A 288,358-nucleotide genomic window follows, 5' to 3' on the forward strand; every position below is an offset into this window, starting at 1 on the left:
ACACCTCCACTGCGATGAGGTGGCAACAGAAATGTCAGAAATGAAGATCTGTATGGCTAGATACTGCTATTGGTGAGAAAACAGTTTCTGAAATGTGAATGAACAATTAGTCATCCCATGTGCAGATAGTTGGGGTGTGTTTGTAAATATGTGTGTGTTCTTGTGCTAAAACAAACAGAGATGTACACCACTGACGCAAGAGGCAGATGATGCCAGAGGAACAGCTACAACAGCCATAAACACTTGTAAAACTAGACCACTGCCTTTCTTCACAATGAACCTGCAGAAATTCTGCCTGGCTGGCTGTGTAGCTCTTTGCCCACGATGTATGTGGGTTCAGTATGTGTATATACTGTGTATGTGTAGTGTGTTTTGAGGAGTCAGCAGACATGAGTGGTGAGCTGTACAGTACACTGCGTTACATTGGGAAACATGAGAAATTTCCATCTCAGAGGGGTGGGAACGTTGAAAAGAGAGTGCAGGTTCCCCCTGAGCCGACAGGAAACTGACCACATGTGGCCACAGTCCACGCTGTCACCACATCTGTCTGCTACCACTGTCACTGCTGGGACCGCCACGCTCACCTGTACACCGTGAGTACACTACTGCTGTTTGTGTGTCTATATGCAAGTGTGTTTGTACAGTATATCTATATGGATATAGGTTTTTTTATGTGTACTGATTGTATGTGTATTTGTTGATTAATTATAGTAATATGTTAATTAGTTAATTACTATTAGTTTTATGTCTTTCATTATATAGACTAGACTAAAATATAATATGAATTTGTATATTTATATACATACTTTTATTTTTATATACATACTTTTAATGCATTATTTCTACACGATACTATTGCTATTTTTGTATAATTTTTGCACTACTGTTTACATTTAGTTGTTTATATTTATTTAAGAGTCTGTGAATTTGAGGGAAGCTACCAGCTTGAGATTTATCCACATAACCTTTTGACAAAGTGAATCTACATTATAGAAAATATTAAGTGTACCCGTGCCTTCTAAATTTAATCAGTCATTAATTCCACATGCTATATCTATAATTCCTAAATACATATATTTATTTATATTTTATTTATGTGTATATACTATCATTATTCTTCGTATAAAAATACAATGTAATATTGACATTAAATGCAAAGGCAACCAGAGTATTGCAACAAGGACTACTGCTCATTAACACACTCTAATTGGACAGATACTGAGTTAAACTCCTATATACAGTTTTAAAATTATAATTATATAATAAGCAAACAGTAAAATATAACTGACAGGAGTTTGGTCGTCACAAATAAGCTCAGATAGGATTTTTTGTTGCTTTAATTGATACTATCAACTTGTCAAAGTTTCCATTCCATTCTAGACAACGTCACACTTACAGCACTGTATTGTCATTACAATGACACACCCACAGATTTTATGAATGGGATTGACCTTTTATGACAGCAAAGGCTTTATCAGGGAAAAGATTGTAAATGTGTGTGAAAGTGAAACAAAGCTGAATTAATTAGATTTATTTTATTTTAGAGTTATGTAAGAAAAATAAACATAATTGTTGATGCTATTGCTCTTACTACAGAATTAATTAAAATTCAACCTGCATCATTTTTTATTAGTTGCTTTCCCAATCATTGGGTAATGATGGATAAAAACTGTGGAATGGGGGCTGTGAACCTTCCAGCTTCTGAAGAGGGGCATCCCAGAAAATGTTTGAGAGGCGCTGCAATCATAGCCAAGGAAAGAGAAGCAGAAGTGAAATTCAACTTGCTCAAAAATTCAACCATTGAAATGATGATTTAACATTGCGGCAAAAGTGATCTGCACGAACCAGAGACTTTAGCTTCCTGTCGGGCAAAGCCCAGCTTAAACTGATAAAGAATACAATAGAGTACAATAATGTGGAGAAGAAATACATTTTGTATTACTGAATACAATATATAATATATAGATGAAATATAATGTTTGAATAATAGTAATCTGAGTAAGCAGATCAGATAATGCCTAATAAACAGAACAGAAATGATTTTCAATTCAATATATATTCTATCACTCTAAATGCCCAGATCTTCATCAAAATATAAGTATTACCCCATCATGTTTGTATAGCAAAATATAGGGGTGAAATATTATATCACAATGAATAGATAAGTCTGTAATATTTTCTGAAACCATTTAAAGGTTTGCTGAAACCTCAGAAAAACAGGCCTTTATCTTTAATTATAAATAAATATAAATGATATTATTACTGTTGGTATTATTTCTGCTGACCTTTGATATAAGTGGCATTTCACCATTTAATGTGACTCATTTCATGGGATTCCGTTAGTAAATCCCTGAGGTTAAATTTGCTGCTGAGCGTGGGGGCGGGATGACCAGAAGTGCTGCCTTTTCGATGACGACTCTAGTGATGTCACAGAACTTTTACAACAAAAGGAGTTTAAATTAAAGCTGGACGTCATTAAAACTCTGAGGTGCTTGAAGAAACAACATCGGCAAAATCCCAGTACCTGGCATGACAGCTGCTTTGTCAGTGTTTCAGTTTTCCTCCATTAGTCTGAAAGCAAGAGGACAACCCTGCTCTCTCAGAGGGCCCACTAGTTAGACATCTGTACACATTTTGCTAGAGGATATTTTAGTTTGGATTTTTGTGTCACTGCAGACTGCCATCATGGTCCGCTTGGTACTGATGTTTGCTGTGGTCATCATTGAATACGTTTATGGAAAACCTCCTCTACCTCCTCTACCTATGAAAGGTGAGCATTTTTACATACATATTCTTCAGCAATTATCATATTTTATGTACATATACACACACATACATACACATATGCATATATACATACACACATATAATATAATACAATATATGGAGATATATAGGATCAGAATAATGTGTTCGAGTGTTCTTTCCCCTGCAGATGGCTGCTACCAGGTGTTTCCAGAGGTGGAGATATTCAGAGTGGAAGGTGAGGCAATAATCCTCTCCTTCCCAATGTTCAACAGAGTGCTTGAAGTACGCAACATTGCCCCCCCAACAGCAAAGTTCATCATCACCAAGGACAATGGGACAGAGGGTGTGACCTATGAGGGCAAGGGGCGTGTCATGCAGAATGACAAACAGTTGTGGTTCCTCCCTGCTAAGGCTTCTGACTCAGGGAACTATATCTGTACTTATAGGTAGGCATTAAACTTCTACATCACCTGCACTATGCTCTACTTTACAGTCTTGCAACCCATAAGGGATAAGACAATTTATGTTCATAGCTGGAGGTTTTTCCCACGCAGTTGTAATGTAATCTCTCTGGAAAGCACTGTTTAATCTCCCCAAAAAATTATGTTATAAGACCATGTGTCGACTCAATAAATAAGTAATCACACATTACAAATATCTTTTTTTTATACCTCTTTGTATATTGTATATAGTATTGCTTATTTTCCCTAGTATTTTTCATAACTGCTTCTTGTTATGTTGAAGATTATATAATGGGACATGTGAAAATGTAATTCTTTTGATTTTCAGACTTATTGTAAAAATGCACCATATATCTGAACCCACTTCAGAGGGTCATCATGAGAATTTGAACCTTTTACTTTTTTTTTTTCCCTACCGGTGACTAAATATTTTTTTCCTCACTTTTGTCTACAGAAATGAAACCTACTGTGTAACTGGGAGTATCCCGCTAATTGTGTACAAGTCCAGTAAGGTTGACATGGAGAAACTATCCTATCCAATCTCAGTCAAGGTGGGAGAGAACCTGAGACAGCGATGTCCATCTCTAAGTGACTTCAACAAGACAGACACATCGATAGAGTGGCACAAGGTGAGAGGAAAAATACATACTAGTTTGTCAGTTGCTGAGACTGTAATCTTTCTAAACTCATTTTATACCCATTAAAAAGGTCCAGTGTGTAACACTGAGGAGGATCTATTGGCAGAAAAGGGATATAATATTTATAGTTATGATTTTACTATAAATAAATATAAAAAGTATAATCACCTGAATATAGGTATCTTTGTGTTACAAAAAGCCATTGTTTCAACCAGTTCAAGCATTTTTCTATTTTCTTAATTTAATGCAGCATTGAAGAAAACATATTTTTTTAGAAATATATAATTCATGTATTTTTTAATAATTAATCAATAATAGACGCAAAATACATGGTAAGATGTAGATTTTTTGTGACACTGTGTCAAGTCCTGTCAATTTTTTTTATTGTTGCCCAGAATCACAAATTTGTTTTAGGGAGCTTTAAATTGTGTACATTTTGAACGGATTCATGAAGGACAACTGTGCTGCAACTCATGCTGAAAAATACTGATTGAAATGTTCATTTACATAGTGAGATATTGTGATGTCTCTCATCGGACACTATAGCTCAATGGGAGAGGAGTTACAGTACATTTGTGTAGAAGGAGATGAATTCTATTAAAGTCTACAAAGGTCATATATTTGTTAATTGCCTATTAGGGCAGCACAATATGATAAAAACATGATATGGCGATTATTTCAACAGATATTGCAATTTCTATATAATTTACGATTAGTGTGGAAATGATAATTTTTGCATTGAAAAATTTAAATTCTTAAATCTAGAGAACAAAAGTTGTTGGCCAGGGCATCACTGCAGCACAACAGTACTTTATTATAATGCTGATTTCTCACACATTTCACTTTTATCAAAAAATTGCAGCTTCTGCTATATGCATATTGCACTTGGCTATATTGCCATGTTGATAATATTTCCATTAATTGTACAGCCCTTGGCCCATCAGTGTGTTTATGGATACAATGATAGCCTCACCTAATACTGTAGCACGCTAAACATCCATTTTATGGACACTTAAAATTAAAAACTAATACAGCACAAGGTATGCAAGTCTTTTGGAGGCCCCAGCTAGATCTCAACCCTCTCAGTGATCGTTCCTTGCGTATTCCCCGTGAGTGATGCAGTACATTGCCTCCTGACAGGACTCCAGAAGGGGCTCCTTCAGCCAGGACCAAGGGTACCTACTGATCCATGCTGTGAGGCAATCCCATGGAGGTATCTACACCTGTCAGGTCAGAGTGCTCATCAACAACCAGCAGTACAAAGTCAGCAGAGCCGTCCAACTCCGTGTACAAGGTGGGTGATGTCACAGCACTCTCTCTTTTATGAACGGCCCCGCTTGAGGAGTGTAGGCTAAATCAGACATGTTGATATAAAACCTGTTTTTCTATTTCTCAAAATAAGACCATAAATCATTGGCGTGCCCTGCCCTCTACTGGCCAAATAGAAGCAGCACACTGACATAGCCATAGGGACTGGAAAACTCAAGCTTGTGCAAAAAAAACACCTGGTTGGCAACCTGTCATGAATTATTATTGTTGTGTGAAATAAGTCATTGTTGCTGTAATATGAAGAGTTGTTTGTTGTTGTTGAATGTGTTAACACTTGTCTGTGTGTGTATGTGTGAAGGTCTAGACCCTGCAATCACTACTAATCCCACTGTGCCTGACGTCTCCATGACCTCTAACCCAGGGCTTATCAGCAGCAGCAGCAGCAGCAGCAGCAGCAGCAGCAGCTACAGCACAGTTCACAGTGAGTTTTTTGTTTATTTGTTTACTTTGTAGAAGCCAAATTTTGTTACGGGTTAATTCTGATACTGATTAAATGTGTTTCTTTATGTCTTAGCTCCAATGATTCAACCACCGGTGATTGTCTCGCCACTGAATGGAACTATTTTTGAAAGTCTGCATGGTGAGTGATAATATACCACCTCTATCTCATGCTTGGATGCAAAGTGCTTTAATGAACAGATGGACAATTCAGATGTGACAGAGGTGTAATGGTGATAAACCTCTGACTCTGTTTAGGTTCAGGACTGGAGCTGCTTTGCACAGTGCTCACTGAATGTCAAATGGCGCCGTCCACTGTGGTCACATGGCTGGTCAATGGTCAATCAGTGGAGTCATCCTACCTTGATAGGCGGGCTCTGCAGGGGGGCAGGAGGTAATTGTTGATTTGTTTTTGCCACACAAAAGGAGCACAAGATACTTTCCGATTAGGAAATAACGCACTTTGAAGCCCCCTGGTGGCATAGAAAGATGGCTACTTGCCTTTAGATTGAAAACTACATTCAAATTGGAAAACTTCTACATTTTTTGTCATTTTAAGATACATGTTCAAAATTTGTGAAGTAGACTTCATTTTCCTGTTTATCCAGTGTAAATATAGCGCAGTAAATACTAAACATAACTACTCAAAACACTGTTAGAAATGATATTATCTGTTCACTTGTAAGCCATTGAGGAATCACTTTGGATTGTACCTTCTTAATTTTGATTGTTCCTTTCTGTGTGCTGGGACTTCCAACCTGTGGTCAAAGCAGCTAATATTTGAGTAACATTAAATAAACTTCAGCCTAAGTCATACCATGTAAACAGATCGCTGTGTCTGTCTCAATGTTTCCAGGGTAACCAGGATGTCTGAGGGCTGCCAGATTGAGTTGAGGCTAATTCTTGTAGCGATGACCGAAGAAGACGTGATGACGGAGCTCAAGTGTGTCACTCAGAACCAAGGAGGGAGACAGGAAGTTGTCACACAGCTTCAGCTAGAGGGTGAGTTGTGTGTGTGTGTGGGTGTCTGTGTGTGTGTGTGTGTGTGTGTGTGTGTGTGTGTGTACAGTGTGTAATTAAGAGAGCCCCACAGAAACACTTTTGTCACTGAGTATATTGGAATTTTAAGGATGTAAATCCTCCTTATATCAAGTTAGACACTTAGACATACTTATAAAGGAAGATTCCTGAAACACATGACAACCAGTATGTCACATGACATTTTGGCCATCGTTGGTGTTAATTATGATAATATGATAACATTGTACTCACTAAAGTAATTTCTAAAAGTAATCTGGGACCACTGCAGTATAAATGATGCTTGAGATACACTAGTAGTCAAAGTATCCATGCTAAACTAGACTTTGTTTAAACAATGTCGCCATGTTCCAAGACTAAGAATAAGTACGTGATCATAACCAACAGAACCAATACCCAATCTAAGCTCTAATACACAGTTATCACAATTATCCTTTGCAATGTTCAAGAGAACCAGTAGCTTCTATATCAGAGCATGCATTTACCTCTGTCTTTCTCTTTGCAGACTCCACATTTACATGGCTGGTGGTAGCTGTGGTGGCCGTGTCCTGCTTTCTGACGGTGGTTTCTATCTTCCTCTATGTCATCTTCAAACCTAAAAGGAAAAACAAAATGGATTACTTTCTGGCTCGGCAGAACAGCACTTTCTAACTCTGCTGGTGTGCTCGCTTCTTCCTTAAAACAAAAACCTTCTTTAACGTGTTTGCTGTTACATCAAATCACTGTTTCATGCATTGTGTGCATGTGATGTTATGCAGTGACACAACCACACTGTGTTTGGTGATTAACACTCCTTTCACAGGCATTCAGTGTTCAATCAGTAGCTGCTTTCAGCTGTTACCCACTGTCCTCCATTTATTTATCCTTCACTGAGAATTACACATGGCATTTTTCTTACTTTTGATATTGTATGTGCTAATGTGGCAATATTGATACACTGATACGTATCTAATATTCTGTATTGTGATACTGGGGCTATGGTGATGGATGTTACAGGGACTGTGCACAATACAAATGCAGATCCTACTGACCTTGTTGCATAACATTTTTTTACTCAGATTTTATGCATATGGTGGTGCACTCTTTATACTATAACACCTACACCCCTACAAAATCACCTTGCTTACAATATCACAATATACTGTATTATATTGAATCATAACGCCTGTACAGTGTTGCCAGATTTTTTTAAGGAAGACTTTTTTATATCGGCATTATATATTGGCCAATGTTTTGTCATTTAAACACTCAAAAGTTAAAAATATACGCTCAGTGGCCACTTTATGAGTGAGAAACCTAATGCAATACAATACAAGAGATCAGCTATAAAATCTACCTATATTAAGTGCAGTTTTAATTGAAACTGTCTGAGAGAGATAATATTCAATTTATTGCTGAGGTTTATTGCAAACATTGAACATTATTATCTTAAGGTTGAATTTATGGCTGAGCTTTTGTATTGGATTGCAGTAGGAGTGTATGTGTTGTTGTTTTTTCAAAATGCAATAAATCTTCTCAGGGAAGCATTTTGTACTTGTCTGCACTTTTACATGTCAAATCTAACTAATCAAATCTCTCAGTGTTGATGTTTGATGGTACGTAGCATTTATAATGTTATAATCCTAGAAAATAATTGTTACATTACTGCTCTATTAAAAGTATTAAATGGTGTTGATGATCTAACTGTTCTGGTCCCAGTGCATCATTTTATGTATTTAGACTTCATCTCTTCAGTTGATCGTTCATTAGTGCTGGGCAACGATTTAAATTTGTAATCTTCTGATGATGATCGCAGTTCCGCAAAATTCAATAATGAATTCAAAAGTAGTGTATTGTGCACTTTTATTTAAAAAGTACTGCTCTATGAACAAAAGTACAATAACATTTGGTTTGCACTTATACACAACTTTACACTTTAAACAAATAAGTTGCTTTTTAATAGCAGTATTCCCTTTACACAGTAACAGTGAAAATATGTCTTGTGCTATCTGGGCTGACTTTATTTGAAATGTTCCATTGCTGTGCAAGCAAAATGTCTCTCTGTTTTCATTACAGTCAGAGCATGTAAATGCAGCTCCCACTGTCCATCAATATAATGCACTGTAACTCCGAGGTAACTATGGTAACCCAGCGATGTCCAGTCGTCTCCAGTGAGAGCAACAGTTGGTGCATGTTGTAACGCCGCCGCTTTTGTAGTCCTCTCCTTCTCATACAACTCGTGCATTCCTCTTGTGATGGTGCCTCTTGAGGGAGGCTCATAAGAAAAACAGCCCTGTACTCATTCTTAAGCACCACTGAGGCCCCTACCCCTAACCCAGACACATTAACCTATGAGTGTGGGGCTGGACTAGCCTGTCCCAGCATGCACTGAGCAACTGCATATCCTGTCTAGATATAGACATTCAAACACATGTAATCCCATGTAATTTGGAGTTTCCACTTCACTTAAACAGTCTTTGGACTGTCAGAGGAAACAGGGGCACCCACAAGAATCCCACGCAGACATAAAGAACATGTAAACTCCACACAGAAAACCGCAAGCGTCTGAGCCACCATGCACAAAAGCAGAAACACATAGTGTTCACCACACAGTAAGCACTGTAGAACCACAACGTGAACAGTAAATAAAAGCATACGCCATTATTGAATATTTTAAATTATAATAAATGCATTTTTTGGTTAAGGATTGGTTGATCACTTCATTTGCAGATATCTTTATCTCAAGTACCTTCTCCATGCAGCCACTAGAGGTCTCAACAAGACAGTGTTTTAAATGGAGCCACAAATGATACCGTAATATAAACCACAGCTGCACTCAGCAAACAGTGATTCATTAGTGCTGGAAAGGATTAATCGGACAGAACAAGGTGGGACACAAAGCTGATTGTCAGTAAAGATATTTTCCTGTGAACTGACTTTAGACTCTGTCCTAAAAAACAAGAGTTCTACGTGGTGAGTAAGAGATCTGTATATGGTGTGAATCACATGAATAGCAGGATCCAGGCAGCTCTCCTCCCAGTTATTGCTCAACGGATTAGGACACTCGCTGGCTTACAAAAGATCCCTGAAAAGGAAATTGCAACATGTGCCGATCTCCACAAAAGAGGAAGTCAAAGCTGGAGAGGACACGTCTGGGCTTAGATTAAAGGGAAAAAAAGAAAGAAAGATGTTTTTACAGGATTTTCATGTGACCTGAAGAGTCCATTGACCTTACAGAAGGACAATAACAACATCAGGCTGGTGAGTTCTCTGCTTTGAACAATATTACCTAAAAGCTGGGATCTTTCTAATGCTGTATGATGAAAATCCCAAATCCTTGACATCAGTGTTGCTGTCTGTGACGTTGCTACAGGACTGCCTGCTCCATATCATGCACTTATGTTGAGCCGTGTTTTTTCATCTTTTTCTTCAACCCAGTTTGTCAGGACTCCTGCTATTAAAGAGAGAAACAAAAGGGGTGGGGGATGGGGGTGTAAAGGTGGAACAGCATTCACTTTTTCCTCAACCACATTATTTTTCCCACATTAACGTTAATTTGTCAGAATATTTTTAGCTAAGCTTTGCTCCACCTTACAGGACTTTCTGAAAATGTTAAGTTAAGTTCCTGTGTGGATGTTTTTATGAACAAAGGAAAAAAAACAATAAATGTTATGTTTACATTCACACACATTGTATGCATTATTTTGCCCTAACAAACATTCAATACAATGCATTTCCTTCTCCATTAAATATTTCTAATGCCCAATTTTGAATATTCTGATACTCAGCATCATATACTTAGATCCATGTTTGTTTTTTCATGGCTTAGCTATGTTTCTTAACTCCACCAACTGCTCAGCTGATCAACAGAAACGTTGAGCATTTTTCAGACTCTCGTTATTTGTGACAGCAGTAATTATTGCTTAACTGATGAGTCAGTCCCGAGTACCCTGCTGCCGCTTTTGACTGATTTTGACTCGTCAGTAATTTTCTGCCTCTGTGGCAGTAAGCTATGTTACACAAGCAACAAGTAATTTTTGAAAGCAAAAATGCAAAAAAATAAATAAATAAAAAAAAATAATCTTTGGTTGTGATTTCTTAAATGTGAGGATTTTCAGGTTTTCTTTGTCCTCTATGATGGTGAACTGATTATAATAACTTATTATGTAACTGAAGACAACATCAACTATCCACACTGTCATTAGACACCACCACTCTGTTCTCATAATGAATTAACAACAGCCCCAAATTCATCTTTTAACCTCAAAGAGGTTTCTATGAGCAGTGGGGGGTTTCTACACGAGACAGAAAAGAGAACAGGGTGCTGGCTAGTTAGTTGGGATGAGCGTGTTCTAACTACCACATTGTGGCTGCAAATGTAGTGTACATTTCAGTGCATCCTGTTTGAAGAAGTGACATTTACTCAGGGATTGTGGTTGATGGGGACTGACTCATAGCTGAATGAATGACTTATGTCTCCTGGGGATTCCTCTATCCAGCGGGGAAGCCGGGTTTGCCCGCACACCTTACATTGGGTTTTGGAAGAATAGATGGGAAAGTGATAGGAACCAAAACTTGTCCGTGGTAGATCTGATGCCTCATTTCAGTCTCCTGTTTCATTAAGTCCTTAAAATTGTGAGATTATCGACATTTGTAACACAAAACCTCTAAACTGATTTGATTTGGTTATTTGCTCATCTATAGATTTACTTTTTTTTAATTTTTTTGTAAGAAAATTGAATTCTTTATTTTCTAAGACTAAAAGCCCCTTTTTCACATAAACCAGTGAATGTTACTGAAATCGTTGTAGCTTAAACTTTCAGAATAATGTCTGGCAGCAGTTGAGATAGCCTATGAAAAGCAAACATTTTCACATATATCCTATGAAAAGTTCTATTTTTAGCAACATCACGACAATTTCTATATTTAAAGAAAGGTCATTATGTTCTGTATGTAAAAGAAACTGGTCAATTGTACTTAGCTTTCTGGTCTGAACTTGTTAAATATCTATTAATAACGCTTATAAAAGTTTGTTTTTGGCAGTTATTTAATGCTAAATTATTTTGAGTGATTAGGGGAGGGTTCTGCTGATATGTGTTGACACGCAAAGGGAGGTGAACAGAGAGCAGCTAGGTGCAATCCAAACAGACTCTTCCTCCTCTTTGATTGTGGTATTCGTGCTTTCCTCCCATGGAGGTGGGACATAGCTGTTGAGTCATTTGCTGAGCTGCATGGTTGAGACGCCACACTGCATGTGAGGGTCAGAGGTGAGGTTTCCTCTGTTAGGTCTGCTGTGGTGTGTAAACTCTCTTATCTTTCCACCGTCTGTTGGTGCCTCCGTGTCGCATTCTACGAGGTGAGTCAATATAGTCTGCTCACTTTTGCATACGAATGAAGTTGGTTTTCTTTTTGATTTCTTACTTTTATAATATAAATTCTGCCACTGAAGGCAATTACGACCATGTTTTCCAGTTGAGCTATCTACCTGCTTACCTTGTTAGAAATATGAGGGCAACTTAAGCTTCAAGGAACATGCGCATTCAGGGTTGAATGTTTACCGCTTTAGAGAAGTGTCTTGTAAAAAAAACCACAAAGGAGACACACTTCCTTTCACACTATATAAAGAGGCACCTGCTGTATCCAATAAAGATAACCAATTGTATATGTATAGTCATACTGAAGCTCCTTTTCTCCTCTAAACCAACAGAAATGAGGCATGCCATTGAATTAGAAAGTGAATAATTTAGGTGCATTTTGAACAGTTGTTAGGTGTTGGTCCCAATTCTTCAAGTGCCTCCTAGATTCCAGCAAGTTATGTCATGACATTTTCTTTCTGCTTGTGTTTTGACTGCAAAAGCTTTGCAGATGTTCTAATAGTGTTAGAGCACTCTATCAATGTAGTTTTGGTCAAGGCACCTGGCAGGTGGTTAGTCCCTTAATGCACCAAGAAAGAATAGAACTGAAATGAAAAGTTAGTTGTGTGTGTCCCACATACCTGTGGGTTTGATAGCTGATGATTACATTTTTAACTGAGGTCAGGTTACCTAGACAAGTATTAGACCGACCTTTTTACTGTAAATTGTGCATTTCCTGTCCTTCACTTGTCATACATTACTTGCTACATTGCAGTTTGTTAAAAGGGTTTAATTGGTTTGACGGGTCAGAAAACCTCACATTCATTTTTCAGCCTTCACAACCTTAAATCATTGCTGATACCGTTTACAGCCTACTGAGTTGGAAATCCCATTGGTACATTACAGTTTGTTGTTATTGCATGCTGCCGCATGCACTGTTTCCATCAAATTTACTTACTATACTTTACTATATTGCCCTCAGTGTGAAAACACCTTGTGCATATTCTCATGCCCTGCTGTATGAGGGGTAACTCCCATCTTCCATTGTTTTACCTTTCTTAGAGTGAAATGAGTCATATAGTTTGATAACCTCCCACAGGCTAAATGGCTTCATCTCCATCACTCCTAATTCAAAGATTGCACTGATCACACTAACTGCCATTTGAAGGACACTTCCAACATTATATCTGGGGTTCCTCATTTAGGGGCAGTCATTTATATTAAAATATTCCCACATTATTTTGTCCCTAATCAGTCCAGCAGAGTAGTATTTACTGCTGTATCTCAAAATGTCTGGTGCTTGCTGATAGTGCATCTTTAATTTGAAAGATATTTTCTCAGACATGGTTAAAAATAAACTTAAGAGGCGGAACATGAGAATCAGATGTGGACTGCTCCTCTTATGACCAGCATGTTTCTTTTTAGCAAAGACAAGAATTATAACTTGACTAAGTCCTAACAGGGTTAAGGTGTATTGACATAATAACACTGTGATGCAAAATAATGTATAATTTACAGATATGGATCAACATAAAGGGGAACTGTTTATTCATAGCAAGTCCTTGTTTGCAAATTATGAGCTATGTGCTCTTAGGTATATACAGAATCTTCACTCGCTCTGACTGGCACACGGGATGTGTCAGTCAGCTGTACAAGTTGCTGCAAGTTGAAAAGATTTCAGATGCAATCTTTACAATGCAGACTGCAATGAGGATGCATGATCTGGTTTCAATTCTCAATTCATCATCATATGGGATCAGATCCTCTTCCCCTTCAAAAACATGTTTTTTGCTTTGCTTAGCATTCTAGACACATGGGGATATTACACAAAACTAACATGGGCCCTGTTTCCCGAAAGCATCTGAAGGCTAAATCTGTGTTTCCACTGCAAGAACTTTCTCCAGGGACTACGAAACTTTGGATTAACTTGGATTCCTAAATTAAATTTAGGGAACATCATTGTATACTTGCAGGATTTTATTTCAAATCTGCAGCTGCAAACCTTTTTTTTTCTTCGACACGTCAACATAGAGTTACAGAAAAAAAGCATATGACAACATAATTTTTGTATAGTTGAGTGCAAAAATGCCATGCAAAAACAGTCGCATTTTTATACGGCAGTTGACTAATTTGCACAACCTTTGTAGGTCTTAAGACCACAATGGAAACGTGGACAATAACGGGCTGAAGGGACATTTTAGTTCCTTGAAACATAGTTCCTTAGACTAAAAAGTCCTGGTATTTAAGGGGTGTAGTTTAAGATGATCTTTTAACTTGTCATCTCAGTGCTAAAGAGTACATCCACACTATATTTTAAAACTCTTTTAAGTAGTTTTGAGAGATTGGCCAAACTTTGTTGCGTTGAAATCAGATCCAAAACTAAATTCAAGTTGGGGTCGAGACCAAATTCAATGTCAGACCGAGCAAACTGAATCCTAGTGAAGAACCAATAAATGGGTTAAAATATTACCTAGAATTATTCTAAGCATGAACAGAGCTGTAGATCTATGTGGATGAGCTTTACACTACTCTTCAACGTTCAGTTTGGACTGATCAATCAGTAGGTTTTGGGCTTAGTTATTCAAAAACAGCAGCAGCCCCAATATCATGTATGTATTAATTTTTTTAAAATATTGCTTTTGGGGCTTTTCCCCTTTATTGGATAGGAGATCTGAAGATAGACAGGAAGGGGGGTTGAGAGAGGCGAGGAAATGCAGCAAAGGACCAAAGCTCGGATTCAAACTCGGTACATGGGGCGCCAGCTCTACCAGGTGAGCTAACCGAGCGCCCCAATATCAAATGTAATCTTTAGGTTTTGGACTGTTGATTGGAAAAAAATAATAATAATCAAGCAATTTGAAGATGTCATCTTGGTTCTAATAACTTGCAAAAAACAAAAATATGTGTATATCAATAAAATTATTAATAACAAATAATGTTGATCCCAAGAGATGACATGTTTTTCATGAATTGAATCGACAAAATCTCTTGAATGATTTGTATTGCAGGGGAGCCAAGCCTGGTCCGTGTGGGGGTGTTTATTTTCATGTCGAGGGTTTAGAGTTGCTCCACTCTTGCATGTCATGTTGTACAGTGTGAACTGTTAAGAAGAACAGCAGGTGAAAGTAAATTCTTTCGCTGTTGCCTCACGTTTGTCTTTTCAGTGAATCATGACTGGAATCTGCATGTTTTCTGACTCATATCAGGGATGTAGCTCTGTGGGCTGCATTTGACCACAGTTTGATTTCGACCAAATCACTGCTATTGTTTCTTCCCACTTCACTGGGATTTTTTTCCAGTTTAACCTTTATTGTGAGGTGTTTTCTAGTACATATCGTACATTGTTGTAGCATGACTCTGCTTTGTATTCACACTGTTTTCATACCCAAACTAGGTTAAAGGTTATACTAGGCATTGTTATCAATCTACAGTGACAATAAAAGCTACAGTAAAATATCCTTATTTCTTTCATTGTCAACATAACATGGGGTAGACAATAAAAACACGTTTATCAAGCAGTTAGCTGTTCTGTTGATGTTCATGTTGTCACAACCTTGGACCTGTGATCCGTCTTCAGTCTGTGTTGCAACCTCTGTCCCACAAACAGATGGACAAAGTTCGCTTGATTGAGCGGACACATAAGCCAACACACCCAGCTACCAATTAACTAAATGCAAACAGAAAGAAAAGGACACTTGTTCCTCTCTGTCATTTTGTCATAGTGAAACACATTACACAAATGTGTTCAGTTAGTGAGGCCCATCCATTTCCCAACAGTTTCTGTAATGCAAGCACTTTCCGCAACACCGCCTTAGATGTCTGTTTACAACATGTCACTTTGTCAGATGTTCTAAACTGTGCCAAACTATCATTTAAACCTTAAATGCTGGCCGTACCAATTATAAAATGACAGATTACATTGATAATTAAGTGATGCATGGCAATAATAATTTATTGATTCAATTCCCGCAACCGTCCCAAAATTTATTTTATATAGTTCCTGCTCAATTTATTTCCCAGAGGCCCTTAAGTTAGAGATTCCTCACAGTCTGACACAGTGGATCAAAATAGCCTGCGTCCCATTCAAGAGGCTGGATCCTCCAAAGACCACATTTCTAGGCCAAATAAATCAAATATGCTTACAATACCCATGAAACTGGATCAGCATTGCTATGGAGAAGAAGCCAGTCAGAGTGCTAGCACATTGAAAATGCTTCATCTTTGAATATACCACCATAATTCTGGAATTCAGTAGGCTTGTACCTTAAATTTTTTATCAAATAATACATTTTGTAACAAATTTGCTGTACAAATTGCAGGTCCATCCAAGCTTTAGAACGGCTCTAGCTGTGAGTCATGTAACATTGTCTATGGGAAAAATGTATGTGACTTCTACTTCCACAATTAAGAAGTTCCTTGAAAGTCCTTGAAACCCATATACCAAAAAGTTGAACCCTTCCTCTGAGGTTACACAACTTTATGGGCCTGGTCCTTCAGAGGATCTAGCCCCTGAACTTGGGAAACAGTTAGCTTGGATTAGAAACAGATAGAGGATGCCCTTGGGTCCTGGATGTGATGGCCTTGTTTTCCTACAGTAACAGAACTGAACTTTAAAAACAAAAAACATGATACCTAAACTGCTCTCCATACACAACTTCAAGTAGAAATGCCAGTGTTGATACCCTTAAGGTTAAAATAGCACATGTGGATATAAAAAGGCATTATATCAACACTACAATCTTGTCAGGGTAACCTCCATTAACAGTTTCCTGCCAGGATGCCATATTTCCTTTAGCTGTTGTGTGCCGTTGGCTGCAGTGTAGGTTACCAGTAATATATGGGGGGTAATTTAGATAAGTTGATCTAGATCTAAATAAGTTGCTATAAAGTGAAATAATAAAGATGACAAGTTGCTTGTAGCCACAAGTGATGTAGATTCATTTTAGTGTGGAAATGTGGTAGTGAATAAATTAAAAGGTAAAAACGTGTTATGTGTCATCCAAAAGTAAAAAACAAAAGGGGGAAAAAACAAAACACTTTTCCACAACTAAATCACTGCTCAACTGATCACACAGCCAAACGCCAACACCTCTAGGTCTCCGCTCATGAAGGAAATCGCCTGTCAGACATTTCTCTCCTCCATGTGACTCAGTCAGTTCCGTTCACCCCTGCCTCGACCCATGATTTACTCCCAATTCTGTTTGTACCACGGCCTGCTGAACCGGTTGAGCTCTCCCACGCTCCTCTCTGCCTGGGCTTGTCCCAGAGTAAAACCATGCTGCCTACACATTGCTTAGACTGTGGATGCCTTAACAACGTCCATATGCATATATATATATATATATAAAAAATTAAAATATATAATAAATAATAAAAAATACTACAATAAAAATAATAGGGCCCAGATTATATTATATTTTTGATAACATGACACAGGCCGGACTGTTGGTCGTTAAAAATAACTAATTTGAAATCAATCAACGAATCAATCAAATTAATCAATCAATCAATCAATCAATCAATCAATCAATCACCTTAGCCTCTAAGAAAGTATGACATTGTAGACTAATTGTAACCATGTTAGTCAGCTGGAGTCACAAGATCCTAAAACCACGAGAGAATCCATCTTCCTCAAGCTATGTGCTTGTTTCCAAACCACAGAGGTTAAGACAAATCAACATCCTATCAGGAACTCCAGGCAGTTACAGTAGGAGCTACACGAGTGGTTTAATGCTGGGTGTGTGTGTGTGTGTGTGTGTTTGTGAGTGAGACAACATGCGTTACAAATGACTCGAAAACAACAATAGCAGCTTCTGAGGAGGTTAGCGTAAATGCTGCTAGCATTATGGTGCGTTCTATTTGTCCACCCGACTCGATCTGCGAGTCGGTTTCCTGAGTTACGAACCGGAAGTTGCAAATACAACGCCCCCGAGGTCGTATATACGACTCGTCAAGTCGTCTGAACTCAGAGGACCCCGAGTTCAGTTACCAAGATGGCTACTCTGAGCATCACACCTAGTAAAATAATTTTCTACTATTTTAAGCACTTTTGTCTTTGTTGTAACCAAATGAAGAAGTCGTACACATAGCACTGTATACTGTTACCTCTAGGCATGTCGCTACAGTCTTATTATGTGTTAAATACCGCCTAATTAGTTATTTTGTAGCTTGTGCAGCTGAAATTGGCTAGAGACGCTCCATGTTGCTATGACAACAATGCCGAGTCTTGAGCAGAAAGCAGAGCAGTAGCCTAACGTTAACGTTAATCAAAACGCGATATTCAGATATCAAACTGTGAAATATGATTGTGTAATATGTAATGAACATGTGAAATCCGTGGTGGGGGCACCGTAAACCAGATAATCACTATACTAAAGCAACTTTTCTGGAGGTGTCCATCTTTTCTCCGACTCGTCGTGTTGTGTGCCAAACAGAACGCAAAAACCTGCGGTTATTCGTTTTCCAACATGGATGTGACGTCACTCTCGAGCTGCAAGTTGCGATTACAAGACAAAACGAACGCCCCATTAATCATATGAGGTTTTTCAAGATTGGGAAGATGTTTTCGCTCTTCTCTTGTGGCTTTGTGATACTGTATGGATTGTTAATTGGTTCAAGTTTGCCTGTGAAAGATGATAGGCGGATAGTTCATCCAATGAATTGCCAAGTATTTTGAGTAGATTTTTAAAGTAAAATTATTGAGAGAATAATCTAGGATTGGCCCCTCATAGTCGACTTAATCAGTCTTAGTCGACCCACTTTTCAAAAAACCAAAAAACCAACACCTTCAAAATTCTCTGAGCTATTTGTGACACCAGAAAACACAAGTATACACATCAGCAGTATTAAAGTTTGATTTCCCCACGTGGGTGCTACACAGTTACCTGTCAGTCTGTTTGTTTGTAAAAAGCCAGTGTGAACACAAACCAGAACAGAACTAAGAGGCAACAATGAATCTTTTTTTTCTTTGGTCTAGACCAAATGAACCAAACAACATGTGTGAAAGGGCCCTACGATTGCAACTTTTAGGGCGCAGTCAGTCAAATCTGACTTCTGACAGTGAAGACACTGATCCAAAGGTTGTGTGCAAAAGCTGGTGGGTGAGACAAACCACAGTTTGTCTTAGCGCTCTACTGACAATGCAGACCAAGAGTTTGACTGATAAGGGCCAATATCATTATCTTCAATTCAAAGCTTTCCTAAAAATGCAGACATCCTACAAAGCAATACCACTCTAAATAAAAATTGCTTTATTCGCCAAATGTAAAGGGGAGAGTGGGGTAAGTTGAGCCACCCCTTGTTGCTAGTAAATGGTAAAAAACATCATGTGACCAAATATTTAGGAGGAGGAAGGCATCATTTCATGGAGTCTGTGAATGTAAGAACCACATGGGTAAAGTGGTTAGATATTTATTTCCAAAAAAAAATGTTTCACTCTTGAAAGTGAATTTAGTCTATCATATCATCTACGGCTCAACTTACCCCGCTCCTATGCTCAACTTACCCCACACACAGGGACATGGACATGCTATATTATCAAAACAGTTATGTTTACACTCATTCTGTTTGTTTGAAGGGATGCACAACATCCTGAAATATATGCAGATATATTAGTTAGCGACAAAACTATGATTGCCTTGATGTAGTGATCCTAAATATGAAAAATGGCTCATCTTACCCCACTCTCCCCTACAGGAATTTAACTTGGTGGTAAAGCGCAGTGAAACAAAAAAAACTTTAAGTTAAGTTAAAAGTTAAATACACAAATTATATACAGGTATAAGTAATAAATATACTGCTTTCAGCTTCATAAGCACATATGGAACAGTCACTCAGAGCTACCTCAGGTGAATCGCTGATGTTTGTTACAGAATTGTGAATAATATACATGTGGTGAAAGCTGTGGTTCTGAATGTACCCAGCCAATACAGGTATTTCAGTTAATTTTGTGTATCACTGTCTTTAAACCTGGCCAAATTCATGATAACCAATTCACAAATGTTCAGGGTCCCCCCCTGGCTTATTCACTAACTTATCAAACTCTTCCAGACTAATACAGTAGCTGATAAAAGACTAACTTTGCCCCGATACCATTTTTGCAATCCTTTTTTTCTCAACACACACACACACACACACACACACACACACACACACACACACACACACACACACACCTCACACACACATCTCTTTTCTTTGTTTTCATAGATTTTTGAGTGTATGAAAATCACATGTATTGTTTCTTGTTAGTGTGCCTGGAAAGCACACTACTATTATTCCCTGTGCTTATTATTATTCTTCCGTACGTATTTCGGTCGACTACTCCTCCCGCAGTTTTGGTCGCACATACACAAAAAAAGGTATCAAAACATTAGTAGGACATTAGTAGGACATTAGTGCTATGACTTTTCTAAGCTTTTCACCAAACAGTTCATTAGAAGGTATTAATATGCTGGTGCTAGCTAATTAATTAATATGCTTGTGCTTGCTAGAAAGGACAAGGTACATGTATACTGTAATGTGACAGACAGAAATTGTTGTTTTTTATTATTACTCTTTTTAATCTTTTAAAAAAATTTGTTTGGGGGGAATGCTTTTGTGCGCCACCCCCCCCCTCCCCTTCCCCCCTCCTCTTCTCTTTTCTTTCCTTCTTCCCCTTCTTAATTTTTTTTTTTTTTCTCTATTAACCCGGAGTTTTCCTTTTGAAAAAAAAAATGGTGTTTCTCGCTCTTTTTTTTTTTTTTTTTGGTCCCCCCCGGGGGAGTAAGAGAGGGGGAGAGCCCCCGGGGCTGCTGGGCCCCCCCTGGTTGCCACGACAACCAAAGCCGCAACACACAACACACCAATAGCTAGCTACAGAGGCTGATTAATATAGTACGCTTAATAAAAAAAATTAAAGTATGAATATTGTGCTAGCAAAAGATAACTACTAATGGCTAGCTAGAGAGGACAAAGGATTACTATGCTAATTAAACGTCACAAAAGACACTGAAATTCTTAATTAGCCATCTATTTCAACTTGTTACACATGACACAAGTAATACAGATTCAGTAATGTAATGAAACATCAAGTTAGATTTGTTTTGTGAGGAAGAAGACACTCAGACTGTAGTAACTCCACTATTGCTTTCGGGCTGAGGGTGGTGTTTCAAAATAAAAGTCTACAACGTCACAACGTTCATTGTATGTTAACAGGTAGAGGGGTCTGGTGGACAATTTTCTAAAAGTTTCAACAATCTACACTGCTTATGACTGCACATTAAGAATAGTTTTCTTTCTTAATTATATTTTACTCATTAATATAACTATTGTTATCAGTGTTATTGATACCATTACGTATTATTGTTATTATTATTATTATTATTATTATTATTATTATTACTACTACTACTACTACTACTACATACTTATTCCCATCATTGTGGTTATTACTTATTTAGTTACTTTAGCAATTTTAATTAAACCATGACCCTTCCTGCATAATCCCAGGACAATAATATGCCAAGCTCCATTTAAGAAATACCATATATTAACAATTATTTGCGTTTACATAAAAGCACATAACTGTAGAAACAAGAAAAAAAAACTCAACCTATCTCAACAGTCTCCTTGTCAATTCGGCATCAATATAACACATAAATACCAACTTTTTGGCCGACTTTGTCGCATCAATTCGTTACCAGCCTTTGAGTGGGAGAAGATCGTGGGAATAGATGGAAAAACATGATTCATTATTAAAATGTGGTGGTTGGTGGAACGTTAATAAACACAGGTAAGAATGCTTATTAACCGTGTATTATGTGTGTGTCATGGTGAGTGAAGTACAGAGGAGAGAGGATACGATAAACAGAAAATATAGTAAAATATAGATGACCCCGTCTGCTCTCTGCCCTCTCAACTCTGTCCTTCTTACTTGATCTGTCACATACCTAAGCAATGGTTAACAAGAGGTCTCATATACTGTAAACTACTCAGCAGTGTCAATAATGTATGGGCCAGAGTCACAGGCCAGAGCCAGGCACACTCAAAATTTCTTTAGGAATTTTCTAGTTTTGATTGCAGCTGCTAAATAATTAGTGGAGCTTCATGCTGCTGCTTCTGCTGGTTTTCTCTTTCTATCTGGGTCAGTTCAGGGTTGCACATTTTGTCTAACTATCCTCAGGCCTATTTGGGTCAGTCACCTACCTCCCCTTTTCTAAAGTAATTTCTGTATGTAATGGGCCAAGTAAGTTTTCCACAAGTTTTGGATTGGGAAAAGTACTGGCCAGCCAAATGCGGAGATGAGGATAAGTTCAGTTCTGTTTAACTGAGTCAGTCCACACCCACGTACATCTGTGCCTGCTTACAACTTTACTCATGTATTTTAATTACAGTCCATACAGGTGACTAGACATAAAGTATTGCTTAAGTTGGTTAATACTTTCTGGTAATGGTGTTCAAACAACCAAAAGTGACCAGTTGGTGATTCTAGTAAGTTTTGAGAATGTAGTTTTTTCTTGAAAGCTCACCATGACATGTTAGCTTTGTTCTATTGGAGGAGTTTATGTTCCTTTTACCTTTTCTTTATAAGGTTATTCAATTATTTTGTCAAGATTTGTCCAGCATACTGTCTGGGACTGGGACAGCCACTTTTAAACTTTCCTTTAGGGCTGCTCGATTATGGAAAAAATCATAATCACGATTATTTGGGTCAAAATTGAAATCACAATTATTCAAACGATTATTTTTTTAAACTTCAGAAACATACTGCATTTATTGGACATTTGTCAAAAACACTTTGCAAGGAAGTCCTCAGTTACACTTTCCTTTCCCCATAAACATTTGTAAGTCTCCGGTTACCTGTTCAAACGAAAACAACGTGACAGGAGAGGACGGCACCTAGTGTGGCGACCACCGGCGCAAGTATAAATATTTACGGCGCTCCCGTGACTTCACATTGTCGTGCGACAGGTCGCACTGCATTTGTAATAGCAAAGATCAAAGGATACCCTTACCATAAGGGCATGCACGTTGGCATAAGTGTTACCCTAACCCTTACTTCAGCAATAACTGGGTTAATGTGATGTGATCTGGAGTCACCCATTAAAAACAGTGAATGTAACTGGACAGAGGACCAAGAGTAACTAGAGCCCGACCAATATGGGATTTTTGAGACCGATACTGTTTTTAGAGGAGAAAAATTCACTGATTACTACATTTTTGAGCTCTAACAAAAATAGACCTTTTCTTTGTGGATCCATATGACGATGTAAAGGTATTTAGAAGGCTGCTTTCTTAAACAAATAACTTTGATAAAGAATATTCACATTAATACTATTTAACATGTCAGTTTATCACTGTCAACTAATAAGCACTGTTAAAAGCTGCTTCTTCTCTCTTACTCTGTGCTGCATGTACATCACAGCGTACTCTCCTGGATAAACTTTGCAGTGACCCCCAATGTATTACAAAGCATTTTTTGCATTATATACCGGGGGAAAAAAGTTTTAATATCGGCACATATCAGACAACATATTCGCTGATACCGTTACCCTATGTTGGCCTATTGCAGACATATCAGTCAGGTTAAGACTAACTGAAAATACAAAAATCACAGAAACACCTACACAGAATATAAAGAGGAACGGGAACCGATACCACTCACCATAGGTGAAAAATACCCAAAGCTACCATAGTTCATACATCCATACTATCTAGCACTACTGGAAATGTAATCACAGTATAGTCTAAATATAACCTTCTGTTTTCACTATGCCAGCGGTCCTTAAAACTTTATCTGGCCTGCTCCCATTCAAAAGCCAAAAAACTAAATGCTACACCACCCCACAATTTTAAGTAGTAACTAATAAAAAAGGATCAAAATAATTTTTTTGTGAAATAAAAGGTCAGTATCAGCAAACTCTTGTTTGTTTTACCTACATAAACCACATTCCCTCAGCTTAGTTTCACTGCATATTTTCCCCCTGCACGCCATCTGCAGTGGCTCTCTGCCACACAGTTTGAGAACCACTACAATACGGTGTCACAGATTTTGTACTAGAGTCATGCCAAAAACTTGACTGACTCAAACCAGCACACTAACTGCAGTAATTGCACCAGACACCAGTGTTCATTCACAATACCAAGTACATACACTTGTGATTATCAGTGCTCAGGAATGCTGGGCATCCTTCCAGTTCCAAAGCATTACGCAGCACTTTGTCAGAGGTTTACACACAAATGACTGCTGATATACCACAACGATCGTCATCTATGTTTGAGGGAGAGAGGCAGAGAGAGGGTTGGAAAAAGGAGAAGCAAGACGCACAGAGAGGAAGACAGACATACTTTTGAAAAATGAGGTAGAATAAAGTTTGGCTTAAAAGGGGAAAGAAAACTATTTTTGCTGATTATTGCTGTGTTTTACAGCCTTTTGTGAGCTGTCCGTGTCACTAGATAAAAGTGTTCCAGTAAGCTGTCAGCTGTTTGTCATGATTTTATGATTTCAGGCTGCTGTTGTTGCATTTTCACCCTCTCATGTTAATTTCATTTCTAACTGTTTTTTTTATGTGTGTGTTTTTCAGCCATGGACCTGAGTTTAACACTGGGGAGCCTTATGGTTTTCCTCGGGCTGCATGGGATTCATACAGGATTTGTACAGGGTGAGCTGAGTCACGCAGATTTCTCTACATAAACACTAGCTCTCCGGCTATTCAAACAAATCTGCAAATATAAAATGTTAGATGTTTTTGTAAGTATTCCTTTTCATATGTTTTTGCCGAGTTTAACTCTCATCATTGGTCTCCAGTCTGTACACAAGCATTTGTCGCCCTCTTGTTGCCACTGTTGGAACTCCAGCATTGTTTATAGTTCAGTCAGTCCTCGGTGTCTGTGACAGTCTCACACTGATTTCCGACTAGTCTTGGAAAAAAGCCTGCCAGGCTACTATTGTAGTCACACCGGAACTTCTTTGGTTGAGCTCAATTAAGTAAAAAAGTCAGTGAAGCAGGCTTTTGACCAGGAGGAACGTTGCTGGCTCTAATCCTGGACAGTCAAAAACAAAAACAAAAAACATGATTCTTGACCGGATGCAACATATATAGTGGTTATAGTGCTAAAGTGGCTCACCTGGGATTAGAACCTGACCAACTAACAAAGTTTAACTCTTTGTGGTGCAGTAAAATGGCTCAGAAAGGTTTTGTAGCTTAAATACTACAGTGTTAAGCTTTATTGGTTGAGAACAGACTTGCTCTTGCTCTGGACAAAGAGAATCTGAGTAATTCTAGTTTAATAAAGTATCACTCAGAAAGGCCCTGACGTCCTCAACAGCTCAGTGACCATTAATGGCACATAGTGGTCACAGTGGGCAGCTCAAGATGTAAATGTGAAGCAGACAGGATACATGTTCAGTAACAAGATAGCAATAGAAAATAGACAGCTTCCTGTTTCTGTGAGACATATCAAGGAATTTTTACCTATTCAGATTTAACCTTGGCATCACTACTAAAACCTATGCACCATACATTATATATGGTGATGATGCACCAATGAAATCTTCATTGCAGCTTCTGTTTACTAATAGTGGTAGGATGGGAAGCCAAACTAATTTTAGCTTCAGCTTGCATGGAATTGGAAGCATCCATCTCAGTGAGATAGAGCAGCATGGAAAAATACTTGGTCAGGCCTGATGTACTCTGGGGCAGCTCTAAATCCCCAAGCTGCTTGTTGAACGCTGGAAAAGAACGTCCAACAATAGGGAAAGGCAAGGCAAACATGTCTGTGTAGCACCTTTCAAAATCAAGGCAATTTAAAGTGCTTAACATATGACAGAAAGACAGAAAAGATATAAAAGAAACATTTGCTGACTTATATTTACAGTATTGTGATGACTGTTTTTTCAAAGTAAAAATACACATGAGAACAAATGTAAGTATTGAGTATGAGTAAAGACCTCTTTCCTCTACAGTCACTTTAAAGTTAGGTTTAAAGCACATTGAGTTTTCTTGTAATGATATTTGCTACATAAATAGAATTGCCGAGCCTAGCCCACCAAACAATAACTTGTTGCTGAAAACACCACAGATTTGACACTGACAGGTTTGCTCAGAGCTCCATCAGTGTTGAATGGTGGAATGAATGACTTATCAATTCTCCACTGATGTGTGTGTTACAGACAGGTGTACCGACTACAAGCTCCAGTTCGAGAGGGTTTACTCCGTTCCTGGGGATATGGCTATGCTGAATAGCACACTGGTGTCTCCAGAGGTCTTCAATTTCACAGCTATCCCTTACAACATCACCTGGTACGACTCAAAGACAGGCCAAGAAATGAGCAACCAGACTGGTCGAATCCTGGTGCGCGGGGAGACTCTGTGGTTTCTTAACGCAACGCTGAACGACACTGGGGAATATGTCAGCATAGTGAGGTACAATAGCATCAGTAGTTGAAAGTTGACAGTTGCATTGAGTTGAGTTTCACAATGCCGTAGGTACTTAACATTTTTCCTCTGTTTCAAACACAAAAGTCCTAAAACTGAGAAGCTCTAGATTCAGCTGCTGTACACTGATGATGAAAAAAGGTAATTTTCTACTTAATTTTCAACAGAACTCCTACTCAGTGCTACAAGCAGGCAACCAGGATGGTGGTGAATCAGACAGTTGCTGGAGAGTGTGGAAGGCCGGTGAAAGCTCGTCAAACACTTACAAAGGGAGTCACTGACAAACTGTCCTGCCCTCTGAAAGACTTCATGAATACACTGGATAGCTACAACATCACATCCTCCATCAAGTGGTACAGAGTAAGTGATAAGAATGACTTGTCACTGTCATGAAATATTCCTTAACCTATTGACTTTACTCCAGATGCTCTAGAGTAGTTTTGCTGGGTCAGATCTCAGTGAGGTTTAAACAGGGTTTGCGCCAAAACACTGTCCAGTACACCATACACTGGATTCTAGAAGGCAATTTGGTAGGTTCTTAAATTAGGCAAAAGGCTTCACTATATCCAGTAGGTACAAGATACAATATCTGTGCAAATTAAAAGTTATTTTACTATGAAAAAGTTGATATAAATTTAAGTTACCTTAATAAAAATGTTATTAAGTTTATTAAGCAGTACAGCATATTTAGATTTTGGTGTCTAGGCTCCGACCTCATCACTCCCCGCAGATATGTTTAGATAGAGATATTGGGGAGTGATGCGCAAATACCTTAACCCCCAGAGCCTACAGGTGGATGCTGGGGTGGTGGTGGGGCTTACAGAGCAGCAGCAGCAGAAGCAATACGGATGCAGGGCAAACACGGCATTGACAGAGCAGAGGGAGACCTGGGAAAATTGTACAAATAGGCTGCCAGATTGGAGGGGAGCGCTTGGTTAGTGATTATGGAATGAGGCATGTCATGTGTGTAATCAGCGCAGCTCGAGTTGACCTGCCAGAACTAGCTCGCAGGCTTCGCTCCATTCTTGGTGAATTTCACAAATCTTTCTTAACCCTAAGTCCCAACTTGTCAGATACAGTGGCCCTCCATTTTAAAATATTTGACCAACATCGGTGACAAAGTTGGTGGTCTGTGATTACTGCCATAAAGCATAATGCACTTGTACTGACCCAAAAAGTTACATAGTGCAAAAACAGGCGCAGAGTGGGAATGACAGAGGGACTATTTGCTTGATTAAAACTCAGTGTAACATCAAAATGATAATAAAGCTGTTACTTTAAGGTAGAAAAGTAACATAATGTTATGTTAAAGTTTAACTTTCTGTAGGTGTCTTTTCTTTGTCTGCTCGGTATGGTGGTGAGTTGTTTGAATTTGGGTACTTCCCAGACACAATTCTGCTCACCTGGCTACTCCTATGTGGCTTGTTTACCATCATAAATATAGTATTTGTTTTATAAAAAGCTTGACTTTTTATGTTTCCTTTTCTCATCTAGGGTTGTGTTCCCATAGTGGATGAGACAGGCAAGTATTCCTACATGGACCGGAATAAACTGAAGATTGACGGGGTGCAAGATCAAAACAACAGCTCCTATACCTGCACCCTGACTTTCACCCTCGGTGGCATCACGGGATCCGTGTCAGAGACCATTGAAGCATGGGTCACAGGTTAGAGCAAATATAAGTACTTGAGTGTGCGAGGTAGGGACATTAGGCTGTTTGTCCACGACATAGTTCTGTCACCCATCGGTCAGCTGCTCAGCCATCATGCTCCTTCAGAATTCCCCTGTCCCAGTGGATCAATGCCCAAAAGAAGTGGCCAGATTGCTGATCCAGCATTAGGCTAAGTGTGTCTGTAAACAACCAACCTGTTAACATCCAACTGTATGATCTGGGCTGAGATGTAGTTGGAGACATGCTAGCTTACTGCTGCTGCTATGTTGAGGTTAGTTGTTAGCAACTGTCAAGCTAACTTTAGCTATCCATCAGTAGTGAAGTTCACAAGAAACATTTAGCATATTATCTATCACAGTGAAAATGAATCCAACGTATGGATTATGTGTCTTAAATCACACAGTGAAAGCTGTTCTTATTGGTGTGGCTATTTCTAGATTCACTGTAGTTTCTCATGTTAACATATGTCAAAGTGCTATTCTTGCTTTTCTTTCAAATGGGGCGGGACCTTGGCGCTAGGGGCATGATGACATGTTGCCAGTCTGATTTATATATACAATATATGTCTGTGTTACTGTATCTTAAGTTGCCTGTCTTTCAGAGGAGTACGATTTGGTTCCACAAGTGCATGAACCCGCCAATGAAATAATCAAGGCAGCGATCGGTGAGTCCTTATCTAAAACATATTCTGAAAAATATTATGTTTTGCAGTTTAAATTCTATTAAATTTAAAGTCTATCATTGAAACTAACTCAGGCACACACCAGTCAAGTTTCAGTTAATTTAAGTGGCACCACTTTGTTTTGGTATATATGAGACATAGTTACATTAATTATAACTTGTGTTATTGTTTGTGTGTGTGTTTAGGATCCAATTTCACCAAGCGGTGCCTCGTGTTTGTGCCGTGTGTTGGGAGGATGCCCTTCGTGGATATGATTTGGTTGGTCAAAGGCGATTTCATCTTCACTACCAATCCTTCTGATCGTGTCTACACATCAGAAGAACGGTCAGCACCCTTACCTTTCCTCTTGTTTTGATTTGTCTACTGCTGTAAGAGTTTGAAAGTTTGTATGAGCTCACAGGTTTCTTGGGATATATACAGAATTATAACCCCCGAATATAAAGCATTAAGAATTGGGAACTCCTGCAGCATCTCATTTTGTTGCATTACCTTTCTTCTTCTCATCTATCTATCCTCACCAGAGTGTGGAGTCAGGAGGTTGCTCCTAAAGGTGTGTGGATGGAGCGACTGCTGATGATTTCTGAGCTGAGGGAGGAGGATTTCAACATCAACTACACTTGTCGAGCTTACAGTGCCAGGGGCCTTCCAGAAGGATATTTTACTTTACTGCCAGCAGGTAAAAACACCTGCGAAAGCCTGCTAAATGAAAACTCCTGTTAGAAACATGACCAGTAGAGGGTGTAGGTTTACGCTTTTACTCCGCACTCAATAAAGACGCTTGCAGTAGATAAGTGTGCAGAAAATATGGCCACAATCAAAAGTGCAGGTCTTTTCCTTGTCCATTCAAAATCATTATAAAAGGAAAGCAATGAAAAACATTTTTATATATTCACAAATGCTCTGAAATATCTCCCTGTATTATCACAATCTAAGCCATACAATACAATTTTAGTCGTACTTTCATGCCATTGTGCCATGTGTTTGGGGAGTCAGATGGTATGGGCTGATTTTTGTGTCAGTAGAAACTGAATCTGAATTGCTCAACTTGAATAATTGCATTAAAAAACTGAATTTGAATTGATTCATTTGAATTTGTATTGTTAAACTTGAATAACTGTATTGAAAAACTGAATCTGAATTGCATAATTTGAATTTGAATGTATTAGTTTGAAACTGAATTTGAGCCTCACTAAAAATTCAACTTTTTATGTACTTTCAAATTCAGCTCTCTAAATTCAAATTCAGCTCTCTAAATTCAAATGTTGTAATCTCAACTCAATTTCAAACCACTAGATTACACTTTTTAAGGTCACAGACGGGTCAAGGTGTTCAGTAAGAGCAATCGAGTGCAGATGCACAGAGCTCCTTTTTGGCTAAGCTGCATGTTTATTTTGACCATTTCCTGGACCTGTAGACATTGGCTAGAGAAAAACATGCTTAAAGGAGACATATTATTCCCCCTTTCAGGTTCATAATTGTATTTTTTTTATTTTGGTTGTGTGTGTGAACCACTTTGTGTCGGACTGTTTTCACAACCTCGGTCAGTACAACACTGGACTGGCTGAAAGACTGTTCCTGAAAGAGGGACTGTACCAACTGTCTGTGGAGAGACAGCAGAGGAAGAAACTGGAAGTATTTGTAAGAATTTATGCTTTTTTTCATTGTTTGTGTAATGCTAGCACATTAACCGTTGTTAGCGACAGGAGCCTCAGTGATGCTAACGTAGTTATTGTTTGTTAAATGTTTGTTAAATGTTTGCAAGATGAACATGAAACCTATAAGGTGAAGTTAATGTATTAAGCCAGCTGGTGCAGATGTCTCCATATTCTCCCCTGCTGATATTTTTATAGAGATTCACACAAAGTTTATACCGAGAATCACCAAGTGTGTGTGTGTGTGTGTGTGTGCTGCTGTATGTAAATGTACCAGAGGTAAAGATAGAGCTACCGTGAGAGAGAAATAGTCAAACTGTGATCAAGCCTCCTTAGAAGCTAACGTTAATAAAATACAGGGAGTGAGTTATGATGATTATTGTTCATGATGCTTCATGTGTAACTTTATACTGACGTGCTGACGTTATCTCAGTTAGCGTTAGCTTTGTTGTTCTGCTTAGTTCAGGTGTGTGTGTGTGTGTGTGTTACTGCTATATTAATTATATATATATATATAAACCTCTATCACATAATGTTAGTGTTTATACCTTAACTATGAGAACCAACACTGTGTTTTATGCTTGTCTTTACAGGTACAGCAGTGACCTACAGTCTACACAGCCCAGTGAAGTTAAACATATAATATATTACATAATATTAACATTAGTCAAGCAGCTGTTTTTAGTGAAGAAATACCCAGTGAATGTACCAAAGTAATCAGAGTAATAGTATGATGATTACTGTAACCTCCCATCTGTTATATTCTTTATACACATTAGTTTACTGAGACCATGGAAACAGAAACCTGGATACTTTATCCTGTACAACATGTCAACATAACTGAAGGAATCACTCATCTAATAAAGTAACTTGTACCATACTGTACTGTATCCATATTTCATAGTCTGATATTTTAACTTGAGAGTATTATTACCAAAGTTAACCTTCAAATATTTGTAAAAGCTGCAATTATGTTTTACGTTTTATTTGATATATTATGATGTAATTTATCTTCCAACATAATAAAGTTTGAATGTGAGACAGTAATGTATTGTGTTGCTTACAGTCATTAATACAGGTTTAAATTCCACATTTTCATATTGATAGATGTTACATGAACCAGGTTTTCAACTCTTGTACATCCAGGAAATCTTCATAAAACCTCAGTGAAATAACATGTTATTTATATAAAACCACACTTATTACTGAATTTAAAAATGACCAAAAGTCTTCTTAAAAGTAAAACACTTTATGTTTCATTCATATTCCAGTTACACATGTTGTAAGTAACAAAGCTATAACTTTTATGTAAACTGTGCAGATCATGGTCTGCATCAAGGTATAGGGTTTCTAGTATACTGAAGTGTGAGCTGGTAATGAAGCTCTGCAGTCAGTGTTCATCTTCATCAGTCTTCCTTTGGATACACAGACTGTCCTGAAGCTGCAGCTGTCTCTGTCCTCTGATGGGTCCAGGAACACCTGAGCTTCATCAGGTCACCTGTAAGACATGGAAGATTCAGTGTTACTTGTAAAGCAGCATATAATATACAGTGTAATATAATCCAAGTACAACAGTTCATTGTGGCTCAAAGTAGTCCTAAATTATAAACTAAAATAATAAAGCAGTGTCTCTGGTGGTGCTCCAGTGAGTTTGACTATTTCTCTCTCACAGTAGCTCTATTGTTAACTCCGGTGCACGTAGATCAAGTTAATTTATACACCGTAACACACACACACACACACACACACACACACACACACACACACCTGAACTAAGCAGAACAACAAAGCGCTAGCTGAGATAACGTCAGCACGTCAGTATAAAGTTACACATGAAGCATCATGAACAATAATCATCATAACTCACTCCCTGTATTTTATTAACGTTAGCTTCTAAGGAGGCTTGATCACAGTTTGACTATTTCTCTCTCACGGTAGCTCTATCTTTACCTCCAGTACATTTACATACAGCAGCACACACACACACACACACACACACACACACACACACACTGGTGATTCACGGTATAAACTTTGTGTGAATCTCTATAAAAATATCAGCAGGGGAGAATATGGAGACATCTGCACCAGCTGGCTTAATAAATTAACTTCACCTTATAAGTTTCATGTTCATCATTTAACAAACATTTAACAAACAATAACTACGTTAGCATCACTGAGGGTCCTGTCGGTAATACATTCAAATTCAAATTATGCTATTCAGATTCAGTTTTTCAATACAGTTATTCAAGTTTAACAAAACAAATTCAAATTATGCAATTCAAATTCAGTTTTCTGATGCAATTATTCAAGTTGAGCAATTCAGATTCAGTTTCTACTGACACAAAAATCAGCCCATACAGATGGCTCTGCCAGCGAAGGGCACTATTGCAAGAATCACAAAAGTCTGAATAACACAGGACACACTAAAATTGTATGTTCACCTCTACAGATCCCAACATCCTACTTCCCATTGGATTGGTGCTTTGTGGTGTGAAGGTTCTCTTTATCAGCAGTTTCATCATCTACTACCTTTTTAAGGTTGACATTGTGCTGTGGTTCAGGAGAGCGTTCCCTGTCCTCTATACAAATAAAGGTAATAATTTGCAGCAGGTATGTAATTAGTAATGAGCTCATTATTATATGCAGTGTATAATGTAACCATAATGTGTCAGCCCACAAGTACAAAAAGTACTTTTACACTAAACCCACAATGCTACAAGATGGGAAAAACCAACACTGTTTTGACCTTACAACACACACACACACACACGTACAGTACCCATACATATATCACAACACTGAACCTTAGGCTCTATCTCATACCTGACCGCATGTGTCAACAATGAGAGCAAGCAAAGGAAATGAACTAACAAGAGCTGCCTGCAGTAATTCTGATGAAATGCCATCCACTGATTATGCAACTAAATAACCTTTTAACATTTAGGACTGCATTTTAACATTTTGCCTGAAGCCCAGTGGTATCAAGTCTTCACAATCTGATTTTAAAGGTTATGCTTTAAAAATAATAATAATAATAAAAGAGTAAACCCTGAACCCTTTAACATTATTAATCTTCAAATATCTTGCACATGGAGTCCCAAGAAGCATGATAATTTTACCCAGTCGTACATTAAATATTTGTGTCTGTGCTTGCAACATGATTGTAAGAATAAATAACAAAATATAAAAAACATAATAAACAATGTGTGCAGACTTAACTGACACAATTCTTCCAAGCACTTCTGTTATTTGATACACCTGAGATTGAATGGTATTTCCTCACCTGGGAAAAAGAACCACCCTTAAAAATACACATTAATGAACTCTTCTTAAATTTCCTTTCAGATTTGGATGGGAAGCTTTATGATGCCTATGTGGCCTACCCACTGCCCTGTGCTGCTGGATACAGCAAGGATGTGGAGGCCTTTTCCATTCAAACACTGCCTCAAGTGTTGGAGCAGTCCTGCAGCTACAAACTATTCATACCAGGACGTGACTGCCTGCCCGGCCAGTGTAAGTTGCCTATGTTAGAATATTATTTGACTCAGATATGATGGTGGCGTGTCTTCAATTAAAACATATTATTTATTTTGATCCCGTCGCTCTGCTCTGAAAAAAATAATGCTATTTGAAAAACACCTTTAAAGCTTCAAAGTTGATCTGGAGAGCCGTTTCTTAGTTTGTCACTACTAGTATTATATTGTCAATCATGAACCAGTAAATTACTGGTTCTTTACAACAGAACTTAACATATATACTGTAGCAGTGGTAGACTGAAGGCAAGATTGGTTTTGGCTGAATGCCAGTGGCATATTTTGACTTACTTGACTGTCCAGGCTGCTATCCAAGTTACTAAATAACTTGTTTAGTGATTTATGAGTAAGACACGAATCTGGTAAACCACGGCTTTTATCAGAAAACCAAAATCAACCCATTTTAATCCAAAATCAATGGTTCTAAACCTTTTGGCTTGTGACTCCTCAAAACAAAGCAGTGTCTACTTGTGACCACCAGTTTTGGTTTTGTATAATTTAGCTTATTAAAACACCTGAAAGATTATTGGCAAGTCTGATTTGTTTTGAGTAGCACAAAGATGTTTCTCTGCTCTATTGTATATAACCCCCTTAGATCTACCATGCAACACCTGGGGGGGGACCTACAGGTCAGGAACCACTGGTCTATTCGTATTAGTATTATTATGGTTTGTGCACTAACAGGGGTGGCTGTAGCTCAGAGGCAGAGCGGGTCGCTCCTTAACTGGAAGGTTGTGGGTTTGATCCCAGGCTCCTGGTGCCACACGTCGAAGTATCCTTGAGCAAGATACTGAACCCCAAATTGCTCCCGATGCTGGCATCGGTGTGTGAGGGTGTATGAATGTTAGCAAAACATTTTCTCATCGAATCTACACGATTCACGTAGGTCACCTGTTTTGGTTTCAAAACGGTGAATTTCGCCAAAAGGTGAGTGATTTTCATGTATGAATGCCCCCCCTGGAGGGGGGGGGGGCAGACCTACAGGTCAAGAACCCCTGGTCTATTAGTATTAGTATTATTATGGTTTGTGCACTAACATACCCTTTACTGTATGTGTTACTACACTGGGGGTCATCACTTATTAAACTCATGTTTTATTAACAACACTCGCTGTGTCTCCATTTCCACCCTGCAGCCATAGTGGATTCTGTGGAAGAGAACATACAAGCCAGTCGCCGCCTCCTTCTGATCTACACCGCCTCCTCTTTCACCAGCAAAAGACACACAAGCAGCACCAGCAGCAACAACAACAACATCATCTCCAAGAACAGCAATAGCAGCGAAAATACCGAAAGCATGATGAATAACACGATTTTTGATGGTAGTGAACAAGTCTATGAAGACACAAGGCAGCAGTTGGAGTGTGTGGCAGCAATGCACAGAGCGCTGCTGGAGGGATCTCTCAAGGTGAGAAAACAGACTTGTTAATGCATATGCTTGACAGCAAATTCTTAATTATTTTACCATTGATAATGTGAAAAGGATGTGATGCAAACCAAAACAAAGCAAACCATTTTCTTGGTTTTACAGCACATTTACTTTATAGTTTCATCTCACAGTTCTCATCAATCCCAGAAATTGTTCTCAGAATACAAGCTCTGACAAACTCACTGTACACGACCCACTAAGCACCAAACAGCAGGCAGACTAAGTGAAAGACTAGATGGTGAAGGAAGTGGAACAGCGAGCTGTCATTCTTTTGCTGCAGAAAAATATCACAGGAGATAACGCAATCAATCATCGGACTTACTGGGAAATACTTTCACAACAAACCCGGTAGACTCCACCTTCCTCAAAGGGGAAGGTTCAACCGGTAACACACGAGTGCAGTTAGGCTGTGGGTGGGCTAACGAGAGGTGGAGGAAGGATCTGAATTATATATTTACTATTGATCTTTAATAAAGCAAATATATTGGTAGAATACTTGATTTACAATAATCAGGTTATCAAATTAATGCAAATGTTTGTCTTCTTGATATATAAATATGAACAAAGCATGTCCTGTTTTTTTTAGGGGGGTTTTATTTTTTACCACTAGTGGAGTTTTTTAATTTTGGATATGTGCCTCCACAGAGTCTGACTCACCTTATATTGAACTAAATGTTGATTCAATATGTATGTCACATTGAAATAATAACAAATGTAGCCTACTGAATCTGAGACACCATTTTTCATGAGCTACCTGATGCAAAGACTGGTTCACAAATATGAACTTTCTAAGCTTAATTTATTGATATGACATGAGTGAAACATCGACTGGGCAAATGCCAGACATCTCTTTCTGTTGGAGTTATGGGAAGTACAAAAATCACTTTTTACTCTGAAAGGACTTTCGACTGAGTACAGACACAGACTTGCACTTTATTCAAACAACAGTGTACTAGTTACCAGCATACTCTTGTTAATTTACGACAGCTGATATGATCTGCAGACATCGTCCATTTCTCATTTTTGACCAGCTACAGAAGCAGTCAGTGCCTGCTACAAATAAGAAGTCGCTCACTGATATGTACATGACTGCCTCGGGACTAGTCCTGATTCTGAACAATGTCTTTAAAAGTTGCATCTAGTTGTTATATTTCATACGAGAACAAACATTTAGTTTAGTAGGTCGCTGTCACAAAAAGACACCCTGATTCTTATTTGAGCGCTGTTTTACAGGTGGTTCTGGTTGAGTTGGAAGAGATCACCCCGGCTCAGCTGGCTCTCTTCCCAGAGTCAGTGCGTCACCTGAGGACGAAGCAGGGCGCTGTGTGTTGGTGGAAGTACCAGAGGCCGACGCAAAGGTGGAGGACATGTTTGAGGAGAAGAGAACACGAGGAGAAAGATGGACAGGACACAGACTTTTCGCCATCCCTCTCTCCTTCCTTCAGGTTTTGGAAGGAGATAAGGTATCATATGCCAGTGAGGGGCAAGAGAGTGGTACACCCTGAGAGGACTGCCCTGCTGAACTTATGATGGGGGTTATCCTATATAAGTGTCAACTGTTGGACCAGAGAGTAGCTGGTTTCCAATACAAATGTGTCTGGTAGTAATCACAGACAATTCATAAATACTGTGTGGTCACCAGAATCTGTGAAAGTTGAGTCAAGGCACGTACTACAAATGTCATCTCAGCAGGTACATTTTTCCTTTAGCTTCCAAAATGTGTAACTGCTCAAGTAGCACATTTCATGCCGTAACAATACGGCATGTGCCGAAGGCAGAGTAACTGGTCAAGAAAGGGTGGAAGATTCTTTGCTTGAAGACTCAACAGCAATACCTCGCGCCCGATATGCAGATCATCACAGTGTCTGGGATATCCGGAGATTGCCGGCATCAATACATGAGCTGTTGACATACCCTGGCAGGTGGCGACTGAAGAATAAAGTAGACAAAGGAATGATGAAACCAAATGAAAATGTGTTTAATGTACATATGTATGATGAAAAGTGTAAATATGTAAAATAAAACAAAATGTCTACAGTATCATGAGAAGTCAAGCAGCAAACATTTGAACTGTATCTCAAATGTACTGCCATTTCTTTAATGTTATTTAAAAGCAAAAGCTGAGGGAAGAAAACGATTATTAGAAATGTATTTATTTTTATTAAATGCTATTTATAAAAGGCACATACACCCTGCAACAAGGCAGAAAAAGCTGCTAGGCTTAAATGAGGACAAACTGTGCATTTTTCATCAAAATTATTATTATTTTCATTTCAATTCCCTGCACAACTTTTTGTTTTTTGTTTCCCTTAGCATTTTGTTCTTAGCAGTATGCAAAAGCCACCGAATTAGCAAAGGAAACTCAATTAATTTCCTGATGAAATAAAAAGGAAATTATTAAAACATAGGAGACTAGCACCGTGGTACAACCACCAAACCCGCCAGTTAAAGCAAATAGCTAGGAAATCTGAAAGGAAATGGCGCTCTTCCAAACTATCAGAATATCGCTCAATTTGGCAAGATAATCTTAAAATTTATAGAAAGGCCCTCCGTAATGCCAGAGGAGCCTATTACTCAGCACTAATAGAAGAAAATAAGAATAACCCTAGGTTCCTCTTCAGCACTGTAGCCAGGCTGACAGAGAGTCACAACTCTATTGAGCCACATATCCCCATAACCTTAAGTAGCAATGACTTCATGAGCTTCTTTTATAATAAAATTATTACTATTAGAGAGAAAATTATCACCAACTGCCATCAACAGTTATCAGTGGCTCTCCAAGTTCAGGGACTTTTACAAATGTAAACTCAGATATATATTTAGACTGTTTTTCTGCTATCGATCTTCATCAGTTAACTTCAATGATTTCTTCATCGAAGCCATCAACCTGTCTATTAGACCCGATCCCAACTAGGCTGCTTAAAGAAGTTGTTCCCTTAATTGGCACTTCTTTATCAGGATATGTACCACAGTCCTTTAAATTAGCTGTAATTAAACCCCTTCTTAAAAAGCCCACTCTTGACCCAGGGGTTTTAGCCAACTATAGACCAATCTCTAACCTCCCCTTCCTCTCTAAGATTCTGGAGAAAGTAGTCGCCAAAGAGTTGTGTGACTTTCTACATAACAATAGTTTATTTGAGGACTTTCAGTCAGGATTTAGAGTTCATCATAGCACAGAGACAGCTCTGGTTAAAGTTAATAATGACCTTCTGATTGCTTCTGATAATGGACTTGTACATGTTAATGATGAATCTTCAATAAATACTACAGTTATTCATAGAGTTCCACAAGGTTCTGTACTTGGACCAATACTATTTACTTTATATATGCTCCCTTTAGGCAACATTATTAGGAATCACTCCATTAACTTTCACTGTTATGCAGATGATACATAGTTATATCTATCGATCAAGCCCAATGAAATTAATCAATTATCTAAATTACAAACATGTCTTAAGGACATAAAATCCTGGATGAGCAGCAATTTTCTGATGTTAAACTCAGAAAAAAATTAAATTCTTGTTCTTGGCCCTAAAAAACTTAGAGACTCACTGTCTAAAGATATAGTTACTCTAGATGGCATTACCTTGGCCTCTAGCACCACTGTCAGGAATCTTGGAGTTATCTTTGTTCAGGATTTGTCATTTAACTCCCACATAAAGCAGACCTCCAGGACTGCCTTCTTTCATTTACGTAATGTTACAAAAAATTAGACACATCCTATCACAGACAGATGCAGAACAACTAATCCATGCATTTGTTACTTCAAGGCTGGATTACTGCAACTCTTTATTATCAGGTTGCCCCAATAAGCCCATTAAAACGCTCAAATTAATTCAGAACGCTGCAGCACAAGTACTGACAGGAACTACAAAAAGAGATTACATCTCTCCTGTACTAGCTTCTCTGCACTGGCTCCATGTAAAATTTAGAATAGAATTTAAAATCCTCCTCCTTCTCAGTGTGAGGTCATCAGTAAAGACCAGGAAGAAGTGCATCTTAAGTATCATAACAATCCAACTATCCAATTTATTTTTAATTTACCTTTGTAAAAGTGGTACAGTAACACACTAATACAATCTTTATTGCATTGGGTTAATATACAGCTGTCACTTTCAGAACTGGAACAAATGTGGTTTCATGGCCTATTTCATAGGTATGAATCATTGCACAGAACCTATACTGCAAGACAAGTGGTACTTTTTTTCAGTTGAGTGGAAATTTCATGCAGGAATTAGCGGAACAGTATAAATTATTGTGAAGGAAAACCTACAAGCACGTCTTAAGCTTCTTACAAGTAACAAGCAGCTGTCTGTAAGTCTCAACACAACATTTATTATATTTTATTTATTCTGCAGTGCCTCCATGCTTTTCAGTAAATAATGTATGTTTTCTATAAATGGATACATAGTGTCAGTGTAACTGTAAGTGGCAATTTAGTCTAACAGTATATCACTTATCACATAATATTCCCTATGTTCTTTTGGATATTTTGTTACCAAATACTGAATTTATAACTGACAGTTTTTAAATCAATGTAAATCCATGTCTTTATAAATTTCACTGCTATCTATTTTGTTATAAACAAACATTTACTTAGTCAGTCCAGTGAATATTCTGAAACAAAATACTAACAACAAAAGATCTTTTCATTAGAAACCTACAAAGCAGGGCAGTGGCCACCAGCCAAATGCTGGCTGGTATGTTTGTTTCACTCACCAGCCAAAAAAGCAATGTTAACATGCTGATTTGCTGCTAAAGTCTGAACATTCACAAGCCATTTGGCCTGTGGACAAAATAAAATATTTTGCACCCTGCTATAAAGTATATATTATTCATTGAAGATAGAGTACTGGAGTGCAATGATAAAATACGCTGAATCAGAACAGTAAGATAGACAGAGAGATAAAGAGATAGAGAGAGCGAGAGAGATTGACAGAGAGATTAACAGCACCAGTGTGTAGGATTCAGTGGTGTAGTAGTGAAGTTGTAGTAGTAGCCATTTGACTACAGCGCAGCCCTTAGGAGAAACTATGGTGGCCATAAAAAATGTGATAGGCTCTCCCTCTGTAGATAAAAACAGCTCATCATGAAGTAACAAAACCACAACCATTTTTGAGTGACTATACACTAATGAAAACATACCTATGAATAATAAATGGAGTCTCCCAAATGTTACCCACTGGACCTTTAAATTCCAAATAAACACAAATCAGTGGAACTTCCTGGGACTTTACTGGGAGTGTTTCAGACCTGCCTTCCTTGTGTCAACTGCACCTCTCACTTCCCTTTATAGGAATGTAGTCAGTCAGTTCACCAGTCAGGAAATGTGTCAAGAAACCTGTGAGAGTCAGTGTGACTGAGAACATGAGCCATGTCTGTGAAATCTCACAGGACTTTATGTGACCTGTCTTTTACCACAGACAAGGACTATGGCAGTGGCAGGCTGGGTCTTCTTGCTGGTTGCTCTGCCGTCTCTCTCATTCGCTGAGGCACACTGTGAGTACTGACCATCAAAATTATTCTGAGCCCTTTATTTTCCGACTGAGAAAGGTTTCTGCTGTTATGATTCATTTCTAAAACCAGACTCTGGCTGCTTTACATGAAGTTTATAACACAAAGCTTTTGTCCAATTGTTGCTTTGAATTATTTGCTGACACTCAAGTTTGAGCACTTTCAGTTTCAGTATTCTTCCAGTCAAAATATCAACACAGCCTTCTACGGGTTGGGGGGGAAAACTCCTCTGAACCCATGCCGGGTAAAGATAGAATTACAGATGAACCTGATACGCACAAACTTTCTTTAGAGCATGTTGAACAGTTAACTGAAAGTTCGAGCGCATGGCTTGTGTCATGTGTGTATGGCACTGCCTTTCCTGTTTATAACCTGAGAAATAACCCTTGAGAAATCTGAGCATGACTTGTTGAAGGAGTTTCCTTCAAAAGAGAGATATTCACAAAATACTGCCTGTTTTCAGCATACATTCTCTATTATAGATAATAAGATGAGCTGTTTGTGACATGATTGAATTAAAGCTTTCACAAATATATGTAAAAATGTAATATTTCTAAAATGTCTTAAAACAGTTTGTAATCCAAAAATAATATGATAATAATTAATAAATTATTATATTATTTATTAATAAATAACACAAGAAAAGCATAAAGTAACCAATGAAGAATACAAATACATGGATTAGGCATCTGTGATAATTATGTCAACAGTGGTCAATTATATCATTCCAATTAATCAAATTATAGCTAATAAATTATCCATCCATAATAATGATAATTTCTGTATTTCTATTTTAGAATAAAAGAAGTTTTCTGATGTACTTAAAAAGAAAAAAGAACATTTGAGGAGTCAGAATTGTTGTTTTGTCTGTGTTAACAAGTGTTGTCAGTCAGATTTAGTTAGGTCAGAGTATATAACGCTCCATGCATGAAAGGTTATGAACTTCTTTTTAAAATACAAAAATGTGAAGGAGCAGTTAACTATCGGTTGTCATATCGGCTGAAAAAATATATAGATATAAATATAGAATATAAAATGTATTTCGAGTAGCAAAAAAATTATGTTTATTTATGTGTCCATGTCTATACATGTAGATATATACATATATATATATATATATATATATATATATATATATATATATATATATATACAGCTGAGGCTCTGCATCAATCCAAGGCTGGGAAACAGAAAAAGAAGATTCTCTGTCCTCACAGTGACATTCTTATTATTTCTTTGTACTGAAAGTAAAGAGCCACAGAGCACACCCTCACTCCACGGACCAGGGCTAGAAATGTCCCGCAGCTTTCACAACTTCTACTTTCAACTGTCCCAGACTTAACATTAATATTTAGTAAATAAATATAAAAATATATAAAATAATAATAAATTGAGTTTAATCAATATTTCAGTAACTTGCATCACTTCATTGACTCACTCTGGTCCACTACAGAAGTTATTGCTAGTTGTTCCCTCCATTTATATCAGAATAATAAATTCACTCAAGGTGTTTGACCACAATCCGTTTTCATTATTCCTTTAGTAATTGGCCGAGTTACTGTTTCTTTCAGATTAATAAATGGAAGTAGTAGTAGTTTGTAGTAATGGATCACTACAAACTGCAAACCTGTTTCTGTTTTACATACACACGCTATGAACATTATTATTATTTAGCCAAATTACAACATCTCTACAGGCAGGAACATCATACTGTATATTTGAAGTAACAAAAAAAACTCCAAATGGGAGGGAGTAGATCAAATGAATTATTTAAATATTTACAAGCTATAGAACACCCAAACCCAGAGATCCAGAGGGAACTAGTGAGAGAGAAACACCGTAGCAACATGGAAGTAGGACAGTACTGAGATACAAAAGACACAAGTGCTAATAACAGTAAATTACTAACATTTTCACTTACTATTGATCAGTGATAATTATAAAAGGCTAAAATCCTTCGCCTTTATTCCAGTGGAAATTTCCAACTGGGAACTTGGGAATTCGACTTAAAACAACCTTTATGAAAATGAATGCTGTACAAATATTTCATGTCATCCATTTCAGTTGCATTTGTTTCTATACTGCATTCAAACTCAGAGATAATAAAAATGCTTTGACGCCCAGCACTACTATCTAAATATTTACACACATAGAAACCCTCTCATCAAGAGATTTAGAGTCAGAGAGAATGTCAAATGTAGCTAAGCCACACTTCTGAGGGGCATGTGTAAGAGCTCATGCCGCAAAAAATGTATTTGGAATGATTAATTTGTCCCGAGTTGTCCCAGACACTGTATTTTTGGGCCAACAGGACATTAATGTTTTCGAGAACTGCCGGGGACACTGCATTGAGCATAAACCTAGTTTAATCTGCTCCCGCCCCCAGCTGAATTTTACCAACGGTTACTTACATCTTTTTCTGACTGCAATGTCAGTGGGTTCTTTCAATCTGCGTCCTCTGTTAATTAAATAGGTCAAAGATGGCAAACATTTACATTCACACTTTTATGGTTGTGTCTCAAGGAAGTCCCTTACCTGAATGACGTCAGCACTGTGTTAGAAAGGAAATTGCTCACTCAGTTACACAATAAAACCCAGTTTTACATAAGAGGCTGAAACTATAAGATTCATTAGTTTCTTTTAAAAACAACTACAGTAGCTTACTGCAGCTTGGCCAAGTTTCCATTAGGGAGAGTGGACATGTTGGAGCTCTATTTTTCTCACATACTATACTATAACTTTTTATAAACTCTCCTTGTTGGGGCAATCTAGGACTCTGAGTCAGCTGATGAACTGACAAGCTTTGCTAAACCCAGTCCCAACATGTGATGGGTTGGTCACTGTGATTCTTTATCTCGATCCAGATTATCTAGGTAGGTAGATAGGTATCTGCGAGATCATTTCCCTTACGTCATGAAATGAATGGAAACCAGTGGCTGTGTCATGATATAGGATAGTAGAATAATTACTCATACAAAGTATGTGCTATCTGAAACATTCACTAGTAATGTTAAGTATACCGCATTTGTGGTTAATGGGATGAAAGACACAGATGGTTCTTTAAGATAGAGTACAAAATCTTGCCAGAACGGAAATAATTTAATCAGAAATTCCAACCAAAGTAAATTTATTTTAATAATTAAATGTGGTACTAAAGAACATGGCGGTCAATATTAAATTTAGATTTCAGCCTCTTGTTTGACAGCAATAAACTGCCATCAACTAAGCTGATTACACTGATAACATTTAACTATGCCTATAATAGATTTACATCTGTGAGCTTAAGTGGCAGACACAGCTCCTCCTCTGAACAGAAGCTGGCAATCCAGGAATACACACTCACTCACTCACAACGTCTTACATCTGTTGATAACTTCCTCTTATAAACCCCAACAAAATGCCAAAGGTCTGCCACCTCTATCAAACCTGAATTGCACCATCGCCAAACAAGTCTTTTTCTCTGGTCCAAAGGTTCATGTAGTAAACAAACAAAGCATTGCAACAGCAGCTACTGAAAACAGAAGGAGGATGACTGCAACAATGAGTCGACTAATCGATTAATTGATGGACAAAAAAATAATCAACTATTTGATGCTTATTATTATCCAATTTTTAGTGTATTGATTTAACGCATTAAAGGCTACAGAGTAAAGATCTCTGACAATCCTTAAAAAATTCAGATGTATTTCCAAAATCCTCTAACCAAAACAGATTTTAGACCATTACCAAAGTTAGGAGTCTATTTCCTAATCCACATAACGATGGTGGGCAGAAATGACATCTCTCTCTGCTCAATTTGTATAATGTACACTTAATCTTACTAATGTTGTTATCAGTTATATTTGTCAATATTAATGTTACTGGCCATGAGTTTACATTTTCATCCACACATTTTTTGACAATATTTCTTGTGTTAAAAATTAGCCTGTTAGCATGCCAGGCTAACGCAACCCATTGGCTACACTCTGTCCCTGTCTTTTTTCACATAAGGTATTGTGCATCTACTGTCCTTGCAAGACAAATTAAACCCTTTTCACAGCAACCATTCTGACATGAAATAATACTGATAATAATAACAAATACTAGGGATGTCCCGATCTGATCTCAACGATCGGTATTGGTGCCAATCAATGCATTTTTTAACTGATCGGTATCTGCTTTAATGACCCGATCAGATCCATTGTTTTAAGTCAGCTGTGACACAGCAGTTTTTACTCGTGCTTTCATGCACGGTGCAGCTATGTCATGGAGTTTATCTGCAGGCGGAGCCGCCTCTGCTCAGAGTAGAGAGCAATACAGCCACACTCAACAAGTGCAACAAAAACCATACCAACATGAGTAATTAATTAATGTAATCCATGCAAAAGTACAGACGACAAAAATAATTACTCAGCAGAATACAGGTAACTCAGGTCCTCCAGACAGCGACAACAGCAAAAACATTACAGAGAAGATCTATTATTTTAAAATTTAGTGTGAAAAAAAACAAACAACAACCGTAAGAAACAGCTTTGATGTTATTTAATTGTCAAGCATACAGTGGATTGATTTTTATTTTAAATTTTTTTTAGTATTATTTTTTTGGTCTTTGTGCGTTTATTTGATAGAGAGACAGGAAAGGGGGCAGAGAGAGGGGACGACATGCAGCAAAGGGCCGCAGGTCGGATTCAAACCCGGGCCACTGCGCATATGGGTCACCAGCTCTACCGACTGAACTAACCAGGCGCCACAGTGGATTGATTTTAATAACTTTAATGTACTTGTAGTGGGCACTGTGCACTGCATAATATAAAAAAAACATAAGTATCGGATAGGGACTCCGTATCTGCAAATACTTCATCAGATCGGGGGCTAAAAAAAGCAGATTAGGACAGGACTAATAAATACAGGTGTTATATACATATTAATTAAAATTCAGTTCTTATTAGTGTAGCAGTCTTTCCACTGAGCCAACATGCACAATAGCAGCACTATGACTCTGTTTGACCTGAATGGAACACAACCTTAATTAGTATCATTGGTCCAACTCTTTCATGTCAAAATGGCTGCTGTGAAAAAGGTCTACTGGCACAGTCACAAAGAGAAAATTCTTGAAAATAACCAAAGCTGAACCCACGCAACAAGCTGGCTGGGTCTGGTGGCAGAAACCTACTGCATTACATCACTAATAAGATCTCTACACTGCCAATCCCTCGCTGGCCACTTACTACAATATCAAATGTCACCTGCACTGGTGAATGTGCACACACTCACGTACTGCTTTATAAGAAAAAATAGGGAGTGTTGCACATGCAATTACAGTATAGCTGACTTATTATTCATCAATCATGAAATTCAACTTGCTCAAAAATTCATCCATTGAAATGATGATTTAACATTGCGGCAAAAGTGATCTGCACGAACCAGAGACTTTAGCTTCCTGTCGGGCAAAGCCCAGCTTAAACTGATAAAGAATACAATAGAGTACAATAATGTGGAGAAGAAATACATTTTGTATTACTGAATACAATATATAATATATAGATGAAATATAATGTTTGAATAATAGTAATCTGAGTAAGCAGATCAGATAATGCCTAATAAACAGAACAGAAATGATTTTCAATTCAATATATATTCTATCACTCTAAATGCCAAGATCTTCATCAAAATATAAGTATTACCCCATCATGTTTGTATAGCAAAATATAGGGGTGAAATATTATATCACAATGAATAGATAAGTCTGTAATATTTTCTGAAACCATTTAAAGGTTTGCTGAAACCTCAGAAAAACAGGCCTTTATCTTTAATTATAAATAAATATAAATGATATTATTACTGTTGGTATTATTTCTGCTGACCTTTGATATAAGTGGCATTTCACCATTTAATGTGACTCATTTCATGGGATTCCGTTAGTAAATCCCTGAGGTTAAATTTGCTGCTGAGCGTGGGGGCGGCAACATCGGCAAAATCCCAGTACCTGGCATGACACCTGCTTTGTCAGTGTTTCAGTTTTCCTCCATTAGTCTGAAAGCAAGAGGACAACCCTGCTCTCTCAGAGGGCCCACTAGTTAGACGTCTGTACACATTTTGCCAGAGGATATTTTAGATTGGATTATTTTTGTGTCACTGCAGACTGCCATCACGGTCCGCTTGGTACTGATGTTTGCTGTGGCCATCATCGAATACGTTTTAATCCTGTTTCTGCTCGAAATCCTCACAAGCTTATGGTCGTTTTCTCTGCTCTGTGTCTTTTTCGCCGCTTGCCTTTTTCTCTCTCCAAAGTGAGTTGTAATTATCAACCGTGATAAACACAGCGCGCTGTATATAGTTCTGGATTAATTAAAGCCTTGATGCAGTTTCTTTGTAATCGAGTGTTATAACCCGGCTCCTAGGCTATGACAAATACGGCATAGGACACAATAGATGGCAAGAAATTAGTGAATTTATTATATTAACTTAAACAACTGAGGTTATAAGTACAAATGTGAAGTGTGTCAGTCAGTAACATCAGTAATGTAAATGTGGATGTGTGAGCAATATGAGGTGTAAATGTTGTAAAGTGAAAACAAATCAGAAACCAAACAAAGAGAATGTGCTGCTGCTGCTGGCAGGAATGCAGCCCAATGAGAGAGAGAGAGAGAGAGAGAGAGAGAGAGAGAGAGAGAGAGAGAGAGAGAGAGAGACCAGAGCAAAGTTGAGACAGGGTTTTTATCCTTTAAGGAGCGCCTCAACCAGGTGCTCCAAATCCGTACTCTGCTGATGGTACCTTCAAGGACACACATAGGAACAACAACAACTGGTCAACCACATTAGCACATCAACACTAGACAGGGACCGTAACATGTGTAACAAGAGGAACTGTTTCAGTCTTACTCGAGACATCACATTAAACTATTCTCAATTAGCTCGAACCTTGTTGATATTCGGGTTTTGATTTGAAGTTTTTGAAGCGGGTGTCGATACACATCCCTACTACCCCCCGAGCTACATTACAGTGACTGTCGGAGTTACTTACTTAACTATCTTTCCTGTCTAGTGCAGCTCAACAAGCGGAACAGCTGGTGAGGCTTGCTGCTGAATCCAAAATTACTTTTTGCATCGCTACAGTTTGTTTGCTCGTCTCTGCTCATTCTACCGGCGACACACATAAACATAGTACTTACTGAAAAGCATGCACGTTTGCCAAATTACAGACGAACATAAAGCCAATTTTCCCCGGCCACAAACCTCACAACAGTAACTTTTACTGTGTCACCCCCTGCACAGAGCTACTGGCAGCAGGGGTGAAATTGAAATTGGTGATTCACGGCATAAACTTTGTGTGAATCTCTATAAAAACATTGCAGCGAAGAATATGGAGACATCTGCACCAACTGGTGCAGAACATTTAACAAGCAAAATAACAACATTAGCATCACTGAGGCTCCTGCAGCTAACAGCTGTTAGCATTACCTAGTCTTACACGAACAATGAAAAACAAAGCATAAATTCTTAAAAATACTTACTGTTACTTCCTCTGCCGTCTTGCTACGGACAGTTGGTACTGCTCCCTCTTTCAGGAACAGTCTTTTAGCCAGTCCAGTATATTACTGACCGAGGTTGTTAAAACAGTCCGATACAAAGTGGTTTGCACACACGTACAGACTTTTGACGACTCTAGCCGGGCCATTGCCATCAAAAATAAAATGAATCCACTGTGCTCATACATCGCCTGAGGCTGGGAGACTATAAAGAGATTTGTGCTGGGCTGGGAAGCCAAGGACTGAACAGTTAGCGTGCTTAAGCCTTTGCTCAGACATAACGCCGGCCGCTTGCTCGCTTGTAGGGGCAATGGCGGAGCTCTGCTAATACAGGGCGGAAATGGGTGGCAACATGCAGGTTAAAGGTTGCAATATGAAAATGCATGCCTCTGTGACGTAGCAAGGGGAGCAAAATCTGAACTGCAAACAATTAAAAAATTGGTTTTGCATAATATGTCCCCTTTAAGATGCATGCGCAAAGTTTTTCTGTTCATCCAGTGTACATATAGCGCAGTAAATACTAAACATAAATGCTCAAAACACTGTTAGAAATTATATTATCTCTTCACTAAGCCAATGAGGAATCACTTTGGATTGTACCTTCTTGATTTTGATTGTCCCTTTCTGTGTGCTGGGACCTGTGATTAAAGCTGCTAATATTTGACTAACATTACAGATATATTAAACATATTCAGCCTAAAGGCTGTTATATACTCGCTGTTCCCGACCTGTCGCGCAACAACGTGGCGTCACGGGGGCGCCGTAACTATTTATACTTGCGCATGGTGGTCGCGACACTAGTTGCAGTCTTCTCCTGAACAGAGGTGTCGCAAGTGAGGAAAGGCTACCGACTTTGCTATTTCTACGCACTAGAAGAAGAAGAAAAAGGTAAACAATGGCGACCTCTTTTTTGATTTTCCAAATCGGTAGCAGAGGTTCTTCCAAATTTTCCGGCATATGGCCTCCTCTTTTCCAATATTTGGCACCTCTGGGCATCTCTGTGTTCCTTCATTGAAGGATCGTACAGATGCCTGTAGAGGCGCACTTGCTCGGAAAGCTTGCCCTCGAACTCATCCATCTTCCCTTTTCCGCTTTGGCGTGCTCAGCTAAAAAAAAAAAAAAGAGTGGTGCACGACCTGGCGCGACCTGGCCTAAATCCTGGCGTCCCAGTGAGATCTACGTCATTTTGACATCACACTGTCGCGCGACCACAGGTTGGTAACAGCGAGTATATAACAGCCTTTAGTCATACCATGTAAACACCGAAGAAGATGCGATGACAGAGCTCAAGTGTGTCACTCAGAACCAAGGAGGGAGACAGGAAGTTGTCACACAGCTTCAGCTAGAGGGTGAGTTGTGTGTGTGTGTGTGTGCATATGTATGTCGCCATGTTCAAAAGACTCTAATAAGTACGTGATCATAACCAACAGAGCCAATACCCAATCTAAGCTCTAATACACAGTTATCACAATTATCCTTTGCAATGTTCAAGAGAACCAGTGGCTTCTATATCAGAGCATGCATTTACCTCTGTCTTTCTCTTTGCAGACTCCACATTTACATGGCTGGTGGTAGCTGTGGTGGCCGTGTCCTGCTTTCTGACGGTGGTTTCTATCTTCCTCTATGTCATCTTCAAACCTAAAAGGAAAAACAAAATGGATTACTTTCTGGCTCGGCAGAACAGCACTTTCTAACTCTGCTGGTGTGCTCGCTTCTTCCTTAAAACAAAAACCTTCTTTAACGTGTTTGCTGTTACATCAAATCACTGTTTTATGCATTGTGTGCATGTGATGTTATGCAGTGACACAACCACACTGTGTTTGGTGATTAACACTCCTTTCACAGGCATTCAGTGTTCAATCAGTAGCTGTTTTCAGCTGTTACCCACTGTCCTCCATTTATTTATCCTTCACTGAGAATTACACATGGCATTTTTCTTACTTTTGATATTGTATGTGCTAATGTGGCAATATTGATACACTGATACGTATCTAATATTCTGTATTGTGATACTGGGGCTATGGTGATGGATGTTACAGGGACTGTGCACAATACAAATGCAGATCCTACTGACCTTGTTGCATAACATTTTTTTACTCAGATTTTATGCACATGGATAAATAATATTTATACTATGACACCTACACCGCTACAAAAATATACACTCAGTGGCCACTTTATGAGTGAGAAACCTAATGCAATACAATACAAGAGATCAGCTATAAAATCTACCTTTACGTTTAAGTGCAGTTTTAATTGAAACTGTCTGAGAGAGATAATATTCAATTTATTTGAGGTTATAGTTTGCAGTGGTGTTGAACTGCAAACATTGAACATTATTATCTTAAGGTTGAATTTATGGCTGAGCTTTTGTATTGGATTGCAATAGATTTTACAGCGGTACCCAGTGAAGTGGCCGCTGGAGTGTATGTGTTGGGTTTTTTTTCAAAATGCAATAAATCTTCTCAGGGAAGCATTCTGCACTTTTACATGTCAAATCTAACCAATCAAATATCTCAGTGTTGATGTTTGATGGTATGTAGCATTTATAATGTTTAATAATTGTTACATTACTGCTCTATTAAAAGTATTAAATGGTGTTGATGATCTAACTGTTCTGGTCCCAGTGCATCATTTTATGTATTTAGACTTCATCTCTTCACTTGATCTGTCATTAGTGCTGGGCAACGTTTAAAATTTGTAATCTTCTGATGATGATCGCAGTTACGCAAAATTCAATAATTAATTCAAAAGTCATCGGCCTGCAGTTTGAAGCTATCCACTTCGCTATGGCATTTGTTAGCTGCGTCCAATGTAGTCTGCCGAAGCCTCCCTCCACTCCCCCTCCTGTGACCCATGGTTTGTGTGGATGTGTGTTCAGAGCCAGTGAGCAACGGACTTTCAAAATAATAATAATAGTTAAAAAAAAAACTGCGTTAATGCGAGATGAAAAAATTCACCAGCATTAATAACCATTAATGAATTAATGCGTTAACGCGATAATAACACGTTAACTTGCCCAGCCCTATCCGTCATACATTTATTTATGTGTGCTGTTACAGTTGGTTTGATGAAAGAAATACCATATTATAAAATGACACTCCTTAGAAAGAGAATCCCCTTTCTGCAACTTGTTTATTTTTAAGAAGCAACATGACTAAAACATGGCAAGCACACTATATAGGGATGGGGCCGATCCGATCCAGTATAGGTATCGGGACCAATACCAGCGTAATTCACGTATCGGATTTTCCCGATCCAACCATTTGAAGCAGTAACATTATCCTTAGAGTGACTTCCTGAGGAGGGCAGTAATACACCTAGAAGCGTCTAAACTGATGTTTACACTTATTGCACTTCTCTTATATTTCAAATATTTGACATTTTGGGAATTTAATAAATATTGACATGACAATCAATTTGAAAGCCTTACAGTTGCATATTTGTATTCAGGATGGGATTTTTCCTGTTAACAGGATTTCCTGTTTTTCTGACTTCCTTTTCTGACCTTATACTTACCTCAAGTTGCCTTTTGGGACATACATGCATACATACGTACATATCATACTTGCCTGTTGAGAGGAGTTTATTTCAGCCTCATATAAAATCAACAATAATGATAATAATAATATTAAAGAAAACAGAGCTCTGGTATCGGAATAGTATCGGTATCGGCCGATATCCAAATTCAGGTATCAGGATCGGAAGTGAAAAAATGTGGATCGGTGCTTCCCTAACACTATATTCTGCATATCCTGTCTAGATATAGATATTCAAACACATGTAATTCCATGTAATTTGGAGTTTCCACTTCACTTAAACGGTCTTTGGACTGTCAGAGGAAACAGGGGCACCCACAAGAATCCCACGTAGACATATAAAGTACATGTAAACTCCACACAGAAAACCACAAGCGTCTGAGCCACCATGCACAAAAGCAGAAACACATAGTGTTCACCACACAGTAAGCACTGTAGAACCACAACGTGAACAGTAAATAAAAGCATACGCCATTAATGAATATTTTAAATTATAATAAATGCATTTTTTGGTTAAGGATTGGTTGATCACTTCATTTGCAGATATCTTTATCTCAAGTACCTTCTCCATGCAGCCACTAGAGGTCTCAACAAGACAGTGTTTTAAATGGAGCCACAAATGATACAGTAATATAAACCACAGCTGCACTCAGCAAACAGTGATTCATTAGTGCTGGAAAGGATTCATCTGACAACAAGGTGGGACACAAAGCTGTGAACTGATTTTAGACTGTCCTAAAAAACAAGAGTTCTACGTGGTGAGTAAGAGATCATAAAGTTAAGTTCTTGTGTGGATTTTTTTATGAACAAAGGAAAAAAAACAAAGACACAAATGTTATGTTTACATTCAGTGTTCCTCACTAAAACACAATTTATGCATTATTTTGCCCTAACATTCAATACAATGCATTTTCCAATTTTGAATATTTTGATACTCAGCATCATATACTTAGATCCATGTTTTTTTTTCATGGCTTAGCTACGTTTCTTAACTCTACCAACTGATTAATGGAAAACCATGAAACTGTCAGAGGAAAAGGTGTACTGGGACATCCATTGTTTCATTTCATGATGATCATGATTCTCATGATTTTCACAGATCGCATAGTTATGTAATATACTTCCAGATCGAGTAATTGAACGGAGAGGACATCTACTGTACTGACCCAAATATTAGATAACCCTGATAATAAGACGTATGAAATAACATGAAATAAGGACCACTGTATAGGATATAGTGGCATCTAGCAGTAAAGTTGCAGATAGCAACCAACCGAATACCACTCGCTTTCCAAGCGTGTAGGAGAAACTACGGTGGCTGTGAAACTCGCAAAAACTACGGTGGCTGTGAAACGCGCAAGAACTACAGCCAGTGTTTGCTTAGTCTGTTCTGGGCAATTGTAGAAACATGGCGGTTCGAAATAGCAGAGTCCGTGGAAGTGGAGCCGTTCCCTCTGTAGATCAAAACAGCTCATTCTAAGGCACTCGGAAGGGGTCAAAATGGTTTTCTCTCACGTTTAGCATTTTTCCGACTTTTGCTATTTGTGACAGCAGTAATTATTGCTTAACTGACAAGTCAGTCTCGAGTACTCTGCTGACGTTTTTGACTAATTTTGACTCGTCAGTAATTTTCTGCCTCTGTGGCAGTAAGCCATGTAACACAAAACAAGTTTTGTAAAAATGCAAAAAAAAATATATATATATCTTTGGTTGTGGCTTCTCAAATGTGAGGATTTTCAGGATTTCTTAGTCCTCTATGATGGTGAACTGATTATAATAACTAATTATGTAACTGAAGACAACATCAACTATCCACACTGTCATTAGACACCACCACTCTGTTCTCATAATGAATTAACAACAGCCCCAAATTCATCTGTTAACCTCAAAGAAGTTTCCATGAGCTAGTTAGTTGGGATGAGGGTGTTCTAACTGCCACATTGTGGCTGCAAATGTAGTGCACATTTCCCGCAGTGCATCCTGTTTGTAGAATTGACATTTACTCAGGGATTGTGGTTGATGGGGACTGACTCATAGCTGAATGAATGACTTATGTCTCCTGGGGATTCCTCTATCCAGCGGGGAAGCCAAGTTTGCCCTTACACCTTACATTGGGTTTTGGAAGAATAGATGGGAAAGTGATGGGAACCAAAACTTGTCCGTGGTAGATCTGATGCCTCATTTCAGTCTCCTGGTTCATGTAGTTCTTGAAATTGTGAGATTATCGACATTTGTAACACAAAACCTCTAAATTGATTTGATTTGGTTATTTGCTCATCTATAGATTATTATTTTTTTGTAAGAAAATTGAATTCTTTATTTTCTGAGACTAAAAGCCCCTTTTTCACATAAACCAGTGAATGTTACTGAAATCGTTGTAGCATCTCACCACAAAACCAAACGGGTTTGTTACCAAGAAATATAGGCTCTTTCACTTCACACTAAAAACTATATTGCCCTCAGTGTGAAAACACCTTGTGCATATTCTCATGCTCTGCCGTATGAGGGGTAACTCCCATCTCCCATCATTTTACCTTTTTAGTGAAATGAGTCATATAGTTTGATAACCTCCCACAGGCTAAATGGCTTCATCTCCATCACTCCTAATTCAAAGATTGCACTGATCACTCTAACTGCCATTTGAAGGACACTTCCAACTTTATATCGGGGGTTTCCTCAGAAATGTGTCTGTTGGAGCCTAAAAGCATTTGTTGATGTTTCAGTGGTTAAATCACAAAGTTCATTGATTATTAAGTAATTATTAAGATTATTAAGTAAGCAAAAGGTTAATTGTATGATTCTTTAGGTTTAAAATGTGTGGTAATAATTGAAAATATATAAATTTAATTTGCAATTGATTGGAATGTTTTCAAACTTATTTTGGTCCTTTAATGATCCCGGAGTTTAGGGATGTCACCGAGAGGTAATTAAGCCATTCGGACAAGCAGAGAGAGTGGAGCCACACAGATTTGGACCGCTCTCTCTTTCTCTATCTCCCCTTTTCTGTATATTGATTTTGATTATCTTGTAAATGGAAAAGACATTGTTTTGTATCACCTTGTTTGACTTATAGTGAAGAATTTAACTTTACAAGTGGTCTCCTGGATTTTTTGTGGATTTGGATACGGACGAGAGGGATGATAGAGCTATGGCTTCATTAGATGAAAATCCTATAGTGTCATTTATATTAAAATATTCCCACGTTATTTTGTCCCTAATCAGTCCAGCAGAGTAGTATTTACTGCTGTATCTCAAAATGTCCGGTACTTGCTGATAGTGCATCTTTAATTTGAAAGATATTTTCTCAGACATGGTTAAAAATAAACTTAAGAGGCGGAACATGAGGATCAGATGTGGACTGCTCCTCTTATGTCCAGCATGTTTCTTTTTAGCAAAGACAAGAATTATAAAAGGTCTAAATCCTAACAGGGTTAAGGTGTATTGACATAACACTGTGATGCAAAATAACCTACAATTTACAGATATGGATCAACATAAAGGGAAATTGTTAATGATAAAAAGACAGAAGTGATGGTTTTTGGTGGCACCACAGGGATCCCCCCTGTAGATCTGGGTTCCTTGGCCCAGTATATTAAACCTAGCATCACAAACCTAGGGGTTAAAGTGGACCCTGAGCTTAAGTTTGACAGTCAGATCAAGGCTGTTGTCAAATCAAGCTTTTTCTATTTGAGGCAGCTGGCCAAAATAAAGCCAATTCTATCAAGGCAGCACTTTGAAACGGTAATCCACGCCTTTGTTACCACTCGGCTGGATTACTGTAATGCACTATATGTGGGGGTTAGTGGGTCCTCCATCGCCCGTCTTCAGATGGTACAGAATGCTGCTGCACGTCTTTTAACTGGCACACGTAAACATGAGCACATTTCCCCCATTTTAGCCTCACTCCACTGGCTGCCTATTCAATTTAGGATCCATTTTAAAAAAATGTTATTTGCTTTTAAATCCCTGAATGGTCTTGCCCCACCCTACCTATCTGAGCTTCTACACCCCTATATACCCGTCCGCCCCCTCAGGTCAGATGATCAGCTGCTCCTGAGTGTGCCTAAAACTAAGCGGAAGCTCAGAGGGGACCTTGCCTTTGCTGTGTCTGCTCCTAAATTATGGAATGATCTGCCTCTGCACATTAAACAGGCCTCTTCTCTGTCTGTTTTTAAAACCAGTCTTAAAACCCATCTCTTCTCTGTGGCCTTTGACACCTTTGACTTTATTTACTTGATTTATTTTTTGTATTTGTTATTTTTACTTTTTGATTGCTTGTTATTGCATGGTTATTATTTTTATTTATGTCTTTTCATTTTATTGTTGTATTATATGTTATTTTGCGCCTCATGTGAGCTGTTATGTCTTTTATTTATGATGTCTTATTTATTCTCCTTTGGTCAACTTTGGTTGTTTTAAAGTGCTTAACAAATAAAGTTGGATTGGATTGGATTGGATCACTCTCTGTCAGCTTTTCTAATCTAGGCTCTTGGGGGAACCGAAACTGACCTGATGAGGAATTGGCTGGAGCACCCTCAGGTGTCAGGGCTATTTGGGCTTGGGGACCAGGTTCATCTGAGTCAAGGTCAGCCGATGTGTGCTCCAAGGTTTTTAGAAGTGCGAGCTTGTACCTTGAGCTGTAGCAATTGGAACTGATGTTGGAGTGCCTTAAGCCCCTGCTCCTGGCGGTCAGACTCCTCCCTCAGTCGGTTATCCCGGGCCTCTTGCTGGCCCATGTGGGCACGGAGAATGCTAGCTATGTCCACTAGCGTTGGTTCTCTGCTGTCTTCAGTGCCAGTGCCGTGTCCTTGCCCCTCCTGTCCAGTCTGTGGTTCCCGGGGCCCCCCACAATTTCCTCTTGTAATCATTCCTCCACGCTGCATTGTAAAAAAAACAATCAAATGCAGGGGGAAAAAGAGAGCGAGAAAAAAACCAAAAAAACCTTGTCTTCCTCAACCAGCTAATCCCACCACTGCCACCATATGTCAGGGACCAAGCTGGCAGGCATGAGGAGTCAAAGGTAAATTTTCACAAAAGTCCTTTTATTCACAAAAAAATGTGAAAATAATCAATTTACAAAATATACAAAATGTTCTGGGCCCATAAAAGAGGTCAACTAAACAGAACTTAACTCAGGCTACATTAACAGAACGAACGGAACATACTGAACGAACACACCAAACCGACCCAACTAAACTGAGACATTGGGGAAACTTAAATAGTGGTTGATCAGGCCACTCTGACACACAAGGGGAATAGACTAAAACATAACATTTAAACAAACCATAATACCCTCCAATAATATCCAGATAATGCAGCCAAATATTAACTAAGGAAAATACTGAAATACTAAACATCAAAAAGCATAATAATCAGAAATAACTAAACTCAAACAAAGAGAAATCACTTCCTCTCGGCCAACATGGTGTAGCCCAATTATCGGCCCAACCCCTTTTAAGTGTCTCTGAATCTGCCGGCACTTCCTTTATCAGCCATGCAACATCGTCAGCAGCAGCACCCAGGAACTGGTAACTCAAAGAAAAATGAATTAATACAATGAAAAATAACCTGAATGAACCTAATAATACTACCGAAAATTGACAACGAAAGTTAACTAATTGTGTGCACCCAAAAAGATAACTACTGTCAAAACCGGATAATAAAACTATATATTATGAATCCAAAATCTGTGTCCAGTTATTTATTGTCAATTGTGTCTAATGTTCTAAGCCTAAATATAATCAAACAAATGAAAGAGTCACCACCATGCGCTTTGTGCCTCAATGTGTGGCTGCTAGGGCGGCCATCACAATCCTATGAAAAGTTCTATTTTTCACAACATAACGACAATTTCTATATTTATAGAAAGGTGATTATGTTCTGTATGTAAAAGAAACTGGTCAATTGTTTAGTGACTTACCTTTCTGGTCTAAACTTGTTAAATATCTATTAATAACTCAAACAATTTTGGTTGTGGCAGTTATTTAATGCTAAATTATTTTGATTGATTAGGGGAGGGTTCTGCTGATATGTGTTGACACGCAAAGGGAGGTGAACAGAGAGCAGCTAGGTGCAATCCAAACAGACTCTTCCTCCTCTTTGATTGTGGTATTCATGCTTTCCACCCATGGAGGTGGGACATAGCTGTTGAGTCATTTGCTGAGCTGCATGGTTGAGACGCCACACTGCATGTGAGGGTCAGAGGTGAGGTTTCCTCTGTTAGGTCTGCTGTGGTGTGTAAAATCTCTTATCTTTCCGTCTGTTGGTGCTTCCGTGTCGCATTCTACGAGGTGAGTCAATATAGTCTGCTCACTTTTGCATATAAATGAAGTTGGTTTTCGTTTTGATTTCTTACTTTTGTAACATAGACTCTGCCACTGAAGGCAATTACAACCATGTTTTCCAGTTGAGCTATCTACCTGCTTACCTTGTTAGAAATATGAGGGCAACTTAAGCTTCAAGGAACACGTGCGTTCAGAGTTGAACTAGTTTACCGCTTTAGAGAAGTGTCTTGTAAAAAAACCACAAAGGAGACACACTTCCTTTCACACTATATAAAGAGGCACCTGCTGTATCCAATAAAGATAACCAATTGTATATGTATAGTCATACTGAAGCTCCTTTTCTCCTCTAAACCAACAGAAATGAGGCATGCCGTTGAATTAGAAAGTGAATAATTTAGGTGCATTTTGAACAGTTGTTAGGTGTTGGTCTCAGTTCTTCAAGTGCCTCTTAGATTCCAGCAAGTTATTTCATGACATTTTCTTTCTGCTTGTGTTTTGACTGTAAAAGCTATGCAGACGTTGTCTCTAATAGTGTTAGAGCACTCTATCAATGTAGTTTTGGTCAAGGCACCTGGCAGGTGGTTAGTCCCTCAATGCACCGAGAAAGAATAGAACTGAAACGAAAAGTTAGTTGTGTGTGTTATACTTGGATACCTGTGGGTTTGATGGCTGATGATTACATTCTTAACTGAGGTCAGGTTACCTAGAAAAGTATTAGACTGACCTTTATGCATTTCCTGTCCTGCACTTCTCATAAATTACTTGCTACATTGCAGTTTGTTAAAAGGGTTTAATTGGTTTGACGGGTCAGAAAACCTCACATTCATTTTTCAGACTTCACAACCTTAAATCATTGCTGATACTGTTGACAGCATTCTGAGTTGGAAATCCCATTGGTACATTACAGTTTGTTGTTAGTGCATGCTGCTGCACCCACTGTTTCCATCAAATTTACTTTAGTATAGATTTAACATTAAAACCACAGTGGAAAAAGCAGAAACATATAAATGTGGTCTTGTAGAGCATCTCACCACAAAACCAAATCTGTTTGTTGCTAAGAAATATAGGCTCTTTCACTTCACACTAAAAAGTACATTGCCCTCAGTGTGAAAACACCTTGTGCATATTCTCATGCCCTGCTGTATGAGGGGTAACTCCCATCTCCCATCGTTTTCCCTTTTTTAGAGTGAAATGAGTCATATAGTTTGATAACCTCCCACAGGCTAAATGGCTTCAACTCCATCACTCCTAATTCAAAGATTGCACTGATCACACTAACTGCCATTTGAAGGACACTTCCAACTTTATATCTGGGGTTTCCTCATTTGGGTACAGAAATGTGTCATTTATATTAAAATATTCCCACGTTATTTTGTCCCTAATCAGTCCAGCAGAGTAGTATTTACTGCTGTATCTCAAAATGTCTGTTGCTTGCTGATAGTGCATCTTTAATTTGAAAGATATTTTCTCAGACATGGTTTAAAATAAACTTAAGAGGCGGAACATGAGAATCAGATGTGGACTGCTCCTCTTATGTCCAGCATGTTTCTTTTTAGCAAAGACGAGAATTATAAAAGGTCTAAATCCTAACAGGGTTAAGGTGTTTTGACATAACACTGTGATGCAAAATAACGTATAATTTACAGATATGGATCAACATAAAAGGGAAACTGTTTATTCATAGCAAGTCATAGCAACTGTTTATTCATAGCAAGTCCTTGTTTGCAAATTATGAGCTATGTGCTCTTAGGTATACACAGAATCTTCACTCGCTCTGACTGGCACACGGGATGTGTCAACCTTTTTTTTTTGTTCACTGTGCTTCGACACGTCAACATGGAGTTACAGAAAAAAGCATATGACAACATAATTGTTGTATAGTTGCATGCAGAAAGTACGTGTAAAAACAGTCGCATTTTTATACGGCAGCTGACTAATTTGCACAACCTTTGGAGGTCTTAAGACTACAATGAAAACGTGGACAATAACGGGCTGAAGGGACATTTTAGTTCCTTGAAACATAGTTCCTAAGACTAAAAAGTCCTGGTATTTTAGGTGTATTTTAAGATGATCTTTTAACTTGTCATCTCAGTGCTAAAGAGTACATCCACACTATATTTTAAAACTCTTTTAAGTAGTTTTGAGAGATTGGCCCAACTTTGTTGTGTTGAAGTCAGATCCAAAACTAAATTCAAGTTGGGGTCGAGACCAAATTCAATGTCAGACCGAGCAAACTGAATCCTAGTGAAGAACCAATAAATGGGTTAAAATATTACCTAGAATTATTCTAAGCATGAACAGAGCTGTAGATCTATGTGGATGAGCTTTACACTACTCTTCAACGTTCAGTTTGGACTGATCAATCAATAGGTTTTGGGCTTAGTTATTCAAAAACAGCAGCAGCCCCAATATCATGTATGTATTAATTTTTTAAAATATTGCTTTTGGGGCTTTTCCCCTTTATTGGATAGGAGATCTGAAGATAGACAGGAAGGGGGGTTGAGAGAGGCGAGGAAATGCAGCAAAGGACCAAAGCTCGGATTCAAACTCGGTACATGGGGCGCCAGCTCTACCAGGTGAGCTAACCGAGCGCCCTAATATCAAATGTAATCTTTAGGTTTTGGACTGTTGATTGGAAAAAAAAAATAATAATCAAGCAATTTGAAGATGTCATCTTGGGTTCTAATAACTTGCAAAAAAACCCAAAATATATGTATATCAATAAAATTATTAATAACAAATAATGTTGATCGCAAGAGATGACGCTTTTCATGAATTGAATCGACAAAATCTCTTGAATGATTTGTATTGCAGGGGAGCCAAGCCTGGTCCGTGTGGGGGTGTTTATTTTCATGTCGAGAGTTTAGAGTTGCTCCACTCTTGCATGTCATGTTGTTCAGTGTGAACTGTTAAGAAGAACAGCAGGTGAAAGTAAATTATTTCGCTGTTGCCTCACGTTTGTCTTTTCAGTGAATCATGACTGGAATCTGCATGTTTTCTGACTCATATCAGGGATGTAGCTCCGTGGGCTGCATTTGACCACAGTTCGATTTCGACCAAATCACTGCTATTGTTTCTTCCCACTTCACTGGGATTTTTTTCCAGTTTAACCTTTATTGCGAGGTGTTTTCTAGTACATATCGTACATTGTTGTAGCATGACTCTGCTTTGTATTCACACTGTTTTCATACCCAAACTAGGTTAACGGTTATACTAGGCATTGTTATCAATCTACAGTGACAATAAAAGCTACAGTAAAATATCCTTATTTCTTTCATTGTCAACATAACATGGGGTAGACAATAAAAACACGTTTATCAAGCAGTTAGCTGTTCTGTTGATGTTCATGTTGTCACAACCTTGGACCTGTGATCCGTCTTCAGTCTGTGTTGCAACCTTTGTCCCACAAACAGATGGACAAAGTTCGCTTGATTGAGCGGACACATAAGCCAACACACCCAGCTACCAATTAACTAAATGCAAACAGAAAGAAAAGGACACTTGTTCCTCTCTGTCATTTTGTCATAGTGAAACACATTACACAAATGTGTTCAGTTAGTGAGGCCCATCCATTTCCCAACAGTTTCTGTAATGCAAGCACTTTCCACAACACCGCCTTAGATGTCTGTTTACAACATGTCACTTTGTCAGATGTTCTAAACTGTGCCAAACTATCATTTAAACCTTAAATGCTGGCCGTACCAATTATAATATGACAGATATTGATAATTAAGTGATGCATGGCAATAATAATTTATTCAGTCTGACACAGTGGATCAAAATAGCCTGCGTCCCATTCCAGAGGCTGGATCCTCCAAAGACCACATTTCTAGATGTATGTATGTGACTTTTACTTCCACAATTAAGAAGTTCCCTGAACGTCTTTGAAAACCATATAACCTTAAAAAACCAAGGCTTTCTGGCCAAAAAGTTGAACCCTTCATCTGAGGTTACACAACTTTATGGGCCTGGTCCTTCAGAGGATCTAGCCCCTGAACTTGGGAAACAGTTAGTGTGGATTAGAAACAGATAGAGGATGCCCTTGGGTCCTGGATGTGATGGCCTTGTTTTCTTACAGTAACAGAACTGAACTTTAAAAACAAAAAACATGATACCTAAACTGCTCTCCATACACAACTTCAAGTAGAAATGCCAGTGTTGATACCCTTAAGGTTAAAATAGCACATGTGGATATAAAAAGGCATTATATCAACACTACAATCTTGTCATTAACAGTTTCCTGCCAGGATGCCATATTTCCTTTAGCTGTTGTGTGCCGTTGGCTGCAGCGTAGGTTACCAGTAATATATGGGGGGTAATTTAGATAAGTTGATCTAGATCTAAATAAGTTGCTATAAAGTGAAATATTAAAGATGACAAGTTGCTTGTAGCCACAAGTGATGTAGATTCATTTTAGTGTGGAAATGTGGTAGTGAATAAATTAAAAGGTAAAAACGTGTTATCTGTCATCCAAAAGTAAAAAAAAAAAGGGGGAAAAAACAAAACACTTTTCCACAACTAAATCACTGCTCAACCGATCACACAGCCAAACGCCAACACCTCTAGGTCTCCGCTCATGAAGGAAATCGCCTGTCAGACATTTCTCTCCTCCATGTGACTTAGTCAGTTCCGTTCACCTCTGCCTCGACCCATGATTTACTCCCAATCCTGTTTGTACCACGGCCTGCTGAACTGGTTGAGCACTCCCACGCTCCTCTCTGCCTGGGCTTGTCCCAGAGTAAAACCATGCTACTATATTAAAAATAATATAGCCTGTATTATATTATTATATTTTTGATATCATGACACAGGCCGAACTGTTGACTGATCGAAACAAGAAAACTGAAATCATTCCATTAATCAATCAATCAATCAATCAATCAATCAATCACCTTAGCCTCTAAGAAAGTATGACATTGTATAGACTAATTGTAACCTTGTTAGTCAGCTGGAGTCACGAGATCCCAAAACGACAAGAGAATCCATCTCCCAGGCTTCAAGCTATGTGCTAATCAAATCAAATCAAAAACAAAATAAGAATAGCAGCTTTTAAGGAGGTTAGCATAGATGCTGCTAGCATCAGTCATATGAGGTTTTTTCCAGATGGAGAACATGTTTTTGCGCTTCTCGAGTGGCTTTGTGATACTGTACGGATTGTTGATTAGTTAAAAGTTTGCCTAGATGATAGACGGATGGGGTTTATTTTGTTCTGCAATTTTTCGGCAATTAATTTTTATTTATTTATTTTTATATCAAGTACCCGACCTTTTCCAAACAGTTTCCAACAACTACCTAGATGGTTCTATGTAACAATCCATCTGCCACAGTAAAGTTGGACTAATAGATGAATCATAAAAATGATTGAGAGAATAATCTAGGACTGGCCCCTCAGAGTCGACTGAATCGACAGTCACTAAGAAGAGTCTTAGTCAAACCAATTTTCAATTTTCAAAAGACTTTGTGACACCAGAGCACACAAGCATACATATCAGTAGCATTAAAGTTTGATTTCCCCATGTGGGTCCTACACAGTTACCTGTCAGTCTGTGTGACTCTTGGTTTGTTTGTAAAAAGCCAGTGTGAACACAAACCAGAACAGAACTAAAAGGCAACAATGAATCTTTATCTTAGACCAAATGAACCAAACTACATGTGTGAAAGGGCCCTACGATTGCAATTTTTAAGGCACTGTCAGTCAAATCTGCCTTCTGTCTGAGTGAAAAGAAGACACTGATCCAAAGGTTGTGTGCAAAAGCTGGTGGATGAGACAAACCACAGCAGCATTTCACATTCACTGCAGCTTTTTAAACCACAAGTGCACCTGTATCTACACAGTTTTGTTTCCATCTGTGTTTCTTCTGCGGTGGGCCTTCCGGTAGTGGGATAGGAAGGTGTAGCTTTAGGTAAATTTCCTCTTCTGTAAGGTCTTCTCACCTCAGCAGTTCCCCACATTATTTTGCTACTGTTTTCTTGTGAAGTTTTCTTGTTTGTCTTAGCGCTCTACTGACAATGCAACAAGAGTTTGACTGATAAGGGCCAATGTCGTTATCTTCAATTCAAAGTTGAAAATTGACTCTATGATCATTTACCAATCTTCCACTGTGTTTGAGTGTTTTTTTCTCAGCTTCCAGTTTTTGACTTTTCCTCCAATAATCTTATTTTTTAGAATGAAAACGCATCCATAATAGGGTTAGACCTCTTTAAACCCCAGTTTTCGCCTTAAATATCCCTTGAATTACCCTAAAAAAGGGGGAGCAAAGGGTATGCCCTGATTTGAAGGATTTTAACTCAGCTTTCCTAAAAATGCAGACACCCTACAAAGCAATAACACTCAAATCAAAATTGCTTTATTCGCCAAGTGTATGCAGGAATTTCACTTGGTGGTAGAGCACAGTGAAACAAAAAAAACCTTAAATTAAGTTAAAAGTTAAATACACAAATGATATGCAGGTAAGAGTAATAAATATGCTGCTTTCAGCTTCATATACACATATGGAACAGTCACTCAGAGCTACCTCAGGTGGAATCGCTGATGTTTGTTTCAGAATTGTGAATAGTATCATGTGGTGAAAGATGTGGTTCTAAATCAGTTTACAAATCTTCAGGGTTCTCCCTGGCTTATTCACTAACTTATCAAACTCTTGTCAGGGAGTGACTTCCAGACTAATACAGTAGCTGATCAAAGACTAACTTTGTCCACGATACCATTTTTGCAATCCTTTGTTTCTCGAAACACACACACACACACACACACACACAACACACACACACACACACACACACAATCTGTTTTCTTTGTTTTTGAGTGTATAAAAATGTATTGTTACTTGTTTTGATTGCAGCTGCTCATTAATTAGTGCTGGTTCTTTCTTTCTATCTGGGTCAGTTTACTTTGGATCGGGTCTAATTATCCTCGGCCTATTTGGGTCAGTCACCTTGTGACAAAGTGGACTCACTAATCGCTGCCATTTGTCACTTATTTATTTAGATATTGACTTGTTAGGTTCCCTGTTTTCTTGTTTGTACACCTTTGTTTATTCATTGGTGTTTACGTTAACCATAAATTCATTTCAGCTGATAACGCACATGCACATTACTACTCCGGGTCTATTTTGTGTTTAGCGTTATTTCTTTATGATCTTCAACATCCATAAGTTAAGGTTACTACAATAATGACAGGCAAAGGTTGTTTTTTCACTAAGTTTTATTGTTCGTTTCGTTATATATTTCGCTTGAAATTTTGTTCGATTTAGCACGTTTAAAGTTATTTCAGTAATTATCTTACCTGACGCCGAAAGCCATTGTGTGAGAGGGGGCCGCCCCGCAATGCAGGGCTCCAGACTAACTTTTTGCATTGGTTGCACTGGTGCGCCTAACTTTTTTTTTTTTAGGGGCACCCAAATTTTTCATCGCGTCGCCTTTATAAGGTCACCTTTTTATCGCTCTCCATAACTTTCTAATAATGTGAATGATTTTTAAACAAGAATAAGGTGTAGAGAAATGCTTGTCTTTATTTGAAGCACAATTATATATAAAAAGAAAAATAAAGTGTTTAAAGTGCTTTACTGAGCTGAAATAGAACATTTCAAACTAAAACACTAAGCAAAATAAAATATTTCCAAATAAAAGTGCTTGTGCTTAAATAGCTTCACTGAACTGAAACTGAACATTTCAGTCTCAAACATTTCAAGCAAAATAAAACATTTCAAAATAAAAAGTGCTACTTTTTAAAGAGCTTCACTGAACTGAGACCTAACATCACGTCTCAAAATCTTATAGCAGGTTTCTCATGCACGGCATATCGTGTGTTTTTTAGACATGTTATGTTTTTTTAAAGTTTCGATATGAAACATTGTTGACCCGCTCACAAATGCACTATTTCCGTCCATATTCTGACCACACTCCTGACAGTACACGCAGTGCATTGCGTTACGTCCTTTGTTGTACCTCAGCCAGGGAAATTGTTTCAGCCAGTCCTGTCTGAAGGAATATATTTTGACCTTTTTAATTTGGGTCTCGGAGCCGGGCTCTATCCCAGACTCGGTTGTCTCCTCCTCTGGTTCCGAGTCTGATGCTGTCGCCGAAGGACCGGGGCTTGGTATCTCATCAGGGACCAAGGGCTCCGTGTCTTGACGGGATGGACTCTCAGTAGTGGGGATGGATGGGATTATAGTAGAACGGCTGGTTGTAGGCTTGGTTTTCTTAATGAAAAAACTTAAAATATTTCTGCCTCTCTTCATTTTCCCTCGTTTTGTCGCATTTATTTTATTTTTCCGTTTCAGTTAGTCAGCTATTCTGGCGCTCAGGTCGCACGCAATTTTTAAACACACACAATTTAGCGCAGTGAACAGGACCAAAGCCAATCAGAGGAGACCCGCCCGAGCTCTGTCTCTTATTGGTTTAGAACACGATATGAGCCTACCATGAGTGTGTGAGTTCGGTCACAGGAAAACCCAGAGAGATGATGCGCTTGCAAAATAAATGTATGTTTTCACCTGGGCAGCATCAGGTGCACCAGTGCGACCTTGAAAAATTATCAGTCGCACTCTTAAAAATTTTGGTTGCACTCTGGAGCCCTGAAATGCGCTGGTTAATATGAATATGATGACGTCACCAATTACATCAAGGACGTACCAAGTTAAAGGGGGAATAAGTTGAATATTTAATTTCGTTTCGTTCTCATTTTATGAATGGTGGGGAATATTGAGTTGGTGTTGCATTCAGCACCACAGGAAATTTGAATTGTGTTATGAGTAATGATGTTTGGTGAAGCTTGTGTCTTGATGTAAGATATCTTTAACTAATACCACCTGAAGTGAGGATGGTTTATTCCAGGCGTAGTCTTGAGACAGGTAAGAATGTATAAAGATCATATCTCTTGGGAAAGGGAGAAAAGAGAGAGAGATTGCAGCTTGGACAAGTGCTGTTAATTTGATTTCAGTAAGAGTTGATTTCTTTCCTCAGTTTTCTGCAAATATTTTTAGTTGTGTTTTTGTGGCTTTTCACATTTTTGGAAGCACTTGAATAAATGCCCACACAAAGGGAATTAAACAACAACCTCCTGGGTCTGCCTCCTACTTATGACCTACTCTGACAACATCTATCTTACACACCTACCTCCCCTTTTCTAAAGTAATTTATGTATGTAATGGGCCAAGTAAGTTTTCCACAAGTTTCGGATTGGGAAAAGTAATGGCCAGCAAAATGCGTGGATGAGGATAGGATTAGGATTTTGGTAGCACTGCGTTTGTAATAGCAAAGATCAGAGGGCACAAGGACAAGCACGTTGGCATAGGGGTTACCCTAACCCTAACTTCAGCAATAACTGTGTTAATGTGATTGGAGTCATCCATTTAAAACAGTGAATGTAACTGGACAGAGGACCAAGAGTAACTAGAGCCCGACCAATATGGGATTTTTGAGACCCATACTGATTTTAGAGGAGGAGGAAAAAAAAAAAAAAAAAAAAAATTGAGCTGTAACAAAAATGTACCTTTTCTTTGTGGACTGTGCATCCATATGACAATGTTAAGGTACTCAGAAGGCTGCTTTCTTAAACAAATAACTTTGATAAAGAATATTCACATTAATACTATTTAACATGTCAGTTTATCACTGTCAACTAATTAGCACTGTTAAGAGCTGCTTCTTCTCTCTTACTCTGTGCTGCATGTACATCACAGCGTACTCTCCTGGATAAACTTTGCAGTGACCCCCAATGTATTACAAAGCATTTTTTGCATTATATACCGGGGGAAAAAAAGTTTAAATATTGGCACATATCAGGCAACATATTCGCTGATACTGCAATAGGCCAACATATTGGTCGGGCTAAGAGTTACTGAAAATACAAAATTCACAGAACTCCTACACAGAATATTAAGAGGAACGGGAACCGATACCACTCACTATAGGTGAAAAATACCCAAAGCTACCATAGTTCATACTTCCATACTATCTAGGACTACTGGAAATGTAATCACAGTATAGTCTAAATATAACCTTCTGTTTTCACTATGCCAGCGGTCCTTAAAACTTTATCTGGCCTGCCCCCATTCAAAAGCCAAAAAACTTAATGCTACACCACCCCACAATTTTAAGTAGTAACTAATAAAAAAGGATCAAAATACATTTTTTGTGAAATATAGGTCAGTATCAGCAAACTCTTGTTTGTTTTACCTACATAAACCACATTCCCTCAGCTTAGTTTCACTGCATATTTTCCCCCTGCACGCCATCTGCAGTGGCTCTCTGCCACACAGTTTGAGAACCACTACAATACGGTGTCACAGATTTTGTACTAGAGTCATGCCAAAAACTTGACTGACTCAAACCAGCACACTAACTGCAGTAATTGCACCAGACACCAGTGTTCATTCACAATACCAAGTACATACACTTGTGATTATCAGTGCTCAGGAATGCTGGGCATCCTTCCAGTTCCAAAGCATTACGCAGCACTTTGTCAGAGGTTTACACACAAATGACTGCTGATATACCACAACGATCGTCATCTATGTTTGAGGGAGAGAGGCAGAGAGAGGGTTAGGAAAAAGGAGAAGCAAGACGCACAGAGAGGAAGACAGACATACTTTTGAAAAATGAGGTAGGATAAAGTTTGGCTTAAAAGGGGAAAGAAAACTATTTTTGCTGATTATTGCTGTGTTTTACAGCCTTTTGTGAGCTGTCCGTGTCACTAGATAAAAGTGTTCCAGTAAGCTGTCAGCTGTTTGTCATGATTTTATGATTTCAGGCTGCTGTTGTTGCATTTTCACCCTGTCATGTTAATTTCATTTCTAACTTTTTTTATGTGTGTGTTTTTCAGCCATGGACCTGAGTTTAACACTGGGGAGCCTTATGGTTTTCCTCGGGCTACATGGGATTCATACAGGATTTGTACAGGGTGAGCTGTCACGCAGATTTCTCTACATAAACACTAGCTCTCCGGCTATTCAAACAAATCTGCAAATATAAAATGTTAGATGTTTTTGTAAGTATTCCTTTTCATATGTTTTTGCCGAGTTTAACTCTCATCATTGGTCTCCAGTCTGTACACAAGCATTTGTCGCCCTCTTGTTGCCACTGTTGGAACTCCAGCATTGTTTATAGTTCAGTCAGTCCTCGGTGTCTGTGACAGATTTGAACTCTTCACAAGTCTCACACTGATTTCCGACTAGTCTTGGAAAAAAGCCTGCCAGGCTACTATTGTAGTCACACCGGAACTTCTTTGGTTGAGCTCAATTAAGTAAAAAAGTCAGTGAAGCAGGCTTTTGACCAGAAGGAACGTTGCTGGCTCTAATCCTGGACAGTCAAAAACAAAAACAAAAAACATGATTCTTGACCGGATGCAACATATATAGTGGTTATAGTGCTAAAGTGGCTCACCTGGGATTAGAACCTGACCAACTAACAAAGTTTAACTCTTTGTGGTGCAGTAAAATGGCTCAGAAAGGTTTTTTAGCTTAAATACTACAGTGTTAAGCTTTATTGGTTGAGAACAGACTTGCTCTTGCTCTGGACAAAGAGAATCTGAGTAATTCTAGTTTAATAAAGTATCACTCAGAAAGGCCCTGACGTCCTCAACAGCTCAGTGACCATTAATGGCACATAGTGGTCACAGTGGGCAGCTCAAGATGTAAATGTGAAGCAGACAGGATACATGTTCAGTAACAAGATAGCAATAGAAAATAGACAGCTTCCTGTTTCTGTGAGACATATCAAGGAATTTTTACCTTTTCAGATTTAACCTTGGCATCACTACTAAAACCTATGCACCATACATTATATATGGTGATGATGCACCAATGAAATCTTCATTGCAGCTTCTGTTTACTAATAGTGGTAAGATGGGAAGCCAAACTAATTTTAGCTTCAGCTTGCATGGAATTGGAAGCATCCATCTCAGTGAGATAGAGCAGCATGGAAAAATACTTGGTCAGACCTGATGTACTCTGGGGCAGCTCTAAATCCCCGAGCTGCTTGTTGAACGTTGGTGTTATGGCCCTGGCCGTATTGTTATTTGGTATTGTTTTCGTCTGTGGTTTGTTTTGTATTTTGTCCCTGTTTTTCTACAGGAGTGTGCAGCCTGTCTTGCAGGAGATCTTTGACGGCAACATGTAGGTCTCCCCTCCGACTGATTAATGACGTGGGCTCAGCTGGTGGAGTGTTGACATGTGACAGTCGCAACATCCGCTGAGTTTAAAACGTCGGGCCTCACAGAAGTCTTTGACAGAATACCTAGTAGCAGCATCGTTCTGTCCTCGGTCCGTTAAGAGAGTGTGTTTTGTACTAGCGTTGTGGTTGGCGAGTTTGTGAAATTAGTATTATTTTTTCTTCTTTCTTATGGTTGTATATAGTGGGTGTTGTAGGGGTGAAATGCTATTTTCTTTTGTACTGCTTTTCTCCTGTTTTTCATTAGGTTAGGGAGTGAGGGTTAGTAAATGTCTTTTGTTTTACTCGTATGTTAAATAAGGATTTGTCAGGATTTTGTTTGAGAAACTGTTTTGTTTGTTGTTTTGGCCTTGGTTCACCCTGAAGGTTGTTCCTGGTTTTGTTGCACTTTTGCCATGTGTTGTAAATAAATCACTTCACTTGATTGTTAAATCCATGTTCGTTGTTGGTTTGGGAATCGGGGTAGTATTATTGGTTTGTATTTTCTTCTTACATTTATGTTGCGCTCCTTCCCCCTAGACAGGGGTGTATTTCCTGGGGAAAAAAATCCTACAAGAAGGAAAGGCAAGGCAAACATGTCTGTGTAGCACCTTTCAACAACAAGGCAATTCAAAGTTTTTAACATACTAGAGAAAGACAGAAAAGATATAAAAGAAACATTTGCTGAATTATATTTACAGTATTGTGATGACTGATGTTTTTTGAAAGTAAAAATACACATGAGAACAAATGTAAGTATTGAGTATGAGTAAAGACCTCTTTCCTCTACAGTCACTTTAAAGTTAGGTTTAAAGTTTTCTTGTAATGATATTTGCTACATAAATAGAATTGCCGAGCCTAGCCCACCAAACAATTACTTGTTGCTGAAAACACCACAGATTTGACACTGACAGGTTTGCTCAGAGCTCCATCAGTGTTGAATGGTGGAATGAATAACTTATCAATTCTCCACTGATGTGTGTGTTACAGACAGCTGTACCGACCACAAGCCCCAGTTCCAGAGGGTTTACTCCGTTCCTGGGGATATGGCTATGCTGAATAGCAACCTGGTGTCTCCAGAGGTCTTCAATTTCACAGCTATCCCTTACAACATCACCTGGTACGACTCAAAGACAGGCCAAGAAATGAGCAACCAGACTGGTCGAATCCTGGTGCGCGGGGAGACTCTGTGGTTTCTTAACGCAACGCTGAACGACACTGGGGAATATGTCAGCATAGTGAGGTACAATAGCATCAGTAGTTGAAAGTTGACAGTTGCATTGTCTAGAGTTTCACAATGCCGTGGGTACTTAACATTTTTCCTCTGTTTCAAACACAAAAGTCCTAAAACTGAGAAGCTCTAGATTCAGCTGCTGTACACTGATGATGAAAAAAGGTAATTTTCTCCTTAATTCAACAGAACTCCTACTCAGTGCTACAAGCAGGCAACCAGGCTGGTGGTGAATCAGAAAGTTGCTGGAGAGTGTGGAAGGCCGGTGAAAGCTCGTCAAACACTTACAAAGGGAGTCACTGACAAACTGTCCTGCCCTCTGAAAGACTTCATGAATACACTGGATAGCTACAACATCACATCCTCCATCAAGTGGTACAGAGTAAGTGATAAGAATGACTTGTCACTGTCATGAAATATTCCTTAACCTATTGACTTTACTCCAGATGCTCTAGAGTAGGTTTAAACAGGGTTTGTGCCCTATCCAGTACACCGTACACTAGATTGAAGAAGGCAATTTGGTAGGTTCTTAAATTAGGCAAAAGGCTTCACTATAGCCAGTAGGTACAAGATACAATATCTGTGCAAATTAAAAGTTATTTTACTATGAAAAAGTTATCTGATATAGATTTAAGTTACCTTAATAAAAATCTTTGTGAATTTCACAAATCGTTCATAACCCCAAGTCCCAACTTGTCAGATACAGTGGCCCTCCATTTCAAAATATTTTACCAACATTGGTGACAAAGTTGGTGGTGTGTGACTACTGCCATGAAGCATAATGCACTTGTACTGACCCAAAAAGTTACATAGAGCAAGAACAGACATAGGGGGCGCAGAGTGGGAATGACAGAGGGACTATTTGCTTGATTAAAACTCAGTGTAACATCGAAATGATAGTAAAGCTGTTACTTTAAGGTAGAAAAGTTACATAATGTTATGTTATAAATTTCCGACTTTCTGTAGGTGTCTTTTCTTTGTCTGCTCAGCATATTAGCTAACCCATGCTAACTACCTAGTTCTGCTGTCAATTACAGAGATATACAATGCATCAGTCAGTGGATTATTACTATAACACAGTGAGAGTTGTTTGAATATGGGTATTTCCCAGACACAATTCTGCTCACCTGGCTACTCCTATGTTTACCATCATAAATATAGTATTTGTTTTATAAAAAGCTTGACTTTTTATGTTTCCTTTTCTCATCTAGGGTTGTGTTCCCATAGTGGATGAGACAGGCAAGTATTCCTACATGGACAGGAATAAACTGAAGATTGACGGGGTGCAAGATCAAAACAACAGCTCCTATACCTGCACCCTGACTTTCACCCTCGGTGGCATCACGGGATCCGTGTCAGAGACCATTGAAGCATGGGTCACAGGTTAGAGCAAATATAAGTACTTGAGTGTGCGAGGTAGGGACATTAGGCTGTTTGTCCACGACATAGTTCTGTCACCCATCGGCCAGCTGCTCAGCCATCATGCTCCTTCAGAATTCCCCTGTCCCAGTGGATCAATGCCCAAAAGAAGTGGCCAGATTGCTGATCCAGCATTAGGCTAAGTGTGTCTGTAAACAACCAACCTGTTAACATCCAACTGTATGATCTGGGCTGAGATGTAGTTGGAGACATGCTAGCTTACTGCTGCTGCTATGTTGAGGTTAGTTGTTAGCAACTGTCAAGCTAACTTTAGCTATCCATCAGTAGTGAAGTTCACAAGAAACATTTAGCATATTATCTATCACAGTGAAAATGAATCCAACGTATGGATTATGTGTCTTAAATCACACAGTGAAAGCTGTTCTTATTGGTGTGGCTATTTCTAGATTCACTGTAGTTTCTCATGTTAACATATGTCAAAGTGCTATTCTTGCTTTTCTTTCAAATGGGGCGGGACCTTGGCGCTAGGGGCATGATGACATGTTGCCAGTCTGATTTATATATACAATATATGTCTGTGTTACTGTATCTTAAGTTGCCTGTCTTTCAGAGGAGTACTGTTTGGTTCCACAAGTGCATGAACCCGCCAATGAAATAATCAAGGCAGCGATCGGTGAGTCCTTATCTAAAACATATTCATTTTAAATTAAATTAAATTTAAAGTCTGTAATTGAAACTGACTTAGGCACGCACCAGTGAAGTTTCCATTTGTTTAAGTGACACTACTTTGTTTGGATAGATAGATAGATTCTTCTCCTCCACCACCTACTCCAGGGTGACAAGTACGGGTGGGAAAAATAATCGATTCTTCGATACATCGCGATTCTCTCTAGAACGATTCCGTCTCGATGCAGATAAGTTAATAATCGAAATTTTATCTGGTGGTGCATGTGACAAACTGGTGGAAGGTTGGGAGTGTGGACGAGAGAGAAACATGGTTGAAGTCCCCTGTGATTATGATGAAGGCCTACAGATGTTTCGTTTGTAGTCCTGCAGTCACAGTGTGGATGACGTCACACGCTGCTTCTGCTTTCCCAGACGGAGGAATGTAAACAGTGATGGCGATAACACTGGAAAAATTCACGTGGCAGACAATATGGACGAAGTTCGAAGGCGACAAGCTCGATGTCTGGGCTGCAGACACGCTCTTTCACACAGACATGCCCGCGGTTACACCACCTGTTGTTTATGAGCACGGCCAGTCCCCCTCCTTTGTTCTTGTTGCCGGTCGCTGTCGGCTCGAACCGTCTGGAAGCCGGGAATGGTAATGTTGGAGTCCGGTATCTGCTCATGTAGCTAAGTTTCCGTGAAACACATGATACTGCACTCCCTGTACTCCCTCTGTGTTCTGGTGAGGGATTCCAGTTCATCCACTACATTTGCCAGCGACTTTACGTTTCCTGTGATGACTGCAGGGATGTAGAGTTTACACCTCCTCTTCTTCCTCCTTCGTTTAACCACCGCTCTGCAGCCTCGCCGTCTCTTCCTCAGCTCCTCTGGTACGGAGGGTCTCTCTCCAGTCAGGATGCTACGGTGCCTCAGGGCAATCATCTGGTCGCGGGTGTAAACAATGCGACTCCCCGTCGCCATGGAGACCAGTGCAAACAAAAAATAAAAAGTGCTCTAAAACGCCGAAAAAGTATTTCGGCAATGTGAAAAAAGTAGTAAGAAAGTAAGAAAACTGTAAAAAATAGCAAAAAACACAGGATAAAAACACAATGAAAACACACTACAACAATTATAGCAGCCTAGCTGCCATAACAGGCTGCCGTTGTAACAGGCGCCATTCCATATATATATGAGACATTATTAAGTATAACTTGTGTTATTGTTTGTGTATGTGTTTAGCATCCAATTTCACCAAGCGGTGCCTCGTGTTTGTGCCGTGTGTTGGGAGGATGCCCTTCGTGGATATGATTTGGTTGGTCAAAGGCGATTTCATCTTCACTACCAATCCTTCTGATCGTGTCTACACATCAGAAGAACGGTCAGCACCCTTACCTTTCCTCTTATTTGTTTTCATTTGTCTACTGCTTTTGGGTTACGACAAGTGAGAGTTTTAAAGTTTGTACGAGCTCACAGATTTCTTGGGATATATACAGAATTATAACCCCCGAATGTAAAGTATTAAGAATTGGGAACTCCTGCAGCATCTCATTTTGTTGCATTACCTTTCTTTTTCTCATCCGTCTGTCCTCACCAGTCCACCTGTGTGGAGTCAGGAAGTTGCTCTTAAAGGTGTGTGGATGGAGCGACTGCTGATGATTTCTGGGCTAAGGGAGGAGGATTTCAACATCAACTACACTTGTCAAGCGTGCAGTGACAGGGGCTGTTCCAGGGGATATTTCACTTTGCTGCCAGAAGGTAAAAACAGAGTAACCCTGCTAAATGAAAACTCTCAAAGTAATGATAATCTTTCCTGTTAGAAACATGACCAGTACAGGGTGTAGGTTTACGCTTTTCCTGTACGCTTGCAGTAGATAAGTCTTGGTGCAGAAAATGTGGCCACAATCATAAGTGCAGGTCTTTTCCTTGTCCATACAAAATTATTATAAAAAGGAAACCACTACAAAACATTTTTATATATTCACAAATATTTTCATTATTCAATTAAATATTCTGAAATTTCTCCCTGTATTATCACAGTCTAAGCCATACAATACAATTTTAGTCATACTTTTATGCCATTGTGCAATGTGTTTGGGGAGTCAAATGGCTCTGCCAGAGAAGGGCACTATTGCAAGAATCACAAAAGTCTGAATAACACAGGACACACTAAAACTGTATGTTCACCTCTACAGATCCCAACATCCTACTTCCCATTGGATTGGTGCTTTGTGGTCTGATGGTTCTCTTTATCAGCAGTTTCATCATCTACTACCTTTTTAAGGTTGACATTGTGCTGTGGTTCAGGAGAGCGTTTCCTGTCCTCTATACAAATAAAGGTAATAATTTTCAGCAGGTATGTAATTAGTAATGAGCTCTTTATTATATGCAGTGTATAATGTAACCATAATGTGTCAGCCCACAAGTACAAAAAGTACTTTTACACTAAACCCACAATGCTACAAGATGGGAAAAACCAACACTGTTTTGACCTTACAACACACACACACACACACGTACAGTACCCATACATATATCACAACACTGAACCTTAGGCTCTATCTCATACCTGACCGCATGTGTCAACAATGAGAGCAAGCAAAGGAAATGAACTAACCACAGAGCTGCCTGCAGTAATTCTGATGAAATGCATCCGCTGATTATGCAACTAAATAGCCTTTTAACATTAAGGACTGCATTTTAACATTTTGCCTGAAGCCCAGTGGTATCAAGTCTTCACAATCTGATTTTAAGGTTATGCGGTTAATAAATAAATAAATTGTTGCTTAGCTCAACATTTGACAAGAGTAAACCCTGAACCCTTTAACATTATTAATCTTCAACTATCTTAAACATTGAGTCCCAAGAACCATGATTATCATATAACCCAGCCATACATTAAAGATCTATACTTGCAGACTCGCCCCTGAAAGTACACATGAACTCTTCTTAAATTTCCTTTCAGATTTGGATGGGAAGCTTTATGATGCCTATGTGGCCTACCCACTGCCCTGTGCTGCTGGATACAGCAAGGATGTGGAGGCCTTTTCCATTCAAACACTGCCTCAAGTGTTGGAGCAGTCCTGTGGCTACAAACTATTCATACCAGGACGTGACTGCCTGCCCGGCCAGTGTAAGTTGCCTATGTTAGAATATTATTTGACTCAGATATGGGGGTGGCGTGTCTTCAATTAAAACATATTATTTATTTTGATCCCGTCGCTCTGCTCTGAAAAAAATAATGCTATTTGAAAAACACCTTTAAAGCTTCAAAATTGATCTGGAGAGCCGTTTCTTAGTTTGTCACTACTAGTATTATATTGTCAATCATGAACCAGTAAATTACTGGTTCTTTACAACAGAACTTAACATATATACTGTAGCAGTGGTAGACTGAAGGCAAGATTGGTTTTGGCTGAATGCCAGTGGCATATTTTGACTTACTTGACTGTCCAGGCTGCTATCCAAGTTACTAAATAACTTGTTTAGTGATTTATGAGTAAGACGCGAATCTGGTAAACCACGGCTTTTATCAGAAAACCAAAATCAACCCATTTTAATCCAAAATCAATGGTTCTAAACCTTTTGGCTTGTGACTCCTCAAAACAAAGCAGTGTCTACTTGTTTTGAGAAAGATTATTGGCAAGTCTGTTTTTTTTTTTTTTTTTTTGAGTAGCACAAAGATGTTTCTCTGCTCTATTCTATTACCCCTTAGATCTACCATGAACAGGCATGGGGTGAAAAAGGTGAGAATGAACTTACCCTTCTAGGGTGGTCCGGGGGTCCCCCGGAAAAGATTTTGTATATTCCATATTTTAAAGCATCAATCTGATGCATTTTGAGATGCATTTTTTGCCAACCTGGGCAGAGCTGGAGAAACTTAACCTCTGCCATGAGTCAAAAATATTATGGCCTCCTTACTAAGTATTATGCAAGCCATTGTCAGCCAGCCTGTCACTGGGTCTAACATTTACAGTATATGAGGCACAATGTGGTAAAGGCACCATAAATGGCTTAATGCATAACCCCCACAAGAGATGGTGGACATGCTGTAACTTAACTTGTCTACTCTTCCATCATGATTGACAGCCAATACAATGTTATGTAATTCAGATTTTAATACATTTTATTATTTCTTTTTTGTGATTTACTGTTAGCTATACAAGCTAGCAGCTAACTTTAATAACAAGGGCTGTGTCTCATTCCGCCTACTTGCACACTTCATACGTTTTAAGTATATAGTGTAGATAACACAAAAAGTCCTGAAAGTACCTGGATGACCCCTAAAAACGGTCAAAAAATTCAGTGTGGAATGATGGACCCTACTCGCACTAAACGGACGCCATCTTGACTACAAAGCGGAAGGGGAGGGACCATTGGGACGAGATCATATAAATGTAAGTAACAGCGGTAATACGAAACGTTTTACTGTCGTCTAATGCATTACTTACATGTCCTTACTGACACTGACTGAAGCCAGACATAATCATTTGGCGAGTTAATTAGCGTAACGTTACATGTTAATACTACCTAGCTACTCTAACCTGCGTTGGCGTCGGAGGCGACGTAGTTTCCACATGCTGTGAACTGAGTGGTAAATGAACGTGCAGAAAAATGTTTGTAAACAAAAGCCGGCATATATTTTTGGCGGGCTGGAAAGTCGCGTTCACGTGTGTTGCGTTCGTCGCGTTCGTCACGCTCGTCATTTCTGGTAAGTGTTCTAACGTAAGTGTTCCTGTTGGGACAATACTAACCATCGAAAGTGGGCACTACGGCAGTAAGTGGTCAGTGCACATTAGCGGTGTACTGACAGAAGTATGCGGAATGAGACACAGCCAATATCTAGCTAATATTAGGCTAACGTTAACGGTAGCGTTAGCTAATAATTTTTCACCGGAGCTTTAGCTGGCTAACGTTGCGTCAGAGCCTGTCTACGGAGAGCCTGGCCACTCTCTATTAAGTCCCATTGTACCGAATTTTGGTTGCAGTTCCACCAGAGTTCCACTGGGGGCGGTCGCCCATGAGTGCTGAATGAATGGGAGCAGATGGAGCTAGACAGCTAAATTTGTCTCTTTCACCTGATTGTCGTTGAGAAATCTCAGATTTGATTGTAGTTTTTGCAAGTTCAACATGGGTTATAGGTCGAAAGTTGAATGAACGAGTACTTATGTCCTTTCGATTTCTTACAGGTTGAGTTGTTGTTGCCCATAACACGCTAGCATTCTGCTAATGAACGCTGATTGGTCAGTGAAGGACTGATTACGACCAGAGATCCCGCTTGATGGCATCGTGGCATCCAAAGCGGGACCAGAATGTTAAGGCGGATTTTTTCGCCCAAGTTCTTTTTTTTTTTTTAAACAGCAACTTTTTTTGGGTTGCTGGTACTTTTATCTGCCTATCGTTATGTCTGTGTTTTCGATGCCTCGAGAGAAAAGGAAGTGCAGAGCACGGAAGCACAAAGAGACTCAAGGCTTGCCGTAAAGCAGTATCTCTGGCCGTACGATGTGTATGACGTCATTGACGTTTTAAAAGACTTTTTGTGACTCTAAAAAATCTAACACCCAGCAATGTGTAATTTCTTTGCATCCGCTTTCGAATCCAACATTGAAATTACTAGACAAAAAATTATATCCTGAGAAAAGTGGATTTTGAGGGGTATAGCTCCATAGAGCTCCATTCATTCCGCACTCATCCTGTGAGCGCCCTCATATGGAACCAGAGGGGAACTGCAACAGTTCAGAACCCGGAAGTGTACCGAGAGTGGAACTTCTCTTCTTATTAGACATTCTCTGGTTGCGTTCTCTCCTGCTGTGTTCAATGACTCAATTCATCAAGCTGTAGCTAACGTTAGCTAAGCCTATGTCAACAGAGCTCCTGGGTAGGGTTGGCTTAGATATACCTGAAAATATTAAAACACAAGCGAAGCGAACTGCTTGTAAACCAATCAGGTAATGGTATTCCCCTACCTTCCCAGAGAAAGAAACTGGTGATGCAAGGCCCTTCGTGCTAATATTTCCATGCACTCGCGCTCCCTTCTGGCACGCGCACCTGTTCACAGTTCACTGAATCTCTGGTACCTACATGCCCCCCCCAAACATTTTCTCATCTACACGATTTACGTAGGTCACCTGTTTTGGTTTCAAAACGGTGAATTTCGCCGAAAGGTGAGTGATTTTCATGTATGCATGCAACACCTGGGGGGGGCCCAGACCTACAGGTCAGGAACCCCTGGTCTATTAATATTAGTATTATTATGGTTTGTGCACTAACATACCCTTTACTGTATGTGTTACTACACTGGGGGTCATCACTTATTAAACTCATGTTCTATTAACAACACTCCGCTGTGTCTCCATTTCCACCCTGCAGCCATAGTGGATTCTGTGGAAGAGAACATACAAGCCAGTTGCCGCCTCCTTCTGATCTACACCGCCTCCTCTTTCACCAGCAAAAGACACACAAGCAGCACCAGCAGCAATAACAACATCATCTCTAAGAACAGCAATAGCAGCGAAAATACCGAAAGCATGATGAATAACACGATTTTTGATGGTAGTGAACAAGTCTATGAAGACACAAGGCAGCAGTTGGAGTGTGTGGCAGCAATGCACAGAGCGCTGCTGGAGGGATCTCTCAAGGTGAGAAAACAGACTTGTTAATGCATATGCTTGACAGCAAATTCTTAATTATTTAACCATTGATAATGTGAAAAGGATGTGATGCAAACCAAAACAAAGCAAACCATTTTCTTGGTTTTACAGCACATTTACTTTATAGTTTCATCTCACAGTTCTCATCAATCCCAGAAATTGTTCTCAGAATACAAGCTCTGACAAACTCACTGTACACGACCCACTAAGCACCAAACAGCAGGCAGACTAAGTGAAAGACTAGATGGTGAAGGAAGTGGAACAGCGAGCTGTCATTCTTTTGCTGCAGAAAAATATCACAGGAGATAACGCAATCAATCATCGGACTTACTGGGAAATACTTTCACAACAAACCCGGTAGACTCCACCTTCCTCAAAGGGGAAGGTTCAACCGGTAACACACGAGTGCAGTTAGGCTGTGGGTGGGCTAACGAGAGGTGGAGGAAGGATCTGAATTATATATTTACTATTGATCTTTAATAAAGCAAATATATATTGGTAGAATACTTGATTTACAATAATCAGGTTATCAGAAATGCTAATCAAATTAATGCTGATTTTTGTCTTCTTGATATATAAATATGAACAAAGCATGTCCTGTTTTTTTAGGGGGGGTTTATTTTTTACCACTGGTGGAGTTTTTTAATTTTGGATATGTGCCTCCACAGAGTCTGACTCACCTTATATTGAACTAAATGTTGATTCAATATGTATATGTCACATTGAAATAATAACAAATGTAGCCTACTGAATCTGAGACACCATTTTTCATGAGCTACCTGATGCAAAGACTGGTTCACAAATATGAACTTTCTAAGCTTAATTTATTGATATGACATGAGTGAAACATCGACTGGGCAAATGCCAGACATTCTGTTGGAGTTATGGGAAGTACAAAAATCAGTTTTTACTCTGAAAGGACTTTCGACTGAGTACAGACACAGACTTGCACTTTATTCAAACAACAGTGTACTAGTTATCAGCATACTCTTAATTTACGACAGCTGATATGATCTGCAGACATCGTCCATTTCTCATTTTTGACCAGCTACAGAAACAGTCAGCGCCTGCTACAAATAAGAAGTCGCTCACTGATATGTACATGACTGCCTCGGGACTAGTCCTGATTCTGAACAATGTCTTTAAAAGTTGCATCTAGTTGTTATATTTCATACGAGAACAAACATTTAGTTTAGTAGGTCGCTGTCACAAAAAGACACCCTGATTCTTATTTGAGCGCTGTTTTACAGGTGGTTCTGGTTGAGTTGGAAGAGATCACCCCGGCTCAGCTGGCTCTCTTCCCAGAGTCAGTGCGTCACCTGAGGACGAAGCAGGGCGCTGTGTGTTGGTGGAAGTACCAGAGGCCGACGCAAAGGTGGAGGACATGTTTGAGAAGAAGAGAAGACGAGGAGAAAGATGGACAGGACACAGACTTTTCGCCATCCCTCTCTCCTTCCTTCAAGTTTTGGAAGGAGATAAGGTATCATATGCCAGTGAGGGGCAAGAGAGTGGTACACCCTGAGAGGACTGCCCTGCTGAACTTATGATGGGGGTTATCCTATATAAGTGTCAACTGTTGGACCACAGAGTAGCTGGTTTCCAATACAAATGTGTCTGGTAGTAATCACAGACAATTCATAAATACTGGAGACTCAACAGCAATACCTCGCACCCGATATGCAGATCATCACAGTGTCTGGGATATCCGGAGATTGCCGGCATCAATACATGAACTGTTGACATAACCTGGTAGGTGGCGACTGAAGAATAAAGTAGACAAAGGAATGATGAAACCAAATGAAAATGTGTTTAATGTACATATGTATGATGAAAAGTGTAAATATGTAAAATAAAACTAAATGTCTACAGTATCATGAGAAGTCAAGCAGCAAACATTTGAACTGTATCTCAAATATACTGCCATTTCTTTAATGTTATTTAAGAGCAAAAGCTGAGGGAAGAAAACGATTATTAGAAATGTATTTATTTTTATTATTAATTGACGGCACAACTTTTTGTTTTTTGTTTCCCTTAGCATTTTGTTCTTAGCAGTATGCAAAAGCCTCCGAATTAGCAAAGGAAACTCAATTAATTATCTGATGACGGTCTTTGTATAGAAGCGTCAATAAATGGGACATTTGCAAAGGAAGTTGTGGTTCTAGTGAGTTAACCCATAACCTTCATATACTTCACATTTCTGCTGAATATTCAATAGATCTTCCTCTACGTTTTAGATTAACAGTGGCCAGAATTGGTTCCACTTATCCATACACTATGCAACTTATCTTTCAAGACTTGAAATCTATTCATGTCAACATTCCATAATAAAGTAGTAATGAAGGTGCAAACTGACTTTACTGAAAACTCTCAGATTTGAAGAAAGAGATCATTTTATAAGGGAGGGGGAGATGGTTGTTTAGAGGTTTTATTTCTATCAATTCTCACAGTGTGAGGTCATCAGTAAAGACCAGGAAGAAGTGCATCTTAAGTATCATAACAATCCAACTATCCAATTTATTTTTAATTTACCTTTGTAAAAGTGGTACAGTAACACATTAATACAATCTTTATTGCACTGGGTCAATATACAGCTGTCACTTTCAGAACTGGAACAAATGTGGTTTCATGGCCTATTTCATAGGTATGAATCATTGCACAGAACCTATACTGCAAGACAAGTGGTACTTTTTTTCAGTTGAGTGGAAATTTCATGCAGGAGTTAGCGGAACAGTATAGATTACTGTGAAGACAGGAGGTGGAAAACCTACAAGCACGTCTTAAGCTTCTTACAAGTAACAAGCAGCTGTCTGTAAGTCTCAACACTCAGCCAGGTAAGGTAAAATTAGCATCATAATTACAGTCGGTGTCTGCTCTTTACCACTGTAGCTCTCTAAGGAAGTGTATTATATATTTATTATATTTTATTTATTCTGCAGTGCCTCCATGCTTTTCAGTAAATAATGTATGTTTTCTATAAATGGATACATGGTGTCAGTGTAACTGTAAGTGGCAATTTAGTCTAACAGTATATCACTTATCACATAATATTCCCTTTGTTCTTTTGGATATTTTGTTACCAAATACTGAATTTATAACTGACTTTTTAAATCAATGTAAATCCATGTCTTTATAAAATTCACTGCTATCTATTTTGTTATAAACAAACATTTACTTATTAGTCAGTCCAGTGAATATTCTGAAATAAAATACTAACAACAAAAGATCTTTTCATTAGAAACCTACAAAGCAGGGCAGCGGCCACCAGCCAAATGCTGGCTGGTATGTTTGTTTCACTCACCAGCCAAAAAAGCAATGTTAACATGCTGATTTGCTGCTAAAGTCTGAACATTCACAAGCCATTTGGCCTGTGGACAAAATAAAATATTTTATATAAGAAGTATATATTATTCATTATAGATAGATAGATAGATAGATAGATAGATAGATAGATAGATAGATACTTTATCCATCCCGAGGGAAATTAAAGTTCTAACAGCTGAACAACACTACAACTAAAATATGTGAAATAAACTCTGAGTCTGTATTGTAAGAATATCATACCACAAATTTAAAGCGAAAGTACTGTAATGACAAAATACGCTGAATCCGAACTGTAACATACAGAGAGATAGAGATAAAGAGATAGACAGAACGAGAGAGATTGACAGAGAGATTAACAGCACCAGTGTGTAGGATTCAGTGGTGTAGTAGTGAAGTTGTAGTAGTAGCCATTTGACTACAGCGCAGCCCTTAGGAGAAACTATGGTGGCCATAAAAAATGTGAAAGGCTCTCCCTCTGTAGATAAAAACAGCTCATCATGAAGTAACAAAACCACAACCATTTTTGAGTGACTATACACTAATGAAAACATACCTATGAATAATAAATGGAGTCTCCCAAATGTTACCCACTGGACCTTTAAATTCCAAATAAACACAAATCAGTGGAACTTCCTGGGACTTTACTGGGAGTGTTTCAGACCTGCCTTCCTTGTGTCAACTGCACCTCTCACTTCCCTTTATAGGAATGTAGTCAGTCAGTTCACCAGTCAGGAAATGTGTCAAGAAACCTGTGAGAGTCAGTGTGACTGAGAACATGAGCCATGTCTGTGAAATCTCACAGGACTTTATGTGACCTGTCTTTTACCACAGACAAGGACTATGGCAGTGGCAGGCTGGGTTTTCTTGCTGGTTGCTCTGCCGTCTCTCTCATTCGCTGAGGCACACTGTGAGTACTGACCATCAAAATTATTCTGAGCCGTTTATTTTCCGACTGAGAAAGGTTTCTGCTGTTATGATTCATTTCTAAAACCAGACTCTGGCTGCTTTACATGAAGTTTATAACACAAAGCTTTTGTCCAATTGTTGCTTTGAATTATTTGCTGACACTCAAGTTTGAGCACTTTCAGTTTCAGTATTCTTCCAGTCAAAATATCAACACAGCCTTCTACAGGTTGGGGGGAAAAACTCCTCTGAACCTATGTCGGGTAAAGATAGAATTACAGATGAACCTGACACGCACAAACTTTCTTTAGAGCATGTTGAACAGTTAACTGAAAGTTCGAGCGCATGGCTTGTGTTGCAACACTGCCTTTCCTGTTTATAACCTGAGAAATAACCCTTGAGAAATCTGAGCATTACTTGTTGAAGGAGTTTCCTTCAAAAGAGAGATATTCACAAAATACTGCCTGTTTTCAGCATACATTCTCTATTATAGATAATAAGATGAGCTGTTTGTGACATGATTGAATTAAAGCTTTCACAAATATATGTAAAAATGTAATATTTCTAAAATGTCTTAAAACAGTTTGTAATCCAAACATAATATAACTAATATGATAATAATTAATAAAGTATTATGATTTATTAATAAATAACACAAGAAAAGCATAAAGTAACCAATGAAAAATAAAAATACATGGATTAAGCATCTGTGATAATTATCTGTCAATTGTGGGAAATTATATCATTCCGATTAATCAAATTATAGCCAATAAATTATCGGTCCATTTTTATTTTAGAATGTTCGAGAAGTTTTCTGATGTACTTAAAAAGAAAAGAGAACATTTGAGGAGTCAGAATTGTTGTTTTTGCTGTGTTAACAAGTGTTGTCGGTCAGATTTAGTTAGGTCAGATTATATAACGCTCCACCTTTCTTACTCTGTGGTGTGCATAAAATACAGGTTATGAACTTCTTTTCAAAATACAGAAAATATTTATTTTATATTAAATTATTTTATTGGCATCGGCTACAAGGAGCAAGTAACTATTGGTTATCGTATTGGCTCAAAAAAATTCCAAAATATAGAATATAAAATGTATTTCGAGTGGCAAAAAATGTAAAGTGTATTCATGTGTACATTATCCATGTCTATATATGTAGATATATCATAACAAAGATAAAGTAATTACAGAATGAGATCATAATTATCAAGGTTGTTATTTTAGTGAGTCTAGTCACTAAAACTGATGATAAATATTAACGGGTGAGAAAGCAATGACTGAACCAACAGTTAAGAGTAGAAAATAAATTAAATCTCTTGATATTGTGCTCTGTGACGTTTTATTCTGACAACACAACCTTGGAATGCACTATTAGCACAATATTGTGCCTTGTTGTAGGGTGACAAACCACACACCAATACAGTTGAGGCTCTGAATCAATGGCACACCAGTCAGTGATGATTGTAGGGCTGGGCAATATGGCCAAAAAATAAAATCTGTCATCATCAATCACTACAAACTGCAAACCTGTTTCTGTTTTATATACACACGCTCTGAACATTATTATTATTTGGCCAAATTACAACATTTCTACAGGCAGGAACATCATACTGTATATTTGAAGTAACAAAAAAAAAACTCCAAATGGGAGGGAGTAGATCAAATGAATGATTTAAATATTTACAAGCTATAGAACACCCAAACCCAGAGATCCAGAGGGAACTAGTGAGAGAGAAACACCATAGCAACATGGAAGTAGGACAGTACTGAGATACAAAAGACACAAGTGCTAATAACAGTTAATTACTAACATTTTCACTTACTATTGATCATTGATAATTATAAAGGCCAAAATCCTTCGCCTTTATTCCAGTGGAAATTTCCAACTGGGAACTTGGGAATTCGACTTAAAACAACCTTTATGAAAATGAATGCTGTACAAATATTTCATGTCATCCATTTCAGTTGCAGAGAAAGAGTCAGAGAGAATGTCAAATGTAGCTAAGCCACACTTCTGAGGGGCATGTGTAAGTGTGCGTAATGTAGCGTAGAGCAAAAATTTAATTTGGAATGATTAATTTGTCCCGTCCCTGAGTTGTCCCAGACACTGTATTTTTGGGCCAACAGGACATTAATGTTTTCGAGAACTGCTGGGGACACTGCATTGAGCATAAACCTAGTTTAATCTGCTCCCGCCCCCAGCTGAATTTTACCAACGGTTACTTACATCTTCTTCTGACTGCAATGTCAGTGGGTTCTTTCAATCTGCGTCCTCTGTTAATTAAATAGGTCAAAGATGGCAAACATTTACATTCACACTTTTATGGTTGTGTCTCAAGGAAGTCCCTTACCTGAATGACGTCAGCACTGTGTTAGAAAGGAAATTGCTCACTCAGTTACACAATAAAACCCAGTTTTACATAAGAGGCTGAAACTCTCATTAGTTTCCTTTAAAAACAACTACAGTAGCTTACTGCAGCTTGGCCAAGTTTCCATTAGGGAGAGTGGACATGTTGGAGCTCTATTTTTCTCACATACTATACTATAACTTTTTATAAACTCTCCTTGTTGGGGCAATCTAGGACTCTCTGAGTCAGCTGATGAACTGACAAGCTTTGCTAAACCCAGTCCCAACATGTGATGGGTTGGTCACTGATTCTTTATCTTGATCCAGATTATCTAGGTAGGTAGATAGGTATCTGCGAGATCATTTCCCTTACGTCATGAAATGAATGGAAACCAGTGGCTGTGTCATGATATAGGATAGTAGAATAATTACTCATACAAAGTATGTGCTATCTGAAACATTCACCAGTAATGTTAAGTATACCGCATTTGTGGTTAATGGGATGAAAGACACAGATGGTTCTTTAAGATAGAGTACAAAATCTTGCCAGAACAGAAATATTTCAATCAGAAAATCCAACCAAAGTAGATTATTTTAATAAGAAAATGTGGTACTAAAGAACATGGTGGTCAATATTAAATTTAGACTTCAGCCTCTTGTTTGACAGCAATAAACTGCCAATCAGCTAAGCTAATTACACTGATAACATTTAACAATTCCTATAATAGATTTAGATCTGTGACCTTAAGTGGCAGACACCGCTCCTCCTCTGAACGGAAGCTGGCAATCCAGAAAAACACACATCACTCGACAAATCAAAATGCCCCTGATTATCATGAAAGATAGTGCGAACTCTGCTACAATAAAGGATGTTGATGTCTTGTATGTTACATCATTTACTACTCCCACTCAGATCAGTGTACACAGTGGAGAGGAACCTATCCTTTAATTCAGGTAGTCTAAAACCTTGCTGTTTGCCAACAAAAAGATAAGTAACAAATGTCTAGCACAAAAACACATGGCACACAGGCGAAGCTTCATCCATCAGCAGAAAATTACTCAGTAAATGTAATGCAGGGGAAACATCAAGGGAGGGACACACATCAACTTGCACAGCAGTCACACTCACTCACAACGCCGTACATCTGTTGATAACTTCCTCTTATAAACCCTAAAGAAATGCCAAAGGTCTGCCACCTCTATCAAACCTGAACTGCACCATCGCCAACAAGTCTTTTTCTCTGGTCCAAAGGTTCATATAGTACACAAACAAAGCATTACAACAGCAGCAACTGAAAACAGAAGGAAAACACCAGGGGATGACTGCAGAGTCAAGAGTTTGGGAGTGACAATACAAGACATTCACAGACATCACCTTGGACTTGGACATGGACATTTTTCACTACTTTCTGAGATTCTATAGAGCAATCTATTGATTAATCTAGAAAATGATCAGTAGATTAATCAATAATGATAATAATTGATTGTTAGTTGCCATCCTCTGAGGCTTACGACAATTGTCAAGGTAAAACCATATTATTAAGCCATAGATACCAAACATGCTCCAAACCTTAAAACATAAATCTAAGAAGAGATGAGATCAACAATGTTTGCACAAGACTGTGCAACACTGTAACCACTGCAAAACAGGCCAATAATGTTTCTGTTCATACACCACAAAGACTACAATGCATTTATGTAACCTGCCGGTAAGTCTCACACACACACACACACACACACACAGCCCGACCGCACTCACCCACTCAGACAAACAGTCAACACATTAAGTAAACACTAGCAGGTGGCAACTGAGTTCAAGTTACTGGACATACCTTATGTTTGCCCTTTGCCTTCCTCCGTGCAGAAGCATCCACCTCCCAGGTTTTGGTGTACTTTGGACTGACTTACATATTGCGAACCTGGAAAACAAGCGTTCACAAAGCAGCAGCCAGTTAAACTAGCAGCTAGCTAACAGTATCAGCTGCAGCCTCACAGTCCCGACTCCCGCCGTCTCACTCTTCTCATCCTCCCCAAACCCTCTCAAAAATATGTTCTTTCACTTTATTTTCAGTGTTTAGTAAATAGTTATGTTTGTCTAATTCTTAATTTCCTTCATTTTTACAATTCTGTAGCCTGTTTTCTTTCCACTAACTTTACTCGTGGTTTAACATTAGTTCACCGTAGTTTAACATAAATTTACTGTAGTTTAACATTAGTTCACCGTAGTTTAACATTAGTTCACCATAGTTTAACATTAGTTTACTGTAGTTTAACATTAGTTTACCGTGGTTTAGTAAGCCCGCCGTCAGAAGCCTTTCTTAGGCTGCGTTCACGTGACAATAGGAACATCCATAACCCGTTAGGACTAGTGGTTTATATATATGTGTCGCTATGAGAAGTCCAGGCTGGTGAATGAGCTACAGAAATACCCACTGTGAGCAAAACCCATACCATACAAGCTACTTAGCTACTCTAGTATATCTGACTTTAATTAACTTGTAACAAATTTAAAACCAGCTCATTTGTATTGCTGTATTAACATTATCTTCGTTTTTATCTTTTTTTAATTCAAGGTTTGGTTACCTCAAAGATAATGCCTAAAGTCGTATCATGGGCACACACTCATTCTTCCAATTCTGCCAGTGTTGAATGAATGCAGCATTACAATGCGTTGCAGTAGCGCCACCTGTTGGCGGTGAGAGTATGAGGATGAGGAAGGAGAGCTCATACAGAAGGCTACACGACCTCTTTTTTTCCAAATCTTTTCATTGAGTTTAATGCAGTACATCAAATGCAGGACCTGGCCTGGTATCTGTGACAGAAACAACCAAAACAAAGAAAAAGAACCAACCACGCTCCCACAACCCCATGTTGGTAAGGGTTGGTAAATAAATAAATGAATAAATAGATAAAAATAGCCTAAGTAAATGAAATGATTGTCTCCAAGGTTGCGTGTAGGAGGTGTGTGCTATGCTGTACATGGTTTTACAGTTGAAAATACGGTTTACAACAGTGCCACTGAACAGTCATTCATTCCACCACACAGAGTGTGGGCAGTCAGTGTCACTGTTCACAGTCATTCTGAGGTTTTGACTGTGGATTCTGAATTTCCTGTCTTGGCTGTTTTTATTGTTGTATGTTGATTGTCCTGACACTTGATGATTCATTTGGAAACTTTTTGAACGAACAGACTTTCCTCCTAAAGGCTGAATATAACCTCTGTTGCTGTATCCAGTCTTGGACTTAAACTGGAATTTAGGTTAAAATGAGCGTTATTTTCTCTCATATCAGTGCTTGCAAGATGTACGACTGTGGAGCTGCTCACATTATCAGCTGTTATACCATTTTATTTTTAGAAAGTGGAAAAACTATTGAAGCAGCTTCTAAATCACTGCATATTAAAGCAGTTAGAGAATATACCTCCACCAATGCTACACAGTCCTCTAATATCCTCTAATCCTCTTCTGATATTCTGAATGTTAATGTTGGAAATGTTCTTGTTCAAAAGTTATGAGACAAAACATTAAGTTCTCTCTTAGGCCTTCTACCAACAGGGAACCGGCTCTCTTCTGGTTTGCAGACCTAGTTGTGAACTTTCCAAGCATTTTGACCAAATATAAATAGGTTTGGAACCCTGAAAAGTTGGTTCCCAGCTCGAACCTTAAAATAGCAGATTTTCCTTGGGAACCAAAGTGGCATCTCATATTCTACAGGTCATTATGCATTATGCATGAAGAATCCGATTACAATGGTTCCACTGAAAACTGGTGGAAATGTGGGCTGGTTTGCTAGATTGCTCCAAGGTCCCAAGAATCTTGAATAGAACCGGGTCAAGAACCAGAGCTAATTTGGTGCATTCTGCACAAAAAGCACATGCACGTACTCTCTCTCTCTCTTGTTCATGTAAACTGAGAGAGTCTTACTCAGTGACAGGGACTATAAACATTTGCACACACAGCTTCCTTGCTATCGTTTGCTTCTTAAGCCTGGCCGGGAGCAGTTTTCTGAGCTGAAAAAAGTTGATGATTAAATTATTATTATTTGGGTTTTGCCAGTTCCCTTTTTTTATACTGCTTTCATTTCTGGCATCCCAATATATGTGCAGGTCCTGGCATAGCAAAGAAATTCACTCCAACATTATTAGTTGTAACTTTAGCTCAGTAAATTTCTCAGGTCATGTGGCCTATGTGTACAAAAAAATACCATTTTCGAGAGAGAGGATTTTAACTATTAAACAGGCTGCATTTTACTGAAGCAACAATAAATATAATGTGTGATTCTGTTGTTTTAATATGTAAGGGTGAGTATTTTGGTTAAATTTGGTTATCGTTGCTCATACTTGGATGAATATGGTTATTGCTGGCCTCCATGGGTGCCCCTAGCAAACAATACAAATACAACAAATAAACAAATAGGCAGAGGTAATGAATGGATGAATGAATGAATGAATGGATGGATAAATTAAAATCATATGAAGGGTTGTTTTGCCCTTTTTAAGCATGCAAAGTGCTCATGTGTGGCAGAGAATGTAAAATGACTGGTCTCCCTTTGCACTGCCACACCAGACCACAGTGGGGAGACAGAGACCTACTATGTGAGCGTTGGCCACCTCTTTGTGCTGAAGTGCATCACTGCTGATGTTCACACCAACGTGACCTGGAGCAGAGAGGGGACGAACAACCTGAGCCTGCCTGCTGGAGTGGAAGTCAGGGGCGGGTTATTGTACTTCCTACCTGTGCAGATGTCTCATAATGGACCCTACACCTGTAAGAAAAGGTATAGAAACTCTCTAAAGACAAAATAAGGAGCTCAAAGCTGCTTTGTCAAGTACAGAAATGTGTTTCTAATATGTTGTCTGCACAATTTATGTGGATGAGGGTAGGCAATACGGCGCCACGATTGCCACAAAGTCATCATAAAGTAGAAGCAACAACTCTCTCTCTCTTGGTTTTTGCAGGCTGTCGTTTGAAGTGTTTAACTGTGATGTATAATGAGGAGTTATTTTAAGATTTATCCTGCCCTCATTTATATAAACCAAGCTAACAGACAGCAAATGGGAGTACTGCTTGGTTTCTGGGACGCTATTGTCCTCAAAAAATGGTTCCAACATGGAAATGGAAATTGAATAGAAAAACTTGCAACATCTGAATTTCTCAAATCATTCCCCAAAAGAGATCTGCACAGTATCAGGTCATATATGTTAACTGGAGCTCAGGTTGACCTTTCCTGCAGCTGTTTCACTGTTAACCTCCTTCTCTTTAGGGATAATACTAGATTATCAAGGATAACGTTTTGGCTGTCGGTGTCCAGTGGAGTGTGTCCAGAACCACCTGAGAACAAATCCATCTCTGTGGGTGTCAATGGAGGTCTTCACTGCAAACAGACAGATATCCTCAGCCTGAACGACACAAGGAGCATACAGTGGATGAAGGTATACCCAGCTCTGGGACATTCATGTGCTCTTTTCACTGCAATTTGTATGTCTTCTTGCTTTATTTAGCTCCCAGTTCAGCTGGATAAATGCAACACTGTACACTCCTGTACACATCGGAAATATGACGTGTGCCGTCTACGTGAAGGTGGTACAGAACATCTGGTAATGATGTTGACACTGGTTTCCATGATTCTGCTGTTGCTGTAGATACAAATTTGGATCTGGAAGGGGCCCATTATGTTACAAACTGTTCAATAGGAAAGCCAAAGGGCATACTGCCAAACCGTTCCATGGAAATGCAGCATACAGGAAAATTACACCAGTTAGGGTTAGGGATTATACAGAAGCAAATCGAAGTAATAAAACAATAAAAAAAGGTTAACAAGTAGATAAAGACAGACAACATATGTATACATATACATATGTATACAACAACAACAACAACTGAAGGCTAAAATAAACAAATACATCCAGATTATTCTTAAAGGGAGATCATATTGGTGCCTCTGTTACAGTATGTTACCACCTATCCCTCTTTTTTATTTATAACTCTCTAGCCCGCCATCGAGCTCCATTGTTGCGCCACTGTCATTTATTTCAAATCAATCCCAAACAAAACAGTGGGTTAAGCTGTGGCTGAAACTATAGTACCCAACAAATGCACTATTTAGCTGTTTCTAAAATGATCTTATAAAACTCCAGTGCCACGTTAAGGGAAATTACTGAGCTGTTAGAAATAGTCTGCTCAAAATTCATCCAAATTCAAACCTCCTGCAGTTATTGTGTTCACTTTTCACTGTATCAGTCGTTCTGTAGTGCTATTATTATTGTAAATAATATGAAATATCCATAAAATATGTCACTTAGTCAGGGGCCGTCACTGCTCCTGGCTTCTGTTTACCTTATTTCATTTTAATCTGGTTGTTCATGGCTTTTAATTTGTTGCCTTGTCTGAGGAACTTTGTAGCTTTAAGAATAAAGTTACTCTGTGTTTCTGTGTATAGGACTGCCAGCCATTGGAACGGCCAGAGTCCTTCTCTGTGGATAACGATGGCTTCTTGAGACTCCCTGCAGTCTCAAAGGGGGATGCTGGGAAATACACCTGCCAGGTAAACATTAGCTTGGACGGCAGGAAGTACACCAGTGCACGCAGCGTCCAGCTGACTGTTGACGACGACGGTATGAACTGCAGATCATTTGATCCTTCAGTGCCATCAGAGGGAGAATTATTTATTTTAATATGATTATTTGTTTTATTCGCCCGATCATTACATGCTCTTTTTTCCAATCAAGACTTCTTTAGTTTGTTATGAAAGTCATCTATATTATTTGTAATGCCATTTATGTGAAATGCATGTGCTGGATTGTAAAATGTATTTTAGGATTTGCATTTTATAGGATAAGAAGCTGCAGCAGGCCAGAGCAGCATGAAAGTTGTGTGTTCTGAAAGTGAATGAGTAACTGATGACTGATTTAACTTTTACAGCTACAGTAACTTCCCCACGGAGATCATTTATTTAATCAATTATTTGGATTTTCCTAATGGCTGTTTCAGTATATTATATTATGTTGTATTGTATTCTTCTCTGATGTTGATTATGTGTCTTTAGATCCTATGGTTTTCCAACTGCCCGAGATTGTGTACCCTCAAGAGGAAGTGGTCGTGGTTGAAGTGGGCAAGTAACACTCTGTCACAACTGATGACCACTGTCACACACATACTGTATGTCTGTATGAGTTCATGATATAAAATAATAAATATAAAATTTAGAGGACACGCAACAGTAAATTTGCCTGCAGGACTAATACAGGTTAAATTTAGGAGATGTTCTCTTTTAGCTTCCCCACTGACATACTAAAACTATCTGCTTGAAAAGACCCTGAAGTATAGTTGTAAAATCAATGGATAAGACTCATCACCTCAGGGGTCCTTCTGTTCAGTTCAGTTTTTTAGATGTCGAAGCAGGGCAACAGGAAAGGGTGTTGCCCTGTAAATTTCCCTATGAGAGTGAAAGAGTGTGGGCATTGTCTAGTTGTAATACAACACTGTACATTTCAGCTGTGTGTGTAACATTCTGGAGGATCTGTGGACAGAAATGGAATAAAATATTCATTCATATGATTTTATTAGTGTATAATCACCTGAAAATAAGAATATTTTTGTTACCTTAAAATGAGCCTTATATCTATAGATGCTCCAGGGCGCCGAATGGAGTCTACCACGTTGGGCCGTCATGTTTCTACAGTAGCCCAGAATCGACAAACCAAACAATGGCTATAGATAGGGCTGGTGAAGTGAGGGAGTTACAATCTGCAACTACACTGCTAAATAACACTAAGTCCTACTAACAGGACCTTTTAAGGATTCTGGGCTACTGTACAAACCTGCCGGGTCAACATGGCAGACTCCATTGAAGGCGACCTGCAGCATCTGTAGATAACAACGGCCCATTCTAAGGTAACAAAAACATAACGATTCCTATATTCAGGTATTATACAATAATGACAACATATGTATGAACATTATATTACATTTCTGCCAATAGAATCTCCTAATTGTTACACACTGAACCTTTAAATGGTGCCTATTTGAAGTTATGGCAATAATCGATATTAAATCATGTCTGATAATAAAGTTCCCTTTGAAATGGAAATCAATCAAATCAACTTTTTAGGATATATGAAGGCTCCTAATGAGTTTTATTAGAAGTTTTCAGACCAATTTATGTAACCGATTACAGTAAAGTTAAAAAAATTGTTTTTCACCTGACAGTGACAATGCCATTGTATGATGTGTAGAGTGACAGCTGCTTTGTTTTTTATTATCACTGATGACCAGGTGCGAGAGCAGAGCTGAAGTGTATAGCCTACTTAGGCTCAATTGAGGATCCTGAGACAAGGATGCATTGGACTATTGACTCTGCCTTTGCTGAGAGTCACGAAGGACTCACCGAGGCTTGGGAACAGTGAGTTTCTACCTCATGCCTTGCTTTTTGGCCATGGAAGGGGCTGTAAGCAAAACAAGACAAAAACACAAACAACTCTGATGTTGCCTAACTGCAGAACAACCACAACAAACACTGTGTCAGGCTGAAAGCATAAGGAGATGCAGTTGTCAGCTGTTACATCGGAACCAGCACTTGACATTTGAGTTTAAAAAACACAAGAGGCAATTAACAGAATTCCAAAGCGGTGTTATTTTAGCACAGATTGCATCATTGGTATCATTCAAGAAGTTGTTAACAGTAAACTTCTTTCTGCCTCCTAATAGTTAAATATTACTAATACAGCTTTGAGACATACATTCTTATTTGATTGTCTGATTTATTAACTGATACACTGTTTAACGGCCTTTCCCTTTTTAGTATGCACGACAATGGCAAGGTGTATGGCGTGTCCACTCTGTCCATCCCTAAAGTTCCTCGCCAGTTCCTGAATGTCCCCATTCATTGCTATGTAACTAACCCAGCTGAACAGACAACTGGCTTGATGTGGCTTCAAGAAGGTATTTCCCTTTCTTTTTTTTTCTGTTGTTAAACTGTGATTTGCAGGAATCAGCAGCTTCAATATCAACCCAGTGGAGAACAAAATGGTTTTGAACTAATGTCATAAGTAGATTTTGGATCTAATTTCAGCAACAACAAAAAAAAAAGGAAAAAAAGAAGCAGATTAGATATTTTATTCCTTAGATATCAGCATAACTCCTAAAAGTACATTCATAAATTAATTAATTCATTAATTAATTAAAATTACAAAAAGTTTTAGCAGTGACACTTCTATCTGTCCTCCTAGCTACACCATATGGCCAAAACTATGTGGACACACCCATGCCCAAATATTTTTGTGCGCTTTTGAGTCAATCAGAGAAATCAGAAATCTGATGGGAAGTCTGAAGCCAGAAGAATGCAGGCTGATATAACAGAATATTAATGCCTGTGGCTTTGGAATAAGATGTGTTGTACTTTGTTTGGGCGTCTGCATACTTAAGGCCATAAAGTGTATCTTATTTTAATTTGCGGTTAAATCTGTGTTCCAAAGGCAACTCTAAAGACCTGAACACCAATACCTTTAATGGTTAAAAAGCATGAGTGGGGAGATAAACCATCACACACAAGTCTATATAGACAAAAAAATAATAAAGGTTACAGAGCAGTTTTAATTCCTTTAAACTTTTCAGAACATTGTATGAACAATAGTAAAACTCGTAACACATTTGTGCCATTTTGTATTTTTTTCTAATGTCCAAAAATGTTGTTTTATACATACATATTGTACTTTGTTATATACATAGGCACAGCACTGCAGACTAATGTGTGTCAGCATTAATTTAGTGACAGTGTCAGTGACACAAAATGAGAAACAGAAGAAAAAAAGGACACTCTCTAAAGGTCTATAAAAACTGTTTGAGGAATACAAGGGACATGAGACATTAACTGAAGAAACTGAAATAATTCTGCATAGTGTAATGTGTTCCCAGGTGTCTAAAGACTTGTTTCAGGGTTATATGTTGCTTAGTTTATATTTAACAACTTATGTAAAGAATGAAGTTGAATTGAGAATAAGTTTCTTAGAGATTTCCACTTGATGGAGCCTTCCTGAAAGCTGTCCTAGTACTACGTTCTTCTCATTTTGTTGTTCTCAAGGATTTGAATGTTTAAATTTGTCCGCCCCCCTCTTCTTTCCAGCTGACCACAGTGCCTTCCACACGCATGTGGCTCTCTGCCTCACTGCCTCCCTGGCTATTCTGGCCCTGGCTGCCGCCTTCCTCTTGTTTAAAGTAGACCTGGTGTTGGCTTACAGGAAACTGTTGAGACATTTTGCTAAACAACAAGGTATGCTTTTCTGTGGACACATCTGATCATCATCTTTGCTTTATTTCATAATTCAGTTAAATTCGATTCAATTTTATTTGTATAGCGCCAAGACAGACAGACAGACAGACAGACAGACAGAGGTGCACAGCAACCACAGTAGCAACAACTAATCGTAGTGACTGATGATGATGAACATGAAAAAGATGCCGACGACAACAACGATGGGGGACAATGAGCAGTGACAATAGTAATAATAGTAACTGTAGTAATAATATTAATAATAATAATAATAATAATAACAATAATATCAGTGATATTAGCAATGGGAGTCAAGCAGGACCATGGCAGGAGGCACCACCAGGATCCATGAGAACCTGTGAGACGAGAAAGCACAAGAACTCCGGGGAAGAAGTGAAGTTAGTAACATGCATAATGGGACATGAATGAGTGCAGAAAGAGAGAGAGAGGAAGAGAGGACCTCAGTGCATCATGGGAAATCCCCCGATAGTCTAGGCCTATAGCAGCATAACTAAGGGATGGTTCAGGACTCACCTGATCCAGCCCTAACTATATGTGGAAGCTGATTCCACAGGAGAGGAGCTTGGTAACTGAAGGCTCTGGCTCCTGTTCTACTTTTAGAGACTATAGGAACCACAAGTAGCCCAGCATTCAGAGAACGTAGTGTTCTAGAGGGGTAATAGGGTACTATGAGCTCTTTAAGATATGAAGGGGCCTGGCCATGAAGAGCTTTATAGGTGAGGAGGAGGATTTTAAATTCTATTCTACATTTTACAGGGAGCCAGTGCAGAGAAGCTAGTACAGGAGAGATGTGATCTCTTTTTCTAGTTCCTGTCAGTACTCGTGCTGCAGCGTTCTGAATTAATTGGAGCGTTTTAATGGACTTATTGGGGCAACCTGATAATAAAGAGTTGCAGTAATCCAGCCTAGAAGTAACAAATGCATGGATTAGTTTTTCTGCATCTGTCTGTGATAGGATGTGTCTGATTTTTGTAATATTACGTAAATGAAAGAAGGCAGTCCTGGAGGTCTGCTTTATGTGGGAATTAAATGACAAATCCTGATCAAAGATAACTCCAAGATTCCTGACAGTGGTGCTAGAGGCCAAGGTAATGCAATCTAGAGTAACTATATCTTTAGACAGTGAGTCTCTAAGGTTTTTGGGGCCAAGAACAAGAATTTCATTTTTTTCTGAGTTTAACATCAGAAAATTGCTTAAAATAACAACTGCAAGCGCTTGCTTAAGAGGGTAAAACAAAAAAATACAGATGTCAGCATAATGGGTTCCACAGGAAACGAAACACACAGCAAGTTATAATGAAATAAAAGTCAGATCAAAATAGTTGATGTGAAACCTTAAAGATCCCCTCCTGACATGTATTAGAACACACATACAATCCTTAAAATCCCATCTACTCCTTCTACCTCATTAAAAATGCCAGAATCTATGAATAGGTACATTTGGTTGATTTCTAAAGTTTTCCTGCTGTACACAAAATGTCTCCTACTTCACTGTGAAGTCCATTGTCAATGTATGTGCACTGGTGGATTCATGTTTCTACATCACACTATAGGATTGATTGGTGTAATCCATTACAGTTCCAGAAAAAAAGATGTAATCCGATTCCAGTTCCATTTAGTAAAAATTGGCATTATTTAGCAGGATTACAATTTTAAAATACTTCTTCTTTAAAAAAACGCTGAGTGGAGGACACATTTTTGATGCTAAAAATCTTTCCATTTTCCATTTTTTCTTTTCAAAGGTTACATTGTTCTGTTGTCTTATAGAATACAATTGCATCAGTACGGTCTTTATTTGCTTATTGGTGTTGGTGTTGAGGTAATCCAACAGTAGCAAAGTAATAAAGTTACTTTACTTTAATATTATGATACTTGGTTTAGGTAACTGACAACATTTTCTGACATGTAATTAGTAACTGTATTGAATTACATTTTTAAAGTAACCCTCCCAATCCCGGTCTTGACTACAGCTCCAGATGGGAAGTTGTACGACGCCTATGTGAGCTTCCTCCATCCCAGCATCCTGAGTTCAGCTGAGACGGCGAGCTTCGCCCTGCAAATCCTGCCTGAGGAGCTGGAGAAACAACATGGCTACTCCCTGTTCATCAGAGGACGGGACGACTGTCCTGGAGAAGGTCAGACACATTATCCTTGGAGTCTAATGAGCCTGTTGAATACATTTCTCACCTCATAAAACATTTGCAAAGCTAATTTCATCAAAAAACCTGTTTGTCTTGTTTATCGCATTGGCTGCCATACATTACACATTTGCATTACAGATCTCTGCAGTTGTGCATTGTGTCAAGTGGGTAGTCGTGTTCAACTAGTGGTATCACCTTTCTGGTGATCTCCACTGGTAGTCTGACCCAGTGGTTCCCAACCTTTTTCCTAAAAGGACCTTTTTCTACTAATTAGTAAACTGACAACCCCAGACTAAGGGACATATTTATTATTTTTTTATTTATTTTTCTATTAAGCACTGATAGTACAGGATATGTACATAGATACAACATTCACAAAATAACTTTGGACCAATGCTCACATCATTATTTTGTATGAATTGTTGCCCCTCCCAGAACATGTAGGACACCCATCCAGAAAGTAGAAAGGATAATAATAGTAACAATGATAATAATAATAATAATAATAATAATAATAATAATAATAATAATAATAATAATTAAACAAAAAAAACACACACACAAACATAGGCTCACCATTGCTGAAGTTGTGTACTACACACTATAGTGGATGAATATCACAACTGTAAATGCTAGAGGGCTGCTAAGTGGGCACACTCTTAAGTTTACCCAAGTTTTTTCAGCACTGGAAAAGAACTAAGTGACATATTTTATGGATATATTACATATTATATTCAGAACTGTACAATGAACCCAAACAGTGAACTGTTTGTGTAAAATGAATGATTTCAATGAATGTGGAGCAGATTATTTCCTGTTTAGGAAATGTTTTATACAATTCTGTCTGTATTAAGTATTCATCATTTCATCATTTTTAGCAAACTTACTAAGCTTCTTTTTTGACAAATTCAGAGTTTTCTTGTACCTGGCGCTTGGCCATTGTTCTACTAGACAATTCTTCACAAAAGTGAAGCAAATGCTCAGATATAGGCCCACTGTGTGTATTTTTTAAGTTTTCTGGCACTCCTTAAAATCAAGAAGGCCTCTTGACTCCCTGAAGCTTTGGCGACCCCCAGGTTGGGAACCACTGGTCTAACCACTGGTTTTATTAACTTTTAATTAACTTCAAATATTGTGATTGTAATTGAGATAATCCATCACAGTGAAGAATTCCTCACTTGCTCTCTGTTGTATTTTTTAACGTGTTGCAATTACTGAATTCCTTAATAATGCATTTAAGTAAAATATTGCAATATTTAGCATAAGCCCACTCCTGGAAAATTTAATTTAAAATAAGAAAATATGCAAATTGAGAAAATAATTGTGTAAACAACATTATTTCTTGAATTCAAACGTTTTCAAAACGTGAGTGTTTGAATTCACCAGCAGGCAGAGCTTTGGTCACTGGTTGCCAATACATGAATAAATTCAGATTGCTAGACTTGTCTGGCTGAAAACAGTTTCCCTCTTGCTCAAAAGATTCCACAGAAAGGTGCCATTTACACCTGTGTGAAATTAACACACTAATCTGCCTGGAAATAAATGGTGTGAAATTACTGGAAATGTTTAAAAACGAGTTGTTTTCAGTTTGCAGAGATAGGCTTTTACCCTACAATGACTTGTTTCCTGTGTTTCATCTCTTGCAGCGGTGCATGATGTCATTGCTACAAGAGTGCACCAGTGCCGCAGATTGATAATCATCGTCTCACCTCAGGCAGTATCCTCTACTAATGGAAAAACTGAGGAAGAACCCTTAAATGACAACCAAAACCAGCTGTGTTATGAGCAGAAAATAGGCCTGCACGACGCTTTGACCAAGAACGACCCCAGAGTAATTCTAGTGGAAATTGGTGAGGACAGACTCTGGTCTGTTTCATTAGAGCAGAAATCAGATTCTTTGTGTGGCAGCTGGGTGGACATTAAGTCACCAGAAGTTTCAAAGTGATGTCATGAGAATGCATTTTAATACTGCAGAAGCCCTCCTCTGCTTCCAAAGTGAACACATTACATTGTTCTCTATGCTGGATAAATTTGAGAATTAAAGTCCCTTGGGGCTAAAAAGTTGCTTGACCTGGCAAACCAACCTAATGTACTGGCCTTAATAATAAAAAAATATTCTGAGTGTGAGAACAATGACTACTGTTGAGTAATATATGCTCTGTGACTGGATTTAGATTCATAAGAAAAGTTCCATTCTTCTGGAAAAAGACTTTTGGTGGACAGTTAGATGAGAAGATACTGTTCTCACATTTGTCCGTTAGATTATAGCTTTTCTTAGCTCAAGTACAGGTCCAAAGGTAATGTTTACTGAATACATTCTATTCTATCCTACCAGATGGTCCGGTGGATTACAGTTGCCTGCCAGAGTCTCTGCGGTACATCAAGAGGAAACAAGGATCTCTGAAGTGGAAGAAACCCGCCCTTGGAACCCACAAACTCACAAAATTGTGCTCAAACAGAAACTTTTGGAAGAACCTGAGGTACCACATGCCCTCAGTGCCTGCAGGGAGAATCCAGACTATTGTCTAAACCAACTGGAAAACTTTTATTTAGTTTGACCGATTGGATCGAACATAGATGTTTTGTTTGTTACATCAGGACCTGCAGGCTTTTTCACATGTGAATTTCACATTTATGAAAGTGGAAACATGGTTCAGAGAAAGAGAGAAAACAAGTTTTCAGTAGTTAGATAATGATCAAAGCAAAATGTGAAGAGCACACTAATGGTGCGGAAGAACACTGATGAAGATCAGCACACTTAGCTGCCTGTAACTCCACCAGAAATCATTATACATTCAGAGTTTTAGTCAAGCCTGCAATAACCAATTTGACCTAATTTTTGTATATTGACAAGATTTCTGTTGATTGGTCTACAGAGTGTTAAACATTTCCTTACCTGACTGATATAAAGCTGTATTTATATTACATTTTTGTTGTACTATGCTACACACATGAGCATTATTGCTGATATGTGTGTGACCTTATGTTCTTATGTTTCTCTAAAGTCTTTGTGGGTGAAATGTGTTCCTTATGTGAGAAATGATCACTGGGGTGAGACAAGGATATCTATTTGTCATTACTGTTAATGATTGCCAGTCATAGTACAGCACATTAGGGAATTACTTGCTGTAGTAATTGGTACCACAGTCACAGTAATCCTGGTTGCTGGAGAAGGAGGTAGTAAGTGGATTTTACGTGTCATGCTTGACACGTCTCAAATCTTGTTATTTGCACTTTGTTGACTCACAAATCCAACTTTTCGGAATCCAGCCTCTGTACACTCATATGAGCCAAGAGGTGTCTGGGAACCTACCAAGTTTGCTCACTGATGGGAAATGCCTTCTAAAGGCTGACATAACATGACATAGTGCAGTGTCACTTCCCCAATCTCTGACATAGTATTGCTTTCCACCTGCTTTGGGACTGCCCAGCTGTTAAAACATCCTGGACGGAAACAACAGCCCAGTAGGCATCCTCGTGTCAGAGGATGGGAAAGTGGGATGTTTATCCACTAAAAGATTCATTCTTTTAAACTGGAAGGAGCATTAACCTCCCCGCTTCTCTGAGGACTCGAGGCTGGAGGAGTATCTTCACCTGCTGAACATATGGTGGGCAGCCTGCCCCCATCTGTTTGTTGTTTTATTGATGCGTCTTGTGATTTGCTTGGTATTATGTTTGAATGTTGAATGTTTTGTCTAATAATAAAATTGAACAAGAAACTCTAAGGCAGAAATATATTTAACTGCATGCATCATAAACTCATTCGTTATTTGGCTGCAGTGGGTTCTTTCTATTTTGTCATGTGCGTCAGTGAATGGGTGTGCACATCGCAGCCGCTGATTATTCAGTGGTTTGTTGTCTTTTCTTCCTCTGGTCTGTTTTACTTCAGTTCCAGTGAATGTCGTCATGAGCTTCCAAGTCACTGAATGCTAGCATACAGTCACTTCTCCTAACTGCTCCTGTGGTCACAGTTTTGACCCATTTAGGTGGTAGGGGTTACGGTCTTGGTGCTAGAAGCATAATCATGAGAGGTACACCTCAGCTAAGATTTCTATGAAATGAACTCTCTGAGCCAGGAGTTGTTGCATGTTGTGTGCAGATTATATAAACAGGGTACAACAATGTGGTCAAGGTCCAGTGTGTAACATTTAGGAGGCTCAAATGGAATACAATATGCATAACTATGTTTTCATCAGTGTAATCATCCGAATGTAAGAATTGTTATGTTTTTGTTACCATCGTTTATATCAGTAGATTCCTTCCTTGTCCACCATATTGAACTGCCATGTCTCCATACAGGCCCGGTCCTAACCAATTTGGCGCCCTAGGCAAGATTTTAGGTGGCGCCCCCTTGCATCGCAATAAATTCCACTGCCAGTTATCAAAGTCAAAGTCAGCTTTATTGTTCATTTCTTCACATGCACCAGACACACAAAGTAATCGAGAGGACGTATCTCAGTCTCCCACGGTGAAACAGATTGTGGTGGCAATTTGTTGAATAAAGTATGCAAAGTATGATCTTGTCTTTCTGTAAGGTTTTATTCAAGTCATCCATGAATGGTCTCAACGCAACCGTCACACACTCTCGTATGTAAAAGTCCAAAGAGCCTCAATTGGCAGAAGCAGTAGGGTTTTATCCCTGTTGGAGGACACAGTTACACATTCCTGAGTTGTGGGACAGTAAACAGACAGACAGTGTGGTGAGATGATCATGTCCTTGGTTTCTTAGTGAAGTCTCAACATCCTGCTGTTTACTTGGACATAGAGTGTAGTTAGAAACAGGGCTAAAGGTTATATGCATATAATATCCTCTTCAACTGTTGCGTATGGTTTTACAATGACCAGGTCAAAGGATTGTATAGGTTCTTATAAATTGCCATTACAAGATAAAGTGCACAGGCACAAACAGACAAGACATTTTCTAATACTAAAAGTAAACATTCAATGGGGGGGATCAGCTTCTTGACAGCCTGGAGGATGTGACTGGGGGGAGAGAGGGGAGAGAATTTAGCTTCCTGACAACTTGGTGGATGAAGCTTTCTGTGAGTCTGGTGGAGTGGGCACGGAGGGAGGAGGAGGGTGAACAGTCTGTGTGTGGGGTGACTGGCGTCGCTCACAATCGAGATACATACATATACTCACACAAGAAACTGAATAGCTTTGTCTTTGACATTTCATTTTACTTTTAGAGGAACAAGTTGCTCAATCAAAACAGTTAACAAGAAAATAATAAATTAGAAATAAATAATACAAGAAATATAAATATCCCACACAAAGTATAACATTTAACTACCTACAAAATAAAAACTGTAAACAAGTGATAAAATCAATTAAACTACACCACCACTAGTCATCCTCACATCACCTGCTACAGTTGTACTCTCCAAGTCTTTCTTGCAGAAAAGTCATCTATAACCTCATCATATGACAACTGATTTGAGATCACATGATTGATGCTTATGATGGAAAGTCCACTGAGTTGTTGCATCATAGCAGATCTCAGGTAAGGTTTAATGAGTTTGAGCTCGGAGAAGCTTCTTTCAGCAGCAGCCACTGTAACAGGAAGAGATGGGTGTTACAGTCTAATAATAAAAGAAATGATTCCAAGAATAAAATTAAATAATAAAAATGAAAAACCTAAGAGAGGCATTACTTTCACTGTACTGTACATGAATGATATACAGTGCGATTTCTAATGATATGCAAATTAAATTAGATCTTATTGTCATTACAGTGAATTGTTGATCAGAAGCAGTAAACTGCAGTATAATATAACATATGGGAATGTATTAATATTGATGATGTGCACTTTAACATGGACGTAAAGTGTAACACTATAAACACACTTTAGACAATCCTGAACTGTAACACAACAAACAACAAGGCTTACAGCTCTAATATATAAAGGTGTGTGACTGTTACAAGCAGAGCAAACGTTAGCTAACCAATAATAAATACAAATACAAATGTAAACAGCTGCTGAATAGATCTAACGTTAATGTTTACAAATGTCCCTGAGAAACAGAAGGTGGGAGAATTATTTTTTTCCCTAACAGCTGTTCGGCCCCTCTATAACATGAACTGAGGTTAAAACGAGCTAACGCTATTTATTGATTAGCAAACCGTGTTAGGTTAAAGGTTACTATCGTTCTGTAACAGATAAATCACTTCATCACATTATCTTCACTCTACCCCTGACTTTGTCGCGTTTTTCCTCCTCCTCTTTTCTTTTTGTCCTTCCCTGGGCACCGTGCAGTTTTGGTCGTTAACATTAACATTGTTAATGGTTTCTGTGGTGACGTCAGAAAACTCAACCGTCTCTCAGAGAGCAGGAAGAGTCTAATCAGTCAGAGGAGGAGGGGGGGGCGGGGGACTTAATCAAGTCTTATTATTATTTAATAGGCTTTGCTATGCAGTTAAATTAATGTGGGCTTATTTCATACTAAGAAATAATAGCACCAACTTGTTTTAGTATAAAAATATTGAAAGTTGCACCTTTTTGTTTTTCTTTCTTCCCCCACTGTGGCGCCCCCTCTATGGACTGCGCCCTTAGCGTTTGCCTATACTGCCTGTGTCAGTGAGTAACATTTCCCTGCAAGTCAGCACTCTCACACATTTCCAACTCAACTTTAACCTATTATTCAAATGAATATGGTGGAAAAATGTCTCTGAAACAACTGACACAACTACAAGCACTTTTATTGTAGTGCAACACTGTGAATGCCTTTTAAGAGAGACTGTCTGAGATGATCTCCTCTTACCTATCTCTATGATGGCTTTTCACTCCTTCAAGTGAGCTATTGACACCTTTGCCTGTATGAACTACAATCTACATTACAAGTTTATATTTGGCTCTATTATAACTACAGGAGGCTGCACACTTCCAGCTTCATTAAGCACAAAAGGTCTGGCTCATTTCTTTTTTTGTGCAACCCCACCTTCATCCCTTTCCAGCACACACACACACACACACACACACACACACACACACACACACACACACACACAAAATGAACGTCTTATAATAACACCATATAAAGTAAACTTGTTTATTTGTAATACGTACGAGTGCTGATTCACAGTATTATTTGCAATATTTGGTATGTGTTTATACACACACAACAAAAACCTGTAAAACAACTAAGCCTTGACGCACATCATTGTGGGCTGATGCGTGTCCAATCAAGTTTACAAGTGCTGGCATGCAATGTACCTGTCCATGGATCCTGCTTTATTAAAATACCAACATGTACCCTTCATACCCTTGATTGATGTTGTAAGATCTGGCTCGTAGTCGCCAGCATTCCAGTTCATCCCAAAGATACTGGATGGGGTGGTTAAGTTCTTCTACATCAAACTGAGGAAACCATTTCTTTATGGATCTGGCTTTGTGTATAGGGGCATTGTCATGTAAAACAGGAAAGGACCTTCAACAAATTGTTGCCACAAAGTTGGAAACACACTTGTCTGAAACATATTGTACTGTATGCTATAGCATTATAGTCTAACTACGAGGTCTAGCCATCGGCATCCTTCAGACCAGAGCACTGAAAATGTGGAACATGTGGGGATGGTACTGCAGCAGTACCAAAGCCAAGATACATTCCTCACAGCTTACAACAGAGCCACAGAAAGAAGAGAAACTATAAGTGCTCAATTGATAGATCATAAATAAATTCTTTACTTCCCTTTCCAGGAAATCTGTTGCCACAATCTATACATATCCTCACATAAATACATACACAACATATTATTTGCATATGACGGCTACTGTGGTGTTTTGTTGAGCAATGCTTTGGCAGAAGGGACAAAACCCCTGCCATAGTGTGCCTGTTTCCAGGCCAGGGATCTGTACCTGTGACCTGATGGAAGAAGTGTGAAGTATGGGTTGAGGGGATGCCTGGGGTCGTGTGCCATGATGTGTGCTCTGCATGTAATTGGGATAGTATAGGAGTAAAGGAGGGACAGTAATGTTGCTCTGTCAGTCCACAACGATGGATTTCCCAGAAATGTCCCTAGAATCCTAATGACTTCAGTGATCCTCTGACTTTACCTCCACCTCCATCATCAGAGGTTATTTACAAATTCTAACTAGATTTATTCTTTAATGCAATCTCATTGATTGACATGGGAATGAATATTGAATGATTCTTCAAACCCCTTGTTTATGTAAAGTGACAACTTCCAATACCAACATTTTCAATTTTTATTATGTATGCGCATGGCAGCTACAGGACGGTAAAGGTTAGGAATAGTCTGTAGTTATGGAAAAATAAGTTATTGTTAGAGTTACAGTAGGCAACAAAAACACTTGGTTGAGGTTAGGAAAGGGTTGCAGGTAAAATTAAAGGTCATTTAGAAAGATATTTTGGCAGAAATGGAATATGATATTCATTCAGGTATGTTTTAGATCATAATTTTTATCTACAGCAAGAGTGTGTCCTCACCTACGGAGTCCGCCATGTTGAACGGTAATTGAACGGACAAACCAACCACTAGCTTTCACATTTTTCCTCACCATAGTTTCTCCTTCAGGCTTGAAGCAAAGGAGTTTCAGTTGGTTGCAATGTCAACACTAGATGCCACTTAATCCTACACACTGGTCCTTTAACTTAACATGCCCCTGAGTTATTCTCTAGACTGTATAACATTATCCACAACATGGGAAAGCCCTCACTTGACCACTTAAAAGCTTCGGGCAGAGATATGTGATTGGACCTGCCGCTCTGCTATTAAATGGATACACTCATCCTATATTTGTAGTCAAAGTATTTCAATGCTTACACCTCTGTAGAAGTAGACTTGCCAAGCTTTATCCAGGCGTTGATCCAACTTGTGTGAGATGCTATCAGGCTGTTTTGGCCATGCCCAGCACTGGGGTCATTTTGGTCCTCAACTTTTAGAATATTCTTTCATGTGTGGAAAAATATCACTCCAGACCCATTTCGGTAAAATGTGTAATTTGGTTATGTAATCGACATTTGGCAATAGGGGAGAGTGGGGTAAGTTGAGCCAAAGGGTAAGTTGAGCCACCCCTTGTTGCTAGAAAATGGTAAAAAACATTGATCATGTGACCAAATATTTAGGAGGAAGGCATCATTTCATGGAGTCTGTGAATGTAAGAACCACATGGGTAAAGTGGTTAGATAACAACATCCTGAAATATATGCAGATATATCATAATAATGATGAGTAATTAATAATTTAGTCATTTGACTTCTTCCAATGTGAATGTGTGCACAGGTGACTGTGGAAACTTTTGCTCTACTGTATTAAAGAGGAGTATTTTTCCCTTGGTCGATGGCTATTAGGCAATACAACACTCCAACAACACTGGTGTATAGTCTGTTTATTTTGGGAAGATTATGATGACAGACATCCTTCTGTTTTGTTATCCAGATTGTTAATGTTTGTTCTGGCTTTTTTTTTCCCAGTAGAGAGAAATGTCTTCCAAGTTCCCAAGTCATGAATTTATGTGTCATGTGGTCTGTCTAGTGGTCTACACTCTACAAAGCTGCTATCAAGTAAAACAGTCAACCAATGGGCCAACCGTATGAGTAAGAAACGCATATATCGTTTATACAGCCTAGAGTCTTTAGGTTCTCTCCTTCTAATCTGAATATTTTTTAATGTCTTACTGTTTGCCATGTTTGATGTCTGTTAAGTATGCTCAGTTAGAGTGATGGACAAAGTTATTTAGCTCACAGTTTGTGTATTTGTTCATTTATTTGACCCCCATTAGCTGTTACCAGCACATCTTCATCAAGGCAGACAACAAGCAGGAGGGATTACCTCCACGGAGTTACTTGGGATACGGTTTCCTAGGCCCTGGCCAAGTGAATCAAGAACATTTGCTGTACTGTTAAAGTTCCCTTTAGCCTTTCCACTGTGAAATGTATGGAAGTGATGAAATATGAAGTGTTTGAAGTGCAAACAAACCATGCTTGTATGAAGTGTGCGTTAATATAAATCATACTTAATAAGCAGGTGTAGCCTAGGTGGAAAAAACCACACAATTAGATGAGACCAATAAAAGAATTAAGAGAGTATTTGGTTTTTATTTTTATTTGTTTACATTGGCAAAGTTTTAAATGTCCTATTCTATATGAATGCATCACTCAGTTCACATAACCCTAGCCCTCAACAGCCAATCAGGGGCTACGCAGGCCACGTTCAGCCTGTCAGCTCGAAGGTGAAGTGCAGGCGCGTTGTTTTTTTCTAGCTCTCTCGGATCTCAGCCGCAAGAACGAGGGCAGCTACCTGCTAAAAGGGCGGAAAAAGGAGAAAACCCCGGAGTTAAACTGTGATAGGAGAAAGATAAGACCAGTGCACTTACCTACTGGGAGTCCGGAGCCGAGTGACTGAACGAAAGAGACGAATTACATCGGCTAACCACTTAGGTTCCATCTTGTGAGCCGCTACAATCCCCGACATCGACGTGCTCGGCTTTGAAACACAGAGCAACGGTGAGAAACGGGTCCCTCTGCTCTGGGGTTCTTTTTCTGTTGTTTCTCCGTGTGCTAACAAAAGCAGTGGCGGTACTAAAGTCTATGGGAGTGAACTGAGGTGAATAATGACGCAACGTTTTGAACATGTATATTGTGACTATTATTTTATGCTGATGTATATAAAAGGGAAGTTGTTTTATTTTGCTATCGCCAATTTCAAATAAGAAGTAATTTGATAATTCATATGATGAGAGTGAAATTACATTTAATTTAGTAAATTTAAGCTATCGAATGAATTTATTTCATTTCAATTGTGAGTTTAAAGTAACTAGGAGGGTCATTTTTGGTGCAGTTTCTCGCACTAGTAGGCCTATAGTGTTTGAGGAGTAATTAAGTACACTTCTTTGCTACCTCTGAAAGCAAAAAATATTATTTGCATGTTATGTTATCCTGGTTTTGATATGGCTATGATATATTTTGAATGGGAATGGTTACTTATGTTCATATGAACAGTAACACATGTGAGTTCTTGAATGTTTAGTCCTCCTATTTGAACTTTGATATCTTTGAATGTTTAATGTTGTACAACTGAAACTGAAGATTTGAGATTTGATAAGATTGAAGATATATGTATGAGGTTTGATGCAATATGTAGCATTTTGCCATTTAAACCTTTAACGATGCATCTGAGAATGAGAGTATAATAGATATGACCTTGTTTATGGGTCAGGTTTTTGAGAGGACGGGAAGGTTTGAGGACCAGGACGTTATCCTGATTGTGTCAGATGGCGAGCCAAAACCTTTGAAGAAAAGGCAAGGAGATACACACGTACACACTCAGACACATTCACATTACATTCCCATGAACATTTAATATCAGGTGCACCTGCAACAATTGTCAGTTTTGAAGGGCCCCAACGGACACTCTTACTTATTTTTCGTATGCACACTTTTTGTTTTCTGGTCATTTGGGTCATTGTTATATAATTTTGTATAAACTGAACATTTCTCTTTATTCAATGTAAAAATACAAGAGTGGCTACTCAACAATTATTCCTCTGTCTGATTCATTATTGCTGCTCAACGTGTTGGCTCCTAAAGAATTTGGTGTCTTCTGATTCTGGCCGTGGTCTTATTACTAGTCCAACTCGTTGTTATACTGTAATTCACTTTTATATCCCTAAAATTGGTTACACAAAGCACCACCAAAGTAAACATGGCGTATTCAAAAACAATATATAAATGCATTGTTCAGAACCTGAATTGGCAAAACAGAAAACCAGCTGCACTGTTTGGTACTCTCAGTCATCCAAGCACTGTGTTTCCTGAAAAGCCCTTCTCCTACTACAGTCCTGCTATTGGGAAGAACTTACTGCCATCTAATGTCTTAGTGGGAATCCTCAGTGGGGTTTTATTTATTTATAAAACCATCCATTAGTGAGTTATGGGAAGTCTCCAATCATGAGCATTCCTGGTAAAAAGTTGTAGAATTCAATTTGTGTTAATAGATGTTACCTTAATGTTACACACTGGACTCTTTTACCGCTTTCATCTCTCTAAATTACCAACCACTAGGAAAGAAAGGAAAGAAAAAAAAGGGAGGGACTCTGTTTGAGTGTGTGTGTCTTTATGAATGAATGTGTGTGTGTGTGTGTGTGTGTGTGTGTGTGTGCTGAGCTCAGTGATAGCAGGGGAGATATAACCCTGCGTTGTAAGGGAGACAACACACAGTCTGACTGAATCCACTCCAGCTGTCCACACACACACTTTTAAGAGGTAAGCAAGCTTTTTACTTTACTTGTGTATTTGAAACTGCATTTGACTGTAAAACTACAGTACTTGTTTATGTAGGTTTTAAACTATAGGTATCCAAGGTAGTAAAACGTTGGTATTTGTCAAAGATACGGACAGTACGCAGAAGATTACAGACTGGAAAATATATCCTGATACAGGTCCTTTTTGTCCTGTGTAAAGACAAAAGAAAAAACTTGGAAACTTAAAGATGTATGGGAAAGAAGGCCAAAGCAAACATTTGTTTTGCACTCTGTAAAAAGTAGTTTATGAGGGTTAAATAATGTAAGAACTTTAAATCCAAAAGTAGAGGCAATTTGGACATTTCTAAAAAGTGTTTTTTTTTAGCAAATTCTTACAGTGACTTCATCTGTACAAAAAACTAATCTATTTAGACTGCACACACAGTGTTTCCGCCAATGGAAATGTATATAAAACTGTGCCAGAGTTCATTGTATAATGCCAAACAAGAGTGCTGTGAGAGAGAACATAAACATACAAAGACAGACTCTGTGAGTTTATTGCTAGTCAGACCAGCACTTCACCCTACAAATTTAAAAAACACACACATATATAACTTTATAACCTTATTATTTAATTTGTGTATTGAGATAACGACTCTTTCAATTAACAGCTTCTTCAAAGCTGCTGATGTTAGTATGGAAAGTGTTATCTGATGGTAAGTTGTTTTTTACTGTATTAAAATGAACCTGCAGTTTTTCAGTCTTATCGGGAGAGGAACTTAGAAAATAAGATCCTAGAACACCACATGTCCACTGAATGTTTGCGCAACCGCTGATGTTTTAAACTTGACAGAGTAAGTTGTTACTCAAGCAAACACACTCCCTAGTATCATTTGGTCAGTTGTCACCTCTAAGCGTAAAACCATGAACTTTCAAAGGAACATCATGCATTTACATTTCTGCAATCAGAAAATCAGAGTACAAAAACATCTACATTTTCACTGAGAGACGGTGTTGGTTTGGTCTGTTCTGTACTCTACGCTGATGGCTGGCTTCATTGTTTACTTCACTGTCTTTTGTAAAAAATAAAACCTAAAAAAAAAAAAGTCAAAACTAAAAGTTGGATACATCAATTTCTTTCAAAAATTTTAACAAAACAAATGTCTGACAATAAAACAATACTAAAGCCGACTTACACACGGTTAAGAACCATATGCCTTGCTGTGCGGCACACTTGTACCACTTAGTCTAAACCTTCAATAGACTTGTGGCTACTCACAAACATAAAAAATTAAACAGATTGCTTTTGTACTTTTCCACACCTCCTGTCCCAAACTAATAGTTTTACAAAAGTTGACCCAGATGAATAGAGTGGAGTTCTTGGACTTTGAATTGTTGTTTGAATGAAAGCTTCTTGATCAAAGAGATGTTTGGGTGCAGCACATATTCAGCTGGGTTTAGGTCATTTTAGGGTATTTGTCCTCGCCCATCTGATGTTCTCACTGCAAGAACACAAACGGCAGACACAATCTCTCTAATGAAATCACACTGAATATGTTCCTAAAGCAATGGAACTCTGACATGAGGGACATTTAGATCAGTGCTGATACGATGACTTGATTAACTGCTAAGTCAGTTGACCAAGAATTAATTGACAATAATTTGTCAAATTGGCTGCTTGTTTTATACAATTGTAAATTGAATATCTTATTATTCATCTTTCCCAAAATAGACAAACCATCCAGATAGGGCCTAGTGTATTTTGGCAAGTTTAGTGACCACTGTAGTTTTTCCTTCAAGGAAAGGCTGAGCTGTATTCAAATGGTTGTAATCTGCAACTTTACCACTAAATGCCACTGAATCCCACACACTGTAAAACAAAGAGGCATCTTTTTAGCCTAGAACCATGAGGTTTATATTCCACTGAAACTAAGACATCCTAGGTTCAAGTACAGCCAGTTGCAAGCCATCTGTATCTCTCTGTGTCTCTATATCTCCTGCTAGTGTCTGTTTTTGAATATAACGAAAATACAAAATACCAGAGGTATATGTTAGTATGCAAAAGAAGATAAACTACTAAGAAATCAAACAGGACAAACTCACATCCTTTGCTCCAAAATGGTGATGTCCCTTACATGGTTAAATCTTCTAGCATCTGGTGTGTGAAATAAGTAATAAGAATTTCCTGCTAGACTTATTTTGAAACTTTCATGATCATATCATTGTGTGGGTGTGACAGATACAGTGTCAGGAAGCAGCACTGTAGATGAAGGTGCTCAAATAGGACAGTTTAAATACAGCCACATTAATTACTTAAGAAGCAATGTGGTTTGAGTTTGAATGTACTCTGTCTCTCAGGAAATGGATACTTCCCGACTTCTCTTCTTCGTTGTCATGGTGATCACTGCATCTGAATGTTCAGGTAGGATTTACATTATGATTTAGAAGAATACATGGACAATAATGGTGCATTAATGGATTTGCTAATGCAGCTGCAACCCCACATGCAGTATATACACTCATAGTGCTGACGCGGCGCATGTAGTGAAAGGTCCTCTTAAATCGTTAGCAGCCACATTAAATATATTAATGGAGGGTAGTGGGATAATTCTACTGCATTTTGTTCTCTGTATCTATGCTCAAACATCTAACACCAGTAATGAACTTATCTGATGTGTATTATTTGTATAAATGAGTATTAATCCACAGCTGAAAATAGTTCCTTGCAAACGCACTGTTTCCTCCTGTTTGAGGTTTTTAGTACAGTACAGTACATTGTTGGTTTTGTTCTTTTCCTGGGATTTGTTTTCAATAACAAAAATGTAGAATAAAGCTAGCCTTATCCTATACCAGAGAATACATCTAAACACTAACACTAAATATAGTTAATGCATGTTTATTCTGTCTGTATCTACATGTTAACGTTACAATGAGGTCTCCTTTATAAAGGATTGGGGTGTCTTAGGTGACTACATTTACGTTATGATGCTGGAGTGGATTTAAAACTTGCAGACAGCATACATTTCATCACCTACTTTCATGTATTACACACAGTTTTAAAACCTCTTTGGTATTGGGTAACTTCCTTTGTATTGCATTAGTACTGCAGCAGTTCAATATTCTAATAATTTGGTCATTATCATCACCATGATGTCTATCATCTTCTTCATTTTCAGAGACAGCCACACTCCAGTGTAAGAACTCTTTCATCGACTCATTTAAGCTTCTTGAAGGTGAAGCATTTTATTTTGTGCCCTTAACACTGACTGAGAGCAACGCCCCTGATGAAGAGTTCACATGGCGCAAAAATAACTCCCAGATTGAGATCTCCACTAATGAGAACAAGACAGTACACTACCATGGTGGTGCACTCTTTTTCTTAAACCTCAGCTCTGAGGACTCTGGCTTGTACACTGGCCGGTAAGATGACTTATCTCTAAAGAACATTTTTGCAGCTTTAGAAACTTAGGAGCTAATTTCAATCGTTAAAAGTAAGATCAAATGAATGCCCTGATCTTTTGGCAACTGTAAAACACATTCTCTGTTAATACAGTCCGTGATCTGAATCTACTACTTTTCTAGACATAAAAGGCCATCAGGAAACTGTAAAAACTATCGTGTAAAAGTTGAAGTCTTCAAAGCAAGCCATGCAATGGATGAGGCAGTGCTCTTTAGAACAATCTCCAACTCTGACGTGAACAAGAAGGTCAGATGTCCAGATCCGGTCAGCGACACGTGCAAGATGTTCAATGGAACATGGAGCTGGAAGAAGGTATGATCATGTGGTTTCTGTGTAAATAATCTGTGTAAAAATGATGAATGCCAGCCTGGTGTGATGGAGAAAGAGTTCATGAGGATTTAAAATTTGCATAACTAACAAAGCTCATTCATGAAAATGGTACGGAAGAGTCTTTATTTTAAAACCTGTTGTTTAGGCCTCTCAAAGGTTTTAAATAAACCTTTAAATAGCCTCAGCAGCTCCAGCAAGTCTATCAAATACTCACAGATATATTGTGGCCATTTTGTGCTGTGGGCCAGTAGTGTAACAGACTAATAGTTTCCCTTTAATCATCATTGCTTTTCATACGTGTTACTAAATATGCCCCAATCCCAGCTGCTGCTGCAATGGCTCACAACATGAGATATTTCATTTGGCAGAATTACATAATGTAATTTCTTACACTGTAGGTGTCCCTCATAATTCCACCATTTCCGAGACAGATGTAAAACTGATATTTCCTGTGTTAAGCTTCTCTGTGTCCTTCCCAGAGGCATGATGTGTACAAACACACACATAATTTAAGTGTACGGTACAAAATCAGTATGATTTACAGATACACCAAAGGAAAAGTAGATGGATTAGTAAATTAGCTGAAAATTAACTCATAGTTTGGCTACTAATTTGATTACTGCCACATGTGTGGCTGTCACCAAGAAAGATGCTCATGATTAAGTAGTTAGTTAGTAGGTATGTCTGAGAAAATAACAGTTACATATCAGTTGGTTGATATATTTTTTATTTAATATGTTTACATAAAATAATAAAATATATTAGCGAGCTAAGGGACACAGAGTAAAACTTTACTCTTTTAGAAGGCCAAATGGGTTGTAAAGTAATTAATAAATATCTGTTGTAATTTAAAATACTCTATACTGACGCTATTTATTTTTGTATAAGCATTATTCAGTTAAACAAACTATACTGATATGAAAGCTAAGAAAACTATTTCCAAGGCTTAAAGACAGCACATAAAGTCTTATTTTCCAAAATGTCTTTATTTTACAGTTTTTATTGGATAATTCCATGATTCAAACGTGGTTCATCAAATGTTTAAGATAAGATAATTCCTTTATTTATCCCCCTAAGGAGAAATTCATTTTGACACAGCAGCAATAGGGCAAAGCAGCGCAAAAACAGAAAACAAAGAATAAAATGTGTTCACTCTCTTCCAAATTCCTGCCATATGACTGTTTGATTCCTTCTGTATTATCCTGCCCCGGCTGCAGGACTCCAAACTTCTTCAAGGTGAAGATAAAGATACTGTGTGGGTGCATAATGCTTCCAAAGATGATGAGGGCATCTACACTTGCATTTGTACCTGGAAACACAACAACAAGGTCTACAAGTCGTCAGGCTCCAGGAGGCTAGCCAGTACAGGTGAGAGAGCATTATTTTCTTGAGTTGGGGTAGTGTGAAACAAAAGACGTAAAGGAGATCAGAAAGTAAAAGTTTTCTTTTAAAGGTGGGGTCAGTCATTCTGGAGAGAGATACATTTTTAAGTCTCATTCGCAGGTCGTCAAATACCGATGCTTTTTTGATATTACTTTTTATGACTCCCCACAAAATTGTTAGTTATGTCCCAACAATTCCGATTCAAATCCAGTTCTGGTTGTTAAAATCAAAGTAATGGGAATATTTCCAGCTGCTGAATATAAAATCTTTCAAGCTAGTTTGCTCCATGATTACAAAAATGAATCCAAGGATGGGATTGGATTTCCAATCGGTAGGGAGGTGACAACAAAAGTAATTTTGTAACTTATTATTACTTATTGTAAATTACACTAAGTGATGTCATGACCTTTCAGATGCAATTACGTCATTATTCAGAACGCTCTGACATTACAGCCATTCCATTTCCATCCATTGCGTTAGGACCACCTTTATTTGCAGAAATTGGGTCTTATTTTGTGTATTTGATCAATTATTACCTAAGGTTATAACACTGAAATGTGACCCTTGTCAATTGTCCTACAGAAGAGAAAGGGACCAAGAACTCATTGTTGTGTTTTGTTTGTGCTTACCTACAGCACTAACTGTCCACAATAAACCAGAAATAATCTCTCCCACCGACAAGGAACTGTTTGCTGATGAAGGTAGGAAAACTTATGGTATATATTATAAAACTGAAAACAGTACAGTACAGTATTTGCTTTGATGCAGCTGCTGAATCTCAGATCAGACTCAATTAAAACTCTGGAATCAAGCTGAGCAGTAACTTTCTTTTTTTCCTTTGAAGGGCAGTCTGACATTTTCAATTTTTCACAAAACAAAAAAAAAGACACCTGATGACTCTCGTTGAAAACACAGAAATGGTCATAAAGGCCTATGTCCCTGAGTGCTCGATAGCCAGTTATGACTAGATCAAAGATATTTAATGATGAAATCAAATGTGCTGAATGCATTTCCTTCCTAATTAAACATTTGCAAAGTACATTTTTTACATTGTGTGTAGACTTCATGCTTGCAGTCTTCTTCTTTTGGGGTTTTAACAGCAATTGACAACCAGCCTAAACAGGGGCCGATAGTCCACTCTCCATGTCGGAGTCTTGTCCCTTCTACAACACCTGACTTGTACATAACATAATGTCTCTTATGAAATATGATTTGGTCTTTCTACCAGGCTCAGGGATCAAGCTGAACTGCTCAGTTTTCTGTGGGACTAACGTGGAACATCACTGTCATCCTAGCTGGCATTTAAATGGAATCCCTTTCAACAATACTGATGGATACAGTCAAACCACCACCATGTAAGCTAAGCTAATCTAAGCAGAACTGCACTCATTTAAGAAAAAAAATACACTGCATACCAACTGAATGTGTGCAAGGGAGTATACAACAGTGTCATAATGGAACCATTAATATTTGTAGACTGCTATTCCATGTTTGTTGTATGGTGTACACTCATGCATGCGCTTATATACAACCAACATCTATGTTTAAACATGCACATATATTTACTCTGGAATGGACAAGCACATAAACACATCCATGCAAACACACACGTGCAGACATTTGGTTTTCATTCTATGGCACATTTATAACATAATCATCAGGATTCAATTAGAGAATGAACAAAAGCTCTGAAAGCATGCACTCTGTCACAGCAGTGCCTCAAGCTGGTAATGTTTAAATCTCAGTTCAGCATGTTAGCATGCATGCATTGCTAATTAGCACTAAATAACATTGCTTTAAAAAGTACAATACAATATACAATATAAAGCAGGTCTTCTGCATTTCTTCATGCTTTTATCACATTTCCAGCTACTTCAGAGCAACACATTAGGATTAGGATTATGATCAAGATTATGATTAAGATGGCTATCATGCTTAGTTTAATTATTACGCCAGAAAAGTGGTAAATATAAATCGTACTTTGTTTAACCCATAACACTAATGAACGTCACATTCTGTGCTATTCTCTAGTCACAACCTGTCTGGGTCTGTATGTCTATCTGTCTGAATGTCATGAACAAAAGAAACTGGTTTATGGTGCTAGACAAAAAGTCAGAGGATTCACTTTTGTTATTACAAGGTACCTGTGATGAATGTGAGTGTCAGTAGTTATTGAGACTTTTTACTTTGAATCAACTGACTCTGACTTCTTTAAGAAAAAGACAAGACATTGCCAGACTCAGAAGGACACATAATCTAGGACTGCACTATTCCTTTTGGCAAAATATGGTGTTCGATATTTTACTGGATAAGTGGAGAAATTTGACAAATGTTTGACTACAGCTGCTGGTGTGGCTAAAAACCACTGCAACTATAAAATCTTTTACATTTAAATATTTTTATTGTGTGCACTTCCTTGCCCTGGTTGGCTGCTGTAGTGAACCACCTTCCTCTCTGTAATCAATGATAATGATAACTGTCTCCTTTTCATTTTTAAACCAAACTCTGTGTCCTTTGTTAGAAAGCCTTCAAAGAATACCATCTCCACTGCCGTCCTGAGCATTGAGAAAGTGTCAGCTAAAGATTTCCAGACTGAATTCAAATGCATCGGCAAGGGCTCATTTGAAATCAGTTCTTCAACTTTAACTCTGAAGCGGAGAGGTCAGTGACCGGATCGACTGTTGTCCATGACTAATATTACATCAGGCTTTGTCTACATGGGCAATACATTTTAGGTTGCAATCATTCATTGTTGTTGTATTTTTTAATCAAATCTAATGAAAATTTTCGTAAAACTTTAACTGTGTCTTTGTTTTCCAGAGTCAATAATTCCACTTGTCATTAAAGGAGTGTGTATGGTGATCTTCTGTGTGCTTGCCACCGTGTTGGTCAAGTACTTTGCTATCGACCTCGCGCTCTTATTCAGATCCTACTTCCCACACAGGAGTCACTATGACGGTAAGGAAGACAGGATTTATGTTAAGTCCGTACGTCTCCTTATTTCACTGCTCAGATAACTCTCTGAAAACACTGTTGTTTTTACATTTCTGCTTGTGTACAGATGAAACAAACAAGGTACAACTTGGTAGTTTAGTGTTTAGTTTAGTAGTAGTATTAGTTGGCTTTCGAGGTGCTTGTACAGAGGCAAGTTTGAAAATGAAAATCATTTTGGGGTTTGGAGTTAGAAAGAAGTAGCCTACTCCTATGCTTGTGGCTGGCAGCTAAAACCAACCAGTTTCAGCTTGGTCAGTGTAATTTCTAGACACGCCCATTTGGTGTAATGTTCTGATGTGCTGTTGAAGTCAGGTGATGCAGTACAAAGAATGACAGTCAGAATATGGTAGGAGGTTAGGTTGGGGTGCGTGGGTCAAACAAACACATGACTTTCACCCAGTAGACTGCTGCTCGTGTCCTGTGTGGAACCAAAAGTCAACAATGACTTCTTTTCGTTCGTACTTATTATAACCTGATTCGCATAGTTTTCTTAAACATAACCAAATAGTTTTTGTGACAAAATCAAAACCAAACTGCAACCATTTAAAGTCATACAATCCTGAATGTTTCCCAGCAAGCCTTATTTTAAAAGTCTAACCGGATTGCATATTTATGATTGGTAACTAACCGTGGAGTCCTGCATATGTAAAACTGAAGCTAGAGGGTACCTACAGCGTACAGAGTGTATGGCCACTGGCTAAGCTGCTGTATTTGAGGAGTTGGGAGTGAGAACGAATTTCCGACCAAACTGACTTTTGCCGAGTTGCATTATGGGTAATGTAATGACAGTGGGGTCTGTCTTATCATTTAACTGATTAACTATTAATAAAAATATAAAATGATTTCTTAATTTTTGATGGAAATTTGTTTATTTCTGTCTTTAGTATAGCTAATACTTCATAAATTACAACTGAGTGGGAGGAACATGCTTCTCCTTCTGCACGCAAACAATCCCACAGAAATGTTGATGTTCAAAGAGGTTCATGTGACTCCGTTCGTTTATACTTGTACAGATTTTGGCTTGCAATTTTGGTAGCAAATAAAAGTAAAACATCTACAGGCATTATAAGTGACAGCAGTCTGGGTGGCTATGATTCAGAGAGTTTGGTCAACCAAAGAAGAATTTGTGTTTTGGAGATAAAGAAACTGTGTTTTTCCGGGAACTCTTTGCTCTGCACTCCCAAGTAGGTTCAGTTGGGGGGGGTTCAGCACTCCAATATTATGTGTGACAGCTTATATTTAGCTTTATTAGTCACACATTCATGTTTTATAAGCAGGGTGCGGTGACAAAGTTGCATTGGGTCATAATGATCTCATGTAGGTCTGTCCTGTGGTGGGATTTAACCAAGTGCATTTATTCAAATACAAATTCGAGGTACTACTCTTCTGTCACTTTGGTCACGGCAGTGATCACTATTTTCACTAGTTTTAGAAACGAGACAATCAATTGATTACTTCAGAAAATAATCAGCTCATTAATCCATAATTAAGATAATAATTAGTTGCAGTCCTATACAGAATAGCTCAAAATAAACCCCACCTCAACCAACTACAACAGTAAAGTGCGGCTTTTATGTTAATGCAGGGTCATAATGATCTACTGATATATCATAACAGTCACTTTGTACTTTAAATACATGATTCTGATTATACGTACAGAGGAGTGTCTGTGTCCATGAATGGCATGAATTTGCTTGTATTTCCCAGATGGGAAGGTGTACGATGCCTACGTGGTCTATCAAATGCAGAGCCTGAACATGGACAATGAGGAGACACTCTGTCAGTTCGTCACAAAGAATTTGCCCTCCGTCCTCGAGGAAAAGTGTGGCTACCGACTCTTTATCCACGGAAGGGATGACATACCTGGGGAAGGTCAGAATATTATTTTATTGTTATTTTACATTTCTTTTTGATTTAGATAAAAACATCTAAATCAAAGTAAATAACCACCATGGGGAACCTCTCTGGAAGGGGTCTTTACAGTCCCTGGGGATGTTTTTGTTGCGGTAGAAGCCTGAGGAACCATTTTTCACTTTGTTTGACCCCACAGACCATATGGAGCTGGTGGAGGGCCGCATGCAGCAGAGCAGGAGGCTGATGGTCATCCTCAACCCGGGATCAGGATCAGGATCAGGATCAGGGTCCAAGATCACAGACCAACGTCCTACATCGCCCCAAAACTCAGTAATAGGAGGGTTTGACTGGCAGGTAAATCTACAGATAAAAATGCAACAATTTGATTTTCTTTGTTGTTAAATTTTTTTTTTTTTTTTTTTATTTCCTTTTATTTTCAAAAACCCCAAAAAAACTATATACAAAAGTATATATTTATTATTTGGTGGCTGATGGTGAGGTGAAGCTCCTGCTCGCAGAGGTGAGAGGATAATGGCTGAGATCCAGGCAGAGTGGAGCTGAAGGTGGAAGCAGTGCAGCTAAGGAAGAAGGAGCGGTCAGGTTAGCTGAAGTGTAGGTGGTGATCCTGAGGCGTGGGAAACAATGTTAAGTACATCAACACAAAGGAAGAAACGTATCTTCAATTTCATTACTTGGCAAGAGAGTTGCTACCAAACATGTTGAAACAATGATCTGGCGGAGAGTGGATGAAGAACCAGGGTTAATATACTGCAGGATTGATGAGTTGATGGCTGGCAGGTTTGAGCAGTCAGACAACAATTATCTGTACACAATTGACCAAAAAGTAATTGTTGCACCAAAAAATTAAATATTTTAAAGATGAGGGGAAAATCAAGTGTTAGAGAACCGTTTGATATCTTGACATAAGATGAAGTTGTATTTCTAGAAATTAAGGCAAAAACAAACATGGATTTATGTTATTGAGCCAAAGAATTATTTAATTCTACCCTCGGTTATACTAAACCTTTCAGAACACAAAGTTTTAATACGAAAAAGTATTTGTACAACTAAACATCCAGTGTGTTCATTCATTCAGGGGTTAAAAAATGTTACTGATCATTTTCTAGGTGGGGCTCCACCATGCGCTGATCCAGAGGGAAATGAATGTGATTCTGATACAGCTGGGAGACACTGGGCCAGAAGGATACACACACCTCCCCCCTGGCTTGCAGCACCTGATTCGCAAGAGCGCCCCCCTTAGGTGGCCAGAGGGTTCGCGGGGCGCTGCCGCATGGAACTCACGCTTCTGGAAGAGAGTTCGATACCTGATGCCTGCCACACCTGCCAAGAAATGTACAAAGTCTGCTATTATTTAAAATCCTTATGGACTTTGGTTACATGAAAGATACGCAGCATGTGCCGAAAAAGGAAACACACACACCAGTCCCATCACAGCCTTTTTACAGATGTGTGGGGAAAATCACAGTCATCAGTTATATGCACATGTCAAAATGATGCAGATACAGTCGTGTGTTTACTGTAGCTTCAAGGATCTGTTCAGTCCTCACATCCTTATTACCCCACACTGTATAAAATACAGAAATAGATATTCACACAGAATAAATAAAAAATATTTAAAAACATTTTTTTTCAAATATTAAAACGAATCACGTTTTATTTAACAAAAAGTAACCCTGGGAGAGCACTGGAAGGATTTCAAACATTTGACCTTCATATTAAGAGATTTCGTCAATTAAAAAAAAACGATTCAACATTTTAATTGTCATCAACTAGCTGAGTTTGTATTATTTTCTCTTGTAACAGGTTCTCCAACAAGAGCTTATAATATGTTCAACTGGTGTAAAGGCTCTAGACTATCAGTAGGTCAGCCTAACAGTCCTAGGGTCCTCCGGTTTTCCAGTTCAGCTCAGGTAGAACATTCTTGAAATTTCATGACCGCTGTCCAGGGTGCAGGTCCCAGGACGTACAGAGATGGCTATATCAGGCAGGATTTCCAATGTGAACAATGAATGGATTCAGGCTGTCGTATTCTCTCTTCATCTCATCAGCTCAGTGCTAAGAGCAGACTACTGCTGTCTCCAAATCCAACCTGAATGTAAACTTTATTTATCTGTTACTGTTCTCTCTCTTATTTTGAAATGTGTTTGTCAGGAGGTGCAGCATCCATTGGAAGCTGCTCCCATGTGTCTAGTTCTCTTGCCATCACTGGGGAACACTTTTAATCAAAATGCTAAACACACCTGGGAACACACACACACACACACACACACACACACACACACACACACACACACACACACACACACACACACACACACTATTATACACTAATGAACTCCAGTCAGTCTGGGCCTTAGCTCACCTCTTTTGTGAGAACTTTGCAAACATGGAGGCAGTGAGAGCGATAGGAAGAGAGAGAAAGAACAGGACGATAAAAAAAAGGGGACCAGTTGTTTTCATCTGGGATAATGTTACCGTACGGTCCCTGCACTCCTCTGGTCCAAGACTGGTTCACCAACCACAATGTGCTGTACGAACTGTAATTCTACTTTTGCAAGAAAGCTATTTGAAAAGGGACTGTTTGATTTAGTTTTGTTTCATTTTAAGTGAGATGTTGAACTCCAAGTGTTGACACAATGAGCCAGATTCTGCATCACGCATTTGGCAAAAACTGTAATATCCACAATATTACACTTACTTGATGAGATGAAGGTCTGGGTTTCCGTTGGAGCAGGGAGAATGTTTAAATGGATGAGTGAAGTGCATGCAACTGTGAAGTGTGGCTTGTAACAGAAATAAAAAAATCATTGGATGCATGCTTCAAAACCACTGTATGTGGATTCAGATGTATCAAAGATAAATGAATCTGTAATTAAAACAAACTGAAAACCAATTTCTTCCCAGCGTCCTCAACTCAGTCACAATCCTGTGTCTGCTTCTATCTGATTCTGGACCTGTGGTAAACACCCTTTTCCCCAGCTCAATTCATATAACAATTATTTTCTCCAATAGGATTTACCTTTTGGAGCATATTCTTGACTTACTATTGAACGTCTAACTGTAGTTACAGCATTGATCCAGTAGAGGGAGACACATTTCTTTGCTACTGTGTGTTCCCCATAAGAGAAGTGTTTTAATATGATGCAGTAGTTCTGTTAACAGCTTTCATTGTAGCATTGACTTCCTTAAAAAGATATGAAAACATACACACATTGTTGATATTCCTTTTTTAACAAATTGGTCCAGAGGATGAATGATTCCCCTCTTATGTTATTTCTTCAGCATAGCTTTTTCACCAGTGGCAACATCTGCATTAGTCAGGGTACTGCTGCTGTGTATGATAGCTCATTGAAAAGGTTCTGCTACACTGAATGGAACTCAGCTTCAATTCATATTTGAACTCAGAAACATTACACTATTGTGGCACATTAGTAAAGCATTGGATTGAAATGTCTAAAAGGTGGTATTAGAAATCAATAGTTTTATTTCCAAATCTTCAGACATTTTTTCAAATACATGTCTTATTTAATTGATCTTAAGCCTATCACTTAATCTAAACTGTGGCCATAACAGATCATTAAATGAAGTGTTCATTTCAATTCTTTAAATTAAAAGGACCGGTGTGTAGGATTTAGTTGCATCTAGCGGTGAACTGGCAGATTGCAACTAACTGAACACCACTGCTGTTGTCTGTATTGTATTTGTCGACCTGGGAATGAAAACAGGCTGTAAAGTGTGTAGAAACTGCCCTATCTAGAGCCAGTGCTGGTTTGTCCATTATGGGCTACTGTAGACACATGGTGGTTCAGCAGATTCTAAGGTAACAAAAACACAAAGAGTCCTATATTCAGGTGATTATACACTAATGAAAACATACCTATGAATATAAGATCTTCCTGAATGTTAAACACTGGACCTTTAATGTATTCAGTTTGACAGTATCTGACACCAGACTGTAGTGGCAGCTGAGGTGGCCAGGAGTTTTTAAGGGTGGCACCTGCCATGCACCCCCTCGAGTTCCACCCCTGCTATAGTAGTGTGTATGATATAGTTGTAGGTTACATACAGTGCATGCACACACACGCACACACACATCGCGGACCGATCCAGCTTGTGTCCGGTGGGTGGAGACAGTCTTGCAGGTACAAGATGGACACACTCTCTACCCTGCTGTACCTTCAACTCACACACAAATGCAGCAAGCAGCTGAATGTGGTGTTTTCCGACTACAGCTTATTCAAGCTTCTTCCTGCAGCTTTCGGGACGGGTTTTTAGTGTGCGATGGAGGACTAATTCAGGACGGAATGGATGTCTTGTAAAAGTAAGTAGTGATATTTCCGACTTATTGCCACAAAGTGAGACGTAGCGACGGAGTCAAAATGAATTGGATATGAATAAAATAAAACGGAATTAACACAAAGACCCGTAAAGATATAATAAAACTGTATTGATGTTATTGGGTAAAACAAATGATGCAGGGACAATGACTTTAGGAATTGTTCAGTGGGTGAATTAAAAACCTTTGAGGACTGTGTGCAAAGTAATTGGTTGAAAATGTGGCATAATTGAGTTTAATGAAACAATCCTGACTGAACAGGTTCAGCTTGCTTTCCTCTTCCCAAACACACACACACACACACACACACACACACACACACACACACACACACTCACTCTGTTCTTTTTACTTATATGCAAAGTGGTTGTTCTGACTGTTGGAACAGAGCAAGGTATTTACCTTTGGACAGCTACATGTCATTATGTCATAGTTAATGGTCCCTCAACACAGCTGATCCTGAAACTCAGTTCCAGGTGAGTGTGGGTTGTCTGTTTCTGTGATGATGGGAAAGCTGAACTGTGACTTCAGTCAATGACCCAAACAAACTACTTTCAAAAGGTTCATTTTACTTTCAGAATTATGTGATTGAATTGTTCTTCCCTTTAAGCAACACAGTCAGATTGGAGTAATACATACTGGGTCAATCCAAGGTTCTTGCAGTGCTGTGGCTGTTGAGCTGTGGTGATGAAGATACTTTGTTATTAATCATTTCTTCATTAACACCTCAGCACTTGGAAACATGTGTCTCAGATAATGGAACATTTAAAGATAAATGTGCTCTTTGTGTGAAGATTTCCCTGGTTTGTGACCCTTTAAAGTCTGTCTGAACCACTGCTATTTAGGTAGAATTCAAACAGGAAAGTTTCCCCGATCATGTCACCGCCTGTAACCATCAAGCTAGAGGGAGGCTGACCTCCAAATACATAAATGATATGTCTAATAATTTGGACTTAAAGTCCCTAAAAGGAACTTTTATTTTGTGTTGATTCTAGCACCCCCTGTGGACAAAAGCGGTAGTGTTTCTGCTGCCTTGTTTCATTGATTTCAATGGGTAATAATTGGACCATTTATCAAATAGGTGCTTTCATTTAGATATTTTAAGTACATTTTGAGGCTAAAAACCTCTATTTTAAACTGAGGTATAATGTTGAGGACTTTACCTTGTAGTTGCGTGAGGTTAGAATGTGTGACAAACAGCATTATGATGAAGTACTGTAGGGCTGCAGAGATGCCGTGCCCTACAGATCTTATCAATATTCTTTTTCATCATGATTTGAACAGTTTTTTCTGTAGCAAAAATGATCATTCCCACACTAATCATGAGTCATATCGTAATCTCAATATCTGTCAGAATAATTGCAATATGATGTTTTTACCATATTGTGCAGCCCTTATGTGGAAATAGCCAGTCTTGTGTCCTTATGTAGCTCAGAGGAATCAGTTTTAACCTTAGACTGTTTCATAATCACTCCTTTTTGTATGTTTCAGTGGGAGATCTGAATAGTCTGAATTAGGCTCTTAGTATTTCACCATACCAGCAGTAGAAGGTAGAAAGTGGGAGTCCGGCAATGGAAACATGCAACATTCTTTATCTGTAGAGGGAGGCTGCTAAATATTTGTTGTTGGCAAAGAGTGCTAGTGTCTTGAAATTGTCAACATCCTGTATGCATTGATGTGTGTTCTGATGTTAGTCTGTGTTGTGCATTTGCATCCACGCATGCTCTGCATATGTCCCCATATGCACTTTTGCTGCAGCAAGCTCTAGACATGACTGTGTGTCTGTGTGTGTGTGTGTGTGTGTGTGTGTGTGTGTGTGTGTGTGTGTGTGTGTGTGTGTGTGTGTGTGTGTGCGTGCGTGCGTGCGGCGTGCGTGCGTGCGTGCGTGCGTGCGTGCGTGCGTGAGTAAATGTGCATGTTTCAGCAGAAGCAGGGCAGCGGCATGCTCCGATTGAAAAAGAAGGGGGATTGGGGGGCGGAGGGTTTGCTGGGTGACGTTTGGCCCGGCAAAGGGTTAACCCTTCTAAATAGTGTTTTTTTTAGCAAATACTTACAGTGACTTCATCTGTACAAAAAACAAATCTATTTAGACTGCACACACAGTGTTTCCGCCAATGGAAATGTATAAAAAGCTGTGCCAGAGTTCATTGTATAATGCCAAACAAGAGTCCTGTGAGAGAGAACATAAACATACAAAAATAGACTCTGTGAGTTTATTGCTAGTCAGACCAGCACTTCACCCTAAATACAGAATCATAACCATGACTACAAATATGCTAGTGTGTGAGAGCTAGCGCATAAAGTTTTACCACATGGTATAAATTAAAAAACACACACATATATAACTTTATAACCTTATTATTTAATTTGTGTATTGGGATGACTACTCTTTCAATTAACATCTTCTTCAAAGCTGCTGATGTTAGTATGGAAAGTGTTATCTGATGGTAAGTTGTTTTTTACTGTATTAAAATGAACCTGCAGTTTTTCAGTCTTATCAGGAGAGGAACTTAAAAGATAAGATCCTAGAACACCACATGTCCACTGAATGTTTGCGCAACCGCTGATGTTTTAAACTTGACAGAGTAAGTTGTTACTCAAGCAAACACACTCCCTAGTATCATTTGGTTAGTTATCATATTTAAGCATAAAACCAAGCAAATATTTTCCTAGCTGTTGTTACATTTGTCGTTATTCTGCTTGATTTTAATTAATTTTCTTCTGAATTTGTGCCACTGCCACATCCTCCATGGTACATCATGCATTTATATTTCTGCAATCAGAAAATCAGAGTACAAAAATATCTACATTTTCACTGAGAGACGGTGTTGGTTTGGTCTGTTCTGTACTCGTGCTGATGGCTGGCTTCATTGTTTACTTCACTGTCTTTGTGTAAAAAATAAAACCTAAAATAAAAAGTCAAAACTAAAAGTTGGATACATCAATTTCTTTCTAAAATTTTAACAAAACAAATTTCTGACAATAAAACAATACCAAAGCTGGTCAAGAACCATATGCCTTGCTGTGCGCCACACTTGTACCAATTAGTCTAAACCTTAAATAGACTTGTGGCTACTCACAAACATAAAAAATGGAACAGATTGCTTTTGTACTTTTCCACACCTCCTGTCCCAGACTAATAGTTTTACAAAAGTTGACCCTCCTGCTAGTTTCTGTTTAAATATAACGGAAATACAAAATACCAGAGGTATATGTTAGTATGCAAAAGAAGATAAACTACTAAGAAATCAAACAGGGCAAACCCACATCCTTTGCTCCAAAATGGTGATGTCCCTTACATGATTAAATCTCCTAGCATCTGGTATGTGAAAAACAAACAAAAAAAAAAGTGTGTGGCCGGTAATAAGAATTTCCTGCTAGACTTATTTGGAAACTTTCATGATCATATCATTGTGTGGGTGTGACAGATACAGTGTCAGGAAGCAGCACTGTAGATGAAGGTGCTCAAATAGGACAGTTTAAATACAGCCACATTAATTACTTAAGAAGCAATGTGGTTTGAGTTTGAAAGTACTCTGTCTCTCAGGAAATGGATACTTCCCGACTTCTCTTCTTCGTTGTCATGGTGATCACTGCATCTGAATGTTCAGGTAGGATTTACATTATGATTTAGAAGAATACATGGACAATAATGGTGCATTAATGGATTTGCTAATGCAGCTGCAACCACACATGCAGTATATACACTCATAGTGCTGACACAGCGCATGTAGTGAAAGGCCCTCTTAAATCGTTAGCAGCCACATTAAATATATTAATGGAGGGTAGTGGGATAATTCTACTGCATTTTGTTCTCTGTATCTATGCTCAAACATCTAACACCAATAATGAACTTATCTGATGTGTATTATTTGTATAAATGAGTATTAATCCACAGCTGAAAATAGTTTCCTCCTGTTTGAGGTTTTTAGTACAGTACAGTACAGTACAGTAAAGTACAGTACAGTACAGTACAGTACATTGTTGGTTTCGTTCTTTTCCTGGGATTTGTTTTCAATAACAAAAATGTAGAATAAAGCTAGCCTTATCCTATACCAGAGAATACATCTAAACACTAACACTAAATATAGTTAATGCATGTTTATTCTGTCTGTATCTACATGTTAACGTTACAATGAGGTCTCCTTTATAAAGGATTGGGGTGTCTTAGGTGACTACATTTACGTTATGATGCTGGAGTGGATTTAAAACTTGCAGACAGCATACATTTCATCACCTACTTTCATGTATTACACACAGTTTTAAAACCTCTTTGGTATTGGGTAACTTCCTTTGTATTGCATTAGTACTGCAGCAGTTCAATATTCTAATAATTTGGTCATTATCATCACCATGATGTCTATCATCTTCTTCATTTTCAGAGACAGCCACACTCCAGTGTAAGAACTCTTTCATCGACTCATTTAAGCTTCTTGAAGGTGAAGCATTTTATTTTGTGCCCTTAACACTGACTGAGAGCAACGCCCCTGATGAAGAGTTCACATGGCGCAAAAAATAACTCCCAGATTGAGATCTCCACTAATGAGAACAAGACAGTACACTACCATGGTGGTGCACTCTTTTTCTTAAACCTCAGCTCTGAGGACTCTGGCTTGTACACTGGCCGGTAAGATGACTTATCTCTAAAGAACATTTTTGCAGCTTTAGAAACTTAGGAGCTAATTTCAATCGTTAAAAGTAAGATCAAATGAATGCCCTGATCTTTTGGCAACTGTAAAACACATTCTCTGTTAATACAGTTCGTGATCTGAATCTACTACTTTTCTAGACATAAAAGGCCATCAGGAAACTGTAAAAACTATCGTGTAAAAGTTGAAGTCTTCAAAGCAAGCCATGCAATGGATGAGGCACTGCTCTTTAGAACAATCTCCAACTCTGACGTGAACAAGAAGGTCAGATGTCCAGATCCGGTCAGCGACACGTGCAAGATGTTCAATGGAACATGGAGCTGGAAGAAGGTATGATCATGTGGTTTCTGTGTAAATAATCTGTGTAAAAATGATGAATGCCAGCCTGGTGTGATGGAGAAAGAGTTCATGAGGATTTAAAATTTGCATAACTAACAAAGCTCATTCATGAAAATGGTACGGAAGAGTCTTTATTTTAAAACCTGTTGTTTAGGCCTCTCAAAGGTTTTAAATAAACCTTTAAATAGCCTCAGCAGCTCCAGCAAGTCTATCAAATACTCACAGATATATTGTGGCCATTTTGTGCTGTGGGCCAGTAGTGTAACAGACTAATAGTTTCCCTTTAATCATCATTGCTTTTCATACGTGTTACTAAATATGCCCCAATCCCAGCTGCTGCTGCAATGGCTCACAACATGAGATATTTAATTTGGCAGAATTACATAATGTAATTTCTTACACTGTAGGTGTCCCTCATAATTCCACCATTTCCGAGACAGATGTAAAACTGATATTTCCTATGTTAAGCTTCTCTGTGTCCTTCCCAGAGGCATGATGTGTACAAATACACACAGAATTTAAGTGTACGGTACAAAATCAGTATGATTTACAGATACACCAAAGGAAAAGTAGATGGATTAGTAAATTAGCTGAAAATTAACTCATAGTTTGGCTACTAATTTGATTACTGCCACATGTGTGGCTGTCACCAAGAAAGATGCTCATGTTTAAGTAGTTAGTTAGTATGTATGTCTGAGAAAATAACAGTTACATATCAGTTGGTTTATATATTTTTTATTTAATATGTTTACATAAAATAATAAAATATATTAGCAAACTAAGGGACACAGAGTAAAACTTTACTCTTTTAGAAGGCCAAATGGGTTGTAAAGTAATTAATAAATATCTGTTGTAATTTAAAATACTCTATACTGACGCTATTTATTTTTGTATAAGCATTATTCAGTTAAACAAACTATACTGATATGAAAGCTAAGAAAACTATTTCCAAGGCTTAAAGACAGCACATAAAGTCTTATTTTCCAAAATGTCTTTATTTTAGTTTTTATTGGATAATTCCATGATTCAAACGTGGTTCATCAAATGTTTAAGATAAGATAATTCCTTTATTTATCCCCCTAAGGAGAAATTCATTTTGACACAGCAGCAATAGGGCAAAGCAGCGCAAAAACAGAAAACAAAGAATAAAATGTGTTCACTCTCTTCCAAATTCCTGTCATATGACTGTTTGATTCCTTCTGTATTATCCTGCCCCGGCTGCAGGACTCCAAACTTCTTCAAGGTGAAGATAAAGATACTGTGTGGGTGCATAATGCTTCCAAAGATGATGAGGGCATCTACACTTGCATTTGTACCTGGAAACACAACAACAAGGTCTACAAGTCGTCAGGCTCCAGGAGGCTAGCCAGTACAGGTGAGAGAGCATTATTTTCTTGAGTTGGGGTAGTGTGAAACAAAAGACGTAAAGGAGATCGGAAAGTAAAAGTTTTCTTTTAAAGGTGGGGTCAGTCATTCTGGAGAGAGATACATTTTTAAGTCTCATTCGCAGGTCGTCAAATACCGATGCTTTTTTGATATTACTTTTTATGACTCCCCACAAAATTGTTAGTTATGTCCCCACAATTCCGATTCAAATCCAGTTCTGGTTGTTAAAATCAAAGTAATGGGAATATTTCCAGCTGCTGAATATAAAATCTTTCAAGCTAGTTTGCTCCATGATTACAAAAATGAATCCAAGGATGGGATTGGATTTCCAATCGGTAGGGAGGTGACAACAAAAGTAATTTTGTAACTTATTATTACTTATTGTAAATTACACTAAGTGATGTCATGACCTTTCAGATGCGATTACGTCATTATTCAGAACGCTCTGACATTACAGCGCGGACGTTTCCATTTCCATCCATTGCGTTAGGACCACCTTTATTTGCAGAAATTGGGTCTTATTTTGTGTATTTGATCAATTATTACCTAAGGTTATAACACTGAAATGTGACCCTTGTCAATTGTCCTACAGAAGAGAAAGGGACCAAGAACTCATTGTTGTGTTTTGTTTGTGCTTACCTACAGCACTAACTGTCCACAATAAACCAGAAATAATCTCTCCCACCGACAAGGAACTGTTTGCTGATGAAGGTAGGAAAACTTATGGTATATATTATAAAACTGAAAACAGTACAGTACAGTATTTGCTTGATGCAGCTGCTGAATCTCAGATCAGACTCAATTAAAACTCTGGAATCAAGCTGAGCAGTAACTTTATTTTTTTCCTTTGAAGGGCAGTCTGACATTTTCAATTTTTCACAAAACAAAAACAAAAAAAAGACACCTGATGACTCTCGTTGAAAACACAGAAATGGTCATAAAGGCCTATGTCCCTGAGTGCTCGATAGCCAGTTCAGTCAGGACCACTTTCGTCAAAATATCTTATATTCCAAGCAGAATTACATTTGGCGGTATGGCTCTGTTCTGGGACCTCCTTGTCCTTCCGCGTGCCTACGTGGAAAACCTTAAGGCAGGGAGAGCACACCTCCCTGCCCTTCCATGTGCATACATGGAAAAGTTTAAGAGAAGGAGAGCGGCAGCAGAGACCCCCAAAGAACCATACCAGGCAACCTCCCTTCCATGAGCTACATGGAAGTGCCAGTAAGAGGAGCCAGCAGCGCAAATTTTTGTAAGAAATAAATAACAGTAATAAAGCCAATAATTTATGCAGATACTAGTTAAAGTAACTTGGCTGAGGATTAATAAAGAGATCCCTAAGAAGTTATGCTGGAAGAATATTTAAATTAAGCCAGCAAAACATATTTCCCAAACAGAGTGTTATATTTAGTGGTGTGGCTCTGTATGGGACCTCCTTGTCCTTCCACATGCCTACGTGGAAAACCTTAAGGCAGGGAGAGCACATCTCCCTGCCCTTCCATGTGCATTCATGGAAAAGTTTAAGACAAGGAGAGCGGCAGCAGAGACCCCCAAAGAACCACACCAGGCAACCTCCCTTCCATGAGCTACATGGAAGTGCCAGTGAGAGGAGCCAGCAGGACTATAAACCAATACGTCTAAGCAGACACTAGTTGAAGTACATGCTAAGTATACTAGAGATATCCCCAGAAATTTGCTATACATTAATGAATTTAAGCCGGAAATTACAGGGCACTCATGCTTTTGAGCATCAAGAATTGCTTGGCCTCAGGCCGGAGATATCGTTCGTAAGCAGATAATGAACATTACCCATAGCCTTAGCGTCGAGACAGGAGCTACGGATGCTGCATTTGTTGCTGCTCCTATGCGAATTGAATGGAGGAGTTATTTAATGTAGATTAGCTAAGCCAGATCGCATATACTGAGCAGTAGATAGCCTGTAGGATTGCATGGTTGTGTTTAGTCTAACACGGTTTGAGAAAATGGGGGGCAAGTCAGGCTGGATGGTGCTGCCTCCGGGCACAGCTGGCAAAATTGTGCAATTCAAACCGGTACAAAATCAGCAATTGTTATCCAAGCATGGAATATGAGATGCTCTAATAATGAATTTACCCAACATAGATAACCAAGTGAGGCGCCTTACAAATCTATTAATGAATGGAACTGAAGAACGACCTTGTAAATGATGTTGGCAGTTGCCTCATTGTCGCAAAAAACATGATTGTTTCCTTGACCAGTCTTTTCCCCACAGAAACATGAAACAATTGGTACATTCATTAAAAAGGTAGAAGAGGCATTAGCTGGCGAGATGACAGTATTTTAGCCATATGCCTGCGGACCACTGATTATTAAAATACCCCCCCAAAACCTACAGAAGGGCGGTTATCATACAGGTCAATCATGCCACTTCTACTGTATGCTTGAATTAATTATATCTCCATTATGTCTGTACACAACACCGAAAACTGTGGATCCATTGCTCTTCCCTAAATTGCCCCTCATGTCTGCTCCCTGTCTTCTAAGCTCAGCAAAGCTGTTCATTAGTGATCTAGTAGATCATAGCAGTCACACTATTAGACCTTGCTGTTGACATAAGCTCCCAGGGTGAACTGGCACACAGTGTTCGATTCATTTATATGTACTCAATATGCTGCATCTTTTTATAATTAATGGCAAATGATGATTCTAGCTGCTCATTGTAAAAGAAGGAGATGCCATACCATTATCACACAGAAGAGATCGGGACTGGGGCTCGGATCTGCAGCCCTCATCCAAGCTCACCATATCATGGAGTTCTCTATAAATCGGAGAGGTCCAGAAGCCTGGATATAAGGGAACTTCCCTTATATCACACATGCCAATTTAAGATGTCTAAGCAAGGAGAGCAGTTCTCTTTTGGAAATTACTACTGCCTGCTGCTTTCATTACCTCTCTGATGCGATTTGCATCAATACACTATCTAGAGCGAAGCCTAGAACTCTAGCCTTACAGGGCCTGATGTTTCTCCTTGGATAGCAGAAGACCTAATGTTTTAAAGGTATATTTAAAAGCAAAAATGCATGGTCTGATTTTGAATTGATAGTCAACTAACAGAAAATCGTCTACGAGATGGAGCACGAAAGCAGTTGCAGTTATTAAAAGAATCCAGCAGAGAGCCTCTGACAAGTGTCAAATATGTGGGGCTGCTGTAACAACCAAAGGTGAGCCTAACTGAGAAGTAAATTTCTCTTCATTTAAACCAAACAGATACCAATGTGAAGGTGTAATACATGACTTAAATGCATATGTGACATCTGCCTTGGCTAGCCATGCGCCTCTACATGCTTCTTTAATCAACTGATGGCTTTGTAGATTATAGCATAAAATAAGGAAAAAGTGCCAGAGGATTTAAACTATTTATGCCTTAGTTTCACCTTTGCAAGAGCAGATAAATTAATAATTATGTTTATTTATTTTCCCTGAATATTTCCTGGTAGCTATACCTTAATGCTTGTTGAGAAGGCGATTTATGAATGGACCAATATGAACCTTTGTTATCCTTTCTTCAGTAAAGCATCGACTATGTCAGCTCTTCAAAGCAGATTGTAGGTTTTTGCAACCAAGTCAACCCAGCTAAGAACCCTGAACCAGCCCTATAACAGATAATCACTAACAGTGTTTAGATGCTTTCTTAGCTCCTTCCCCAGCTCAGGGACGTTTACTGGGGTTGAAGGCTGATCTCTCATGAGAGGCAGCACGTTCTTCCCTATGGTGATTGGGACTGCACTTCCCAGCATTCTCTGCTGTGACGTCATCGTCTCTACCTGCAGACAGCGAAGAGGGAAACAGGCCAACTGCGGACGAAAACTGGCCGGCCTGACGTGCCGACCCGAACCCTGGACCCTTGAACCCATGACGGCAAGCGACAACCGGATGTTGGACAGAACTGACAAGCAAGACAGGTGGAGCCGGCCGCTGCGCCTGGGACCCGCGCTCCCCTGGAAGGCAGCGCAGCGCCGGAGCCGGAGCCGGAACCGGAACCGGAGCCGCAGGAGCAATTCCCCCCCCTTCTGCGGACCCTCCAGAACCAGAGCAGCCGGACACAACGGCGGATGTTGTTCAAAGCAACACTCTCCCCAACAGCCGAGATCGCTGCTGAGACTTCACAATGCAATCGACCCGCCGTGATACTCACCGCAGACAGGACAAGTAGAAACAAACGACAAACCACAAGTAACGCACACAACATCCTGCAAACAGGCTTGTAGAGGAGCAGCAGAGATAGGCAGGCAGGCTAAAGCTGCTTAAATAAGGCGCCATGCATGATGTTTGCCAATTGGATGCTTGAGGAAATCAGGTGAGCTGTCAGCTGACTGTGTATGGTATCCAATGGGAAGCTTAGAGGAATCAGCTGATGTATGTTTATGCTCGTATGATATAGTATGAAATAACGCGATGCTCAATTTATGACTAGATCAAAGATATTTAATGATGAAATCAAATGTGCTGAATGCATTTCCTTCCTAATTAAACATTTGCAAAGTACATTTTTTACATTGTGTGTAGACTTCATGCTTGCAGTCTTCTTCTTTTGGGGTTTTAACAGCAATTGACAACCAGCCTAAACAGGGGCCGATAGTCCACTCTCCATGTCGGAGTCTTGTCCCTTCTACAACACCTGACTTGTACATAACATAATGTCTCTTATGAAATATGATTTGGTCTTTCTACCAGGCTCAGGGATCAAGCTGAACTGCTCAGTTTTCTGTGGGACTAACGTGGAACATCACTGTCATCCTAGCTGGCATTTAAATGGAATCCCTTTCAACAATACTGATGGATACAGTCAAACCACCACCATGTAAGCTAAGCTAATCTAAGCAGAACTGCACTCATTTAAGAAAAAAAAAAATACACTGCATACCAACTGAATGTGTGCAAGGGAGCACTAAATAAGCACTAATTAGCACTAAATAACATTGCTTTAAAAAGTACAATACAATATACAATATAAAGCAGGTCTTCTGCATTTCTTCATGCTTTTATCACATTTCCAGCTACTTCAGAGCAACACATTAGGATTAGGATTATGATCAAGATTATGATTAAGATGGCTATCATGCTTAGTTTAATTATTACGCCAGAAAAGTGGTAAATATAAATCTTACTTTGTTTAACCCATAACACTACTGAACGTCACATTCTGTGCTATTCTCTAGTCACAACCTGTCTGGGTCTGTATGTCTATCTGTCTGAATGTCATGAACAAAAGAAACTGGTTTATGGTGCTAGACAAAAAGTCAGAGGATTCACTTTTGTTATTACAAGGTACCTGTGATGAATGTGAGTGTCAGTAGTTGTTGAGACTTTTTACTTTGAATCAACTGACTCTGACTTCTTTAAGAAAAAGACAAGACATTGCCAGACTCAGAAGGACACATAATCTAGGACTGCACTATTCCTTTTGGCAAAATATGGTGTTCGATATTTTACTGGATAAGTGGAGAAATTTGACAAATGTTTGGGGCACTCAAGGAAAAGTAATATAGATATAATATCCTCAGCAGACCATGAATGTAAAAATTTCATGGACATCAATCTAATACTTCTGTCTGGACAAGAGTGGTAGACCGACTGACTGAGTTTGCTCTCCCTACAGCTGCTGGTGTGGCTAAAAACCACTGCAACTATAAAATCTTTTACATTTAAATATTTACATTGTGTGCACTTCCTTGCCCTGGTTGGCTGCTGCCGTGAACCACCTTCCTCTCTGTAATCAATGATAATGATAACTGTCTCCTTTTCATTTTTAAACCAAACTCTGTGTCCTTTGTTAGAAAGCCTTCAAAGAATACCATCTCCACTGCCGTCCTGAGCATTGAGAAAGTGTCAGCTAAAGATTTCCAGACTGAATTCAAATGCATCGGCAAGGGCTCATTTGAAATCAGTTCTTCAACTTTAACTCTGAAGCGGAGAGGTCAGTGACCGGATCGACTGTTGTCCATGACTAATATTACATCAGGCTTTGTCTACACGGGCAATACATGTTAGGTTGCAATCATTCATTGTTGTTGTATTTTTTAATCGAATCTAATTAAAATTTTCTTAAAACTTTAACTGTGTGTTTGTTTTCCAGAGTCAATAATTCCACTTGTCATTAAAGGAGTGTGTATGGTGATCTTCTGTGTACTTGCCACTGTGTTGGTCAAGTACTTTGCTATCGACCTCGCGCTCTTATTCAGATCCTACTTCCCACACAGGAGTCACTATGACGGTAAGGAAGACAGGATTTATGTCCGTACGTCTCCTTATTTCACTGCTCAAATAACTCTCTGAAAACACTGTTGTTTTTACATTTCTGCTTGTGTACAGATGAAACAAACAAGGTACAACTTGGTAGTTTAGTGTTTAGTTTAGTAGTAGTATTAGTTGGCTTTCGAGGTGCTTGTACAGAGGCAAGTTTGAAAATGAAAATCATTTTGGGGTTTGGAGTTAGAAAGAAGTAGCCTACTCCTCATCTATGCTTGTGGCTGGCAGCTAAAACCAACCAGTTTCAGCTTGGTCAGTGTAATTTCTAGACACGCCCATTTGGTGTAATGTTCTGATGTGCTGTTGAAGTCAGGTGATGCAGTACAAAGAATGACAGTCAGAATATGGTAGGAGGTTAGGTTGGGGTGCGTGGGTCAAACAAACACATGACTTTCACCCAGTAGACTGCTGCTCGTGTCCTGTGTGGAACCAAAAGTCAACAATGACTTCTTTTCGTTCGTACTTATTATAACCTGATTCGCATAGTTTTCTTAAACATAACCAAATAGTTTTTGTGACAAAATCAAAACCAAACTGCGACCATTTAAAGTCATACAATCCTGAATGTTTCCCAGCAAGCCTTATTTTAAAAGTCTAACCGGATTGCATATTTATGATTGGTAACTAACCGTGGAGTCCTGCATATGTAAAACTGAAGCTAGAGGGTACCTACAGCGTACAGAGTGTATGGCCACTGGCTAAGCTGCTGTATTTGAGGAGTTGGGAGTGAGAACGAATTTCCGACCAAACTGACTTTTGCATTATGGGTAATGTAAGCACCAGGTTTTGACAGGGAAGTGTACTCTTTGTAATGCACAGACATGACAGTCTGTCTTATCATTTAACTGATTAACTATTAATAAAAATATAAAATGATTTCTTAATTATTGATGGAAATTTGTTTATTTCTGTCTTTAGTATAGCTAATACTTCATAAATTACAACTGAGTGGGAGGAACATGCTTCTCCTTCTGCATGCAAACAATCCCACAGAAATGTTGATGTACAAAAGAGGTTCATGTGACTCCGTTCGTTTATACTTGTACAGATTTTGGCTTGCAATTTTGGTAGCAAATAAAAGTAAAACATCTACAGGCATTATAAGTGACAGCAGTCTGGGTGGCTATGATTCAGAGAGTTTGGTCAACCAAAGAAGAATTTGTGTTTTGGAGATAAGATAAACAAACTGTGTTTTTCCGGGAACTCTTTGCTCTGCACTCCCAAGTAGGTTCAGTTGGGGGGGTTTCAGCACTCCAATATTATGTGTGACAGCTTATATTTAGCTTTATTAGTCACACATTCATGTTTTATAAGCAGGGTGCGGTGACAAAGTTGCATTGGGTCATAATGATCTCATGTAGGTCTGTCCTGTGGTGGGATTTAACCAAGTGCATTTATTCAAATACAAATTCGAGGTACTACTCTTCTGTCACTTTGGTCACGGCAGTGATCACTATTTTCACTAGTTTTAGAAACGAGACAATCAATTGATTACTTCAGAAAATAATCAGGTCATTAATCCATAATTAAGATAATAATTAGTTGCAGTCCTATACAGAATAGTTCAAAATAAACCCCACCTCAACCAACTACAACAGTAAAATGCGGCTTTTATGTTAATGCAGGGTCATAATGATCTACTGATATATCATAACAGTCACTTTGTACTTTAAATACATGATTCTGATTATACGTACAGAGGAGTGTCTGTGTCCATGAATGGCATGAATTTGCTTGTATTTCCCAGATGGGAAGGTGTACGATGCCTACGTGGTCTATCAAATGCAGAGCCTGAACATGGACAATGAGGAGACACTCTGTCAGTTCGTCACAAAGAATTTGCCCTCCGTCCTCGAGGAAAAGTGTGGCTACCGACTCTTTATCCACGGAAGGGATGACATACCTGGGGAAGGTCAGAATATTATTTTATTGTTATTTTACATTTCTTTTTGATTTAGATAAAAACATCTAAATCAAAGTAAATAACCACCATGGGGAACCTCTCTGGAAGGGGTCTTTACAGTCCCTGGGGATGTTTTTGTTGCGGTAGAAGCCTGAGGAACCATTTTTCACTTTGTTTGACCCCACAGACCATATGGAGCTGGTGGAGGGCCGCATGCAGCAGAGCAGGAGGCTGATGGTCATCCTCAACCCGGGATCAGGATCAGGATCAGGATCAGGGTCCAAGATCACAGACCAACGTCCTACATCGCCCCAAAACTCAGTAATAGGAGGGTTTGACTGGCAGGTAAATCTACAGATAAAAATGCAACAATTTGATTTTCTTTTGTTGTATATATTTATTGGTGGCTGATGGTGAGGTGAAGCTCCTGCTCGCAGAGGTGAGAGGATAATGGCTGAGATCCAGGCAGAGTGGAGCTGAAGGTGGAAGCAGTGCAGCTAAGGAAGAAGGAGCGGTCAGGTTAGCTGAAGTGTAGGTGGTGATCCTGAGGCGTGGGAAACAATGTTAAGTACATCAACACAAAGGAAGAAACGTATCTTCAATTTCATTACTTGGCAAGAGAGTTGCTACCAAACATGTTGAAACAATGATCTGGCGGAGAGTGGATGAAGAACCAGGGTTAATATACTGCAGGATTGATGAGTTGATGGCTGGCAGGTTTGAGCAGTCAGACAACAATTATCTGTACACAATTGACCAAAAAGTAATTGTTGCACCAAAAAATTAAATATTTTAAAGATGAGGAGAAAATCAAGTGTTAGAGAACCGTTTGATATCTTGACATAAGATGAAGTTGTATTTCTAGAAATTAAGGCAAAAACAAACTTTTATGTTATGGATTTATGTTATTGAGCCAAAGAATTATTTAATTCTACCCTCGGTTATACTAAACCTTTCAGAACACAAAGTTTTAATACGAAAAAGTATTTGTACAACTAAACATCCAGTGTGTTCATTCATTCAGGGGTTAAAAAATGTTACTGATTATTTTCTAGGTGGGGCTCCACCATGCGCTGATCCAGAGGGAAATGAATGTGATTCTGATACAGCTGGGAGACACTGGGCCAGAAGGATACACACACCTCCCCCCTGGCTTGCAGCACCTGATTCGCAAGAGCGCCCCCCCTTAGGTGGCCAGAGGGTTCGCGGGGCGCTGCCGCATGGAACTCACGCTTCTGGAAGAGAGTTCGATACCTGATGCCTGCCACACCTGCCAAGAAATGTACAAAGTCTGCTATTATTTAAAATCCTTATGGACTTTGGTTACATGAAAGATACGCAGCATGTGCCGAAAAAGGAAACGCACACACCAGTCCCATCACAGCCTTTTTACAGATGTGTGGGGAAAATCACAGTCATCAGTTATATGCACATGTCAAAATGATGCAGATACAGTCGTGTGTTTACTGTAGCTTCAAGGATCTGTTCAGTCCTCACATCCTTATTACCCCACACTGTATAAAATACAGAAATAGATATTCACACAGGATAAATAAAAAATATTTAAAAACATTTTTTTTTAAATATTAAAACGAATCACGTTTTATTGAACAAAAAGTAACCCTGGGAGAGCACTGGAAGGATTTCAAACATTTGACCTTCATATTAAGAGATTTCGTCAATTAAAAAAAAACGATTCAACATTTTAATTGTCATCAACTAGCTGAGTTTGTATTATTTTCTCTTGTAACAGGTTCTCCAACAAGAGCTTATAATATGTTCAACTGGTGTAAAGGCTCTAGACTATCAGTAGGTCAGCCTAACAGTCCTAGGGTCCTCCGGTTTTCCAGTTCAGCTCAGGTAGAACATTCTTGAAATTTCATGACCGCTGTCCAGGGTGCAGGTCCCAGGACGTACAGAGATGGCTATATCAGGCAGGATTTCCAATGCGAACAATGAATGGATTCAGGCTGTCGTATTCTCTCTTCATCTCATCAGCTCAGTGCTAAGAGCAGACTACTGCTGTCTCCAAATCCAACCTGAATGTAAACTTTATTTATCTGTTACTGTTCTCTCTCTTATTTTGAAATGTGTTTGTCAGGAGGTGCAGCATCCATTGGAAGCTGCTCCCATGTGTCTAGTTCTCTTGCCATCACTGGGGAACACTTTTAATCAAAATGCTAAACACACCTGGGAACACACACACACACACACACACACACACACACACACACACACACACACACAAACACACACACACACACACACACTATTATACACTAATGAACTCCAGTCAGTCTGGGCCTCAGCTCACCTCTTTTGTGAGAACTTTGCAAACATGGAGGCAGTGAGAGCGATAGGAAGAGAGAGAAAGAACAGGACGATAAAAAAAAGGGGACCAGTTGTTTTCATCTGGGATAATGTTACCGTACGGTCCCTGCACTCCTCTGGTCCAAGACTGGTTCACCAACCACAATGTGCTGTACGAACTGTAATTCTACTTTTGCAAGAAAGCTATTTGAAAAGGGACTGTTTGATTTAGTTTTGTTTCATTTTAAGTGAGATGTTGAACTCCAAGTGTTGACACAATGAGCCAGATTCTGCATCACGCATTTGGCAAAAACTGTAATATCCACAATATTACACTTACTTGATGAGATGAAGGTCTGGGTTTCCGTTGGAGCAGGGAGAATGTTTAAATGGATGAGTGAAGTGCATGCAACTGTGAAGTGTGGCTTGTAACAGAAATAAAAAAATCATTGGATGCATGCTTCAAAACCACTGTATGTGGATTCAGATGTATCAAAGATAAATGAATCTGTAATTAAAACAAACTGAAAACCAATTTCTTCCCAGCGTCCTCAACTCAGTCACAATCCTGTGTCTGCTTCTATCTGATTCTGGACCTGTGGTAAACACCCTTTTCCCCAGCTCAATTCATATAACAATTATTTTCTCCAATAGGATTTACCTTTTGGAGCATATTCTTGACTTACTATTGAACGTCTAACTGTAGTTACAGCATTGATCCAGTAGAGGGAGACACATTTCTTTGCTACTGTGTGTTCCCCATAAGAGAAGTGTTTTAATATGATGCAGTAGTTCTGTTAACAGCTTTCATTGTAGCATTGACTTCCTTAAAAAGATATGAAAACATACACACATTGTTGATATTCCTTTTTTAACAAATTGGTCCAGAGGATGAATGATTCCCCTCTTATGTTATTTCTTCAGCATAGCTTTTTCACCAGTGGCAACATCTGCATTAGTCAGGGTACTGCTGCTGTGTATGATAGCTCATTGAAAAGGTTCTGCTACACTGAATGGAACTCAGCTTCAATTCATATTTGAACTCAGAAACATTACACTATTGTGGCACATTAGTAAAGCATTGGATTGAAATGTCTAAAAGGTGGTATTAGAAATCAATAGTTTTATTTCCAAATCTTCAGACATTTTTTCAAATACATGTCTTATTTAATTGATCTTAAGCCTATCACTTAATCTAAACTGTGGCCATAACAGATCATTAAATGAAGTGTTCATTTCAATTCTTTAAATTAAAAGGACCGGTGTGTAGGATTTAGTTGCATCTAGCGGTGAACTGGCAGATTGCAACTAACTGAACACCACTGCTGTTGTCTGTATTGTATTTGTCGACCTGGGAATGAAAACAGGCTGTAAAGTGTGTAGAAACTGCCCTATCTAGAGCCAGTGCTGGTTTGTCCATTATGGGCTACTGTAGACACATGGTGGTTCAGCAGATTCTAAGGTAACAAAAACACAAAGAGTCCTATATTCAGGTGATTATACACTAATGAAAACATACCTATGAATATAAGATCTTCCTGAATGTTAAACACTGGACCTTTAATGTATTCAGTTTGACAGTATCTGACACCTGACTGTAGTGGCAGCTGAGGTGGCCAGGAGTTTTTAAGGGTGGCACCTGCCATGCACCCCCTCGAGTTCCACCCCTGCTATAGTAGTGTGTATGATATAGTTGTAGGTTACATACAGTGCATGCACACACACACACACACACACACACACACACACACACACACACACACACATCGCGGACCGATCCAGCTTGTGTCCGGTGGGTGGAGACAGTCTTGCAGGTACAAGATGGACACACTCTCTACCCTGCTGTACCTTCAACTCACACACAAATGCAGCAAGCAGCTGAATGTGGTGTTTTCCGACTACAGCTTATTCAAGCTTCTTCCTGCAGCTTTCGGGACGGGTTTTTAGTGTGCGATGGAGGACTAATTCAGGACGGAATGGATGTCTTGTAAAAGTAAGTAGTGATATTTCCGACTTATTGCCACAAAGTGAGACGTAGCGACGGAGTCAAAATGAATTGGATATGAATAAAATAAAACGGAATTAACACAAAGACCCGTAAAGATATAATAAAACTGTATTGATGTTATTGGGTAAAACAAATGATGCAGGGACAATGACTTTAGGAATTGTTCAGTGGGTGAATTAAAAACCTTTGAGGACTGTGTGCAAAGTAATTGGTTGAAAATGTGGCATAATTGAGTTTAATGAAACAATCCTGACTGAACAGGTTCAGCTTGCTTTCCTCTTCCCAAACACACACACACACACACACACACACACACACACACACACACACACACACACACACACTCACTCTGTTCTTTTTACTTATATGCAAAGTGGTTGTTCTGACTGTTGGAACAGAGCAAGGTATTTACCTTTGGACAGCTACATGTCATTATGTCATAGTTAATGGTCCCTCAACACAGCTGATCCTGAAACTCAGTTCCAGGTGAGTGTGGGTTGTCTGTTTCTGTGATGATGGGAAAGCTGAACTGTGACTTCAGTCAATGACCCAAACAAACTACTTTCAAAAGGTTCATTTTACTTTCAGAATTATGTGATTGAATTGTTCTTCCCTTTAAGCAACACATTTCTGCCAAGTCAGATTGGAGTAATACATACTGGGTCAATCCAAGGTTCTTGCAGTGCTGTGGCTGTTGAGCTGTGGTGATGTAGATACTTTGTTATTAATCATTTCTTCATTAACACCTCAGCACTTGGAAACATGTGTCTCAGATAATGGAACATTTAAAGATAAATGTGCTCTTTGTGTGAAGATTTCCCTGGTTTGTGACCCTTTAAAGTCTGTCTGAACCACTGCTATTTAGGTAGAATTCAAACAGGAAAGTTTCCCCGATCATGTCACCGCCTGTAACCATCAAGCTAGAGGGAGGCTGACCTCCAAATACATAAATGATATGTCTAATAATTTGGACTTAAAGTCCCTAAAAGGAACTTTTATTTTGTGTTGATTCTAGCACCCCCTGTGGACAAAAGCGGTAGTGTTTCTGCTGCCTTGTTTCATTGATTTCGATGGGTAATAATTGGACCATTTATCAAATAGGTGCTTTCATTTAGATATTTTAAGTACATTTTGAGGCTAAAAACCTCTATTTTAAACTGAGGTATAATGTTGAGGATTTTACCTTGTAGTTGCGTGAGGTTAAAATGTGTGACAAACAGCATTATGATGAAGTACTGTAGGGCTGCAGAGATGCCGTGGCCTACAGATCTTATCAATATTCTTTTTCATCATGATTTGTACAGTTTTTTCTGTAGCAAAAATGATCATTCCCACACTAATCATGAGTCATATCGTAATCTCAATATCTGTCAGAATAATTGCAATATGATGTTTTTACTATATTGTGCAGCCCTTATGTGGAAATAGCCAGTCTTGTGTCCTTATGTAGCTCAGAGGAATCAGTTTTTACCTTAGACTGTTTCATAATTTCTCCTTTTTGTATGTTTCAGTGGGAGATCTGAGTAGTCTGAATTAGGCTCTTAGTATTTCACCATACCAGCAGTAGAAGGTAGAAAGTGGGAGTCCAGCAATGGAAACATGCAACATTCTTTATCTGTGTGCTAGTGCTAGTGTCTTGAAATTGTCAAAATCCTGTATGCATTGATGTGTGTTCCGATGTTAGTCTGTGTTGTGCATTTGCATCCATGCATGCTCTGCATATGTCCCCATATGCACTTTTACCCCCTGTGCCTGCTGCAGCAAGCTTTAGACATGACTGTGGGCCACTGGATGGGACGTGTGTGTGTGTGTGTGTGTAAATGGGCATGTGTCAGCAGAAGCAGAACAGCGGCACACTCCCATTGAAAAAGAAGGGGGATGGGGGGGGGGGGGGGGTTTGCTGGGTGACGTTTGGCCCGGCAGCTGGGAGCTGCTCCGTTCTTTTGTTTGTTTCTGACCCCACTGACCCGGCACTCGCCCCAGTGTCACACACACACTCACACACACCTGCACACAGTCAGACACATGGCCGTACATACGTACACACACACACACAATCATGAAACAGCATGTATGCAAATGTGAATATTTGCGAACACACACCACAGACACACGCACACATGCACGCATGTTCAAAAGGCCAGGCCCTGTGGGGATGATCTATCATGACTTAATCAGGGAGCTGTGAGTTTGTGTGTGTGTGTGTGTGTGTGTGTGTGTGGGACATTTCACATAAAGGCAAATGTGGAATTACATGACCGTTCCATTGCTTTCCCATAATCACGTCAAAGTACCTCCGTGATTGTCTGAAAATTCCCAGAATTTCCCTGACACACCTACTGAAGCCGCATTTCGCTTCAGCAACCCCAGCGATGTCAGGAATACTGAAACAGTTTTTAACTAAAAATACAGTTTACAGTTCTTTTTCATCATTACTCTAAAACTGTTAGAGGGAAGCAGAAAAACGTAGGTCATAGCAGTGTTTTCTGCTTCTGAAAGTATTTATTTTACTCTTTGGCATATTCAATCTAAGATGTCTGCTGAAATGATTAGTTGATTGTTGCAGTCAAATCACACATTTTGCAGCTTCCCTCTCAGTTTTAAATGATTGTAAATTAGATATATTTGGGTTTTGGACTTCACTATTTTCTGACATTTTACAGATGAATCGTTTAATTAGACCAGAATAATCAATGATGAAATGTATCCTAAGTTGCGGTCCTACGTCCCTCCTACAATTCCAAAGATGTTGACCAGGTTGCTGTGGAAATTTTATTGGCCTGAGTTATGTGGTAAATCTCAGCAATGTGTCTTGCTTTGTATAGCTGCTGAATCACTCCATCTCCATTACACCAAACACGAGCCTGCGTGAACAGCAGGTGGTGTGTGCTTGTGTGTGTGCGCACATGTTTTCATGCTGCCTCCTTGCCTCCTTAAGTGACCCAGAGGGCACTGGGCCTAAGGCCAACCTTTTGTGCCTTCAAAGTCCTTGGTGACCCTGTCCCATCCCCCTCTACACGCACACGCACACACACACACACACACACACACACACACACACACACCATGTGGTCTGGTCTGGTTTGTTTGGCTTCCCTCTCCATAGGTAGGAGCATGTGCGGGGGCTGTTAGTACAGCATTATGCCTGTAAAGTGTGTGTGGATGATACCAGCTGGACTACCTCTTCCTCTCTGGAGTAATCCATGCTGCCTGGACTGGTGTTTACCCAGTGAGCCGAAGGGTGGATCATTTCAGTCAGTGTGAAAGTGGTTGCACTTACTTACTGGACTAGAATTATTTCCTGGTGGGGATTTCTATGAATGTGTGTTTTAGGGTGGAGTTTATATAACAGATGTGTTGATGTAATTCCCAAAGTTCTGCTTATGATGACATTGGTGTTAAATGAGCTCTGAGCCACACTGATCAGTGGGCAGACATGAGTTTCATTTGAAAAATATACACATTAAAAGCCTAGATAGTACGTAGGGGTGTGAGAAAATATTGAAAAATATTGTATCATGATATTTTGTTTTGTGATTGTATTTAAACCCCCAGCTGCTAGATTGCTGAGGGCTTTTTATTGGGATTTTTGAAGGGATACACTTATAATAGTGAAAAACACCATTGCCTTTTATAATGTGTCATAGAGAACATATATTTTCATATAGAGGTGAGCATTAGGCACTCATATAGTAAGCATTTCTAATGCTATTGCATAAACAAAAACGGGTCAGAAATCAATTATCAACTATGAGCTTAGAGAGAAAAGTGTTAGGTCATGTTTGATGTTTTAGTTACTGTATATATATCACTGTTTTTTCATGTGGTGCACAGGAATGAGTAGGAACAGTTTCTCCTGTAATGAAATGAAAGGCACATCGGTATATGTATGTAAATATATAGTGCCATCTTCTTCTCTCAGTCACTCCCTCTTCTCTTTTTGGTTAAACAAACACTATGATTTATATAGTTTATTATTTGTTTTTATTAATTATGTCCTATATTTTTTAAATAACACTAATACAGTAGAATTCATATCTTAGATAAGCAAATGTACACAGTATGAGAACCATCAATTTTTATACCAAAGTATACATTCATCTATTTTAATATAGCCAGACTACTTTCTCAAATTAAATAAAATCAAAGTTAAAAGTGGGATTTTTCCCCTGCAGCAACACAAAGGGAAATGGAAATTACAATTTTGCTGCAGAACTCATAATAAAAGGTAAGGTAAATAAAGGTACAAACACAACTTAGGTCTTTTTAGATCATGTGGGTTTCAGATTGATGAAAAGTGTATTAAAAAAATCATACTTTAGGTACTCCTATGCATCAGTCAAACAGAAAGACTTAAATTGACTCAGAAGTGAAATAACAGGCTTTAATTTCCTCATTCTGTCGGATTTGGTGGCACTTCCATATGTTTCCTCTTTTGTTTGAGGTAGAAATGGCACCCAGGTCAAACAAAACTACTCTGATTTATCTTGTGTAAACAGTAGCTACACTGCACAGCGCTGTGCCGTGCTGTGCTGGAGAGGCTTGGTAAGGTGCAGGCAGGCGGCGGGGAGCAGGACACCTGTTCATCCTGCGACTACAAGCAGATGGCCCACAAGGCTCCTGCTCCCTGAGGGGAAAACCTGTCAGCTGAGCCCCAATTAAGGAGTCACTGCTAGTCAGAGAGGAGCAGGGGTGGGGGTGGTTGATAGAGAGTAGAGAGCAAAATCAGCCTGATAATATAATGACTAATGTTAACTAATTGGATTTTAGAACTGCAATACAGATACTGTTTGGTTTGTTAATATCCCAGGTGTCCTTTTACTTTGCTGTGACTTAGTGCCCTCCACGCACTGGAATGATCCAAAGTACATAGATTTATGACAGCGTAAGGAAGTACTTTTGCTATGAAGCTTCCCTGAAGCTAAGCACTTTATATTTGTAGGTTCTTATTAGTTTATTAGAATTTTAATGGTATTTGTTCAATTCTTTTTTCTTTTCTTTTTTTTCTTTCTTGTAAATGCTTGTGAGTAAACTTGTGTGAGAAACCTATGATATTAACCAAGTCTGCATGATGAGCTAACATGTATGTTAAATCAAATAAAAGCTGCCAAAATAAATCTGCAGTATATATATACCTTGTCTAGAGCCCGACTGCTATATTGGTTGGCCAATATTATCTATCTACACTTATTGCACACATATTGGTATAGTCTTTTTCAGGCATTTAATGCAAAATACTTTTTACAGTACTGATGTTTAGCTATTTATTTTATTTTCATTCATTCTTTATTTTGACAGTGTAGCCTATATGTTAAATAATTGTTAATAATAAGACAATTATTTATATTGGCCACTATATCAGTGATCTGTGAATTTTTCCTCTCTAAATTAGCCTCACAAAACACATCAGTCTGGTTCTAAAATAAAGAAAACATACATCATATGCTCTCATAACACTGCATATTCTACTAAATGTTGAGTGGTTGGTGTGTGTTTTTGTGTATTCAGGGTTACTGTTAGCAAAGAAGTTTCATGCTGATAAGCCTGAAATAATCTTAATTCAATGGAGAGTCGCAGTGTTCCATGCCATTTTTACACAGTTTCTGAGACATTTCCACCCCATAAGAATATTTAATCAGAAATTAAATGTTGGACGTTACCTGCACAAAATCAACTATCAGGCTACAAAAAGATTTGCCTCCAATTTAACACTTCTGCTGGCTACAGTAGTGGTGATAACTATCAATCATGTTTCAGGCGTGTTTGATAAACTAACCCATGACAGGTTTTGTCATCTGGAAGCCAAGGAGATAAATTTGCATATACATGCTAGTGACATTTACTGCAGTAACTTTATATGAGTGCTCACCCCTGATCAGATTAATGTTGTGGTTTTACACTAAAATGGGAACTACACCCAGCAGATTTACATGTTCTGGTCTGGGCTTTCCATGAGAGGTGGGCTTTGCTACTTTTAGTGTTGTGTATGAGGATTTGTTGATTTGGTGGTTTGAATTCATGATTTGTTCAGGCAAACATTAACTAAGCATGCAAAGGCCGACGTCACGCTTCTCTCGAATTTTAGCAAGACGGGCAACAAGCCAACGGTGCTGGTTGCCAAAGTTGAAAAAATCAGTTGGTGTAATGGAATGATAAAAGGTCCTGCTCCTGTGTTTGAGTAATAAAACTGATACCAAAAAAATTTACCTAGAATTGTTTGCTTGGTTCTGTGCCACACGCACACACACACACACACACACACACACACACACACACACACACACACACACACACACACGTTTGTGTGTGTATGTGCGTGTGGATTTCAGAGACACTCTTCGATCTTTCACAGTTTAAAAAACACATTTCAAGATATGGGATTATAAAAAGTTACAGTTGTCAGAGTTCAGGAAAATTAGTGCATGTTGGCTAAGAGAGTGGATATATGCTGTGTCTAATGACTAATGGAAAGCAGTTGTGTAGGCAGGAGACTGCAGGTGATGGGCTGGGGCAGGAAACACTCCCGCCAGGCTTCACTTTGTTAACCAAACATGGATTTTTAGGCTTCGGGTTGAAGATGCTACATTTCCTATAGGCCATGATTTCTAAATGGCCATTCTCACAAATCACCTTTCATTAAGACTGTTGCCACTGTTGAATCACCTTCTTGACTACATTGTCTGCTGGCAATGTTTACATTTTCTTGTGTTTATTTCAAACTGGAAACATAGCACACATCATTCCCTGTGAGACAGGAAGAAGCTAGAACTGGAAACTGCATAAAGTTGAATGAGTTTTAATTTTGAGACCAAAACACTACTTTTTTCAATACCATATTTTGATGAAAATAAATTTGTTTCCTGCAAAACACCTTTTTTCATTTGACACATAAAAGCAATTGCAGAATATTCAAAGTATTAAAAAAAATATGATCAACTAATGAAACTAGGAAAACATTACACTTACGTGCAACTAATTTGCAAGAGCAAATACATCAGAGGGAAACATAATACCAACCAAATTAACCAAATGCCAACCGTTTTCTATCAACAGTATAATGAAAATAATAAGTTCTAAAAAATGTAATTCTGGACAAATCCGTAAAGGTTCACTGACAATGTATTACATTTGTTTTGTGCCAAAACAGGCAATTTTGCAATACTATTCACTCGTAGTGACTACAGTCAGCAGTGACAGTGATATAAGATTTTCTTTAACATTTAACCCAAATCACAATCTTTCCTTGTCTTAACCAAATGCAGTTTGGACGTCTCCCCTTAAGTAAAGTAAAGTAGTAAAAAGTTATTTGTATTAGCTGTATGATTGTTGTTTTTTTCGGGCATTAGTATTGTATGCATAATTGGACAAGGATTCAATTTCTTCTTGACAGGTTGTTTTGGTATTTATTCACACCTGGTCTGTACAGTACTCTTCTCTACTGAAGGGTAAATTAGGTTTTGTTCCATTGGCAGTGTTGGGGGAAAATAATAAACCTACTCCTTTCTGAAGGTAAATGGCCTGGTAACTGGAACTGTTTAAGTCCAACCTGATAGGCAGCAAGTCTTTGTTTCTGACCTCATCTGAGCCTAAAAGTAATACCCCTCCTCACAAGCTCAGGCCTTTGAAAAGGCGGCGCCATTTTTTCAGGGCCGTGTCCAAACAATAAAGCCCTACACTTACTTTTTTCCTGCTGTTCTGTCTTTTCCTACTCCTTTCCCTTTCTGCCTCTTGTTAGTTTGAAGGCTTTTTCTTCACAGCTTCCTTCCCCACCTGCTAACTTTCCGTCAGACACACACGCGCACACACACACACACACACACACACACACACACACACACACACACACACACACACACAGTCATACTCCTAACACTCATTTTGGGAGCACACACTACTTTTAACATAATTCGTCTCATTGTCTGAGTCAAGCCAATCCCCCACCGATGAAACAAAGAGGTTGCAGGCGGCAGCCGTCCCCAGTGGGCCAGGTGTTCCGCAGGGCTCAATTCTGGGTCCTGGGTTTTTTTTCACTCACTCTTTCTCCTCATGTATCTGTATTTGTGTGTGTGTGTGTGTGTGTGTGTGTGTGTGTGTGTGTGTGTGTGTGTGTGTGCGTGTGCACACGTTCTTGTGATGGCCCTGAGCATGTTGTGTGTGTGTGTGCAGCTGCCCGCCGAGGGCCCTCCTTTGTGTCCCCCTCCCCACCATTGTCAACTCACGCCTTCTCGTCCATTCATGGCTCGAGCCAGCGGATGGGCTAGTGGTGGGGTGTGTGTGTGTGTGTGTGTGTGTGTGTGTGTGTGAGGGGGTTGGGTGGGGGGATAAAGGGGGTGGAGATATCCTAGCTTATCTTAGTGTCCCTTTTTATTGGTGGAGAGGTGGGTGATTTGTGTGTGTACCGAATGAGCTTTGGTGAAGACAGGAAAGTGAGACGTGTGTGTTTGTGAGATTTCTGCGTTGGTATTGGTCAGTAGGCAGACTCTGTGTGAGGAGGGGATGGTAGATGCTTACACTCCATCTGTTGTCAGTCACACCGCTGAACCTGCAGCTTCAGGACACTGCACTCTGCTTCTCAACCAAAAAGGAGAACTTGAAGGCTGATCTCTTAGGATTGCTGCTAAACTCGACCAGGAAACCAATTTTGCTCAGCTCCACTTGGATTGACAGCTTTACTTTCTCCAGCTCACTAGTGGATACTGAAATTTGAATTATTATTTTTTTTCTTGCTTTAAAAGGGAATTTTTATTTTACCACCACATTATTGGGAAATTCCCCCTGACGTTTTTGTGACTTTGTGCCTTGCTACTGAAATGACCAAAGGTAGCATATCAGGAGAGAAGATTGATTGAAGATTGTAGGAGTTGCACTTTCTGTTTTGCAGCCTTGCTGTTTCTCCTGGAGCTGTGTGGTAAGTGTTTTTGTTTTCTTCTGTTTTTGCATGTTAAAGAATGTGTGAAAACATTGTTATCATGCTTTGTCATGGCTTTTGATCGTCATTATAAATAATCGTTAATCGTGAAATCTCTGTGACCATACTACCCAAGAATATATTGTTACTCAACTCACAGTGATGAGTTTAAGAGCAGTAACAGCCAATATGTTCAGATGTGACCAGAATCCTCAAATATGATGTAATGCTGCACCTCGAGAAGTAAAGTTTGTTATTGTGATGATTGTGTTCTTTTGTCTCTAGCTCAAATCTTATAAGTTAAAAGTTGCAAATAGCTTACTAACACAACACTAAAATAATAATTTAAGTAATTTATAGACAGACAATGCCTAATAAAATAATGGGCTTTTTTTAGCCATGCTAGCATCTAGGTCAGTCCACTATTTTGGTTCAGAATGAAATGTCTCCTATCCCAACAAATATTGGATGGGTTGCCATGAGTGTGGTTTTTAGGAATATATTGTTCACTGGAAGGTTTTAGTGCATACACAGTATAAAGAGTGTTCACAAGTGAAATTGAGACAGAGTGAGAGGTTTTCTGTGGTTTTCAGCCAGGGCTCCTTGGGGCATTCCTTTGGGTTTCCCCTTCAGCATAAGGAATAGTTTAATTTCACTCTAGTTTATTTCATCCAAAGTTAATAATTTCTGTATATAATGATGAGAGAGGAACCAATGATGATCAATGATCCTGTTCTCACCCCTATATCCCCACATATGATGGCCTGTGACATGTAGGTTTAGTTACCAACAGGGAGGCAGAACCAGACATAACCAACTGAGAGTCTGCACAACTCAGAGGTGAAAGTGAGTGCTACCCACAACCCCCTACCAAAAAGGTCACATGACAGACAGTGGTGATATGTATCACTGAGGATGAATCTGGACACCACCAGTTGCAGGAGAGAAGTAGGGGAGGGTGGAGGAGGATTCTTTCAGGGAGGTCCCCTGTGGCTTCAGCAGGCATCTGTTGCCCCCGTTGCCCATATATACCCCCACCCCCACCCTCTACACCCCCTTTGTCCCCATCCCAGCCGGTCACTGGTGTGGCAGACCGGCTCACTGCCGGGCTCAGCCAGCAAATGGCAGCCATGCGGCAGCCCTGAGGGACTGGTCAGGGTCTGGCCTCGGGGGAGCTCATCCCTACATACACCCCCAAGGGGGCTAACCCTGGATCATGACACATACAGAGATACACACAGGGCAGAGGCAGTGCAGGCAGGCTGGGTCACTGAGGTGGAGGCTGCAGCATCTGTTCACTATGGAAGGACTCAGCCCCCTCCTCCCACTAAACACAAACACACCTAGAGAAATGATTTGGTAGATGAGTTATTCTTTCCATACAATATGTTCATACAGACTTGGATTTGAATCCCCGGCAAGTTATACACTTCCATTTTTACTAGGAAGTTTCCCCATTGAGAAGCATTTCTCAATGTCTGAACGATCAACCAAGGGAACTGAAAGGATATTTTGAAAAAACAAAAGTGTCAGTGCAACTTAACGTATTATGTTTATTACAGAAAATTAATTTATACAGAAAAAAACTAAAAACATGACGTCAATATTGTTATGGCCGATTTGTAGTTGAGATATGCAGAGAACACCATTAATCAGGGCCTGGGGGCTTGTTCTGTCTATCTATGGCATTTTATGTAGGAATAAGCGATCATTTTGACATCTTGTCATAGCAGAATCTATCCAAACTCATATTTATAAAATTACCTTAATAAGTATGTGAACTCTTCTTGGGCAGCTGTATATTACTGCATATATACAGCAATCTGAATAGCTTTACTCTGCAGCTCAGTCCAGGTCTAAACAAAGATTGATCTATTTTTCTGATCCAATGCTGTTATAGAGTTTCTTATGGATAGACCATAGTTTATTTTATAAAGATTAATCTTAAGATTAATGTCAGTACAGTGTCAGTTTAGCATTAAAAAGCATATACTATAAATATTCTATTTCAGTGTCGTATTATAAGAATTTTGTTCCTTTCCATGTTTGATTTATGTGGGCTTCTTTCACCATAGCATAGTGTTTTGAGGGAGGTGGTCTGCTTAAAACTATTAATACAATGTGCAAACATGTTGTTTGTATCACATATTTTTCCTAAAACTCACAGTCACAGTGGGACAGTAAAAGCCACAGTGACTGTTCAGACTCACACATACAGTCATTGGAATGCTTCTGACTGGGTGATTTACAATTGCTGTGTCACTGTCATATTTCTGCTGACTCCTCAAAGACTCTGTCTGGCAACCTCTTACTGAGGCTGGTGTGACTGCTGCATTACCAAGCACTGTGTGTGTGTGTGTGTGTGTGTGTGTGTGTGTGTGTGTGTGTGTGTGTGTGTGTGTGTGTGTGTGTGTGTGTGTGTGTGTGTGTGTGTGTGTGTTGGTTGAGGTGAACAGGTCTAAAAAAACCCAGCCTCCGTCTGTGCACGCTGCTCAGGCTGAGAGAACAATACTCCCGTCACAGGAGGACAGATTGGGTGGCAGCTGCATTGTTGAAGGACGGCAAGCCAGACACACTTCTTTCCCCCACCCCCTGACACACACACACACACACACACACACACACACACACACACACAAACCCACTCTCACTCTTTCCTTTTGTGTCTCTTTTGTTGTTGGTGGACTAAATTATTCCAGCTCTCTTGTGACATTCAGAGTGACAAACAGTGGCGCAGCAGCTTAGACGTCGGGGTCGGGACATTAAGAGGCCCCTGCTTTCCGGTGCTTTAGCCTAAGATCCAAGAGACTCCGCATTACAAGTGTCGCTAAAATATAACACACAGGGCAAACATGTCTGAAATTAACTCTTTTAAGTCATTCGGTAATGGTTGATAAAAAGTAGTATGCAGAGAATCCTTTTTAAATGCTGAATAAAAGGAACTTTACTGGTTTTCAAAGCCATTTCATGTTCACACACTACGTTATTCTTCATTTAAAGTGAGACTATATAAATTGAAAAAAGGAGCAAGACAAACGTCCTAAGCAATATAAAAACACCCTTGCTAAATTCATGACATTCGGGGGTTTCACTGCTACAACCTTGATCAGATATAATATTCATTGGTGTGTGTAGGAGAAATGCTTCCAAAATAGTTTCTCGTTATCTGAAGAAATTACAGACCTGGTGTGAGGAATCAAGTCTCTTCACTTCATGCATCAAGTAAAGAGTTTTTGCACTGAGAGAACTAGCAACTCTCAATATTTTGGAAAACATTCTCCTACACATGTTTTAATCCCAAATTATGGTGGTGGCGAAGCTCGTAAAAAATACAAAAAGGCCCTATCTAGAGCCATTGTTTGGTTTGGCCTTCCATGGTGCGGAATTTGTTGTAACAAAAACACAAATATTCTAATTTTGAGTTGATAATACACTAATGAAGACATACCTATGGATATTATATTCAATTTCTACCGATATATCCTTTTATATGTTACACACTGGACATTTAAGATAGCTGGTCCTATGTAAATGAAATATCCCCCACATATATAACCCTTTTTCTGGCCACCTAATGATGATGTTGTTAAAGAAAAAGCATCAAATAATTGCTGCTTGTGGCCACAGCAGCTTCTGTTCAGCAGAGTTACTGTCTCATGTCCTGCTGTTTCATTTATATGTCGCTCCGTTTTTGTTTTGTCTTTTTGGAGGCTTTGCACTGCTGCGTCAGTTTAAGTTAGGTTTCGGCAAATGTTGGGATGGTTTACTATGCAAACAGCAGTGAAACCCAATCTAAGATGCTTCCACTTTGTCCAGAGCAGCGTAATAGAGAATGAGATCTGTTTTTATTTGACAGAGACCATACAGGATAATGGTTCCATTGAAAGGTTTTGAAAGTTTAAAGAACACAGACCAAAGCTGTAATCATTTTTTGACCAACCTGGGAGCAGTTTGATACTTTGGAAGTACCCTTCATGGGTATTTCCACAGATAAACAACCCTACACACAAATACACTGACACTGTTTGTTTGTGGTGTGAAGCAACCCAAGCTCTGTCCACATCATACCAGTGATCACAGGTGCTGTGTTGAATTCAGTTCACTCATCTTTCACTCTCAATTCCTTTGTGCACAACCCATGTTGAAGAATGTGTTTTTGCACTGAACAAAAAGGCAAGTAGAGGCAACTGGAAGAATGACCTTCCCATTGTTCACATTTTTGATAATCTGCAACACAATGAACAAAAGCTCTGATGTTGTGCTGAGGTTTCTCTCATGCATCAAACAAAGACAAAGGCTGAACTAGAGCCAAAGATAAAGTATAGTACAGTAAAAATAGGAAAGTATAGGCCTAGTTATTATGTAGTTATGTGTGTGTTTTAATGTACGTGTGTCCTTGATACAGTAGAGATGTGGGAGCAAAGGAACGCGTTGTTTTAAAGGGGTCACTAAGCAATGCCACATCACAACAGGTCCCTCTTTATTTCAACCAATTTGTGGACCCCCACAGAAGAAAAAGAGGCTTTGAGGACTGTTAGAGGATTTTTGCCATAGGGGTATGAAGGGCTCCTAAATCCTGCCAGCCAGGACTACAGTGTTAGGTGCTTATTTACTTTTGTTTTGATCTTTGGAAGAATTTGATTGAATATCCTGATTTCAATTTGAATTTTATTTTGAGAATGTGAATTTGTATGGCACAACTTTAAATGCTGTAGAAATTAAATAAACAAACTACATTGATGATCCCTTAGTAAAATTTTAAAGGACCAGGCCATTTGTTTTTTTGTTGTTGCAAGTCATGTGGGCAGTGGTCAGATGGCTCTTACCAAGTGTAAACCTATTGTGACGTCACCCATGGGTTTATGGAGTTGCATTTTGAAGCCGTGAGGTTGGGGTTATGTTCGTCGCCATGACAGTTTGTCGGACCCAGTGGATGTGATGTGGTTGAGCGGCTCTCATTGGCTGCCCAGTTTCAACTTGTCCGTAGCAGGAAACAATGCCGGCTCGCCTGCTCACACACGATCTCGTATTACAGGTTAACGGTACACTAAAATATGTTTCTGAAATGATTTTAGGTGAGAAATATGCAACGCAGTTACAGAACTTGATTCATATCTGATCAGCACTGCCTGGTTTGACAGTTTAATTGGAGTTTCGTTTGCTGTGCAGGACAGACTCACTGAGAATTACCTTTCATCACAAGGTAGCCACACCCCAAAGCATACCCTGCTTTAACGTCTATTTTACTCTAAGTGGGACCAGAATTTACTAAATGAGCATTATGCTGTATGGAAGAAGACTTGAAACTAGTGATTCAGACAATAAACTCATTAGGAAACTGTTTACTGAGCTAATAAATCAAGAGAAGAAATTACTCCTTGAGACTGCATGGTATCATTTTTTCTTGCAGCCAATAAAGCTCCCCCTGCTGGCCATTAAATAGATTGCAGGTTTAAGACAATTCTGCGTCAGCTTCACTTCACTGACCCAGAACCTGGGAACTGTCAATGGTATTTACACACTAACACTCTTACTTGTAACACTCGCTGCCTGCAGGTGGCACAAATTGCTGAAGCTCCTACACTCGCGCATCTCGTCCTATTCTTGTTGCTCCCAACTCATTTCAACCCACAAGATTTCATCTCCCTGTGACTGCAAACAACCTAACAGAAAACTCCTGTAGGTTAAACTGGGCATCATGCACACTTGGGGCATAATACCACACTACAACACAAACACAACACAATACAACACAAACATATCCTATTATCTTATATGCTGGCGAATATTGTATTACTTATAGTATCTGCATGACTATTAAAAAACTTCCACTGCTGTTGCTTTTGTTTCCTATGGATGGCACAGGTTAGACTGAAACACCAGGTAGTGCTGACACTGAAAAGTCACTGCAGTAATGAGAAGGGAAAAGTTTTAAGTTTGAACTTTAAAATTAGCACTTTAAAAGACAAAACTGTATTACGCTGTAACTTTAAAGCACTCTGTCAGTTACAATTACAAGAGTAACTACATCCTCAAATTCTGCTATGACCTTCCCTTCAGCCATATTTAAAATAAGGAAAAGGGTATTGGCCACACTCTCACAAATCTGTGTTTATACCTAACATGTAACTCACTCAAGAAAATTGTTAGTGTTGTTTTAATTTATGTGTAAGGAGAAATAAGTTCAGCACAAAAGAAATGGGTGGCTAAGTGCTAAGCACTTATGCATTTCACTTACCGTATGCTATCATACATTGGTAGAATCAGACCTAGTTTGTGATGCTGTATTAAACTGCATCCATGTGCATGTAATTCTGCTCAAGTATTTATTTGAATGTTTTGTATAGCCTGCAGCCAAGGCACCACAAGGTTGTGATAGCACTGAGCAACAAAACAAATAAGTGCATATAAGTGTATAAAAAAAATACCAGTGTATGTTAGAATTTTGTCGTTTATTTTGTTTGTGAAGAAATTAAGAATTAAAAATCATAAATTATCCTTATTTCTGAGAAAAATAAAAAGATTTTGTCAAGATCACCCAGCCCTGTGTGGAGATAATATTCTTGGCAGCTGTGTTATTCCTTGGCTGATCCTGCATGTTGGAAACAGTATTTGTCACTGCTAAAATGCAAATCAGTAGAAGTGAAAGGGCAGGTCAGGGAGGTTACAGTTTTTAACTTCACCTTATAAGCCTGCTGCGTTCCATTAAATTTAATAGAGCGTTACTCCTGCCAAAGTTTAGTTTTAGCGTCATCATGAGACCTTGCATTTAAGACCTGGTATTAATAAGCATTCCTTAATTCTGTGTTGAGATCTCATTGAGGGCTGCAACTAATGATTATTTTCATTATCGATGAATTTGTTGTTCAGTCTATACAATGTTTCCCAAACGCCCAAGGTGACATCCTCAAATGACTTTTGTCCACAACCCAAAGACATTCGGTTTACTGTCAGAGAGGACTAAAGAAATATTTATGTCTGAGAAAAAGCAATCAGAGGCTTTGGACATTTTGTCTTGAAAAATGAATAAAAATAATAGTTGGTGATTAATTTAATAGTTGACAACTAAACAATTAATTGAGTAATTGTTAAAGTTCTAATCCCAATATGTGAATTGGGTCGGTGGAAGCTGACAGACTTTTTATATCACATCCTAGGTCAAAGGAAGTGATGTTAGTAGGTCTCTACTTACTTTTCCTTCACTGGTGAAGAGGTTGCCTCTAGGTTTCTAGATGTGGCCAAACTGCTGGCTGAGATCTGATCACACTGTGAACCATACCACCTTAAGATTTAGATTTACATAAATATATATAAATTTATACCTTAAATTAATGTGTTTTTTCAGGTAAGATATCCAGATATAGATCACATGGGACCATAAAGTAGTTTTTAATATATAATGAAAATCATTAATTGATCTGTGCCTGTATCTAAATTAATAGACCTTCTAGATCTGACTCATTCCTGCACATTTTTAGACTCAGAACAATCTGCATACTATCACTCTCATGCAGTCCTCAGGAATTTAACCAGTCGATTCTTGTGTCTTCCTCAAGCTTCACTCCCAGGAGCAGTCAGTGAGCTGTTAACTATCAGCAGTAACAGTGGGGTCTGTCAGGTGCCCGGGAGGTCACGGAGGGCGTGGAGCTGGATGTATGAGACGGCTTCATGGGCGTGAAGGACCATCTGCAGGATGGAACAGGCCATATCCTCAGTCTGGGGCTGGATCTGGACTACCTCCATGTGGAAGGTGCTGAGAGGCAGGCTGGCGTGAGCGCTGTGACGGGTGCTGGGAATATAGGGGTCTTACAGGTCAGAGCTGATACCCCGAGTAACAGCAGCAACAATATTGGTAGTAGTGGCACTAGTTTTAATACTCATTCAAGCTACAGCAGCAGTAGTAGTTGCAGTAACTTCTCTGAGGAGAGCGCTGTCTCAGACAGTGATGATGAACGGCTCCATAATGGGTCTGGTTCTGAGTCTCAAAACCCTCAGCATCATCACCACCAAGAGTCCTCCTCAGTCTGTCAGACAGTCAAGCCAGAAACATCTGACCCCGTCACAGACTACCGCACCAAGGTGGAGTTTGCTCTCAAGCTGGGTTACCCTGAGGAGCTGGTGCTGTTGGTGTTGAGGAAACTGGGCCCAGACGCACTCATCAACGATATCCTAGGTGAGCTGGTCAAACTGGGAACCAAGACAGAGATGGAGCAGCAAGGAGATTCGACTGTCTCCCACTTTCCCTCCTCCTCTTTGTCATCCTCTTTGGCCTGCTCGTCCTCATCCTCGTCCTCTAACTCCTCTCTGGACTCCTGTCGGCTGCTGCTGGAGGACAAAGAAAACCTTCGGCCTGTTGTGGTGGATGGGAGCAACGTAGCCATGAGGTAAGGATGAGAAGCTTTCAGAAACAGCAGGTTTATGCTCTCCTGCTTTTTTTTACTTGCTCGTAAATGTAGCCTCATTTTACATGCTTAAGGCACTTGCTCTTCAGCCAACAAAAAAAACAAATCCTATGTTGTAGAATAATGGAACAGTGGCTATTATCAGGCTGTTGTTAGCAGCTAAGCTACTGTTATTAAAGGATAGCAACCATATGAGCATATGACATACTATAAAATGTTTACTCACTGAAACATGCTTGTTTTTTAATTTTTAGTTTTAATTAAAGTCTCCAAGGTAGGTACCTGTACACACAATGAGGAAAGATAGATCACACCCACTGACATTGTATAAAACTCTCTAATCACAGTTTTAAAGTATAAACTGGTTTAATGCATTAAACCAAGGATCCAAGGCTGTACCATGCAGACTGAAGGTCTCTGGGGACTGCCCATTGTTCCGACAGACCATTATTCAAAAAACCCAATGTAATAGTCTGAAAAATGTCCCATTGGACAGAAAGCCCATTTGTCCAACAGCTCGTTATCCCAAAAACAAAAGCCCATTGCTCTGGAGGCCTGTTGTTCCAAAAAATGCACACTCTCCCTGGAGTTGTTTTGTGTGTGTGTCTTTGTGTATTTTGACATGCAAACGTCAGATGATGTCATGGTAAGAATAGTCAGGTGACTGTCATCGTCACGGCAACAATAATAAACATATAGTGATTGTTAAACGATTGCAGTGGGTTAAAGTAAGTACAGTCACGTCAGGTTACTTACATGATCTAAGCTGAATACGCTACATAAGTTATACGAGGCTGGTGACAGGCCTTCGGACCAATGGGTGTTGTCGGGATACCGGGATGTATGACAAATAGGCTTTTGGTCTGATGGGCCATTTTTCAGACAATTGAGGTTTCATAATAATGGGCTGTCAGAACAATGGCATGACTCTAGCTCTATTTGGGTTACCTGATCTTGAAGTACTTGTGGATTACTGATATTTTTGTATCTGCATAATTTAAGGGAGATTCAAAGTGGGCCACTATGACAATTTTTTTTTATTTACAATCATTATTGTCTGCTTGAGTCTCCAGATCAGGTTAGCCATGCTGAATAGGTTGCCGTAGTGATATATCCCAATTAAGTTCAGTCCAACCTTAATTGTGTGAGGACTGGGCAAAGGTCATATGGGAGCGCCACTTTTATCTCAGGTTCAATTCCTCATCATGGACTTCTAGACATTTGTGCTGAACTTTATTTTACTCTTGCAGCACAATGACATTACATCTAAGAGGTGCAACTTCCTGAAAGAGATGAAAATGGATTATGTCATTTGTCTAAAAGACAGTCCAAAAGGAGATCTGTATACAGCTGCAATCACTGCAGTCCCTGGGACTTCCCTGGCTGCGTACCACTCCTTTCTGTTTCAGATTCTGCTCTCTTTATGTACTCTAGCTTGTTAGGTCCACCTGGTGCAGTATAACAGTAATTCCTTTTAGCTCTCACTGTTACTAGGTTATTAGTGTTGCAAATTATTTATTCTCTAAACTTCGTGCCACATCCATGTTTCTGGTGAGCATGACACAAGCACCTTCAGCAACTTTAAGTGTTTCTACTTTCTTGGAAGGGTTTTGGTTGTCTCGCCACATACACTTGGCTTAGCACACCAGGCTCTATTGCAGGGGGCCCGCTAATAGCTTTGGCTTCTGCTACTGCATTAGCTTGATGATTGTAGTCTGGCACATTCTCTTGTACATATTCATGATCTAGCTCTCTTGCCAGGAAAGACTCTCTTTTCAGTTCTTGTTTTGATCAGTAGTTTCAGCAAAGTGCCATAAAACTCTGAACAGTGCTGACATCCGATTATGGCAGGTTTATATGCTTGACAAACAAGTAGCACTTTCTAAAGTTGTGTTCTCCAAGTGCGAGAAAATGTGTTGTTGATATGAATACAAAACTGCATCAACACTTCCTCGTACACTCCTGAGCACTGACCACTCTTTTTTGAGTTTGCGTGCATGATTTCCCTCATTTCATCACTGGGAAATCCAAATCTGCAACCAGTTCTGTGACTTTCTTGTGTAGTTCAGGTTGTGTATGTGGGTCAGGTAGTTGAGCTGCGATGTATTCAGACACATAGTGTTCCTCAAGTGTTCCATTGACCCATATGATGCAGTGTATGTGTGAGCTTCCTCTGTGCTGAAACTCCACCCACTAAATAGTTAACAACTTTGCCAAGGGCTTGTGCAGGAAGCTATTCTCTGAATAATGCCTCAACATGTTTATCAAACATGCATTGCTGTCACAGGATGTTGAGCTCCTCAAAATTAACCTGATCTTGTCTTTATTTCGCATCAGCTTCTCAACCTTACTGTTTTACTCTGTTTTACAACATTCCTTTTATTTTACGTCCATATCTAGTGAAAGGCTTTTCTGTTTGTAACTGTGTTGTCATGTTTGAAGCAGCCAAGTGTATCTGAGTGATGAACTGTACAATGGCTAAAACGACATAGGAGACAAAAGAACAAATTGTTTGTATCTCTGGCAAAATGATCATCAACACAGAAAAGCATTGTTTTAAAATACTTGGTAGGTGTTCATTTAATACATCTCTTTTCATCTGATGGGGGATTGAACAGGGAAAGCCAGAGCTTCAAGTTTAGGTGTTTTAAAAAAGCTGGCTGGTTTGTTTCTTTCAGCAGGGGCAACAGAGTAGATTCCTTCACTAAAACATAATAGGCATGATTCTAGCAAAACCCCCATTAAACATATCCCCTTCTTGTTTGCTGTGCACCTGTCTGTCTGTCTGTCGCTCTCTCTCTCTCTCTCTCTCTCTCTCTCTACTGTTGGGTCTCTGTAATTAATGTTAAAGAGTTCGGTCTAGACCTGCTCTATTTGAAAAGTGTCCTGAGATAACTTCTGTTATGAATTGGCGCTATACAAATAAAATTGAATTGAATTGAATTGAAATTGAAATTGTTCTGTATCATCTGTCTACTCCTCTGGCTGATTGTCAGTATAATGATGCTCTTCATAGATAGCGTCATCTCCAATAGCTCTGATCTCTAATGGATCTGATTCAGTTTATGCAAATAAAATAATTTTTAATCCCGTATATTAAACTGTTGTGGTGGGGTAACCATTTTGTTTGCATTTGCATCTTTGATTCCTCCTTTAACATTGTCTTTCTCCTCTTGCAGTCATGGAAATAAGGAAGTGTTCTCCTGTCAAGGCATCCAGCTGGCTGTTGATTGGTTCTTGGAGCAAGGTCATCGTGACATCACTGTTTTTGTCCCTGCCTGGAGAAAGGAGCAGTCACGACCTGATGCTCTCATCACAGGTAACATCTGCTGTAGCTTTTAGTGATAATTTAAAGTTACAATGAAATGACACTGTGACCTCTTATTTGGGAGGGATTTCCTAGGTTATTTAATACCAATGGGGACATTTATAACTTTTTCTTCCCTTTTTAATGTGTAACTGTATCCCCCTCTCTTTCTTCAGACCAAGAGATTCTACGGCGACTAGAGAAAGACAAGATCCTGGTCTTCACTCCATCTCGCCGTGTGCAGGGACGCCGTGTGGTTTGCTATGATGACCGCTTCATCGTCAAACTGGCCTATGAGTCAGACGGCATCATCGTTTCCAACGACAATTACCGAGACCTAGCCAATGAGAAGCCAGAGTGGAAGAAATTCATTGATGAGCGTCTACTGATGTACTCCTTTGTAAACGACAAGTAAGCAATCAGTGCCAAAGGAGAATGAATTATGTTGTGTGTGTGTGTGTGAAGATGAGAAAAATTCCGTTAGAAATTATATTACAGAAAATTGACAAATCCTTAAACTGCATTTGCCCCAACATATTTGATATATTAAAAACACATATGTGGCATTCCTTTAGAGGCATAGGAACATATATAATACAGCTTTACCTTCTGTCCAAGAACTATTTATTTTGTCTACAACATCCAGTTTGTGTCCCAACTGCTAAAAACACTTGTTAAAGATGTTCAAACCAAGCCAGTAAAATTTACATAATGTATTTTTGCAGGAATATTAACTGAGGATTTCCTCCAGACACTTTCAGTTCCTCATTGCCTTTCTTTAGATCTTTATTACCCCTCCACTTTTACTCCACTGATCAAATCCCCTCTGTACACACTAGAAAAGATTCTCTGGCTTTTGGGTTGTGTCCCGTATTCCTTAAGTGAACTATTGTCACAACCTTTGTTTCTTCTTATTGGTTATTGACCTATTGGTTTGTTAATTGTAATATTGCTGATTGCTGAAACTCTACAGTTTCTTTACACAAACTGAAGAATTTTAAGTTTAATAAGTTTCTTTTGTAAAATTTGGATTTAATAAATATTTTAATCTGTTAACTGCGGATTTAGGTTCATGCCACCAGATGACCCACTGGGACGCCACGGACCCAGTCTGGAGAACTTCCTGAGGAAGAGGCCTGTTATTCCTGAACACAGGAAGCAGCCATGTCCTTATGGTAAAAAAATATTCACTTAAAAACACGTCCATGAGAGAGCAGTAATATTTAAAAACACATCTTTCTGTCTAAATAAGAATTATTTTTGTTTTTTGTTTTCATTTTCAAATTAAATTCCTTAATTGTTGAAAATAAAGAACAAAAATCCCTGAGATATTTTGATGGTTTTCATTCTAGCAAATTGATGGGAAATGCTTTGATTTTTTTCTTCAATTAGGGAAGAAGTGCACATATGGACACAAGTGCAAGTTTTACCACCCTGAACGGGGTAGCCAGCCACAGCGTGCAGTTGCTGATGAGCTCCGTGCGAGTGCCAAAATTTCATCAGTAGCTTCCAGAGGCCTGCTGGAAGATGCCCTGATGGCAAAGAGCCAAAGTTCTGGTCAAGCAGAAGGAATGGCTGAGGCCGAGCAAATTTGGAGCACTCCAAAGAAACAGCCAAACCCCACCCCTCGGAGCTCCTTCAATGACCTCCTGGAGGACAGGTTACGGGTCCAGTCCAAAGTGGAGGGACGTAGGGGAAGCAACAGCAGCAGCAGCAGTAGCTGTAGCAGCAGCTTTCTAGGGTATCCTGGTCCTGGGGGGCCCCATTCATCAGGAAGTCTGGACCGATGGGAGCCTCCTGGGGGAAGTGGTGGAGGCAGTTCTAGGGTTGCTGGAGCCTCAGGACCAAGCCTGGCTGAAACTTACCACAGATGCGAGTCTCCAGACCTGGGCTACAGCTCGCTGGTAAAGGCCTACTCTAGCCTCAGTCTGGTAGTGCCACAGAGTCCTGAATGCTTCTTCCCAGCTGATCTGCGAGCTGGATCACTGCCGTCAGACTGCAGCAGTGAAGGCAGTGTCAGCTCAGACTCTTTCTCCCCTGACCCCTTGTTGGACGATGGCCCCAAGTGCCACCATCACCACCCCCATCCTCGCCACCATCACCACTGCTCTGGCCAGTACGCTCACTCTGCGAGCCGTGCCCCTCCCGGTCTGGGCCAGCATACTCCCCATGGCTATTCCGTTCCTCAAGCCCTGCGGAGACAACTTGGTTTTGGCTTGGAAGACCCTCCGTCTTCTGTTGCCTCTCATGTATCTCCACGTCCCTTCAAGCCACCTTCAGCCTACATCCCACCGCACCCTCAGCATCCAGCGCTGAGCAATTTCCCAGGGGAATACCAAACTCGTCCACCACGTCCACCCCAAGCATCCACCTCACACTCCCACTCTCAGAGCTCCCCGCTCGGCCGCAATGTGATGGGCTCCCTTTGGCAGGAAGGTGGGCTCCAGGATCCCCAAGTGTACAAAGGGTCACCTCTTAATTTCAGAAGAAACCACTCTGGGCTAAATCAACAACCACAGCATCAGATAAACTGGGACCCCCATTACCAGCAATCCCCTAAGCCTTGCTATGACCTGTTTGCCTTCCAGAGCCTTCCAGAAGTCCATGAGAAGGCTTGGCACTCTCCGTGGGGCAGGCAAGCCCATTCATCACCCCGTGGCCTTTCAGCATCAAGTCTTCCGCCACTCCCTCAGCTGTCCCTTCCATCCATCACTACCCACAAAAGCCACCTGCCCTCGGTGCCCCAGCACCAGGAGCCACCTGGCTTGGGTCGATACCAGGACCTCAGAGAGAGGGTGTTTGTTAACTTGTGCCGCATCTTCCCTCCAGATTTGGTGAGGACGGTGATGACCAGGAACCCTCATGTGATGGATGCTCAGGAGCTTGCAGCTGCGATTCTGATGGAGAAATCGCAGCACGGTTCTTGAATGAAGCCTGGCGTTGAAGTTACAGCTTCATCTTAATTATTAAAGTCAGGTTGGACATACACTAACCAAAAGCACAAGCTGTAAAAGCTAATTAATCTGTTAATGGACTGCTTATCTTATTTGCAGGGAAGTTGTCTCATTCATTTAAATTTTTGTTTTTGTACAGGGAAAACCCCCAAATTGCCATATTTTCCTATACACATGGCTGCTATTTCAGCACTTAAGATCAGGAAAGCTTGGGGTTTAATGTGCATGTTTGAGCTATTGGTTATGAGTCAAGACACCGGCGTGCTTAGGGAGGCTTTTAATGTGTTTTAAGGGTGACAGTGTTGTTCATTTTAAATTAATTTATTTGTTACATTTTAAGTTATTTACTTATTTTAAAATTATTCTGTTTTTGGCACTTTTTTTGTTATTGTTGTGTTTTCTTCTCAGCTTTTTTTTTTTTTCCAATCATATCAGGGTATATGTAGTTCAAATTCGTACCTTCCATCTGAGTGAAATACCTCTATTTTCCAGTAACTGATATGACAGCGTGGAGTGTGTAAAATAATATAGTCAATTGTAAAATTTCACTGCCACATTGCAAATACATTCCTACTGTATTTAATGCTCAAATTAGCTCAACAAACGGATCTTTCTATACTCACAGGTGGTGGATAAGATGCTGTGGTGAGATTTTGTGGATTTCCCCCACGGGGAAGTGAAACTCAGTTGGCACCCGCAAAAGAAGATTGAAAAAACTCCATTCGAAAAACCCCCAAGCAGTTGTTCACTTTAGAGTGTATTTCCTCTGTTAGGATAGCCCTGTCAGCTGACTTCACAGTTCACCAGCTGTCAGTACAGAAACACAGACTCTATCCTTTTACATCTTTAACCCATATCAAAATTTTAAATCATATCAAGGTGGCTGTTGAGAGCATGGTCACCAGAAATCTTTAGGTGGAATGAGGATTGTTGGTATTATTTTCATTTTAATTTAAAATATGTGTTAATTTATTACCTTTTTATGTGTGAATATCTGTGGTGCATGAGACACAGGGTCTCCTTTGTCAGTGGTGACACCACTAGGAGTGTTTAGGCACCTCGAACAGGGTATAACTCGTTTGTACCCTTCTGTTAAATACACAGAGATCCACGCTTTTGCAGTAAAAGACAGGAGCACACTGGCAAGAGGTGGGAAACACCTTCTTAAAATTAAAATCTTCCCACAGAGTACCAGACTTTTCTCAGATGCACTAATAATCTCATTGGTTAAATTAATTTTTAAATAAAAAACATTTAAGTGGTAATAACTTTAACTTTAATTTATTTATGACTTAAACTAATTACATGCCTTAGACAGCAATACGCTGATATAACTACTTTAAATGTGAAAGTCTAGATTAAGTTAGTTTTTTAATGTAATGTTGTTGTACAAGTACTACAAATAACTATTTTCAGTTTAATTAATCTGCTATCATAATTAAATATGTTAAATCTCATAATTCCGTAACACCCATCGACCTAAAGTAATAATTATATCAGTATTTTTTCCAAAATACTAATCTTTCCCATTTTTGTCTGCTTTCTCTTTTAAAGTATTTTTGTCTTATCTTAATGTAAAGCACTTTGAACTGCATTTGTTGTAGGAAATAATAATATTCTTGTATTTATCTCTGCCAGTGGGATTATTTAAACATCTGAGGAACTGTTTGTAAAGCTCAGACTCTTGCCTGGTTAGCACAATATCTAGTCGTCAGTTGACACCTCTCTTTGTTGATACAAATTGTATCCTATAAACTTTTGAAACAAGATCATCATCATGATGTTTTATATGAAAATATTTAAACAAAAAATATTTCGAGTTGAATATTTTGAGTATTTGTGGCAAACTTTGTCACCTTTGGTACTTAGCCTTTATTTATATGAGGGGGCTTTTTATTGCCTTTTTTTCCAAGTGCAGGAAAGAGAAAAGTCTCAATGCACTTTTTGGAAACAGTTATTGTTATTGTTTATATTGTCAGTGAACTGAAAACATGGTACTGTGTAGCCCAAAAAATATGAAACCTCAGACAGGGTAGAGGTTTAAGTCAGCCCAACCATGGTGAAAAGCACACACTGAAAATAACTGTGGTTAAATGTGTTAAAATGATGATGTGGTTAAAGTCGATGTGTTCTCCTTCGTCATGAGACAGATTGAAGATTGTCTACATCATACTCAAAATCGGACTCACGTACTACACAACAGTGGACTGTGAGTGGGAGTGCAGTTAAAAGACAGGAGGTTTTAGAGAGCTTTCAAAACAAAACTGCCTCTCAAACAGACGCCTTTCCCTTTAAATCTAAAATCACAACCACAATATTTCATCTGTATTCCTCTCGAAGCTCTCTTACTTGGAAAGCTTTCTTCTCAAGGGATGTACTATAATCTGAAAGGTGTCGTCTCAGGAACAATACTCCTGCTTGTCTGGATAAAAAGTCTGTCAGCAGATTTATTTTTCTCTGACAGTCTAATGGCTGAGGAAGTCAGTCCATAACTGAGGTTCTCTCACCCTGCCGGTCTGGCTGGCACTGTGTGCTACTGTTTGTCGCAGGGTTCAGACACAACAATTGAACTAAACCTCTGAAGGTGTCGTGTTAACATTCCTGTGGATATTGAATTTACTGTATGAGGGCAAAAGATATTTTTCTATTATCATGAACATGTTTAAGAGCTATTTTTCTAATTGTACACAATGTTTAACCGCAAGAAGAGATTGTAGTCGATGTCAGTGTTGCTGAATAAGGGGATGTGCACGTTGCTAACAGTGCTAATGTTTTGTCCTGTTTATATTACAAACGTTACTTGACAGTGTTCAGACTGAATATGAACCAAGCACATTTACGCCTCGCTTTATTCGTGTGATTCATTTGAGTGTTTTTTTCACCAAGGCAAATGTTAGCCGTAATTGTTTGTTAGCTAGCAACGTACGCACCAGACGTGCAATAAAGTGTTACAATAGGCTTGTTGGTTAGCAAGCATTGTGTGTAGGCTGTTTTCACAGAGCAGGCGCAGGTGTTACCAGCAACGTTAACGAGTGTCAAGGTTAGCCATGACAGTGTAAAAGTGAACACCGGCACCCTAAAACCAAAGCAATGTAATGATATTCTGTAGGGACGAACGAGTACACCGTTATCTGTAGGTCTCGGATCAACCAGCTACTTTTTCTGTATTTGTATCTGTACTCGGAAAGAGGGGGGCTTAAACGGGACATTGGTGTGGCTAACAGGAAGTAAATTTAAGCCTGAAATTGATATGGGTTGATAATAAGTGGCTGTATCAATTAGAGAACTATTTACAGTTAGACACGACAGTTTAAAGTTATTTAAAGTTGGTGTTTTTTTATTGACACATTTTTATCTGATGATACTTGAAAAAAGTTCATTATCTATACCTGATACTCATTTCAGCCGAACACTCACTCAACCCTAGCATTCGGTTGTCATTATTATTTTTTTTACACCTGTGCTTGTCCTCCTGTCAAAATGGCCGCCTTGGTACCCTGTGACTTTATTCAGAAATGTACGTCACAGCGAAGCAGCGTGCCAATTTTGTTTGTACCTGTAATGACAGCACGGTTGTACAAAACTGCGACTGCTATCCCACAATGCTTTGTTTCATAGGGGGGTACTGAAGGGGGGTGATATTCTCGTTCTGCACCGCGGTCAGTAGGTATTCCACAGTGACCTTGCTTCTGTTGTCTTGTTCAGTCGTGCTGCCTATTTGCTTGCCATTCAGTCTGAACACACCCGTATTAATTCATGTGTGGGTTTTGTCTAAAAAATTGTTTTTGTTTGTTGCTTTGACTAAAGTGGCCTCAAAACCAGCTATCTTATCCAATGGTAAAAGAAATGTAAAGTATCAACACTGTCAATGTTTATCCCAGTTTATTCCCACCTTTATCGCTAATGTGCTTTAATACAACTTAATTTGTGCTACATTTAAGTGCCACCTCTTCAGGGACCAAAGCCAGGTAAAAGGCCGTTTGTTGCTTTCCGATGTTTCCCCTTGCTCAGGCTCATGGTGGTTATATTACAGGTGAACCAAAATAAAAAAGAAGGTATTAAAAGTGTTTGACCATTGCTGCTGTTTCACGGTGTGCGGGCAAATGAAGAGTTTCATTCCAAAAGAATGACCTGAGCTGGGTCATATACAGCTGTGCTGATTCATATGGTATATTGATTAAATCTAGTCAAATTGTCTTTTAAAAATACCTTTTTTGAGCATAATGTGCAATACTAACAAAATGTATTGCTTTAAGTTGAAATTGAATTTGAAAACCAGCCCAAATACATTATCCATTTTTAGAAGAAAAATACACTTGAGATTCAGATGAAATTGGTTGGAATGCTTTTCCATAAAAAAGTTTTACCATCATGTCATTAATTGTGTCTTAGCACATCTTTTTTTATTTTATGAAAACATGTCTTTTTGGAGTGGTTCTCTTCAGACGTTCGTGCTACAGGGCCGTGCAACTCAACTGAGCTTTAGGCAATAAAACCCAAAACTAAAGCACGTAAAACAAACCTGTCATACCTTCGGGAAAACTGTGGCCAAATGAGACATGTTGACTGTTCTTGTGTGTGATGTAAAAGTGAGCAATAAAAGCCCTACTCAAGCTTTCATGTGTTGTTTGGTCGATGTGAGGTTCCTTATTGGCTCCTCAATGTTACTTTAAAGGACCAGTGTGTGTAGGATTTATTGGCATCTAGCAGTATGGTTGCAGCCCTCACCTTCCAAGTGTGTAGGACAAACTACAGTGGCAGTGAACGCTCCTGTCTAGAACCACTGTTTGGTTTGTCCATTCTGGGCTACTGTAGAAACATGGTGGTTCAGCATGGTGGACTCCTTGGATGCGACCTGTGGCGCCTGTAGATTTAAACGGCTCATTCTAAAGGTAATAAAACACAATGATTCCTATATTCAAGTGATTATATGCTAATGGAAACATACCTATGAACATTAGATTACATTCCTGCCAATAGATCCTCCTAAATGTCACACACTGGACCTTAAAAAGGAAACTAGAGAGATCCAGCAGGGGACAGTATGTAAATAATATCTTGGGTTAAGACATCAGTTTCACATATTGCATATCTGATGGGCACTGATGGAAGGAACTGTGTTTTGGTAATATGTAGATAAGATAACTATAAGGCGAGTTCATTATAGGACATAATATCAAATTAATGAGAATAGAAATCACAAAAAAATCCTTTCCACACTTGCAGAAATCTTTTGCTGCAGGATGAATTTAGATAAAAGAAAACTACAAAAAGAGCCTTTTTCGCAGCAGCCATTTTGACACGATTTAAAGCTTAGTGTCATTCATACCTCCTGTTTACCCTATTATTTCATGTCAAAACAGCTGCTGTTGAAAAGGTCTGCTTACCTAGATTATATCAACTGTTAAATTTACTGTAATATTGACTGTTTCACTGATTAAAATTGATGACACAGCAATGATTTAACTTACAGTATATTTGTGACATGATTTGGTTTTATTGGTGGATTTTTCAGACTTTTCTTCGTCTGGTTTGACCTCTTCACATCGGTTGAAGTCAACAGATGTTTCCCAGGTGAAGATTTATGTATTTGCGGTTGCTGGAAAATATTTGTTTTTACATTTTATTTGTATTTAATACATTTCCCTATATAAATCTGCATAAACTGATGATGTTTTATGGATAAATACATTTAATTTACAGAAATGATATTTTACAATTCAGATAAAGTTACATAAATAATGTGTTTTATTTACTGACATTAATAATCAGCGAATTAGTTCTTTTCTTGCTGTTATTTTTAAGTGTCTTTGCTGTAACTGGTAGCAGTGGAGAGAGTGTGAGTTAAATCAGTTAATGATCCAAAATGATGGCACGTGATCGTTTGTTAATGATATAATAACTTCACTATGTTGCTGTCTGACCTTTTTCACAGCAGCCATTTTGCCACAAAATAGTAGGGCAAACACAGGTGCTAATTACTAATGCTAATACTAATTAAGATTCTGTTCCATTTATGTCAGAGTCAGAGCGCAGCTATTGTGCATGTTGGCTCTGCTACACCCTAAATAGTGTCATTGGTTACACCATGTCAAAATGGCTGCCATAAAAAAGGTCTATTAACTAAGAGAATATCAAAACAACACTGTTCATCAGGTTCAGACGTGTCCTCACCTCAGTCAGGACTCTTAAGATCATACTGTTGCTGCATAGTTGGAAATATAAATGCGTTCTTTATTGTGGGGAAAAATATATATTTGAACAAATGCCTCAGTGGATGGAGAATGCCAGCACAGTAAGAATGTAAAATAAGGTAATTTAGTTTGCATATCTGTTTGCTCACAACTCTCAAGAGTGAGCATTTGCAAACTGACAGCCATTCAAGAAGATAAGAGCAGATGCAACATCGACAGTGACACTGACAGCAGAACTGAACAGGCCAACTTCCCCAACACAAAATTACAAAAATGTATACAAGATAGGAAGGAAATGAGACGAATAAGGCGGTTTTTTTTTAAACAAATTATTTAAATTGTTCAACTGATGACAAAAGAAGTGAAAGTAAGGAGTAAGGTACAGATATTAAAGCTTTACGGACAAGCGTGCCGGCAACATCAACAAGCTACAAATGGCCATTTTTATTTTGTTGAGTAAAAGCACGATATCAACCAATTCTGTCCAGTCTCTCAATTTCTCTAACAGCCCTGTTTAATTTTCATACATGCAAGCATTAAAACTGTCAGTTTGTAGAAGGGAGAAGTCCATGTTTGACAGGATATGTCGCTTGCTATTTTCTGACAGATTAAAAGACGTGTGCTTTGTTGGGGTGAGGGGGCGGAGCTCTAACAAGCAGGTAGCAGTGTGATTGGCCAAACGCTGCTAGGCAGAGCTTTGGCGAGGCTGAAGCTACAAAGCCCGTTAGCCGGTCTTTTCTCCTGGATTGAAAACAAAAGCAGGAGTTCCTGGGGTGGCAGCAGGTTTTGGGCTTTACAAGGAAAGTGAGGCGTTGACATGGCAACGAGACTAACTGTCTCTTTTCATTGTTGTGTCCACCCTTCTTCCCGGCTCACATGGACTCAAACTCATCAATGCGCTGCTTGGTGTTGCCCTGGCGGATCTGGCGCAGAGTTTTGTACTTGTCTCTGCCTGCTCTGACGTTCTCGGCATGCAGCATGTCGTTCTGCGTTTTCTTGGTATCATCCCGGGCCTCGGCCAACTCTGAACTCAGAGCCTGGATAGAGGAAAGAGACAGACAGAGGGGGGGGGGGTGAGAGATCACACACACTGCATCGTAGTTTGGGAACCATTGAGCCAAGATGAGATCAATGGCGTATCATTTTTTAGAAAAAGTTTGTTCATTTATTATCTTTGCCATGTCACATCATCATTGTGGTTTGGTCAAAAGATGATACGGGCTTTCTTATTTCATAGGAATATTTCATTTAACCATGTTACATATTGTAACAGTTTCATTTGTGTAACCATGTAAAAATATATATTTTATAGTACTCCTGTAAGGCCAGCTAATGTAATATTTAAACATTGGAACAACATTGCTGACAGTGTTTTTCAAAGTGGTGGGCACCAGGGAGGCCCTCAAAATGTGTATTCTTATAAAATATAATTTAAAATAATATATAACATATCTAAATCTCATGCCCAACTTTCTAATTGCCTGCCATTCAAAACATTTATTTATGTCATTCATTCATTTATAATAACGTGACAATAAAGTGTCAGTGTTGACCTGGTATTGGTCTGTGCCTGCCACAAAGCTACTCTGCTCCTCAAGTTTAGCTAGATAGCTTGCTTGCTAGCATTAATTAAAACGCTTTTTGAAAAAAAAAAACCTGACGAGCAGATCTTACTCCCAGACACACACACGCACACACACACACACACACACACACACACACACTGTAGCTGCAGAGTACTTGTATTTAACGTTAACTGTCGTAAATACCACTCACCAGAGCCGTCTCTATATACGGCTCTACGTCTCTGCACTCACGGCCTGATCCCCTCCCCCCTGTATACCGGTACACGTTCAGTAGGATGGAAGCGTCGGACATCGAACAGGCAAAGATAGACTCTGAAGATGTCTACTGACCAGGTAACGTCTGAGTGAATGCCTGCTAGTGTCTTCCATTGAGGCTGCTTCTTATGGCGCTGATGTATGTGACATCGCACCGTAAAGCAATTCATGATTCTCGCGAGATTTGGCGGGACGCCACCTTTCAGACTTGCATTGCTGGTTCTGCCAACGGCGTCCCTCTCCTGCTTTGCTATCGGGATGATTCGCTATACTACGAGTTTGTTTACCATCGAAATTACTTCGAAGTTGTTATATTAAGGTAAAAATCTTGCATAGTGTGCCTTTAAGCTAAACTGACAAAACAAATCTTAATGGAATAGAAGATGGAAGATTTTAAATACAAATGTAATAATTATTGCATCTGAGATTTGTCTCACGCTGAAAATGAGTTCTAGCAAATATTGACATTGTAACTAAATTTCATTGTATGCCTACAATGAGAAATAAAGTGTCTTATGTCTTATGAAATGTTAACCCATTAAGCAAGTATTTTAAAAACTGAAACATGCAACATGTCTTTAATATTTGACTAAATTGGACCAGTGACATCTCATGGATGGATGGAATAGGATGGTGTGTGATGGTATGAGAAAAATTAGCCATGTTTTATTTTTTTCTATGATTGCATGTTTTGAGGAATGTTAAAAGTTGCATCACTGCAGCCAGACGGTATGTGGCACAACCCGTCTTCCCTTTAGTTACTGAAAATGATGAAGTTGTTGTTTCCATTTTTGCAAAACACTGAATATTATTTTTGGTGTTTTATTCATGGCTTCAGGCCTGATTATCAACAGTATGTGATAATGTGCATTACTTTAGTCACTGCAACTTTTTGATGTTTTCTTTGAAAACTAATACGTTTAATTTCCCATCACTCCACTCGCACTGCTTGCACTGCTGCTCTACCTGTAGCTGTTTCTTGACACGTTCGTTCTTCTGTGCCTCGGTGATGCGTTCCTCTTCGCTGCGGTGGCTGGTGACACCCTCACTGAGCAGCTCTGCGCTCGCTTCTGCGTTCGTTTCGTCTTGCTCGTCGTGCTCTGGTGCCGGCGGAGACGTCATGGCTGTCTTCAGCTCCTCTCTGGTCCTCTCCAGGTCATCTTGTGCTGACAGAGCCTGTAAACAACACACATACTTATAGAGGGAGACAGACTGACAGCTTACAGACATTAATACAGAAAGATATGGACAGATGCACACATGTTTAACCACTGACATAAAGATAGTTGTGCCATCCTGGTCTAAACTGTGTCAGAGATTTTTAAATTATTTTTGAAAAGAATAGAATAGCATGAATCATGGTAAAATAAAAACAGTAAGTGAGGTGAAAATTGCTTCATGTTCAGTCTGAACACATAGACGCTCCTTTAGTAAAACCTATGTATCAAGTATCAAGCCTATATGAACTACCACCTCCTGTATATTTATGTATGTATATTTTACCTCTAACATATATATGGATCTTACTACAAGGTATGCAACTATAAAACTGCCTTTACTTTAAACACTTTAAAGTACTTTAAATCATTTTTGTCCTGTTATATTGACGTGGCTTTGTTTGTCACACTATGTCTAGCTGTATGAAATGCATGCTGGTTTGAACCTGCACCCTAAGATTGCGTCTTTTAATCATCTTTCAAATTAATTTAAAGCTTTTACATTAAAGTCCCATAAAAAAAGGGGAAAAAGCAGCAATTCCCAAGAATCAACTGCAGCAACTAACAAGCAAAAAATACTATTTTATTAAAAACAAAGCTTAACTCCTTTTTAAAAGCCATTATCCTTTATCAAACATTTCAGTAGTGCAGACAAACACACATTCCACATTTTGCCTGAAAGTCTTTGACTCAATATTTACTCAATATTATGGTACGTGAGAGCGGGGAAGAAAAGTGCTTTCTGTTCTCTCTGCGGCTGCATCAGTGACGGGTTTTGAAACTTGTTTTGCTGTTGAAGCTTTAATAACCATCGTGAGCACAGGGGATTAGTGAGCAAACCTTTTATATAATATATATATATATATATTTAACCGTGCACACAAGCATTGAATGACAGGAGTTGGAATTCAAATTAAACTTTTGGTCAGATTGCTTTTTAACCTCTTTTGCCTCGGTGACTTTAATTTAAAATGTTGAGGAGATGGATCTTTTCACGTCAGATCAGCATAAAAACGTATTTTTCTCCCATTGCCCTTTGCTCCAGTTGGGAGCATGAAGAGGGATTCATCTATGCAGCTTCTTGTAACTGTAACAGATGTACAGATGGGCTATAGAACGAGCTTTCTAAAAGGAGCTGTGCTGTTGTGCAATGAATTGTGCTAATGTGGGTCAGGTGTCCTTCTATAGGAAGCAGTGCGTCACACAAGGTGCCAATCAACCAATCACTGCTTATTAGAGGAACTGCTGCACTATTCAGGCTTTTACCAAACATCAAAAAGCATTAGAGTTATAAAGGAGTATTTTTATACAGGTTATTGCAGTCTGGGTGTTGCTGCTTTTACCTTTCTATGTGACTATTTGTTTGTATGTCAAAGTTTTTGCCACCTCTGTCATCACTTTTAATAAACTACTAAATAAAGCCTCGGTATCAGCAGTTACTGAAAGAACCAAGACCACCGATACAGCTGTGCACTAGTAAATGTCTTATTGTCTCCAAGCTGGGGATAATGTCAGTGACAGGGCTGCAGCTACTTATATGTGAGTACACTTTTAACTATTGACTTGGCTTTTATGTGGAGCCAAATGCCCTGGGTGATTTTGAGCTGAAATTAAACATGCAGTTTAAATGTTTGCACGTCTGCAGGTGTTGTAAGAGAGAAAGCACAAAGGCTGCTATATTTCTAAAAAGGTAATTCTAATGAAAATGTTTCCCTCCTTTTTACCATCTGTTTGGAATGTTGAGTTTCCTCTGCACTTCCTTGTTGAAGCTAACCGATGGTGAGAGTTTCAGGTAACCTCCCTGTTCCAATTTCAATTTTGCAATCTCAACTCTCAGAGGTAGTCACTAGTGCAGTGACAAAAACATGGTCACACACACACACACACACACACACACACACACACTTAACACATATATACATGGGTTACATTACTTTGTGTTGCCATTCATTTGCTTCATCTTCTTTTTTCCTCTTGGCCTCCTCAAGCAGAGCGATTTTGGCAGTGAACTCTGCTAACTCAGCAGCCTGTCGAGAATAACAACACGTGCCAGTAAAAAGTTACCAAACTGAACACAGTGTGGTGTCTAACCAACAGCGCCAAAAACCCAAAGGTTTCTGCAATCTACAGCAACATGAGACAGACAGAAGTACTGTAGCAACTTCTCATATCTGACAAACTGGTAGTTTTGCTTGATAAATGATATTGTATGCACAGAACAACTAATCCATTAAGTGAGAAAATGATTGACACATTCATTATGAAAAAAATTGCCCTGGGCGGGGAAAAAACTGGAGATCAAATAGTTGCAGTTCTACCAGTTCAAAAACACTAAAGTGAAGGAGTAAATGCTGGAGTTGGGAACAGTGGCTGTGATCTGTGATTGATGTGTGAGTGCAGGTACCAGTTGCTCCTGGGTCTTCATCTGGTCCGCGGCCTGCTGGGCCAGCGCCGCCTTGGCCTCCTCCGCCGCCTGCCTCTCCCTCTCCAGCCGCTCTGCCTCCTCCTTTGCCCGCTTTCTCTCCTGCTCCAACTCCAGCGCCCTCCGGGTCTGCTCCTCCAGCTCTGCACGCAAACACGTGTAAATACATGAGCCACAGACCATCTTAAACGCGTGTGACTGAGCAATCAGTGAGGGAGGTACAAACAATGCAAGACGATAACGCTCATTTTCTCATTATCTCATTATCTCATTGATGAATTCACACATTTTGGTGTAATTACTTTTAACTGAATTAATCAAAGTAACATTTTCCATTGTGCAAAAACAATTTGAAGTCTGTGTGAATTTATCTTCCACATTTAATAGTCCTACATTGATGCCAACATTCATTTCCAAGGCATTTCATCATACATGACATTTCTTGTGCAGTAAATAATCGTGTTCACACATGAGCAAATGAATATAGAATACGTGGGATTTGTAATTGGTCACTTAAAACTCCCTGACTTTTGACTGCTTGGTTGGATGAAAGTATCTTTCTGTCCTGGTCTGATGTCTGATGTTCTTTTACAGGTAAAGACTGAACATCCTGTATTTGTTTGAAACACCCTGCATGCAGAGTTAAGGCTTTAAAAATTCATATCTTTCTTAAATCTCTTTGTACAAAACTAACTTATGACCAGGGGCTGGAGGGTTATAACATGGTGAACTGCTGCTTGCTTGGAGCTGCTCCTCAAACACTGAGCTGTTTAGACAAGGTAAACAGGACACCTTTCAACTTTGTGTAATGTTGAAGAATGCAAATTAAGGGTTGTAAACGTGCAGGGTTTTTCAGTCTGGGGGTTATAAATAGTTTTTTAGGCCTGCATAGTTTTTCATTTGTACTGAACTCTCAGCTTCATTACTTTTCATTGTGACCTTTTGGATCTTTTTTCCCACATGAAATATAAAAAAAATAGAATCATGAAACTCTAACATGTATCAGTGAACAATTAAGGGGGGGGTGTCTTTAGAATTTTTTTTTGTACAAATGTGATACCTGACCATGTCCATGTCTTTCTACAAGACCTGTTTTTTGCATCAGCACACAAAGAGCTGAACAAGAACCGTGCCTAAATAAACTATTATCAGACACTAAGCAAATGCAACTCTGAATCCAGCTAGACATTCAATGCCAACTTTGGACACTGTTTAAACGCTCTTGAAGAAAGTTCACACTCTGAAAAACTTTCCTAAAACTCAGTTTGGCCCTCACATGGCAGTATGGGAGCTGTTGGTGCGGCCGTACCTTTCTGAGCTCTCTGCGTCTGCTCTTCGATCTGCCTCAGCCTCTCGATCAGCTCGTCCTTCTCTCGCTCTATCCGCTCCTTCTCCTTCTCTGCATGCTCACGCTTCTTCTTCTCGTTCTCCAACTGCGCTCTGTCCAAATAACAGAGAGAACAATCACAAATGTTCTGTATCTGTTGATTGAAGATATACGCCAACAAGTAGTCTACAAGGAAATTCATAGGCTTTTATTAAGTCTGGTCTTATCAAGACTTTTTCCCAACGCCATGTTAGCTGTTTTGTTTGCATGTAAACGTGTTATCTGATTTCTTACAGTTTCTTGTGTAAACCCACTGATATGTAGGCAACTTTTGCTTGTGTGTGACATAATTGCAGGTATGTTATGGGCACTCCCTGCTGAGCACTAAGTTTTCATGTCTTAACTTGATAAAAGACAAAACTAACACAGATCAAACTCCAGTTTCTGATTCCACTGGTATGTTTTTGTAATGTTTTATTTTAGGATTTATAACCATCTAAAAGGGGATTATTAAAGACTTCTCAAGTCAATGTCAGACCAAAGAGAATTAAGGCTGAGGACAAAGGAGAGTGACATTGACATTTTGACATGTGACGCCTTCAAGTGAAACAAAACATGTGCATCCAACCCGCCCACGTACAAACAGAAATAAATACATCAGCCTCAACACCAATGACATTTAAAAACAAACATCACATCCTCTACTACACTAACTCATAGATAAGAATGTGTTCAGTGCTCTTTGGTATGGGTGCAATGATTGCAATATCATGCAAATATATTTTTTTGTACAGAACAATCTAATATCTATAAAAGGTTATTTATTTAAATTGTTTCACTTCTTGTTACCAACAGTAAAACAAGCTATGTTGTGTTTGTTTTCTAGTGAAACAGCAGTTCCAGACCTAACAGAATCAGCCCTGCAGATGAGGGACATGAGCATTTCTTTCAGTGCTGCACTGCCCCCTACTGCTCATAAAGCTTTATCAATGATCCACTTCAATCAGCTAATATTTGCTCATTCAAAACAGCCTGCAGTACAGGGTTACACCCATAACACTACCTGCAGTCATTCATTTACTGTAAGCTGTTCAGGGATAAAGGATTTCCTCAGCCAATAAATGAGTCCAGTCATTTATGTGCATCCATTAGCTGTACCCGCTTATCCTTTAGGGGGGCGTTGCTGTATGATTGTTGTTAAGCCAGTTACACAAAATATGGAATATTGGGAAAACAGGAAAACCATAATTCCCAGCAAAGTGAAAGAAAGCTGGTGCTACCAGACTAACTTGTAGCCCTGAATAAGTAAAAGCAGCGTATACTGTACCTCTCCATCTGTTTGTGGTGCTTCTCCTCTCTGGCCTGAGCCTTCATCTGCTGCACCTCGATGGTGTCGGGCTTCCTCCTCCTCATGTACAGCTCATGGTTTCCCATACATAACGCCAGGATGCGCTTGTTGATCCGTAACCGAGGGGCGTAGAACACAAAGTCCTGGAGAGACACAAAGGATGGACATGGCAGTGTAAAAAAACATATTTTGAAAAAACATCATCTACCACACATCATTCCAACACTTACTGGAGCTTTCTTGTCGATGGGCTTGATGACAAACTTCTTGTCGTTGAAGGAAATGTTTCTGATCTCACTCCAGGGGAAGCCGATCTTTGGTGACAACCTGAGGTGGCAGTGACAGGATTTTTAATTGACAATTAAAAGAAATAAAATGAATTTATTTCTGAAGTCTTTGTCTATAATCTTTCACTGACAGTTTAAAAGCATGTGTGTAGGCTTTGACTGTTTATGAGGTTTTGAGTTCAAGCTGTTCATCAGCTGTTCTGTCAAACACCAAAAGAGGGCGCTGTTGTCAAACCGATGCAATCCAAGGTCACAGAGGGAGCTGAGCAAGTCTAAAGTTCATATTCTTTTACTAGCTATAATGTAGCTTAAGTGGTCTCTGAGGTCTTAGTCCCCTTTTTAATATTAACAGCAGATAATATTGTCTTGAACAGAATTTAATCTGGAGAAGTGCTAGACACAGGGGTTAAAAGTTCTGAGACCTGCCACTGTTACAATTATTATTATTATTATTATTATTATAACAATCATATACTTTTATAAGAGATGTCTTCTTCCAAATAAAGTTTTTTGCACTGAAGTCGTGACTTAACTGTAGCAGGGTCTCTTCCTAAAATAAACCATGTGAATGGTTGTTGACAGTAACTTCTCTTGTGGTTTCATTTTCTTCCTCTTTATTTTCAGTTTTCAGTTTTGATGAGGTTCTGTTCACATCAACCAGAGCAGTGGTTCTCAACCATTTGGTCTCACGTTCCCTTAAAATGAAGCAACGTCTACTTGCAGCCCCTCGGGGAGTCTGAGCAGCTCCTCCAAAGAGCGATTCTTTTCAGATTGTTACATTTTGATATTGTTCAAAATGAGCTCTAAGGAAAACGTTTCAATCATTTACAAGAAAGTCAAGTTAGTCAATATATTTTTGTGCAAAACAATGAGGAGTTGTTCTTGGGGCCCCTCTGCTTTATTTTGCATTCCTTGGAGGAGTCCTAACCCCCAGGTTAGGAATCACTGTATCAACCAGATCAAATATGGTGGCAAAAAAATCCTGTCAGAGTGTAAACTGTGTTACTGATTAATGTTAAATATTAATTATGAAACTATAATCAATGAATCTAAGTAACCTACACAACTTTTAAAGTATGTAGTCTTCACGTGTGTACGTGTGTGTGTGTACGTGTGTGTGTGTGTATGTGTGAGTTGGTTACTTGTCTTCGTGCTCGTAGATGTTGAGTCCCAGGGCGTCGACTCCCAGCCACAGTTCTGTGCCCTTCTTGTTTTTAATTTCAAAGTAGTTGACGCCGTACATCTCCAAGTCCTGAGCTATCTTAAGGTACTCCATCATCGCATCCTCCCTGCACACACACACACACACACACACACACACACACACACACACACACACACACACACACACACACAAGATGAACTTGATGAAGAGCTCAGGAAATCTTGATGGATGATAGATAGATCAGCATTACATGTGTAACAAGCAGTTGCCAACCCAATTCTGAAGATTATCCTGTCAGGGGATATTTAACACCCACAAGATCTGCTAGTGTCCCAAATATGGTCATGACTTATGCAGCAACATATGTGTAGAGATCCAATTGGGTAGTGGTTCAAAACAAACTCTGAGCCTATCTACACTATCCTCAGTCACGTTGAATGACACCCAGTCACATACAGCGCATACAGGAGACAGTCTGTCTGTTAGACTGTTCTTAACCTTGGTCTTCCATAACAAATTAGAACAATGTGTTGGGTGCTCAGTGTTCAACCATATCAGCTGCTCTGCATAGTCTAGTCAGCCAAACAGTCAGAGTGGAGGGCAAATTAACAATAAAGAGGTAGAGACTGTGACCTGCTTTAGGTTTGTAGACAGCGTCACAGTCGCAAGGGGGGGAGGCACTATACCATTGCGGTCTACTGGAAAGAAGGAAAATTCCTTCACAAACATATGAACAACATTAAACACACACATACAAAAGGACATGTCTTCCCCCCGAAACAAACACACATTTACCTGAGCATGCCTCTGTGTTCCTCATGCCAAGTCTGTATTCTGTCCTCCCATTGCTCCTTTGTCAGCTTGTGTTGCTCCAGGACTCTACAGGGCACGCACACACACACACACACACACACACACACACACACACACACACACACACACACACAAAAAAAAAAGTGAAAAAGCAGAACAAATATAGATAAATAATAAATATATCGATACTACAGTATGTTCTCTCTGTTTGACTGTAGCTAGGCTGCTGATCATGACCGCCCTGAGATTAGAGTGCAAACAATGATGTTTTGCCCGGGATAATGATGGCCTCCCCGTACAGGTAATTCTGTGACAACACAGTCATCTATGATACAATTAAATATTAGAGGTTGGCTGAAGAGGTAGAGCTGGCTGTCCATTAATGGCAGGGTTTGCGGTTTGCTCCCCAGTTCCCTGTGTCCAAACATCAAGTGTCCTTGTGCAATAAACTAAACCCCAAGACCACACAGCAGCTCTGCTGCAATCAGTGTGTGTGTGTGAATAGGTGACTGAGGGGCAAATTTTACAGCCCTTTGTCAGCTAAGGCACTATTTGTGTAAGTTAATGTTGTTTTCACACTTTTAGTTTGGGGGTTATGGAATCACTTATATCATAATTGCAGGTCCTCACAAGTATAGACTAGTAAAGTGTGTATATATTGTACCTTTGTGGCAGTAGTCGGTCGGAGGCCAGGTAGCCAGGCTTGTGAATGTCCTTGTTGTAATCTCCGTACTTGGCCTGGACAGCGTAGGAGGCCACCAGCACGGCTGTCTCTGGGGGGCAGTAGTTCTCATCATTCAGAATGGCCTCCTTCACCTGCAGGGAGGGTAAACAAATCATAGAGATACTACAGGAAGCAGCAGTCACATCTATCATTATGTTGGTTATATTTTACGATAAATTGGATCAGACATCAATAGCTTTATGATTAGAGACTATACATTTTCACTTTTCTTTATTTGACAAATATAAACCAAAAAAGGCTGTTTTCTAGATTTTGTTTAGAAAAAAAGACAACTTTCCCCAATATTAAAGGTCCAGTGTGTAACATTTAAGAGGATCTATTGGCAGAACTGGAACATAATATTCATAGGTATGTTTTCATTAGTGTATAATCACCTGAATATAGGAATTCTAGCTTTTATTACCAGCTTTAAATCACAGCACAATTTTCTACCTTGTGTCAATTTTGGTCGACCTCACCACCAAAAATTATTGGCAGGCTCAGTAATCTCTTCATGGTACAGTACCTGCAGGAAGAAGAGTTTCTGTGTGATCTCCTGGATGAGTTCCTCAGAAACATCCTCTGGGAAGAACTTTGCTCTGAACTTAAACTGCAGAGGATTCTCCTTCTTCACATCCTGCTGGGTCACCTGCAGAGAACACCCACACACAACATTTCATCTTTCACCCCCTGCCTTTACATGTCTTTAGAGTATGTAAACATATAAATAAGTACTGAGGAAATTAAAATGTGTCTCCATTTTACTGATGCTGGTTTTAGGCACTCTGGATTAAAGCTCATACCAAACAGAATAATAAAGTAAGATTATACACACAAGTTTATTTCTAGGGCTTTCTAGCATGATAAAGTCTTAACCACGGGAGGATGACTGTTTACTGTTTACAGGCTTTCATAATTTTAAGCTGCAGGGAATTAATTTATTTGCATAAATTATACAAACAGGAATAAAGAGATTGGTCACATGTGCCGAAAGAGTGGTTGTGTTCAGGGTCTCTCACCTTCTTGTTGAGCTTGAGCCACGTGACATATCCTTTGCTGTCTGTGTACTGCAGGCCAAAGAACCAGACCTCCCTCAGACCCACTGTCTTCACCACCTGAAACCACACAAATTATGTTTATTTTAAGCAGTTTACAGCTGGTACCAGACGAGCTTGGCTCAAGGCTCCAATAGAACATTTCTAGTGGGATTTTCTACAGATAACCTCTGTAGAACAGAGACTTTGTTTTCTGCATAAATTGAAAACTATGTGGACAGATAATCATTGGAAATCTAGTGAGGGAAACCACAGTTGCAACGCTCAGTACCTGCGGCAAGAGATAAAGGCAGTTCATCATCTCAATGTTGGTTTTATACACACACAAAGGCTGAATATTACACCAAATCAAAGGAAAAGAACACCAAGGACACTGCCAAATGGATGTGAAAACCAGGACAATGTATATGGACAGCAGTGGTTGCAAAACACTTAATTCCAGAACCCATGAGCATTAGTCTGCTAACATGCTCCACTCTTCCTGGAAGACTTTCCGTCAGATTTCTGAACCTGGCTGCAGGGATTTGCTCCCGTTCAGACACACAGAGCATTAGTGAGGTCCAGCTAGTGATGGGAATTCCGGCTCTTTTTAGTGACCCAGATCATTTGGCTCAGCTCAGCAATAAGAGTTGGCTCTTTCCACTCCCATACGGCACATTTGACCTATGATTAGCAAGTGTGCATATATAGGCTATCACTTAAATAATTCAATGTAACTGAAAATGGTATTAAACGTTTTATTTATATTGGACATTCTGTATGTTGGAGACTGGCGCAACATACATGTTACCATGTTTGGATCTTAATGTTATTACCAAAGTGAGATGTTTCTGGATTGTATTTAACATAGTAGTCTACGTTATAGGATCATCCTATTACTCTGAAAGGCAATCGGCCCTCAGGTGGGGTTTAGCTCCCATCGTTCACTCAGAGGAGCTGAAGGACTCGTTCACAAATGATAAGGTGATATGGTCTGGCTCACAGTGTGTGATCGTCCTACAGGTGTTAGATAGTGCTGAGGTCAGAGATCTGTGCAGGCCAGTCAGCTTCTTTCACACCAAACTGGGAAAACCATTTCTTTATGGATCTGGCTTTGTGCATGGGAGCGTTGTCATGTCCCAAACTGTAACCACGAATTTGGACACACACTGAAATATCACCGTACACTGTTGCATTAAGATTTCACTTCATTGCAACTAAAGGGCTTAGCCCAATTGTGCATAAAATTACGCAGTTTTCCACTTACTTTTGGCCATAAGTGCGTTTAAATTTAGATTAAGTTATCTATGATTAATTGATGTTGCCATAAAAAATGCACACACATTCATATAGACTAACAACAGTAGGAGATCCCGTCTCCTGGGAAAACTTCTCTAGAACTGCAAGTTAACAGTTTTACGTTGCTTCTTCCATTCCCTCTCTTCCTTTTCTCTCTCTCACAAAGAGAGAGAGAGAGAGAGAGAGAGAGAGAGAGAGAGAGAGAGAGAGAGAGAGAGACCCTGAGGGGATGTGAACGCTTACTCAGACTCTAATGTGATTTACACAGTCAATACAGCGGCACTCACTGCCATATAACTAACTCCCTCTCACACAAGGACATGCTCCCCTAAACACATTAATACCCATATGTGTCCAATAATCATAGATATAAACAAATGCAAAAACACACTCAAACACCCATCCAAAAACACGTTGTTTGCAATGGTGACGGTACAATCACATTTGCACACACAAACACACACACACACACACACACACACACACACACACACACACACACACACAGGGTTTCCAGTGGGGCTGGGAATGCAGTATGCAGAGACAGCTATGCGGATGCTGAGCGCTCAGCTTGCAGATTTAGAAGTGAAACCTCAGAATGCGGATAACTAATTTGGGAAACGCCGGGTTGAGAGAGAGAAGGAATAATAGGAGGAAAAGAAAAGAGGAAAGAAGGAAAACATAAAAGAGACAGACTGGGCAACTCAATATAAAACACTTGTTCATAGAGACAACTTTAAAAGTGTGTGATTTCAGTCTACGTGTTCATGTTCATATGCAGGCTTACATGTGTGTTAGTTTGATTAAAACGCTTTCATACCTCTCTAAGGCCTTTTATCTTTGTGTGTGTGAGTGTGTGTTTGAGTGAGCTTAAGGGTGTTTATATTTAGCAGGACAGCCTCTTTATCAATGGAGCCCTCTCTCTTCATTCATGTGAATCTGCACCAACTGAAGGCTGCTTCTTGCAGACTCATTATCACAGGACTCATTCGCTGTTGGACTGTATGTGACCTCGACACACAGCAGCTGGACGATCACAACAGACGCACAACACCACACAGTGCAGGCTGAGGAAGAAATATTACAGGCTGAAGCCGATCGGTTTTCAATACGAATACTGAGGCGTTGGGATCACGTCCAGCTTCAGTAATGTATCCCATCTCACTTCTTTGCTTGCTGCATTCAGTCTGTTCTCGTAAACTTGTGACCTCCCAAACACTTCACATCATTTTAACAGAAGCCATTTGTGTGTTTTGCTCATGCTGGAAATCATTCTGTGTCTATTTGGGTGTGTTATTAATCTAAATCTATTTTTAGCTGATGATGGACATGTGAAACTTGACAGCGTCATCCACCACTGAGGTCTATCATTACTTCTACACCTGTCAGCTTTCCTCTCCATTCTCTCTTAGTAGTCAGTGGGCGCCCACTCACTCTTCTCTTTCCTCAAGCCCAGTCTGGTTGGGATTATGGACAGCAACTAATGATCATTTTCACTAGCTATTAATCTGTTGATTTTTTTTCAGTTAATAATAAATCATTCAGTCTATAAAATGAAGAGAGAAATAACTAGCTCCCAGTGCCCAGGATGATGTCTTGCTTGTTTAATCCTTGCAAATCCTCACACTTTAGAGAAGTCAGATTTTCACTTTTTTTTTCAATTAACTAATCAATTTACTGATTAAGCACTCAGACTGAGGTAGTTTTTCAGAACAACCCCTGCTTACAGAAACATAACGGTTCTCAAGTAATTCCTAAAAAAGGCTTTGTTGTTCCTCAAAGAACCGTCACCAATAAGATAATGTCTTTATGTAGTGGACAGTTCTTTGGGTACTTGTTACAGGTCTTTGTATAATTAAAGGTTCTTTATTCTGATTAGGTGGTCGGTGATAAAATAAAATAAAAATACAATTATTAATAATGTTATACCATCACCCACCCACCATCAAACAAAAAGCTTTTAAACATTGATAACTACTGAGACAGAATTTTTAGCTAGTAAAAAGAAAAACAAAGAACCTGCTAGAGGCATTATTTCTGTCCACACACACACACACACACACTCACACACACACACACACACACACACACACACACTTGGAGGTGAGTGCCCCTCTTTAACCATCCTCCGGACAGATACAGCTGGAACTTTTCGAAGCTTTTCCACTGTAACGGCTGTTGCTGCTGTTGAAAGTGCTTGTTTTGATAATGTTATTCATTTTGTCAGAAATAAATTAAGGTCTGCGCCACTACGCTAAAGTAAGCTAACACATGGTAAGAAGTTGAAATGGGCACTTAAGCTTCATAATGACCTCAATGCTAGTTTTCATTAGCGTTAGGGGAGGTTTGGAGAATGCTAGGACCATCACTCAGAAACGTGATAAAGTTGGCAAGCTTACTTTAAAACTAATTTAAAAGGTAATCTGATAACTGATATGACTTGTGTTTGCGGTGGTTAACTATCTAGTAAACTGCCACCTAACCCACATCACTAGCATAAACTGCCAAGCTTATAGCTAACGTTAGTTGGTAAACATTAGCGGGCTAAATTTGACCTAGCAAAGTGAACCCTCCCTCTAGTTAGAATAGAAATAGTCTAGGGTTTTTAAACCACATACACTCCCTCCCCTCATGATTTAATCTGACAGGACAGACATATTGTTACAGAAATACAGTCCAGTGCAGCCTTAAAAGCTATTCTGTGATTTGATGTCCTACTATAAAGCAGAAGACAGGCAAAAGAGCAACAACTAAAAACAGAAAACAAAGATGGTCTCTTTCATTCTGTCTTCCTCCCTCTATGTCACCACAACCCCCGGCAAGCCTCAGAGCCTGACATGAAACAATGCTGAAAGCTGCCCTTTTACTTCCCAGACACACATTCACACACAGACCCACACCATCCACCCACCACTTACATCCACTGTCTCCTAAACGCTCCCAGCTGAGACAAAGAGCACTCTGTGTGTCATCTTTGTACAGAACCAGTACCAACCCAAACCCAGCCAAGCACCAACTGGCACACACACACACAAGTTCACTTTCAGTATTGCTTTTCATTAGTAATGGATAACAAACAATGTGATTCTTCCAGCAGGTCACCCAGTTCCCTCTGATGTCGAGTTCTGACGCTCCACTGTGTGTGTGAGTGTGTGTGTGTGTGTGTGTGTGTGTGTGTGTGTGTTTGTGTGTCTTACCTGGTCAAACAGCTGTTTGCCTGTCGTGTTGGGCTGGATGGCGAACTCCAGCTCAGCGTCCATGGTGGTGACGCGCACATTGATCTGCAGAGAAGAAGAAAATGAAACTAAATGAATGGACCAATAAACTATATATAAATAAGGTTTACGATTTCAAAAACATAATCCAGTTGAAGGTGTGCTTGTGATTTATATAGTCCGAATCTTTGAACTAAAAGTGTTCTTCCTTCCTGGTTTTGTTGTTGTGATTTTCACTGTAAAAGTCTGCTACAGTCAGTTACTTCATCCACTTGTAACATGAGAGAACAAACACAATCTGAGGCAACGGTTTAGCAAATAAGGAGCAAACGGGGAAAGGAGTAAAGCTGATGAACTACTGTGACCCTCTGCTGGTGGGACAGCCTGTGCCAGCTGTGTGTGTGTGTCCTCCGATCAGACTTCTATAAATATTCCTCACACTTGGTGCACACACACGTACACAAACACCCTCTGTGTTCCAGCCAGTTACCATGTAAGGCGCCGGCTGTTTACGCTGCTCATCCCCTCTGCCAGGAAGCAGCAGAGGAAGTTGCTTTCACTTCACTCTAATGAGGGGGAACTTATTAGGAAGTCCACTTAGCAGTTCCAGCAGCCTAACCTCAACACTGCTACTATAATTAAGTTCTCACGCATACATTTTTAATATTAAAATAAAGTATATCTGAGAGATGAGAGGAGATAAAGACGGCCATGCTCAACGATCACCGCTCTTAGATGCATCTATACTGGCCCTCAGGGTCCACAGGACATCTGCACTCCAGCATGAAAGAGTGAAACCACAACCATTTGGGTCATTTCCTTGGCAAGTCAGTAAATGAGGGCCAAATGGAGGGATTGTTCGTCAAGCAGATGGGAGAAAAAAACCACAAGTGACTAGATGAAAGGATGAATTAACAAGTGTTAGAGGATGGTGAACATTGCAGCCCATTAAAATCAAAGCATCCCCTCTCCTGTAACTCATCTTCTTCTCAATTTACTGTTTTCTAAATGTGAACTTTTCCTATTTCCTATTTCCAAACTAATTTACAGATTTCGAATCTGTTCTTCAAACACTTTCTTCATTAAGATATTGGGCTTTTGATGACGCTGTGAAATAGCGTTGGATTATGGGAGTTGTTGTCTACATACAACCACCATTGCAGATGAACACGTAACGTGACTCAAGCTGACATCGTGTCAGCGGGTGAGGTAAGTTAAGTCTCTGCCGTGTTACCTGGAAGTTATAGCAACTAGAGGCAAATAGATGTATGTTACCTTAATAAAATTACAGATTTCTGTGATTACGTTGTTGTAAACATCTGGGATAATATAAGTACACAACTCTACAAAATATATAAGGGGCTCCTCCCGCCACATGTCAAAGTATCCTTGAGCAAGATACTGAACCCCAAATTGATGCTGTGCGTCAGGAGTGTGAATGTGTATGAATGCATTAGTTTTGTTCGATGGTTTGCCATCACTGAGTGAATGTGTGAATGTGGCACGTAGTATAGTCTATAGCTATATATGTACAGGTCCATTTACCATATAACATAGGTGTAGTGTTTTTAGACATTTTAATGTGAAAATGCTATGTTAAAATCATTTCACTCTTTTTTTTTATTTAGTTAAAACTGCATCTTTATTTGTTCTCCCTGCACCCTATATCTATTGATTTTATCTTGTGCAAAATCTAAACTCAAATATAGGCGCATAAATTTGAATTATTCATAAATGTTTTAATGCCACAGGGAAGGCAGCAGTGAGGTGCTGTGGATCCACAGCTGCAAAAATAAGACAACTGTTTGAAGAAGAAAGCCAGTGCAGAACAGGATTCTGGGAGTTGCATGCAGTCAGGTGTGACTTTCACAGCCAAATATGAGCATCTGGAAACTTTATTCAGGGCTGCTGCCACATCGACACGTGAAATGTGAGTGTGTGTGTCTGTCGCAGCATTACATCTTAAGACCACCGGGCTTCAAACCAGCAGCAGAGCTAGGGGAGACCAAACCAGTGTCTCACAGTAATCCCTCTGGGCCCTGTTCAGAGTGCTGAACTCACACACACTGCGCACACAATGCAATCACATATTGGTCTGTGTGTGTGTGTGTGTGTGTGTTTGTGAGAGTATTCCTATCTCATTGGAGGCGTAACACATTAGACTGTGCTGTGGTGTTCTGTGCTGCAGTAAGCAAACCCAGCTGCAGTGAAACCAACTGACACTGTCCTCAAGTAACCCTGACAGAGAGCGAGAGAGAGAGAGAGAGAGAGAGAGAGAGAGAGAGAGAGAGAGAGAGAGAGAGAGAGAGAGAGAGAGAGCATAAGAAATGGGTAACAATGGTACAGTAAAACTTGTAACCTGCCTCAGGGATGGAACTGCTGCATCAGTAGGTTGTGTGTGTGTGTGTGTGTTTGTTTGTTTGTGAGTGTGTGTCTGTGTGAGAGAGAATAAGAGAGAAAGAGAGAGAGAGAGAGAGAGAGAGAGAGAAAGGAGACAAAGACAGCCAGACAGATAACGCTGGAGGTGAACAGAGTGCATCAATCATATGAAACCAGCAGTCAGAATATACCAGACGAATAGACAGCTCAACTGACCTGAAAAATCTCACACACACACACACACACACACACACACACACACACACACACACACACACACACACACACACACACACACACACACACAGGTTAACCATGCTCTGCAGACAAAAGAAGAGCCACTCTACCCCCAACCGTGCCCTCTGTACACACACACACACACACACACACACACACACACACACACACACACACATTTCAACAACATCTGACAGACAAAGGATATGAACAGAGGCTTTTATTTTTACTTGATAAATGACTTTGCGATTAGTCACATGAAAATCGCAGCCAATTAACTTGCTGTCAGTCAACTAATTTATTAATCGAGAGGAGTTCTGACCTAAATTCCTTTCTTTCAGATAACAGATAAATCCATAACCTTACTGTAGTTGGACATCACTTTAAGATATTCATACTGCTGGTGTCCATTGGAACCTGTGTGCTGTTAAAGCGTGCTTGTTCTTGTTTGTCTGCTTATGAAAATCAAATGTCCAAAGAGGGATACAAATATTTGACTGTCTGTGTGTGTTTTAAGTGTGTGTTCTACATTTTATTCAGCACCACATGAAGAAGAGTTGTGTTTGTGCTGTATGGGAACGCAACCATATGGCGGTGGCGGTGGTGTGATTGCGTGTTGAAGCGGGACAGACATCTGTGTGTACGTATGGAAGCGCAGCCATATGGTGGCTTTACATGCGTGTACAATATGCACACACAATATGGCATTTTTCCGTGAGCACATCGTTGCATCATGTGTCTCTGTGCTCGAGCTGATAAAGTCTCCATAGCAACGCCCTTGTAGCTGATTTTAATGTAATTTCCTACAAAGCCCTGTGGGCTTCCTAAAGAGGGATTTAACACTTGACAGGGTGACCTAGAGAGGATTGACCCCTCTTGAGGTGAGATACAGGCTGAACAGTTCAACAGGGAGACAACAGAAAAACAAAGAAACTGCAGTTAGATTTGTTGGGGCTGCAAGTTATGTTTGATTTAATTGTTTAAATTTTTTAAAGGTGGTTTAAAGGTTTTTATATTTATTGATTCATCTTTTAGTCCATAAAAAAAGCAGAACATTTGAGGAAAAATCATGATTTACCAGAACCCAGTGTGAACAAAGTGACATAGAAGACATCTAAAATATTGCCACCACAAGAAATGATATCTTTAATATTTTACTCTCTATAAAAGTAGCATCAAAGCTTACAGAACACAATCTCTGTACTGGAGAATATGTGCTCATAGAATTCTTAATATATATACACAATGTTAACAATAAATCCCCACTAAAACCTAGACTTGCTTTTTTATTAAGGATGGCCTAGATGAGGGAGAAAGAAACGATATACCAATTGGGAAACGCACAATTCTGCGCTGAGGTGAATAACATGAATTTCCTTTGTACACAGCAGGAAGAGGTACCCTTCTAATGTAGTCTGCTATTGTCTGTGAGGGGAATTGTTTCAAGTGTGAGTGTGTATTGGAGCCTGTGTCTGTGCCTGCAGACATCTGGACATGAGTGTTGGTGTGTCTGTATGTGTGTGTCTGTGTGTGTGTGTGTGTGTGTGTGTGTGTGTGTGTGTGTGTGTGTGTGTGTGTGTGTGTGTGTGTGGCGTGACTGCTGGAGCACAAAGACACAGATACAGAAAGAGAGCAGCATGTCTTCTAGCTGATAGCAACAAAACGTTAGATAGATAAAGCAGGCGGTCTCAGCCTGTCTGCTAACCACAATCCTTTCCTTTACTGTTGACCAACTGCTTCTACTATAAAGCTTTTTGGTCACGAGACATATTACATGTCTTTCTGTCTTGTGCAGCTACTACTACTACAAATACTGCCAAGCCTAAAATACAACACAGGCCACCAGCAGAAATATATCAGCCAGAAATTCTCCACAGTGGTGGTATATGGAGCCTGGCCGATCATGGGCAAAGCATGATTATAATTAAGGAGGAAAAATGTCCCACACTGAAAAATACATTCCCCTTGTTGAAGCTGAGTTCAGGCTGCTTGCTGCATGATGTGAATTGTAAAATATTGATCATGAAAATCTAGTTGGCTGAATAAAACAATGGGAGGTTTCAAGGACTAATGGTTTTTCATTCTTATTGAGATCCTGAACATCAAATTAATTTGTGAATTGAGTGAAAGCAGTTAGTTTCTTCACTTCGGCTCAGGGTTTACAGAGCGGGACCACAAGCACTGTTGGTTTGTTTTAAACTAAACACTCAATCAGCGGCAGACGGATAACCTCACACACTGTTTAGAGGGAGGTTCAGTGTTTTAAATGCTGGGAGCTCTGGCAAATATTTGGATGACATCAGGTTTCTGACTCTTCAAGGCATACAGCAAACCCACAACAGTGACTGCTACAACCACACAGCATATTACACTATTGCTAAAAAACCAGCCCCTACTACAGAGGTGGGGTGAGAGCCAATGAGCGCCGTTCATTGTTATGCAAACCATCAACACAACTGACTCATTCAATAACCACCAAGTACAATATTATTCCACACATTGAGGGTGGATGAACTTCAAATTAGCTTTTAATCACTTCAGCCTGGTTGTGACTGAGAGGGCATCAATTCAACACCTGAACCAGAAGTGATACATATACTGTTTGTAAATATCCATATGAGCGTATCTGTTGGCTGATAAGTAACAAACAATTGTAGAACTGTAAAATGGCTTCTTTAATAACCAATTTTAAAGGGATCCTCATCAAAAATGTTTATGTGCTGATGTTAAAACAATCCTAAATATTGATAATATAATGTTAGTCTGGCTATAATGTTTCAGTCCCTCCAGGAAGTTGCGATGTTGACACAGTCTGCCATTATCACAACAATTAACGCAATTCAACCAATCCCTGCGACCTTGTCCAATCAATGTAACTTTTCCACAAATTTGACCAATCATCGTAGTTTCCTGCGCAAAAGGTTGAGCCATATGTCACTAAACTCACTTTCCTTATTCTAGCTGTGAAGATGTGGTCCATGCAGACATGGGCCAAAGTCTCACACCGCATAAATGACTATAAACTGTAAATAGGAAAGCTTTAATGAGCCACACAGCTTTACCCTGCCCTGCAGCTTCTATAACCAATAGTAGAAATATTTATCCATGTTGCAAAATATTATTTTAATGAAGCAACATGAGATGTATGAGATGATATTGTTATAATATCAGTGGTATGCACTAATTCTAGCTGTGGAACTTGTGATTTCTATACACAGCTTGTAGCCAAATCTTTGCTCATGAGGCTCTGGGGGAAAAGCGTGCATGTCTGTCTCCATTTAGCTGGCTGTGTTTACCAGCATCCTCTATGCCTCCATGTAATTCATAACAAGTAGTGACAGCCAAATAGTAGGCTAGTGTGTACAGGCAGAGGCCGCCCACGCAATGCAGCCCACCTGTTGACTGTTTTTGTGTGTGTGCGAGAGACTCAGACAGCCATAATTAAAAGCTGTTGGTAGCTAAGCTGGTTAACAGAGGCTTTAAAGGCAACCAGGGCCACCTTTTCTCTTCTCTCTTTCCAATCATCTACTTCACATTTCCTCTCTGACACTCTTTTTATCTTCACCCCCACTCCTTTATGTGTCCTACTACTACTCTGTCTCTCTTCACCTCTCCTCTTTTCCACTCAGATTCGTCCTCTCCAAAACCACTTTTACACTGGCGTATACAGTAATGTGAGTATTTATCAGTCCTGCTTTCGACTTGTTCATGAAGGCTGTTTGTATTTTCATAATCAAAGAGAGGCATCGAGGACGTATGAGAGAAGACTTATCCACTAACACTGTGTCACACCACGCAGTCCACCCAGTCCTGTGCTGATGCTTTTCAAAGCATAGAAATTAAACAAGAATCTGTGGGCTGATATGGATTGCTGTAGGAGGAGTTAGCATGCAGACACAGCTTTGCTTTCAGCTATGCAGAAAAAAAATACCCCTCTAAGCAAGAAAGATAAGCAGCACAAAAAAATAATACAAACATTGCCTGTAGTGCAAGGAAATAGAACTCATGTGCCATCTCTTTTTCTCCAATTATTTGTCTTTAACTTTTTATGCCTATCAATCAGTGGCACCACAACAAACTAAATTATTTCCATTATTGATTTATCATGGGTTTTTTATTGGTTGTTTCGTCTCTGAAGTTCCCATAGTTCAATGTTCTCAAATTGTCCCAAAATAAAAGATATTCCATTTACAATGATATAAAACAGAGAAGAGCAGCAAATCCCCACATATGAGAGAATGCATGTTTGTTTTTGCTGGATAGATGCATTAACTAATTCAATTCATCCAAAAGACCAATTAACTCAGCAATAAATTGCCTTGGCTACACGTGTTTGGTGACTGTATTTATTATGGTACGCAAACAACATGGCCAAAAATATATGGACACTGAAACGTGGAACCTGGCTGCAGGGATTTGCTTCCATTCAGACAGAAGAGCCTTAGTGAGATCATCCACTGATCACAGTCGCTGTTCCAGTTCATCCTAATGGTGTTGGATGGGGTTAAGGTCATGTCAAGGCCAGTCTCAGTTCTTCTGCACCAAACTAGGAAACCCTTCTCTTTATAGACCTCTGTCTCGTATTGTGCAATATTATTATATGTTGTAGCATTAAGATAGAATGGATTAGATGGAACTAATAGCACTAGTCCAAACCATGATAATCATCCTCAGATCAAATGCAGGCTGTCCACATACTTTTGGCCATGCATTTCAGTCAATCACTACGTTATAAATCATACTGAGTGCAGCTTTAGAGGTAAATGTTAATGTTTCATCCCGATGCTTTAGCGATACAGCTTTTTTAGTACATTCCAATAAAGCAGTGAGTGAAGGCAGTGGAGGTTAGGGAGAGGGGGTGGGAGGATTGGTGAACTTCACACCCTCCCTCTAATTAGATTTAGTGACTTGGATAATTCCCATTATATAAATGAAAATGGCCCTCTGAAATATTTAAAGCCTCCAGCACAGGCTTGCTGCCCCCCCCTCCACCCAGCCCCCAGTCCCCAGGGACACCATCACCAGGAGGGGCAACATGTGCAAAACGCAGCGATAAATCAATAATGTACGATGTCCCACCACATCTCACACCCTGGATTAACATGCACGCCTATTCACACACACACACACACACACACACACACACAAACACAAACTGCAAGCCTGAAGAACATGTTTTCTGCTCCAGCAGGCAGATATAATGATAAAATAAATATGTAACACATTTGTTTGTCCTTTATTTGTACAGATGTAAACACACACACACACACACACACACACACACACACACACACACACACACACACACACACACACACACACACACACAAAATGCCACTGGAGAAACACATACACTGACCAAAACATATGGGAAATCAATACATCTTTAAAAAAGGATTCTCTAACAACATTTAACCCCCCAGGGTGTATGTTCTTGGATGAGGCGAATGTTTTTTTGGTCTTCATTTTCCCATGTCTCCTTTCTTTGTCCTCAGCTCTTCTCATAAGGGTTAACTGCAATTGTAAAAGGGTCAGTCTGCTTTCAACTTAAACCCCTTTCAGACATGCACTCCTTTACATTAATCTGATGGTCATTTAAAATGTCAGTCTCATGTCGGAATAAACATCATGCTGGTCACAGATTAAAGGCTGCAGCAGTAAAACATGCAGAAAGAGAGATTAAATGCACATCTTATGCCACCTTCTAAGATCACTGTAATAAATCTCAATCATCATCTCTTATACGCTAATCTCTATAGATTATCTACAAGGGATCAAGATTTTGGCATCAGAAGCGCTCTAGTTTCTGTTTGTAGCCCATCGGCAATCATCTGATGACAATTTAGTTTTTTATTAGCTTTTATTTAAAGGCATCTGTATTCATACCGAGAGATCTGTTTATAGACCTGAGCTGAAATGTGTCTTTTTCATCATATACATATACACATATATATACACATATACATATACACACACACACACATATATATATATATATATATAGACACGGGCTAAACCGGAAGTCCCAAAACAACAGCCATTCTGAGATTGCTTATGTACAAAATAAGTTTAATAAACTAGAAAACACTGGCAGACTATAACGTATTGAGGAGATTGATCTTCTCATATCAGATCAGTCTGTGAAATCTATTTTTCCCCTTGCTGTGTGACAAAAGCAAAAGAGATTAAAAAATGCTCTTACAATAATAATCTGACCCACAGTCTCCCCATGTATTTCCAATGTTCATTCATGCCAACTGCGTGGGTGATTACATGTTCTGTCAATGCTAGTGCACTGTTGGATATTATAAAAAGGGCAACAGCATTTCCCATCAAATAACATTAAAAAAACAAACAAAATATTTTGTTTGTCTGAAATATCCGTACATTCCCGACATTATTATTGGGGAGGCTACATCCTACAACTTCTAGAACTTTCTGAAACCCACAATCCGACACAAACACCCACTTCAAGCAGCGGTTCGTTAAAGGTGTAAAAGCAAGCAGGTTTGAACTTCTCTATCAAGCTTTAACTTTTCAACTACTTCTCCTGTGTTTCAACAGGGGCAACAGTCTGAATGCCTTCAAAGAGATACTGACTTTAGGTGTGCACCCATATCTCCTTTTGATCAACTGTCTCCGTCTCTCTTCTCACTATGAGGGTCAGCTTTTCACTCTACTTCTGACTGTGGCAGCTAACAACACTTTTGCTTTCAAATGAGTTCAGAAGACACAAAGGTTTGAGTCTAGTTTGTAATGTACATACCGAGTTCTAAATGAACATTTTCATTGTGCCAATTTGAACACAGGAATACTACTTTCTTTTGTAATCATTCTGCAACTGTCAGACATTGTACTGTTTGTTGACTGGCTGTCCATGGCCAAGCTAAATGGTACACTAGGATGGATAAAACAAACATGAATAGTTCTGCATATCATGTCTCGATTTGGTTTCGAATAACACAGTACTAATTGGTGCTTGTGACCTTGAGGAAGACATAATGTCAGTCTAATTCTCTCTGTCTTCCTCTTAAAAAAACAATCAAATGTGTTTAATACTTTCAGACCTTGGACAAAATGGAAGAACGGACATTTACTGTAGCTGTTTGTGTTCCTTATGTGTCTATGAAAGCTGAAAGTGCCGCTCAGCCTGATAATGAATCTGTATCAGTTTCACAGGTGTTGCTCTGTACCTCACCCTGCCCTTTAAACTCTCTGTACTGCTACTACTGCTGATGACTTGAATTACAGGAAAAAGGGGGGTTTAAAATAAAGAGGAAAAACGTTTGTGTTGTGTTGAGTTGTGCAGTAGAGGTACTTTCCGGATTGGGGGCTTATAACTAAACCTTGAAACCCAAACAAAATGGTCAAGTGATTCCACAGGAGGCAAAGAGTCATTAATTCATGTGACCCTCTGAAGGTGGAAGAGGGTGAGAGCCAGATCTCTTGCTTTCTATCACAGTTGGTTGATATAAAGTAAGATAGAACCAGAAAAAAAAATCCCTTTTTGGCCACCTCACTGGCAAACTCCTAAGTGTTGCATAACATTAACAATACATGACCAGCGCAGTGAAATGTGAGGTAAAGATAAGATTGTTTCATGGCGTTTCCTCTTGTTAAGTTGATTAAATCACCTCCTGTTCGTCCAACATTCCCTTTCTGGTCGGCCTGCTTACATAGAGTCCCTTTTGTACAAACCCCCCTTTGAACAGCATGAAAGACGTGAATACCGGGGGACACCCATGTTATGTTAGGGGTGTATGTACACACACAAAAACACCATTAAATTAGGCCTTGAGGAGGGTTACGGTCCAGACCAAATTCACTTTTTAATGGTCTGCCTGGGGCTAGCTAGCTTATAGCCTGTCTCGCCTTTCAGGGAGACAACAGACTGTTTCTAGGTGGTTCAACAAAACACAGACTCTTTATAGCTGTTGTTTACTGGTTTACTCGCCTGACCTGTGTATTTTTGTCCCTATATTTTGTTCTTTTGTTGGTCTTCATTAGCTACGAGCTAATGGAGCCAAGCTAGCTTACTTGATCAATTATTACGAAGCGTGCCTGTAGGGGCCCGTCAGCTTTTATTCCAATGTGACATTTAAGTGTTTTCATGGTGGAGGATGCACAGATGAAGCAGTGAAAGGGCTGATGTGTTTACCGTCCAACGGCTAGGCTTAATGTCAAAGTATAGCCTAATGTAACCGGAGTGGGAGTTCCCCTCGAGGGCGGCCTGGGTGTCGTTTTTCTGGACTGCATATGAACAAAGTGCCCGTCACTCAGTCCTCTTCCAAATCCTCTTTCATCCCTTTGTTTGCCTTTTTTCTTCCCTACTGTGTGTTTCGATAATCTATCCTTTAACCATCCGTTTTAACTTTCTCTTTTGCTTACCCTTGTAAACTGTCCGTCCATCTACATAGTCTCTGTCTCTTATCTCCCACTATGTCCTTCCTCCAGCCGTTCCTCTCTGATTCTATTCAGTGACTTCTATGCGTTGATGTTTCTCAGAGTCAATACAGCTAAATCACCTCATCACAAAATGTAAAATAGAAATGTAATCTTTTCATTTTTCTACATCAGAACAGTATTTTTTCATGTCGTGAAAAAACTGTAACACCAGTTTAAATGACTTTTATATTACTCCTATAATATATTTGCTCCTTTCTGGTTAAGAACAGTTTTTGACATTGATCTATAACACAGGCTCAACCTGCACTGAACACAACCTTTAAAAGCCTCCATGCAATCTCTCTCTCTGTCGTTTTTTTCTTTATTATGAGCCGTTTCATCTTTTCTCCTCTGTTCTCATCTCTGCGTTTCTGTCACGTTCTATCCCTCTCTTCAGCTCCCATCCTCTCGCTACTTTTTTCCATCACATGTCCCTGGTCTCTTTCCAGGAATCAGGCCTGGCCTAATTCCCCATTACTGAGATTGATGGACCAGGGGCTTGGTACAATTGCTGGCTGGCTGTAGATAACTGTGTAAGCAGCCAGCACGTACAGAAGGAAGGATTGTAAGCACACTGCAACTACAAGCTTTCTAGCTGTGCTATAGCTTTCACTGACCTCTATCAATCTATTTTTAGTTGACATGAGAATTTAGAATGGGTTTACAGTCAGACGTTGGGGTACTTAAATAACAAAACTGAGGTTGTTTCAATTGATTTTGACATCTGTGAATGTTAACAGTCAGACTGCTATATAGTTTAGGTTGGGGCAAAAATGTTAAGTATTTAAATTATTTTATACAGATTTTTCTTGACACTGAGATTGGTTTTAATACTTAAATTCTGGATGCTGCTATTTTACACCTTTCCTAAGTGGAGGAAAGCACCTTAAATAGGTTTAATGGAATCCATATTACATATATGGTAAGAAAAGGATACATGAATGATCAAATAAAGTCAGCCCCTCCTTCATGATGTATTTGGAAATATTGCACTTGATCATATTTGGGAAATTTGTTTTTATGTAAATTTTTATTTAGTTAGGAAAAGAAAAACTGATCATGTATGCATGAACAACAAATGGTTGATACATGTGATTTCACATTTATGCTACCATAATCATATGTTATTTATCAGTTAATCATGATTACAACATTTTGAATTGATTTGAAATTAATTCATGCATTTAAAATATGCATTTTTTTAATGTCTGTAACCGTTTCAACATTTCAAAACATCAGTACAACGTTTGACATCAACTTATTGATCGTACCATAAAGCAAAACAATACTATGACCGATGTTTCAACTGTTCCATCGCTGAGAAGACTCCTGGAGTTTATATTCCTGCTTCCAAGGTTTAAATATATGAAAGGTAATATCATAAATGGCTTCACAGCCCTCAGACTATAATCCCGTTATTTAAGCTGCAGTGCAAACTCAGTCTGCATGTGTTTGTGTTAGAGCAACATGAAAGCTCCCACTGTCCTTCAGTCCAAAAATAGAGCAGAGAAAGCCCTCTTTGTGTTTGCTCTTCAATAGACAGGACAGTTCCACAAAGTGACCGACTGTGTGAGTGTGTGTGTTCGCGTTTTCCCAAAACTCTGTGCACTCCTGTAGCACATTACTTCTGACTGGCATAGCTGATGACAGACTCTGGGCTCACTTAAAAGAACAGATATAGCAGGTATTGTAGGCTGCACTTTAGGGATAAAGAACAATGGCACGTTTCTATTTGTTTCTTACCTATTTCTTATCAGTGCCTGAAAGCCATCCTGAACTTGCAGTCAACCTCTCCTCTCAGCCAGAAACTTTAACCTCCTGAGTACCATTCAATGAGGGCCAAACAGAGAGTATTGTTTGAGTGCAATGAGTAAAGTGAGGTTGTAAAAGCCCCAGTTTGTGTTGTCAGCCTCCATCTTTACAGCAGGAACTCTGTCTTTAACGCTGTAAACAATCAAGTTAACTAGCTTTGACATAAAACTATTGGTTGTGTGTGAACAACCCTGCTTGTTTAAAGCCGCTAAAAAAACCACAGAAACAAAGATTTCTGCAGACTCTGGTTGCTCCGGATCAGCTTTAACAGGTCCCCTATGTCCCCCAGTGGTGAAGGGCATCAGTCTCCATGCAGACTTGGCTTCACATTGTGTGTAAGCAGCTGTCATGGTAATAATGTGAATGCATGGCTAATGCAACATACTTTAATATTCAACACAAACATATTTGCCAGCAGAATGAGGGATTTTATGTAACATTATGGTTAGAGAAGGCGGTGGCTAGTGGGCCTGACTCACACCAACTTTACCCAGAAACATTTTTGCAGATGCTGCAGAGACTGGAGATTGGCAAAGCAGAAATTAGGGAATTCAAGGACATTTAATAACTGAAAATTTATGGCAACAACTGCCTGAAATTCTGCAATCTGACACTGAGGAATGCAGCCAATAAGTGGGAGAACCTTGTGGGATTAAAGAATAGTGGTACAAGGCAGTAACTCTTTGCTGTAAATCAACCAATAATCTCCAGCATGTTAGGTACTAACCGGTTTGGGCATCTTTCTCCTCTCTCCGCCCTTCCCCTGCTGAGAAAACAGAAAGAAGTCGTCCTCCGTCTTCCTGGCTCTCTCTGGGGCACCAGCGCCTGAGACACAGCAACGACAAAAGAAATGCACCAACGTCAACAAACATAAACATCAAGTTGAGTCAGTGTACTGTCATACAGTGTACTTTTTTCTATATATTCTATTTTTTCATTTGTCTTCCTCTACATCTAATTGTCAAAATTGAAAGATACAATGACAGGAAACAATCAAAGGCAAGATTAAAAACTGGGAAAGAGAAGGATATATATAGCTATGGTTACAAAAAAACTGAAAACTGGTAAAAACCGAGACTGGACGGAAAGAAAATAAAAATAAATGGGAGACACCACACAGCTATTTCAAGTGTCCTCAGTTGTTCCTGTTGTAGATGGGAAAATGCAGCCTGAATGGGGCAAAGTTTTGGCAATTTCCACTTACACAAAGAGGGATCAAGCACAAGAGAAAAGTGAAACTGCATTTGCTTAAGAAAAATTCTTAATAATCATTAGAATGAATAATGACATTAAAAAAAATGCAATTCAGTTTCATGAGCAGACTAAATCAAATCATTGTTTCATCACTCGTTAAGTTATACTGATGCCAAGTTATGTTGCAACTTGCATCTGAGAAGAACTAATTAAATTATGGCCTGGAGGTTAACTCAACTGCATCCAGCTGAGTCTTTCTCTCTTCCAACAAGGGAAACTGTTACTGAGAGTCAACCAGAGAAACACACACAGAAACACACAGCACCACGACTTTGGCTGCGGCTTAAAGTTCATCTGAAGTTGCAATGACAGAAGTGTATCTGCACTTTTACCAGCATAAAAGAAGGTTGGTGGCAGTTTGTGGAAGTGAAATGAGAAACTGAGTGTATAAAAGAAGAGACAGGAGAAGGAACAAGCAGCTACAGAGAGAACTGGCCAAGTAGCTGAAAGGAAGAAAAGAGAACTCCAAAAATAAAGACACAGAAATCATAGAGACATGGAAACGTGTGTGAAGGAAAAAAAAGGTTTCCTCTTTTCTCTTTGGCTCTAATTTTTTTTCATGATCTCTTTAAGGTTACCCTTGACATGCTTACTGTTACTTTTTTAAAGTGATGTTTATCTGGACAGCGTGGGTTTATCTAGAACTGCATGTCAGCTAAATGATGAGAATCTAAAATAGAGAGAGCAGTTGGTAGGTGTCCCATAGGTGCCAGATCTTTGTGATGTGTGAGGCCAGAAATAGACCTTTCTCAAGTGTCAGCGCAGAGAATTAAACCAGGCTCGATCACAAGCTCAGTCTGAGGGCAGAAACAAACTCAAAACTAAGGTTACACCCAGGGATGGGAATCAAGAACTGGTACCAGTTGAAAACCGGTTCCAAATTGCCTGATGCATCGTAATAGTACACCTCGAGGCTTATCAATTCCTTTAATCGATGACAGTTGCACACTGCAAAACGATGAGGTCAAACTCACGCGTGTGTGCTGCTGGAAACTTGTGTGTCAATGTGCCTTCATTTCACAAAGAAAAATGACAACAGTGTCGGTTGCAACCTCTGTACAATGACGGGAATCCGGAACTGGTTCCAAATTAAACAGTGGAGCTTTTGCACATCTGAGTCACTTGCATGCCTTTTTTCTGCTCTTTTTCTAAACTATGTTCGAATTCAGAGACAATAAAACAATTCTGTTGAAAATGAAAACCTGTGTGGGCCTCATTTCTTTCCCAAACAGGAAATTGATCAGAAACCAATCAAGGAGATAAAGAATTGGATCAATAAGCAGAATCGATAATTGCATTGCTGTCAATAAAATCTCATCAGTTCACCTCCCTTGTACCATTCTGAATCTGAAGTGTTCAGAGTCATGTAGCAGGTATTAGAGAGACTCTAATAATCCAGCCAGGGTTTGTTCATCAGCTGGCCTGATTCAGAGCATTAGTGAAACATGTCTTCACTATATTTTAATTTCAAAAATGTTCAAGCAAACTTCATGCAATTTGGTCTAAATGATTAGTGCACTGGTACACATAAATATTTAGTGTGGTTTGTGGTGAGTTCTAGGTCATGAAAACCAATATGTTTTCAAAGTGGCGCTCCTCGTGGTCCTAGAATATTGATACTTTTTGGTGAACGTGACTAACATGCTTCCTAAGTTCTTGTATAAAGAAAACGATTGCTTAGTTCAAAGACTTATGTGAATTTTAAAAAATGTGAATATGGGTTTAATGAATGGATGACATTGCCTAATGGCGCTCATGAGCATTTTATAACAATCAACAGCTTAATCAGCCACCACGACAAAGCATAAATCTGGCTTTTCACTGATTATAATGAAACTTGACCAGAGAGTAGCGTACCTCATACAACTCCATTTATGTCACAGGTGTCTTAATGCCCCTTTAACTATCCTAAAGGTTTCCATTTCCATTAGAACCATATTCCAGACAGGGAAATTGGGGTTTATACATATTTCAAATGTTTTGAATATTCTTGAGTTTTATAATCACATCAGAGAGCATTATGAATATACTTTGAAAAAAGTGGCCTAATTAAGCCATAATTATCTCATTTACATCAGTCTTCAGGAAATTTTCTTTGATGTGCCACATAACTGTGGGGCATGTCCTGCAAATCAATGCACAGCTCCACGCGACCTTCCATCATCTCCTCAGTGTCCTTCTGGGGTCAAATCTTCAAGGTGTACAAGGCCTGGGATACGTCAAAGTGAGCACTGGTAAGCAGACCAGCCTCATTCACAAGGCACAAAAACAGCCCAACTAAACCAGGATTGTTATTTCACTGTCCTCTATAACACCATTTACACTGGAAATAGTTCAAATAGAAGGTAGAAAAAACACAGGATTAGATTATGATACCAAGCACTGAAGTCTTTCATTATTAAGACTGCAGAGATCTTAAAATCTGAACTTAACTGCTGCAGCCAGAACAGTTGGAGGACTGGAGAAGTTTATCTTTGAGCAAGGTCTGTGGGTTGAGTCAGCATTATTTATAATCGATGCATAGGTGCAACAAAGTACTATCTGCACCTCTAAGTTCAGTGGTTCCTTGCAATAGTTTGGCTGCAGCCTAAAGAAAGATAAAAGCACCACACACACCCTAAATGTGTTGCTGGTACCTAATTTATTATCAGCCACACACGAGTCCATACACTGAACCTTTGAAGTCCCTTTGGTTAAATGCCTTAAATCTAAAGCAGGTAGACTTAATAAAACTGCATAATATGCAGCCGCTGGTGGGTTTATCAGCTGGGTCTCCCTACACCTCTGTATCTCTCTTTCTCGCGCTACGTCTTTACATTACGCCTTATCAATGATGAGAGTGACGGTGAGAGAGTGAGGAGAAGCAGAATAAGAGGAGAGCCAGTCAGCAAGGGGAGCGACATAAGAATTCAAAGCTTACATTGACCCACATACCTGCAGCCAGGAGATAGGTAAAGACACTGAATACTCAATTAACTAACAGACTTAGAGCTGTCTCACTCCTCTCCTTAGAAAACTGGAATGTATAAAGTTAAGAGAAGATTGCTCTTGAATAGCTTTATTAATCCATGCTGCATGTTTTATAATATTCAGATCAAGATATATATATTCTGGACAAAATGCCTGGTCCAACTTTCTTTTTCTGTGTTCTTTCTTCAGGTCAAAGTACCAGGTTGATAACATCAGCTTTGTTCTCCATTCAGCAAGGTGAAAGTGATTACCATCTACAACATTCATTGGTTTAAAATGCACCAGGATTTATGGAAAAACATAACCCCCTGGCCGACACACACACACCTTTAGTGTGTGCTGTAGCCGAAAGCATCCGGAGCGTTCCAAAAGAACACAGGTCCGCTCTGTTTAGCAGCCCACTACCTCGTAAACCTAGATGTATACGCCTTCAGGTTGCGTGTGTGTGTGTGTGTGTGTGTCCCTTCATTCAGAGACCAGAGGGTCGCTCCCAAGCGGATACAGCTTCCAGGTCACCATTCATGCAGAAAGAAACTGTGCTCTCTGTGCACATTACACTCCTTTATCTCTCTCTTGTTTGGTCCAAATCGATCTGAACACACTGTTGCGTTTTACACACACTTTTATAGAGTGTCCTGTAAGCCTGCTTTACAGATTCTTCCTCCTCCTTCTCCTCTGCATTCCTCTCCTGTTTAACAACACTGCATGTGGGGTTGGCTTGGGCATCATTCAGAGCTGATGGAGTACTATTATTTATTTTTATTTTTTTTTATCAATTCTAATTTATGACAAGAAAATCAACAGTTATGCTGAAAGCAAGACAAACCTCATCTATAGGCTGCCAAAAGCAGCATTTGTTATTTTGTGCATCTGGTTAAAAAGTAAACTAAAGAGAAATATATACTCTATATTGCCATCTAAATGTTGAACACTGGCTTACAGAGTGAAACTGAAATAAGGTTTTTTCAATCATTGATCAGCAAAATCGAAAAAAACATTTGTTTTTTAACTTTCGTAACTAGTTTCTCATAAAGTAGGAACTGGGTCTGATTCAGAACCAGTTCTAGATGCCCAAGTGAAAGCTCTGTGGCTGCTTGTTTTGGTTGACAGATTGCACTTTAGCTCCTGAGGTGCTTGTGGTTTGGTTTGGTTTGTGTGTGTTGTGTGTGTGTGTGTGTGTGTGTGTGTGTGTGTGTGTGTGTGTGTGTTTGTGTGTGTGTGTGTGTGTGTGTGTGTGCGTTTGTTACTACTATATCTACACAGTTATATTTTACAGATAAGAAAACTCTGCCTAACAGATAAATATAGCCATTCATGTTACTATTGTGTCTCTGTCAATGGAGGTAGATTTAACTATTTGTTTTCTGTCTGTCATTACGTGTGTTTGCAGAGGCTACAAAAATGTTCTGCTGTAAATGCCAGAAACAACACACACATATACACACAACTTCCAGCAGCTGTTATAACAGCAGGAAACTGTACCAACTGCTTTGCTTGACAACAAGGCTTTACTTGTATAACAGAGTAGCCAACGGATTCCTCCTCGAGTGTAAGGCGTACAAGTATATGTCAAACAGCATAAATGACCTGTTCAGAGGTGTATCCTCTAAACCCACAAACATTAACACACTGCACAATAATGCTGCCACTTTAAATGAGGAGCAAGAAGAAATAAAGGAGGGTATATAGGAAAATACCGAACATCCAACATCCAACAGACTGAAAAAGTCACGTCAGGATGAAATCTAGACCAAATGATGCTCTAAAGCTGAACAACAGTATAAATCCAGAACGGCATGATTCATTGTGGTTCTGCAGTAAGATGTTTGCCCAGGGACACAGGACTTGTGCTGGCCCGAACACTATCTGTTAAAACCTGAGACCACCAGACTTCTCTAAATATGGTTATAAATGGAGGATCTAGATATGAGGGTCAGGAACAAAATGCAAAGAGCAAAAATTAAACCATTATTTCCCTTTGTCCTTGTCCTCTCTGTCAGAATACCTCGCCTCCCCGGTTGACTTAACCTGCTGCAGAATGTCACATGTTTCAGTAAGGCAGCGCAGGAGTGAGAGAGACGCAGGTACAGCAAAAGAAAGTGAAAGAAATCAGAATGCGACGTGATGAACGTGAGATGCTAAAAGTGAGAGACGGAAAGAGAAACTAGATAGTGCCTGTCAGTGAACCTGGCTGTGATGTGGGTTGTGAAACTAAAGTGTTTGCTCCCTGTCACCTACTGAAGTAAAACACTGCACTGTATCTTTAATAGCTGCAACAAGCGATTATTTGTATCACTGATTCATCTGCATGTAGTTTCTCAATTAATCTTTTGTATATAAAATGCCTGCTGTAATGTCAGACAGTCCAAAGTGAAACCGTTTTCTATCATATATGACAGAGAAAAGCATAAAACCTAAATATTTGAGAAGCTGGAACCAGTTAATATGTGGTATTTTTGCTCTCAGGATCTAATTTACTGATTTGATAACTATATTGAGTGTTAAACTGAAACTGTATGTTTTATTGTCCACTGCAGTGCAGAGCAACTTCCTGGTTCAACTTTGACCTACTGTACTTATTACTAATGCATGCATGCACTTTCACAGTGCAGTGAATTATTATAACGGATATCTCTGGCACGTTCCCTTTTGTTTCATCCTTTCTTTTTATTTTGGGTTTAACTGGACTGGGCATGTAGCCATATAGTGAGAGAGCCAATTTCAAACAATTCCACCAAACATTAAGAGCACAAATGTAAACTAAGGAAACTGGAAATAACAAAAGACAAAAACTAGGAAGATATAAATTTCCTCTAATGAGCTCAATGAGCCAAATCTCCAACCATTCAGTTTGACGAGCTGACCAGGCGTCACAACCCTCACAGAGACATTGTAGACCCGTTTCAGACAGTCTCACAGCAGCAGCTGGTGTGTGAAGAAATCATCAGGATGTCCAATCTGAGGCCAGTGTGGAGATTTGCTTTCTCAGCTGATGTGTCTGGTTGTCGTTTGCATGCAAAATGGTCCGCATTTATTTCTGCATGCAGTAAACCAAGGCCTGTCTATTTCTTGCCCTAGAATACCCACAGTGCTGTGGATGCAGGTCTCAGGTCAGGCTACTTGTGCCTTCTTTCCAAAATGGAGAGTTCATAATGATGAGCGGTGAAAACAGTTCATATTTTAAAGCAATATAGATACAAATAACTCTTGAAAATAAAACTCATCAGGAGTGACATTTAACTGCATTTAAACCTGCACTAGGGTTTCTTAACAACACAAAAGCAGCACTAACAACCTCTATTCTTCAGTCATTCACGTGAATGTGCACATAAAAGACGACATGCTCCCCGCTCTGATCTGGAGCCATGAGATTATTCAACAGGTTCCAAAAAAATAGCTCCGCTGAGAGAAATCTAAAACCAGCCATCAAAGGTATCTCATGTCATGATGCAGAGAGCCTCTCTCTCAAATGAGTTGTAATTTGGTCCCCAGAGGAGGCGGGGCCAAGGGCAACAGGAGGATTTGAGCGACGGGGATAAGAGCCAATAGAGTCGGTCCCTCTGCTGTAATGAGGCCAATCAGAGAGTCGTTACTTCCCTGACGCCGACGGAGCATCTGTTTGTGCCAGATGGACCGCTAGCATCATGTGTGGGCGCGTGAATGTGGCTGTATTCAGGACCGCTGTTTACGTGCAAAAGCCAAACCAGCCCGTGTTACACGCGGTGGAAATCAGCGTGGTTTCCAAGACGGAGGGGAGACTCACTCAAACTAACGTAGTAACGCGGGGGAACAGAATTACCATTTAAGAACCACAGTCAGTCTCCCTCAGGTACATTTGTCCTTTTCTCACCTAGTAGGCTAACAACAACTAGTGACCAACTGTGGTTATTCACACGATGAAGGCTAAGTGTTGGGCTCAAAGTCACAGCAGCTAGTCACTAGTACAGTAACTTGAGGCAGGCGCAAAAAAAAAACCAGCGGAATTTGAATGGACCACAGGTATTTCTCAGTCCCCTGACCACGAGAACCCAGACCGTAAATATCAACAACAAGGGGCCATGACAGCTTCACTGTAAACAACGTGCTAATTCAGTGTTAGCAGCTGCTGTTTGCTACATTGTTGCAGAGAGAAAGGCGCTTCGTCAGCAGCACAAAAGTTGCAAACGGCGCAAGAAACATTGTTTCCGCTCTGAGCTTTTACAAAAGAGCAGCAGAGAGCCCTCCAACGACAAGCCCCAACGCTAAACCGCGGAATTTCAACACCAAAGAGGGGCATGAACACGCTCGTCTGCTGGCAATGGGGAAATAATTAGCCAAGAGCTCTGAGACGCCGATAAACGCATTTCACAAGTGTTTACATCCTGACACCTAATATGAGAGGTGGTCTGTAAAGCGGCCGTAGGTCATTCTGGAAAGAAGGAACAGGACAAGCATCTAATTACCCTGACTCCTAATGTAAACCCTGTTCTGTTGCATAACATTTAAACTGACACACAGCACCTCGGCGCAAAGTGACACCGGTTCACTCACCCGTCCTCCCGTCCTGAAACGTGCAAGAAGCCGGTTAGAAACGGAGGTGAAGCAAAAATACTAATAAAGAGCGAGCTGTCGCATCACGTCGTATTTGACCTGGCTGTCAAAAAGGTGTGTGTTATAAGAGAAGTTATAAGCGCTACTACGGGTCGTTAACGGGCCTGCGTAAAAACACCGCTACCCTCTCCTCTGCATCCCGGAGAAGAAAATAAATCCCCCCTCATTTGAACGGCTTAAAGGAAGCCAGGCAGAGATGAAGGCGATAATACTCACCTCTAACGCCGGGCTGCGCTGAGGATGTGTCCAACTGTCACCCCCTCCAGCTGGCTGCACTACTTTATATATCCACAGCGAGTAAAAATAGAGCGCTTCACCTTCCCGTTGCTCGGCGCTGTTTACCGGACAGAGAGCGTACAGTGCTGGAGACTCCTCCGCCAGGCACCCACGACCGGAGAAGAGGTAGCCTACAGACAGTCAATATGGCTGACGAACTTACCGTACCGAGGCGTGGTGAGCAGAGTCCTGCAGATTCACCCCCTCCTCCCCTTTCCCTCACCCCGTGACTGAAAGTCCTCAGAGCAGCCTGCTGCGGGGTCCAAAGCCGGGGTCCCAAACTTTATCATACCTAAGAAGGAGACGTTTTATGCCTCAGTCCGCGGCCCTTCTGGTAACTGTTAGCTCACACTTTATTTCGGATACTAAACTCACTTTATAAGCCATAATGTACCAGTACAAGGTGTATAACATTGCATTAAGTGTAAAACAGATATTCAGTGTGCAGGTCAGGCTGATCTTTTAGTGTGATTTACAGCCTGGTTTATGACACAAAGCAAGCAACACTTTCCTGAACATGAATTTTTTCTTTCACTTATTCAAAAATGGTGTTATTTTGACAGTGAAATCCCTTATCAAAGTAGCACCCTCTTGTAACTTATGCAAGTTAAGTAAAATTTAAATTAAGTCCTGCCTCATGTGGCTGGGGGGTGAGGGCATACAGGGCCCTCCACATCCCCAGGTTCTCCTCTGATCTTCTTCACAGATAATATCTCTGTCCGCCTTTACCCACATCTACAAGAAAAGAGAGGTGTTTCAACTTAGAACCCTTTAGAAAATATGGCTAATATAAAGGGCTGACTATAGTTACCTATTGATCTAACGCCTTAGGGATGATAATCAGCTGATGGACAGTATTGCAATTACAAGATATTACATAGGAAATTCAACCTCACAGGAGGCACAGTGAACAATACAGAGGTGGTGAACATTGTAATTCTTTGGTGTGACAGGTGCTTTAAAAACATAGACTTAAATCCTTCAATACGCCAACAATGGGAGTGTCAGAGTCAACACAACAAACTCTGCTTTCATCAGGATATAATTACAAATCTTTCTGTTGCCTCAACAAATAAAGATCTCTGTGAACATTCCCATCTTTGATCAACGTTATAATATATTTCTCTAACCCAGGAGGTTTCCTTAAAGAACACCTGCACCCGCCCATATTCATGTATTCGTAGAGAATGGTTTAAACACTACACAGACTAAATTCAAGAGTGTATCCTGATAATTACTCCTATGTTCTCATTTTATCAAACTTAATTTGGAGAAATAATTTGGACACTTTGATGTCAGAAGTGTTACAACATTATTTAGCTCTACAATATGCCTCCCAGTGTCATGAAAACAACAATAATTGAGATATGTCAAAGCCATAACACGAATGTTTAGTCTTTCTGTTGCACATTAAACAAAGAACTTCTTGTGACATTTTGCTGTAATAATAAATGTGTTCACTGAAAGAAGGATGTTCAGTAACCAAATATGTAACCCACTCTGGTCTCTCGAGTTTTCCTTTCACCTCACCAGGCTGTACTGCTCCATCTCCATCTCCATCTCCAGAAAAATCTCTCCATTCATCGCTGCCTGTAAATGAAGAAGGCTTTATGAAAATAGCCGTGTTGTGAAACCGAGCCCATGTGGTTGTGAAGAGGAGAGATGTGTCATCTTTGAGCTGTGAGTCACTGGCATGCAGCTTGCCTCAACCTGAAGTCATAATGAGAAAAACACACCAGGACACTACCATCACTGATCTGTAAGCAGCTGTGTACGCTCACTTAGCACCAATATTGAAGTCAGTATTTAAGCAACAACATTCTGATAACAGTCTATAAGCAGATGTCCTGACGTACATGGAGTATTATATGTTAACAGAGATTGCTGCACTAACTTTTAGCCTCAGATGTGGCTATGAAAGAGTTGTAAGAGTTTTTTTAATACTAGAAGTTGACAGATACTGGATTTTTAAAGGCTCATGTAATAATGATAGTTTGGAGCAGGATAAAGCAGATAGCTGTTTAAGTGGCTGTGGAGACAATTTGACACTCGCAAATTAACAATCTGACTTAATAACTTTTGAACTGAACATTTAATTATAAAAACTTAAATAGATAAATAAATCTGGGACTGAACACCAAACAACTTTTGTTGAGCTAATATTTTCTAATACCTTCTAAGATCTATTATATGTTTGGACGTCCCATGTGAGTTGTGGAGGCTCATATATAAATATATATAAATACTGATAGCCAATTAATCAATCAGCCAAACAGATTAATCTGTCGACCTCCATTTAATATATAAGTGCCTGTATATACAGTATGTGACAAGCCATATATTTGCTAATATTAGATACCCCACAATATACAAGAAATTAAAAAATAATCTTCCTGTCAAACACCCCATGTCCTTTCTTATTATATTAGCTTCACAAAACTTAGTTTAACATTTGTCTCACTCAGTAGATACACCTACAGTCCACAATATGCAGTCTTACAGTATGGAGCCCCAGAAATGAATGAATCATTCATTCATCTCTCCTTCTGCTTTCTTTCTTCTCTTCTGAGATTGTCAAGCGTTAGTTTTGAATGCAGGCTACAGCAAGCACAGCACAGCTACATTAGATGCCAACCGCTTCACTACACGGAGAAAGAGATTGAAGTCTGTTGAAAATGGAGGCCAGATTATAATGACAGATCTCTTGGGAGGCTGATTCATCCATTTGCATCTCTGGCCTATTTTAATATCACTGACATAAAAATGAAACATTGTGAGGGGAACGAACATTGCTGCATGGCCAAAATGTAGACTAGATGATTAAAAATGTGTTATTGTAAATGTCTTTCTGTTTAAAAAACTAAAACATCCTAAAACATGCCACGTTATGCAGCAGGTCAAAGCACTCAGCGTTATCATCGCGTTGTGACAGAGAGGACACAGCCAAGGACAAAGGACAACTTAATAGGATTCATATTTTGATCCTTTTTAAATCATCTTGGTCTACGATGTAGGCTGGGGGTCTGAGCCTCAGGTTCAGTCCTGCAACAGCCGATGCTGATGAGCATCATCAGTGTCTCTGAGTTAAACACTGAACATGTATTCTTCTTAACAATTCACAGTTCCCTGTTGGAAAACATCAGCTCAGTGCCTTACACATTGTCACATTCACATCCCTCCCACATTTGGTTCCTCTTCTCTTTCTCACGTCTTTAAGGCCACGTCCTCTCACTTTCACTTACCTGTGTGTTTTCACCACAGCAGTTTTAGGAAGTAATGTACATTAAATGGGATTACAGTAATCTCTTGGGTGCAGTCCATAGTCCAAAGTACATTTAATGTATTTTAAGATATATATATATATATAATAATGATTCTGAAAACTGTAACCTGGTCCAGTTTGCAACTTATACAAGTGTGATGTAGAAACTTGAATCCAGCAGAGCAAATATACTGAGAATGGACTTTACATTGAAGTAGGAGACATCTTGTGTCCAGCAGGAAAATACTAGAAATAAACAAAATTTGCATATTCATAGATTCTGAAAAGATTATAATGAGGAAATTATAAAAAAAACACATCAGACACACATTGGTTATTTCAAGCAGATTTTTTGTATACGTCTTCAAACATGTCTGGAGGAGTTCTTTAAAGTGCAGTTATGTTATTATGGGTAGTAATAAACAGGGGATTGGCTGCACTTAAATATCTGATATGCAACTAAATTCCTTTCAGAAAAAGTTTAAGATCACCTTTTAAATTTATTTAGTTACTAAATGTGGTAGTTTGTAGGTAGAATGTTTAATTTTTAATATGTTTGCAACTGTGGTATGTGTTTTATGAGTTTTTATCTTTTGCGATTTCATATAAGGTACCCGGTATTGTATGTATGAAAGGTGATAAACAAATAATTTAAAACTGCTATTTGTTTAATTGAATGTATAAAGTGTGTCGGGTATTTAGTTGTAAGAGCCAGTGAAATTTCAAGGTTTCATGGACCCTGGTAGTTTTTTGTATTGTGCAACACTGACACCTTATGGCCACTTATGGAAATGACAGCAGTTTGTCTCCAGGGCAACAGGAGATACAAAGGCACTACAGTAAAAACCTTGCTCTTAAACAGGATGAGATTGCAGAAAAGTTTTTCTTCTGGTTCACAGCAAAGCATCTCTTACACCTTTAATCATCTATTTCATATCAATAACTCCACACAACAAATAGAATTATCTGGTACGCAAGGACAAGGGCAGACTGCAGTGTATCATACGATCTGCTGAGTAGGTGATCGGCTGCAATCTGCCATCCCTCCAGGACCTGTACGCCTCTAGGACCCTGAAGCGTGCAGGCAAGATTGTGGCTGACCCCTCCCACCTTGGACACAGACTCTTTGAGACACTTCCCTCTGGCAGGAGGCTGCGGTCCATCAGGACCAAAATCTCTCGCCACAAAAACAGTTTCTTCCTATCAGCAGCTGGCCTCATTAACCAGGCCCAGTACCCCCTTTGTCACTGACTCTTATACCCTCCCTGTATATACAGTATGCATTACATTAATGCACTCATTCTGCAATGTTTTCTTATCTTTCTTATCTTTATTTATTCATATTTTGAAAGTACTTTATTTTTCTTTGTGATTTTTGTGTGATTTGTATATTTGTATTTGTATATTTTATGCACCAATTGCACCAGGACACATTCCTCGTAGGTGTAAAAACCTACTTGGCAATAAACATAATTCTGATTCTGATTCTGATTCTGATGACTGTATTTCCTAAAAATCCTTTAACGAAGGATAAAAACCCTCTACCGAGTCATAGATCATTTAGTAGTAGTTTAGTGTGAACATTGTCTTTGGAAGCTAAATGAATAATGATGGCAGAAAGTGTGTCAAGGACAGACTGTAGAATAACCCTCACACAGATTTGGACACACCTGTTCCTATCCTTCAGTAGTATAAGCTTGCATTTTCTAGCTTAACCCGACCTCCACGTGAAGGATGGAAAGAGACAAAACACACTTAACATAATGGGAAAATAAAGCAGGCGGATTAGAGCTTTCCATCTGAGGGCTTTAGATTGGAATCATGAAACCACTAGAGGGTGCAGCTTGACACCTTTCCTTCTAATGACCCAATCTCAGGTGTGTTCTTTGGCCCCAACCCTCTTTTTTAAAAGCGTTAAGTGAGATTATTCCTGCCTCCAGAGCCACCCTGTCCCTGATGAAAAACCCAAACATGAGTAACCATATAGGAAGCATAAAGTAATTCAAGTAACTAATAATGCAAAGTGAAAACAAATCAAGGCAAAGTGTGTCTGCTGTATCTAAAAGTTGGTTTTTAAACCTCATTTCAGTGACCTCTAAAATGAACTACTTTATGGACCTATAGGTTGAATTATTCACAGTGTTCAATCTGACACATCTGTCTTTCAAAACCTGGAGGACACTCACATCTGGAGTTGACAAAACAGAGTTCAGTAGAGATCTGCGTATGAGTGAGGCTGCATGTATGAAATCAAATCTTTGAACCGCTCTTTTTATATTAGTCAAAAGAAAAAGTTGCTTCAAACTGACCTAACAATGGTTCAGACTAATCTTCCCATGTGATGATTACTGCTGCCAGTCTACAGGTTTTTATCTTCCTGGAGGAAATATCAGGGCAAGACCTGCAGGCACTCATTCACCTGCCCTCCCTCTGTGTTCAGAAAGAGCAAAGTTAACAGCTCAAACTCTATTTAACTCCCACAGAGACTACAAATTACCCTTTTAAAGCACATTTGATGAACAAAGTAGTATCATGAAAGCATAAAGGTCCTTTAAAAACAACAAAAGGAGAAGCAGGGCTGTGGAGTACTGTACGATAGACTGACCTCACTTACTCAGGCAGACAATTGAACAAAAGGACTATTGTTCATATGAGTGCCTAAGATACAAGTAATATGTGTTTATGTGTAATATCCAATTCACCTTTTACTGATGAGCACCTATTAGATGTTATGTATTATAGAACAAGGTTATAATTTAGAGCTATTTGTATGTACAGCTAAAATTGTTAGTTTATTAATCAGTAAGTTCATCAAATTGGGATCCATTTTGTTAAATTAAATATTTTGGTCAAGCAAAAATTGTGAAATATTTCACCAGCGTCTCAAATGTAGGAATGTGCTGTTATGTCTCTTTATATAATTTTAAATAATGTCTAATAATATAATTATCATTAATGAATCTCTTTGGTTTTTGACGATTGATCAAACAAAACAAGCTATTTTAATCCGTCAGTCGAGGAGTTTTTGATGGTGTTCTTCACTGTTCTTATCATTTTATAGGCAACACTTGATTGGAAAAGAGTTTGCATACAACAAGTGAACTAGTCTAAGGTCATTTTATGTGCCTACTTAATATTTGATGCATTCATGAGTGCATAGATGTGGTCATTCATGTTGACTGCAGGTAAGACTGTTGAAAATGTTGCTAAATGGTACAAGGTGAGCTTTTATTTATTTATTTTTTTTCCTGGAAGTAAATTTTCCTTTTAATTGGATTTTGATCCCTGAAGTCCCTCATGAATTCCTTGCATGTCTTTTTGACAAGGAGGGCTATGCAAAAAAAGCCCTAGGGAATTCTGTATACCTTAAATATGATAGCTCATTTCAACATGCACAGAACAAACTGAGGGGTGTGAGGTAAATGGCTTTACAACATCATGTGCAGAGTGAGCTGCATAATGTGTATGTTACTGTGTTGGATGCTGGATTCTCAGTCCACCCCAGAAATGGACATTTCAGAGGGAGACTCTGGTTTATAAATCTGACTGGAGGTTTCTTCTGTGTCCACACGAGAGCAGCAAATCACCACCGGGTGTTATAAACACAACCTCTGGATTACTTTGTCATCTTAACTATTAAACAAACAGTGCTGAACAGTTTAACCATGTTTGCACGTGGCATTCTTTGTCTATTGATTCCTTGAAGTTTAAAGCAAACAGAGGTTTGTCTTGTTTGAGGGGAGAGTCAATACAGCACTCAGGCACTGTACGGTACAGTACAGCTCACAATAGCAGTGTGTTTGCACATGAAGGTGGTCTGACATTGTATGTTGGTGTGACTGAATGCTCTCTGACCACGATTGAACTTTCTGGCATTCATACAGCAGGTAAAGGTTACAGCAAACTAAGACACTGTGAATGAGTTATAGTACGGGTTTTAATCTCAGAACACCTTTAGAAATATGAATATGAATCTTTTTCAAACTTTGTTATAATATCTGCTCACATCTTTTTCTAGATGTCGAACTATTGATTTCTTTGTCAACCAAGAACCTGAAATATTGTAGTGTCCTTTAAAGGTCCAGTGTGCTGGATTTAGTGGCATCTAGTGGTGGTCTGTAGTACATTGCAACTCCTTCGCTTCACCCTCACGCTCCAAGTTCAACATGGCAGAGGCCATGGAAGACGACTCGCAGCATATGTAGATAAAAACAGCTCATTCTAAAAGGTACAATACAGTTACAGTAAAACTTCCAATAAAAGCAGGGTCCCAAATACATGCAGGGCTCATTTAGTAGCCTGGTGTGGCTACACATTTTGACAATAAACGCAGGTCTCCAGTAGAGGCCTGGTCTGGATTTTATAGAAATGATCTCAATATATAAAACCTCTTAAAACCCACCGGGTTGCCCGCTTGAGCGAGTTTTAAGTCGTTTAGATCACCTATATAAATATAAATATTCCTTTAGTCCGTAAGGGTCCTCTGATCAAAACAATCACAGGGTTTTATTAAAATTAATCCGAGTTGTGAATATTATCATGTGAAGTCTGTTGCTCACTGTCTGTACACTGACTGAGGTAAATCTTTGACTGCCGTAAAACGACATTCATGTTCAAGTGTCATGGTGCCGGCACAGAGAAAAAAGTATGATCTGAAATTTACCGTAAACTGTTGTCAAATTTGCTGAACAAAACTCAAGAGAAGCAGCACAGTTAGAGAGTATTTCCATCTGTGCTGAGCAAGAGTTTTGTGCTAAAGGAATTAAACGCCTGTCCCAAATAGACTCCTGTCCCTAATAAAGGCAGGGGGAGTTCGGGGATTTAAGCAAATAAGCGCCTGGGCTATTATTAGAAGTTTTACGGTATGCATATTATATTCCATTTCTGCCAATATCAAGTATTTCATTTTGCTCTACTCTTTTGAAGTTTTGTGGCCTCTGTAGTTTCTCCTTAGCACTTGGTTGGGCCAAGAGGTTTCAGTTGGTTGCAATCTGCAATCTCACCACTAGATGCCACTAAATGCTACACACTGGTCCTTTAAAGATGTACCACAAACAGGACAATGAAGTCTGAAAGAAACAGACAAAAAAAATGTTTTGGTATTTTCACAGGATTTGCTGACAGTAAGAAACATACAGAATAACACAAACCGAATCCTTCATTTGACATGTATTCTTGTATTGGTGGTTGTAAAATGTACTTAAAATGCATTTAATATATGTGAAAGTACAGGCGTTCTCTACTTTTTATGGCCAGTGGCAGCCCTAATAAGTTATTGCTTGTATCCATCATCTTACAACCTAATAACTTCAGTTTTGGCATTCACAATATTTCAGCCATTGGTTGTTTTACAGCTTACTACTGCCCACAACCTTGCAGAAAACAGGCTGAGAAAATGAACCTGCTGTTCTCAATTTCCCTCACTGAGATAACTTTAGAGATATGAGTTTAACTCTCATCAGATATCCACCACTCCATACGTCACCTGGACAAGGATATAAATGTCGGTTACATGAGCTTTGTTTGGGTGTTGAGCTCTGGCAACCAGGCCAAAACAGACAGTCAACACAGAGTTTGGCTTTGCCTGCTGCAAGGTGACGTGATGTTTTCAGCAGAGCAGAAACAGGGAAACCAGCCATGAGTGCTTCTGAATGCCAAATGAAATATTATTCAGGTGGAATAATGTGCTGCTGGCTGGAAAAATGTAAATAAATCAAATTATAACCCCAATTGTGATAAGAATGGTAATTGTAATTCTCGTTTTTGTTATCACTATAATGACGCCTATTTTGATGTTAAACGGGGACAGAAATCAAAGTGGCCTCATGAAAATGTTCCCTCTGTTGCTCAGTTGACGGCATGTTGAAGGTACGGGGAAATTAATTTAATTACAATACATAAATAAATAAAAACATTTGAACACTTAACCCCAGTGATATCCAACCGGGCAGATATTTTTGACTTGATGGATTCAGTTTAAATGAAAATGCTCAAAACATTGAGAAATTACTTTAAAGTACTGCACATTTATACTGTAAACCCACTTTACTATGCAATAATTTCATATTATTTCTTATAGCATACATCCAGTAATACTATTACTGATACTGTTTGCACCTTGAAGCCCTCAGAAGATTGTTTGTGTATTGTTTGTCCATATTAGGTATTGTAAGATTATTGTCACAGTTTTACTCTGAGGGGCACTTTTGCATGCAGCCCCATCAGTCACAGCGACATGTGGCACGTGTCGCCTGCTTCAGCCCAGGACCCTAAGCGCTTCCATGGCTTTATATGGTGGAATCACAACATCAAAGAGCATGGGCCAGACACAGAGAGGTGAAGGGAAAGACGGGAGGGGGGGGGAGATGAAACGTGAAATGAGGATGAAATGGGAATTCAAAGTGACAAGAAGCAGGAGAGGAGGAGAAAAACACAGAGCAGGAGAGCGAGGGAGAGAGAAAACAGTGGGAGAAGAGCAAGTCGGGAAGGAAAAGGAGGAGATTTAATTGAACAGCATGACTCCTGTGGCTTTTTGAGATATATATCTGAGAGTGCTGCTTTTAAAAAACATTTGATAGGCCACTCTGTCTTTCTATCATTTATGATAAGATTGTACTCAAGTTAACAGCTGAGCTCCAAGGGGTCAAGAACATATGTGGTCAATCAGAAACATAGTTTATCAAGATGATTTAAACCACTGTTTTAGGGCTATAACTGTGTGTGTGTGTGTGTGTGTGTGTGTGTGTGTGTGTGTGTGTGTGTGTGTGTGTGTGTGTAGTTGCAGTAAGTAGGTCAACTTGGAACCAGGAAATCAGTCAGTAAATTGTGTGGCAAGAATTTTACTGTTGCTTATTTTCTTATCCAAATAAGTTTGTCTAACAGGATCATCGGACTCAGTGGCGGAGTCAGGTTGTTTCAGGGGCAGGGGCAAAAACAATAAAGGGGCACCAGAGCACAGAAAGTCGTGATGCATTTAGGGTGAAAGAGCTCAGTCAGGGCTAGGATAAGCACCCTAGAGGGCACTTTATCATGTTTTAAAGGGGCATCCAAGTGGGGTTTTTTCTAACATGGGGATACCAGCCCTCCCTGCCCCCCTCGGCCCACCAGTGGTCTGACTGCTTGTGTCTGTTGCCCCATTTAACTTCTTTGCAGCCACAAAATAAGATCCAAATTGTGATACACTGGAATTATCCTTGCTTACCTTCTGAAAGTTTCATTAGTTTTAGAGACCTATGTGGGTCAAAAGGTTTCACAAACACTCAGTTTAGTTTAAATTTGCAGAAGTGAAAATGATCAGTTTAAAAGATTCATTTCAGCTGCTGATGAATTCAGTTTCGGAATATCAATATTGGCCTTAAAAAACATTCGCTGTTGATGTTACCAAGGTCGTGTGCTTGTCATGTCCTCGTCCTCCTCTCTCTCTCACTGTCCTGCAGCTCTGACCTATTTTGGTATTGGGATGATAACATCTTGTTTCCTGGGAATCTTCAGGCAGAGAGAGAGAGAGAGAGAGAGAGAGAGAGAGAGAGAGAGAGAGGAGAAGAGAAGAGAAGAGAGAGTGTAAATAAATAAAACTAGAATGCTATAATATACTGTACAGAGAATTTTAATTAGTACCTTATTTAACCAAAATAAAACACCGTATAAAAACACAAACCTAACATGACGACAAACTCGAACAGGAGCAGTTGAAATTAAATTGAATTAAATTGTGAGAAAATTAATTTTCTCACAAGTTGTCCAAAATACAAAAGAAATGAGAGAACACTAACTAATTTAAACCCTTATGGGAGTAGACAACACGCCAGTAGAACTGGCAGGAGTATATGTTTCTGCATGTCACACAGCACAGACTGATTTCAATGTAATGTTGTTGGGGGTTTATTTGTTGTTGATTTTGTTTTGTCTTGTTTCTTTTCTTCCCTTTTCTTTCATTTCATTGTGATATTAATATTTATTTCATTGTATCGTATAGTATTCATGTTTGCTTTGGCAACATGTTTGATTTAAAAGGTCAGCCCTTAAAGCCAATGAAATTATAAAAAAAGAGAGACGGAGACAGAGAGAGAACCTTGTTTGCCTCCAAAGTCAGAGTCAGCACTATGTGTGAACCCACTTGCCCTGTATGTGTATGTGTCTTTATGTGCAGAAATAGTTTAGTAATAGTGCTCTGATGCAGTTCAGTATACAAACCTAAAGTAAAATGCCAAAAGTTTATGCCCAGATATCACTTTGAAACAGAGCAGCTGTTTTAAGCCAACTACTCCTCTGTGAAATTCCTTTAGGGAGAGCTGATTGTAGATGATAAAGAAACAGATGATATTTAATTTCTGAATCTTTGGAGACTGCCAAGTATAATCTTGACTGATTTCATGTCTTTGATGAAGGCGATTAGTGTATTTTAGCAAAATCTTTAGCTCCTTGTGCTTCCATTTGGATGAGATCATTGTATTTGTTGCGAGTGAAAATGTCCTGTTCGCTCACGTGCACAGTGACACTCATGTTTACAGCATGAGGATGTAAACAATGTGGATGAACTCAGCTTAAAAGATAATATTCCACTCTGGCAAACACAGAAGATACTGTGAATATGAGCTCAGACTGCCAGTAAACTCCATTAGAAACGTGACTGCAGACGTAAACAGTATTTTTGTTTGGAGTTGTTTAAAAATGGCATGATGGTGTAAATATTTGTAAAAGAAGGCAAGACTGACAAAGTCTGGTCGGATTTCTGTCATGTTAAGTTTATATTTCCCTAAGCTACTTGCGCACAGACACATCTTAAAGAATGTTTTTAAAAACTGAGTTGTGTTTAATTCAGGATGAATGAATGAAACTGCAGTGAAAACTGAAAATGTCTCATACTAGAGACTAAAAGAAAATGTGCAATGAAATTTATCATTTCATTGTTCATTTATTTTTTATTACATTTCACCACATAAAAAAAGCCATCTTCTACGTCTTATGTTACATTTTCAGACATATCAAAAACTCCTATGCAGTTATGCTTGGTTGCCCTGTCACGTGTTTCCACTGCATGGTACGGCTCGACTCGTCTTGGCGTACTTTTGTTTTTTTTCTCAATTTTGTTTAACACTGCAGTTGGTACTCCTTCAATGTAGGAGGGATTCTTGGTTGATGCGACACAAATACACAAGAACACTAAAGGATATCCATTCCTCTTTAGAGGATGTGACCACGATTTGGCTGGCTGCCATTTCTTTAAAAAAAAGAAAGAATTTGCGGTCGGTGTGCTGGATGTACGTGTTGTAAGTAAGCATCAGTAAGCATTAAAAAATGTTACCAACAAAATATCCATAATTAAAAGGTTTCCTGGCAGACATGAGTAGAAGGTAAAATGAGCTTTTGTAAAATTGTCAGAAATAGACAGACCCCATGTGGTGTGCTGATGCTAATGCCTTCACCGGTGACCTTTTATTGCTCTCCAGGCAACCCCGCTATTGCTGCTTTGGCCATGCATGCTTTTGACAAGTTTGTTATTTAAATGTCATTTCTGTATTTGACTTGTCAACCATCTAGACCCTGCAGACCTTTGCATCTGCATTGTCTATACTGTGTTTGCATTTTTTCCTATACGTCCATGTATACAGTCCTAGAAATCTAGGCTTGCTGCCAAGTGTGTGAGTTTCTGGTCTGTGCACAATCCTGCACACACCTGCTCCCTGGTACACACTGGGTGTACGTCTCCTTGTATATATTTAAATGAAAACTGAATTCAAAATGAATGTTGTCATGTTGGTTAAGCTTGGAAACTCTTAACTGTTGTTCTGTTAGCCAAAAACTAAAATCTCAGATCCGCCAATTCACTCTCTGGCTTCAATAACCACTGAGGGTAAACAGGTGCACAGCCAGGCCTGCTGAATAAAACATTTACTCTATTGTCTCTGTTTTTCTTTGTCTTCTCCCATCAATTGATCACTAAAAGCTTTAGAACTGAGGAGTACATTTCCAAAACACTGCATAAACATTTTTGGAAATCTTCAAAAAAAATGAGAAGACAAATGTCCACAGTGGATTCCAAGAAGTTCCTTTTCTGTGCTCTTCCACCAAAGTTCTAACTTTAACCTTTGACCTTGTCATCAGCCTCCTCTCACAGGACAACCTCCTCCTAACCCTGCCAGGACTCAACGCTTTGATGCCTTCAACAAAGACGAGAGTGCCTTTTGAACTTGACAGCTGTTTCACTCTTTGTCTTCCTCTCCATCTCTCGTTTTCATCAAGTTCTCTCCTCCTCACATTTTTCTTTTCACTTGTTTCAAATGATCCTCAGTTTACATTAAAAACATTCCTCAACTCTCCCGATATCCTCCCGCCAAAGAAAACAGGTGCCTCTATTAATCCAGAATATTGATATTCTCTACTTTATTTCATGGAATGCTGAATTTGTCCTTTTTCTCTGAGTCACCTTTCATAATTTTTCTGTATCTGTTTCTGTAGCACAGTATCCAATTTTATGTCACTTGGGAGCGCCAGGAGGTGATACATACAGCATGTGATTCTATCAGATTCGATAGATGGCAGATGTTAAACTGGGAATGATGTCGTCAGAGGGACTCATTTGGCCCCTCACAGCAACACGTGAGCTGGAAAGAAAACTGAGCTGTGGGGAGGTGCACTCTAGCTGCAGGCCAAAGTGATTCACATCACTGGAATGGCGACTTCTCTTTTCAAATGACCCCTGATACTGTTTGGCTCCTGCACATCCAGGCACAACCTCGTGGGTAAAGTCTTGGCCAAATTATCTAATTAATTGTGTTTTAGAGGAAATATCTGCAGTCTGTCACAGTACACGTGTCCTAAAATTTCCCAGGCCCCCAAATGCTGAAAACATAACTAGGTAATCCTCCTTTTCTGTACAAACATTTACATTCCTTAGTTCATGTCCTGAATAAGATGTTTATGGACTTATTCTGCTGCTACTGTTTGGTGTCCATGTGGACATACTGGAGGGATATGGTATGTACAATCAGCAGAGAAACATCCTCAAAGCTGCACTGAGCATTTTGTTTCTATTAACACTGAATGGAGTGACTTCCTGTGATGTAAAAGGTTGCTCTTCCAGAGAAAATGAAATCACATTTTTAGGGCTGTTCCTTAACAGCAGGTGTGTGTCCAGAGTGGGGGCCTGAAATCTGACTGGCCACCCCAAGTGCCACCCCATTATCCTAACTTTTCCCCTCCCCACTGTCTATCAGAGGCTTTATTGGGCTCCCTTTCTATCGCTATAGATACTGGTATCATGAAACTAGATGACCTAGCGCATCCATTAGTATTAACCATGTCATGCTGGGGATAAATAATGCACCAAAAGTTAGGCTGCATTTTGGCGGTGGAAAAACTGGACTGGTCATTGTCAAAGGGATCCCTTGACCTCTGACCTTAAGATATCTAAAATGAGAATGGGTTCTATGGATACCCACAAGTCCATAATCAAGTGGAATTGCATACATTGGGAATTAATGGAAAGCTGAGACACATACTTTATGCCATCCCTGCATTAAGTCAGTGCCCCACTTATGCCCCCAATCAAAAATGTCTGCAGAGGGTGGAGTGGAGCAAATTTGTAGTAAGTTGAATTGTAAGTAACGTTATACATCATCCATCATATCGATAAGTTCACAAGTATTTATTTTTGTGAAGTTGAAAATTCTTTATTCTGTGTTTTGAACAATGAAACTTGTGTGACGTTACACTGTGTTGAAATAATTTAAATAAATGTTCGATCCCTGCTGGTTGTTGACCCATTCAGAATCAAGTGCTTTTTCTGTTAACATTTAACTACATTTACATTTAAATAATTAAATTAATATCATAAATGTTTGACTACAGCCAATATACAGCCACTTTTTGCAGTGCAGATTTGGCCAAATACAGTGGAATAGAGAGAAATTGCTGGTAGAATTTTGCTCTACTATCCATCTCTATTTTCTGTTTCCTACTTTTTTGACCGTCAGAAGACTTGTTTCGTTTTGTCAGACGAAGGGAGGAAGTTGTGTGAGGAATGTTGGGTTTTTTCAGACCTAACAGGGAGTGCTTTGGTCAGGGACGTGGGTGGCTTGGTTTCTGGATGACCTCTGCACGCATTGCTTCGTCTACGTGATTCTTGCTCTCCAATTGGTGCAGAGTCTAAGAACCAAAGGCAAGAATTTAGTGGTTTTGATGCCAAGTTTGTCAGACATACAATTTCTTTCCAACACCTGCTGAGAGTTGTTGTTGTTGTACTGCTAGCATACCGACGAGATAGGGCATCTCAAATAAACATCAAAACAAGGTGACAGCATCATCTGCTAGAAGTGTAGTGATGCAGCTCTGACACGTTTAGAAGCCCAGTATTAAATTATTTTATGTGATAACCACAGCAGAGATCCTCTCAGGGGACAAAAAACCAGCCTCAGTAACTTTCCTTGCATTTCAACTGGAGAAACCAGGGACTACATTTTCCTTCCTGGGAGATGCTCTTGTAAGTCCCAGGTGTAAAAAAAAAAAATGTCCCTGCTCGAGAGGTTGCACTTTATGTTGGTTTGGGATTTATTAGGGCAGACTTTGCAGAAGCTGCAGCTGCTTCAACTTGTGTACAGCTTCATCCAGAAAATTAGGAAGGTCTGGGTAATCAGTCCCTCCAGTGGGCTTTTTATTGGATTGTTACAGCCTAAAATACTAGATTTCACTGTGGCTGCAAAAAGAAAAATTGAAGTTGTAAAAAATAATTTCATTTTTTTTTGTATAATTCATAAAAAAGTGATCATCCATTTTTAAATTAAATATTAAGACCATTCATCAGAGTGTTTTATAGTTTTATACAGTCCCTGATAATGACACAGGATGTGCGCAGCTAGATAGGACACAGTGTTTATGCTGGACACGTTGGACCTAGCCTATGAACCTGCTCACACACACACACACACACACACACACACACACACACACACACACACACACACACACACACACACACACACATATAGGGATAAGCATGATGATAATCTGAGTTTCATCCCAGCAAATAGGCTGGTGAATGACAGCTGGTGAACTCTGTCTCCGCTGACAACCGCTGGGCTGTTAGCCAATAGAAAAGAAGAAAGTGGGTCAGCATGGCAGATTATCTTCCCGTCATTGATGGAGACATGCCGAACATTGGTTTTCCTTCTCTTATTGTTCAGTTAGTCAGATATGAACAGAATTGGGCCAAAGCCTCTTAGGGCCACTTACAATGATTATAATAATCAGATTTGAGAGTATTTGAAAATCAAATCCCTCTGAGGGATTTATTGAGAGGATGGAAACTGGAAATCGTTCCCCTCACTATGCGAACTGCTTAAGATGTAATTTGATAATGTATTGTACAAATATAATATAAAATCAACACTGTAGTATAAAAACACAATTGTGTGGCTCTAATAGAAAATGCTGATCTGTACTGTATCATACAGTCACCTCTCTGGGGGAGCAGTCAGGTCATTGATAACTTTGTACACTAAACTAGCATCAGCAAGACACATAAAGCTCTCAAATGTAGATTATACCTCTGAGTGATTATGATGGTAACCAGTGTGTGAACTATACCTTTGCTTTCGGGGGAACCTACTATTTCTCTTGGGGGGTGGTTGTGCCTGGAGGACTGACTGACTTACATTGGGCTAACTACAAAACAGAGCAAAATGAATAATGCGACAATTCAGTGTGCAGACTGAGAAACAGGACTAAGAAAGTTGTTTTTTCTGATATTTGAGTAGAAAATGAGTGAAGTTAATGATATTACACCACTAGGCTTCAATGTTGATGACAAGAATGCATGCTGGTATCTTTATTTAAGTGAATTAGATCACCCTCATGAATCAGACAACAATATTTGCATAACTGTACGTATGATTCATGATGAAGATGCAGAAAGAAATGCATGACAAAATAGCATATTGTCAGTATTTTAGAGACCCCTCAAAATTGAACAAATCATGTCTTATTAAGAGGAGCCAAGCTCCCCTGAAGTTCGCTCCCAGATGGTAACGTGATGGCTTTTTGCCCAGAGCCATGAGCGTTTGTTTGTAAAGTGTTTGCAGTGGAGCAAGTGTTGTTTTTCCAGCTTGTGATACAGTATGAGATGTGTAAAAAGATTCTTCCTTAGATTAAAGTTTACAGTGTTACACACCTGCTTCACGTGTTTCTTAAAGGACAGTTGTGAGTCAATAAGAATTCCCAAATGAGAAACAGTCTGAATCCTTTCACCCTTTACTATTATATCTACTTGACATCCATTTATCCAGTATGTACTTTTCCATATAAAAGTACATACAAGCAGTTTTAAATATAGTTTACAGTATCTTTATGCGTGTGTAGATGGCAGTTTGTAACATTTGTTTGTTTGTGGGTGATATGATGGACAAATCAGAAATAAACATAAATAAATATAAAACATTATGCAATTGTCCATTGAACAAGCACTTGGTTGTGTCACTGTTTTCCATTTGGAACCATTACCTTACTTTGGTTAGCTTTGGTGGAGGTGTGTGTTATGCTTTCTTCTTCATTTATGAGAACACTGTTCTACTGAATTGGGGCAGTCCTGTGGGTTACATCACTAATTACGTAACATATGGAATTTATACTGTATCCAAAGCACCCTCTAGGCTATGACAGCATGCCTGATTGGCCCGATTGTCAATAAAATCCTGGCAGAGGGTTATGGTGACAAATTCAGACAATGAAAAACAGGCAAGAAACTTTACTATCCTGAGTGTGATTCTTCGGAGAGGAGAGAGGTCAAGAGTGAAGCACAGTTCAGGAATGATGTTATTACATGCTGGGGGAAAAGTTGGAGTTACTGTCAGGTGGTGCAGTGAATAGAAGGGTGAGTAGGTCATAGTCAGAATGGGGGGGAAATGTAGGGAAAAGGGGGATTTGGATTAAATATGTATGCTGCATCTTTTCCTCCAGCACATTTTCTTTGTAAAAAAGAAATAAACTTTTAGTAAACTCATCCATCTGAGCATCATCGTTCCTGCCTCTGTATTCAAAAGCTCACATTCCATCATTAGCAACTATTGGAAAATTAATTTGACTGTGATGTTATCGTGCAGACCTCAGTCCTCAGTTGGGTGATGGTAAAATACAGAGCTGATTTTCGTGTGAACATATATCTATCTGAAGGCCTATTCAAACTTCTCAGATTTAAAAGGTAACAGTTAAATTATATATTGACATCCAAACAGCCTAACATTAACCTATGGACTTTAATCTGCTGCTATAACAGTCTCCACTCCTTTGGTTTCAAAAATATTTTAAAACTGGCTACAGCGATTCACTCCCATTCACAAGAGCATCAGTGAGGTCCAATACTGATTTTTTTCCAAAATGTAAAAGCAATATTTTAAATTGACAACAGAACCTTCTATTAATCTGCATAAACAATGATAAAATATTAAAAATACAGAAACGCTACTCATCCTCACAGACTTACTTGAGGGTAATAAGTCTCTTACATTTCAATACAAATGCTTGAACCATGGAAATAAAACTCAGATTGTAAATTTATTTTAATGTATCATACACCAGATGTTGTCAGCTACTTTCAGTTTGATAACATTAGCCAACATTTTCTAAGTGCAAATAAGACTATAAAGATTATTGTGGAGTCAGAAACAGATTTACTATGTTGCTTAGCTCTGCTGGGACAGCCTCAGTCTAAATTTCAATCCACCCATCCTTCTTGGCACAGATAAGTCACATCCACCAGGTCCTCCAGGGGCAAACCAAGATGTTCCCAGGCCACACGGGATGTACTGTATTATCCCTCCAACTTATTCTTGGTCTGCCCTCCGGTCTCCTCCCAGCTGGATTTGCTTAGAATACCTTCAGAAGGAGGCATCCAAAAGGCATCCTCTTCAGATTCTTGTACCATTATTATGTGCAATATTCTTTTGGTCAATACCCAGAGCTCATCACCATAGGTGCCCACACAGTCACTGTTACACAAGAGATGTACCCCTCCAATATTGTTTCCAGACAGTGTATAGTATTACCTGAAAGCCAACTATGAGTCACTTCTTGGGAAGCACTGAGGTACAAAACACACTTATATTTTGGCCATATCAAACATTTTGGTTATCCATGCCAGGGAACTGTAAAAAGGCCTGAGTGTAATAAACAGGGAGGCTTATGTAAGGGGGTTGGAGGTCATGAATATAATGGCCACCCATGACCAGGTATTAAGACACACACACACACACACACACACACACACACACACACACACACACACACACACACACACACACACACACACACACACACAATGTAACTCCCAGCCATGTTTCAATTATTCTTCACATGCCTGCCAAGTTCTTCCTCTGAGGTCATGCTGTATAATCACATGACAATATGATCACAATAGGACACTTTTGAGTTGATCCATCCATTCATCCATCTAGTTCTACTTAGCTTAAATTCTTTATTTACCTAAGATGCAGAGAGAGGCTTTTGAAAATGTGCTTATGTTAGAGACAGGCGTTTAATCCTCATATGATTATATTATATGATATTTTAGTAAGACGTCCCCCCGTTTACTGAGCCGCACCAGTTTTAATTGGCTATTGATGGTGTTTGCTGAAAACTCTGTCACTGTCAGATGGTGATAACAAGTGTTCAGTGCTTTTGCTGTAAAAGAGGTTGGGGCTATTTTGCATTATATAACGTATGTACATGTGTTTTTGTGTCTGTGTGTGTGTGTGTGTGTGTGTGTGCAGAAAAATGTCTGTGTCACATCAAAAGGTTTAGGTGGTAATAAGGGGTAATAAGTAAGATGGATGGTTTTTGTGGTGTAAATTACACACTGAGTGAACAGGGCAGTGACTCTCTCTGTTAGCCCTCTCTGCTGTTTTCTGGAATGTCCAAAACTGAGTTACATCAGGCATTATGACCGACCTGACTAGCAGTTTAGATGTGCCTGGAGCACACTTCTGAAAATAAAATCCTGCTATGTCCTTGGTAACCTCAGCAGATGTTGCTCAGAGACAAAACATACACAAACATGCTTGCACACATTTGTAAGCATTCAGATATTCACAGACACCATGACAGCCAGACAACAGTACAGTCTATGGATGGTAAAATGTCATATGAAGTACCTCTTAGAGATTACAAATAGTCTGCGGTTGCATAATGACCAAAATGGCAAAATGGTCAACACACATAGTGATCTATGAATAGGAACAAAAGAGAACACTTTCTTTCTTCGACATGAATAACTTTGACCTGCCACCAAACATGACTAACATACGTGTCAATCATCAGAGAGGGACAAGGGGTGTAGGTGTTGACGGGGGAGAACTATGTGCGTTTGAACCCTTGATGTTGGGCAGGGGGGTTATCACTGGTTGTTGATGTCTTCAACTTTACTCATAGGTCATGGCTGCACCCCTACCTCACCTGCCATTTCCTCCCCCTCTCATGTTTCCTTCCATGTTTCACTGCCTGTCGCAAACCGCAACAAAGTGCATCCTAAATCCAGTCCTTTATTGAGCCACAAAAGTAACACCACTTTCTCAACTACCAAAGGCCCATGAGGTAAGAAGTCAGAGGTTAGGTAAGGGGCAGCACCCGTGGAGCTGTAGAGATATCTGGCTCAAGCGCACCTCTGCAGACATGAGACTCCATTAGAATGATAATTTAAGTTGAACATAAAACTGTGCCAAATCAAGACGAGAAGGCTTTCACTGTGTGATGAGTAAATTCAGCATAAAAAGAGAGATCCCCTGTACTTAGCAGCCACAATGCACCAAGAATATTCTGCAGTCTTCACACTTGATTAAGAGCCTGTTTACACCTGGTATTAACATGCGTCTGGGGTGGTTGGATCACAAGTGGAAAGCTAAACACAAATGTAAACGACCACCAAGACGTAAGGTGATATGATCACTCAAACCACTTGCCGAGGTGGTCTGGGATGCACTTGAAAACATATCTTCATGTAGAATAAATTATATAAACAGGGGCAATGACACATGACTGGCCAAGGGTCTAATTTCCATTGGAGGACAGTAGACGTGCCTTCCTAACTTTTCAAACTCCAAGTTCATTTGTTTTTACAAATTGATTGACTTGCTAAGATTTTGCAGTGTCCTGTTTCTGTCCAGCCGTCATAATTCAGATGAGGGAAGCTCTGAGTGGATAAAATGTAATTTATACCCATATTTATACCCAAGTTGCCTCCATTAGTAGGCTGCATTTAGACCAACAGTATCCCTGTGTCCCACGCATTTGGGCTCCAGCTATAAAAACCCATGCGAAAAAAGTTTAACCTACTTTAACTTTTGCTGGACTGCAATGCAGCGTCATCCAGCCAAATTGATGAAGGGATTCCCCGAGGAATAATCTGGGGTTCCCGTTACAGTCGGGGAAAAAGAATCTTCAAAGTATTTTGGCCTTTATTCCACAGGGAACATGGACGAGAACGTTGGTGGTGATAACAAAGGGGTAGATGAAAGTTTGGCCTAATCCGTTTCTTTTAATGCCAGCAAAGGTCAGACTCGTGCCCTCCCACCCGCCTTCACCGGTACACACATGAAAGAGACACAAATACAAAAGCATACAAATCAGCATGAGGAAAACAGCAGGGAGGCCATCCTGAGGTTTCCCCATGTTGCAGATAAGAGACGGATGTGTGAATGTGGGTGTGTCCCTGTGCATGCATGTCTGTCTACATAGCTTCCTGTTAATGTAATGATTTGATGGGTTGTTTGACTTGAGAGATCAACTAAAAATGTATGCTTAAGTGTTTGCATTTATGAGTGTGTCATCGTTTCTGCGGGTGGAAAATGTGCGAATTATTGTGTGTGCATGGTGTGTGTTTGGGTGTGAAGGCTGTGCAGAGGACGGGGAATAATTGTTCAAAAGGGAGCTGTAGGCAGGAATCCAATGGAGTCTCCAGCCTTTGTAGATGAGAGGAAAAGCCTATCTTGCTTTTATCCAAGGTGACTGACAGCAGCTGTGTGCAGTTTAAGCATGGGCCAGGCACAAGTATACCTGGTTGCAGTCTGTAGAACGTGGCAGAGTTCAACATTGAACGTTCAGTCCCACCCACTGTGGTATGATTGGTTTAACTTTCTAATTTGGGCAGGGTTAAACTTCAATTTCATTGGACGCAAAAATCATAAGAAACTCAAATGCCTTTATTGTCACAGCACAGCCAAGTTAGACCTAAATACAAATTCTGCCAGTTGACTCCCTGGTGAAGGTTTGATGCCTAACTTTATAACCATTCACTGATTTTGGTGAAAATAGTGATATGTGGCACTGTTCAGATCAGACCACAAATGAGACAAGAATTTGGTTGGTATAAGAATAGACGAGTAGGGTGTTGTGTTTCTAGGGGATGGGCCATAAACTGTACAAAAACACAATAACTTTATTCACAGATTTAGGTGAAACTAAATCATTAATATAGGGAAAAATAAATGCCTTCCCTCTGATGCTCTGGCTGCTCTACCTCAACTCTGTGATTTACTCAACATTACTGAGTTTCCTGCCACACAATACTTGTTGTTAAACAGGCTTAGGAAGTAACGGATTACATGTAACTGAGTTATGTAATAAGGATACTGTAATTAGGGCTGGGCGATAAATCGATTTTATCAATTAATTAGAATTTGTAGTTAAATACGATTTATTTTTAGTTAAAATCATTTTTCTCTTGAACATCCACAACACCGCCGCTTCCTTTGGGCTCCCGTAGGTCAGAGTGCACTGACCCCTCCCCCCGCCTGTCCTCAGATAAACACAACATGGCAGCAAGCCAGGATGAGCTCGTCCCCAAAAAAGGCACAGTGTCGACCCACTGCAAAGTTTGTTTGAAAGCTGTTGCAACCAAAGGTAGCAGTACGACGAATTTATTCCAGCACCTCAAGCAGAGGCATGCAGCCGAGTGGGAGAAATGTTGCTCTCTACAAGATTTACAGGACCGCAGCCCACAAACACCTGCTAAAAAACAGTCTACAAAAAAATTGATTCAAATCGTAAATCGGGTTTGGTGTGAAAAAATCTGAGATTTTATTTTTAAGCCATACCGCCCAGCCCTAACTGTAATCCATTACAGTTACAGAAAACAAGACTAAATCAGATTAGAGTTACAAAATGGGGATTATTTTGTAGGATTACTATTTAAAAATACATCAGTTCATCATATACTGATTATTGATGCTAAAGATCTTTCAATTTTTTCTGTTTCCATTTTCTTTTTAAAGGTTACATAGTTCTGTTTTACTGAATACACTTGGATCGATACTTCTTATTGGCATTTCTTTTCACTTACTTTTATTTATGTATTTGGTGTTGAGGTAATCCAAAAGTAATGAAAAGTAATCAAGTTACATTATTTTAATATTCTGATACTTGGATTAGGTTACTTACTACATTATTAACAGGTAATAAGTAATTGTATCGGATTACCTTTTCTAATGTAACCCTCTCAACCCTGTTGCTAAAGTAATTAGCCGTGTAACTAGCGGTCTCATTAGCTGAGCCTGGTTCCACTCGCCCACGTCCCCTGGAAAACACTGCCTGCATGAAATGGTAAACTGCAGCCACTTCAAAAAGTGTGTAATATTAGTTGTGTTTCCGTTTTGGAGAGTTGTCACTGGTTCTCGTATTTGAATGTGCATTAAGTGCCCGTTGCGTCTGGTTTTCTGGTCTTGCTCTCAATGAAGCATTACATTAGTTCTGGCAGAACGATGAAGTCATGCAAACTATCAGCTAATCAGCATCAGTTGACTCTGATAATCACCAGTCACATTCAGACAGGTCACTATAGAGGGTATGCATTGACGTCACGTTTTTACACAACACCGCCACAGTCACCACACACTGTGATTGCACGTCTTTTTGCCAATTTAGCTTTGCTTTTCATGTTTCTTGTCCATGTCAATACATGGTGAAGTTCACACACATTCACATACATAAACACGCACAGACATGTGCATACATGGACACGCAAGACCACAATCATGACAGCACAACACAAAAGTACACGTATATGCGCACAAATACATGCACATGCTCCGGTGCTCACATGCATTTCTTCTTTGCCTTTACAGGTGTCTTTGTCTGTGTGACTTCCTGCAGTACTCTGTGTGCTATAAATCCTCTCTCCTGTTATGTAACTGGACTTTGTTGGAGGTCTCCAGTGCCTGCAATTTGTGGTATTTAGATGTAAAAATGTCAAACAATAAACTGACATGTTTTTCTTCAAATGGCTCTGTACCTTGTCTACAGAGTCCCATAAACCACCACACAATCATATTTTGTGGGTTCCAACTTGGAAGAAACAATGCTATAATACGCTTGGTTCTGTTACAGCAGCTACTTCCATCAAATGGGCTAGGATTGTAAAATAGGATACAAGTTGGAACAGAGATATTCCTGTCAGTGCAATTATTTTTGGATATTTTGCACATGGAAACTTAATCAACAACAGGGTCTTGGGCTTAAAGGAGGAGTCAACTTTTTTTTGTCTGCTTTTCATTGCAAACATAATTGTTTCACCAAAGCTGCAAAATGTGTGTCAGAAAAACACTATGTGGGAATATCACCAGAGTTCCTGCTTTTCAGAACGGGTCAACAGAACAGCGTAGGGAAAACACGACTAATTGCTGTTTTGACTGAAATTCACAAGTAGGGTAGATCATATCAGGCTTGACTTCATTGCACAGAGAGCTACGAGCTGGCAGAGGAATCTCGCAGAGACGCCAAGCAGCCCTAAAACTCCCCTAAAATCCTTCTGAAAACAAAACCAAACTTTTTGGTTGCCAGGAGGGCAGCTGAGGGTCTAAGAGTTTGAACTGCACCTGTAAAGCTAAGAAAAAGAATAACAAGAAAACTTGTAAAAAGAAATACTCCACCAGAAACCTACATAATGGAGTATCAAACATTGGCAAGACCCCTGGTCTCAAACTCAAATTATCTTGGCGTCACTGCTGGTATTGGCATCTCATAGGAGGGCCACTTCAGGTACTACAAAAAAGTGCCATATTCTGAAAATATTTCCATTACTAACATCATACTTGTGGGCCGGATTATATAATATTTTTGACATCCGGTTGTGGGCCAGAGGGAGGGGGATAGAGGGTCTGGAAATGGCCTGCAGGCCTAAAGGGGTAGTTGTAGGCACTCATCCTTCAACAGCCCCTGGGGGTCCTCAGTCACAAAGTCCACATGTATGTTTAGAATTAACACAAATATATGAATATGTCAATAATTATCATTTTAATAACTTGTATATTTAAAGTAATATAAAGTATTGTTTGCATGATAACTAGGCCTGTTCATATGGTGCTATAGGCTGCCCTACACATTATCATTGCCCCAATTTAATATGCAACACAATTTTATGAAATAAATACAGGAGGTCTGCTCCACCTCACTATGTGCTTAAAAAGTGGAAGACCCCCAGCTCTATCGTATGCAGAAAAAAAACACAAAGACATGAGGACAACATACAGAAAGGCCCCAGCTGGCTGGCTGGGGGATTCGAACCCGGGAACTTCTTGCTTTGAGGCTGCAGTGGTTACGTTGAGTGACCCAGTTTCATGACAAAAAAAAAAAGACTGTAGAAACTCAAATAACTCCTGTAGTATAATCTGTCTGTATATCATTGTTTGAATATGATGTGACAAATACTTTTCAGAGTCACCTTTAGAGTGTGCAATCGGTGACAGTTTCGGAGGATTTTGGTGTAGAAATAGAAAAGACCACAAAGTAGACCCAAGATCCCACTGCTAGAGGTGATTTGCACAGCACTGTGGGGTTGAAGGTTTAGCTGCTGACCTACTCTACAAACTCAGCAGCACATAATAAGAGACATGGGAATGTTGGTACCTCATAGTTTATCAAAAGCACATGGTATTCATGTACAGTTGTCTTTGGTTTGAGATGCCCCAGCTGGAACTGAACCCCTCAACCTGGTGCGATTTGCTCTGCTTTCTGCTGGACCAGCTCAGAATGGGAACCAGAGTAGAAACCAGGCTGATGCAGCTGCATGTGATCCTACTGCTGCTGCAGATGTGAACTGTCTCTGTGGATCAGTGTGAAGTTGAAAGATTCAGAAGCTTACTGGCTCCACACACAGCTCAACACTGGATCTGGTCAGGCTGCTCATACCTGCCAAAATGTCCTCACGTAAGATTTTATTTTATTACAGACTGTAATTTTTCTCTGTTGGAGTCATAAATTATGAAGTGCCTTCTAGAGTTTAAATCTTTTATTTTAATTTATGATCACAATGCTTGTTTTTAGTTTGATATTTCTGGGTTCTACAAATCAAGTTGATTAGTGAGAACTCACATTTTATAGTGCAATAATTTTTACTGTATCTTGACTAACATGATTACTAAAGATTAGCATTTACCAAGTGTGCAAAAGACCAACATCAACTACAAATACTACATATATAAATTCTAGTGATTGAGGGTGCTTGGAAAGGTACATTACAAGACATGTATCTGTAAAAACAGAGTATTTTCTGCATATAACACGAGATTCTACATTATCTCTAAACTACTTTATATGTATTTTGTCTAAATTCATTTGATGGGTTTTATGTTTATATTGTTGGTTTTCAGCCAGGCCTTATAAAAATGTTGTTTTACATCATTTGTAACATTTCAAAGCTCAGCTAACTGAACCCTTACAAACCTCCTGTCTGAAATAAGAAGTTCACTATGTAGTCCAACATGGGAGGATTTTGGCTCCGTTTATACCTGCTAAACTTTGCCCCTGCCCTGAGATATTGGCCTAAGGAGTACTCAACAAATCAGCACCAGACTCCAACTCATACAGGCAGGTAAACCACCAGCAAGGTATATTGAGCTATAAATACCAGCAAAACCGACAGGTCCCCTCCGTGCTTACATCATCTTCCAGGTCCCGGAGGACACACAGAGAGTCAACTCTCCCATAACTCACTGTCAGCAGAAAATATTTCAAATGACGTCTTGACATTTCTAATACAGTTTGTTCCTTTTAAAGTATTGTTGTTTATAATGACAGCTGCATCATACGGTGGCCCTGAGGTGCAAATCACAACGGCAAATCAGAAAACACAACACAAAAAGAGAAAACACAACGGCAAATCAGAAAACACATAGATATGGACTATTGGAACCCCTGTTTCTACCTCTCTTAGGTATCCCACATTAACATGGACGTATTAATACAACTTATTTAGTGGTTTGAATTTTCCGATTTGGCAACTTGAACGCATAGGTCTGGCGGTGTTGTGTTTCCGGTTCAAAGGACGGACCAGTTCTTTTGTCCAATCAGCGACGACTCATGTCGCCCGAGGGTACCTACCTTTTCCGGTTTGGTTAATGTCGTTGTGTTTTCTGATTTGCCGTTCTGTTTTCTCTTTTTGTGTTGTGTTTTCTCTTTTTGTGTTGTGTTTTCTGATTTTCCGTTGTGTTTTCTCTTTTTGTGTTGTGTTTTCTCTTTTTGTGTTGTGTTTTCTCTTTTGTGTTGTGTTTTCTGATTTGTCATGTACTGGTGGAAAATATGAGGATAATAAGATACATCAGTGTACAAATCTGGAGGCTCTAGATGATTCCGTCTATATTTCTGCTGGTTTGGACATCGCAGAATGTGTTTTCAAAATATATGAGTCAACCATGACTGCTGATGTTCTTTTTCTTGTTGAACTGTGTGCTAATGGCTTTCAGAAACTATTATAAATTAAGGTTAGAGAAACAATTACAAACCCGCAGTTGATTCTTGTGTTAGTAAATTTCACTCTCAAAGTTTCCCTGCAGTAAATATGCATATCAGGTTCGCGCTCATAACTCAGAGAGCTTAAACAAACATTTGTGGGATGCTTCAGCCTGCAGTCAGATGGGAACCGCACAGGGTTCCTTTAAGAATTCTTCCATAAATTATTTCATGAAGCACACAAAAATTGTGTAATGCTCTTACTTCTTCACGACTGATGTAATACAGCCAAACATTGTTCAAAAATCTTATTTTAAATTCTAGAAGATATCCTAAATATGTCCAAATATTTAACCAAATATCTAACAAAGGTTGAAATTAAAGAAATGTGTATAAAATGATTTAAAAAATATATGTTTTGGGGCTTTTAACCAATAGTGACAGCTGAAGAATGACAGGACGGGGGAGAGAGAGAGAGAGAGAGAGAGAGAGAGAGAGAGAGAGAGAGAGGATGACACGCAGCAAAGGGCCACAGGTCGGAGCCGAACGCAAGCAAGGACCCAGCCACCGTACATGGGGTGCCAGCTCTACCAGGTGAGCTATCCAAGAAAAGTTTTTTATAAAACTTAAAATTTGCCATAATGGATATTTGTATAGTAATTTATGAAACGAAAATGTGAAAACAATGTGTTGGAGCTCCCCTTGGGTTTACAGAGCTTTACGGAGAGTTTAAGCTCATTGTTTTGTCTCACTCTCACTGCTGTTGTTTTCAGAGAAAATGCTGTAAAACTGTAAACTACCTGCTCATCCTCCTATGTCAGAGTTACCGACTGGTGAACATAGTGGAGCATTTAGCAGCTAAAGAACCAGATATTTCCTTCAAAAGTTGGTGGAGACCAAAAAGAGAGCAAAAGGTGGTCACGAACGTCTTAATTGCCAAGTACTTTCTATGAATCTGACTAAAACAAAAATCTCAGCTCAACATTTCACTTTCAGACACCCAAAACAAATCAGTACAGATGGTTCCTCAAGTCGTTGTACAAAGGGCAGTGAAAAAGAAGATCACAGAGAACACATAAATGCTGCTCTTCAGGAATACCTTTATATCTTCCTACCTCAATAGCCAGTGTTAAGGAACCAGTTTTCAACTGAGCAGAACTCTGCCCTCTCCTTAAACGAAATACTACTGCTTTTATAATATTGCGTAATAATATTATTACCCATACTTTTTATGGGATTGCAGACTTATGGGTTTAACAGCAAATGTTCTTTATTTTATTCTATTATTATTCTATGTCTTATCTACAGAATCAGTAGTAGCAGTTTGTTTTGAATTTGTCCCTGTTTTGTCCTTCTCTTTTAAGTGACTACTTCTTTCTGGAGTTGTTGTAGAATACATGTTTGCCTCTCTGCTTCATGCCAGGTTCCCACTGAAAAACTAAGCATAACATTACTTCCAGCAGACCTCTGAAGTCACAGTTGCACTAGTTGATTGGCAACAACTGCTTCATTCATGCTTCACCATCATTGGCTCATCAATAAACTGTTTGGCTACTGCTGTAGCTGTAACGTCCAGTCATACTTATACATGCATACATCTTGGCCAACCTGATTCTTATCTCCTCCTTGTTTTGACGTATCACTGACTTTGAGAATTGATTTTCTGACAAAATCCTTGTTGCTGCTCAGATTGTTTAAGAAGTCCCTCAAAAAGCAGAGCCTTTCCCGCCCAATCTAGCTAACTAACCACTGATCTATGTGTTTCTGCATGAACTATATTGTTACTACTTTATAGTAGTAACTACTACTTTGATGCTTCGGGGTAGCCACAGAACAAATTCAATCAGACCTTGAAAGTAGTTTCACAAGAGCAACATTTATTAAAATCAATGATATCTTGTTCTCGTGAGCATTGGACATCAGATGTACACAATATACAAATGGTGCGTTTTGTAGCAAATATACTTTCTATAGAGACAGCAGCAGCAGAATTGGCATGTACAAAAATACACATTTGATTTTCTCACACAACACAACATACCAAAGTAACAAGGTAATATATTTATATATAATTATATATTTCTGTATCATAAATATGCGGAACTATACACGATTCACTGTAATGGAGATAACAATTATAATATTAATAATACAGGATAAAGTACTTTTTGAGACCATTTAAAATAGCAACACTTAACATGACAATGGCATTATTCCAGTGTGTGATTCTGTTGAGAAGCTATATTAAGGTCATAATAACACTGCCGACACGCATGGGAACTGCTCTTACATTGTGCTAAGATTATTTGTACGTTTATTTCTGCAAATTAGTGAATGCACAGTGAAATAAGGTCATTTATCTTTAAGTGTCACCGAAGAACTCAGCACTGCAAGGGCTGCAGCACTGGAACGAAAAGATTTATTATTATTATTATTATTATTATTATTATTATTATTATTATTGTGGACAAAACATACAACTGTTAGAGAAGCTGTTTTTCAATGGAGCATTCAACACACACACACACACACACACACACACACACACACACACACACGTGTCCTTGTCACGACTGAACTGGTTTCTTGGTGAGAACAAACAAAGGGGATTTCTCCCTCAATGGCACAAATTTTCTCACATTTCTGCTCAGGACACAATGTCAGTGATAACATCATATTCAGCAACATTCTGACACACACACACACACACACACACACACACACACACACACACACACACACACAAACAGTTTTTCCTTCTTCCTCCCCCCTCCCCTCCCTCCCAGGTCACAGCGATACAAACCAGAGCTACAGAGCACAACAATGTGTGCTGTACGTCTGAAAACTCAGCTCATATGAATAAATACCAACCCTACTGATTCACTGATTCAGACAGACAAGACGCTTCACCCAAAATGTTACAGATACAACCGGTCATAAAAGGTACAAACGCTGTTAAAATAGTCGATGTTTCGTTTTCTTAAGGAATAAGTATGTACAGCGGTCTAGCAAACATCACAGGTGTGGATAAAGCTAAAAGCATGTTTATAGTATTTGCATGAAGACATCGCAGTCATCATGACCATTTCGTTGTCATTACTGCTGCAGAGAGCTTTGTTGTTGTTTATTGTGCCAACATTTATATCCCCTGAAAAACTGTGACCTATGATAATATACAGTAAAGTATGAATTTTCAGGTAGATTTAGTCAAAACATTATTTAATGTTTTGCAGTTAAAAGCTAACTGCAAAAATGTGTCAGGCCTTAATTTCCCATCAGTCTTTATATTATATTCTGCTGGTTTAGGAAATGATAAATATATACTTTAATTTCACAAGCTTCTAGAGAATGAAAAAAGGCTTTGTTGCCTTTTCTTTTTCATTTCTGAAAAACTCCGCTTCCTTCTTTTTTTTTCTCCCCCAAGTGCTGAAAAGAAACGACACATTCCAGAGGCAAAACAGGGACACGCTGCCAGAGAAAAATATTTTTCAGGGGAACCAGATTTTGGCACAGCTGTAATGCTGACCCATTCTGACAACAGCTATAATAATTGTTTACAGATCCAGATGTCCCATTAAACCCAATCTTCCGGTAATGCATTCACAGAATCAGGCATCATTACTCAATATGTAATTTTTTGAGGATGAACTGAACTGCAGAGCTACAAAGTCACTGTCAAATACATACAATTGCTTTTAAACTTCATTATACTATGGGATATAACCACAACTTCACCACAAGGAGATGGAAGCAGGGAGTATATCTGTACCTTTTAAAATCTTAAACCTTGACTGTACCATTACAGTAAGCTGCAACACCTTTTTGTATTGGGATGACTACTGCTGCCAGAAGGAAAATGGGCATATGGAGAAATATTATCACATCAACAGTGAAGACAGCTGTACACAAAGTGAACATATCAGATAAAAACTCATACACAGTTTGTCTGTACATAGTTCTTATTTACACGTATGACTCTTCTGCAAAAAAAAGCTGGTCAAACTCGTCCACTTGTGGGTCACTGCACCGCCTGCTCTGCCACTCCCTCTTTCCCTGCACGATAGCCAGCGCCACCTCCTGACTCCTCCTCAGGCAGGCATCTGCATCCTCCTGACCCTGGGAGGAAAAGTAGTCCCGTACAGCCTGGGTGGCAGAGGGAGACAGGCAGAAGGGTGACTCTGCGTGGTTGGGCTCCACCTCTGACACTCTTAGGCCGCCATCTTGGGGCTGACCTTTTGAAGTGCGAGGTCTGTCCAGGGTGAGGCTGGTGGAGGAGTCAGAGCTTGCCGTGACCTTGTCAGGTTCAGAGGCTCGGCGGGGAAGGGGAAGAGTCTTCATCCCTTTGTGTCCCTCATTGACTGAAGTTAGGGACTTTTGCCTCTGTAGGACCAGAGTGGTGGTGCTCTGTCCATAGAAAACCCCCTGTGGGGGCTGCACGCACTCGTTTTTAGCCAGCCTCTGTTTGAACTCACTTCCTGTGTGTGGTTTGGGGTTGTCAAGTGAGGCTGGGATCGGGGGTCTGTAGGTGCAGGTCTGGTCGTGGAGCTGCCTCAGCTCTCTGACGGTCAGAGACTTCTCTGTCCCCTTGTAGAAAGGAGAGCGGCTGCGCTGCAGCTGCAGCAGAGCCTGCTGGTAGGACGGAGGGCTGCTGGATCTCCGTTGGCAGATCCGGCTTGGCACCATGGCCTCCTGGGCACTGGTGGAGTAGCCATTACTGGTTGGTTGGGTTTTCCCATTCACCACAGGCAAGTCATCCTCAGTATGTCCATTATCAGGCTGCTTTAGTGACAGGCGGCGTTCCTTCTTGAGCCACATGTTAGGGTGGAGGCCATGAGGGTGTAAGGGGGTTTGGCTGGCTCGAGGGGGCTGGGTAGGTTGTGGCAAATGAGGCGGGGCTTCCCTGTGTGGAGGGGAGCCCCTGGGCGACAGCTGGGGCCGTCCAGGAAAGACAGGAGAGAGAGAAGAAGGCTCAGCCAATGGAATCGCCCCATTGGTGGCATAGTCAGTAGAGTACTGTGAGAAGGCAGAGTCTAAAGAGCTGAGGGAGGAGCCTGTGGGTGAGGTTGCCGGTGAGGACAGACTAGAACAGCTGGCATCCAGTCGCAATGGGGGCGGAGGGGCGTGCTTCATCTTTCTCCGCCCACCATTCTGGACTTTGGCTCCTCCCTTCTCACATCCATCCTCCTCCTCCTCCTCCTTCAGCTGCAGCCTGCTTAGCCCCTGCTCCAGAAACACCTCGTCCTGCTCCCCCTCCATGGCGGCATCATAGCTCGTCTTCCTTACTGGTAGGTGGTGGTTGTCGATGTGCGCAGTCACTGTGCCTGGGGGCATCGTGCTTGCCAGGGCCAAGGCGGGCTCTGAGCTCCTCCTCAGCCTCCTGGGACCCTGCGACGGGCCATTGGCCTGGCGGGTGCGAGGCTGTCGCACTGCAGGGCTGAACCTTCTGGATCTAGCCAGCGGGGGGAGCTGCAGTAGGAGGTCGGTCTCAGGGTCAGGATCAGGGTCGCAATCACTGAGGGTGATGACGGAGTCCCGGCTGCGGCTGTCCGGCTTGTCCTTGTCACGGAGGGGCAGCTGTTCCTGGTAGGGAGACTCAGGGTCGTCGTTCAGCTCGTTCTCCAGACTGTCGTAGGACGAGTCATTCATCTGGAAGGACGACACATCTGGAAAGAGAAAGATGGGAGGGTAATAAATGAGGAGGAAGATGAAGCAACAAAAGAAAAATGAGAGAAAGGATAATATTCTGAAACCTGGACTAAACAAAGGGTTAACTCTGGAATCATCAAATAAAGATCAAAAATACACAGAAAAACACAATAATTTAGCAAACTTGCCAGTCTTACTTTTCCACTGCATTTCCTATAATTTCCTATGCGCTTTTGCAGACATTCCCCTTCAAGCAAGTACTATCCTACAATTTAGGGTATTAGGGTAATAACTGTAACTAAACCCGCCACATTCTATTGCTATCTCCTGGTACAAACTTCTATCCACGATGCTCAAAAAAGTGAGAGAAACCTAAGAAAACCACAGTTAATGCTGGAGACGACAGGGGACAAAGCGTCATCCTGCTATGTTGCCCCTTGACCTCTAGTGGTTATTTATAGCATCAGGAAGAGAGTTAGTGCTATTTATGAATGAGGAGATTCAATCCTGTGTTAATCAGCACCTGTGACCCTGGCAATTACTGCAGGTCGCTCTGCTGACCCCAATCAACAGGCTGACACACACACACACACACACACACACACACACACACACACAGTGAGCTTGTCCGTCTCAAACCAGATTCTGAGTTGTAAGACACTGAAGCATTGTCAATAAGCAAGCACTTTCAGAAAATAAAAAATTAAAGAGCTGTTTTTTTTAGCCACACACACTCTTTGATCAAGACTTGACCTTGATTATGACCCTCATTGAGAACTGTCCAGTCCTCCTTGTTACTTCTTAACCAGACATTTGCTACATGGGTCAGTGACAAGTAAAGTTATTTTATTCACCCTCTTTTCCTCTCCTCTCCTCTCCTCTCTTCTGTTGACTCACCTGATCCGTGGTCACTGCTGCTGCTCTTCTGGCTGAAGCTTCTGAACAGCGAGGTGACGTCTTCTCCCAGGACTCTGCAGCAGTTCTCTATGAGGAAGCGAATGAGCTCACACACCTGCAAGCAGAAAACATCTCCTGGTTAATAACATGAACATCTCGACTTGTCTTGGCTTCTCATTCGTTTTCACTGTTGTACAGATGGATGGATGTGTAATTCTGTTCATGTTTATGCAGAGCTTCATTTGCTGAGGCAATTCCTCAGGGAACCAGTCGAAGTTCAGCAGTAATTCAGCAAGTAGTTCTAAGCGTGTACGTCAGCACATCATGTTGAGTAAACTCACAATTTTGCTAAGTGGGACACATACACACACAGTTTCCATCACTTCAGAGGACATTACCCTAACCCTAACCATGACTTGCATTTTGTCCCCAAAATGAAGGCGAGTCGCCACAATGTGAGTGTGTAAACAGATTTATGTCCTCACAACATCAGTAATACATGTCCACACAGAGACACACACACACACACACACACACACACACACACACACACACACACACACACACAACACAGTGGAAATCAATATATTCATATTGTCTGGTGAAGATTTTGACATTGATTAGATGTGGATATGATGGTGTGCTGAAACACTGAAAATAAAACTAGGGTTGCTTGTACTGCAGCTACTGCCAGCTTCATTTTGTGAAATCATGATCTTAATAACTATATGCTATCAGTTCCAAACTGCTGTCCAAAGTATAATTTTTTACTGTGTCCCATGTTATCATTCTGAGAAAAGTTTGCGTTTGCACTGATGTCGACCTTCCAGCTACGAGAGTATTTGCATTCCACACCGACCAAGAAAAACATCAAACTCCTTCTTCCCAGTCCTGGATAATGTCCTGATAATAATATATGACATCATGTATTGGCTTTGAATATCATTTGCTCAAATTCTTGTTGAGTGACTGAGATGGACAAATCCAGCGTTTCTGACAACATCTTATGTCTTCTAAGACAATTCCTATTACTATAATTCCTCATCATATTTAGGAGCAAATACCCAACATCACAGCTACAAATGCCATAGAGGGAATAACACATTTTGCAAATGGCTGTTTGCTGTTTGCTGTTTTTTAAAAGATTCGGCACTATGACCAGTTTTCAAACATGCCGACAGTGTCTGGGCTTTTTTGGAATTATCAGCCCAGTTGGAATCTGTCCTCAAACAAATCATAGAACTTGGCTGAGAACGCCGCCTTTTAAACTAAGCAGACCAAATTTACTAAACACATATGATGTCCTATGACATAAATAGTCGGCCAACGCAGAGGGCCACTCAGAAATGCTGAAGTCATATGCTCCCCAACTTGTGGAAACTTTCCACTAAAATCTGCCTGTTATGTTTATAAATTAGTTGTTTTTCCTGCTGTCACTCTGCACTATGGAAAACGCAGAGACTAACTTCAGGGCCTACTTGTTTGTTTGTTTGTTTGTTTGTTTGTTGAGCCAGGTGTTGTCTGTTCGTATGTCTGTATGGTGTCCATATGTATTGTATGACTCAGTATTCAGAAGAAGAGTCTGTCTGGCAGAACATTGCACAACCAGGCTGCAAGTATTTTCTTCTTAAATATGTGTTATTTCTTTAAAACAAGTGAAATGCTGAAAGGATGATCAGATAATTTAACCTTCTTCCACTAAAATTTTAAAAAATGTAAAAACTTGTTTAAGTGTAATTTTCTACTATCTACTTTACAGGATACCCTCAGGAAACTGATCATTTCAACACAATTCTTTAAACTAGTTGACTGTGATTTGAAGTTATTTCAGAGCACTCTGATGTTTTCACGTTTGAAGAAAAAAAGTCTTTCAGGGTCCATTTATTTTATATTGTATGGCATTAATGAAATTATAGAGAAACATACTTATTTGCAAAATTAAACAAGGCAGTATGTCACGCACACACCATGTCACAAATAGACAAAATAAAAGCAATGATATGTGAGAACAAAGCAAAGCTGCTAAAATGCAGTCAGTGGGTTCAAAGCTGAGTACCTTTTAGTAGATTTTTAAATTTGGCTTTAAAGCTTCCAGCACATCTACAACTCTTAGTGTCATCTGGTAGGGTGTTCCACTGAGTTGTGGCTTTCACAGACAATGCTGACTGCCCAAATGCAGTGTGATGAAAGGTTACAGCGCAATCTCTTACAGAAGATGGCGTTCTCCAAACAAATACTGTTCACATTTTACCTCACAGATGATGGGGAGATGAGAGCTGTATTTTCAGAGTTATGTAACTTAATGACTTCCACAGTAGTTTCATTCTAGCAATCGGGGACACTTAATCCCCCACAATTGTTACCAGAGAGCAAAAGCTACATTGACCTTCTGGTTTTATCTGCGCTGTTTGTACACTACCTCTCTTCAGATACCACATGTGCTAATGACTGCTGTATTAAAAGCCCTGAGGCCACATTTTACTTGGATTATGGGTAATTCCCAGTTCTGCCATCCATAAACTGCATTGACATTTAGCATACACTTATGCAACAAGCAAATATGAATGCACAAAGTGTCTCGTCTGTCTTTGATCCTTCCTCATTGCCTCCAACATGGCTGACCCCACTAAAGTCTGCTAGTAGATTACCCACAGCTGCTGCACACCTTATTACATAATTTTCACTATCCCCCTTCATATACAAATGAAAAAAGGCATTTCAGGGAGGGTGAAACTACCCAATCACCTTTAAAAGAATTAACCTGTTTATAATTACAGATGAAATATTTTCATCTGTCTGCTATCAGTGCACAATTACAATCCACTGTCTCATTCCTGAAGAATTGCAAATCATTTTTTCCTCGCCAAAGTGCTTGCACATGGTGGGTCTCTGTAAATAATTTTACAAGGAGTACGGCCTAGACTTGCTCTGTATGAAAAGTGTCCTGAGATAACTTCCGTTATGAATACAATTTAATTGAATTGAAAAAAACTTTATCACTGACAGGCATTTGGTAAGTATGTGTTTATCAGTAGAAAAAAAACATGCAAGCAGTGGTGCAAATGACTAAATCAACCTAAATCCAACATGCACCAAATGCACCATACACTGATTTGGTGATGTACAGACAAGATGTCTACATGTGTCATGTGGCCCTGGGCTGGATTTGTGTTGTAAAGTATATGGTATTTTCAAAAGAACTAAAAAGAACATTAAAAGAAATTACAGTTAAAATAGTGCTGGAGTGTTGTTTCTATCCTAGTATGTCTGAAACAGTGAAATCCTACCAACTAGTTACTGTACAAACACACTCAGAGCGATATAGGCCTATAAAGAGAAGCATTCCTTCCTGTTTTATTGATGATCCTGTTTCTTACACAGCTAAAAATGCTAACAACAGCAGCTAATGCAAAATCACACAAAACAAGTCCCTATGTAGACCTATAACCTCCATAATCCCATATTCTCCAGATTTCAACAAAAAGCCTATGCTATTTTATTGAAATGTCTGATCAAAATAATAAAAGGAAAGATAACATGTTGATTGCACAACTTGCTGTAATACAAGCCTTTTTACCTCTTCCTTTCCCTTTTCTTTCTATTGCACACACTTTCACTGCCCCCTCCTCTTTAGTTTTCTTCTGCCCTCTCTTGATTCACTCTTTTCTTACCTGCCACTCTCTCTTTCATTTAGCGTTCCTGTCCTCTTTCAATCACTCATCCAGCATTCCTCACTGTCACACCGAGAGGGCTGCTACGTGATGCAGAGCACAGTTAGAAAGAGCCTGTGGGCTCATCCAGGAGACATTCAGCCTTCCATCAACAGCCCATTCAGAACCGCTTCTTCTTCTTTAACCCAATAGGATGTTATCTTAAACTCTCTCTCACCATTCAGAAAGCATTCAATTGTATATGCTCATATACACTATCTGAATGTGTGTGTGAGTGTGTGCTTACATTACAAGATGTCACAGCTGTGTGTTAGTGGGGCACTTTACAAAGAAAAACCTATCAAGCTGCTTGTAATTCTGTTTTACCTCTATTGGATACTCTCTGTTACGTTAATGTAGAAAAAGTCACTGTAATTAAAAAACAAAACAAAGCAGAAGAAAAGCAAAAGCTGAGTCCACATTTCAAGAACCAAGCTCAAAAGAAAAACAACGTTCTTTCGAATGATTTTTCTCCATCTTAAGTAATACACAAACTAAAGCTGTATTTACCCCAGAAACTCCTAAATGGCTACGTTCAGCCAAAAACATTTAAATTATATGCTGCAAGAAAAGAGACAGCGACACAGAGACTAAACTGAACTGGCCAAAAAGTGAGCATTCACATGTCTCCAGACAAGGCTGGAAACTAGCCATTACACGGCCAGGGGCCCACGCTGGCTTAAATTGGCCCCTGGCTCTGGCCGCATGGAGGGAAATGTCGAAATATCACTTTGTTATTTTTTAGCTTTTTTTCCCAGAAAAAGGCCGCCCGCACTCAGGCTGCACACACAAACAAGCAGTGTGCGAGAAGGAAAGTGTTATCAGGGGAGTATTTGTGAAAGAGATATTTAGGTATTTGTGGGTGTTGAGGGTATTTGTGTGTGTGTGTGTGTGTGTGTGTGTGTGTGTGTGTGTGTGTGTGTGTGTGTGTGTGTGTGTGTGTGTGTGTGGAGAAAGAAAGAGAGGAGTGTTTCAGGGACACAATTTTCCACTAAAGCACACGCTTGGCCCCCGAATTCTGTAGGGAAATTCTTTGCATGTTTTCTCAATGAACCTCAACCACCTGAAGCACACACACACACACACACACACACACACACACACACACACACACACACACACACACACACACACACACACACACACACACACACACACACACACACACACATACACACACATACACACTCACACATTTGAAAGATAAGCAAACCAGCCACCCACAGAGATTGTGTGTAACTCAATTACTGTGACTTTCCAAATCACAAACAGCTCGGCCACAAATCAAAAATGTATGCCTTATGTCCTATTGACTACACGATGTGCTCTGGTGGGCAAGGGGGCTTCCTCTGTGGGCTCTGGCTCTGCTGGGGAATTAAGTCATTTCAGGCTAGCCTGGCCAAGATACGAGGGAGGTAGAGTGAGCAATGTTGCTTCACCATTGAGTTAACTTCACAAAAATACAATGTGGTGTCAGAAAAAATCCATCGTCACTAAAAACTCAACACTTAAACTTCATTTGGGATTTGCTGTTACAATCAAATATCCAAATTTCCTGTGGGGATTGCGAGTAAGTCCGCATGAAACTGTGAAGCTTTCCTCTTTCCTGTCAAGTCTTGCTCTAAGCTCAAGGAGTTGAAGCTCAGCGGTGTGTAAGAATGTTGTGATTTCAGCTTATGAGTGATCGTCAGCGATGACATGTGAACCTGACTGGTCGTGTGTGCGTGAGGCTGCTTTAGTGTGTGTGTTACAGCTGTGCGTTAGTGGGTCGGCTCCTGCTCGGAGGTCAACACTCACATTCGCAGGGAAGGCTTCAGTCTGCTGACAAATGGCTTTCAGCCTCGACAGAGATTGCTTGTGCATGTGAACACATACATGCACACACCGTATACTGATTACTGAGTGTCAGTAAAAATCAAGATTTCTTAACTCGCCTGTCTGTCTGCTCACATGTGTTTCATACATCACAGCAGGCACGTACACACTCATGCTGAAGCATCATTCCACTGAAATGTTAAATTCCTTCCTTTGCACACTGTCTCAGCGTGCCTCTCTAGCACACACACAGTTACACACACAAACACCTGTAGCAGCTCAGTGTCTTCAGAGTGTTGTTAAGTTTGACATTTTGGGAAACACATGTTTTGGATGAGAAGATTGATACCACTCTCCTGTCTGTATGCTAAATATGTAGCCGAAGGCAGCTGTTGTTTAAGTTTAGCTTAGTGTAAAGACTGGAAACATTCGCCTTCCAGCATCCCTAAAGGTCACAAATTTTCTCAGTATATCTCGTTTGTTTAATGTGTACAAAAACCAAACTGTAAAAACAATACAAATTTTACAAGGGGTCATGTGCACTGCATTTTTTTTGGTTGGGAGTAAAAACTTCCTGGAGTGTTCCCTGGTTACCTGGCATCCTCAAATGGTAAATAAACTAAATTGTCTTTAGATTTCACACTGTTGGTGAGACTAAACAAGCAAATGGAAATTTTGTAACATTTTATAAACAGATGAATTAATAGCGAAAATAATTGTAGAATAATCAAAAATGAAAAGAATTATTAGTTGCAGTCCTATTATTGATCTTCTCGTCTTACTCCAAGCAAGAAAACAAGCATATTTCACGAAATGCTGAACAATTCCGGTAAATATAATCATCTGCAAGATCTAATTATAAGCTAGAACACCCCATATGGTGTGTCTGAGTGTGTGTGTGTGTGTGTGTGTGTGTGTGATGTGTGTGTGTGTGTGTTCCCCCTCACCTTTTTGGTGCCCTCCCCCTCCATCTCGGGGGTGCCAGGTGCCGGAGCCCAAAGCATGCTGGGAGCGATGCAGACGGACAGGTTGAAGGCGTTCATCTGGTTGTCGTGGGAGTTGCCTTGGATACAGTGCAGCACGGCCATCACGTGTCGCAGCAGGAGCAGGTTCTCGTTGGGCAGGAGGTGGAGCAACCTGAGAGAGAGAGCGACGGAGGGACGGTAGGAGATGGACATCATGTCAACTACATGACTTCAGCGATCACTAAACACACCCTAAAACGCTTTGTGTTCCTGCTCCTCGTTCTCACGGTGTGTGTGTGTGTGTGTGTGTGTGTGTGTGTGTGTGTGTGTGTGTGTGTGTGTGTTGTCATGTTTAATGATCTCCACAGGAATTCCTCCACAAACATTTTGTTGCTGTCATGTTACTTGTTTTTTATTTTCCTAAGCAGAAGGAATTTAGTTTGTTGCCTCTGGAACTGAAGCGATGGCCCTTCTTTGTCTGCCTCGCTCTCACTAGACATAAACAGCGTGTAATTAAAGGAAAAAGTGTCACAATAAGGTGCTGGGCCACCGCAAGCCACAAAAACACTCATTTATTCAGGTCTTTCCTTTAATTTGTCACCCATTTATATGATTTGTTGTGTCTGTGTATGTGTGTGCCTGTGAGAAAGCAACAGTAACATGTTGTACAATGTCAGTAAGCTTATGGCATTACAGTAAACATGATGTATTTTAGTGTTTGAAGACAGAGCTCCTACCTCTGGACAGCTTGCATCCTCTCCTCCCCTGCTTCCCCTTCCATCACATCCATCCACTGGTCATACAGATCCACAGACAGCAGGCTGCCTGGGATGTTTCGCAGGAAGTCCTGTAAGCAAAAAACATATTCATTAATTAAGACATGCATTACAATGAGGGCTATAATTTTCTCTATTGAATAATAATTTTGTAATGATGTGTGATTGGTTGTCTGACTTCTTACTTGTTTAATTTGTATTTCTTTTTTGTATTCTGGTTGGGTGATTTTATTTAAGCCTGACCATAAATGTGTTCTCTCTTACATATAAGATGAATGATTAAGTTCTGACCTAACTAATTCAATTTAGCCTGTAAAATGCAAAAAATAAAGCTCAGCATACAATGTGATGCATTGAATTTGCTCACAAAACCCTTGCATCTTGCAATTGAGAAAGCAGCAAATGTTTTGTATTTTCACTTTAATAAAGATGAAAGATTGAGACTCACTGTCTCCATGCTGGTTTATTTAATCCTTTCGATCTGGTCATTGGACTAATTGATTAACATTGTTTTTGTCTCAGCGGGTGAGGCACAATACTACTATCCGGTGTGCAGAAAACAGGTAAAGCACAACAAAGAAGAGATGAATCAGCTCTGTATGAAACCACCTCAACTGTTCCCTGGATGCCCGACGCTGTGGTGGCTGTTTGGCCTGGATGCTGAACAATGAGCACCTTGTGTGTGTGTGTGTGTGTGTGTGACTGGCAGCCTGCCTGGCTGTGCAGAGACAGATTATCCTGTCTGGACTTATGTGACTTTGGACGCACATCAGTCGTGCCTGCTTTCTGTTGTCTGGTTTCAAACCAGCGAGACGGGGGCAGAGCTATGTGTGGCTGAGTGTGTGTGCGTTACCTTGAGGACAGCAGCAATGACGAACACTGACTGGTGGGTGATCTCCGGGTCGTCTGTCCCACTGTCAAGTCTGTCCCGAAGCTCCCGGCAGGCTTTGGCCCCAGCTGACCGCCTGAAGACGCCCCTGGTGTACGGCCCCTCCAGGTACAGGAACACCAACATGTCCTGGAGGGAGATGGATTAAATATATTTTTATAAATGTTCTGAATGGAAGAGACACTAAATGACGTAATTGCCCTGAAATCCTGCCAGACATCCAGTGATGTTTTAAACCAAATGAAATGAAAGAGACAGGGATTAAGTGAATTTAGCCTTTTCAGCTGTCTGTTTGGTTTGTTTTTGATTCATCATTCCCTATATTTAGAATTTAATCCAGGCAAATGGAGGATGAATCTTTGTGAATTATTTTCTGCAGCCTCAAATGAGTTTTCATTATTTACAAAGGTAAGAAGGAGTGAGTGGACACCACACTGGGAGGGTTATTCAATGATTTTCTACATGGATTAGGGTTAATAAAATTGTAAGAATATGAACACTAATAAGTATTGTGACTCCAAGAGCCTGCCAATCTTCATTGTCTTTAAAACCCAACAAAGGCTTTTCTAAAGGGTTTCTTCAGTGCACTTTAAAATCAGAGAGGAAACATTTCTGTTGAGTGTTGAATCTGGATTGCTTATTCAACAGATTTGGGTTTCACTTCTCTAGTAATTTATTTATTTATCTGGAACCTGCAGTATATATTAAAAAACAATATCGCTATATTAGATAAAACCCCCATAAAATGAGTTATCTAAAAATGGATCTACTTCTACATAGCACTACATCTCCCTTTCCCCTAATACACTGCAAACCCCAAATCATCCCGTGACCCCTCCAGACGGGGTCCTGACCCCTCTTGCTGGCCTACGTGACCTGCGCTCAGCTCACCATGACAGGCTTGGGCAGGCCGTGGTCTGGAGAGCAGACGGAGCTCAGGGGTCGTCCGAACAGCCGTCCCTGAGTGGGGGAGAGCGAGGTCGGGGACAGGGGCAGGCTGTCCAGCTGTGTGTTGGAGCCTTTCCAGAAAGGCCAGTTGATCAGAGACCTCTTTCTCTTAAAGGATTTCTGCTGACCAGGCTCTGTGGGCAGAGAGAAGAGGAAGAGTTGAGCTGTGGTTTCAGATAGCACCAAACTGGAATCGCTTGAGTAATGCATGTTGACAAGTCAGATGAATCGAACTGCAAAACTGAAGCCTATGTAATGGTTTTGTATTATTTATTTTCCGTGTTCTGGTATATTGTGAATTGTTTGGCAGTTAGTCCCATACACTTCCAGCATGAACATGAAAGCTGTCCACTAAATTTTGGCAAAATAATCACACCCTTAACAAGTTTATATGAAACAGAGAAAACAGGGGGAGATTGTTAAATAGACAGACCCCGATAAGACCGTGACAGAAAGACAGAAGAAAGAACCACTGATTCAGCGATTGAGAGAAACATACCCTCACGCTCAAGATCACCATTACATTTGAGGTTTGTGTGTGTGTGTGTAGGTGTCTGTGTTCATGTATGGGGCTCTGTGTGTCTCTTAAGGCTTGTGACTGTGTGTTCCTTGTTCTTTGCTCAGTGGTGCCAAGTCACAGTGTCTACCTGTGTTGTTTGAGTGTCTGTCTGCAGCTCTGTCTTCACTGTGTCTACATGTTCTCTATGACATAACCGCTCGGCATGTTTCTGCAGTTATGAAACTGCATGCTGTGTGTGCATTGAAGTACATGTTAATGGGAATGCACAGCAGACATTTAATGAAGAATCTATTCTCTATGCAAAATGACTTAAATTGAGCGAAAAAAACAGGAGAAACGTGGTTCAGACCTGTGTTGCTTTCATGGGACATAGATAAGAAGAGACCAATTTTAACAACACTGTTGCAGGGTGACTTTCTATCGCTAGTTTGAATAGTTAGAGTACAACTTTACTCTGGGAACTTGTAATAGGAATAAATGATTAATTGATAAAAAAAAATATCAATGTCAAAAGTCAACACATGAATTGACAATGAAAATTATAATTAATTTTGGATTGAAACTCCTCTAAAATACCTGTCTGAACTAAGTGCCAGTGTAGTGAGATTTAAATGTAGCAACTTTGAGTTGCTGACAGTCATGAAATTATAACATTGACATTATTAAGCGATTGTGATTTGTATCTGAGGGTGGGACTTTCCTAACAAAAGAAAGATTCTTTCAGTGGGTGGAGGGCCCAGCAGCCCAGAAGGCCACACAAAACATGTGGCATACCTCACATAGAATTCATTATTTACCAATCTGCCGTGGCGTCATGCCCAAATACACTCTGGAACAAAGTTCAGCAGTAACAGAATTACCGGCCTGCTCTGGCACTTCTCAGCAGGCCCTCGCCATCATTGGCAAAACATGACCTCGCTGTAAATCAGGCGTTACATCATTACAGCTTTCTAGTCAGGGAGCTGTTTTAGAGGGGGATAGATGAGGAAACAGAGGCAGACTACTTGTTGACTGGGTGGGCAGTGTCCGTCATCCTACTATAATCTTCAGCTAGCGTGTTACAAAACAGGAGCAAGATGTAGTATTTCTCTTCATGGGCAATAAAACAATAATAATGAACTTATAGAGACTTCATAAAATCAAGTAAACATTGGTTTCTATTCCTAACCTTAACCTAGTAGTTGTTTTATCCCAAACCACAGTCGAGAGGATGAACCACCGGGCTATTTTTGTGAACAGTGTTGCTGGTAATAATGATCCACCTCTATGCCAGGCAGATTTCTAGGCCGCTGACAAACTAGCAGTATCTGAGAACAGGCTGGCCTTGTTCCTGCAGGATAGTGGATGCCAGGTTCACTCTGATTTTCTTGCATAATTAGGGTTTGTGAGTTGGAGTGGACATCGAACTTCAATACTTTTTTGGTACCAGCTGACTTGGAATGGGTGCTGCTCATACCAAAAGTGGGTGTGGCTAACCAGAAGTTATTTTAAGCCTGAAATTGATATGGGTTGATCAGAAGTTATTATATTTATTATAAAACTATTTACAGAACAGGGTCAAAACTGATCTTCAGAGCAATGGTATTGTATTGAATTGCAAAGTATTGGTATTTGTTATCGATACTAATCAGGTATTGTATCGACACTAGAATCAAACTACTTCAAAAAGTGCCCTAAGTGGATATGAATGTACCAGTGTGTTGTGTTTGTGTGTAAAATGGTTACTTGAAGTAGCAGATTACGTCAATTTCCATGAACATTTTCAAAATAAAGCATCTTTAGTCTGAGCTTCAATGTTGGAGAATTTTTTGTTGGTGCCTTGGGGTCCCCTCGAATCTGCCACGAATATGCACGAAAGCCTGTCAGCAGGGGACATTTACTCTTTACACTACACAGTATAAAATAATCATGGCTCTTTGGTTTGTGATAAGCAGTTTTTCACTGCAGCGGAGGTAACTCAGATCGATCTCTGGGGCACATTTACTGTGTTGCAATGGCCAAGTCTTGGAGCAATTTGTAAAATGTTGGGGAAAAAAACAACATCACAACTTTCATTTTACACACGTTCCAATTAGTTTCTGACATTCAAGAAAGAATTGCTTGCAGGATTGTTTGAGAATAAATGCCTGAAAGGGGGCTTCTGCCATGATTACCACTCATAAACACACGTTCGTTAGTTTTCTGGTTGGGTGTGAGCGATTAGGCCCCTATGGCGGCAGGGTTGGTATGGAGTGATTATGTAAGATGCTGTTATGCTTGAGGCAAAGGATTTTGAAGCGCAGCTTGTGGTTGGCAAACTGAAGCCTCGTTGACTGAAAACACAGACCTTTTATGCTCAACTTGTTTTCCTCTAAACCCCATTCCTCCTTTTTCCATCCTGGTTTCTGTATCCCCATTACTCGTCCTTGTTCCTGTCCACCATCCTCTTGTTTTTCTTTCTCCTTTCAGTCTTCTTTCAGTCTGTAAATTCTTCCCTCTCTATCTGTTACAGTCTGTTTCTTTTTCCTTCACCTACCCCGACCCTCAGGCTTACTCAATAGCTGTGTCATCTCTGTTCGCTTTCCATCTTCCTATTCTCACACTCTTCCGTCCCTTCTGGGGTTTCTTCCTCTTTGTCTGCCTGATGTTTTTCTTATTTTGAAACTGCGTCTCTCCTAACCCCCGTTGTAACCCCTTGTCTCCATTCCCACCGTTCTCGTTGACTCCTTTCCTCACATTCACCTACTGATTCATCATCAGATCTAGAAAACGTGGCTGTATGTCTGAGGGTGAAGAGCGTGCACAAACAAAATGAAATGGATAGAGAAACACATTCCGAGGAAGTACTTTCTGTTCTGCATTAATACTTCTGTATCCTCATATTTCCTCTTGTGGTTTTATACAGAATTAGATTTATGGATGGATTCTTGACACTGACCAACCATCTACTTGAAAACCTCAACTTATGTTGGTGGAAAAAAACTCTTATTTTTCACAGCTCCTTGTTATAGCACATATTTTTACTGCCCTTACTTTATCTTCCTCCGTACATAAAGGTCCATGAGAAGATTGCTACTCGCTGGTTTTTAACTGACAGAAATCTGTGGTTTGAAAGCAATCATACTAATTACTTTTTGACTTTACCTTAAGGCTGCAACTTTCCCACAAGAAAAGGTTTTTCTTATTCACATTAGACCACAAGAAATAAAAGCACGATGCCTTCAATGCTCCAGATCTTTGTGTTAAAGAATGAAAAAGCAAAATGCCATATTTGCCTTATAAAATTCTGGTGTCTTCATTCACTCATATGACAAATCAATATTCATCAGTGTTGTTTTAGCATTTTCTCACATTTTTGAGTCAGATTCCTTTAACAGCTCCAAAGACAGTCCACTGATTATTATTTCGAGCAGAATTTCTTGGTTTTGAAGTTCAAAGTGCTTTCAAACTGTTACCTCGCCGTTATTTGAAGTCACCTACATACAAAGTTGCCTTTAATTCTAAAATATACTTTATACATGTGTTCTGAAAAATGACAATGGGAAAGAATGGGAACTACAGTCTGGACCAGCTGTCTGACATACCTATAAGCGGAACGAGTCCCGGGGTGACCTTGTTGGGTTTGAGGATAAACTGGCACTGGGTGTCTGGGGGGAGACACTGGTCCAGCAGCAGCACCCCTGGACAGTCTGTGGGACTCGTTGGATCCCTCCATGCTCCTCCTCCTAGTCCTCCACCACTGCTTCCACCATCCCGAATGTGGCTCATCTTGATGCTGAAGGGGAACTCGTGGCCTAAATGACAGGTCAAGGTGCAGAGGTTAGAGGTTAGAGGTTATGGGTCTTGTCTGTGCATGTGACGTGGAGCAAAAATAAAAATCTGATAAAGATTAGAGCAGTGCAGTGATGAATCAGCAGTACTGAGTTGGGATGTTAGGAATTCAGTGTGAACTACAACAACAAAAGATTATGGTAAGAGAATGTCATGGAAATACCACTGTGACAAAAGATTAACTGCTCTGAAATGATCCCAGATGTTGAGTTTTTGGTGTATTGCTGATGTTCATACAGTAGTGACCCTCAGTGTGGGCATTCTCTGTTAGTGTTAGTACTGTCTGGTTTTCCAAAGCATTCATCGTGGGAGGGATGAGACTGAAGTTTTTTTTTTTTTTTGGTTAATTTTAATTTATGAAAGACTTAATTATAAGCATACATGCAGATTTTCAGGAATCACCAGTATCGCACTCCTACACATGGACACTTCAGGACTCCCCAGTATGAGTTTTATCATAAATCTTATCACACACCACTGGAGTTTAAGTACCTTAATTAAGAGTGTCTAAAAGGAGAAAGATGTGATTTAACAGTAAGATTGGCATAATAATTTTTATGACAGATGGGCTTACCAATGAGAGGGTATGGGGGGTCATCCTTACTGGAGTTCACCCACAACCGGTGGTCTTTAACGCAGCCCTAGACAGGGAAAAATGTCAGGTTTAACAAAGTAATTAACTGTTTTTGCACCATTTCGAAAATACTAACTTAATATCTTTACTTGACACTCATTTCTGAAACATTATATATCTTCCATATAAGATATATATATAAAATTCCATTTTGTATAATGCTTCACATTCTGGTATACTTTGTTTGGACAGTTTAATATTGAGGCTCTCAGCCATCAGATGTTTAACAAACTTTACTTATAATGTTGGATAGCTAACAGAAGCTGCTTTTAACATCACATCAAAGTATAGTGACTGGATATAGTGACTTTGGTTACTGACCGATATGCCAAACTGCAGCAGAGCCATGCGGATGACATCAATGGTGCTGTCAGTGTTGCTGACCGCAAGTGTCTTGGCCTGGTGGAAAGATTTTGGACACATTATGGAAATATCTTACATAAATGGAGGCACTGCTAGTGACGTCATTAATTACCCACTTAAGGACAGACTAGGCAATCAAACACTATCTATTTTTGTGCCGATACAAGCAATAAAAATCACAGCGGATAGAAAAGAATCTTACATATGCACAATTTCCAATGTCCTTTGCAAAAATCTTCAGAGGAATAGTCTTGGGGTCGTCCTTCTCTTTTCCCTCGATTATCCGACTATGTGTAGGGGAAAAACAGAGGAAAGATATTAGTGAATCTTGATTGTGATTTAAATAAAAATAGCATTTGAATACAAGTTAAGTTCATGTGGCCAATCCAGCACTGTGATATGGGAGGTAATACCCGCATGTAAAATATAAAGAAATTAATCTTAGCTGTTAATGCTAGTTGTAAAGCATTAACTGGACTGATTTCATCACAGTGGTTCAGATCTTATAAATTCATCTCATAACGTCATTCATCTTCTATTTAATCACCTCTGTTCCGTTAAAATAAATTCTTTCCTGCCCTGTAAGGAACATTCTGAAGATGCACCATGAGCTAAAATACCAAAACAAACCACTGCAGACAAAGTAACATGGGGTATGACCAAACATTTACCTTTTGATGAGTGCCAACCACTTGTCCTTGTGCTCCTCAGAGCTGTAGGGGAGTAAAGAAAGTGATAATCAGAGGAAATCATATAAAAAGCAACTGTCTGTTTTGCTCTGTTATGTAACTCCCACTGACAAATCCGCAGACTTCGTTCAAAGCTACGACTGGATTCCTGGCGATGGGAAATGTGTGTCCACCATTGACAAAGGTGCAAATATACAGCACAGTATATATGAATGTATTTGTATGTGTGTTGCCTGTCTGTGCCTGTTGTGCATGTAAGGTTGTCTACTCTGGCCTTACTGTGGTTAGATTGAGCAGTTTTATGACTGGGAACTTCCTTTGCGCTTAAGGGTTTAGGGATTTTGTGGTTGCGTGTTCATTTTTTAGTTCCCTTCTATGCTGTGCATTTGCACCTCAGAACACAGTGTACTCGCTCTGAAGTGACTCAGATGGGCATTATTATTAGTGTGCTTAGCATTAATAACTGTCATGCAATGCAAGCAGATGTACTGAATGAAGTTATGTAAGAGGAAATTATCATTGAATTGCTTCTTTTTGATCAAATTAAGAAGACGAAGAACAATAATTCGCCTTCCAGGCATTCCTCTTCTTGAATGTGAACTCACTTATGTTGTACTTTATGTGTGTGTGTGTGTGTGTGTGTGTGTGTGTGTGTGTGTGTGTGTGTGTGTGTGTGTGTGTGTGTTTGTTTGTGTGTGTGTACCTGAAAGTGGCCACACAGTTGCAGGTGGGCCAGCCCATGACAAAGCTCCTCTCTGGGTTGGTGCTCCCCTCACACACCTCCTCTACGCAGCTGGCCGTCCACATCTCACACACTCTGACTTGGGCCTTCACCTTGAAATGAGTGGGAGACCTGCAGAAGACACAGGGTGTTACATTAAACTAGACTAGGGTACCAACAAACAAAAATTTTGATTTTCAATTAATCTGTCTTTGTCTGTAAATGAAAAATGTCCCTCACCATTTGCCTGAACATGAAATCTTTTCTGATTGGTCCAAAATTCCAAGATATTCAATTTACAATGATTAAAAACAGAAAATTTCTTCCCACATTTAAGAAGATATAACCAGTAAAACTTTGTAATTGTTGCTTCATAAATGAGTTCATTTCAATCAATCAGTAAGAAATCCAGAAACGCATGAGAGAAGGTTCTTTTGTAAAAGATTGCATAAAAAAACATGAAAGTCCCTTATTACGGGGTTCCACAAGGAACAAATTGGGATCCCCTACTGTTGCAAAACAAACTTAAAATTTCTTCATAGAACATTTTTCCACAAACCTCTAACATATGGCAGTCCTTCAAGAGAAGCTTTATATAGATCAAAATTCTAAAAAGATCAAGCTTTTTTCCACATTTTAAGACCAGCACGCTCACTAGAAATGAATTCATCCACCACTTCATCTGTGATTATAGAGCGAAGAACTCCAAATGCACACATGTGGCACACACACACACACACACACTTATACACACACACACACACACTCTCTCTCCATGCTATTACACAGATATAAAGGCAAACAAATGCAAATACACATCAGTTAACTTCTTCTCCCTCTCTTTCGCAAACACACACATACCAATACATTGCTCACCCTGCGTTCAGCCGCAATGTAATAGCCAATTATAGCGTATAGTCTCTGTGATGGAAGGGTCAGCTCCGCCCACTGGCACATGACCACAGAGGTCCTGCTGTGTCTGCAGTGAGGGGTGTGTGTGTACAGTACACATAGCAGCACTCAGATTCTGTAACTACATGTCTATGTGTTTATATGTGCACATCAGTGCATGTATGTGTGTGTTTGTGGACTTCAAAAACACAAATGTGCTCTTTAAGTTTCTATTTTTGAAAGTGTGTGTGTGTGTGTGTGTGTTGCAGTTTGTGGGTGGGGAGCCTCATACTGTAGGCCCAAGGCAGGCCAGTGTGGCTTTGATCTGAGCCAGGCTTCATATGGATTTAATTGGCTGGGAAATAATTATATACTGGGGAGAAAAATTTTTGAGGGAGTGAAAGAAGCAAGGGAGTAAGGGAAGGAGAACTGAGGGAAAGACATAAACATAAAGATGTAACTCCATCCTGATCAAATTGCTTTTTGCGATCAGCTTTAGAGAAACAACAAGGAATAGATGAAATGTTGCTTCTTTGTTTTTCAAATTTGTTTCACTCTATTTTTTCCTGTTTATGTCTCCCTGTCTCCATTTTCCATCTCCCTCTCCTTCACGCAACCACATAAACATACACTCCTTCATTCTCTCTGTCATTTCACAAGGCACACACAAGAAAACCTACTTGGCCTTGGCGACGAGCAGCGTGTCGGTGAAGAGGAAGAGGTGTCTCTCCTGGGTCTGCAGGCCCGTCTTCAGCTGGGTCTGGGCGTGACCCAGGAACAGACGGCCAGTACATTCAGCCAGGAAGGCCTGGACGAGGGGACATGACTCTGGGCTGACTGGCGTCAGGCAGCTTTCCCTGGGGGACAAAACCGAGACAAACATACAGCACAGAGGCAAAGAATTAAATATTGATCCCCAAAGGTCTATGTGGTCTGAATGTGTTTGGAGGCATGCTTCTGAACAACAGGTTTTGATCCCTAGCATTGAATGTGGTTGGGATCAAATTAAAGTCAACTTTATCTATATAGCACAATATCACAAATCACAAATTTGCCTCAAAGGACAATCTGTACGACCTCCTCACCTCCCTAGGCAACTACTGTATGTGTAAGTGTTTCAGCTAAACCATTTTGTATTTAGCTTTATTTATTCCAGTGTTTTCCTGTGTGGGATTTTCTAAACTCCTCCAGAGGGTGGAATAACTAAGCATATAACTGAAAAACATAAGGCCCATGTTGTGGTGAACCAAACTCAGAAAAGGCTGTGAAAAGACTCAGATGTCCAAACATCTTTTGTAGGCTAATTAAAGTCCAACAGTGGAGTTAACTGCATTTCTTTTACTGCTTCCTCACAGTTGCAAGCACACATATAATCAAGTATTGTCAGTAAAATAAATATTGGACGTTTGGACCTGCAGTGCAATGGTTTGGCTACAAATCATGTTATTTGCATATTTTGCACAAGAGCTCAAAACTGTCACAAAAAGGTTAGCTACAGGCACTCCTGCCAGAATCTATGGAACTTCTACACGTGAGCTAATAGCAAAACTTTCCTTAGAAATGACACTGTTCTCCAAAAACCTTGTTTGTCTTGGATTTATATATTCTCTTGTCTGTCTCTTTTGTTTCCTCTTTCTCTATTCTCCTTTCAGTAAAGCACATTGTAGCTTCTGTTTTTTAAAGGTTCTACAAAAATCCACGCTAGCTTTCTTGTTGTGTTGTTGTGACAGAAATATCTTAGAATATTGTTTTAATTGTCTATCTTGAATCTGTTTTCTTGCTGTCAATCTGCGCCACTGATGGACAGATGAAAACAGAGGGGAATTTTTGGAGGAAGAGGAAATCATTTGAGGACTCCATCCTTTCCTGTTTACCCTTCACCACCAGATAAAATAACTAAATCTCCACTTACACACACATATACACATTTTTTGTCTCCTTTCTGTCTCTTTCATGTACACAAATGTGAGAAGACACACTGTATGCTATCTCACGCACGTACAGTACACACCCACTTCTTAACATTCTTTCATTCCGTCTCTTACACATGACCACACACACAAACACACCCAAATCTGTTGGTAACCCCTTCAACAAAGCACCCAGTAGCAGTCCAAGTTTTGCTGGGAAGACAGAGAAGCTGAAATTCTCTCCGAAACCCGTCCAGTTACATTGCGTAAGTGATTGGTTACGTAAGTAATTAACGAAGAACAGACGACTACGCTGGAGTGCTTCCCTTTTTGTCCGTCTTTGTGTGTCATCCAAAAATAAATCCAAAGGGGGGCTGAGTGAATTCAATTAAAAGCAATGAATGTAGCTAATTAAGTGCTGATGCTCGGTGGGACACGTCGCCCTTCAAGATCCTGGAGTTGAAAACTTGTTGAAACTGTCTAATAGTAAAAAATGGGTTAAAAAAAGCACCATGTTGCTATAATAATTACAGAATCAACAGTTGCAAAACAATCAGCTATTTTTCCTTGAGAAAAAAAAATGTTTTCAATGTGGTTTACTGTACATAACTCATGCATCCTTCCACTGCTGTAAATTAAGCATTCCTCTATTTTTTTGTGAAGGAGACAACAGCAACAACATCTTCAGTTTTGTTGTCAACTCTGCTACAAGACTCTAGATTTGTCTCCTTCCCTTTGTCCAAATTTCTCCAAAGAAGTCTTCTCTGTCTGTGACATGTAAGCATCAAAGCTCTACTCTCAATATCTCTCAACACGGCAGTAACTGCTCTCTTGATGTCATGTCACATGCCACCGCAGGAGGACAGCACTGGAGTAAAAGACCACTAAAGAGGGACGGTGGGAGGATTTTCAGTTTCACCATTACAGAGCAAAAGTCCCAAAAAATTCCCAATGACTATATCTTTCTCTGTTCTTCTTGTCCACGCAAATCCGGGAAATGCTCCTGTCAGAAGAGCCCACACACACACACACACACACACACACACACTGATACAAATGGACAAAACTTCCTGTAAAGCCCCTTTCACATCTCACTGCCCCCCAAAAAAGACAACATCTTCCGTATTCACCACACATCCCTCCTTCCTGAATGTAGGATTGACAGTTGAGCCAGTTGCCCTTTGAATCTGATGGATGAGCAGCTAATGGCTCCATTGTACATCATGTGATGTTGATAAATTGAGTGCTCAGCCTGTCCGCGCATACATGGCCACCTTTGTTGAGGCACGGCACTGTGGGGAGAACTGTTGACTTTTTGGAACACAATAAGGGGGCTTGTGTACAATGAACCACACAACACAGCATACTAATGTCCCAGCATGAATAATCAAGCAGCACCAGGCATTATTTGTGTATCAAGGTTGATACATCTTATAAGCATATATCACAAAGTAGGGCTTTGACAAGTCTATTTGATTAATAAAGCCTAAAATCACAAATTTCTCTAACCTTAGTCAGCTTAATAAGGAGTTTAATTACAATATGGACAAAAATAATTACAATATAATACCAAAAACTACTGGCTAAGACAGTTAGAAAATACAACTATGGATGTATAATCAAGGTCATAGTAGGTTTGGTTTCAGAAATGAAAGTGTCAGATTATCACCGACTGAGACACGATTGAAGTCATATTATTTTAATATATAATAGAAACTAGATTTGTTGGCAGTACTCCTGTTTTGTGCAGCAAACACACCTGATTCACAGAGTTTGTGCAGGCTGGGCTGGGAAAGAGAGTAAAGTCTTAGTCATGCACACATCCATGACAGACATGTACACACTCCCCGAGGACAACAGCTGGACAAACAGCTGCAACATTCTCTTTCTTCTTTACTTTTTTTTTGTTGCTGTCCATCATCCCACTTTTTCCCCTCTTAGCCCGCTTTTATCTCTCCTGCCATCAATCATTCAACTTTTCACTTTCACTGTCCCTCAGTTTCTGCTTTTTCTAAACATCCAGACCTTAATGCACCCAATAGCTTAACGTTACATCACCTCAGCTGTCAATTGGTCTACCCAGAGCCAGCAGACCGACTCCCTCAGGGCAGATGTGACACACACTTATATAACTCTGCCCATCTGCTCATCTGCTTTATTAATAACCCTGAGGAGGACTCTGTGTGTGTGTTTATGTGTATCATCTTTATTACTAGTTTGTCTGCAGCTCATTTGCCTCTGCTAGCATATCTGACTCCATTTTAAGCTTTTATGGCATCAATCCAAGACGAATCAAGAAGGAATGAGTGAGCAGAAGGCTGCTGGCGAGAGAAGAAACCTCCAGCTCGTTCCTTTGTTCCTCACACAAAATGTGAACTTTGACCGGGATGAAAAACCACAGTAGAAGAGGAAAGTCAGTGTGTGTGTGTGTGTGTGTGTGTGTGTGTGTGTGTGTGTGTGTGTGTGTGTGTGTGTGTGTGTAAAAGAGTGCATCCAGAGGAATTTGTGAAAAAGAAAGTCAGAGTGTGTGTGTGTTCCAGAGGGTGGCATCAGCAGTAGTTTGACCTCTTTTTCCCACATAATGGCTGTCCAGACAGGCAGCGATTGATGCTGTGTGTGTCAGTGTCTGCTAACATACAGATCGAAGAGGATGTCAGCTTGCACAAACACACACCAGTCTGTACCGTCTCCTACACCCACCATGGCAGTTTTTGTTCATGACTGCAACAAAACTGCAGTAAACGCGACAATAAAGACATTACAGTTCTGAATAACACTTATAACTAACCAAACATTTTTGTATTTATGTTTTCTTGGAAAAGAAACAATGAATCAACTGTGACCCACTCTTCATACATGGATAACAAAGTTAACCAGATTTTATTGCTGATGATTTGAAGTTGGTTGAGTTTTTGACAGGACAATTTATTGTGCTAAAACCTTTTTAAAAAGCACTCTTATTCATGTTTACTGAAAAGGTGCTTGCTTTTATTGGAAATGACTGGAGTTTGTGAGCTGGAAAACCACAACAACGTGCTAAAAAAAGGCGAGCAATACGCATATTACAAGCATAATTTGTGACTGAGAAAGCCACCACAGCACCACCTTCAAAAACTCCAAAAAAGAAGAAATGAAAAGAAGATGCCACGGTCCCACCCACACTGTGTGGTTGACAGGAGACCTGTGGAAGTGCAGAAACACTGAAGCGAGAAACATCAAACAGGCTACCAGACTGTCTGCTTCACATCTTCCTACCCCTCCCTGAACTGACCCTGGCTGCACCAGATCATTTCCATAGGCAAACTATAATGTCATCTCTGGCTGACACACAAAGCTCTCTATATAGCCAAAGGAAACACACACACACAGAGAGAGAGAGAGAGGGAGAGAATGAGGTCAGAATACCAAAACTCTTCCCTTTTTTTCAGTCAGTGAAAGAGAAGTGACCAGCCATGACATCCTTATTATTAAAATCAGGAAATGTCTTTTGCAATATGTGTGAGTGGGTGTGTGTTTTTGTATATGACATTTTGAGGAGCAATTATTCCCAAACAACCAGTAAAATCCCACAAAAATCATCCAAACTCAGAACATTTTCTGTCTTTTGCTAAGAACTTAATGCAGGTGAGGACTCAGGTTTCAGGTTGAGATTAGAATTGGGGTTAAGTAAACAGAGTAATAACCTGACGTCTATACAAACATGTGTCTGTCTACTCTGTCTGCTTGCAAGAAGAATGGACAGAGAGGTTGTTGTAGTGTGTGTATGCATTAAAATGTGAATGAAATGTATGTCTGTGCTCTGTATCTCTGTCTGCATGCATGTGTGTGTCGGGTGGTTTTTGGATTTGTGTGTGTGTGACTTTGTGGTGACACTGCGGCTTAAAGCGAGCGAGAGTGTGAGGTCAGGCAGGTCAGCCAATCATATGTTTTAATACTTTATGGTACAGCCACTTTCCTCCCTGCAGTATAGATTTCATTGCCTGAGGGGGAGGGGACTCCAGTCTGAACCCATAATGCCCTGTACTGTAAGCCTGGAGGCTGAAGGATGAGGTTATACTTCTGGATGAGGTGTGTGTGTTTGTGTGTGCATGTGTGTGGAGGTGGCTGAACTGAAGGCCAGAGAGCCTTTCAGTGGCTCATGGCCTGATGGGAAAGGCAGGACAGAGGGTGCAAAAGAAGGAGGCGTCTGAAAGATAAAGGAAAAGGTATAACCTGTGAAATATATGAAAAAGAGAAACCATCAGTTATGTGTTTATATGCATTTTTCAGGTGTCCAGCTAAAGTAGTCCAACATTAGAATGAAAAAGGCCATCAAATAAGAACTTAAAGAGACATACTGAGCTAGAAAGTATACATTTGAGAGTGGATCAAATGACAAATAATTATTTTATGGCTGTTGTGCAAAAGGCACAAGGAACATGAGTGACAGTGAGCTTCAACATATTTTTTATAAGGAAGTAATAGCTCATTTAAAAAAACAGTCTTGGTTACATTTTCATATATTTTCATACATTTACTCTTTATATAATACTTAACTGTACTTACATATTTAGTCATCAGAACTGTAATTGTTATGATAAATTGATCACCAACCTTGATAGGTAATGTTTAGTAACACAAACTAGAATAACCTACCATAGAAAAAAGCTACTACTACATAACTGAGGTTTCACAATAAACTACTGTGATCTATCTGAGTAAAAGCATCACGATAAAGATCTCCTCTCATGAGAATAGCTCTGACTTGCAGAGCAACTGGTTGACCTGGTGGATCCACATTGAAATTGTGACAGCCACAAAGCTACACTGGTTCTTTCACTTCGGCCATATTAAAGAGATTCAGACTAAAAATGACTGAAACCAAGAGTCCTCCCGACTGGGCGAGGAAACCAGAAAGCAGTTGTGTTTTTGGATTGTACTCAAAATTGTTTACTGCACTCAGTTATTATACATAACGTCAGTTACTTTCCTCCCTTTGTAATAACACCTGAGCCAGCGATTTACTTGGATAAAGAGCACAGTGGTGATGCAATAATGAATAAGCTGCTGCCAAGTATTTTTGGCAGAAGTGATGTATCCATTAAAAGTGTATTAAAGGGACTTTAGGGTGTTATAGTTTTTATATAACAGTTACCAAAACATGGAGATGGTCTGAAAGCTTTTGCAAATGAGTATAAATTCATAACAAAAAAAGAAAGATCAATAACTCAAGTAATCTTAAAAATACTTGATCAAAGAAGTTAACAATAATCACTAACATGACCTTTAACCTTTACCTACTGTGAGTCACCTGACCACTATAATTCCAGATCCCTCCCCCGGTGAGACCCCCTGCTCACACATATCCACATCCGGACATTAATGAACACCTCACGCACTCACTGACATGGAAGGTGTTGACCCTGGGTGACTCCCACTGGCCCCTGCACCTCCTGATGAGAGGCCAAAGGTTAAGGGTGACAGCTGAGAGTGTCACGCCCTGGCTCCATACCTCCTGACACAAACACACACACACACACACACACACACACACACACACACACACACACACACACACACACACACACACACATACACTAGTCAGAGTAAGCGACTTTCACTCAATAGTTTGCTCTGTTTAGCCCTCTCTCTCTGCCCACAAACTGAATATGTGGGTTGTCTTTCTCACTTTCTTCAGCACACACGCATACGCACGCACACGCACACACACACACACACACACACACACACACACACACACACACACACACTACCCCGGGAGCACTGACCCATTTAACAGTGTGGAGTGTTTCCCTCAGCACTGGTCTAAATGGTCCAGTCTGACACTTCAGTGTGCTGCAGCCTGGCCTGATCTCCCTCAGCAAACACTAAAAACTGCCACTAGCTCGCACACACATCATAAACATGCCAGACACATCAAGTTTCATCCCCAGGCTCACTGGAGAAATTATGATTGCACAAAAACTTATTTTTTAAAGCTTAATAGTGCTTTGAGGAGCATTTTCAGTCCATAAGTCCACAACATACATTCAACAGATCCTGATGCATTTCCTTTCATATCCTTTTCATTTTAACTGCAAGTTGTTTGTTTCTGTGTAACAAGTTGACTTTCTAATGTTCTGTGAAATTCCCACATTTTTTCTCTAAAATCCTAAGAAAGCAAAGATATGTGAGACAAAGTTTCTAGTAAAGAAATACCCTCCCCAAGGGGTTTGTAATGGCTTATTTCCGACCCTGTTAAAGGAAGAGGAAGGGATTTGTGCGATACAAGGGTGATGAAAAGCCTGATAGCTTTGGGAGAAGTAAGCATTTAAACCCCCTGTAAGCCATGAATGAGTCGGGGAGGCCAACCTCTTAGCTGTATAAAGTCAGTTAGAAACTTTTTTTAAATTTTATTTTGTAATCTGTATTTGTCCAGGGAGAGCGCACAACTCAGACCTGCCCAGAGGAAGCACAACCTTCCATTTCCGCTCACTTTCTTCATCCAAATTTATCTCTAATCTCTGTTATCACCCCCTTAAAGCCCTGGCTCCGTGTTTCTGGGGCTAAATGGCTGAGAGAATTCCATGAAAAACATCAATGCATGCATCAACCATCCATAAGAAGTCATCACTACAAAGTTTGCAATTGCAAAAGTTGGAATGTTCCCAATAAAGGCTTCTTTTAACAACCTATAATGTCTGCATTTTGAAAAATAAACACATTGTTAGTAAATGGATATTGGTTCAGTGGTAAATTGCTGCTATAAAGACAAAAAAAAAAAAGCCATTAGTCACAACTTGTGTGAGAGTGGGAGGTATACAATGTCCATAAAGAAAAAGGAAGAAACTGGCAGAAAAAGTCAACTTAAAGGTTTTAGCAAATGATACAACTACAAACTGCTGAGAAACCAGTAAAACTGGTACAGCAGCTCTCTTCCAGTGGTGCTCTCTGTAGCAGCCACATCTGTAACACCATCTATTGAGAGAACCCACAGGCCAACAGTGATGTTAGCAGCACCACAGCAGCTCTCTCTGTCTGTGTGTGTGTGTGTGTGTGTGTGTGTGTGTGTGGGTGTGTGTGTGTGTGTTTGCTCATACCTGGATGTGCTTCTCGATCTGGTAAGTGCTTTGCTGATGACCAGTGAGGGAGCTGACTGGCGTCTCTGGGCCAAGGTCTTCATCTTCTGCACAGACAGAGAGAGAGAGAAGAGGGGTTAATGCAAGCGGTGACTGAAGATGGTGGTTTGCACCTTTCTTTCTGGTTCGCATCTCGATGATGAGCAACATGTCATGTTGTCATGGAGGGAGAGACAAAATGGTTGCAAAGCTCACAGTCGCACTGCAGGAAATACAGGCAGACAGGGAAATAGTATAGACAAAACTCCAGTGTGTGTGTGTGTGTGTGTGTGTGTGTGTGTGTGTGTGTGTGTGTGTGTGTGTGTGTGTGTGTGTGTGTGTGTGTGAGAGAGAGAGAGAGAGAGAGAGAGAGAGAGAGAGAGAGAGAAAGCAAGAGATAGAAAGGAGAAGTGACAGCAGTAAAAAAGGAAAAAGAGGGAAAGAGGAAGTGAGCTATATAGTGAAAGATGGCGCCTAACTGAACAATAAGTGACAAAGGGAGACTGAAGTGAAGAAATATGTTGTCTAGCAGTTGCACCACGTTTATGATCCCTCATATATTCTCACTGTAACATGATAAATAGTAAGCCCCCTCACAGAAGTATGTCAGGCATCCCTGTGGCCACCGCAGCTATTTCAATTAAATCTAATTTATTTGCAACATACCAAGACCATGTGAGCCCTAAACGTGCTGCAGCCCCCCAAACATACACTACAGTCATTCAATCTGGAAGAGGTTTGAAAAAAAAGTCCAAAGTAGCAACAGAAATTAAATAAGACTTTGCTTCCTGAACTCATTTTGCAGCGACTTGTGAGTAACCTTCTTCTCCTCTGGAGCTGCCGAAGGAAGACTTTGACTCATGTTGGTCATAAAGGCGAAAGTTACAACAGCAACATGTAAAATTTAACAGGATGTGCATCATGCGACACTAGACTAGTGCTTGGAGAAAAGAAAGATGCATCTACTTTACATTTTTTCCAAACTTGCTGTTTTTAAAATGCATGACCTGAAATGAGCTGCTCTCCTGATTGAAAGAAAGGCCCAAAGTAAAAAAAAACAACACATTTGCTATGTTGCAACAATGCTATGATTTTTTATTCTGATTTGTCACATAAGTATAGAATTGCCTTGACATCTTTCATTACGTTTTGGCTCAGTTTAACTAGGTTTTATGGTTTGCGGGGAGTATTACGGTTGAGCTCAGGGTAAGGTTTTCATTAGTGTCATGCAAGAAACTGACCCAGTTGAGTCTGCAAAGTCAGCAATTTTCCATTCAAGTTCCATAAGTAATGCACTTTGTTTTTCAGGCACATTAGTACACATCTGCTGTAAAACCGGGCCCAAAAGTGACAGTAACAATTCTACGGTGACATGCCTGTTCCTCAGGAGTGAGCTGATTGACAGGGCGCGTGAAGCACTGACATGAAAACACTCCGCACCCTGATGTCTCAAATTATACTGACTGTCTGCAGAAGAGCAAACGGGAAGCATGGACTGTAGGTACTAAAAAAACAGTGTTATCAGATCATCTAGCTCTGCAGTATGAACACAATAAACTACAGTGTGCATGCATGTTAACCTGTCATGCACATTGCGCACAGCACAAGGTGAACACCCGGCATTCTGAACCAAACATTGCAAAACAAACAACAACTCTTTAGTGCAGGGAGGCATGCGGAAACTCTACATTTATACACTTTCCAAGTCAGGGATGATAAAGCAAAGCTCCAGTTTCTCTGCACTGTCTGACAGCTCATTTCTCACAACTTACTAAAGCTGAACACTGCAGCGCAAAACTTCCAAAACCAGGCCAAAGTGCAGCAACTGCTCATAAAAAAAGGGCTACAGGCTGCAACAACATTTGTACATTCATGAGGCAAAGATTCACTAACAACAAGCTGGGAAGTGGTGACATGCAAAAACATTACGAAAACACAAGTAACTGTATTCTGTTGCCAAAAGTTGATGTATTGGGTATAACACCATAACAGCACATGTAACTACTGGACTTGTTGTGCATTGATTTTGATGTTAATCTGTAACTGAGATATGGGTTAGTTGGATTATTTTGTCATTAGAACTCCATTACCAGGTCCATAAACTCTACTCAGCCTTCTTTTTACAGATAAGGAAATAAAGAGTATTTCAACATGGCACAAAAAGGCAGACTTTAGGGTATTATCAGAAAAGGTTTATCTGGGGCTATCACTGATGTTGTCTTTGTTGGTAATGTAGGAGGGCCAAATTTTCATTTCAAACCTTTGCCAGTAAACTGCAGCATTTAGGCAGATCTGAGCTCACACTCACCGCTCACAGCCTGCCAGCTGGAAGGTGCAGTTACACCTTTTAAACGCGCGCTGGATGGGGGCGCTGTTTACTACAACTTCACTGAGCAGCTGTTGGAGAATCACCTCCTCTATCTATGAGCGTTAAGGACCAAAACTGGGGTGAGAAAACTATATTATAGAACTGTAACAATACGGGTTGCATTTAAGGAAAGTCGGAGATTATGAATAAAATAATACAACAATAGGTTTTATATGTTTTTAGTGCTCCAAGTAATGAGGAGTTAGAGGCCAGCAGTGATAGATCCACAGTGGAGGAATCACTCCTCTGTGTTTGCGTGGTGACTCCTGTCCATGTCTGATTAACAAATTGTCACTATCAGCTCATTATTCTCTTCTGTTGTTTGGTTCCTTTTCGACTTCTCAGCTCAGACAGATACTGTTTTATACAAAAAACAACTGGAGACCAGTAAAATCTAGTAGTGAGATAGAGATTTCGGCGTTTTCTTTGGCTACAATGTTCTTTAGTTAAGTGAGGACTTGATAACATTATTTTAGAAAATAACAAAACGCAGACTAGGTCTACTTTTCTTTTCGTGAAATCCTTGAAAACTGCACTTCTCCACTTGCACAACGTTTGTGCGCCCTGAATCAAAATTAATCAGAGAAATCAAACGGAATCCTACAGAATAAAAGTCTGATATGTAAAAATAATAATAATGATAAAGTATATGTTTAAATAACTGTTATTTAAAATGAAACCATTGCAGGGTGGCACCGGAGCTCACACCACCATCAACTTCATCATTATCCAGTCCAAAACTGACCTCGAGTTGAAGCACGACAAACAACTGCGGATTTGGGAGATTATTAAGAAATAGAACTCAATTACCCAACATCACAAATGATAGAAAATAATCCAATCAAAGCAAAACAAACAAACAAACAAACAAAAAACACGAGATTACATATAGAAACATATTCATTATAATACATAAACTCAATCTTTTGAACAGACACACCATACAGGAATATTATTGGACTGTGGTAGCGTAAAGTAGCAGTTTCACAGCTACTAAAAGTGCAACTGAAATATGAATTGATCCCTAGTGAGCGTCCAAAGTTAACACTCCATCAGCACCAAAGGTCGTACAGAGAGGCGCCACTGGTACCTTTTTGTTGTCGGGAAGCGCCTTGCTCTCTCCCGTCAGAGAGTCGGACCTGTTCTGTCCCATGGTCCCCTGCTGCGGTGACATGGTTTCCATCAAGGCAGTATAGATCCACGGGGCCGAGCGCACACGCAGTATATCCCCATGATGATACGAGTGTAAGTCCAAAGTTTATCCGGCGGAGAGCAGGGTACGAGCCCGAGGAGAATCCATGATGGAGAGGAGTTGATCCGGAGGAAGAGGAGGTGAAACCTGTCTGTGCGCTGTGCTCCTCTCTCTCTTTCTCTCTCTCTCTCTCTGTGTATGTGTGGGTGGGTGTGTGTGTGTGTGTGTCTGAGCGCAGTTTGATCTGAGCGCTGCGGCTCCGCTCCGCCTCAACTCACTCTCATGCTGTAAAGTTAGCGGAGGCGCAATACAAGACTTCCGCCCGGGCTGTTCAAAATAAAACCGTGTTTGTAAAACGGGTTATTCCTTTACATTTGTTTTCCAGAGATGTTAATCAATGAAAATGATAGAACAATTACAAGAGAATCAGTTTTTTTCTGCTTGTGACTGTTATATGATGTATAATGTGTATGCACAGTGTATTGTTTGTTATATTCTATATCTTTTTTTTTATATTGCAACAGAAAGGGGCTTGCTTGGACATTTACATGTTATTATGTGTTCTTACATGGCTACTCCAGTTGATTTTTTTATTTCTGCCTGTTGACTCTATATACCTGACATGTACACAATCTTTACCTGTGAAATTTATGGTAATCTATTTACACATTTAGCTTCACTCTGTTTCATCTAAGACTTGGTGTATTGGATGTTGAATGATCTGTACACTCCAGTCACTTCAATTGTTTGCCTCTTTTATTTTGAAGAGAGACCTGAAGAATAGAAATTCTGCTGTATCCTGACCTTATCTGCACAGCTTGACACAGCTCATGTACCTGAAAGCGTGCTTTGGATTAACTCTTCAGCTTGTGTGTACCTAGAAGTGTGTGTTTTATTTGAAGGGCCCATCCTATGTTTTCCTCGTCTGGCAGTCAGTGCCATATAGAAGGTGACTGTTCTTGTACGACAGGAAAGCGGTTTGCAGAAGGTCCAGGCCAGGTGTAAGAATGTACTCCCAGGGCCAAGAATAACATGACTGATGAGGAGGAATGTCCACAGTATTTTTTTTTCTACATTGGCATGAGGCATGGCACTTTTGCCTTATAATAATAATAATAATACATTTTATTTAAAGGCGCCTCTCTGGGCACTCGGGGAACACCGTACAATACATAAAAATAAAAAACAATAAGAAATAAGAACCAGGCAGGAAAAAGACAATGTACAGAGTTAAGTGGGGTATGCAGTTCTGAATAGGTAAGGTTTTAAGTCTTGATTTGAAGAGGGGGAGAGAGTCTAGGTTCCTGATGTCCGGTGGAAGTGAGTTCCAGAGTCGAGGGGCAGAGCGGCTGAATGCCCTGCTCCCCATGGTGACGAGGCTGGCGGGAGGGACAGAGAGGTGGACAGAGGAGACAGATCTGAGGGAACGGGAAGGGGTGGCAGCTACAGTATACCTCACTGTAGGATAACTTCTTATGAGTGGGTGGGAGTGTTTACTTTTAAAAGTCTGAAAGCAAGAGGAGAACACCCATCCATCAAAGCTGAAGTTGACTGATTTGTTGACCATGCAAACAGTTTTAGCTTTTGGGGTTACATCTCCATGTCCATTGGTTTCACAGTTAGGACTTCAACATTATACAGTTAATAGAAAAAATAAATAAGTCCCTTTAAACAAAAAAAAAACTTTTTGAGAGACATGAGGTTGCATCTGTGTGGCTGTAAAAAGTGTCCACTGTCAAAGTGACAGGATTATTTTGCACAGCAGCCTACTGTCAGCTATTGTCTCCTCTGTGCAGAGGACAATGGCACAAAGGTATGCAACAATTTTTCCATCTTATCTGTCCCCAGAAAAGCAGCATGCATAGGATGATAAGAACATTGATAGAGCTCCGGCAATCCCCTTTGATCATGTCACAAGCCGCATTTAACAATAGCTGGGGCAGACTGTTGGCTTCAATGTGGAGAAAGGCTTGAACTCTTCTTTCATCAGGGCAGCCAAGTCCTATTTGTTCTTGAACTTTAAATGGTACTTCATTTTCCCCTAGTTTTAGGGGTTAAATGGCTGCTTTTGTTTCCTGCTGTTGTCAAGAGCAGCCTGTCTGGAGGAATCCAAAGCAAAAAAGCGAGACTAAATTGAGGGTGTGTCAGAGATGTGGTTGGAAACGCCACTGGTTGACCACGGCTGCCGCTGCACTGAACTGTTTTGTTTCTACCTCCTCATTGTTCCATTCTATCACTGGAAGACAACGGGTTGCAACAATAAAAAGTGTATCTTGCAGTGGTTTTTCTCTCGGTATCCATGGCAAAAGCAACACATCTCTCTGTGATAAGTTAAAAACACACGTTTTATTCAGCCCAAAAACCCCAAAGTGGGTCACCCACCTCGCTGTCAGACTGCAGCCAAACACTCCCAAGATTCTCCTCATGCCTGAACTGAGCCTGGCTGAGTGACTTCTAGGTCAGGCAGAAATGGGAAGTCTAATCTACTGTAGTGATTCTCCCCTCAAATGAAAGACAGGGAATCAATATGTGTCCTCGTGAATATCATCTGACATTTCCTTTGAAGTGTGTCTGAAAGGGAATGTCTCCGTCACGCCCGGAGAGTCAGGCTATTGAAAACCTGAAGCCGAGGAGAGTATCGACTTGGACGGCAAACAGTCGATTCCAGAGAGAGAAAATGAGCTGGAGAGAGTCCAGAGCTCTGATAGGAGCTGCACATGAAGCCTTCATTCTTCTTGTCTGTGCAGGGTTGGGGTTTTAAGGGTTGCACTTTGCACAGTAAACACATGCACACACACACACACACACACACACACACACACAAGTTTGTGCAGCTATGGTTGTTAGGACATTCCATTGAATTCGTTATTGTGGACAGGCTAAACCAATCCCTTACCTTAACCTTAACATTACCTCAATTTACACCTTACTCCTAACCCTAACCAGGACCTCAGAAATTATATTAGAACCGGTCTTTGGTCTGCATAAGGACTACTGGTCCTGACAAGGTTAGTGTTTGTACCAGAAAGGTCCACAATAGGTAACAAAAATGCGTCACAGACACACACACTAAACATAGCTGTATTTCTATTTAAAGAGCACTCTATGCCCGCCCCCCTAAAATAAACACACATGCTCATGTATAGGGGGTTTGCCACAAGGACATCATGAGCAGTTTAAAGCAAAAGATGGATAGATGGACAGAGGGATGTGTGATGTATGACAGAGATGCTTCAGGCAGACAGAGAGTTGCTGTGACCCAAAACAGCATCCACAACTCCGGGATGGAAGCCTCCACCACCACCACTGCCGCCACCGCCGCTGCTGCTACTTTAAGAAACCAGACTTCCACGTAGCCTGCCAAAAATAAAGACCTACTGTTTCCTTTTTTTCCCCCCTGAACAGCATAGTCCAGAGGAAACCTCTGGGCAACAAATGTTTGAGGTATGGCTGTACAAATTCTGGAAAAAATGACATGTGGGTGGGAAATAATTTTTGGGGCATATAAAGTAGTTTCTGGTCACTCCCAGTGTTCGAAAAAAGCAATACAAAGCTTTAGAATACTTGAAAAGCTCTACCATTACACATCGCATAACTGTTACATCTTATCTTCCATGTGTCTCTGCTCTATCCGTATATCCAAAACAAGGCATAATGCCTAATCTGAAAAAACAAAAGCCAATATCAATATCAATAAAACTCATATAAGCCTGTTTTGCTCCCGCCCTGTGATTGGCAGGACGAGTGTAGTCGTTACATATTACTTATTGAAAAAGTCAAAATCAAATACATGACACAACATGAGATATATATATATTTTTCTTTAACAACTGCTCAGTCCAGATGAAACGGAAATCAGAGTGCTGTATGCTTATGTATTTCCTGTAAAAACACGCAGCTAGAGAGGGACTATAGCGCCGAGTCCAGCAGCCGTGACAGATACATTAGCTGACTCTGCAAGAACTGAAAGCTCCCTAGAGAAAAGCACTTCCACACTGGGACTCGATACAGTATCTGATGCCAGCATAGGACAGTTTGACGAAAGCGAATGAAGGTTAATTTCTGGCTCCTGCCGCCCCAGGGCAGTGACATCCAACATTACTCTTGGTGACAGATAGCATCTTTTAGCAACAAGTCCATCTGGAAACTCCATAAATCACCATGGTACTGCTCAGTCATCAAACTGTCCTCTGTCTGTCTCGGAGGTTGTGTTCACTGGGAGGCTGCTGAGCCCCATTCAGTTGCAGCTATAGCAGCAGTTAGCGATGTCAGGATATTATTGGTTGAAAGCCATAAGTTCATGTTTACGTAAGCATGTGTCATATTTTGTTTTACAGAATGGATGCCTACGTCTGCCCCAGCTGCAGAAAAGCTACCCTCAGCATGCAGCTAGCCTACGTTTTGTAGGTATTTACTGATCATCAACAGCTAGCTTAGCCTTGGTGGCTAAACACAGCATCACTTACAGTGCTCACAGTAAAGCTGTGGGTTCACTAACCCTCCAACTGTCAAAAAAACAAAGCCCGCCTAGAGGACATGTATATATGTATATATATATATATATATATATATATGATAACTTTGGAGCTAAAGACTAGCTGCCTCCCACAACTTCATCACCTGCGCTAAGCTAACATGTTCCAGTGAGACAGCAAATAAGCCGACCCCCAAAATGTCAAAGTAACATTAAGAGTATTACTCGGATTTGAAACTCTAATGTAATTTTAATTTGTTATCCCTTACACTGCTTGGCACTGAAAAAAAAATCACATACTGTAACACCCTGTAAATAATGCCCAACATTGGGCAGGACATTATCATTTGCCAATACCTTTTAAAAGCATTGCAAGTGACCATTACAAAAATATAATTCATGATCGTTAACTGATCTGCCACTTTAATTAATGGTTAAGGTTTGGTTAAGTTTAGGTAACTCAAACTACTTGATTAGGGTAAGGAAAAGTTTGTCCCATGATTAAGAGGCACCAACACTGAGTGTTTGTAGGATACTGGATGTAAACTGTGGTAAAGCCGGAGGCTCTGTAACCACATTTTCCCTAAGAAGTTTTGCTGTTCTACAACAATATCTTGGTACTTTGCCTCTGCCTCTCACAGACAACAGTCATTATTCACACAGCCACAAAATGTTGCATGTTGGGAAAACGTTAATGTTCCTAGTAAAGTGTTCAATTATAGACCAATGTTATAGTTTTTTCTGATAAAGACAGTCCGGAAGAACCATATTAAAACTCTTAATCTAGTTCAATTAACCCTTAATGAAGGGGTTGTGGTTGATAAATTCTTCTTTATTAATAGTTACATTTTAAAAAAATATCACACAAAGCTTTCACTGGCAAGGCCAGATTATTTGTAATATACCTTTCAACAACAAGGCGATTCAAAGTGCCTAATTGCATGAGTTTGATGTTGCATTAATGAGGAGCCCTTGTGAAAGTGAAGACTTTCCACCATTTTCAGTCCATCATCTGTTTACTCCCCAGGGATTTACGGATACAACCTTTAAAGACTCTAAGACAAACATCAGGGTTAGTTACACAGAATGAGAAGGCGGAAATTTTAGCATCACTCTCCTCCACAGTCAGTGTGTCTCTGTCTCTTTCAGTTTGTCTAAACATTGTGGCGCAGAGAGGCCGAGGTGGATCAGGCCGTGGAGACGTGTGGAGGAGACAGACGGAGGCAGCCCGGGCGAACCAGACTGAGACAAAGCCTGCGGTGAGAGGGAGTGACTCAGGTGGAGGAGAGGGAGGGATGTCATCTAAACAACACTGTGTTAAGAGATGGAAATTGTGGGTTAACTGACCACTGCCTCTACCAAACTTGGCACGAGTCACATTACATTTTCAGGGCTTGTTTTAAGGTATTCAAAGTACCCAGGTTTCATCACATCAAGGCCCTTTAAACAGATAATGTCTTGTAAGTTGTACAATGTATACTAACCTTCTGTTTGTTTTCATTGTTTTGAGCAAAACTGGGAAAATTTCATTTGGTTGATTCAGCTTTTAACAACTAAATTACAACCAGAGCTTGTTAATTAGAGTCTTGTGACTTGAAAGCAGCTAGTTTATTGGACAGTTTATGTAATCTGTCATCCTGTCAGGTTAATTCTATCCAAAGTTATTTCCAGTTTCTGTAATTAAAGCAGCAATATAAAACTTTTCTGCCTCAAAATAACAGCTTTAAAATCATTTTGATGCTTCACTGACTTGTAGAAGGGTGAATGGTGCCTGTGCCATTCCTAGTCAGTACATTGTACGGCTGTTCTTGCACTATGTAAGTTTGGTGTCTGGGTCAGGGTCAACTCTCCTGATTTTCCTGATTAACAGTAAAGTTTCCTTGCGGGGGTTTGTGTCCTGGGTCCAATGTGTTAAATTTAACTGCATAAGTCTACTGAAATAGTTGGTAGAGAAAGATTGTGGTTTTAAATTTTAAAGTCAACACTTTCAATCTAAAAAAAATCATTACTTACCACTATTGTATCTAATTGAACTGATTCACTGTTATTTACTTTATGTATCCACAAAACCTCATTGTCAGCAGTTTTAAATGTGGTGAGCAAAACAAATGAAATTCTTTTCACAGCCATTGTTTCGGGCAGGAGGCAGGAATCTCAAAGACAGATATCTCAATTCCTGGCCGGATAGCACAGGAGGTATGTGGAAAAACATTTTATAGTTTCGGTAAAGTGACCCCTTAAATTGCCGCTTGGCCAACAGTTTCTGATACCTCTGTGTTGTCCTAAGCCCCGGCCACCTGAGACAGACAAACAGTGAGACACACAGACAGACGGGCGATCATTCAATCAGTCAGACGGAGAGATAGTGAGACAGAAATCAGAGAAACAGACGGTCTGAGCCTTGCTGTTGGCCTGTTACATCTGCTCTCTTGTTGGGCACACACACACACACACACACATATATACACACACACACACACACCCACCCCTCCTCCACCTTCCAGACCCTCTAACCCTGCTAATCTGATTAGCACAGTCTCCCTACAGAGTGAGGGATGCTTTGACACACTGCAATGTGCGTGTTTGTGCTTTATCGTTGTTGTTGTTGTTGACATTATCCTGACTGTATGTCACTGAATCACGGATGCAGCAGCATGTGGCTTTAGCTGTATGGTTTAGTTTTGTGTGTATATTGCGATAAAAAATATATACACAAAACACAACACAAATTCCAGATGGTGTTTGGTATTTTTATCATAAAAATTTTATTTTTAATTGTTGTACTGTTTTATACTATATTATTTTATATTATTTGCCGTACTATTATTTCATATATAAAGCACATTGTAAAATTCATATAAACAACATATAATAATAATTACAATAATTCTATTAAATTCTTCTCTGTGTTTGCAGTTATGACTCTTTTGAGTCTTGGTCCCTAAATCAAAACATTTGTGTGCATATATGTGAATGTGTGTGCGCATGTGATTCATGTAGATGTGTGTGAGTGTGTGTCTGTGTATGTGCTTAGACAAAACAAGACAAAAGTAACTTTAAGGATGTAGCAGGACAGGTTAAGTTATATCCTCGGGGCTGACAGGACTGCTTGGTTTCAGTTGAGGGGTCGTGCTAGTGTCAGTGCAGGTTGAACCAAACAGGGTTTCTGTGTGAGAGCAGCAGGGGTTCTGTGTGAGCAGCATGGGAGTTTGGATCAACCAATCAAACAGCAAATGCTATTGTTTGCATTTTGGGGGGTGTTTATGATAAATGGAACGGTACCAATAACATGCATCAGTGTGGTTTTTTTTTTAAATATCTGTTATTTCTTGAAAATAAAGCGTTTGAAGTTTTGGACTCTCTTAATGCATTTCCTTACCCCACCACATTCCCCAAAACAGTAAATGTTCTAAATGCCTGAAGGGTGTGAGTAATAGACTGTAAAGCAGGCTATTCAAGATATGCAAATGAGTGAGAAGTCTTACATCTTACTTGACACTACCTGTCAAGTTGCAGTAAACCCCACCCACCTGCTTGAAACAAACATTGTGAGGTTCTGATTAAATTGGCCCTTAGTGTAAATTGCCTCCTTTTTTTTTTTTTTTTTTGTGGGCTTTTTATTGCCTTTATGTGATAGTGACAGCTGAAGACAGAAAGGGGGGCAGAGAGAGACACGCAGCAAAGGGCCACAGGTCGGATTCGAACCCTGGGCCGCTGCAGCAAGGACTGATCCTCGGTACATGGGACACCAGCTCTACCGACTAAGCTAACCGGGCGCCCTAAATTGCCTACTTAAAACCAACACAGTATTCCTGCAAGCTTATGTTCATATTGGACGATGCTGCACTGCTCGATTTATGCCCAGTGTCAACAGTCAGTGCCGATGCCACGAAACATTGTGCTGATTATAAAGTGAGGTGCAAGATGTACTGTGCACCAATCAATTTTGTAGAGTTAATCACGCCTTAATTTCATTGTAGTTAGTTCAAAATCATTGGTTCCCGCTCCAGATTAAAACCAAATTTAACAACACCTTCTCATGTTTACTCTGCTGCCTGTTTCTGAATCATATACTGAAACTGCAGGCTTACAATCCTGAAGGCTGACCCCCATGACCCCATCAGCTAAACAATGACATCTCCAAAGGTCATCTTCTAATTATCCTTTCCCAAACAGGAATCAGTCACGTTTAACCTCCATAAATGTTTGCACAACCCTTCACCAGCACTGTGCATACTTCCATAAACAATGCAAAAACAAAACATGTGGTAAGAAATGGTCAAGAATTGCTGCAGCATTATGCCACATTTTGACTCCTGATTCAGCCATTAGAACGTGCAAACATGGTTTTGATAAGTATTTGTTTGCAAAGTGTAGGTCTTGCAAGCAAGAGACAAGCTTCAAGAGTTGGTTCATGAAGATCTTATGCTGGTTGATGTTCTCTCTTTAAATTTTGATTGACAAAATGTTTGCATTCACTGATACACAGTGTAACTGTGTGTATGGATATGCCTCAGATTTGTTGATGTAATCACAGTGGATCATCATGCTGCCAGGAAATGTTTGCATACATCTCTGGCATTTCTAAATTAATTGGCTGAAGTTTTGAGACTTCATGATCCAAACAGAAGAAAAAGTAATGTCATCTTCTAAAAGCTTATGCTATGTATGTTCAGGGGAAACGTTTGTAGAAGAAAACCCTTTGAGCAGTTATGATGGGTCCATACAAAGGTCACCCTTAAATCATCTGAGCAAAATTTTTTCCCAAAATAAATGTGGTCACATTTGGTTCTTGCACTGCGCAGAGACCAAAAATTGGTTACTGAAATGAAAATGGTCACAATTTATGACTAGAGAGCAGATAAGATGCTAGTGGATTTGATTTCCAAGTACAGAGCTGTCATGACAGCTCTGAAATGCCACTGACAGCTTGAGGCGAGGATTTCTGTCAAACAGTTTGACCTCCATGGAGCGGAGCGGTTGGCGAGTTAGAGACAGCGTGCAGGAGCTCGTTCATACATTTTTGTTGGTTGCCTGATGTTTCCTCAAACCTTTGAATGATGATGAGTTGCCAGTGAAACACAGAGCAACTTTTTGTGCATCTCTGGAAAATATAATATCTTTATCTTTATATTCAAGACTGTGGGTCAAACAAAACAAGCTATTTGAAGATGTTTCTTTGGGCTCTGAACACTTTGATTACTCATAATGTATAATTATTATTATTTCACTTCACCACTTCTTAATGACTTGTAGCCCAAACTTTAACTTGTCTATAGGACTGTAATGATCATACTTTTGTTCAACAATATACGTCCCAGAAATAATTGCGATAAACGATGTTATTGTCTTCTTCAGACCATTTTATACTTACTGATATATTGATGAGCAGAATAATGCAAGTACAACCTTTCGAAGAGCAAGTACAAGCTTTTAATTCTTAAGAATATTCAGACATAAAAATTGGAATGTCAAAAATATGAATCTATCCTTGATAAAGAGAGACTTTCACAAGCATTTATTCCTTCCCAATACCACTTCCAAAACCTGAACATTGCGAACATTTTGTTTTCACAGAAAGGGAGTGAGGAACTCTTAGTGGTGCAAATATTGCCAATACTTCATTCATCAACACTCATTCATCCTATCAATCAAACTGCCCCCCTGCTAAGAACCAGCCATGGTAATAATGTTACCAAGCAGACAAAGCCATTTGATATATGTTCATATCCGGTCCATCAGCTAAGCCCTCTGAGGGGGCTTTAAACCCCTGACCTCATCAGACCTGGCAGCAACACATCTGACAGCTTGACAAGGTGGAGCAAATAATTAGACTTCCTTCTGTGTCACAGCGGTGCTCTAAAGTCAAGTTTGAACACTCAGAACTGCGAGCAAGGAAATGTTGAGTGAATTTAACATAATTTACTTGCAGCTGATGTCTTTCATGTCCGCTGCATTTTCTGCCTCCATCTGTGATGTTTGTGAGTCTATATAGGTAGTCATCATTTCTTGACCTCTTAAGCCATGGTGGCTGCCTATACTCAGCTTATAGAAAATTGAGACAAACCAAAGCTGCATTCAGTCAGCACACAGATTGAACCAACTTCCTTATCATCTTAATTGACCCAGACTTCTAAATTACAAACTTTTCGTTCTTGCTGTGATTGATAACTTTTCTCTTCTTTACTGTTACTTCTTTTATTCAATTTGGGGCAGCTTAATACTGCGCTCTGATACTGTTTTTTTCTCTCTTACTTTAATTAACTTTATTTTAGTCTTCATTATCTTTTACAATGTCATTCCATTGTTCTTTATATAAAAATAATTATCTAAAGCCATTTAAACTGCCTCTGTGTTTGAAAGGTGACAGATAAACTTGCATTGCCTGTAGTTAAAAAAAGACAGAAATGGAAAACGCATTACTCCTCATGCGCATATATACAGTATGTACATATATGTGTGTGTATGTGTGTGTGTATTAAGTCACTCCTAGCAACAAAGGCAAAGGTGTTACAATGATGTATAACCGACTGAACGTTTATTTGCATGAAAGGGTGGATAACTTCTCTGAGCATCCACTTCAAAAGGCTACTGAGCAATATTGACTTGAATGAGAGTGTCATTCACTAATGTAATGTGTCTGAAAGCATGGCAGAGAGAGAGAGAGACACTTGGAGATTCATGACAGCACTTGCTCTCTCGCTTTCTGCTGGAGTAGTCAGACAGGCAGCCGAGAAGCAAAAGCTAATCAGGAACGTTTAGAAGAGAAGATGAGTGTGTTTATGCACACTTCAGCAGCCTCAACCTTTTATCACTTGTGTGTAGGTAGGTGTGTGTGTGTGTGTGTGTGTGTGTGTGTGTGTGTGTGTGTGTGTGTGTGTGTGTGTGTGTGTGAGTTGCTAT

At 39.6% G+C, this 288,358-nt stretch overlaps 7 protein-coding genes, 3 long non-coding RNA genes and 1 pseudogene across 28 annotated transcripts; 6 read left to right on the forward strand and 5 right to left on the reverse strand.

Annotated features, from left to right (window-relative positions):
* The first annotated feature begins 421 nt into the window (after nt 1-421).
* On the forward strand, nt 422-51,006 carry LOC127366082 (interleukin-1 receptor type 2). 3 transcript variants are annotated; one of them, XR_007885283.1, is made up of 11 exons: nt 435-593; nt 2,677-2,770; nt 2,936-3,194; nt 3,664-3,838; nt 4,988-5,141; nt 5,475-5,597; nt 5,691-5,756; nt 5,873-6,008; nt 6,471-6,616; nt 7,158-8,085; nt 50,744-51,006. XR_007885283.1 is itself a non-coding variant. In XM_051404811.1 (10 exons), exons 2-10 carry the CDS (start codon nt 2,686-2,688, stop codon nt 50,086-50,088), a joined length of 1,290 nt encoding a protein of 429 aa, XP_051260771.1. In that variant the 5' UTR covers nt 422-593; nt 2,677-2,685; the 3' UTR covers nt 50,089-50,242. The 3 variants fall into 3 exon arrangements, 2 of the variants coding, with proteins under 2 accessions (XP_051260771.1, XP_051260770.1); XM_051404811.1 differs by lacking the exons at nt 7,158-8,085; nt 50,744-51,006 and adding an exon at nt 49,943-50,242 and having other exon boundaries at nt 422-593; XM_051404810.1 differs by lacking the exon at nt 50,744-51,006 and having other exon boundaries at nt 7,158-8,335.
* LOC127366077 (interleukin-1 receptor type 1) lies at nt 9,504-82,165 on the forward strand. Of its 14 annotated transcripts, none has more exons than XM_051404792.1 (13): nt 9,504-9,892; nt 69,043-69,120; nt 70,908-70,992; nt 71,358-71,610; nt 71,788-71,980; nt 72,810-72,981; nt 73,574-73,651; nt 74,887-75,025; nt 75,242-75,402; nt 75,840-75,983; nt 76,610-76,777; nt 80,014-80,282; nt 81,545-82,165. In XM_051404792.1, the coding sequence occupies exons 2-13, from the start codon at nt 69,094-69,096 to the stop codon at nt 81,839-81,841; spliced, it is 1,986 nt and encodes a 661-aa protein (XP_051260752.1). In that variant the 5' UTR covers nt 9,504-9,892; nt 69,043-69,093; the 3' UTR covers nt 81,842-82,165. The 14 variants fall into 14 exon arrangements, with proteins under 14 accessions (XP_051260752.1, XP_051260758.1, XP_051260757.1 ...); XM_051404797.1 differs by lacking the exon at nt 9,504-9,892 and adding an exon at nt 11,790-11,898; XM_051404795.1 differs by lacking the exon at nt 9,504-9,892 and adding an exon at nt 40,722-40,871.
* On the forward strand, nt 11,844-37,412 carry LOC127366079 (interleukin-1 receptor type 1-like). The gene is made up of 12 exons (XM_051404804.1): nt 11,844-11,987; nt 24,549-24,626; nt 26,138-26,390; nt 26,570-26,762; nt 27,897-28,068; nt 28,676-28,738; nt 28,942-29,080; nt 29,278-29,432; nt 32,861-33,004; nt 33,757-33,924; nt 35,080-35,351; nt 36,606-37,412. Exons 2-12 carry the CDS (start codon nt 24,551-24,553, stop codon nt 36,900-36,902), a joined length of 1,932 nt encoding a protein of 643 aa, XP_051260764.1. The 5' UTR covers nt 11,844-11,987; nt 24,549-24,550; the 3' UTR covers nt 36,903-37,412.
* Nucleotides 47,297-48,997, reverse strand: LOC127366085 (uncharacterized). Its single transcript, XR_007885286.1, has 2 exons — nt 48,380-48,997; nt 47,297-47,640 (listed from the first exon to the last, which is right to left on the reverse strand). It is a non-coding gene; the product is annotated as an uncharacterized LOC127366085 (long non-coding RNA).
* LOC127366084 (uncharacterized) lies at nt 49,923-89,264 on the reverse strand. Its single transcript, XR_007885285.1, has 3 exons — nt 89,150-89,264; nt 88,698-88,784; nt 49,923-50,032 (listed from the first exon to the last, which is right to left on the reverse strand). It is a non-coding gene; the product is annotated as an uncharacterized LOC127366084 (long non-coding RNA).
* LOC127366081 (interleukin-1 receptor type 1) lies at nt 82,594-103,018 on the forward strand. Of its 2 annotated transcripts, XM_051404808.1 has the most exons (12): nt 82,594-83,125; nt 84,447-84,522; nt 91,431-91,641; nt 92,128-92,296; nt 93,304-93,478; nt 93,910-93,975; nt 95,139-95,265; nt 95,665-95,804; nt 96,985-97,131; nt 99,123-99,287; nt 100,940-101,143; nt 101,629-103,018. In XM_051404808.1, exons 2-12 carry the CDS (start codon nt 84,456-84,458, stop codon nt 101,820-101,822), a joined length of 1,665 nt encoding a protein of 554 aa, XP_051260768.1. In that variant the 5' UTR covers nt 82,594-83,125; nt 84,447-84,455; the 3' UTR covers nt 101,823-103,018. The 2 variants fall into 2 exon arrangements, with proteins under 2 accessions (XP_051260768.1, XP_051260769.1); XM_051404809.1 differs by lacking the exon at nt 82,594-83,125 and having other exon boundaries at nt 83,712-84,522.
* Nucleotides 103,019-103,671: 653 nt separating this feature from the next.
* LOC127366083 (uncharacterized) lies at nt 103,672-105,599 on the reverse strand. Its single transcript, XR_007885284.1, has 2 exons — nt 105,486-105,599; nt 103,672-104,846 (listed from the first exon to the last, which is right to left on the reverse strand). It is a non-coding gene; the product is annotated as an uncharacterized LOC127366083 (long non-coding RNA).
* A 5,809-nt stretch (nt 105,600-111,408) lies between these two features.
* LOC127365827 (uncharacterized) lies at nt 111,409-143,280 on the forward strand (annotated as a pseudogene).
* Nucleotides 143,281-144,499: 1,219 nt separating this feature from the next.
* Nucleotides 144,500-172,942, forward strand: LOC127366076 (endoribonuclease ZC3H12A-like). 2 transcript variants are annotated; one of them, XM_051404787.1, is made up of 6 exons: nt 144,500-144,738; nt 161,218-162,045; nt 165,243-165,382; nt 165,547-165,781; nt 166,439-166,545; nt 166,763-172,942. In XM_051404787.1, exons 2-6 carry the CDS (start codon nt 161,330-161,332, stop codon nt 168,295-168,297), a joined length of 2,733 nt encoding a protein of 910 aa, XP_051260747.1. In that variant the 5' UTR covers nt 144,500-144,738; nt 161,218-161,329; the 3' UTR covers nt 168,298-172,942. The 2 variants fall into 2 exon arrangements, with proteins under 2 accessions (XP_051260747.1, XP_051260748.1); XM_051404788.1 differs by lacking the exon at nt 144,500-144,738 and adding an exon at nt 153,160-153,661.
* A 1,595-nt stretch (nt 172,943-174,537) lies between these two features.
* LOC127366080 (radixin) lies at nt 174,538-213,334 on the reverse strand. Of its 2 annotated transcripts, none has more exons than XM_051404805.1 (15): nt 213,114-213,334; nt 204,811-204,908; nt 191,193-191,276; nt 186,682-186,777; nt 186,189-186,311; nt 185,603-185,754; nt 184,921-185,004; nt 184,103-184,249; nt 182,904-183,000; nt 182,653-182,816; nt 181,308-181,438; nt 179,981-180,141; nt 179,511-179,603; nt 177,326-177,535; nt 174,538-175,555 (listed from the first exon to the last, which is right to left on the reverse strand). In XM_051404805.1, exons 2-15 carry the CDS (start codon nt 204,820-204,822, stop codon nt 175,391-175,393), a joined length of 1,719 nt encoding a protein of 572 aa, XP_051260765.1. In that variant the 5' UTR covers nt 204,823-204,908; nt 213,114-213,334; the 3' UTR covers nt 174,538-175,390. The 2 variants fall into 2 exon arrangements, with proteins under 2 accessions (XP_051260765.1, XP_051260767.1); XM_051404807.1 differs by lacking the exon at nt 213,114-213,334 and adding an exon at nt 212,838-213,001.
* Nucleotides 213,335-242,997: 29,663 nt separating this feature from the next.
* Nucleotides 242,998-277,237, reverse strand: LOC127365847 (rho GTPase-activating protein 20). Its single transcript, XM_051404386.1, has 15 exons — nt 276,880-277,237; nt 273,404-273,489; nt 265,095-265,271; nt 263,506-263,655; nt 262,785-262,826; nt 262,316-262,400; nt 262,072-262,149; nt 261,691-261,757; nt 260,870-261,079; nt 256,730-256,920; nt 255,803-255,967; nt 254,911-255,020; nt 254,156-254,345; nt 247,684-247,798; nt 242,998-246,803 (listed from the first exon to the last, which is right to left on the reverse strand). The coding sequence occupies exons 1-15, from the start codon at nt 276,970-276,972 to the stop codon at nt 245,104-245,106; spliced, it is 3,459 nt and encodes a 1,152-aa protein (XP_051260346.1). The 5' UTR covers nt 276,973-277,237; the 3' UTR covers nt 242,998-245,103.
* Between the last annotated feature and the right edge of the window lie 11,121 nt (nt 277,238-288,358).

This window comes from Dicentrarchus labrax, unplaced genomic scaffold (assembly GCF_905237075.1).
Source record: "Dicentrarchus labrax unplaced genomic scaffold, dlabrax2021, whole genome shotgun sequence".
In the NCBI taxonomy this organism is placed as follows: Eukaryota; Metazoa; Chordata; class Actinopteri; family Moronidae; genus Dicentrarchus; species Dicentrarchus labrax.

Excerpts from the sequence above, each read along its gene's own strand:
- LOC127366080 (XM_051404805.1), bottom strand. Across the intron at positions 183,001-184,102 it reads ATCTACGAGCACGAAGACAA|GTTGTCACCAAAGATCGGCT; the intron begins GTAACCAACTCA and ends CTGCCACCTCAG. Across the intron at positions 177,536-179,510 it reads CAAATGAATGGCAACACAAA|GCTCTGTCAGCACAAGATGA; the intron begins GTAATGTAACCC and ends TGTTGTTTACAG.
- LOC127365847 (XM_051404386.1), bottom strand. The coding sequence starts at position 276,972 with ATGGAAACCATGTCACCGCAGCAGGGGACCATGGGACAGAACAGGTCC. Across the intron at positions 262,827-263,505 it reads AACTGTGTGGCCACTTTCAG|CTCTGAGGAGCACAAGGACA; the intron begins GTACACACACAC and ends ACTCCCCTACAG. Across the intron at positions 246,804-247,683 it reads CAGCAGTGACCACGGATCAG|ATGTGTCGTCCTTCCAGATG; the intron begins GTGAGTCAACAG and ends TTCTCTTTCCAG.
- LOC127366079 (XM_051404804.1), top strand. The coding sequence starts at position 24,551 with ATGGACCTGAGTTTAACACTGGGGAGCCTTATGGTTTTCCTCGGGCTG. Across the intron at positions 26,391-26,569 it reads GAATATGTCAGCATAGTGAG|AACTCCTACTCAGTGCTACA; the intron begins GTACAATAGCAT and ends AATTTTCAACAG. Across the intron at positions 28,069-28,675 it reads CATTGAAGCATGGGTCACAG|AGGAGTACGATTTGGTTCCA; the intron begins GTTAGAGCAAAT and ends CCTGTCTTTCAG.
- LOC127366077 (XM_051404789.1), top strand. The coding sequence starts at position 40,805 with ATGGCAGTGGCAGGCTGGGTCTTCTTGCTGGTTGCTCTGCCGTCTCTC. Across the intron at positions 75,403-75,839 it reads TTTCACTTTGCTGCCAGAAG|ATCCCAACATCCTACTTCCC; the intron begins GTAAAAACAGAG and ends TCACCTCTACAG. Across the intron at positions 76,778-80,013 it reads TGACTGCCTGCCCGGCCAGT|CCATAGTGGATTCTGTGGAA; the intron begins GTAAGTTGCCTA and ends TCCACCCTGCAG.
- LOC127366076 (XM_051404787.1), top strand. The coding sequence starts at position 161,330 with ATGGGCGTGAAGGACCATCTGCAGGATGGAACAGGCCATATCCTCAGT. Across the intron at positions 162,046-165,242 it reads GGGAGCAACGTAGCCATGAG|TCATGGAAATAAGGAAGTGT; the intron begins GTAAGGATGAGA and ends CTCCTCTTGCAG. Across the intron at positions 165,782-166,438 it reads TACTCCTTTGTAAACGACAA|GTTCATGCCACCAGATGACC; the intron begins GTAAGCAATCAG and ends CTGCGGATTTAG.
- LOC127366081 (XM_051404808.1), top strand. The coding sequence starts at position 84,456 with ATGGCAGTGGCAGGCTGGGTTTTCTTGCTGGTTGCTCTGCCGTCTCTC. Across the intron at positions 84,523-91,430 it reads CTCATTCGCTGAGGCACACT|ACCACAGTGGGGAGACAGAG; the intron begins GTGAGTACTGAC and ends CTGCCACACCAG. Across the intron at positions 92,297-93,303 it reads GGAGCATACAGTGGATGAAG|GACTGCCAGCCATTGGAACG; the intron begins GTATACCCAGCT and ends TTCTGTGTATAG.
- LOC127366082 (XM_051404811.1), top strand. The coding sequence starts at position 2,686 with ATGGTCCGCTTGGTACTGATGTTTGCTGTGGTCATCATTGAATACGTT. Across the intron at positions 3,839-4,987 it reads CATCGATAGAGTGGCACAAG|GACTCCAGAAGGGGCTCCTT; the intron begins GTGAGAGGAAAA and ends GCCTCCTGACAG. Across the intron at positions 5,142-5,474 it reads CGTCCAACTCCGTGTACAAG|GTCTAGACCCTGCAATCACT; the intron begins GTGGGTGATGTC and ends GTATGTGTGAAG.